Source organism: Dipodomys spectabilis, unplaced genomic scaffold (genome assembly GCF_019054845.1).
Source record: "Dipodomys spectabilis isolate Male_0828 unplaced genomic scaffold, ASM1905484v1 ptg000363l, whole genome shotgun sequence".
In the NCBI taxonomy this organism is placed as follows: Eukaryota; Metazoa; Chordata; class Mammalia; order Rodentia; family Heteromyidae; genus Dipodomys; species Dipodomys spectabilis.
The window spans coordinates 3,145,840-3,430,871 of NW_024871040.1; the positions used below are offsets into that span (position 1 = coordinate 3,145,840).

General features: G+C 45.7%; 6 protein-coding genes across 12 annotated transcripts; 2 read left to right on the forward strand and 4 right to left on the reverse strand.

Moving 5' to 3' along the window:
• Nucleotides 1-7,299: 7,299 nt before the first annotated feature.
• On the reverse strand, nucleotides 7,300-98,823 carry LOC122095933 (protein HIRA). Of its 3 annotated transcripts, none has more exons than XM_042666267.1 (25): nucleotides 98,018-98,823; nucleotides 78,004-78,066; nucleotides 76,046-76,156; nucleotides 74,792-74,882; nucleotides 73,221-73,315; nucleotides 65,518-65,613; nucleotides 63,949-64,109; nucleotides 61,609-61,776; nucleotides 58,527-58,640; nucleotides 54,474-54,544; nucleotides 53,517-53,622; nucleotides 49,576-49,794; nucleotides 48,520-48,605; nucleotides 40,651-40,845; nucleotides 38,468-38,629; nucleotides 34,194-34,398; nucleotides 33,780-33,884; nucleotides 32,079-32,227; nucleotides 29,410-29,571; nucleotides 28,862-28,920; nucleotides 28,429-28,534; nucleotides 26,173-26,295; nucleotides 25,509-25,672; nucleotides 21,993-22,081; nucleotides 7,300-8,157 (listed from the first exon to the last, which is right to left on the reverse strand). In XM_042666267.1, the coding sequence occupies exons 1-25, from the start codon at nucleotides 98,052-98,054 to the stop codon at nucleotides 8,041-8,043; spliced, it is 3,054 nt and encodes a 1,017-aa protein (XP_042522201.1). In that variant the 5' UTR covers nucleotides 98,055-98,823; the 3' UTR covers nucleotides 7,300-8,040. The 3 variants fall into 3 exon arrangements, with proteins under 3 accessions (XP_042522201.1, XP_042522202.1, XP_042522203.1); XM_042666268.1 differs by lacking the exon at nucleotides 98,018-98,823 and adding an exon at nucleotides 76,721-76,745; XM_042666269.1 differs by lacking the exons at nucleotides 76,046-76,156; nucleotides 78,004-78,066; nucleotides 98,018-98,823 and adding an exon at nucleotides 75,837-76,039.
• Nucleotides 98,824-99,047: 224 nt separating this feature from the next.
• Mrpl40 (mitochondrial ribosomal protein L40) lies at nucleotides 99,048-104,610 on the forward strand. Of its 3 annotated transcripts, none has more exons than XM_042666285.1 (4): nucleotides 99,048-99,222; nucleotides 99,561-99,644; nucleotides 101,717-101,875; nucleotides 104,183-104,610. In XM_042666285.1, exons 1-4 carry the CDS (start codon nucleotides 99,170-99,172, stop codon nucleotides 104,505-104,507), a joined length of 621 nt encoding a protein of 206 aa, XP_042522219.1. In that variant the 5' UTR covers nucleotides 99,048-99,169; the 3' UTR covers nucleotides 104,508-104,610. The 3 variants fall into 3 exon arrangements, with proteins under 3 accessions (XP_042522219.1, XP_042522220.1, XP_042522221.1); XM_042666286.1 differs by lacking the exon at nucleotides 99,048-99,222 and adding an exon at nucleotides 99,255-99,392 and having other exon boundaries at nucleotides 99,551-99,644; XM_042666287.1 differs by lacking the exon at nucleotides 99,048-99,222 and having other exon boundaries at nucleotides 99,560-99,644; nucleotides 101,722-101,875.
• A 6,184-nt stretch (nucleotides 104,611-110,794) lies between these two features.
• CUNH22orf39 (chromosome unknown C22orf39 homolog) lies at nucleotides 110,795-114,739 on the reverse strand. The gene is made up of 3 exons (XM_042666288.1): nucleotides 114,700-114,739; nucleotides 114,385-114,552; nucleotides 110,795-111,695 (listed from the first exon to the last, which is right to left on the reverse strand). Exons 1-3 carry the CDS (start codon nucleotides 114,721-114,723, stop codon nucleotides 111,570-111,572), a joined length of 318 nt encoding a protein of 105 aa, XP_042522222.1. The 5' UTR covers nucleotides 114,724-114,739; the 3' UTR covers nucleotides 110,795-111,569.
• A 3,708-nt stretch (nucleotides 114,740-118,447) lies between these two features.
• Ufd1 (ubiquitin recognition factor in ER associated degradation 1) lies at nucleotides 118,448-136,549 on the reverse strand. 2 transcript variants are annotated; one of them, XM_042666324.1, is made up of 12 exons: nucleotides 136,417-136,549; nucleotides 134,760-134,892; nucleotides 134,350-134,382; nucleotides 131,729-131,850; nucleotides 130,926-131,056; nucleotides 129,588-129,660; nucleotides 124,827-124,895; nucleotides 123,614-123,679; nucleotides 123,356-123,403; nucleotides 122,133-122,221; nucleotides 120,584-120,665; nucleotides 118,448-118,567 (listed from the first exon to the last, which is right to left on the reverse strand). In XM_042666324.1, the coding sequence occupies exons 1-12, from the start codon at nucleotides 136,417-136,419 to the stop codon at nucleotides 118,493-118,495; spliced, it is 924 nt and encodes a 307-aa protein (XP_042522258.1). In that variant the 5' UTR covers nucleotides 136,420-136,549; the 3' UTR covers nucleotides 118,448-118,492. The 2 variants fall into 2 exon arrangements, with proteins under 2 accessions (XP_042522258.1, XP_042522259.1); XM_042666325.1 differs by lacking the exon at nucleotides 136,417-136,549 and having other exon boundaries at nucleotides 134,786-134,879.
• Nucleotides 136,550-137,284: 735 nt separating this feature from the next.
• On the forward strand, nucleotides 137,285-166,380 carry Cdc45 (cell division cycle 45). 2 transcript variants are annotated; one of them, XM_042666223.1, is made up of 19 exons: nucleotides 137,285-137,382; nucleotides 137,500-137,559; nucleotides 137,730-137,822; nucleotides 139,062-139,199; nucleotides 142,907-143,050; nucleotides 144,380-144,435; nucleotides 148,505-148,553; nucleotides 150,813-150,874; nucleotides 152,465-152,515; nucleotides 154,303-154,422; nucleotides 156,014-156,145; nucleotides 157,173-157,271; nucleotides 157,890-158,051; nucleotides 160,497-160,635; nucleotides 160,781-160,864; nucleotides 162,424-162,542; nucleotides 162,710-162,786; nucleotides 164,095-164,161; nucleotides 166,245-166,380. In XM_042666223.1, the coding sequence occupies exons 1-18, from the start codon at nucleotides 137,332-137,334 to the stop codon at nucleotides 164,157-164,159; spliced, it is 1,701 nt and encodes a 566-aa protein (XP_042522157.1). In that variant the 5' UTR covers nucleotides 137,285-137,331; the 3' UTR covers nucleotides 164,160-164,161; nucleotides 166,245-166,380. The 2 variants fall into 2 exon arrangements, with proteins under 2 accessions (XP_042522157.1, XP_042522158.1); XM_042666224.1 differs by lacking the exon at nucleotides 137,500-137,559.
• Nucleotides 166,381-169,026: 2,646 nt separating this feature from the next.
• On the reverse strand, nucleotides 169,027-170,490 carry Cldn5 (claudin 5). Its single transcript, XM_042666225.1, has one exon. The coding sequence runs from the start codon at nucleotides 170,332-170,334 to the stop codon at nucleotides 169,678-169,680; it is 657 nt and encodes a 218-aa protein (XP_042522159.1). The 5' UTR covers nucleotides 170,335-170,490; the 3' UTR covers nucleotides 169,027-169,677.
• Nucleotides 170,491-285,032: the final 114,542 nt, after the last annotated feature.

Genomic DNA, 285,032 nt, shown 5'->3' on the forward strand with positions numbered 1-285,032 from the left:
GCTCTACCACTTGAGCCACAGCGCCACTTCCGGCTTTTTTCTTTTTGCTTATGTGGTGCTGAGGAATCAAACCCAGGGCCTCAGGCATGCAAGGCAAGTGCTCTACCACTGAGCCACCTTCCCAGCCTCTCTATGAGACTCTTATCTCCAATTAATCACAGAAAAAGCTGGAAGTGGAGCTGTGGCTCAAGTGGTACAGTGCTAGCCTTGAGTAAAACGAGCTCAGGGACAGCGCCAGACTCAGAGTAAAGTCCCAGGACTGGCAGGGGAAAAAAAAAAAAGCACACACACACAGCTTGTCTAGATCTGTTTGGATTCTAATTTTGTCAATGAACTTTGTCACTCTCGCATCCTTCATCAGCCAGCTGAGAGTGACAGCAATCTCCGTGAGACAGAGTCACTTAAGAGGCCTGGAGCCCGAGGAGCAGAAGCAATGGGTGCCAAGAGACAGAGGGGACAGACACAGGCAGGGAAGACATACCGAAGAAGTAATCAGGAATTACAGGGCTCAGCAAGGAGATACTTAAAGGAAGGGGATTCAGGAAAATATTAGGTACCAATACAGACTATGGGTATGTGTGTGTGTGTGTGTGTGTGTGTGTTGGTACTGAGGCTTAAACTCAGGGCCTCTCTCTTGCTCTTTTTGGGTTTTTCACTCAAGGCTAATGCTCTATCTCTTGGGCTACAGCTGTACTTCCAGGTTTTTGTTGGTTAATTGGAGATAAGTCTCACCGACTGTTCTACTCCGGCTGGCTGGTAAGAAGAGATCAAATACGATCTCAGATCTTGACCTCCTGAGTAGCTAGGATTACAGATGTGAGCCACTGGTGCCCTGAACAAAGTAGACATTTAATGTCAGGACCACCTAGTATCTATCTATGTCTGTAAGAGAACCAAATGTTTCAACTTGGAAAGGATTTTTTGTTTTGTTTTGTTTTGTTTTGCCAGCCATGGGGCTTGAACTCTGGGTCTGGGCACTGTTCCTCAGCTCTTCAGCTCAAGGCTAGCGCTCTACCACTTGAGCCACAGTGCCACTTCTGGCTTTTTCTGCTTATGTGGTGCTGAGGAATCGAACCCAGGGCCTCATGCATGCAAGGCAAGCACTCTACCACTGAGCCACCTTCCCAGCCCCTCAACTTGGAAAGGATTTTTTTTTTTTTTTTTGCCGGTCCTGGGCTTGAACTCTGGGCCTGGGCACTGTCCTTGAGCTCCTTTTGCTCGAGGCTAATACTACCACTTCAGCCACAGTGCCACTTCCATATTTTTCTGTGATTAATTGGAATCTCACAGATTTTCCTGCCCAGGCTGGCTTCGAACCATGATCTTCAGCTCTCAGCCTTCTGTGTAGCTAGAATTACAGGTGTGTGCCACTGGTACCAATTCCATATATTGTACTTATCAGATTAGTAGTGGAAGTAAAGATGTGTGATATCACTGTGGACAATCGTGAGTGGGCAATGTACTGTGATTCTGTGCCCATACACGTTAGTTTCTTTTTTTTTTTTTTTTGAGTCTGGTCGTGGGGCCTGAACTCTGGGCCTGAGCGCTGTCCCTCAGCTCTTCATTTCTTTTCTTTTTTTTTTTTTTTTTTGGGTCCAGTCGTGGGGCCTGAACTCTGGGCCTGGGCGCTGTCCCTCAGCTCTTCAGCTCAAGGCTAGCGCTCTACCACTTGAGCCACAGTGCCACTTCTGGCTTTTTTTCTTTTTGCTTATGTGGTGCTGATGAATTGAACCCAGGGCCTCAGGCATGCAAGGCAAGCACTCTATCACTGAGCCACCTTCTCAGCCCCATACACGTTAGTTTCTATCAAAGCTAGGAAAACATTCTGGCAGATCTCCTTCCTGCAAAGAAAAATGTAATTTCTTAAGAAAATAAGATATCACAAGCAAGATTCAGTAGACCTAAGAAGATTGAGATAATGAGATTTTAAGACATAGACTTGAAAATCTTACATTTATTTATTTTTGTCGGTTGTGGGACTTAAAACTCTGGGCTTGGGTGCTGTCCCTGAGCTCTTCAGCTCAAGGTTAGTGCTCTACCATTTGAGCCACAGCACCACTTCTAGTTTTCTGAGTGGTTTATTGGAGATAAGATTCTCACAGAGGGCTGGGAAGGTGGCTCAGTGGTAGAGTGCTTGCCTTGCATGCCTGAGGCCCTGGGTTTGATTCCTCAGCACCATATAAGCATAAAAAGCCGGAAGTGGTGCTGTGGCTCAAGTGGTAGAGCGCTAGCCTTGAGCTGAATTGCTGAGGGACAGCGCCCAGGCCCAGAGTTCAGGCCCCACGACCAGCCAAAAAAACAAAAAGATTCTCACAGACTTTCCTCTCCAGGATGACTTTGAACCTCAATCGTCAGATCTCAGCCACATGAGTAGCTAGGATTACAGGCATGAGCCACTGGTGTCTGGTAAAATTCATTATATATATATATATATATATATATATATATATATATAGTCAATTGTGGGGCCTGGACTCTGGGCCTGGGCGCTATCCCTCAGCTCTTCAGCTCAAAGCTAGCACTCTACCACTTGAGCCACAGTGCCACTTCTGACTTTTTCTGCTTATGGTGCTGAGTAATCAACCCAGGGCCTCATGCATGTAAGGCAAACACTCTACCACTGAGCCACCTTCCCAGCCTCCTATATTTATTATATTAAAGTTAAATGGGGCCAGGTGCTGGTGTCTCAAGCCTGTTATCATACTTACTCAGGAAGCTGAGATCTGAGGACTGCAGTTCAAAGCCAGCACAGGCAGGAAAGTCTGTGAGACTCTTTCAACTCCAATTAACCACCAGAGAATCAGAAGTAGAGCTGTGGCTTAACGTGGTACAGTGCTAGCCTTCAGCAAAAGAGTTCAGGGACAGGGCTGGGAAGGTAGCTTAGTGGTAGAGTGCTTGCCTTGCATGCATGAGGCCCTGGGTTCAATTCCCCAGCACCACATAAGAAGACAAAGCTGGGGGCTGGGAAGGTGGCTCAGTGGCAGAGTGCTTGCCTTGCATGCATGAGGCCCTGGGTTCGATTCCTCAGCACCACATAAGCAAAAAGAAAAAAAGCCGGAAGTGACGCTGTGGCTCAAGTGGTAGAGTGCTAGCCTTGAGCTGAAGAGCTGAGGGACAGTGCCCAGGCCCAGAGTTCAGGCCCCACGACTGGACCCCAAAAAAAAAAAAAAAAAAAAAAAAAGAAGACAAAGCTGGAGGGGCTGGGAAGGTGGCTCAGTGGTAGAGTGCTTGCCTTGCATGCCTGAGGCCCTGGGTTTGATTCCTCAGCACCACATAAGTAAAAAGAAAAAAAAAGCCGGAAGTGGCGCTGTGGCTCAAGTGGTAGAGTGCTAGCCTTGAGCTGAAGAGCTGAGGGACAGCACTAAGGCCCAGAGTTCAGGCTCCACGACCGACAAAAAAAAAAAAGAGATCAGAGACAGCGCCCAGGCCTAGTTCAAGCCCCATCACCACCCCCACCCCCACATACAAAAGTTAAATAGGCTGGGTGCTTGTGCCTCACACCTGTAATACTAGCTACTCTGGAGGCTGAGATCTAAGGATCGAGGTTCAAAGCCAGCCCAGGTAGGAAAGTCCGTGAGACTCCTATCTCAAATTAACCACCAGGAAGTCAGAGGTGGTGCTGTGGCTCAAAGAGTAGAGCACTAGCTGTGAGCAGAAGATGCTCAGGGACACATGCAGGTCCACGTGGCTCTGCTAATTCTGAGTATAAATTCTTGGTTAATTTGGATTGAATATGAAATTATTCACCCTCATCTGGGGCCACCTCCCTGTTTTACCATGTGCCTTTATCTTTGGCTCCTGGACACAGTTAACTGTCTAATCTGTACCTTGTTGGATGCTGAAGATTCATATTCTCCTTGACCTTTGCAGCATAATTGTTACTTGGGTCCTCTGAGGCTTGCTTTTCTGTTCTGTTAGATGGATCCTGTATAGTGCTTTCATTATTTTCTAGTATGAGGCAAACATTTCCAAGGATTTACTCCAAGCTTACAGGTTATGGGTTATTTTCCAATGTGGTTACCAAGAGCAAGGCACTATTCCCAGATGAGCAGAGCCACATAAAACCTTTTCCTTCCAGATGATCTCTTTGCCCAAATGCAGTTGTTTTCTGACATGGTAGCTTCCTCAATGCAAAGTGCTGACTGAACATAGAGCAGAATGTTCCGGTCTGCCCTACAGAACCTAGGACTTTGCTTTCTTCCAGTACTTAGACTTAGAACTTATGGCCTGGATGCTATCCTTTAGATTTTTTCCCTCAAGCCTGGCACTTTATTACTTGATCCACAAATCTACTTCCAGCTTTTTATTTTTATTTTTTTGGTGGATCGTGGGGCTTGAACTCTGGGCTTGGGCGCTGTCCCTCAGCTCTTCAGCTCAAGGCGAGCCCTCTACCGCTTGAGCCACAATGCCACTTCTGGTTTTCAAGTGATTTATTTGAGATGAGTCTCACAGACTTTCCTGCCTGGGTTGGCTTTGAACCTCAATTCTCAGATCTCAGCCTCCTGAGTAGTTAGGATTACAGGCGTGAGCCACCGGCGCCCGGCTACTTCCAGCTTTTTAGTGGTTAACTTGAGATAGAGAGTTTTCAGGGACTTTCCTGCCCAGGCTGGCTTTGAATCCCTACCTTCAAATCCATGCCTCTTGAATAGCTAGGATTACAGGCATGAGCCTGTACACCCAGCTACAGAATTCTTGTTCAGGAACTATAGCTGCCCTGGTCTCTCTGGCTCAGTTCCACTTCCCTTTCTTGGGCTATGGAAACTCTCCAGATAATAAGCACACCATTCATTTATTCATTCATTCATTTAATTTTTTCCATCACAACCCCTCGCTTCTGTAAGTCTATTTTTCTTTTATTTGAGCTGGGAACAAACTCAGGGCCTTGTACATGCTAGGCAAGCAATGCACCCCTGAGCTTCAGAACAACCCTATCTCTTTTTCGGAGACTGAATATCTTAGAAGTATTGTTCCCTGAATTGTGACTAGTTCAACAGTTGTTTCAGGCAGGAGGGTAGATCTTAACTATCAGTCCATCTTGGCTTCTTGTTTCTCTTTCCTTACAATTGAGAGCACAACTACTTTTTTTTTTTTTAAATTCTGGTGCCAGACTAGGGGCTTGAATTGAGGGTGCTGTCCCTGAGCCTTTTTTCTCCTCAGGGTTGGTGCTCTACCACTTGAGTCACAGCTCTTTTTTTTTTCCTTCTGGTTAACTGGAAAGAAGAATCTCACAGACAGACTTTTCTGCCCAGACTGCCGTTGAACCACAATCTTCAGATCTCAGCTTCCTGAGTTGCTAGGATTATAAGCATAAACCACCAGTGCCTGGCTGAAGAAGCATTTTCCAGAGGTCAGGACTTTGCCTATCCCATCAATTTGTTCTTATAATGAGTGTTTTCTTCCCCTCATCTCTTTTGAAAAAATGAGACCTAAGTGCTTCCAGCTTTGGATCCTAGTCAAGCCTGCCAGTCCTGACACCCATATGCATGCCATGCAGTGGCTGCACAAAGTTCTCAATGTTTTACTCAAGAAGAGCTGCCTAACAGTGGCAGTTTTCCATTCCTTCAAGGAAAGTTTCCAGGTAGCACTGGGAACTGGTGGCTCATGCTGTAATCCTATCACGGTTTGAAGCCAGCCTGGGCAGAAAAATACATGACTCTTCTCTGCAATAAACTACTCAGAAAAAGTCAGAAGTGGCACTATGGTTCAAGTGGGAGAGCACTCAGCTTTGAGCAAAAGAAGCTGAGGGGGGCTGGGAATGTGGCTCAGTGGTAGAGTGCTTGCCTATCATGCACAAAGCCCTGGGTTTGATTCCTCAGCACCACATAATCAGAAAAAGCCGGAAGTGGCACTGTGGCTCAAGTGGTAGAGTGCTAGCTAGCCTTCAGCTAGTTCAAGGACAGTGCCTAGACCCTGAGTTCAAGCCTCAGGACTGGCCAAAAACAAAAACAAAAACAAAAACTCAGGGACAGTGCCTTAGGACTGGCACACACACACAAAAGTTTCTAGGTAGCTCGGCTTCTATTGTTGTCCAGGCACCACACTGGACACTGGCATTGTTGAGCATGCATATTTGTGTCTCTGGGACATATGAAGCAGGGAGTGAGAAGGGATCTAGACAGGGAAAGAGAAATGTCAGAAGTCAGAGCCATCCAGGCCTTGTCTAGGGTTCCTCTACTAGATGTAGAATCACATGTAGCTGGCAGAATGTCACTGATGGGGTCCAGGGTCACCCTGAAATTTCTGTTAATCTGACTCCTCTGATGTGCATCTGTGTCTCATCTACTTTCCAAGAAAGATCCAGCTTTCTTGATTAAGACAGGGTCTATGTAGCCCAGGCTGATCCTCAAAATGCATAATCCTTTTGCCTCCACTTCTTTTAACTGTATTTTTTTTTTTGGGGGGGGGGAGGGCCCTTCTGGGGCCTGAACTCTGGGCCTGGGTGCTGTCCCTCAGCTCTTCAGCTCAAGGCTAGCGCTCTACCACTTGAACCATAGCGCCACTTCTGGATTTTTTTCTTTTTGCTTATGTGGTACTGAGGAATCGAACCCAGGGCCTCATGCATGCAAGGCAAGTGCTCTACCACTGAGCCACCTTCCCAGCCCCTAAACTGTATTTTTTTTGTCTTTTCTTTTTTGGTACTGGGGATCAAACCCAGGACGTTGCACTTGCTAGGCAAGCGCTTTGCCACTGAGCTACATCCCAGCCCTGCCTTCATTTCTTTAGTACTGGGATTACAGGCCTGTATAACCACATATTTATACTTAACTGTTTGTTTGTTTTCTCCCTAGGAATCGGCCAAGCATCCAGTAGCAGTCCAGCATCATTGGGAGTTGGTACCCAGTTAGGTTAGAACCTCATTGAGGAGCATGTCAAAGGTGGCCTGTGCTTGCTCCAGATGGGCCTGCAGTGACCCCACATTGACAGATGAACTTGTAGTGAGGTGCTGGTGGCTCATGCCTATCATCCAAGCTACTTAGGAAACTGGGAAACCAGCCTTGGCAGAATATTCTTGGAGATTCTTATTTCTAGTTAACCAGCAGAAAAACCAGGCTGGACATATAGAGTCAAATTGAAATAATAGAGTGTCAGCTGTGAGCAAGAAAGCCAAATGAGAGCAAAAGGCCTTGGTACCAAGAAAAACAAATGAAGAAGGAGATGAGCTGCTGGGGAAGGATGGATTAGATGATAGAACAAGTCCTCTCAGGTTCCCATGTTCTGTCACTGTCCATTCAAGGAGGCACCTTGGGGAGGCCAGTGGATGTTAGAACTGGAAGGCAAAGGCAGGCCAGGCCATGTGGGTTTGGTATCCAATGCGTCTTCATTTATTTTACACTTAAAAAAGAAATTACCCTCCCCTTTGCCCCATCCCCAAAAAAAGTCTCTTTTTACAAACATTTAAAAATTAAACCAAATGAAGATAGACAAGTTAATTTCAGTACAATTATTTTTCAGTGTAGCTGTCATAATTAGAGTTTAAATTTCCTACAAGTAACCAATGTCCAAGTAACTTATAGGGATATCCTGATTATTGGCCAAAGAAAATTCCATATTACAAGTTAGCAAATTCTAGTACAAAAATAGTCCGTGTGTTGGAACAGCTTTTCTCTTGCACAGGTCTTAGGTCAGTCTGGTGACTGTGTAATACCTAATGTTTCTGGATTCTTGCTCTCACAAATGGCTCATTCATCATGGTGGGAGCAGCGTGGCACCTGCAGTGGCAGGGGCTGGTGTCTACCTCAGGACTGAGCTGGAGACAGCAGGCAGGGAGGGCCTTGCTGGCCCCAGGGCGTCTGGGCAGAGCTCTGGTCCCACCTCCTTGTGGGGAGCCCTGGAGGGAGGGACAAGCTTCCCCTCTTTGAGGGGACATCAGGCCCAGGACACAGGGCACACCCAGTCTGACACTGGCCCGGGACAGCGTGTCTCCTGCCAGTGTCTCCTCATCCCACTGCAGCCCAGCCAGGTGGGTGGCTGGCCCTGGGCGACTGTCGGCAGTGAGAGCACGGCCCTGTCCACGCTGCAGCTGAGGCAAGCCAGGGCAGGCTACTTGTCCCTCAGGATGTCCAGCTGTTCCTGGCACTCGGTGAAGAGGCGCTGGAATCGGAGGTTCTGCCCGATGACCGGCAGCAGCTCCTTTAGCAGCTCCCTCTTCCGCAGCCCCTGTGGACACAAAGCGGCAGCTGAGTGGAAACGTTGGGGAGGACGCCTAGATCATGGGGGATTTTGCTGGCTTGGCACTGGAGAGACCACAGAGGGCAGAGGATGATTTCTCCACATGTGATGACCCCAGGTAGAGCTTTACGTGGGCTGGGCCAGCTGGGCGCATGTATGGATGGAGTAGCAGTGCTGGGTAAGGGAGGGAAGCAGATGCCGATCCTCTGCCTGCCCTGGCTCTCAGCAAGGCTGAGGTAAGGCGGGTGGACAGTGAGGTGAGGACAGGCTGTTCCCAAGCTGAGGCTCTCTAGGCACTGAAGGTCAAGCTGACAGGAGAGTAGGTGCCTGGTGCCTGGCAGGTGGCTACTGGCTCGGCTGTAACATGCACTGACTGGCAGATTATCTGCTGCACAGGCAGATGCAGACCTGCCTGTGAGAGCAGCTTCCATGCGGAAGTGGTAAGCCCAGCACCAACAGGAAGAGAAACCCAAGACTTGGAAATACATGTGACAAAACACCTGTAAATTCAGCTACAAAGAACTGAAAAGAACCAAGTGTAGCTGGGTGCTGGTGGCTCAAGCCTGTAATCCTAGCTACTTAGAAAAGGCTGAGATTTGAGGACTGCAGTTTGATGCCAGTCCAGGCAGGAAAGTCTGTGACATTTTGATCTAATAAATTGTTCAGAAAAACCCAGTGGCACTATGGTTTAAGTGGTTGGTCACTAGGCTTGAGCAAAAGAAGCTCAGGGATAGCATGTAGGTCCAGAGTTCAAGTTGGAGGAGGAGGAAGAGGAAAAGAAGGAGGAGAAGGAAGAGGAGGAGGAAGAAGAAGAAAGGAGAGGCAGAGAGGATGGCAGTGGGTTCCATGAGCTGCATGAAAGGGTCCACAGAGGGAGAAGGAAAATATATGAAGAAATAATATGAGAACACTTCATATAATTAAAGTGAAAAGCTTAGTCTGAAAGGCTCTATGGAGTGCTGATTCTGCCTTCAAGTGATTTCTAAAGAACAAGAACATATCATCTACTAACAAAGAGACTCCAAAGAGACTGGGCATGGTGGTACATGCCTATAATACCAGCATTTGGGAATCTAAGGCAGGAGGACTATCAGTTCTAGGCCAATCTGAGCTATTAGAGAGAAAAAGACAGAAAGAGGGAGAAGAAGAGAGAATGAGGGGAAGAGAAGATAAAAAGGAAAAAATGGAAAGGGGAGAGAAACCCTTCAAAATCTACATCTTTAAATCCATCTAAGATGTCACTTCTATGTGAGGTTGTTCTCAGGGCTAGGGGTGTGGCTCAGTGGTACAACAGTTGCCTACTGTGAGCAAGGCCCTGGGATCCACCTCTAGCATCAAACAAACAAGAAAACAAAACAATACATCAAAATGGACGTAGGAAGTTGAAAAATTAAAGATAGGAAGAGAGATGTTACCAAAGACTAAAGTAGCACTCATTTTACAATGATCAGATAAAATTATGCTCAGTAAGAGTTAAAACAGGTCACCTAGACACTGGTGGCTCATGCCTGTAACTCTCTTTACCTACTCAGGAGGCTGAGATCTGAGGATTGTAACTCTCCTTACCTACTCAGGAGGCTGAGATCTGAGGATTGTAACTCTCCTTACCTACTCAGGAGGCTGAGATCTGAGGATTGTAGCTTGAAGCCAGACGAGACAGGAAATTCTGTGGTAACTACGTCCAATTAATCATCCAAAAAAGCTGAAGTGGAGCTGTGGCTCAAGTGGTAGAGCGCTAGCCTCGAGCAAAAAACCTCAGGGACAGCACCCAGGCTCTGAGTTCAAGCCCCAGGACCAGCCCCCACACAAAATACTAAGTAAAACACCTGGACCAAATAGGAACTATTTTTAGTGTGCAGGGGTGAGCCACTAGCACCTGGCTAGAAAATTCATCTTAATTAACTAAAATGTCTTGTAAGAGAGTAGGAATGCAGAAACTAAATACTCTATAAAACTGGTGCAATTCAGAAAAAGCAGGGCTTCTAGAGGTATCTGCAAAATTAAATAGCTTGTGAGGCGGATGTGGCATGTGCCTGAGTCACAGCACTGGAGCTCAGGAGTTCAGGACCAGACTGGGCAACAAAGAACATTATGTTTCTAAATAAACGAACACAGATGTGAAATAAGCAAATAGAGAACATGAAACAATGATTGCAGAGTCTAATCTAAGCTCTCAGGGGACAAAAAAGGACAATAGGAAAAAAAGGAAATGATAATAATTAAAATCCAAACTGAAAATAAAATTTAACCAGAAGATGATTAAAGACTAAAGTCTTTTTTTTTTTTTTAATTTTTTTCTTTTTCAGATGCCTGTCCTGGGACTTTAACACAGGGCCTGGGCACCTTAGCTTTTTCATCCAAAGTTAGTCCTCTACCACTTGAACTACGTTTCCACCTTTGGCTTTTTTTTTGGCTGGTTAATTAAAGATAGGAGTCTAGCAACCTTTCTGGCCAGGGCTTGCTTTGAACCATAATCTTCAGATCTCATCTTCCTGAATAGTTAGGATTACAGGCAAGAGCCTACAGAGCCCAGCTTATCTTTTTTTTTTTTTTTTTTGTCCTTGGGCTTGAATTTGGAGCCTAGGTCCTGTCCCAGAGCTTTTTGCTTAAGGCTAGTATTCTACCACCTACGACTTTCTAGAGGTTAGTAGGAGATAAGGGCCTCACAGACTTTCCTGAGTTGCTAGGATTACAGGCATGAGCCACCAGATCGCAGCTTCTGGTTTACCTATTTTGGAAACCTGAAAGGACGTGGGGTAATGATGGGTTATACCCGAAACCCTATCTATTAGTGGATCAATGGTTCAATGCCAGCAAGGCAAGTGTTCTACCACTGAGCCACCTTCCCAGCCCCGTGTATGGTTGATTTTTTTTTTTTATCGTAGTGACATTTGGATTCTCTTCTCACTTCCTTTTGTCTGTTTTATGTAGATATTTTCTTTGGGGTTACCTTGGAATTATATAAAACATTCTAAAATAACATTCTTATAACTTAATTTCAATTTCAAAAAAGAATTCTACTCCATTATAACTACCCTATCCATTTTGAATTATTGATACTGTAAATTATATTTTTTCCTTTAATTATTATGCAGATGATATGCAGACAAATTGCATCTTTTTATTATTAATAAGTTTTTTATTGTGAAAATATGGTACAGAGAGGTTACAATTACATGAGCAATGTAATGAGTACATTTCTTATCAAGCATTGTTGCTTCCTCCTTTGTTTTAAATTACATCTTATATATGGTCTACTTACTAGATTTTTTTATGTTTTTTGTTTTACAAATGCTATGAGAACAGCCAGGCACTGGTGGCTCATACCAGTAATCCTAGCTACTCAGAAGGCTGAGTTCCAAAGATCATAGTTTGAAGCCAGCCTGGGCAGGAAAATCGGGAAATTCTTTATTTCCAATTAATTACAAAAATGCCAGATGTAGAGATGTAGATCCAGTGGCAAAGCACTAGCTTTGAGCAAAAATAAAATAAAAATAAAAATAAAGCTCAGAGATGACACCTGAATTCAAGGCCTGAATTCAAGTCCAGGACTAGTACAAAAAAACCAGGTCGGCTGGGAATATGGCTTGCCTAACATTCATGAAGCCCTCAGTATCTCATAAACAGAAAAAGCCAGAAGGATGTTCAAGTGGTAGAGCATTAGCCTTAAGCAAAAGAAGCTCAAAGATAAGACAGTGCCCAGGCCCTGAGTTCAACCCCCAACATTGGCCAAAACTAAAATAAGCAGGTAGGAGTCCTGGCTCTATTGATAGAGTGTCAGCCAATGAGCAAAAGTGTCAGATCAAGAGTTCAAATCTGGCTGGGCGTCGGTGGCTCACGCCTGTAATCCTAGCTACTCAGGAAGCTGAGATCTGAGGATTTCGGTTCAAAGCCAGCCCGGGCAGAAAAAGTCTGTGAAACTCTTACCTCCAATAAACCACCAGAAAACCAGAAGTGGCGCTGTAGCTCAAGCGGTAGAGCACTCGCCTTGAGCTGAAGAGCTAAGGGACAGCGCCCAGGCTCAGAGTTCAAGCCCCACTACTGACAAAAAAAAAAAAAAAAGTTCAAATTTGGTCTCAGGAAGAAGAAAAAAAAGCTGGGTATTGGGATATTGGAGGCTCACACCTATAAACCTAGCTACTGGGCTGGGAAGGTGGCTCAATGGTAGAACACTTGCCTTGCATACATGAGGCTCTGGGTTCGATTCCTCAGCACCACATAAGCAGAAAAAAAAAAGCTGGAAGTGGTGCTGTGGCTCAAGTGGTAGAGCGCTAGCCTTGAGCTGAAGAGCTGAGGGACAGCGCCCAGGCCCAGAGTTCAGGCCCCACGTCTGGACCAAAAAAAAAACAGCCTGGCTTTCTGGCCAGGGCTGGCTTTGAACCACAATCCTCAGATCTCAGCCTCCTGAGTAGCTAAGATTACAGGTGTGAACCATTGGCACACGGAATATTGTCAAACATGAATAAATTCATAGTTCTACAATAGGAAAACACAACTTTGTATTCCCAGTAAGCAATAGAGTAACCGGATGATTAGTAAGAGAGACCTGAGGTCCAGGTATGGTGGTTCATGCCTGTAATCCCGTTAGGCGGGTGGCATTAGGTAGGAAGATTGTAGTCTGATGTGGGGCCCAGGCAAAAACCTGAGAACCTATCTACAAAATAACTAAAATCTTAGGGCTGTGTATGTAGCTGAATAAATGGAACACCAGCCTAAGCAGCATGATGCTGGTATGGGGTTGGGGGGTGGGGGGAAGGAAAAGTGGAAGAAGGAAAGGAAGGAGAGAAGAAGGCTTGAACAATATTTGAGGCCAAACAGAATACACACACACACACGTATGTTTACATATATGAGTATATGTATATATGTATATATACACACATACATACACATAATATTCCACCAAACAGCAGCACATATGTCTCAAACGAACCAGAACAATCACCAGGACACTATATATGCTAGCCCACAAAATTGGTCTTAATTTATTTTTTAATTAAATTATTATTGGTGTGTGTGTGTGTGTGTGCGTGCGCGCGCGCGTGCGTGCGCACGCACCAATCCTGGGGTTTAAATTAGGCCTGGGTGCTCTTCCTCAGCTCTTCAGCTCAAGGCTAGCGCTACACCACCTGGGTCACAGCACTAGTACCACTTCCGATTTTCTGGTGGTTTATTGGAGATAAGAGTCTCATGGGCCGGGTACCGGTGGCTCCTGCCTGTAATCCTAGCTACTCAAGAGGCTGAGAGCTGAGGATAGCAGTTCAAAGCCAGCTCGGGCAGGAAAATCCCTGTGAGACTCTTATCTCCAGTTAACCACCGGAAAACTGGAATTGGCGCTGTGGCTCAAGTGGTAGAGCACTAGCCTTTAGCTGAAGAGCTGAGGGACAGTGCCCAGGTCCAGAATTCAATCCCCATGACTGACCAAAAGAAAGAAAAAAAAAAGAGTCTCATGGACTTTCCTGTCCTGGCTTTGAACCACAATCCTGAGATCTCAGCCACCTGAGTAAGCTAGGATTATAAAGCATGAGCCGGCTCCCTGAGTTTTTTGCTAATTAGCACTCTTGGGCTGGGAAGGTGGCTCAGTGGTAGAGTGCTTGCCTTGCATGCATGAGGCCCTGGGTTCGATTCCTCAGCACCATATAAGCAAAAAAGAAAAAAGCGGAAGTAGCGCTGTGGCTCAAGTGGTAGAGCGCTAGCCTTGAGCTGAAGAGCTGAGGGACAGTGCCCAGGCCTAGAGTTCAGGCCCACGACCGGACCAAAAAACAAAACAAAACAAAACAAAACACAAAACAAAACAAAACAAATGTACTCATTACCATACTTATGTAACCCTTCTGTACATCATCTTTACAATAAACTAAAGTTAAAAAATGATTTCACATCAGCAATATAATTTTATACCTTAATAGAAAATTAAGAACAAAGTAATATCAAAGCTTAGCAAAAGAAAATAACATAGATCAGAGCAGAGATAAACCAAGTAGGGAATAGAGTTATTAATGAAACCAAGAGTTGGTTTTACTAGACTAAAAGGTATGTATTGGGGGGGGGGGGGGTGGAATTGATCATCACAATGAAATCATAAATGAAAGAAAAAATATAAAGAGGAGAATGAGGATACAGCTCAGTGGTAGTTCAACAAAGTTCTAGGATTAGTCCCAGAATCATACAAAAAGACAAATAAACCCTGTAAGTTTAGGGAATGGGTAGTGTTGGAAAACATAAGAGAACAATGGAAATGTTAGCACTGATCAAGATACACAGTAATTATAAACCGATGTGTTCTACCTGTACAACTACTAATAGATAATAAAATATATACAACCTTATAAAAAGACTGAATCATAATGAAATAAAAAACCTAAGGAAACTTCTAAGTATGGGCTGGGAAGGTGGCTCAGTGGTAGAGTGCTTGCCTTGCATGCCTGAGGCCCTGGTTCGATTTCTCAGCACCACATAAGCAAAAAGTAAAAAGCCAGAAGTGGCGCTGTGGCTCAAGTGGTAGGGCACTAGCCTTGAGCTGAAGAGCTGAGGGACAGCGCTCAGGCCCAGAGTTCAGGCCCCATGACGGACCCCCCCCAAAAAACAAAACAACAACAACAAAAAAACTTCTAAGTAGGAAGGAAACCAAATGAGTAATCAAAAATCTTTCATGAACTGGATGCCAGTGGCTCACATCTGTAACCCTAGCTTCTCAGGAGGCTAAGATCTGAGGATTGTGGTTCAAAGCCAGCCCGGGCAGAAAATTCCCTGGTGAGACTCATCTCCAATTAACCACTCAAAAACTGGAAGTGGCATGTGGCTTAAGTGGTAGAGTGTTATCCTTAAGCTCAAAGAGATTCAGATAATGCTCAGGCCCCGAGTTCATGGCCCATCACCAACCAAAAAAAAAAAAAGAAAGAAAAAAGAAAAGATCTCCCATGGATCAATGTTTGAAACCAGCACAGGCAGGAAAGTTTGAGATTCTTATCCCCAATTAACTACCAAAAGCCAGAAGTGGAGCTGTGGCTCAAGTAGCAGAATGCTCGCCTAGAGCAAAAAAGTTCAGGGTCAGGACCTAGGTCCTGAGTTCAAGCCCCAGGACCAGCATACATGCATGTATGCATGCATGCACATATGCAAAACACAAAAACCCCTCTGATGAATTAAAGCCTAGATCACTTAGCTTCTTTTGTTTCTTCTACCAAGTATTTATAAATAGTATCTGTCTTCTACATACTTTTCCAAAAAACAAAAACAAACAAAACCATTCCAAGCATCAAAATACTACCCAATTGATTCTATGAGATCAGGGTAACTCTGATACTAAAACCATCTAGACCCTACAAGAAAACAACAGATCAATATCTATCCCTTGTGAACATAGATGTAAAAATCTTTGACAAAATATTCAACAGCACATAAAGAAAGTTACAGACTTGACAAAGCAGTATTTCTTCCCAAATTTGCAAGGCCATCCATCATTAGGGACATGTACCTTGTGTACCTGCTTCCTGTTTTCCTTTTGTGCATGCTGAGCCAGTATCCTTGAAGAGGAAAAGAGGCTTGGATGTTTTTTTGTTTTTCTTTGGTCTATTGTGGGGCTTAAACTCAGGGCCTAGCAACTGTCCCTGAGCTTTTTCGCTCAAGGCTAGTGCTCTACCACTATGAGCCACTGTGCTACTTCACTTCTCGTTTTCTGGTGGTTAATTGGAGATGAGTCTCATAGACTTTCCTGTCCAGGATGGGTTCAAATTGCAATCCTCAGCTTTCATCCTCCTAAGTAGCAGGATTATAGCTGGAGCCCTGCAAGAAGCCTGGACGTTTGGGGTCCCTGAGGTGTAGTGACAGCTCAAATAATAGTTTACATACAGTTCCAACAATATGTAAAGAGTTCCTACAAACTAGTAAGAAAACCAAGTGAACATGAAATATTTTAACAGGTAGTGCAAAGAAAAAGCAACAACCTAAAAATGTTTCTTAAACATGAAATAATGCTTATTTACTAGCCCCCCTCTCTTTCTCTCTCTCTCCAGCAGGGGGCTTAAACACAGGGTTTAGGCACTGAACTTTAGCTTTTTTCAATTTTCACTCAAGGGTGGTATTCTAGTACTTGAGCTATGCCTCCCCTCAAGCTTTTTACTGTTGGTTAGAGATAAGAGTCTATGGATTTTCCTGTGGGGCTGGTTTTGAACCTGATCCTCAGATCTTCCAAGTAGTTAGGATTACAGGCATATGTCACCAGCCCCTGGATGACTAGCCCTTTTGTGAATGCTGCTGAGTGAGCACTGCATTGGAAGGTGTTCTTTCCATCCATAGCTCCACATTTGTAGTTTTCTCAAGGATCAGTTTTACTTGGATGATCAATTTTCACCATAAAAAGATGGTTGAGGGGCTGGGAAGGTGGCTCAGTGGTAGAGTGCTTGCCTTGCATGCCTGAGGCCCTGAGTTCGATTCCCCAGCACCACATAAGCAAAATGAAAAAAACCGGAAGTGGCTCTGTGGCTGAAGTGGTAGAGCGCTAGCCTTGAGCTGAAGAGCTGAGGGACAGCGCCTAGGCCCAGAGTTCAGGCCCCAGGACCGGATTCCTCCCCACCCCCAAAAAAATGATGGTGGAACTATGGTTCAAAGTGATAGAGCACTAGCTTTGAATAAAGAAAGTTCAGGAGGGGCTGGGAAGGTGGCTCAGTGGTAGAGCGCTTGCCTTACATGCATGAGGCTCTGGGTTCGATTCCTCAGCCCCACATAAGCAAAAAGAAAAAAGCTGGAAGTGGTGCTGTGGCTCAAGTGGTAGAGTGCTAGCCTTGAGCTAAAGAGCTGAGGGACAGTGCCCACGCCCAGAGTTCAGGCCCCACGACTGACCAAAGAAAAACAAAAAACAAAACAAAACAAAAGAAAGCTCAGGGACAGAGCCCAGATCCTGAGTTTGAGCCCGATGACCACAAACAAAAAAAAAAAAGAAAAGAAAAAAAAAGAAGTTAACTCATTAGTTGGGTGCCAGTGGCTCACGCTTATAATCTTAGCTACTTAGGAGGCTGAGATCTGAGGATCATAGTTCAAAGCCAGCCCAGACCAGAAAATCCGAGAGATACTTATTCCAATCAACTACGAGAAAACCAGAAATGTAGGTGTGGCTCAAAGTGGTAGAGTGCTAGCCTTGAGCAAAAAAGCTCAGGGACTGTGCTCAGGCTTTGAGTTCAAGCTTTGGGATCAAGAAAAAAAAAGTTCACAAAGAAACTCAACAAAAGAAGGCTGGAGCCATGCACAGGACGTAAGGTGGTTAAAAGTAACAACACAATAGAAAGAAAAAACAAAAAAGAAGAAATCTAGAAAAATGCCGAGATGAGGAGAGGGTAGGGCGGACACTGAGAATTGTCCATATCCCCATCTTTTAAAAGAGGTATCATAGACCCTTACACACACACACACACACACACACACACACACACACACACACACACACACCACACACACCACACACACACACACACCACACACACACACACCACACACACACATACGGGGTTTTTTGTTTGTTGGTCGTAGGGCTTGAACTCTGGCCTGGACACTGTCCCTGAGCTCTTTAGCTCAAGGCAAGTGTTCTACCACTTGAGCCACAGAGCCACTTCCAGTTTTTTCTGGAACTGGAGATAAGAGTCTTATGGACTTTCCTGCCTAGGATGGCTTTGAACTGTGATCCTCAGATCTTGGCCTCCTGAGTAGCTAGCATTACAGGTGTGATCCACCAGTGCCTGGCTCTGAGCTATATATATATAGTTAGTATATGCATATAGTTACATATATATATATGAGAAAGGGTCTCTCTCTATATATGAATATGAAAATATATATATGAATTTTTTTTTTTTTTGCTGGTCCTGGGGCTTGAACTCAGTGCTTGGGCACTGTCCCTGGTATTCTTTGAGCTCAAGGTTACTGCTCTAGGGCTGGGAAGGTGGTCAGTGGTAGAGCGCTTGCCTTGCATGCCTGAGGCCCTGGGTTCAATTCCTCAGCACCACATAAGCAAAATGGTTACTGCTCTACCACTTGAACCACAGAACCACTTCTGGCTTTGTCTGAGTAGTTGATTGGAGATAAGAGTCATGGACTTTTTTTTGCCCAGGCTGGCTTTGAGCCATGATCCTCAGATCTCAGTCTCCCGAGTAATTAGGATTACAGACATGAGTCACCAGTACTCAGCTTGGATTTTTTTTTTTGTCAATTGTGGGGCTTGAACTCAGAGCCTGGGTGCTGCCCCTGAGTTTTTTCATTCAAGGCTAGTACTCGGGCTGGGAAGGTGGCTCGGTGGTAGAGCACTTGCCTCAAGGTGGTAGAGCACTTGCCTCAAGGCTAGCACTCTACCAGTTTGAGACACAGCTTCACTTCTGGTTTTCTGGTGGTTCGTTGGAGATGAGTCTTCCAATCTTTCCTGCCTAGGTTGGCTTTGAACTGCAACCCTCAGATCTCAGCCTCCTGAGTAGCTAGGATTATAAGTGAGACCCATTGATACCCAACTCTTCCTTGGATTTTGATGACCATAAAGAAAAACTCAAGAGAATCAAAGATACAAGACCCTACCTGTATTGTCAAGACTTTAGCTACCACTAGAAGAATTATTGTTTACCTGCAGCTAAAGGCATCCATCATGGGTACAGGGACTGTGAGCACACCACTGAGTTTAGGTACTTTAAAGAAGACAGAAAGCAGGTGAGACCACACTGAAGGGTGACTCACTCAGGTAGCTTGCTTGTGGTTTCCAAGAACAGGTAGCAGCTTCTACAGACTTGAGGGCATATGGGAACCAAAGCCAGGGTTAGGGCCCAACAAGTTGGGAGAAGAGGTTCCCCTGCTAACTTACCCCTCTCACCTTTGTACAGGTGCCTAAGGGGTAAGTCAACAGAGAGGAAATTGGTCCCTGCACTTAGGGGTATCCACCTTGATGTCCCAGTCAACCTTTGACTTTGTTGTGTACCCTGTGGGTACCTTGGGAAGTGGCAAGTACAAGTCAAAGTGTTCTAGGGAAGAAGGTAAAACCATTGCAGAAAGTAAAGAAGGTAAAACCATTTTCAGAGCACATGCCCAGCAATAAAACAAACAAACAAAAACAACAACATAAACCAGGAACATGAGGAGATAAGACAATAGACAAGATAGAAAAAAGAAACATTTAATAGGCAACAGAAACATCTACTATGGCTTCTAATACTTAAAAAAAAAAATCGGGAAGTGGCTGTGTGGCTCAAGCAGTAGAGTGCTCGCCTTGAGCTGAAGAGCTGAGGGACAGCACCCAAGCCCAGAGTTCAAGGCCCATGACCGACAGAAAAAAAAAAAAATCAGACATAAAATGCTAAGCAAAATAACTAAGTTTACTATCCTTGAGTAGATAAAAGACTAAATAAAAAAGAGAGTAGAGAACTAAAAGTGTAAAAAAATAATTTAGCTTCTTTTCTTTGTGCCAGTCCTGGGGCTTGAACTCAGGGCCTGGGCTCTGTCTCTTAACCTTTTTACTCAAGGCTTGTGTTCTACCACTGGAGCCACAGTTCTACTTCTGGCTTTTTTGGTGGTTAACTGGAGATAAGAATCTCTATGGACTTTCCTCGTGGCTTGGAACCACAACTCTCAGATCTCTGCCCCCAGGGTAGCTAGGATTATAGGCATGAGCCACCAGTACTCAGCTTTACATTTTTTTTTTAAAGTGGGGAAAATGGGAGGAGATATATAATTAAAGAAGGAAAGGAAGTCACTGCTCTGTTTCCATCAAATGAAAGAAAGATATAGACTTAGTACTTGAGAATCCTCAAGACACACATCAGGTAGTGGCACACCCCTGTGATCCCAGCACTTGGGAGGCTGAGCCAGGTGAGCTAAACAGTAAGACCCTATCTTTTTTTTTTTCTGGTCATGGGGCTTGAACTCTGGGCCTGGGCGCTGTCCCTGGGCTCTTTAGCTCAAAGTGAGTGCTCTACCGCCTGAGCCACAGTGCCACTTCTGGTTTTCTAGTGGTTAATTGGAGATAAGAGTCTTGGGCTTTCCTGCCCGGGGCTGGCTTTGAACTGTGATCCTCAGATCTCAGCCTCCTGAGTAGCTAGGATTACAGTTGTGAGCCACCGGCGGCGCCCAGCAAGACCCTATCTTTGATAGACAGCCCAGAACACCACAATGACAGGATTCCCCCAAAACACTTATTAACCAATAGAAATCAGATTTAGGCCAGGGGTTTTAGTTGTAGCACGGGACGCTAAAAGTTGACAGAAGACCTGTAGGGATCTGAGGTAAATGATTCTGAGCCCAAACACAAGTATTGCAACCAAACTGAAAAAACTACACAGCAAGGCCTTGAAGGGATTGTGAGAACTGACATTGTACTTCTTTACTTCAACTCCTCACACCCTCTCATTGTTGCTCTAAGTAGCTAGCTATTTCCTTTACTCTTGGAGTTCTTCTACCCCAAGCCTTTGTATCTGCCCTCCTCTGCCTACATGCTCTCCCCTCAAGCCTAACTTCCTTGGGCCCCTTTTCTGTCTATGCTGATGGTTTTTTTTTTTTTTGGGGGGGGGTCAGTCATGGGGCTTGAACTGCATAGGTATTGTCCCTGAGCTCTTCAGCTCAAGGCTAGCACTCTACCACTTGAGCCACAGCACTACTTCTGGTTTTCTGGTGGTTTATTGGAGATAAGTCTCACAGACTTTCCTGCTCGGGCTGGCTTTGAAGCTGTGATCCTCAGCTCTCAGCCTTCTGAGTAGCTAGGATTACAGGTGTGAGCCACCAGTGCCTGGCTCTCTTTTAATTTTTTTTTCCAGTATATTTTTTACAATGTGTTCTATATATGATGAGTCTGTCTCTCTCCACAGAAACCAGATCCACAAAGGGGAATGTAGGTGGCCTTACAAACTGAGGCTATACCATGCTTAGAATATCTTGACCAGAACAGGGCCTATACAGTAATTACTAAATGAATACATGAATAACTGAAGGCAAGTGCTAATGTAGATCTCCCATTCTTTGCCCCTACCTCAAATATCTAGGCACTGATCTCAAGTCCATTATTTTCTTTCCATTCACATACTCATCCACCTACAAAGTCTTGTTGGTTCTATTGCCAAAATATATCTTCTATCTGTCTCCTTGAGCTTCTCCAAGGTCAACACTGACCTAAACACTTCCACCTATTCCTTGAACTGCTGCAGAAAATGTCTTTATGAGTATTCTCTTTCAGTTCATGTCAGTTCTGTGCCAACTCTAAGGGCTCTAGACTCAGGACTCAGGATCCTCAGGAAATGCCAAGGTCTACCTCTTACCTCCTCTTATATCCCCATTGCTAGCTTCTTCTGTGGCATCACAAAGGCCTCAGGTATGCCAAGACTTCTTTCTGTCACTATTTGCTCCAGGCCTCTACAAAGCTGGCTCCTTCCTACCTTGGGCTTCACCTGAAATGTCCTCCCCTGAGCTCTTTCTTCCCTGACCGGTCCTTCTTGGACATTTTTGTCTTACTATCTGCTATTTCTGTCCTTATACATGTCCGTCTCTAAGTACCTTGTTGCTCCAACTGCTATGTGTGCCTCCCTACCAGACTGTGTGCCCCACCAACAGGCAATTACTTTTTGTCCTCACCACCAAATGCAGTGTCCTGTAAGACAGCTTCTCTTGGTGCAGATGTGAAACACAGCTCCCATGCTCCTAAGCCCCAGACCCTGGCTCCTGTCCAGTCATGGAGTGCCAGCATGCTAGCCTCTCACTGAATGTGGGACCCAGGACTGGGGGCTCAAAATCTCATGGGAGAAATTTCAAAGTACTTTAGTTTATGTCAAGAAGAGTCTTGTGGCAAGAATGAAAGAAGCACCTACCACTACTGTTGACTCCCACTGGCTTCCAGTGGAGCAGTGAACTGGACCCAGTAAGTCCTTGCATATTTCTCGGAGTCGGTATTCAAAGCCTAGTTAAAACAAAACAAAACAGAAATCAAGATCAAAATCAAAATCAAGACGATTCTAAGTTTATATATATATATATAAAAACAGACTTTATTGACTTCTATGAGCGAAACACCTCTGTGTCTTAGTGGCTCCACGATCAGATTCCCCCATCCATTCACCTAAAGTCCCAGACAATACATGCAGAATTTTCTCTGTGGGCTGGGCCCAACAGAAATGAGACATGGAAAGTTCTATGATGAACTAACTAGGGAGGTGAGAAAACATGGAAATTGTGGCAGGTGGGGTATGGGCTGGTGGGATCTATTTGAGAGAAAACGGGTCGGCTGGTAGGAGAGAGGTGATAAGAAGGGTCAGAGGTGGCCTGCGAGTTGATGATGACGCTCATCTTTATAGTAGCACCGAGTGTGAAAGTGTCAAACATCTCCCACTGCAACGTGGGTGGAGTGGCCAGAAAGGTTGGCAGCAATCTGAGGGTTTTGGCCATAGGAAAGGATAGATGAAGCTAGAATCTGAGGCATGTTGGGAAGTGAATGTGATTTCACCTGATTTCTCCTCCTACAGTCAGGACAGAGAGTGGGGGACTCGTGTGTGGTGCAGGAGAGACACTGAAACATGTGTGGAGGACAGAAAAGTAATAGTGAGCAGTAGAAGGTAGAGCTTAGAAGAGGCAGGCCTAGGTGTGGGCATCAGGATGTCTTGCTCAACCCCAACAAAGGGCAAGCTGTAAAGGAGGTGTTCTGGGGGAAATGGGTGCAAGGCCCAAGATGTGACTGGAGTATACCAGGAATGAGGACTGGGGAGGCCAAGTATTTAGGAAAACTGGTGACTACACATATTGGGCAGCGACACAGGTAGGGTGGGAGAGAGAGCAGAGTCGCTGGGGAGGGTGGTGGGACCAGCTATGTCTGTTATTAGTGTATGTGTACAGAAACACACATGCTCAGATTTACAGGGGTCATTTAAGTTGGCAACTGGGTACATTGTTCTCGTATTTATTTTTTATTTTTGTACTTTTTCTTGGTACTGGGGTTTGAACTCAGTATCTGCCTAGCAAGTACAAAGCAGGTTTTCCAGAGCCAGGCCTCTAGGATTTTTTGCACTGGTTATTTGTTTTCGTTGGTCCTGGGGCTTGTATTCTAGGCTTGGGTGCGATCCTGGAGCTTTTGCGCTCAAGGCCAGCACTCTACCACTTGAGCCACAACTCTACTTCCAGAGGTTTTTTGTAGTTTAATGGAGATAAAAATCTTAGACTTTCTGGAAGTGGCACTGTGGCTCAAGTGGTAGAGCGCTATCCTTGAGCTGAAGAGCCAAGGGACAGCGCCCGGCCCAAAGTTCAGGCCCCATGACCGGCAAAAAAAAAAAAAAAAATCTTAGACTTTCTTCCCAGGCTGCCTTTGAACTGCAAGCCTCAGAGCGAAGTAGCTAGAAATACAGGCATGACTGAATGGTGCCTGGCTACACTAGTTTGTTTTTTGTTGTCAGTCGTGGGGCTTGAACTCTGGGCCTGTGCACTGTCCCTGAGCTCTTCAGCTTAAGGCGAGTGCTCTACTACTTGAGCCGCAGCACCACTTCCGGTTTTCTGGTGGTTAATTGGAGATAAGAGTCTCAGGCTGGGCACCAGTGGCTCACGACTGTAATTCTAGCTAATCAGGAAGCTAAGATCTGAGGATCACAGTTCAAAGCCAGCCCAGATAAGAACATCTGTGACATTCTTATCTCCAATTATCCACCAGAAAACCAGAAGTGGTGCTGTGCCTCAAATGGTAGAGTGCTAGCTTTGAGCTGAATTGCTTAGGGACAGTACCCAGGCCCAGAGTTCAAGACCCATGAGTGACCAAAAAAAAAAAAAAAAGAAGTATCTTGGACTTTCCTGCCCAGGCTGGTTTGAACCATGATCCTCAGATCTCAGCCTCCTAGTAGCTAGGATTATAAGTGTGAGAGTCACCGGTGCCTGGCTTGCACTAGTTCTTTTTTATTGCTGGTTGTGGGGCCTGAACTCTGGGCATGGGCACTGTCCCTCAGCTCTTCAGCTCAAGGCTAGCGCTCTACCACTTGAGCCACAGCGCCACTTGTGGCTTTTTCTGCATATGTGGTGCTGAGGAATCGAACCCAGGGCCTCATGCATGCAAGGCAAGCACTCTACCACTGAGCCACCTTCCCAGCCCCTATTTTTTATTTTTTCGTTGGTCATGGGGCCTAAACTCTGGGCCTGGGTGCTATCCCTCATCTCTTTAGCTCAAGGCTAGCATTCTACCACTTGAGCCACAGCACCACTTCCACTGAGTCACCTTCCTGGCTCCCTGCACTAGTTTTTTGTTTTTTTTTTTGCCAGTTGTGAGGCCTGAACTCTGGGCCTGCGCACTGTCCCTGAGCTCTTCAGCTCAAGGCTAGCACTCTACTACTTGAGCCACAGCACCACTTTTTTGGCTTTTTCTGTTTATGTGGTGTTGAGGAATCGAACCCAGGGCCTCGTGCATGCAAGGTAAGCACTCTACCACTGAGCCACCTTCCCAGCCCCTGCACTAGTTATTATTATTATTATTTTTTGGGGGGTCTGGTCGTGGGGCCTGAACTCTGGGCCTGGGCGCCGTCTCTCAGCTCTTCAGCTCAAGGCTAGCGCTCTACCACTTGAGCCACAGTGCCACTTCCGGCTTTTTTCTTTTTGCTTATGTGGTGCTGAGGAATCGAACCCAGGGCCTCAGGCATGCAAGGCAAGCGCTCTACCACTGAGCCACCTTCCCAGCCCCTGCACTAGTTATTTTTAAAAGAGGGATTTTTTTTCTGCCCTCATTTGTGTCTGGCCAATAATCCACCTACTTGTCTTGTGGACTTTTTCTTCCCAGGTTAGCCCAGGAGTGTGCTCCTCCCAATTTTAGACACCTATTGGTTGAAAAAGGGTCTTCCATGTATATACCTGCACTGGCCCCAAACTACCATCCTCCTGATCTCAGCTTCCCAAGTAGCTAGGATTAAGGTGCAAGCCACTGGCATCTGGATCCCTCCCCCTAACCCTCCCTCCCCCCCCCCCCCCCGGCCTTAACTCAGAATGGGAAGGGTAATGACAAGAACAAAGTAAAAAGGCCTAGAAAGACTGTGGAAGAAACACTTGAACTGGCTGTGGGGCTGTACAGGTCACAGGGAGTGGTTTGGTAGGGCCAGGCACTACAGGCTTAGCTCTAGTGGGAAGAATGGCTGGTAAGATAGGATGGGAGTCCTGCCCAGAGGTTACTTCACAAAGAGTACAGTTGTTTCTTCCAAGCACACTTGGTTTTTGTGAGGGATGCTGCTGAGGGGGCACAAGTACTCTTGAGAATCCTGGGATGGCCTAGGCTGGAGGGCCATAGGGAGTTACTGGTCATCAGGCATGACCTTTCAAGCAGGAAGGGCTCAAAGAAGGGATGTAATGCTGTCAACATTCGATCTCACCTTCATTTACAAGGTACCGTGCGTAGAGGAGGAGCCAATGGCGGTACTCGTGGCTAGACTGCAGGGTAAGTGCTGCTGCAACCTGGTTCTCTAGGTAGGCCAGCGTGGTCTCTTGCTGTACCACATGAGGCACGGAGAAGAGCCGGGCAGCTTGCCTTCCAGAGCTGCAGAGATGGGCAGAGTGGGGTCATTGAGGTAGAGGGCAGTTCATGGGTGTGGGAAGCTATTTCTATGTGCCTGAGCAATATCAAGGCATATAGGCTGTCTGAGGCCTCCCATCTATAAGCCAGTCTCTTGGAGATGCCAGACTGCTGACCTGCCCATCCTCATCCCAGTTAGGTCACTTGGTACTCTAGGATTTTCCTCTTCTGCATATGCTTTCCAGGTTCCCGAGATAACAGGTCAGTAGCCTATTTCCCCTTCCCAAAGAGCTGGTAAAACATCATAGATCATAGATTACAGATTAAAGATCATAGATCTTTACCACTCACAGAGTGTGTTTCAGTCACCCCTAAAGTACTACATGATAAGGGTCCACAACTCTTGGACATTCTGCCCGAGCTGAGCAGTTGTTGGGAGTGCAGGAGACAGAAAACCAGAGCAGGCCTAGCCACTTCTCAGGGGCAGCTATTCTGGCAGTGGCCATGGCTCTCAGCTCACGTACTTGGAGGTGCGGCCCTGGATTATGGCTAACGGTCCTGAGCACAGCATGGCATCCTGGGATGGTAGGCTGTTCCTAAAGTCCGCACACTGCGCCAGTGAGTCCTGCTTGTCAGAAACTAGGTTCCTGGGGAGGCAAAGTTAGGAACAGAGGTCAGGGAAATTAGAAGGCCAGAGGAGGCTGAGAGACACTGCCCTCCAACATAGGTACCCACCAATGGCAGGTTTCTGAGTCATGGGCCTGGCAGATAATTTTTCCCAAAGAAAAATTATCTCACTGTGAACACTTCAGCTCCAGGCCTACTGCCTGATGACCAAGAGGCCTCTATATGTACAGTGTATTAGGAGGCCTGGGCCTGCTGCAGCAGCCAGGGAACATCAGGCCTTCACCATTCCTGTGCCTCTCCAACATCCCCGGCAGGCAGTTCTTCCTCATTCTAAGGGAGAGACCCTTCATTATCACTGTTAAAAAACATTCGCCATAAAACATCTGTGCATTCTTGCAAATCTATTAAAAAAGTTTATTATGGCTATTCCTTCTTCCTCTTCACCCCTTTTTAAAGTCCAGGTCTTGCTAGGCTGTCTCTAAATCATCCTGTCTCAACTTCCTTAGTGCTGGGATTACAGCCATGCACCACCACACACAGTCTGTCTTTCCTTAAATAACCAGCTTGTTTCCATTATTAAAGTAATCACACATAATATACAGCTTGTTACAATTTGAGCAAGCTAGTGTAGAGGTTTATTTTTTTTCTTTTTTAAAGAAAAAACAACAGCGTTGAAGAACACTAAACTCTCAGTGTGAGTATGAACTTGTACTTGAAAACTCTTGGGCTGGTATGTAGCTCAGTGGCAAAGCACTTGACTAGCAAGTGCAACGTCCTGGGTTCGATCCCCAGTACAAAAAAAAAGACAAAAAAAATACAGCTTTAAAAAAAAAAAAAAAGAAGAGGGGCTGGGAAGGTGGCTCAGTGGTAGAGCGCTTGCCTTGCATGCCTAAGGCCCTGGGTTCAATTCCTCAGCACCACATAAGCAAAAAGAAAAAAGCCAGAAGTGGCGCTGTGTCTCAAGTGGTAGAACGCTAGCCTTGAGCTGAAGAGCTGAGGGACAGCACCAAGGCCTTGAGTTCAGGCCCCACGACCGGACCCCTTCCCCCCTCCCAAAAAAAAAGAGGGGCTGGGAAAGTGGCTCAGTGGTAGAGCGCTTGCCTTGCATGCTTGAGGCCCTGGGTTCGATTCCTCCGCACCACATAAGCAAAAAGAAAAAAGCCAGAAGTGGTGCTGTGGCTCATGTGGTAGAGTGCTAGCCTTGAGCTGAAGAGCTGAGGGACAGCGCCCAGGCCCAGAGTTAAGGCCCCATGACCGGACTCCCCCCCCAAAAAAAGAAAACTCTTAACAGAAAAGAAGCTAGAAAATAGCAAGCTTTGGGTCTGAAAGACCAAAGGTATAGGCAGAGAGAAAGAATTTCTTGGAGTGGCTGGTATATAATCTATATAAATTCAAATCTGTGATGTAGCTAGGCACCAATGGCTTATACCTATTAATTCTAGCTACTCAGGAGGATGATGAGAACACTGATTGTGATTTGAAGCCAGCCTAGGCAGGAAAGTCCATGAGACTCTTATCTCCATTTAACACCAAAAAGCCAGAAATGGAGCTATGGCTCAACTAGTAGAGTACTAGTCTTAAGCAAAAAGTCTCAGGGACAGCACCTAGTCCCTGAGTTCAAGCCCCAGGACCCTCATTCCCTCCCTCCCTTCCCCCCTCCTCTTTCTCTCTCTCTCTCTCACACACACACACAAATAAAATTAAAAAATTGTGATGAGCTGGGCGTCAGTGGCTCACCCCTGTAATCCTAGCTACTTGGGAGGCTGAGATCTGAGGATCAAGGTTCAAAGCCAGCCTGGGCAGGAAAGTCTGTGAAGTACTGCTGTGGCTCAAGTGGTAGAGCTGAAAAGCTCAGGGACAGCACCCAAGCCCAGAGTTCAAGCCCCATGACTGACAAAAAAATAAAAATAAATAGTGATGTACAAGGTAATTAGCTGACACCAGAAAATTATGCTCAAGGACTCCCCTGAACATGGGGTGGCAGCGTCCCCATGGAGATGGCAGGGCATGTACTGGCTATTAGTGTGGAGTCCAGGAGCCAGGTCTCAAAAGCAGGGCCAGGCAGGCCTGACCACCAGGACCCAGAACCCTTGCTCAGCTATCCATTGCAGAATGACATTCCCAGGGATCCATGCAGGGAATCAGCTTCTTACCATGTAGAGAGTGACGGATTAAAGCAGTATGCCTTCCCATCAGACAAGTTCATCACCGGGATTCCATGCTGCGTCAACAAGATCTGTGACACTGTCATATCACTTCCTGGGGGGACACCACAGAAATAAGTTCCATGTGGTCTGATCAGCAAGCATTTGCATATTGAACCCTGACTTCTATTATCCCCTAAGAAGCCTCAATGAGTGTGGCAACTAGGGATGTCTGCTTGGTACTCTTAGTGAGTAGTTTTAATATCCACGAGGATCTTTGTCACCTCCTAGGGACCCACATAGCATGTCTCCTTTCTATCTATGAAAGTATACCCCTGCCCCTGGGAGACATGGGCTAGACCCCAAAGCTGAAGGAGCTTATCTGTGTCAGACCTGTAACTCAGGCTCCAGGCAAGGGATGAATGTCTACAGTAGTCCTTACCTGCCAAGATGGAGTGTAGAGATTCTTCTTTTACTATGACCATTTGCCTGTGAACATCCCTAAGAGGAAAACAGAGAACACATTATTCCCCACTTGATATAAATACACTATAGTGTCTTGGCTGCCCAGACACTGTGATCCCATGTGTCCTTAGCCTTTTACCCAGGTATACAGAATAGGTCCTGGGTAACAGAGCTCCAGGACCACTCTAATGTTCACACCCACTCTGGGAGAAGTAGGATATAGCCATACCAGGAGTGGGGCTCCCATTTGCTAGCTCACATCCCACTGTTGATGAACCCATCTGAGGACACTGGCACATGCCATTGGGCAGTGAGAGTTTTCCTGGCCTGCTCCTATAAGGATGAGTGGGGAAAAGAGGCTGTCCTTCAGCCCTTAGTCTACAAGGGTGGCCAATATAAATGATGATATTTAACCCAATGGCAGCCTGCTTCCATGTGTTGCCTGCCTTGAGGAGACCAAGAACCTGCTTCGCCCTGCCCTGCCCAGCCTGGAGACCATCCCACCACCCTAGGACTATTTCTCACCAGACTGACAGTGTGGCAGCAGCAGTGAGCGCCATGACGTAGGAACCCGTGCAGTGCAAAGTAGAGATGGGGGAAGGCAAGAGGATGGGAGGGAGGAGGCGGCGACCACAGGTGGAGAACACTGACAGCATCCTTTTTTCACAGGCAACACATACCACGTCACTGTGGAGGTAGAGGTGGGCAGATGTCATGGGGACTGGATGCAGAACTTGGAGGTGCAGAGCCTTGCCTTGCCTCTGCTCTGCTTGAGATCTCAGCAGAAGGAGAATTCTGTCTTCTTGCTTGCATAGGGCCATCCTTACTAGTATCATTCTGAGCTCACTAACACTGCTACAGGGGTGCAGGCTGGGGAGAGCCAGTGTATCAGTGGTCAGCTAGGAAGGAGGCCTTACTTATCACATGAGGTCAGAGTGACTACAGGATAGTCTCTGTGCATGAAGGCAGGGAGGAGTGGGAATTACCAGTATGAGATTTCTCAGAAGACACTTATCACACACTGAAGGCTGTTAGGGTTGGACACTGTCCAAGGCCTCACTTAAGGATCCACCAGGTTCTCAGTTGGGCCCAACACAAGGAGGTACTTCCATCCCAGTGAAGGTCCTCTGAGGTCAGCTACAGGTGCAAGGGAGGCTGGAGCCCAACACCCAGCAGTGGAAAGATATGCTCCAGCACAGAGAGGTCTTGACCACAGCAGGCCGGCTAGTCTCCTCTAATGACTTCTATCCAGTGGATCCAAGGCCTGTGGTTGGCAAGGGTGAGGTTGCTCCTGCCCCAGTAGGCCCATAGCAAAAAGGTCAGCTAATGGAAGAGCTCTGCCAATTTTTTCCTACTGAGTTATGTGAATGGCTTCCCAGAAGGGAGGGGCAAGTGAGATGTTTTTGGTCCAACTGTTTTTTTTTTTCTTTTGTTTTTGTCAGTCGTGGGCTTAACTCTGAGCTTGGGTGCTGTCCCTGAGCTCTTCAGCTCAAGAAAAACTACCACTTGAGCCACAGTGCCATTTCCGGTCTTTTGGTGGTTAATTGGAGACAAGAATCTCACAGACTTTCTTGCCTGGGCTGGCTTTGAACTGAAATCCTCAGATCTCAGCCTCCTGAGTAGCTAGGATTACAGGCGTGAGCCACTATCGACTGGTGTTCCAACTATTTTTAAAGTATGAATCTGAGAGAATCCTGAGCAGGACCCAGAAGCACAGAGTTAGAGCTTGCTGTGGTGCGGTGACTGGCCTCTGTCTGCTTATCTCTGAAGGCCAGGGCCTCCCTAAGCCAGTTTGCTGCAAAGAAAGCTGACAATCTGGGTTGTAGGATGAGCCTGGGTGGTCAAGCCTGTAAGACAGTACAAATTTCCAAGCAGGGCTCCCCTTAGTGGTTGCTGTATTACTACAAGGGAATCCTTGGTCCCCAGATGGGGCCAGACATCTGCCTTGAAACCAGAGATGGAGAGTGGGAGACCACAGCAGCACCCAAGGCATAAGTATTTGGGAGTGCAGTGTGCTTGTCTTGAGGGAAATCTTGAAGGAAGAACAGGAGGGTAGAGTCCTTCTGGGCCTAATGCCATGAACTCACTGAAGCCTATAAAAATCCTGAACTAGGGGGTGGGAAGTTGGCTCAGTGGTAGAGTGCTTGCCTTGCATGCCTGAGGCCCTGGGTTTGATTCCTCAGCACCACATAAGCAAAAAGAAAAAAGCCAGAAGTGGCGCTGTGGCTCAAGTGGTAGAGTGCTACCCTTGAGCTGAAGAGCTAAGGGACAGCACTCAGGCCCCACGACCGGACCCAAAAAAAAAGAAAAAAAAAATCCTGAACTAGCGCCCGGGTTTGCAGAGACAAGCAAACGCATGCATATGTGACCTCATGAAAGACACCTGAAGGTCTAATTTTTTTTAAATGATTTTCTGGGCTGGGAATGTGGCTTAGTGGTGGCCTAGCATGTATGAAGCCCTGGGTTTGATTCCTCAGAACCACATAAGACAAAAAAAGCCAGAAGTGGTGCTGTGGCCCAAGTGGTAGAGTGCTAGCCTTGAGCAGAAGCTCAGGGGGCAGTGCTTAAAAGCCCTGAGTTCAAGTCCCAGAACTGGCAAGAAACATAAAAAAGGTTTTCTGAGGGAGCATGGTGTTACTGCCATGATAGGTGTCTGTCACATGGTCCTGACTGGCTCTATGTTTGCAAGCACTTAAGGAAAATATCAGTCATCTTACAGGTTAAGTACAGGAAGGATGGAGCTCACTGAGCCATAAAAGACCTTAAGTGATTAACCACTGAATTAGGACCTGTTAGGATCTTTCTATGGAAAGAAGTAATTCTGAGGACAGTTTAATCCATCCTGGCTGCCTTGAATGAAAATGTGGGGTCAAGGCAAAGAATCTGTTAAGGCTAGACTGGAAGTTGAGACTTCAGAATCTGGCCAAACAACGGAATAAAACCATCAAGTTTAAATCTTAGGTTGGGTATCTCTCAAGGAAGGGCTCAGGTTCTCCATCTAGATTATGAGGACAGTGACACAAACTTCATTGAGATGACAAAAGCATATATGCTGGCCTGGAGGGAGGCCTGGTACGGAGCCTCTGTGTGAGCTGTTCTCTCAGATAGGCTGCACTCCAGGATAGTAACAGCATCCCACAGCACAGCATGTGGTGCCTGCTCTACATGGCAAGCTAGCCCTTGCCTGCACTTACCAGCTACCAGCGGCAGTGAGGATCCGGCTGGTGAGCACCGTCTCCCACTCCTTCCCTTCCCTGTTGCACTTGAGGCGGCTCAGCCTCACCCCTGCCACAGCCGTCACTTCATTCTCCACCTCAATATACATGGAAGGGTCAGAGCTCACCTGGATGGAGGAAAGCAAACACATATCTTCTCATGAGACAGTATACCTTATAGGAGGTGATCCCAGGACAGGTGAGATCCTTGGGCTCTGTAGCTGTGGGCTCTGAGGCAGGGCAGACACAGGCAGACCAGCTGGCTGACCAACGGATGGTAACAGATGGTCAGGGAAGGGGGATTCCACTCAGAGGAGTGGCTTATCCAAGAACTCAATGTAAGGATGTAGCTAGGCAGAGACAGAGCTGGGAGTGAAGACCTAAGATTGTTAGCCCCCTACTTTGAAGGATCTTCAAAGACTGTAGTATTTGGTACAAGAAGAACCATGGTAGTTCTAGGAGGCAGGTCTAGAAACTCCTAAGGTATTCTCCAGTCTGTGGCAGTGAGCTTGATGTGCTCATATGAGACCAGGATGACACAAAATTCCCTAGCATAACAGGGTATTAGGACCATGACATGGGCCTAATTTAGTGCCCAGGGCCAAGTGGGCTCAACTGGAAAGCTGACTAACTGATGTTACAATGCTGAAAACAAAGCAGACAACAGCCAGGAGCCATGCTCTTTTTAGACATCTTCAAACCAAGGAAAGCCCAATGTGGCACATGGAGGAAAGCTAGGTGTTTATAGGAGTTCTCAGCTGCTGACCACTAGAGATGCCCCTTGCCTCTGTTGACATTAGAAACAAGTTCAAAGTGCATGAGTCTCCTTCACTTCCACCTACTCCACTTCTCTGCAACATGGTTCCAAGGACCTATGGCTGATGAAGATTGATAGTAAGTAAGGGCTACCTTGGCTGTTAGGACTTCAAGGGCAAAGCCAGAGAGAGAAAGACATGAAGGTAGGGACATTGGAAGCTAGCACATACATTAAGATTTGGTGGGTCTGGGTACCAGGGGCTCACATCTGTAATCCTAGCTACTCAGGAAGTTGAGATCTAAGGATCTTGGATCAAAGCCAACCCAGGCAAGAAAGCTTGAGACTCCTCAAATTAATCACCAAAAAGCTGGTAGTGGTAGAGCATCAACCTTGAGTTTTGAAAGGGATAATACCCAGGCCCTGAGTTCAAGCCCTAGGACTGGAAAAAGGTGGGTGCGGGTGCTTAGTGATAGACTGCTTGCCTAACAATCTATCCTGGGCTCGATTTCTCAGTACCACATAAACAAAAGAAGCTCAGGGGCAGTGCCCAAAAAGAGAAAAGAAAAAAGTTGCTGGTGGCTCATGCCTGTAATCCTAGCTATGTAGGAGGCTGAGATCTAAGGATCAGTTCAAAGCCAGTCTGGGCAGGAAAGTCTGTGAGACTCATGGCTCCAATTAACCACCAGAAACTCGAAGGGGCACTGAGGCTCAAGCAGTAGAGAGCTTGCCTTGAGCTGAAGAACTCAGGGACAGCACCCAGGTTGAGTTCAAGCCCCACGACTGACAAACAACAACAACAACAAAAACTGTTAAGTACTCAGGTTCCCTATGACTGTCTCTTAAAGGAGAATGGAGAGCCACAGTCCTCAAGGCAGTTGTACACCCAGAGGACAGGGGGGTAGGTGAAGGGTCCCCACATTTACCTGGAGAGTGAATGCTCTCTGGGGGCTTGGAACAGGCAGCTTCAATGTAAGTGCTGGTGCAGACAGACACATAGCCTCCTTCTCTGCAGTCAGGGCAGCTGGAGACTGGAAGAGACAGATACAAATCTGAGCCCCACAACAACACTACAGGGGTTGTCGCCTAGAAGTGAGGCTGGACCTGCTCCCAGAGCATTCCTGCTTTACCAAGGGACCTGCTTATGGACTCTGGGTAGGTGGAGGGCAGGTGTGAGGGAGCATGGCCTCTCTATCACATTCCTCAGTATATGTGTCTAAGTGGCTGGCTCCTACAGTGTCCCACACTGCTGTGTACCAGGGCATACCAGGGCATCGTCCCCAGCTCTGAGCACAGCCAGGGAGCTGGGGCCAGGGTAGGCAGGTTCCTGTAGACCTCACCTGGACAGACAGGGACACGGGCAGGAGACGGGCGTCTTTCCGAGGGCGCCCTTTCTTCTTCTTTTCCACAGTCTCTACCTCCAGCTCAAGTTTTCGCTTAGACAGGGAAGAGGGCTTGGATAAGGGGGCCTTTTCATCACTGTCACTGCTGCTCTCCAGGAGGTCTCGGGGCCTCAGGTCTTTCATAAGGTTCTGATCTTTCAACCTGAGCAAACATAGACACCCATGTCTATCCATACAACTAATTTTATAATTTAAATAATGAATTTGTAACTGGTAAGTTTATAAATAATACACTTAGACTTTTATAATTAAAACCTACACTCTTTCCAAAATGTGACTAGAGAGAGGAATTCTGGTTTCTACTCCAACACACAAAGAACTTGGAGGCTGGGATGGGAAGGTGGCTCGGTGGTAGAGTGCTTGCCTCCCATGCATGAGGCCTTTGGTTCCATTCCTCAGCATCACATAAACAGAAAAAGCCAGAAATGGAGCTGGGGCTCAAGTGGTAGAGTGCTAGCCTTGAGCTGAAAACCTCAGGGACAGTGCCCAGGCCCAGAGGTCAAGCCCCACAACTGACCAAAACAAACAAACAAACAAAAAGAAACTAGAGGCTGAGACTAAAATCAGACAGCCAACATCACTCATTAGATCAAAGAATTTAAGGAACTGTCATGTTGCTAGACGCTAAGGGTAGACAAGCTCCTGGGGGCCAGTGGTAGGAGGGTAACTACACATTTCCTATGTCTTCTGAACTTTCTTGCTCATAGCTGTTTTTCTTTCCACCAGCATGGCTTAGTTGGAGAAGGAATCTTTTCTGCCCTGGCTGGTTTTGAACTGTGATCCTCCAGCTCACAGCTTCCTGAGGAGCTATGATTACAGGTATGAGCCATTAAGCCAAGTTTTAAATTCTGATGAAATCCCACTTAATTGTAAAACTAGTTGTAGGTGCTTTGGATATCATAGCTAAGAAAGTCACCTACTATAAGGTCATACTGATTTCTGTATTTACTTTGAAGAAATTTATAGGTTTAGTTCTTACTTATAGTACTATCATCCACATTGAACTAGTTATTATATACAGAATAGAGTATTAATTTTGCTTTTTTTGGGGGGGGGGTCCGGTCGTGGGCCCTGAACTCTGGGCCTGGGTGCTGTCCCTCTGCTCTTCAGCTCAAGGCTAGCGCTCTACCACTTGAGCCATGGCGCCACTTCCGAATCCCCCCCCCCCCCCCCCGTTTTTCTTATGTGGTGCTGAGGAATCAAACCCAGGGCCTCAGGCATGCAAGGCAAGCGCTCTACCACTGAGCCACCTTCCCAGACCCTTGCTTCATATTTTTATCTTTCATGATTTTAAGGGTATTTTTCAGTGCTTTTAAAAAAGTTTTTGATTAGAAGTTTATCAAAGGTAAAATCTGATATTTATTTCATCCCTTATGTTTGTAGCCAAGAGATTTTTTTTCTTCATGTGTTTTGCTACTCTGAATTTTAGGTTCATTTAGGAAATGGTTTATTTATTTAATATAGTTTCTTCTTTCTTTTCTTTTAATTTTTTTTTTCTTTTCCTCCCCCTCCCCTTTCAGCTAAATCCATACACTAAGACCTCTTTCTCCTGTGCAAAGATAGGTGATGCCTTGTTGTTGGGAATGCTGTTATCTCCTGGGAACAGGGAATGTCCCCACAGAGTAGATCTGCATCTTTGCTAAATACTTTTGGATGTTAATAAAACAAAATCCCTTTTGGTGATTTCTAGATAACATGGGTAGTGTTTATTAACCCCAGCCTGTGTAGTATACACTGAGGTGAGAGGATGGCAAGTTCCAGACTAGCTTGGACTACATAGTGAGATCTTGCCTCAAAGACAAAGAGCCAGGAGCTGGTAGCCCATGTCTGTAATCCTAGCCATCAGGAAGCTGAGATCTGAGGATCGTTGATCAAAGCCAGCCCGGGAAGGAAAGTCTATGAGACTCTTATCTCCAATAAACTACTCAGAAAAAGCCAGGAGAGGTGCTAGAGCTAGAGTAGTAGAGTACTAGACTTGAGCCAAAGAAGTTCGGGGAGAGTGCCTAGGCCCAGAGTTCAAGAACCAGGACCAGCACAAAAAAAGAAAAAAAGAAAAGTAAAAGAAAAACCTCAATTAAACTGACCCCAGATCTACAAAAGAACAAGCCTGGGCTAGGAAGGTGGCTCAGTGGTAGAGCACTTGCCTTGCATGTATGAGGCCCTGGGTTCGATTCCTCAGCACCACATAAGCAGAAAAATCTGGAAGTGGCACTGTGACTCAAGTGGTAGAGTGTTCACCTTGAGCTGAAAAGCTTAGGGATAGCACCCAGGCCCAGAGTTCAGGTCCCACAACTATCAAAAAAAAAAAAAAAAAAAAAGAACAGGCCTGTAGTCATAATTTCAAAGGGACTCTTGCCTAACTGAAGGCAAAGCTAAGACATTCAACTTGTCTGCCATATTTCTGGGTCAACTGTCAGTTTTATGTTCCAATGCTCACCTTTCAAGGGATCTGTACAATGGCTTGACTTTATTCTGGTGATTTAAGTTTCAATTCCTATATGGCTCAGGCCAAAGATTGCCATGAATTAGTGCTGCCATTAAAACTCGAGGTCCTCAGTCAATAGTTGGGTAGCTCCCAGCCCAGTACCCATAGTGTGCACTTTTTTGTTCATGTACATATTTTAGCTCCTGGGGACTATAAACAAAATATTTCATAGTGGAAAATCCTTCATTGCTAGAGACATAAATTGCTAGACAAAAATATATGGAATTTTTTCATATTAATATAAACATTCAAGTAGAACATGAGGTTCTGCACCAACTTCATAGGTAGAGTAGACTTGAAGGGCGGTGCCTCCACTCTGGGCTCTAAGGACTGTTCTCCAGGGAGAACAATTATTCCCAGACAAGATCTTCTGAGATAATAAGCAAAACCCAAGAAAAAGTGAACTAGTTTTAGCACCAAGATACTGTTTGACAGTATCTTATACCGATGCCCATCTTGTTGGACAACTACTGGGTGTGTGGCTACTCCAAGAATCTTTGACCAATGTCCCTGCATTTGGCGCCTCATGACACAGGCCAGCATGCTTCTGTCCCAGGTAGTCAAGCTCTAGTTGCCTCTCAGTGGGATATATCTCCCAAAGACAGCTCCCACTGCCCTTGTGGGAGGAAGGTGAGGAAAGTAGCCCAGTCAATATGTAGCTCCTCTAGCCCTCAACTCCCTGGGATGCACAGTAAGCTCCTTGGCACAGGGCAGGCTTGCAGAGGCCCCTCTCATGAGGTGGTGAAGCTTAGTGTCAGTGGAGGCTACACATGTTTCGGCTGTCTCAGAAGGATGCTCTACTGCAACTCCAAGAAATAAAGAACTACAGCTCATGTTTCTTGCTGCTGCATGCAGGGTTGGCTCACACCTGTAATCTTAGCTGCTCAGGAAGCTGAGATCTGAGGACAGCAGTTCAAACCCAGCCTGTGTAAGAAAGTCCATGAGACTCATCTCCAATTAATCACTAGAAAACCAGAAGGGGAGCTGTGGCTCAAAGTGGTAGAGTGCTAGCCTTGAGCAAAAAAGCTCAGGGACAGCTGGGCGCCAGTGACTCATGTCTGTAATCCTAGCTACTCAGGAGGTTGAGATCTAAGGATCATGGTTCAAAGCCAGTCCAGGCAGGAAAGTCCGTGAAACTATTATCTCCATAAAACACCAGAAAATGGGAAGTGGCGCTGTAGCTCAAGTGGTAGAGCGCTAGCCTTGAGCTGAAGAGCTGAGGGACAGCACTCAGGCCCCACGTTCAAGCCCCACGACCGACCAAAAATAAGCTCAGGGACAGTGCCCAGGACCCAAATTCATTATCAACAACAACAAAAAAGAAAATACATAAATTGCAAGACCTCAAAAGCTTTGCTCATAAAGACCTTCTATCGTAGCTCCCTTCTGTTGGCTGTTTCTAAGCAGAGGGCTTTGACTTACCTGGTTCAATAATATCAGAGCCTTCTATCTCTCCAACTACTTCCTACTCCTCTTTTCAGAAAACTCTGGGCTCTTTACCGAACTGCCTAGCACTTGCAACTCTATCCTCACTGTTCTTTTGCCCATGGCCTCCTTCCTGACAGCTCCTTCCAGCCACAGCCCATCTTTCAGCAGCAGTTCCTTTTTCCTGGGAGCTTCATGTCTCTGCAGTCTTGCTCCCCTATGGGAGGTGGGCTGCAAAGTAGAAATGGGGGGAAGTATTGTACCCCTGGATTCTTGGGACCCTGTGCATCCAACACTTTACCTTTCGACAGATGTTGGGGTCACACTGGTCAAGGAAGGAGCACCTGGTGTGGCTTTGGACCGCTCTGTAAACCGGGAGTCAAATGCTTTCATGGGTTCAATCTTGGATGGGGTTGTTAACACGGAGGGTGACAATGCAGCAGGAGTAGAGGTAGCATTCATACTGGGAAATAAAGGTGGGAGGCATGTCAGCACAACCTCTAAAGGATGTGGAAGTCTAGGACTTGCATAGTTTGGAGCATGTTGAAGTGGGTACAAACATTAAACTTCTAAAACCTTAAAAAAATTAAAAGTGAAATTTATTTCTATTTTTAAAATCATGTTCATATATAAAAATCCTAGAAGTCTGGCTACCTGAAAAGGTTATAAACAAATGCATTCATATTTTCCTCTTTTATGTTTTTTGGGTGTAGCTAACCATATAGCTACATCACTACAACCTGACTACACTATGTAGTCAGGTTGTAGTGACCCCAGTCACTTCAACTACCAGACTTGGTCACTTTCATGACAGATATGACAAGAAAATCCCCTATATGGGGTCCTGAAAGTCATGGCCTATTCCTGGCCTTTATTCTCACCCTCTTTCTCTTCCTCCCTCCCTCCCTCCTAGGTGGTCCCTCCCATCTCACTGTGACAATGACAAATTCTTAGCATTCTTCTCGAGGTGCTTATCCCATGGCCTTTGCCTTCTTTATACAGAAAGGAGAGACCCCAAACCACTGGGATCAGTCTGCTGATCTCATTCAGGTAATACTTCCACCATCTCAACTCCATACCAAATACCTAGTCATCCCAGACAGTACTTTCCTCCCCCTCCATGACCTCTAGTCCAACCCCTGCAGCTTTCTCAGTTTTTCCCAGACACCCTTCCTCCCTGACTGGCCTGTCTACCTACACTGTCTCCTTTTCAACTCTAAGGTCCCAGTTTCCTAAGAGTAGTGATCCCCGATGCTCAGTGAGCCTGCACAGCCCTGCCCCAGAACTGAGAGCAGGAGGCAGTGATAACACAAGATCCCAGTCCTTCCAATGGAGAATCATTCTCACAGCAGTAGTTATGTGTGTTAAGAGTCTAAGTTTTGCCTGTACTGCCTACTAGAACCATGGTATAAAACTCAAGCTCCAGAGACTTCTCTGTCTCCATTCTGGAAAAAGCCCAGCCTACCTGGTTTAGAGCAGGAACTGAGACCATTCTCTTTCCCATTCCTTTTCAGGACCTCAGAGTTCTGCTCTTGCCAGCATCCCTATTCCCCACCTTTCTGCCCTGGCTTAGCTTGTGTGTGCCCCAGGGATGCTTTCTGAAAAGCCTGAGATCTATCTATGCAACAATTGCTTCTCATGGCTTGCCACTTTCTTCCAAAAGATCCCAGAATATACCTTGCAACATTGTAGTTGCCTCTTTCCCATCAGCTTCCACCCTTCCTGAAGACAAGGACCTATCAAGTAAATGGCCTGAGGCTGCAATCGGTCTTTTTTTGGGGGTTGGTTGTGGGGCTTGAACTCTGGGCCTGGGTGCTGTCCCTGAGCTCTTCATCTCAAGGCAATCGCTCTACCACTTGAGCCATAGCACTATTTGTGGTTTCTGGTGATTAATTGGACATAAGGGTCTCATAGGCTTTCTTGCCCAGGCTGGCTTTGAGCCACAATCCTTAAATCTCAGCCTCCTGAGTAACTAGGATTATTAGCTTGAGTCACCAGTGCCCAGCTCATGCCTACCTCTTATTCATGCCCTCCCTCTAGCCTGTGAATGGTCTGTGAAAACACAGCCTTGAAGTAAATTTATTCTAGTGTGTGAAGAGAGTCTGCTTGTTCACATCAGTGCCCTATCTAAGATGAATGGTGGGTGAGGCTCATAGCACAGTAAAGTGGAGGACAAAGCTCCAGAAACCTGAGGCTACTTCCAATGTGAATGTGAGAAAAAGCAGGACAATGACAGGTGGCATCTCACTGGCAGATTCCCAAGCTTTATACCCTAATGCTCAGTAGCACTGTGTCAAGACTCTCCTGAACAGGTCTTTCATTCTGAAGAAGCCCTCATCTGAAATCAAACATTTAACATTTATTATCTTTCTCTCTCTTTTAAATTGAAGGGATCATGGAAAACAGAATGAAATTCACATCCTCAGAATCAATGTCCAAATTTGAGCTTTCCCCAGAAGGAACCAAACCTTGGCATTCACTAACCTGTCCTTACTGACAGATTCGCCTGTAGGCCTGGCACCAGTGGCCACCACAGGCTCTGTGCAAGGCTTCGAGGCGCCGAAAGAGGGGGTACTGGTGTCCAGTGGCAGTAACTGCTGACTGCTAGGAGAGGAGAGCATGGAGCCTGCCAGGGAGCCGGAGAGTGGGATGCTGTTAAAGAAGGCCGTGGAGAAGTCCCTGTTGTCAAGTGAGAACAAAAGTCAGTAGGAAAATAAGATACCAAGTACTTTATAAGTAAATAAGATATAAGAAAAGAAGATATCAAGTACTTATACTTTTATTTTATTTATTTTTTACCTAGAAGTAACATATTCTTAGGGTAGATAATTTGGAATACAGAAAAGCCAAAAGGAAATGAAGCCAGGTGATGGTAGCTACTCAAAAGGCTGAGATCTGGGGATTGTAGTTCACAGCTCGTCCATGAGACTCTTACCTACAATTATCTACAATTAGCAAAAGCTGGGAGTGCAGTAGTCAAGGGGTAGAGTGCTTGCTTAAACCAAAAAAGCTAATGGCCAGTGCCTAGGCTCTAAATTCAAGCTCTAGTACTGTAGTACAAATACACACACACAATTTAAAAAAGGAAAGACTCTTCATATAGCTTATTTGAATCTATGATGTAGCAGTGCTACATGGACCACTAAGAAAAACAACAATGCACTCATTCTAGTAGTCAGATGCATTAACAGTGTAATGCACTCTGATTTCAGAGGATTTAAAAGGAAACTATGGGTCTTAAGAGGGAAGAATAGGCAGTGTACTGAAGGCCTTACTTTCATTAAGCCTTCTCTGGATCTCAGCCTTCTGAGTAGCTAGGATTATAGGCATGAAGCAAAATGTCACTTTTTGGTGTGTGTTGTTTCTACGGCTTGAACTCAAGATGTCACTTTTTGGTGTGTGTTGTTTCTACGGCTTGAACTCAAGGCCTGGATGCTAGAGCATTTTTGCTCAAGGCTATGCTCCATCACTTGAGAGACAACACTTCTGGCTTTTTTGGTGATTAACTGGAAGAGTCATCAACTTTACTGTCTGAGCTGGCTTTGAACTGTGATCTTGGATCTTAGCCCCTGAGTAGAAAACTATTTTTTTTTTTTTTAATGTTGGTGGTAGGACTTGAATTCCAGTTTTCAAACTCTCTTGAAGCTTTTTCTCTCATGGCTCGTGCCACGCCTTGAACTACACCTCTATTTATGGCTTTTTGCTGGTTAATTGGAGGTAAGAGTCTCATGCCTTTGTCTGCCAGGCTGGCTTTCAAGGATCCTCAGATCTCAGCCTCCTGAGTAGCTAGGATTATAGGTATGAGCCACTGGCAATGGCCTTGAATATATATATATTTTTTTGGGGGGGTCCGGTCCCAGGCCTGAACTCTGGGCCTGGGCGCTGTCCCTCAGCTCTTCAGCTCAAGGCTAGCACTCTACCACTTGAGCCACAGCGCCACTTCCGGCTTTTTTTCTTTTTGCTTATGTGGTGCTGAGGAATCGAACCCAGGGCCTCAGGCATGCAAGGCAAGCGCTCTACCACTGAGCCACCTTCCCAGCCCCTGGACTTGAATATTCATTTTTTACCTCTTGAGATTGTAAGAATATTTTTTTCAAAAATTTTAAACAAAAATATTTTAGTCAACAAAAAAATAACATTAAACAAACAATGTCTGAGATGTCACATTTCTGAAGTTAGGATTTAACTGTTTCTCGCTAGCATGGTAGGTAGACCTGGTTTTCATCTATTGAATTAGCATATGTTTCATCATGAATATAGAACACAACCTTCAAATCTCATGTGAACATCTGAGTCTTTTCTGGAAATTACTGCTGTGTCCCATTGCTCTAGTTATGTGTCAGTACCCTACCGTTTTAATTGCTGGTGAAGAGAATCTTCCCTGATTAACCTTTATTTCAGAAATACTGCAGCTTTTCCTATGTACTTTTCCACATAACTTCAAGATTACATTTCGGAATATATATATATTTGGTGTCCTAGTCCTAGAGCTTGAACTCAGGGCTTAGGTGCTGTCTCTGAACTCTTCTGCTCAAGACTAGTGCTCTATCATTTTGAGCCACAGTTCCACTTCTAGTTTTCTGGTGGCTAATTAAAGATAAGTATCTCACAGACTTTCCTGTCTGGGTTGGCTTTGAACCATTAGCCTCAGATCTCAGCCTCCTGAGTAGGTAGGGTTAAAGGCTTGAGCCACCAACACCCACCTTTCTGATTCTGAAAGATTTGATTAGTTGTATTTGCTCATGTTAAATTGATATGTTTATGGAGAACTGACTTCTTTCAGTCATCCTAACTAATTAATGGCACATATTTTGATGAGTAATTTGGGCAATATAGAGTGAGACTGCCTTCATTTTTTCCTTTTGTTTATATTTCTTGTTACATCTTAAGTATTTCATTTGAAGACGTGATTGATTCTTCTTGTACTTCTTCTTCTTCTTCTTCCTCCTCCTCCTCTTCTTCATCTTCTTTTTTTTTTTGGTGCCAGTACTGAGGCTTGAACTCAGAGCGTGGGTACTGGCCCTTAGCTTTTTCACCTAAGGTTGGAGTTCTAACACTTGCCACACCTCCACATCCAGCTTTTAGGTAGTTAACTGGAGGTAAAAGTCTCTGTGAGACTTATTTGTCTGGGCTATCTTTCAACTATCATCTTCAGAGCTCAGCCTTCTAAGTAGCTTCCTTCCTTCCTTCCTTCCTTCTAGTCCTGGAGCTTGAACTCAGGGCCTGGGCCTTTAGCTTCTCTGTGTTCAAGGCTAGCATTCTACCACTTTAGCCACAGCACCACTTCTGGCTTTTTCTGTTTATGCAATGCTGAGGAATGGAATCCAGGGCTTCATGCATGCAAGGCAAGCACTCTACTACTAAGCCACATTCCCAGCCCCTTGGCTCATTTCTTCTGTCTTCTAAAGGTTAGGATCTCATATTGATCATATCTAGTTACTTTACTTTTTTTTTTGAAACAAAGTCTCATTATGAAGTCCCAGCTGCCCTCAAATTCTGAGCCCTTCTGGGCATGCCATAAGACAGCACCTCCAAAATCACTAGAAAAAGCCAAACTGGAAGCTCAAGTGGTAGAGTGCTAGCCAAGCAAGCTCAATGCCCTGAGTTTAAACCTCAGTAATAGCCAACAAACAAAAATCCACGAAAGTGTTTTTCAGTCTTCCTACCTCAACCTCCTGAATGCTGGGATCAAAAACTATGTACCACCATGCTAGCTCTACTGTCTTTTTTTTTTTTTTTTTGCCAGTCCTGGAGCTTGAACTCAGGGCTTGGGCCTTTAGCTTCTCTGTATTCAAGGCTAGCACTCTTACCACTTGAGACACATGTCACTTCCAGCCTTTTCTGTGATTTAATTGGAGATTAAGAGTCTCACAGACTTTTCTGCACAGGCTGACTTTGAACTACAATCCTCAGATCTCTGCCTCCTGAGTAGCTATAGTATTATTGGCACCCAATTCTTTCTTCATCTTTAAATGATACATTTTACATTCTTCTTTCCAGTTTATTCTTGTCTAACGGATAGACTGGGGCTTCTAAAACTATGTTAAATTATAGTCCTAACACTAAAAAGTTTAGTTTCTAAATTCTATTTGAAGTAAGACAATTTATTGCAATAAGGAAACATTCGTCTAATCTCACTTAATTAACTCAGAATAATGTTAAAATTTATGAAGCATCTCTGCAGGTGATCATACCATTTTTCTCTTTTCTTTTTACTCCTCTCCTCCCCTCCCATACTCTTGTTTCTTTTCTGCAGCAGTACTGGGGCTTTAACTCAGGGTGCCTCATGTTCTCTGTTGGCTTTTTTCCTCAAAGCTTGCACCCTACCACCTCAGTCACAGCTCTACTTCTGGCTTTTGGGGGCTAGTTGGAAATAAGCTTCTTATGAACTTTTATGCCCAGGCTGGCTTCAAATTATGATTCTCAGATCTCAGCTTCCTGAGTAGCTAGGATTATAGGCTGTGTCAGCAGTTCCTATTTCTTTTGACATGTAGACTTAAACTAATAGTTCTCACAAATCTGAACCTCCTGGATTCCCTGTAATAAACTTTACTTGGTCATGAGTACTAACCTCAACATGCCGCAAAGTTCTACTTATTACTGTTTTGTTTAGATTTATACCAACACTAAGATATAAAATTGATTTGTAATTAATATTTTCTACCTTTGCTACTGCTTTTTTTCTCTTTAGACAGAGCTTTACTATGTTGCAGCGGCTAGTCTTGAACTCCTTTGCTCAAGTTATCTTTCTACCTTAGCCTCCTGGATACCCGAGACATACCATGTGTCCCACTATAAACAAGAATTTGTAAGTTTGTGCTGGTTAACTAGCAATAAAACAGAAAGTGTAGCTGTAGTTCAAGTGGTAAAGTGCCAACCTTGCGTGAAAAAGCTAAGGGACAGTGTAGTTCAAGTCCCAGTACCAGCACAAACATAAAATAAGTTTGCAAGTTGTTCTTCTTGTCTTCTTTGTAAGACAGTATTAATTATCTATTCCTTAAGAGTTTGTTAGAATTTCCCTGTAAATTCTTGGTTTGCTGACTTAACTTGGGTAGACTTAACTTTTTGACAAATGTCTTGTATTTCTTCTGTAACAATTTTTTACATTTAACAATTATATTTTCTAAAAAAAATTATGCCTTTAGAGTCAGGCATGGTAGTTTGTGCCTACAACACCAGCACTACAGAGGTTGAAGCAGGACTATGAATTCAAGGCTAGCCTGGGCCACATGGTAATGTAGAGGCCAGCCATTGAATTCTTGTCTTATAAAAAAAAATCATTTTTTAAATTTAGTTGCACAGTGTGCAGCAGAAAGTTCTCATTGTTTTTATTCTTTTTCTTTTCTTTTTTTTTTAAGTTTTTTTTATTATATTTTTATTCTTTTTTGGGGGGTAATACTGGGGTTTGAACTCACTTATCACTTGAGCTTTAACCTGGCCTTTCGGGGTTTTTTTTGTTTTTTTTTTTTTTCTTTAGTGAACAGGACTCAAACCTAGTATCTGATGTTTTTGGATCATTGACTGGCACTCACACCAGCTCAGCCTAGTCTCCAACCCTTGATTTGCTTTGTTAGTCTTGGAACTTGAACTCAGAGCCTGGACGCTATCCCCGAGCTCTTTTTGCTCAAGGTTAGTGCTCCACCACTTTGAGGCACAGCTCCACTTGTGGTTTTTGAATGGTTAATTGGAGATTAGAGTCTCACAGGGCCTTTTCTGTCCCGACTGGCTTTGAACCATGATCTTCAGATCTCAGCTTCCTGATTAGCTAGGATTACGAGTGTGAGTCATTGGCTCTTGATTTTATTTATTTATTTATTTTTGTCAGTTGTGGAGCCTCGGTGCTGACCTTGAGCTCTTTAGCTCAAGGCAAGCACTCTACTTGAGCCACAGCGCCACTTCGGTTTTTTGGTGGTTAATTGGAGATGAGTTTCACGGACTTTCCTGCCTGGGCTGGCTCTGAACCACAATCTTCAGATCTCAGCCTTCTAGTAGCTAGGATTACAGGCACCTGGCTTGATTTATTCTTTATCTGTGATTTTTTTCTTGAAAAATCACTCTGAATATTTGTTCTTCCTTTCTTAACAATCATGGTTCAAAGCCTTAACAATCATGGTTCAAAGCCAGACTGGGCAGACAAATCTGAGAGATCCATCTCCAGTTAGCCAGCAAAATACTGGCAGTAGAGTATGTGGCTCAGGGGACAGAGTACCAGCCATGATTGAAAAAGTGGAATGAAAATTTGCGGCTGACTTCAATCCTACTATGGGCACACACACACCTACCCATACACACCCACACCCACACTCACAGAAAGGGAATCAAGTGTTGGTGCCAGAAACAAATGGCTCAAGGCCAGCTATGAAGTCTCTTATCTCCTTCCTCCTCACCACATAAGGCTTAGTTAGCAAGACCCACAGAACAACAGGTTTGGAACCATCAGCAGAAGTACCACCCCCTACTGCCACAGGGCTAGCAGTGTTCAAAGCACATTCACACAATCAGTCTCATGAGATAATGATAATAAGAGCTATTACTGTAGGCTCACAATGGAAAAAGGTCCTGGGCACCAGGACTCAAGTTTATAATCCTGATTACACAGGAGACTGAGATCATCTAAGGATTACCAGCCTGGACAAGGAAGTCTGAGATTCTTATCCCCAATTAACTACAAAAAAAAAAAGCCAGAAATGGAATTGTCGTTCAAGTGGTAGGAAGCTGCCCTTGAGCACAAAAAGCTCAGAACAGTGTCTAGGCCATGAGTTCAAGCCCCAGGACCTGCATAAAAAAAAAAAAAAAAAAGGATTAGAGGAAAAAGGAGTCATCTGACCAGGCATCTACCCACTGGGCCCTCTGGGCCTTCACATCTAACCTGAAAGGGAGAGTCAGCATACTATATAGATGAAAGTCTTGTAGCTTTTCAAGGGAGATTTGGAACAGTTCATGGATGGATAAAAAAATCACTCTGAATATTTGTTTCTTCATTCTGGATTTAACAAATATTTTTCTAATTGGTTGCTACTTGTTTAGAACAGGGGCTGGAAGGTGGCTCAGTGGTGGTACTTGCCTCGCATGCATGAGACCCTGGGTTGGATTCCTCAGCACCACATAAACAGAAAAAGCTTGAAGTGGCACTGTGGTTCAAGTGGTAGAGCACTAGCCTTGAGCTGAAGAGCTGAGGGACAGCATCCAGGCCCAGAGTTCAGGCCCCACAACCGACCAAAAAAAAAAAAAAAAGAACAAAAGCAATTCTGTGCATGGTTTAAAGCCAGACTGGGCAGACAAATCTGAGAAATTCATCTCCAATTAACCAGCAAAATACTGTCAGTAGAGTGTATGGTTCAAGTGAGTACCAGCGAAAATGTGGATTTCTGTGCATGGTTTCAATGAAGGACCTCCTGATGCCTTGAATAGACTGCTCACCTTCTAAATATAAAACATATGGGAGGTGCCTGGGACAATGGGGTCTGCTGCTTTCTCACAAGTCTTTACTATCCACTGAATCAACATATACCATTTCTAGAGAACAAAAATCAAAAGCAAGCATGACTACTGACATGAAGACAGCGGCAAAGGAGGAAGGAATCCACACTCCAGCTCTTTGCTCCCACAGGGAAATGTGTCTCTGAGCCCTACTTACTTTTTGCCCAGCTGCACTTCTAGAAATCATTCTGAGGAAACAGTCATGATGTGCTCAAAGACTCATTTATAATAACAAAAATTTTTGTAACAAAAAAACTGGACACACACTCCAAGTCTGCAATTAACAAGCAGTTTTAGTAAGTCCTGGCGCATTCACAGGACAGGAACCAGGATAGGCAGCAAGCAAATGCTGCAGAGAACTATTTAAGTGAACAAAAGGTCAAGGGTAGGGAAAAGACTGAAACATAGACATCAGAATGTTAACAGAGACTGGATTATGGAGAATGCTTATACTCTGGGGGCTTTTACTATTTTCTAAAATTTCAGCAATGTGCATATATACCTTTCAAAAATCAGAAAAGGAGGTATATTTACAAACAAAAATAAATAAATAAATCAGTGTGACTTCTTTCCCTGCTTGATCTCCGGTGGCTCGCAGTGGTGAGTGCAGTAAGGGCACTAGTCTGAGGAAGCAATCTGGTCTAGGTTATCTCAGGCCTCTCTCCTTCCGTAGGACTCAAGTGCACAGAACTTGGAGGAGGATGGGCCTCTGAGGCTGCTGGGAGGCTGGCCTTGAGACTGGTGCTTCCACATTGTAGGAGTCAGGTTGGCCCAAGTCTGTGAAGACCCTAACTAGGAAAGTACTAACTGGCTAAAGGAGAGAGGAAGACCTCCCAGAGAAGATCACAGAAAGTTCGGTGAATGAATGAGTACCCAGTGTCCAGCTGTGCTATGCAGAGAGGTGTGATTCTTCTCCGACCATCTGCTGTCCGTGTTTCAACTTGTTTCTTCAAAAGGTTCTGGGAAAGTAAAGTCATATAAATGAATAAATGGAAACGTTTCTGCCAACTAGTCCAAAAATTTCAAAAAAAAAAAAAAGTTGCTCCTTATTCTCTTTGTGATAAGAACATTTAGCATAAGCTCTATGCTCTCACCCAATTAAGTATATGATACAGGATTGTTAACAGAACTGAGTAAATGGGCCTTTGTTCCCTTGGATTAATACTTCCATTTCCTCTTCCCAGGGCCCCTGGTACCTACCATACTAATCTGCTCTGTGAGTTTGGTTAATTTAGATTTCTCATACAAGTGTTACCAGTACCATTTGTACTTCTGTGTCTGATTCATTGCTAAGTAGTAAATGTTAAATAAGTGTAGTTTTTTGTTTGTCAATTATACCTCACAATGATAGATTTGGGAAACCAAAGCCTTTAATAAGGAAATGTATTCTAACTCTTTCTACAGCCTTTCTACAGTACATTGAGGCTAACTAAGCCAGCTACTCAGAGCATGGCCCCCTGCTCTGCCACCCCACACCCTGCCCCCCAACCAGTGGTGAGGTTTGAACTGTGGGTCTGGGCCCTGTCCCTGAGCTCTTCAGCTTAAGATTAGTGCTCTACCACTTAGAACCATAACGCTATTTTAGGTCTTCTGGTGGTTAATTGGAGATAAGACTTTCCTGTCCAGGATGGCTTTGAACGGTGAACCTCACATCTCAGCCTCCTGAGTAGCTAGAATTACAGGTGTGAGCCACCAGGGCCCAGCTGATGAAGATGCTTTGAAACCTTAGTACCCCCATGAAGCTTTAGGCAATGGCCAATTGGTCCTGGCTGACTACAGGTCATATCTCAGGCTCAACACATACTCTCTTCCCCATCACTGATATCTATGGCCCCATCCTTTGTGCTCTCTTCAGACTGCCTATGTTATGGCCCACCTGCCTATTTCCTTTGCTCCATCCTCAGTGCCATGGGACAAACCCTCACTCACCTTCCTGATATCTTCCAGACTCTCTCCATTGACAACACCTGCTACTGAAGAAGCTGAGCCCATCTCCCTGGCTGTAGCAGTCTTCTGGTCCAGTTGCTGCTGCTGCTGTTGCCTCCTCTGGTACTTGAGCATCGCAGGGTTCTCAATGACAGCTGTGGAGAGCTGGGCCTCGGTCATGATGGCTAGACTCTTGCCATAGGTGGACTGATGAATGCGGCTCTGCCAGAAGCAGGGAGAGGTTGATTTGACATGCTGATGAATACCACCATGGTCAGTGATACCCACCAGTGGGTGCAATGTGGAGTCTACTTGCTCTAAGAGCAGAAGGGCTTGGGAGGCCAGCTCTATATCACTTCCTGCCCAACTCTGTCCAGATAACTCTTGAAGTCTCAAGCTCTCATGATATGTTACAGCTTCTATGTATCTATAGCTGGCAATAATAGTGAAATAATGGTAAGAAAACACTACATGGTCTGGATCTAGACTATATGACAAGAGATACCATCTTTTTTTTTTTTTTTTGCCAGTCCTGGGGCTTGAACTCTGGGCCTGGGCGCTATCCCTGAGTTTCTTTTTTTATTCTCTCAAGGCTAGCACTCTACCACTTGAGCCACAGTGCCACTTCCGGCTTTTTCTGTGCATGTGGTACTGAGGAATTGAACCCAGGGCCTCATGCATGCTAGGCGAGCATTGTACCACTGAGCCACCTCCTCAGCCCCAAGAGATACCATCTTGACTGATATCTGGGTGCCGTTTTACTAACTTAAGGCTCTTATTGAAGGCTCCACTTCAGGGACCTTCAACAATCCATTAGAACCAGTATGCTTTTGTTAGTAGACTTCAGCCTCATGGCAGGACTCACAGTGTCTCTAAGAGCAAGGGAGGCTTGGCATACCAGGTTTGGGAGACCCCTGTCTACTCTCCTGTGGACCTGCTAAAAAAAGTCCTCTCCTATTCTCTTAGGCCCTATTAGTCCTGTGCCATAGCTAGATAGCAACCCAAGAAAAGGAGGAATGATTATGCAAATAATCTTCAGGATATTCAGATTCTACTCAGAACATGAATTATAGTTAATGGGCATCTGCTTTATACCACAAGATCCTGGGAAGGTGAGGTTGGTTGCAGCTTCCCAGGAAGGGGAGTGGAGAAGGATGTTAACATTCATTCCTGTAGGTCCTAGGTTTAGTCAGGAATCTTTCTTCTGCCATCTTGGTTTCCCCTCACCTCCAAAATTCATTTCCTGGAATCTCAAGACAGGTTTTCCTAATGTCTCTCTTCTCTCCTCCCCCTTTTCCCCCCTCCCTCCTTCCCTCCCTCCCTTTTGGGACTTGAAGTCCTGGGGCTTGAACTCAATGTTTGGGCTCTGTCCCTGAGTCTTTGTGTTCAAGGCTAGTAGTCAACCACTTGAGCTACAGCATCCCATCTGGCTTTTTGGTGAAGATAAGAGTCTCACAGACTTTTAGCCTTCTGAGTAGCTAGACTTACAGACATGGGCCACTGGTGTCTGGCTTTCCCCCTAGTGTTTCTTAGACCTTGCAGTGATTTGGAAAATGGTAAACTAGATGGAGTTTTTTTTTTTTGGTCCGGTTGTGGGGCTTGAACTCTGGGCCTGAGTGCTGTCCCTCAGCTCTTCAGCTCAAGGCTAGCACTCTACCACTTGAGCCACAGCGCCACTTCCGGCTTTTTTTTTTTCTTTTTGCTTATATGGTGCTGAGGAATCGAACCCAGGGCCTCAGGCATGCAAGGCAAGTGCTCTACCACTGAGCCAACTTCCCAGCCCCTAGATGGAGTTTTTAATAGGCTCCAACATTTACCCTTTAAGGGGGTAAAAAGCAAAGCTGGGTATGTGATAACAGTGACTCAAGGCCATCGAGACACTTATCCCTTCATTAAAGACTGACAGAAAGTACTAGGCTCTAGTTTAGGGGCAGTGCTCTAGGCAGACCCTTATCTTCAAGGGGTTTATATCTTTTGGAGAGGATCCTAAAGTAGGTTAAGAGGAAGCTTTTTCAAGCAAGAGTTTCACTAATGGGAGAGTTACTGACCTGCTGTACTTTCATAGGGCTCCTTTCAGACAATTAAATATGATAGCTGGGCACTGGTGGCTCACACCTGTAATCCTAGCTACTCAGAAGGCTGAGATCTGAGGATCATGGTTCAAAGCCAACCTGGGCAGGAAAGTCTATGAGACTCTTATCTCCAATAAACCACTCAGAAAACTAGAAGTGGGGGCTGGGAAGGTGGTTCAGTAGTAGAGGGCTTGCCTTGCATGCCTGAGGCCCTGGGTTTGATTCCTCAGCACCACATAAGCAAAAAGAAAAAAAGCTGGAAGTGGCGCTGTGGCTCAAGTGGTAGAGTGCTAGCCTTGAGCTGAAGAGCTGAGGGACAGCGCCCAGGCCCAGAGTTCAGGCCCCATGACCGGATTCCCCCCCCCCCCCCCCCAAAAAAAAAAGAAAACTGGAAGTGGTGCTGTAGCTCAAGTGACACAGTGCTCACCTTGAGCTGAAGAGCTAAAGGACAGCACCCAGGCCCAGAGTTCAAGTCCCATGACCAACAAAATAAATAAATAAAAAATAAATATGATATATCACTAAGGGTCTGTGTGTAGGAACTACACTTTCCTGTTCTCATGACAAGTAAAGCAGAGCCTTTCCCAAACCCTTCCAAAAAGAGCACACAGGCTCCACTGCTGCAAGCAGAACACAAAAGAGAGGAGGTCGAGCTCAAAGGCAATCAACCTGATTTCATTTCTGTTCTTGTACATCACAGTCCCATATAGTCTTGGCAAAAAGCCATTCTATTTTCTGAGGTATAGTTACCTCACCAATGAAACAGGTAAAATCCCTCTTCCCCAAATGCCTCAGTTCTTTGTTATGGCATTTAGGGTAAAAAGAACTGCAGAAATAAATTAAATGGGAGGGGGGAGAGTGAGAAAAGATACAGAGCAGAAAAAGAAAGCACAATACAAATACATACAAATACAATGTATGAAATCAGGAGGGGTAAACAAATGCAACAATGGTACTCACTAGACACTATGTTGAAAATGAATTATGTAACTTGTAGGTAAGCGTGGGAGGGGAAAACTGGGAGACGGTGTGAGGGAAGGGGTGACATTGTCCAAAAAGAAATGTATGCTTTAACCTGACTTATGTAACTGTAACCCTTCTGTACATCATCTTTATAATAAGAAAAAATAAAAGTAAAAATAACAGAAACATATCTCCATGGAATCATTTGCTTCTAATACTTGTTTCCAGTTAACTGCACCAATGGTTCTCCAATTTTAACAGACTTGCTAAAACAAGTCACTGCAGCCAGGAATATAGCTTAGTTGGTAGAGCACTTGCTTAACATGTGCAAGGTCCTGAGTTCAGTCTCCAGTACCTGTAAGTCCCTCTGTAAGGATTTGCTGTGATTTAAATGAAATATACATGCAAAGCACATGACCCAGACTCTGACGAACAGGAAATATTAAGAATAACTAAGGTTATAGTTATAATTGCTTCTATGTCAGCACAAGACAATGGGCTAGGGAAAGTGACAAGAAGAGGGAGCCCTGGGGACTGACTCCAGCTCCTTCTAGAGTGAAAGACTCCCTAGGGTGGCGGGGGGTGGGGGGGAAGAGGGGGGAGGGAGGAAGATAAGGGGGGGAGTTATCATGATTTCAAGAAGAAATACCAATTATTCTTAATTCTGAAAGTTGTTTCTGACTTGTATAGAGACTTATTCTGAAAGTTGTTTCTGACATGAATAGACTTATTTTTATTAATCTATTTTGCAAAGAAGATAAAAATTACATTCTTTAAAAAGCAAACACTCCATAATACTTAAATAATGTGTGCATATCTCTCAAGAAAGTGTTGCAATGGCAGGGGTCTCAGATTGTGACTATTTCTGTAGCCACAAAGCGTGCAGCACCATGCAGGCTGCCAGCCTACCTTTTCTTCCTCACTCAGGGGGTCTCCGAGTTCATCCTGAGAGAAGTCAAGGAATGCCACAGAGCCATCCATGGAGCATACCAGAATGCCCAGACCATTCAGAGTCCTGAAAGAGACAGCTGTAAGCAGGATGGGAGCAAGTGCCTGAGGAAGACTCGATGACAAATGGTTAAAGAGGGGTAATGATCATGCCCTAAAGGCCAAAGGCAAATCTTTAGTTCTAGAAATATGTGCCCAGTATCTCTAAAATCATTTTAAAAAGCATCTCGAGAAGACAGTCTTCTATAAAACCTACAGACCCCAGTTTGTCTGAGAAGACTTTTCCTATTTGTACATCCTATCCCAGCCTAGTCATTCCCACACAGCAAGTGCAGAGCAGCTAGATGTTGAATTGTGGGCAAACTGCACTTTGGGATTTACACTACCTGTGAATGGGGCAGGAGGTTTCGTATCCTTTCAAAGTCTATGCACTGGGGCTGAGAAGGTGGCTCAGCGGTAGAGTGCATGCCTTACAAGCATGAGGCCCTGGGTTCGATTCCTCAGCACCACATAAACAGAAAAAGCCGGAAGTGGCACTGTGGCTCCAGTGGTAGAGCGCTAGCTTGAGCTGAAGAGCTGAGGGACAGCGCCCAGACCCAGAGTTCAGGCCCCATGACTGGCAAAAAAAAAAAAAAAAAAAAAAACAACAACAAAGTCTATGCACTGGGCTGGGAAGGTGGCTCAGTGGTAGAGCGCTTGCCTTGCATTGCCTGAGGCCCTGGGTTCGATTCCTCAGCACCACATAAGCAAAAAGGAAAAAGCCGGAAGTGGCGCTGTGGCTCAAGTGGTAGAGCGCTAGCCTTGAGCTGAAGAGCTGAGGGACAGCGCCCAGGCCCAGAGTTCAGACCCCACGACCGGAACCAAAAAAAAAAAAAAAAAGAATCAAAGTCTATGCACTGTAACAAGAATCCATCTTACCAGGAAATATCCATGATAGACTTGTCAAACAGTTCATGGATGACAACCAGAGGCCGTTTCAAACATGTGAGCTAGAAAAAGAACCAAATGTTAAAGCCATGATTGTGAACCCTCTTTATATTCTGCTCAATTCACTTTACTACCTCAGAAGCTTGGGTCAGTTTTTGCTAACACATATTACATATTCAACTCAATCTAGACATCAACTGCCAACAACCTAATCCATGGAAACCAAAGCCTACCAGAGGTATGCATGCTATAAGGCTAGTGGGTCTGACAGGGGAGATGGTTTTATTTGCATAGCTGGCAATAAAGAAGGCAGCATGGAAGGAGAGCTGAAGGATTATAGTCTTGAGGATAGTCAGAGAGGATCGAAAGAGCAGGAGATAATGTAGCTTCAGCGGGAACACAAGACATAGATAACATAGAGTTCTGATACATTATTACCCAAGGCTCAGGTATAGCTAGTTAGATAAATCAACAAGCTTACTTTGCAGTGTTTATCAGCTCACAAACATACAACAGTCAGTAGAAATGGTCCTTAATTCAGACCCAAAGTATACTAGATAAACTATCATGTAAAAATAACTTAATTCTCCAAAATGAGGCAAATATGTATTTATGCCTGCTTTTAAATTTGACACGTAATGTCTAGTGAAAACACTTTCTGTTTGACTGCATATTTGTACATGCTCATTAGGTAGTCACTCAAATATTGCTGGCATGTACTCTGAACTCCACATGTCCACAACTATAGTGAGCTCTCATGGTTAATTGGCCAGTCCTGAACCACAGGCTTGGATGGAAAAACACTTCTTCACAGGGCAGTGGACTCCCATGGGTACTGCTGAAGAGTCTGGAATGCTGAGCTGCTCAGACTAGTGTGTCAGGAAGGAGATAAGACTGTCCCAGTCCTGGGGAAGAGGCTGGAGTTTGAGCTATCTGAATTCCATTTTTATGAGTGGGGGGAAGTTTTCCTCCCATGAATGTGCCTATAAGACCCCACAGAAGCTGGGTGCTGGTGGCTCATGCTTGTAATCCTAGCTACTCAGGGGGCGATATCTGAGGATCACAATTCAAAGCCAGCCCAGGCATGAAAGTCCATGAGATTCTTATCTCCAATAAAACCACCAGAAAACCAGAAGTGGTGCTATGGCTCAAGTGGTAGAGCGCTAGCCTTGAGCTGAAGAGCTTAGGGACAGCACCCAGGCCCAGAGTTCAAGTCCTCCAACTGGGGGGGAAAAAAAAAAGACCCCACAAAAATCTGGGCCTATGTGACCAACCACTTGACATGAGCATTCTAAAACATGAATGGGCCCAACAAAGAGTACATCCTGAACTGAAAACCAGGGCAGGTTCAAGTTATGGAGTGGATGTTAAATGAATAGTGGGCCCTTACCAAAAAAAAAAGTGGGCTGGGAGTGTGGCTTAGTGGTAGAGTGCTTGCCTTGCACGTATGAAGTCCTGGTAGAGTGCTTGCCTTGCATGTATGAAGTCCTGGGTTTGATTCCTCAGCACCACATAAACAGAAAAGCTGGATGTGGTGCTGTGGTTCAAGTGGTAGAGTGCTGGCTTTGAGCAAAAGAAGTGCAGGGATGGTTCCCAGGCCCTGAGTTCAAGGCTCAGGTCTGGCAAAAATAAATGAATAAATTAAAATAAAAAATTAAATTAAAGAATTCCTACATGTGAGCTGGGTGCCAGTGGTTCATGCCTGTAATCCTAGCTACTCAGGAGGCTGAGATCTGAGGATTGTGGTTCGAAGCCAGCCTAGGCAGGAGACTTTGTGAGACTCTTATCTCCAATAAATTACTCAAAAAAGCTAGAAGTGGCTCTGTGGCTCAAGTAGTACAACACTAGCCTTGAGTAAAAGAAGCTCAGGGACAGTGCCCAGGCTCAGAGTTCAAGCCCCAGGACTGGCCAAAAAAAAAAAAAAAAAAAAGAATTCCTATGTGTGTACTTTGTCAGATTTTAAATAAGCTGTTATGTACTTGGTACCATGACACCTCCTACAGTAAAGGTGGAGTTGCCAGAGGTCAGGCAACACCAGCCTTTTGTGATAAGGAACTTAACAATGCTTCAGAGACAGGTATTCTACCACTTGAGCCATATCCCTGCCTCCCCTTTTTCTGGTGTTCCTGACTTCCGAGGTGGGGGCGAGGAGACATGAACTCAGGGCTTGGGGGTACTGTCCTTGAGCTCTTTTGTTAAAGGCTAGTGCCCTACCAACTGAGCCACAGCTCCACTTCTGGCTTTTTGGTTGTTAGTTGGAGATAAGAGTCTCACAAACTGTTCTGCTCAGGTTGGCTTCAAAACAAGAGACCTTCAGATTTCAACTTCCTGAGTAGCTAGAATTACAGGGATGAGCCACTGACACCTGGCTCCAGATGCTTCTTTTTACTAAACTTTAGTTATTCTATTCTTAAGTATGTACCTAAAGAGAAATGAAATCAAGTTGGGCATGGCAGTGTGTGTCTGTAATCAAATGATTCTAGGGGGCAGAGGATTTCACACTTGAAGTCAATATTGGCTACAGAGCAAGACCTTGTCCCAAGAAAACCTAGGACTGAGAATATAGCTCAATGGTACAGTACTTGCCCAACACACACAAGGTTGAATTTGATCCCTAGCACTGAGGGAAAATATGCCCACAAAAAGATATCATCGGGGCTGGAAAGGTGGCTCACTGGTAGAGTGTTTGCCTTGCATGCATGAGGCCCTGGGTTCTATTCCTCAGCACTACATAAGCAGAAAAAGACGGAAGTGGCACTGTGGCTCAAGTGGTAGAGCGCTCTCCTTGAGCTGAAGAGCTGAGGAACAGTGCCCAGGCCCAGAGTTCAGGCTCCACAACCAACAACAACAACAACAAAAAGATATCAGCTTTAGTCATATTTCATAACTGAAACAACACTAACGCCCATCAAAAGGATGCACAAGCAAATTATGATATGTTCAAACACCACAGATAATAGGAATAAATTATTGTGGAATGCAACAACATACACAAATCTTAAAAATATTTATGCTAGCCAGGCAACCACACCTGTAATTTTAACTACTTGGGAGGGTAAGATCTGAGGATCCTGGGTCAAAGCTGGCCTGAGTAGACAAATCTGAAAGACTCTTTCTTATTCCAGTTAAAGAGCAAAAAGCCAGAAATAGTGTGGCTCAAATGGTAAGATGCCATTTTGAGTGAAAAAGCAAAGAGGCAATGCCTAGAACCTGAGCATACATATACACAAAAAAGCTAAGTTAGGGGAAAAAAGGCAAGATACGAAAGAGTAAACATTATATAAGTGTGTGTGTGTGTGTGTGTGTGTGCGCGCGCGCGCACGCGCTGGTCCTAAGGCTTGAACTCAGGGCAGCACTCTACCACTTGAGCCACAGCACCACTTTCTGCCCTTTTCTGAGAAGTTTATTGGAGATAAGTCTTACAGCTTTTCTTGCCTGGACTCCAGGCTTTGAACTGTGATCCTCACATCTCAGCCTCTTGAGTAGCTAGGATTACAGGCATGAGCCATTGGTGCCCAGCTCACAAGTACATTTTATATGAAGTTCAAGAGCAAGCAAAACTTATCAATGGGAAGGGGTTTTGAGAGTGGCTGCTGGGTACAGTTGGGAGTGGAATATTTTCTGGGCATGAACAAGAAGTGTTCTGGGCAGTGGTTACAGTGAAATAACCATATATAACAATGTAACTGAACTGTATTTTCAGGTGAATGCATTTTATAAATGTTACATATCAATACAAACTATTTCTAACAGGAAGAAAACAAGAAAGCACTGACTGCTAAGGGTATATTCCTGGAGTCTGGACACAAAGTTGCCTTGGCTAAAGATCAGAGTAGCTTCTCCTAGGCTCAGGGCCAAGTCTTCAGTGTTTTTTCCTACATAGCAGAATAGCCAACAGGTTTGGAGGGGATGATCCCAGGCATAAGGTGTAAGTATACAAAGAGGACTTTGTAAAGCAGTAAAGACCCTTTCAGGACTTCAGGTTTACTACTTATTGGCCTAAGCCTTCCACCCCACCCTTTAGCAAAAACTCAGATGGCTTACCCATACAGAGAGTGAGCGGTCCTTGCTACCCACAGCACAGCAGCAGTATGGGCAGCTGGGCTTTGCAGAACTCCCATTCTTCTGCTTCTTTTTGAAGATTTTTGGATTGAATTTCTAGAGCCAAATAACAAAGGTTAAAATAAGTAATCAAGGGCCAAGCATGTACTCTATGCCCAAGCATAGAAACAACTCCCAACCCACCTCCCAGCACATGAGAGTCTCATTCACAGAACCTCTGAGCTTAGTTAGGCATGTGTGATTTTCTCTTCAATTGCTAATGAAGCAATGGAGGCTCCAAGAAGACAGAAAATGTGAACAGATTCACTAAATGAGTAAATGCTGAAATGAGGGTGTGAAGTTAACACCATTTTGGAACTAGAAAGCAGGTAAAGGGCTTGGGAGCTACTGGAACTGACCCTTTCAACTTTTGATATAACAAGATCTGTCTCAGGACTTGGGGATGAGCTGAGCCTCCAAAGGGACTACGTGGACCTTGATCTGCTCAATCTCCCCTTGATCTGCTCAATCTCCGTTTCTTCAGGGAAAAGAATTAGCAGGAGAGACTGGAACCATTTAATTCCCTCCCCCCCCCCCCCCCTTCACTGTTATTCACAGTTACTTCATTATCTAGCAGAGATCTACTTAGCTCTAGGCCCTCTTGATTCTATTGACCTGGGACAAAAGTAACCTTAACTGGCTGCTCAATCAAAGGGAGTTGAGCACCTAGGTAAGCTTGAAGTTAAGTTACCAAAGGCTGGAGGCACAAGCCAAATTACTTCCTGCCTTCTTGGATTGAGAGGGAATGGGTAATAGCTCTTGGAATCCCAAGTTATGACATCTAAGGGTAATGCTCCTTTAGAGACGGATGTCTCTTTAAAGGAGACAGAGGGATCTTCATGTCACGGAGCAGGCAGGAATTGCCAGTGGTGCAGAGGCTGGAAAACATGGAATCATGGGGCTCATTCCCTGAACTCTGGTCTCTACCTCAGAGGAGGCTGTATCTCTTACAGAGCTTCAGTGGCTCCAATGAGGAAAGATGTAATTTTCTTATAGAACAGTTTTTTTCTGGGGGAGGGGGTGGTGATTGCTGGTACTGGAGCTTGAACTCAGGGCTTAGGTGAGCATACTTGTTCAAGGCTATCACTATCACTTGATCTCAGAGACTTTCCTGCTTGGGTTGCTTTGAAACATAACCCTAAAATCTCAGCCTCCTGAGTAGCTAGATTACAGGTGTGAATCACCAGTACCTGGCTAGAACACTCTTAAAGTGGATGTGAGAATTGCACAAGAAAACTACATAGAAAGACTAAGTGAAATGAGTTAGTGATTTTCAAACATTTTAGCAATAAGATCCTGGTTTCAAACAAAATCTGACATAGACTCTAATACAAGAAATAATTAACATTTCATTCTTATAAAACTTATGTCTTAAGATAGAAAACATTATACTTATCAGTTTAATACTGAGCGGACTGGATCAAGTTCCAGATGACCCTTTATTGTCATCAATTTGAGCCCACCAATCTGTTTTGTTTGGTCATCCAATATTGAGAAAAATCCAAGTTGTCACAAGTTATTTGAATAGCTTTCCTTGGGTACTCACTCTAAGGTCACTCTTCAGTTAAAGTTACCCAGAGTGACAGACATTCTGAGAATGAGAGAAAGATGAGCAGCTGTCTTGGCCCTCTTCATCTATTGTCAAAGCTTCTAGAATTCACAAACTTTATAGACCATGATAATGACAATTTGCCTTGTGAAGGTGACAATGTGTTTGTGACTTTAAGGGTCACTATCCCACAATACTGTGAAATTTATGCAATCATTTACTCTCAATAAAAAATTATTTTTAAAAAAGTGAATGAACAGGCTGAATATGACTATCTTTGATGGGCATGGGGACAAGCATACTGTTTTGTAGGTGTCCAGATTGCTTTGTGTTCAGGTAGGTCTGAAAGTAGTAGTACAGAGCTGCAATGTTCCTTTTTCCCTTTCTTCGTTTTTTTTTTTTTTGGTCAGTCATGGGGCTTGAACTCTGGGCTTGGGCGCTATCCCTCAGCTCTTCAGCTCAAGGCAAGCACTCTACAGCTTGAGCCACAGCACCTCTTCCGGTTTTTTAGTGGTTTATTGGAGATAAGAGTCTCAGGGACTTTTCTTGCTCAGGCTGGCTTTGAACCATGATCCTCAGATCTCAGCCTCCTGAATAGCTAGGATTACAGGTGTGAGCCACCAGCACCCAGCTACAATTCCACTTTTGTTGATTAATTGTTCACTGAAAAAAAAAAACTTGCACAATGGAAATGTACCAGGTAAGTTTATCTTACTCTTCCCATTTTCTCTGTGTTTGTAGTTTATTTTCCAATGCTTTATTGTTATTTATTACAACGTTTTATTTCTTTAAAATTTTTTTCCCTCACTCATCTTTTTTTATTGTCAAGGTGATGTACAAAGGAATTACAGTTACATAAGATAATAAATACATTTCTTGTCAAATTTGTTACCCTTTCCTTCATTTTTCTCCAACTTTCCTTCCCCTTCAATCCTCCCACCCCCAAGTTGACTATATAAGATGATGCTTAGTGAAATGAACTCCAAGACATGGACACAAGAGGTTTTTCTTTGTTGTTGTTCTTTTTAATGTACTATGTGATGTTTCTTTTGTATGCTCTTCCCCTTATGGTATATCCCCTGTTATGACTGTATCTGATTTTGGTATCCCAGTATTGTATGTTTATCTGAATTAGGGGAGGGAAAGGGAACAACAGAATGGTGAGACAAAGACAAGGGGGGAACCAATGCAACAGCGATATTCACAAGACAATATGTTGGAAATGATCTGTACAACTCAGAGCAACAATGTTTCTAAGGACACATAGATCTGGGTGATATTCCCCAGTTGACAGTTTGCCACAAAAAAATCAAAACAAAAAGAAAAACACACAGCTTCAGTTCTCATGTAGCCAGTCTTGGGAGAAGCTTTGAAGAGAGTCCCACACCCCAGGCTTGAGGTATATGTGGCTGCTGCAACAGGCCACTCAGGATTGTACTGCTAGCTGCCAGAACTTCTGAGGCGAAGCATACTCACCACGACAGTCACAGCTTTCCGGTGCCCCACAAAGTCCATGTTGGTCTTCCAGCCCTCCCGCTCGATGATCTGGGCAGTTGGGCCGGAGTTGTTCATGGCATGGGCAGATACCAGGTAATGCCCATCAGGAGACCAGCTGAGCCGCAGCACATGGGTTGTCCCTCCACACTGAAAGAAACATCTGAGCTGGAAAGGAGCTCAAGGCCAACTCTGGCCAATACTCGATAAAATCACACTGTGCTTTACAAATACATGATACACCTCCAGTCTCTGGCTACATTCCACCTTCTCAGATGGTACAGCAGTGTGGGAATTGTGGCATTCTCTACTCCTTCACAGGACTGAGCATGGAATAACAGCATAGTATACTCCCAGAGGGGATCTGTAAGAAGGTCACCCTATCAAACCACCAACCCTGACTGGGCCAAATCTATCTTGCCAATGACTCACTACTTTTGCATAGCATCTGAAAACTGCAGTACAAAATGTTGACAGATAATCAAGATATACTGTGGCAGAGAAAACATCCTCTTGATACTCAGAGCTCAGTGGTAGCTTAGGTCAGTAATGCAGATGACTACAGGTGGCAACACTACTCTCTTGAAGCTGTCACTTCACCTGAAGAGTAGTGAGGATACCACAAAGGTGAAGAGGCTGGTGCCATCTTTACAAACTCTGAGAGGCACAGCAGAAAGACACTATTCCCCTGACCTGGAACCCTGCTGTGTGGCAGTCAGAGCCATGAGGAATTCCAGATGCCAGGATGTATTACCTTTTTAGGTGGCTTCAGCCAAGGAGGGTAGGGGGGTAGGACTAAGTAAGGGGAAATATGGAACTCCTAAACCCAGCCCAGGAGCTTATGTTGGTTTGGAGAAGAGAAGATAAACTTTTCACTTTCTTCTTGGAGCAAATCCTGACCAGTGGGGCAAAGTTATTCTTTTTACAAATCTTAATTTCTAGGACCTTTAATTCAAGTAGCCTATTCCGATGCTATTCCCTTTCTGTGCCATTGCTGCACTCTCTGGACACTGCCCTCACTATACTTAAAACTCCTATGAAATGTTGGCCTTCCCACAAGGTTATAGGCATAAAGTGGAGCTATGCCCTATCTCAATTCACTTTTATTTCCTGTACCTAGTACTTTATATCAGTAGGTACTTAAATAAGAACTCAATAAGAGAAAATAAAATACTATAGGAGCCACTGTAGTTTCATCTCCATATTTTTGCAGACTGTACTACCACCACCAAAGAAAGAAGTCAGTTGGCCTGAGTCATAAGCACAGCCAAGAATATAAAAGGTAATCTAGTCCTTTCCATGCATTCTCTCCCTATCAAAAAGCCATTCAATAGATCAGCTCAATGTAAACACCTTTATGATTACACTTATAATCCTAGTTACTTGGAAAAATGAACTTAGAACAATGGTATTTTGAGGCTATCATCATTCTAAGCTCATAAAGAAGTTTGTGAGATCCCTTTTAACCAATAGCTGAGCAATGTGGTATGCAGTTGTCATTATAGTTACATGGGAGGCTAAGATTGGGAGGCTCACAGATCCTGGCCAGCCCAGCAGGAAAGTTCTCAATATTCCACTCAATAGAAGAAGCTCATCCCAGCAATGGCGTGAAGGGAAACAGAGAAAGATAATGGCTCAGGTGCTTACTTTGGAAGGAAGCAAGACCCTACTGCAAAAATAACCAGCACAGGGGCTGAGAAGGTGGCTCAGTGGTAGAGCGCTTGCCTTGCATGCATGCGGCCCTGGGTTTGATTCCTCAGCACCACATAAGCAAAAAGAAAAAAGCTGGAAGTGGCGCTGTGGCTCAAGTGGTAGAGCGCTAGCCTTGAGCTGAAGAGCTGAGGAACAGCGCCCAGGCCCAGAGTTCAGGCCCCATGACCGAACCCAAAAAAAAAAAAATAACCAGCACAAAAAAAGGCTGGAGATATGGCTCAGTGTATAGCATCTCCTAATAAACAGTAAGCACAAAGCTCTGAGTTCAAACTTTAGTGATGCAAAAAAAAAAAAAAAAAACAACAAAAAAAACCCCCAAAAACTAAAGGAACAGTTTTATCTACACAACATAATTTTGGTATTTAATGCTGTAAGGATAGTGCTCATGTTCTGGAGATTTAAAATGTATACATTCTTTTCACTTCAAAGTTGTACAGTTAATACCTTCTCAGAGAGAAAAAAAAGTTTTCTCTTTGAGTGTGCACTTTAAGTGGCCTGTTCAGGCTCCCAGACATTGTCCATTTACCCACACTATCTTGGGCAGAGCCTGTTCCCTCTGTGCAGAGGTCAGGCAGGAGTAGTGGCAAACTCTGGGCTGTCTCTGGTTACCTCATCAAAAGGCTTTGTGATGCTGGTCTCTAGTTGCCAATCCAATGTCCTCCAGACTTTCAGGCTGCGATCATCAGCTTGGGAGGCAATATATTTACCAACAGGGTCCCAAGTTAACCCTTTCACCAAACCAGAATGACCTCTCAAAGTAGCGAGAATTTCTACAAAGAAAATAATAGAAGAAATGTGAACAGGCATTACTTAGAAAAAAAATGACTGTAAGACAATATGAGCTACAATGGGCCAAGGAAAAGAAATCTAAGGTAGCGGGAGAGACTTGAGTTCTCTTTTGCCAGCCTCTTGGCACACCCCTTTCCTCCCCTTCCTCAGGGCTATGGCTTGACTAGCCCTGAAAGATAGCAGGCAAATAGCTCACAGGGCTGGGCACTCAGCAGAATGATTTTTTTCTAAGTTACTGCTGAAGATGGACACAAGAACACCTCAGAAAGATTTGTAATCTGAATGCTACAGGTCCCTACAACTGTCCTCACACATGCTGGTGGTGGCTTCCAAAAGGACTTAAAATGCCTTGGATCCAATCCATGGATGCACTTCAGTCCTGAAGAAAACATATTCCCAAAACCAAATGGGAATAGAAATCTTACTATATAAGCTATAAATTATGCCAAATCATAAAATCTTTAATGCCTTGAAATACACAAAAAAATTGTTTGCAAAACCAGGTTTGTGTTAGCCTGTGTGTGCTTGAAGGTTTCATAGATACAGTAACTGAGTTGAGGCCAGAGCTTGGTGCAGGCAGTATACACAGCACCTATGGGAGTGCCATGGCTCCCAAGGCCAATTGCTCGCATAGCACCCTCATGATCAGCTACTTTTGGAATTTCTTTAGCATAATCTTTAAAAAAAAATAAAACAACAAGCCAGGTGCCAGTGGCTCACACCTGTAATCCTAGCTACTCAGGAGGCTGAGATCTGAGGATTGTGGCTTGAAGCCAGCCTGGGCAGAAAAGTCCATGAGACTCATCTTCAACTAACCACCAGAAAACTGGAAGTGGTACTGTGGCTCAAAGTGGTAGAGACTAGCCTTGAGCAAAAAGAGCTCAGGGACAGCGCGAAGGCCCTGAGTTCAATTCCCATAGCTGCCAAAAACAAAACAAAACAAACACCCCACAAAAACAAAAACGAAAGCACTTTAAGCCAATGTAATTGATAAAGAAAAAAATGGGTTCTTGATAAGACATAGAAATCCTGGGCCATGGGCTGGGAAGGTGGCTCAGTGGTAGAGCACTTGCCTTGCATGCATGAGGCCCTGGGTTCGATTCCTCAGCACCACATAAGCAAAAAGAAAAAAGCTGGAAGTGACGCTGTGGCTCAAGTGGTAGAGCGCTAGCCTTGAGCTGAAGAGCTGAGGGACAGCGCCCAGGCCCAGAGTTCAGGCCCCACGACCGGACCCAAAAAAAAAAAAAGAAATCCTGGGCCACTTACAATACAAGATTAATTAGACAGGTAGCTCAGTCTCCCACACCTATACCCTGCAACAGACACCAACAGGAAGCAATACCAGCACCAGCATATTTCTGCTGGCAATAAAAAGGGAGAGCCTCAGACCTGGAAACTTCACAGCATTCCAGATGACGACAGTATTATCCACGCTGCATGAGGCTAGCCAGGCGTCATGAGGAGACCACGCTACATCCATCACATCTAGAAGAGAGGGGGTTTGTGTTGAGATTTCTTGACTGGCACTTGGGTGACAATGGATATTCAGCCATATCCTGGGTTCTCGTGTCTTAAAGATACTTGACCTTGGATCACCATAGCTACTTTATTTGTAAAGCAATCTGAAATTTCTAAGTTTTTTCTATAGTCATAAAACTTAAAGCATTGAACTGCAACAGTGGAGCTGTGTGTGTGACTCAAGTGGTAGAGCACTAGCCTTGAGGGAAAAGGTCAAGTGAGAATGTAAGGCCCTGAATAAGCCCCAGTACTGACACACAAAAAGTAAAATAAAGCACTGAATTGGCTACAGCACTCCACACTTTTTATAACTGAAGTAACCAAAGAGGTGGTTGACAGCTTATAGGCTATGTATAAATGTAGTCATGTATTAGAACTATAGCCTAGGTACGAATTAGAACACTTTCCTAACTGGGCCTTTTCCAGAGAAACTTCTAAGTACCAGATGAGACACAGGAGGGAAAGCACTTAGCGGAACACTTGGCATACAATGAAATCAAGAGGCACTGACTAACTAAATGAAGTCATCTTCAGGCCCTGCTATTGGCTCCTACACTTGATGCCACCTCCAAGGTGCTATTAGAATACCTCTTTGCTATTGAGTCCCCAGAACTAATCATCAGATTAACACTCATTTATTTGTGGCTCAGTTTTTTTTTTTTTAAACCTGTAAAGTGAGGATTAGAATACAAAAGCCTGTCTTCCTGGGGTTAGAATGACCAAGTGTGTAGAACTGCTCTAGCACAATAAAAGGCACTTCGAAGTATCAAGAAAAAGATCAGATGAGCAGGCTTATCATGTAGTTCTAGTGGGAAGGATTTGCTCTTACTAATGAATCTTTTAACTTCAGTGTTTAGTGAAAGTTAATAGACATACAGCACTTTCCTTACACTTAAATTTTATTTTTCGTTTTTTTTTTTGTTGTTGTTGTTGTTGATCATGGGGCTTGAACTCTGAGCCAGCGTCCAGGCTCTTCAGTTCAAGGCTAGAGCTCTACCACTTAAGCCACAGCACACTTGTGTTTTTTCTGGTGGTTTATTAGGGATAAGACTTTCTTAAGTTTCTCACCAACTTTCCTGTCAGGGCTGGCTTTTGAACTGCGATCCTCACATCTCAGCCTTATGGTGCCCGGGTCTTTTTTGTTTTTATAAACATGATATAGAGGGATTATAGTTACATAAATCAGGTAGAATACATTTCTTTTTGAATAACGTCACTCCTTCCCTCACACTCTCTCAATTTTTTCTTCCTATCCCCCTCACCACCACAAGTTATATAGTTCATTTTTAACCATGTCTAGTTGCTGCATTTGTTCACCCTTTCTCCCTTCATTTTTGTGTCTCCCTTACCCTCTCTCCAAGACAGATAAATGAACAAGACAAAAACAAAACAAAACCAGCAACAAAGAAAAAGCTCTTGTTTCCATCTCCTGGAGTTCATTTCAATAATTTTTTTTTTGTTGTTGTTGGTTGTAGGACCTGAACTCTGGGCCTGGGAGCTGTCCCTCAGCTCTTCAGTTCAAGGTTAGTGCTCTACCACTTGAGCCACAGATCACTTCCAGCCTTTTCTGCTTATGTGTTGCTGAGGAATCGAACCTAGAGCCTCATGCATGCAAGGAAAGCACTCTACCAATGAGGCACCTTCCCAGCCCTCAAAAACATTTTGTATGATCAGATGCACACAGGCATTGTGCCTTTGTGTCCCTAAGTGTTTCCTCCTCAGCTCTTACTGTGTGTGAATGTAGAGTTCTGTATAATTTATCATGTCCTAGTGTACTTAATTTTATTATTAATTTTTTTTTGTGGGCTGTGGGGGCTGAACTCTGGGCCTGGGCGCTGCCCCTCAGCTCTTCAGCTCAAGCCTAGTGTCTTACCACTTGAGCTACAGAGCCATTTCTGGCTTTTTTCTGCTTATGTGGTGCTGAGGAATGGAACCCACAGGCTCACACATGTGAGGCAAACACTCTACCACTAAGCCACTTCCCAGCCCCACTATAGATCTAGCTTCCACATATAAGAGAAAACATGCTGTTTGTCTCTGAGCTTGGCTTACCTCACTTAACAAGATTTGTTCTAGGTCCATCCATTTCCCTGCAAATGACATAATATTATTCTTTCTAATGACTATGTAAAATTACATTGTGGATAGGTACCACATTTTCTGGATCCATTCATGTATTGTAGGGCATCTGGGCTGTTTCTATAATTTGGCTGTTGTAAATAGTGCAGCAATGAACATGGATGTGCAAGTGTCTTTATGTTATCCTGGCTTGCAATGTTCTGGGTAGATGCTAAGGATAGATTTTTTTAAAGAGATATAAGTAAAATAGTAAAAAAAATTTCTAGCAAAGTATTTTTCTACTTAAAATATAATCTTTAGTGCAGCTTGATGGCTTTTTCCAATATTTCATTGTACTTTGTGGTTCTACTATGCTTACACCAGTATTCTGTATTGCATACTCTAAATGCCTATGAGATCTCCACAGCTTCTTTTGTTTCCTCTACAATCTATATCATTGAGAACATCCATTACTCTAAAAAGACCTAACTTAACACTCAATATTAAACAGTTTCCATTCTTCATGCTATGATGTGTGTATGCCTCACTCTGATTATTTCTCTGACAGTGATATCCCCGCATGGGAATCCTGGACAGAATACTTAAAACTTTTTCTTTTTGCTGGTTCTGGAGCTTAAACTCAAGGTCTGGGCTCTTCTCTGTGCTCAAGGCTAGTGCTCTACCACTTGAGCCACAGTACTACTTCTGGCTTTTTCTGAGTAATTTATTAGAGATAAGAATCTCATGGAAAGCTGGGCACTGGTGTCTCACGCCTATAATCCTAGCTACTCAGGAGGCTGAGATCTAAGAATCGCAATTCAAAGCCAGCCTGGGCAGGAAAGTCCCTGAAACTCTTATCTCCAATAAACCACCGGAAAACCGGAAGTGGCGCCATAGCTCAAGTGGTAGAGCGCTCACCTTGAGCTGAAGAGCTGAGGGGCAGCGCTCAGGCCCAGAGTTCAAGCCCCAAGATGGGAAGGGGGAAGGGGGGAGGGAAGGAGGGGATGGGCGGGGAGAATATCATAGAGTTTGGGCTAGCTTTAAACAGTGATCCTCAGATCTCAGTCTCATGAGTAGAGATGACAGGTGTGAGCCACGGGTGCCTGGCTAAACATTTCTTTTCTTTTCTTTTCTTTTTTTATTGTGAGAATACCGTACAGAGGAGTTACAATTACATGGGCAAGATAACGAGTACATTTCTTATCAAGCATTGTTGCCTCCTCTTTGTTTTTTCCCCTTCCCATATCCTCCCCCCACCCCCCACCTGGTTAAACACTTCTTAAGCATATATTCTCACAACATTATGTAGACTACAAAGATTCTTTTTTTTTTGGGGGGGGGGGGGGGTCAGTCGTGGGGCTTGAACTCTGGGCCCAGGCACTGTCCCTCAGCTCTTTAGCTCAAGGCGAGCGCTCTACCACTTGAGCATCAGCGCCACTTCCAGTTTTCTGGTAGTTTATTGGAGATAAGAGTCTCAGGGAGCCGGGCACTGGTGGCTCACACTGTCATCCTAGCTACTCAGGAAGCTGAGATCTGAGGATCTCAGTTCAATGCCAGCCCGGGCAGGAAAGTCCCTGAGACTTTTATCTCCAATAAACCACTCAAAAACCAGAAGTGGTGCTATGGCTTAAGTGGTAGAGCACTCGTCTTGAGCTGAAGAGCAGCGCAGGGGCAGCGCCCAAGCCCAGAGTTCAAGCCCCATGACCGACCAAAAAAAAAAAAAAAGTCTCAGGGACTTTCCTGCCCAGACTGGCTTTGCATCGTGATCCTCAGATCTCAGCCTCCTGAGTAGCTAGGATTACAGGCGTGAGCCACCAGTGCCCAGATTTACAAAGATTCAAGCTTCAGTATTCCCATCCAAACCAAACTCCCTTAGTAGCAAGGATGATTGATGTTTTCCCTTCTATCTTATGACTATACTGGGAGGTCTTTCTGAGCAGTGGTTGCAACATACATGCCTGCAATGACTACAGAAATGGAGAGAACAGGAACTCTGACTAGGAATTTAAAGTCCCACAGGGGGTAGGCATGTTAAATTCCACAACTTCATTATAGTAGCCAAGTAGTAGAACACAGATGATATAGTCAGATGGAATGCAGTTAAATGAAGTAATTGTGCATGTGTATGCGCATGTGCCAGTTTTGGGACTTAAATGCAGGGCCTGGATGATGTTCCTTATATTTTTCTGTTCAAGGCTGGTACTCTACTTCTGGATTTAAAAAAAAAAATGATTAATTGAAAATAAGACTCATATAAACTTTCCTACTAAGGCTAGGTTTGAACCATGATCCTCAGAACTCAGCCTCCTGAATAGCTAGGATTATAAGGATGAGCCATAGGTGCTCTTGGCCACTTCAAGATGATTTATGATAGAAACATTAGCTATAAACTTCATCAATTCACCTTCCTATACTGTTCCCCCCCCCCCCCCCCCCCCCTTTCAGTACTAGGGCTTGAATTTAGGATCCAGGCACTGTCACTGAGTATGTTTTTGCTGAAGGCTAGCACTCTGCTATTTGAGTCACAGTTCTATTTCTGGCTTTTCTGGTGGTTAACTGGAGATGAGTTTCAGTGACTTTCCTGCCTGGGCTGGCATGGAACCACAATCCTCAGATCTCAGCCTCCAGAGTAGCTAAGATCATAAGCAAGAGCCACTGGTGCCCAGCTATGTTAAAAGTCTTTTAACATAGTAAAATCTTTTTACTATCTGATAATCTTAAAAATGTCTCCTTTAGGGCTGGGAATGTGCCTTAGGTAGTAGAGTACTTGCCTAGCATGTATGAAGCCCTGGGTTCAATTCCTCAGTACCATATAAACAGAAAAGCCGGAAGCGGTAAAGTGGTGCCTGTGGCTCAAGTGGCAGAATGCTAGCCTTGAGCAAAAGATGCTCAGGGACAGTGTTCAGGCCGTAAGTTCAAGCCCCTGGACTAGCCAAAACAAACAAACATGTCTCCTCTAAGGGGTGACATTGATCAAGATGCATTGTATTCATAAATTGGCATGTTAAATTGAAACTCTACTGTACAACTACTTAAAGGTAATAATAAATAATAGTAACAACAACAATAATAATAAAACTTTGCCAAGGTCCAGTGGCTCACATCTATAACCCTAGCTATTCTGGAAGCTGAGATCTAAGAATCTCAGTTCGAAGACAGCCCAGGCAGCAAAGGCAGAAGTGAAGCTGTGGCGCAAGTGGTAGAGTGCCAGCCTTAAATGAAAAAGCTAAGGGCCAGCCTCAAGCCCTGAGTTCAAGTCCCAGTAATGGCACACACTCAAAAATGTTACCTTTGGTAGAGGTCTAATATTCAGTTCTGTCTCCTAGATTGATTATTTATCATCCACTGCTTTAATATCTCTAACTTTATTTTGGTGCATTCTGTATCTAGTGAGGATCTAAATTAATTTTTCCTTACAAACTGCTTCATATATCAAGAGTGGGGAGAATTTGTTCTCTTTGTGATCAATGATGATTCCCTATTGTACACCAAGTTCTTCGGTACATTCTACCTCCTTCAGTATTGTTTTATCTAAAACCTACAAGTTTCCTATTGCTGCAACTTAGGTCTTCATCTAGCCTCATTATACTTTCTATCTATCTTGTACTTTGGTGTCTCTGTCCAGTTTTGCAGTAAATCCAAACATGTGACAATTTTTGCTCTGAACTTCAAGTTTAGAGATTATGTTTAAATAAATAGTATAAACTACCCCCTTTCCATCTTTATGGATTGACATAAATAGGAGATCTAGTGTTCCTTTGATTTAAATTTCCAGTCCCTACCATTCTTAGAGATTCTAAGAGGTTAAATCTTTTAACAGGTAAAGACTGCCTTCCTGAAACATGTTGTTTTCCTTTTTTTGTACCAGTCCTGGGGCACTACCACTTGAGCCACAGCTCTACTTCTGGCTTTTTGGTAGTTGATTGGAGATAAGAATCTTATAGACTTTCTTTCTGGGCTGGCTTTGAATTGTGATTTTCAGATCTCATACTCCTCAGTAGCTAGCATTACTGGTGTAAGCCATTTGCACCAGGCATGTTGCCTCTTAATGACTTTAGTTCCTACCACACTCATGCCCATGTTCAGAGACCTTCCATGTCCCCTTCTCCTGCCTGCCATCACATTTCCAATTCTCCTATACTCTTATTAGCTCCAGCTCACTCTCAACTCCAACACTATGATAATGCTGCCAGCCATATATAACCCATTGAGGCTGAATTCTTCCACTGTCTGCGAACCCTGCCCACATTTTCACCTTTTTCCTCTGAAGAGGCTCATCAAGTTTCCTACATGAGTATTTGCTGTCTATCCTGTTTATAAGAATGAAAATTCTTAGAAAAGGGCCTGGAAAACAACACATGCTCAATAAATTCTTGTAATATGGATGAGCAAATATTAAACTTGGGGAAAAGATGCATTTTATTTAGTCTATTTGTGAAGTGTCATTCATATCTCTCAAAAAAAGATTTGTAGTGGTACTAAACCAGTTTATATCCATTTTCACAATGGGATGTCAAGGCATGAGGTCAGGAATCTATATCATCCCTCCAAAGTACTTTCCATATAAGTCTCTTTGTTCTCTTCTTCTCCTTTCCAAAAATTACAGACCCAGTCTAAGCCCTTGCGGCTTTCATCTGAACCACTAAAACTTCCTTTCTACAGAGTGGTCAGAATGACCCTCACGCTCCAAAGCTTCTAATGGACTTGTCTTTTTCATGATGAGGGGAACCCTTGCTAATAAAGGCATCATCTGAGTCCTCCAGTACCTGGCCTGGTACATTTGGTCAGCCTTACTTTGCATGCTCCCTGCTTTGTCTATAAAGATCTAGCCATAATGAAAGGCTTCAAAGTCAACATTCATATCAAGCCTTCATCCCTACTGCTGTCTGTTCAAAAAGAAAGAACGAAAGAAACAAAGACAAACAAAAACCCAACCCTTTATATTCTTTGCCTGGGGGCTAGAATAAAGGCTTTCTGAAATAAGCCTAAATTGTACTTATCTAGATTGTATTCCTGGTATCTGGTACCTAAAGGGTGAGGTTTGGACTGCTATAGACCAATCTTCCTCTTCAACCGAAAGAGGTTGAAATGTACCTTTTTCCAATGTGCTGCTTTCCAAACTAAACATATCAAACTAAAAATATTGAAAACACACTCAAGGTCAGACTGAGAAACTTCACTGGGACTTGCAGGCTGGTTTCTCAGGAATAGTGTTTACAGATTTAGTAATCCACAAATAAAGGGTACTAACTTCAGTTCAGAAGGATAAAATGCAGAAAGTGGAATCCAAGTTTGATATTAAAGGATAGGATAGGGGACTGCATGCAGTTGGAAACAAGCAGGAACTAATGATTGCATAAACCTTGAGGGACAAACTGGTAACCAATGGTGATGAAAAGGGACAGCTTAGATACAGGGCTGCTTCTAAGACCAAATGGTAGCACATGGAAAATAGAAGTGCTGCTAATCTAAGGCCACTGCCAGAGCTTACCCACCCAATAGGAAGTCCTACTTACCGCCTGAATGACTCCGGAGGATGGAGACACACCGCCACTGCTCCACATTGGCGAGCTTACCACTGGAACCAAACACAGTGCTGGGCCCGATGTACCTGTAGGAAACAGGAGTCAGACAGGTATCTCTGGCATTTCAGAAATACTCAATGTAGCATGGCTTAGCATGGCAGATAGTACAAAGCAAAAGCAGACAATGGCTGGAAAACACTGGGTTGTGTGACAAAAGAGGCTGAATAAAGAAGTTATCCATGCACTCACTGAAATGTTACACAACCACTGCAATCTTGCACAGATAAATGTTCACATAGATTAACTAAAAGAAGCAGGCCACAAGACATCATATACAATATGATGTCCCTTATGCAAGGGAAAAGGTACATGTAATGTGGACATCATCTATGCATGGAGTAGAGCAGAGGGATATTCACCAAAAATACCAAAACATTAGCCATGGCTTTCTTTAGGGGGTAGGACTATAAGAGATTTCTCTCCTCCGCCCCCACCCCCCTGTAATTTTTTTTAAAGCTTTCCAAATTGTTTGCTATGTTATACATTGTGGCTATTTAAAGTAGCAAATTAATGCTTTTTTTCTTTTTCTTTTTTTTTTTGAGGAAGAGTCTCACTATGCTGTCCTGGTTAGTCTTGAACTCTTGGGTTCAAGCAACATTTCTGCCTCGGCTTTCTTAGTAGCCAGGGGTATAGCTATGCACACCACAGGGGTCAAGATCAATAGTATTTTTAAGTTTCCTAATAATAAATGAAATACAAGCTAAGGCAGAGAAACCATGGAGCCTCAGGCATTAACTCCTTCCAGATGAGCAGTCGCATGAAGACAGGCACCACCAAGGCTAGCTGTGAACAAAGGGTTTGTTCTATGAGCAAGGGATTTGCTTTCATAAAGCTCTCTACCAACCCACAGATAACTCCTGAGGCAAACAAGTGGGCCCAGTAGATAGCATGCCTCTGTTCTCAAAACCAATGGCCACCGAGCCACTCTAGCTGAATAATGATGCTGGGTCCATCAGCTCTGCATAAATGGCCAAGAATCACATGAAGAACTTATTGGAGAACTGTCTCAGGACTCACCCTGAAAGACTTCTGCTTAGGGGAAAAGGAAAATGGCTCCCCAGGTGATGCTTAGCTTATTTTGGGTGCAGAGCAGGGGCTGCTTCAAGTTGTGGCTGCCATAGAATGAAGGGAGGTGGAGTTCTGTCTCCCTGATACTCTATAACATTAGAATATTTTTAACTGTTTCTTAGGCTCCATGTGAAATTTCACTTGAAGAACAAAACAAATGAAACCACAATGTTAACACTTAAGAGAATTAACCAATCCTTTTCAGGTGAAAGCCCTGCATCCCTACAAGGAGGGAGCTGACCAGGATAGCAGGTAGGCCAGTAGCCTCCCAGTTCTCCCTGATCAGCGCTCATCTGCTCCTGACCTATGAGTGCTTCCTGTTATTTAAGAAGTAGGAGCTCTAGGGACATTAGTGCCAGGGTGAGAAAAGTGTGATAAAGACCAGCAAAGAAGCTTCTAAAAATTAAATGTGAAGAAAGGAAAATGATGCTTACGTAGCCCGCTTCCACACCATAATCAGTTTGTCATCTCCCCCAGAAGCTAAATACATCCCACTGTTTGACCACCGCACACAGTTCACACATGCTGGGAAGAAAAAAAATAGGATGATGAAAATCCAATAGTCATGCCCATTTGCTTCATGCAGAATTCGGCAAGATGTAAAGGGTTTATAAAATCTATCTAATCTATTTAAGGCATCTACTGTGTGAGAGCCCCAGAAAAACAATTCCATTGAAGCACTAACCCACTTGTGCTATGACAAATTATCAGAACAGTCTGGAGGGGGCAAATATGCATAATCTGAGGATTGTTAGCGGTGAATGAAGCAGACAACAGGAGGCTTATTTCCATAAAGAGTGATAAATCTAATTATTTCAAATGGGCTGTCCATTGATGAGATGCACTTCTGACTGGGGATTATTCTCAAAATGAAAGCATGTGCTCAAAATGTCAATGTGCTTTGTTTCATAATAGACTGGTAGAGTGTAAACCTGTAATTTCACTTGTCAGAGCTAGACCTTTAAAGTCTGATTTTCTAAACTCATTATTATGATAGATTAATTTGTTACTTGTAAATTAAGATCAGCAGAAATCCTCCTAGGTCAGAGCCTCCAGGAGCACACACAGCCTGGTCCTTGGGATATGTGAAATATGTTGAAATACGTTGTAGTCAACAGCCTATGAGTAACAACTGGTTGTGCTCCAAGCCTAAGGACTCTTGAAAGGCATATTGGGAGGGCAAGAACACACAAAGCAGAGGAAGAGGCTGACATCCCAAGGCCAGTAACTGCTAATGAGCATCTTAAGGGTGGGCCACTTAGGTACTGCACCAAGAAAGGAAACCATGGCACTGTCCAACAGTCTAAAGAGTCCCGGCAGAGAGCCTCCGAATGACACAGAGCCAATCTGAGACATTTGATTGAGTGATTTGTCTTTTATGCACCCTTCCCCAGAACCCTACTATGTCCAAGTCGCTGGCCCCAAAGCCCCATGGAATCAGGCAGTAACGACTCATGAGCAGGAAATCACCAGAGGTACCTGCAGACTGTCCAAAGATGGTTCTGTGGGCGGGCCGAGTCTTCTGCCGAATAACTCACCCAGGTGTGCAGCCAACATCTGTGCCTTCAGACAGCAGGCCGAGGGGAATTACCGCCGCACGGGGCCTTATCTTTCTAATTACAAACACATGTGCTAACCTTGGGCACTCTGCCAACACTCAAAGCCTGCAAAGGGCCACTCTGTAATACCTAAGTGATTGTCCATCTGGCAAAGCATCTTGGGAATATTTTCATCCTTCTCGTCATCCTCCTGGAGGACTGGAGACATATTCCAGATCACAACCTTCCCAGAATCCTGCCCTGGAATGAAGGAGCAGAAATTGCTTAATGTGCAAGGAGTAGAAAGTAGATATTAACATGTAATATTAACTATGGGAAGTCCTCATTGTGCTTCCATAAATCATAACTAATTAGATTTAAGGAGACAGAACTTGAATTACTAATATAATTTACTATAGAAGAAATGAAGAAAAAGAAGTACTCATGGGGACCCAAAAAGAGTATGGATTTAATAGTAGTTGAGTCCAGCTTGACTTTAGTGAAAAGAACTCTGGACTAGAAATTAGGAGGGGACTGAGCTCTGGTCTGGCCTTTAATCTCCCAGGGGCCCCTAAAGGATTCTCTTCCCTGCCCAGGACCCAGACTCCTCATCTGCAAACTAAAGAGGATGGAAAAGTTAATGTCCCAGGACCCTTTCAGGCCTGTGCATGTGCACCCGAGGAAGCAAGGAGAAAAGCACAGTCCCTACCAGGGTTTCCCTCCCCTTCAAGGTGCTGCCTGGATCCATGGCTGTTTTCAGAGCTGACTGGACGCTTTGAGACCCAGATTTGAAATGCCCTGAACACAGGAAAAAGGGCTTGTTACCTTCTTATCTGCCCTTTGAAGTCACCTATAGATGGGAGATCAACCAAAAAAAGGGATTTAGGATTCCTATGGTTCATAAGCTGATGCACGGCTCTGCTGAAAACTTTATCTGTGCATTTACTAATGATTTCTCTTATTAAGTTTTCCTTTACTAATAATAAAATGATGAAAACACAATGAATGCCTGGAAATTGACATGCCAAAGAAATAATATTTGAAGTTTCTTCTTGGCCAGTATGAAAAATATTTCCTCAACATCTTTCCTATTCTATTCCCTACTATCCTGAGTGGTAGAGGGTGTGCCTACCTTGAAGATGAAGAAACAACCTCAGTTTCCCCACCTAAGTCTAACACTCGAACATGAGAATATAGGTTCTTTTTGTAGCATACAGAGAAGGAAAGTCTTCCTTGCCTTCTCTGTATTTCTTGACTTCAGGCAGAGGGATCTGTTGCTGCATCCCCCGCCCCCCTCCAACGTAACACCAGATTTGAAGGTGCCTTCGCAAAGGCATGACCTAGTAGGTGCTACCTCAGGAGGCTAGAGAAAGGCATGGGGTCTTGGGCCTGTGGGAATGCTACTTACAATCATTATCTTTGTTTTCTGGCTTGAAAAATGGTTTTGTCTTTCCAAATGGACCTAAGCTACCCCAAAGATTCTAATATATGTTGTCAATAGCAGGATCATATTTTCATATGTTGTGGGCATTCTTGTTTGTCCATAATATAATGTATTTTTTTTTCTAACCCAGTGTAATTCCTGTGTAAAAACTGGCCCTAATACATGACTTGCTATTTTAACCATCCCCTCTTTTTTAGATAAGAAAAGCATGGGCAGAGTCTTTGCCCATGGGGATGAAAGGGACTACTTGCTATCCTACACATTCAATAAGCTTGGGTATGGGGATATATTCACTTTAATTTGGTAAATAGTAATTAGGATGATAAGCACAATCAAATTACCTATAGAGATTATACTACAGGGAATTGCAACACAGTCCTGACTGGTCTCAAACTTGCTTGTAGCCCAGGCTGGCCTTGAACTCATGATCCTCTTTCTTCAGCCTCTCAAGTGATAAGATTATTAGGCATGTGACATCATACCCAGCCCCCCAAAAAGGGTTTTATTTAACTTGTACAGGTAACATATTATATGTTTTACACTGAGTCACATCCATATTGAAAACCAGCAACTTATCTCTTTACAGTTAACCACAGACAACCAGGAGAAGCAGAGCAGGAAGGCAGGGCAGTGATGCTCAACCTTGTTCACTCCATTAACGCACCTTGTCCTCCAGTTGCAAACTTGGTCCCGTCAGGATGAATATCAACTGAAAAAATCGGCTTGCCTGGAAATGAAGAAAAACACACACACACATCGAACTTGGCTTTTATTTACTGGAGAAAGGCAATAGACTCAAATCAAATCAAAATATTTGATTACTTTAGTAATATCTCTACTTGTTGTGCCAAGGACAAAACAATAGCTATAGATAAGCTAAAGGTTATAGTTAGATCTACACTGTTGGAAATCTCTATAAGTAACAAAAGTCCAACAGGCACTTCTAAACTTTTGCCTGCCACTTCCTAGGGTCACTTTTTATTTTTTGGTGCTGGTTCTGAAGCTTGAACTCAGGGCCTGGCCGCTGTTCCTGTGTTTTTTTTTGATCAAGGCTAGAACCCTAACACTTAAACCACAGCCCCACTTCTGGCTTTGAATAGTTAATTGGAGAAAAGAGTCTTATGGACTTTCCTGCCCAGGCTAGTTTTGAACTGTGATCCTCAGATCTCAGCCTCCTTAGTAGCTAAGATTACATGCATGAACCATCGGCACCCAGCAAGGGACACACATGTTTGTAAAGGCTAAGAGTTGTTGGTGATAAAAAGCTCCAGTTACACAAGATCTTAGTGAAAGGATTACATAGCTATACCTGAAGACATCTCTCTGTCTGCGCTTGTCTGTTAGTCTGGACAAAGGGATATTCTCTGTCCTTCCTAACTGGCTGTATGAAGCTGAGCAGGACCAATGCCTGCCCTTGCTTCCCTTGTCAATCTTCCACTGCCAAAAAGTCATCCAATTCCACAGAAAGACCACTTTCTCATCATTTTGTCTGGCTGAAGCTTCGTCATTGGCTGCTAAATGTTCAGTGTCACTTTCTCCTTTCAAGAGACGTGGCTGTGGCTAATTCTGGGCCCACCCTACGCCTAGACCTGCATAAGGAGTCTATGGCTGGCAGGGTGGACCAGACAAGGAAGCATGCTGTGAGAGCCTGAAACCAATTAGTCTGGGGAAAGTAATCCAGGGACCTTGTGCCTGGTGGGCACAGGTCCAGTTCTCAGGTCTGCTTCCAAGGCCAGGAATACAAGAACTGCAAGTGGCACATTAGTTGCTGCTGAGTTCATCACTGTATCTTCAGCCTCTAGCCTAGTGCTTGTTGAGCAATAGCTCAGTAATATTGTTAAAGGACAAATTAGTTCACTGTGAGCATCAGGCAAGGGGCTGCTACAAGTGTGTGTGTGCGTGCGCGTGCGTGTGCGCGCAAACGCGCGCACGCACATGCGTGCTCCTGCGCACACTCACATGCACACAGTTGGAGTTGGTTCTGAGCTTTCACTCTAAAGGCTCATGAGATAAGCTCCTATACAGCTTCAAAAAAGCAGATCTGATAGAAGATGCCCTTAGGAGGCGAAAGAGACTGTCAGTCCTCCTTCAGAGTCTGGACAGGAGCAATACCAATTACTTAATCTTAAAGATTAAGACAAAACTGCACACAGGGGGGTAAGAGAAGAGAAGCCTTGAACACACAGTAAAGTGGTCCAAAAGGGCTTTTGTGCTTTCTGTCTATCCAGGTCTACTTGAGCATGCCTATGTCCTTCTTGGGTGCTACATTTTCCTATAGGCTGAAGGAGGAGAGAAATAACTATAAAACAATGTCTTTTCTACCCACCTGGACTAAGAGAAGTCCCTCATGGGAAAGTTTTGAGTAACAAGAAAGGGCATTTGGGGCTGTGGACCCGGGTTTGGATTATCATACAGATGCTACTGCTCCCATAGCTATAAAGAGCTATGAGCCCAACTATGGCATCCAGGGCTGAGACCTAGGATGAGTCCTGGCAGTGACAAAACAGTACCGATAAGAGTCCTACAAAATTCAGAGACTTCTCTAAGTGTGCCAAGAATAGAAACAGGAGGCAGGAGATCCAGAGGCCAGCCAAACTATGGAGGTGCCTTCAAGAAGAGCCAGAGCCATGCTAGGGAGTATCTCATGAACTGTTATCTTTCTAAGGATAAAATCAATCCTCCTTAGCCTTGGGTGTGCTCTTGAGCATCTGATCTGTACCTCAAACTTTGCAGGAAACACATTCCAGGCAATTTCTAAATCTTATACCACAGTATAGGGTAGAGACTCTTGTCATTCTTATTTCATATATGAGGAGGAATCTAAGGTATACAAGAGGTTCAGAAGTTGCACAAAACCACATGGTTGCTAGTAGAATCCAGACTTCCACATCCAGAGCTAAAGGCTTTAAGGTACTATGGCAATGCTGCCTAGCTAAGTGACACCGTCTAGTCCTACTGTGAGGGCAAGAGAAGCCACCCAAAAGGCAAAGAAGGAAAGCAAGTGGGGGAAGCAGGACCATGGGTGGTTAACCACAACAAGTCTCGATGACTTGTTGTAGGCCCATAGGCCCTTTGACCTGCTGCTTCCTGGGATACTTCAGGTCTACAGGCTACATAGGAGACAACTGCTAGATTTCCCTAGAATTCTTGTCCCCCCGTCCTGTCCCCGTTTCCCCCCGGTTCTAGGGCTTAAACTCTGGGACTCACACTGAGCTTCTTTTGCTCAAGGCTAGTGCTCTATCACTTGAGCCACAGTGGGAAGGTGGCTCACTGGTAGAGCACATGCCTTGCATGCATGAGGTCCTGGGTTAGATTCCTCAGCACCACTAAGCAGAAAAAAAAAGCCAGAAGTGGTGCTGTGGCTCAAGTGGTAGAGCGCTAGCCTTGAGCTGAAGAGCTGAGGGACAGCGCCCAGGCCCAGAGTTCAGGCCCACGACCGGACCCCCCCCCCCCCCCAAAATGAGTCTCATAGAGACTTTTATGCCCGGGCTGGCTTTGAACCGTGATCCTCAGGTCTCAGCCTCCTGAGTAGCCACTGGTGCCCAGTTAAGATTGCCGTTTTTACATGCTTCCCTTATTATGAATTAGAATTGTCTCTGTGACCTGCTTTAACCAAGAAGATGTTAAACCCAGGCAGGAAAGTCCATAAATTATCTCCAATTAACCACCACCAGAAAACTGGAAGTGGCACTGTGTCTCAAAGTGGTAGAGTGCTAGCCTTGAGCAAAAAAGAGCTCAGGGACAGAGCCTAGGCCGCAAATTCAGCCCCATAGTCAAAAAAGGAAAAAAGAAAAAGATGTTAAAGCAGTGCTGCTCCAGTATTAGAATTGAGCCTAAAAAAGGTCTAGCCTTTCTATATTAGCTCTCTAAAGAAATCCACTTTTCATGTGAGAAGTCCAACCATCTTTGAAACCATTTTTTTCAAGAAGACCCAAGCTGCTATGTAGAAAACACTGACGAAGCATTCTACTCAAGCCATCCTAAGTTACAGAATCATGAGTAAAATATCCAATGGTTAGTTATCATGAAAGTTTAGGGTAAATTGTCTTTAAAAAAAAAAAAAAAAGATAACCCAGAATTCCAATTTGTTAACTTTTCTGATTAAGTCAACTTGAGGAAGGCATTTGTCTTTTTAACTAAAGCAGTTCTATGTGATGCAACATGAGTTGTGACCAGCATCAGGGAAGACCAACCATTTGCCCTTTGACTGCTTTCCAGTCATGTAAGTCTGTGAGACATTGTATGACATTGGCCTTCTCAGGAAGCATGTCAGAAATACCTGCACATCACAAGTCACCTTGCTGACCAAGAACACATGCAGACTGAGCCAGACCATGCTTGGTGGCTGCATGAGTACCAAGTATGACCTATGTCCTTTACAACAAATTCATTTGTACATCAACTGAATACTTTCTCACTCCATTCACTTTTGTGGATGTCTACAAAGTGCCTAGGGTGGGCTAGCAATGAGAAAGTAAAGATATATCTGGCATAGCCCCTGCCCCCAGTAAGCGTCCAGAATTATAATCATATAAACTCCACTGGTCAATGTGCAATAATGGACAGCTACATGGTAGACAACCACCTAACTCAGCCTGGAGCTTCCTGTAGAAATAACAATTGAACTAAGTCTCAAAGGTTGAGAGGGAGTCAACCAGAAGAGTTGGGAAGAATTTGAAGCAGAGGACATACAACATGAAAGTAAGAGATAGTCTGAAGTGCTGCTGCAAAGCAGAGCTCCAGAGAGATGGGCAAAGCCTGTCAAGGCCCCATCAAGGAGTTCAGCTCTCCTCTAAAGGCACTTTTGGACTGGGAAATGCCAAGGAAATCACATTGTAGTTCCATAACAGCTCTATGGAAGACTAGGTGGTGGGGGTGGGGAATGTGAAGAGGCCACAAGCTTTTGGGAAAAGTGGAAGTCAAGGTTGGGAACTGGTTTGAGATTTAGTCTTAACTTCTCTGGGTTCAAACCTCAACCCAGATTACTACCAGCTGTGTTACTTTCAGTAAATTATTGGATCTCTTCAAATACCAGTTTCCTAATCTGAAAAAAGTAGTTAAGAACATGTTCATCCTTACAAGCATCCTGTTAATAGATTAAGATGGTGTGCTACATGTCTGTTTCATGTTTCAGTATTTTTCAGATTGGAATGCACCTTGATAAAGGGATAATTGGTTTAACTGGCATCATTCTTTCTTTCTTAGTGATACACAGCAAAGTAAATGAAATATTGTAGCAAAGCCACCAGCACAGCACTGGCTAGAAGTGCTCCTTACAGCTCTATAGCTTTTAGCCCCAGGAAAGTAATCACTCATTCTGTCAGTAGGAAAGTGCCATTTCTAAAGAAAAGGATCTGTGAGAAGAGCCTAAGAAAAGAATCTTATAGCTTGACTGAATAGGGAACTTTTTTCCAGTGGCATGGTAATAATAAATGTGAGTTTTCAGCTCTCTCCAACTTTTGGCCTTTCTTTGTATAGAGACAGAAACAAAAGATAACAGATACCCTAGACATAGGGATACCAGACAATCTTCTCTTCTGATCAACTCTGGAGGGAATACTGTCCCTACATACCCATGGCAGTCCATTGGTTTTGAGAATGATTACACACCACCCCCCCCCATATATATATGTGTATGTGGGGATGTGTAAATATGCAAATCTTAACCTAAATAAAATGTGGTAGTCTAGATAATTCAACCTTCTAAAGGAAAGAAGTTCTTATAAATGCTCTGACATGGATGGCCCTCAAAGACACTATGTTAAATAAAATACGGCAGGGTGTTGGAGCCATGGCTCAGGTGGTAGAGTGCTAGCCAATAAGCAAAAGCATCAGATACCGAGTTTGAGTCTGGTTTCTGACCAAAATAAAATAAAATAAAAATAGAGCAGTCACAAAAAAGACAAATAAGAAATGCTTCTATCTACATATATAAAGTATCTAGAACTCATGGAAACACACAGAAGAATGGTGGTTATCAGGAGCTGGGTGAAAAGAGAAAAAGGAGTTATTGCTTAGTGGGTATAGTTTTATGAGATGACAAATTCTAGTGATTGGCTGCATGGCAATGTAAATTGTAATACTACTGAACTTTATGCTTAAAAATGGTCATGATGGGGTGAAGCGCCAGTGTCTCATGCCTGTAATCCTAGCTACTCAGGAGGCTGAGATCTAAGGATCACGGTTCAAAGCCAGCCTGGGCAAGAAAATCCGTGAGACTCTTATCTCCAATAAAACCACCAGAGGGGCTGGGAAGGTGGCTTCAGTGGTAGAGCGCTTGCCTTGCATGCCTGAGGCCCTGGGTTCGATTCCTCAGCACCACATAAGCAAAAAGAAAAAAAACGCCAGAAGTGGCGCTCAAGTAGCTCAAGTGGTAGAGCACTAGCCTTGAGCTGAAGAGCTGAGGGATAGCGCCCAGGCCCAGAGTTCAGGACCCATGACTGGACCCAAAAAAAACAAAACAAAACAACAACAACAACAACAACAAAAAAACACCAGAAAACTGGAAGTGGCGCTGTGGCTCAAGTGGTAGAGCGCTAGGGACAGCAGCCAGGCCCAGAGTCCAAGACCTACAACGACCACCACAACGACCACCACCACCACCACCACCACCACCACCACCACTACCACCACCACCACCACCACCACCACCACCAAAGGTTGGAGCCAGACAACAGTGGCTTACACATGTAACCCTAGCTACTCAGGAAGCTAAGATCCAGAGGACTGTGGTTTGCACAAGCCCAGGCAGGCAAATCCAAAGCACACTATTTGCAATTAAGCAACATAATTCCAGACTGGAGGTATCAGTGGCAGAAGAACACCAGTTGTGAGAGAAAAGCTAAGCAAGAGTGCAAGGTCCTGAGTACAAGCCCAAGTATTAACACAGAAAAACAACAAAGAAAAGTGTTGGAACTGTTCACTATCTTGACTGTGACAGATATATGAATATATACAGGTGATAAAATTATACTATACTGAACACACACAACACACATATACACAAATGAACAGAGATAACACTAGGGAATCTGAGTAAGACAGGCAGATTGTTTTGATGTCAATGTAATATTATAAAAAATGTTATTCAGAAAATAGACAAAATGCATAAAGGATTTTGCTATATGTCATCTCCTTTTCCAAGTCTGTTATATCCATGATCTGCTCAGCACAGTCAAGATCATCCTTAAAAGGGGGAAGCCAACAGGCTCTGCACAACAGTTATACCATGCACACATAAACTAGGGCTTTTCTACCCTCAGCATCTGCCCACCACCACTTAAGTTCTGGTCCTGGATGCAGGCACATTCCTGCCCCTTGGTTTTGTAGTGTTCTCCATCTCTCAAAGCCCAGAAAGTTCTTCTGCCAGACATATAGAGTAACTCCCTTCTCCACACCCTCTTCAAGTCTTTGCTAAATGTCAACCTTTCATAAGTTGCTTATACTACTGTAAAGACCCTACCTTAGAGATTCTACTTAAAAATATTTCCTATTGGGCACTAGTGGCTCATATCTGTAATCCTAGCTACTCAGGAGACTGAGATTTGAAGACCACAGTTTAAAGGCAGCCCAGGCAGAAAGTCTGTGAGACTCTTACCTCCACTTAACTACCAGAAAACTTGGAAAAGAAGCTGTTGCTCAAGTGATGGAACACTATCCTTGAGCAAAAAAGCCCAGGGACAGTGCCCAGGTCCTGAGTTCAAGGACTGATACACTGACATTGACGCTTACTCTCCTGCTCTCTCTCCCTCTCCGCCCCCCCCCCCCCACTTCCTAGCAAGGTGCTGATGCCTGTAAGCATATCTATTCAAGAGGCTGAGATCTGAGGATCAATGTTTGAAAACAGCCCAGCAGATAAGTCCATGTGATTCTTATCTCCAATTAACCACCAAAAAGCTCAAAGTAGAGTTGTGCCTCAAGTGGCAGAACACCATCCTTGAGTGGAAAAGCTAAGCATGAGGCCCTGAATTCATGCCCCAGTTCTGGCACACACACATACAAAAATAGTATTATTTCCTACTCTCAGCACTTGGGAGACTAAAGTAGGAGGATCATGAGTTGGAGGCCAGCCTGAGCTACAAGCACAAACAAAAGTATTATTTCCCCAACCTGATATGACCAATTGACCTGGTACTAACCTGACTTGCTTTCTTTTTTTTTTGGGGGGGGGGGGGGTCCGGTCATGGGGCCTGAACTCTGGACCTGGGCGCTGTCCCTCAGCTCTTCAGCTCAAGGCTAGCGCTCTACCACTTGAGCCACAGCGCCACTCCCGGCTTTTTTCTTTTTGCTTATGTGGTGCTGGGGAATCGAACCCATTTCTGGCTTTTTTCTTTTTGCTTATGTGGTGCTGGGGAATTGAACCCAGGGCCTCAGGCATGCAAGGCAAGCGCCCTACCACTGAGCCACCTTCCCAGCCCTGACTTTCTCTTTTTCTTACCTACTTCTCCCCTCCCTCTGAAGTCTTGGTATATACCCATACCCTGAAATGTAAATCCGGGTCCCCAATTGCTTAATAATTCTGTCTAATTCACTGATTCACTTCTAGTGCCCTAGACCAGTGGCTTAGAACCTATCAGGAAGTTTGGTTTTGAATGTCTGAAGAAAAGCTCATAGTAGAGGTGTGAAATTCAAACTTCCTTTAGTGTCAAGGGTACTCTAATCTCTGGAAGGCAGGCTTCTGATACTGTTGTAGGGCTCAGATTTCACCAACTGCCTGCAGGTGGGAAGCACCCTTGGCTGACTCACAAAGCCACCTGCTGCTGTTATCTCTACTAGGCTCAACCACAAAAACTTCTTCCAGTCTTCCTTAGTAAGCACTATACAATGACAATTCATAGGTGTCAGGTAGCTAAGACTAAAAACATTCAACACAGGAAGGAAACTGTAGCAACCATGTAACTCTTCTCCCTCCCCCACCTCCCCCCCCCCCCCCCCCCCCCCCCAGTCGTAGGGCTTGAACTCAGGGCCTGGGCACTGTCCCTGAGCTGCTTCTGCTCAAAGCTAGTATTCTACCACTTGAGCCACAGCGCCACTTCCAGCTTTTTCTGTTTTTGTGGTACTGAGGTATTGAACCCAGAGATTCATGCATGCAGGGCAAGCACTTTACCACTAAGCCACATTTCCAGCCCCATATGACCATTTTTGTTTCTCCCTCTCCCTCCCTCCCCCCTCCCTCCTCCTGCCTCTTTTGGTGCCAGTCCTGAACTCAGGGCCTGGGTGCTATCCTTGAACTTCTTTTGCTTGAGGCCAGTACTCAACCATTGAGCCAGTGTCACTTCCGGCTTTTTTGGTAATTTATTGGAGACAAGAATTTCATGGACTTTCCTGCCTGGGCTGGTTTCGAACTGTGATCCTCAAATCTTAGCTTCCAGATCTCAAGCTTCCTGAGTAGCTAGAATTACAGGTATGAACCTCTAGAGCCTGGCTACTTGATAACACTTTAATACTCTTTTTAAATCTTGATTTTCTAGAAGAGATATTTCTCAAAAGTTTTCTACAAAATGAATTTCTGTAAATCCAATATCTTCTATCTACTTTCATTAGAAATGTAATAGGAACGGGCGCCTGTAATCCTAGCTACTCAGGAGGCTGAGATCTGAGAATCGCAGTTCAAAGCCAGCCCAGGAAAGAAAGTCCGTGAGACTCTATCTCCAATAAACCACCAGAAAAGTGGAAGTGGCACTGTGGCTCAAGTGGTAGAGTGATTGCCTTGAGCTGAAGAGCTGAGGGACAGCGCCCAGGCCCAGAGTTCAAGCCCTATGACCAACAACAACAGAGGAGGAGGGAGGAAGAGGAGGGGGAAGGAGGAGGGGGAAGGAGGAGGAGGAGGAGGAGGAGGAGGAGGAGGAGGAGGAGGAGGAGGAGGAGGAGGAGGAGGAGGAGGAGGAGGAGGAGGAAGAAATGTAATAATAGGAAAGCAGGTGCTGGTGGCTTATACCTATAATCCTAACTACTCAGGAGGCTGACACCTGAGGATCATGGTTTGACGCCAGCCCTCGAAGAACAGTCTGTAAGACTCTTATCTCCAATAAACTACTCAGAATAAGAAGTGGTGCTGTGGCTCAAGTGGTAGGAGCGTTAGCCTGGAATACAGAGAGGCTTACGGGCAGTGCTTAGGCCCTGAGTTTAAGCCTAAGAACTAGCCCTCAGCCCCCCCCCAAATGTTATAGATAGGACTTAACCATGAAAGAGGTAGCCCTACATTACTATGCTGTTAACTAACCAACAACATTAATTAAGGAAACAATGAAAGAAAGGTATTAGGGCTGGGAAGATGGTTCAGTGGTAGAGTGCTTGCCTTGCATGCATGAGGCCCCAAGTTGGATTCCTCAGCACCACATAAGCAGAAAAAGCCGGAAGTGGCGCTGTAGCTCAAGTGGTAGAGCTCTAGCCTTGAGCTGAAGAGCTGAGGGACAGTGCCCAGCCCCAGAGTTCAGGCACCACAACCGATAAAAAAAAAAAAAAAAAGTGAAAATGCACAGCAACATTTTTAGTTACTCTAACGGGCTATCAGGGATGATATACACTAAATTCACAGATGGAGATTTGGCTACGGTTTTCTAGTAATTTCAGATACTTTTATCTTGTGGAGTGCACACTAAACAAAATATGTGTTTTTAAAAAGCACCAAATCATGCTAGGTGCTGGTGCCTCATGACTATTATCCTGACTACTCAAGAGGCTGAGATCTGAGGATTGTGGTTTGAAGCCAGCCCTGGAAGGGGAGTCGTTGAGATTCTAATCCCCAATTAACCACCAAAAAGCTGGAAGTGGAGCTATGACTCAAGTTACAAGTGTACTAACTTTGAGCAAAAAAACTAAAGCACACCACTTAGCTGTCCTCTCAGCACTGAATTCAAGCTCCAGTTACTGCCACAAAATAATAAATTAAGCCAGAAGCTGATGGCTCACACTTATAATCCTAGCTATTCAGGTCTAAGGATCTGGGGATTGTAGTTCAAAGCTAGACTGGGAAGAAAAGCCCCATGAGACTCTTATCTCCAATTAACCACTCAAAAACTGGAAGTAGCGCTATGGCTCAAAGTGGCAGTAAACTAGTCTTCAGTAAAAGAGTTTAGGGACTGCGCTGAGGCCCTGAGTTTAAGTCCTATAACCAACAAAAGAAAAAAGAAAAAAATTAATTAACAAATTAAAAAGCACCAAGCTAACCAAGTACTTGTTTCCAATTGGTCTAACAGGTCATATAAACTGTTCTTTTTTGTAGTACTAAAATTTGAATTCAAGGTCTTGTGCTTACTGAGCAAGCACTCTGCCACTTGAGCCACATAAACTTTTCTTTTTTTTTTTCACATAAGGTCTCATGTTTTTGCCAATGCTTAGAATGTGATCCTCCTACCTCTGCCTCCTCAGTAGCTGGGATTATAGGCAAGAACCACCACACCCAGAAAAATGACCCTAAGTAGGTTTTGGGTTTTTTTTGTTTGTTTTTTGGCCAGCCATGGGGCTTGAACTCAGGACCTGAGTGAGCTCTTTGGCTCAAGTCTAGCAGTCTACCATCTACCACTTTGAGCCATAGCACTACTTCCAATTTTCTGGTGATTAATTAAATTGTCGGGGCTGACTTTGAACTTCGATATTCAGATCTTAGCCTCCTGAGTAGCTAGGATTACAGGCATGGCCACCAGCACCTGACTCCCAATGTAGGCTTTATACACACACACACACACACACACACACACACACACACACACACACACACACACACACACACACACACACACACACACACACACACACACACACACACACCTGACTCCCAATGTAGGCTTTAAACACACACACACACACACACACACACACACACACACACACACACACACACACACACACACACACACACACACACACACACACACACACACACACACACACACACAGTACTGGAGCCTGAAATCTGGGCAGGCTTGTTCTGGGTTTGTTTTTTTGCTATAGGCTAGTGCTCTACCACTTGAGTCATGGTGCCACTTCCAGCTTTATCTGAGTAGTTTATTGGAGATAAAACTCTCACGGACATTACTGCCCAGGATGGTTTTAAACCATGATCCTCAGATCTCAGCCTCCTGAGTAGTTTGAATTACAGGCGTGAGCCACTGGTGTCTGGCTCCAAAGAAGTTTTAACAAATTTTCTTTTTGTATTTTTAATCTTTCCTAAAGTGAGCTTACGTTGTTTTTGTCATTAGGAAAAGTATTTTAAAAGTTATAAGTTGGGCTGGGAACGTGGCTTAGTGGTAGTGTGCTTGCCTAGCATGCCTAGCACCACCTAAGCAGAAACATCCGGAAATGGCGCTATAGCTCAAGTGGCAGAGCACTAATCTTGAGCTAAATAGTTCAGGGACAGTGCCAGGGCACAGCATTTAGGACCCATGACCAAAAAAATTAAATTAAATTAAAAAAAATAAAATAAAATTTATAAGTTAAAAGCACTAAACCCAGCTATTTTTTCTTTCCTTTAACAGCTTTAGAGTGGAGCTCACACACATCAAACAGTTGCTGGATAATGGTCCTGTGCTTGGTCTCACTGGCTCATCCAGTCTACATTTGAATCTGGAAGCTTCCCTCTTAAATCTGCCCCTTTCAGTGTTCTTTTTTTTTTTTTTTTTTTGTCGGCCATGGGGCTTGAACTCTGGGCCTGGGCGCTGTCCCTCAGCAATTCAGCTCAAGGCGAGTGCTCTACCACTTGAGCTACAGCGCCACTTCCGGTTTTCTGGTGGGTTTTTTTTTTTTTTTTAATTGGAGATAGGAGTCTCCCAGTCTCTCCTGCCCGGGCTGGCTTTGAACTGCGATCCTCAGATCTCAGCCTCCTGAGTAGCTAGGATTACAGGCGTGAGCCACCAGCGCCCGGCTTCCTTTCAGTGTTCTTAAGCTCAGCTGACAGCAAGTCTTTTCTAACAGAAACAATCCTGTCTTCCCTTATTCTGTCTTCCACTTTTCACCTTGTTGATTCTACCTTTCCAACAGATTCATAGAGGCATGCAAATATTCCTTATCTTGATCATGGAATAGGTTATATGATATAACCTTTTGTAAAAACTCATCAAATTGTATCAGGGGATTTAATCATGTAAACTGTACCTAAAAAGAACTTATTTATGGCTGGATAAGGTGGTACATTTCTGTAATCCCAACACTCTTGAAGCTAAAGCAGATAGATCAAGAGTTTATGGACAGTTTGGGCTACATAATGAGATTGTCTCAAAAACAAATCAACATTTTATTTATAGCTACTGAGTTCCATGATTAGCACTGAAAAAATTGCCTATGTTTGTATATGTAAAATATGTATAATGTATCACAGTACTACTATATTCACAATGTATCAGCTATGTAATATTCTACGTACTATACAAAATATAGTAAGTAACATACAAACCTTTTTTTATAAAATGCATAAGGCATTCTTTCTGTATTATGTATTATGGTGTATTCCTTATCTATAATGTTTAGGACCATAAGTGTTTCAGATTTTACATTTTATATATATAATGAGGTGATACATAATGAGATGATCCCATCTTGGGGATAGGATTCAAGTCAAAATAGATTCATTTGTTTCATATACACATTACACACATAGTCTGAAGGTAACTGTTTACAGTATACAGTCTATAGTATACAGTATCATTCTGTGCATGAAACAGAATTTCTACTTCTGGCATTATGTTGGTACTCTGTATTTTGGAACATTTCAGATTTTGAGTTACAGATGCTTGGTGTCTCTCTCTCTCTATAGTATATACATATTATATATGGTCATTTAAATATATACTTGTCACTATTATGACCATTACTATCCTCCCTGTCCAACATGATCATCTCTTGACTGGATCATTTAATAGCCTCAAAACTGGTCTCCAGCTCTCTCCCATGCTCCCACACTCAATCTATTCTCAGTGCATCAGGCAGAAAGACCTCCAAGCCCCAAATCAGTCCTCTGTTTCCACTGCAGAATGAATCAAAGCCTACAGCAGCCTACCAAGTGTTCTGAGTCAGTTCACTGGCAAGCACAATGACAGCCTTGCTATTCCTCAAACCAGCCAGACAAGTTCTTGTCATTTTCTCTGCCTGGAATGCTCTTTCCTTACATGGCACCATCCTCACCTCCATCTGGCCTTCCACAGGTGCCATAGGTGCACAGGTCTTCACCCTCCAGGAGCAAAGCACTCTCTCCCACAAGTTCATATCTGTCATCCCATATACGAAGGGAAAGAGTTGACTGTGTTCCAGGTACATAGTTAAGCAAAAAGTGAGACCTTATCTTAAAAAAAAAAAATGGTGCAAAAAGGGGCTTTGGGTATGGCTTAGATGTAGAACACCTGCCTAGCAAGCTGAAGGCCATAAGTTCAAACTCCGGTTTTGCAAATAAATAAAAAGTAGGGCTGGGAAGGTGGCTCAGTGGTAGAGCACTTGCCTTGCATGCATGAAGCCCCTGGGTTCAATTCCTCAGCACCACATAAGCAAAAAGAAAAAAAGCCGGAAGTGGTGCTATGGCTCAAGTGGTAGAGTGCTAGCCTTGAGCTGAAGAGCTGAGGGACAGTGCCCAGGCCCAGAGTTCAGGCCCCATGACCGGACCCCCCCCCCCCAAAAAAAAAAAGAAGGAAAGAAAGAAAGAAGAAAGAAAATGAGGGGGAAAAATGATGATTTGGGTGCTAGTCAATCATGTGCTAGCTTCTCAGGATCTGAGGATAATGGTTTGAAGTCAGCCCAGGCAGGAAAGCCAGTAATAAATTACCCTTTACCAAAAAAAAAAAAAGTTGGAAGTGGAGCTGTGGTTCAAGTGGTAGAATGCTAGCTTTGAGCAAAAGAAGCTCAGGACAGTGCCCAGGCCCTGAGTACAAGCCCCAGGTCTGATACACTAGTGCATGCACTCGCACTCACATGAAATGAGTTGGATGCTAAGAGGTAGAGTGTCCTGTATACAGTTTATGCTTAACAATAGGTTTGTCCTTTGCCAATGCTATCAGCACTCCATCTCAGCAGCTGTAAAACTCAAAACATATCCCACCATTGCCCATTTGAGTACCACTGACTTAGAGTAACCCAAGTGAATCACTCCACCACTGCACTCATTTATCACCATTAGTTCCCTCCTTAGACCATTCTCAGACACTGGACGGCAGTCCTTACTCTGAGGGCTCCTGACTTTCTTATCCTCCCATCTAACCCGTATTTCCCTGTTATGCTGACTCACCTCTTAAAATCCTCTTTGGAATGAGACAGGAGAGGGGAATCACAGACATGCATCATAAAATGTTATTAGCTATTATTATGCTATAATATTATTACTATTATTGAGAAATTTCTCAAATATCTGAAATCATGAACCAGAGGCAAAAGTTTTGGTCTTCTTCCTTGGTTAGAATAAGCTTCACTAAAGAGGTGAAAAAGAATGCTATCTTCCCAGGAGTAAGAATTCCAGAAAAAATTCCCAGGGATGAGCATTATTAAACAAACAAATTATAAACCTTGAAACAAAAAATCTAGGGCTGAGAATGTGGCTTAATAGTAGTAGAGTGTTAGCCTTCACCAAACAAGCTGAGGGACAAGCCCAGGCCCTGAGTTCAAGGCTAACACTCTACCATCTGAGCCATAGCGCCACTTCTACCCATTTGCATGCATGAGGCCCTGGGTTCAATTCCTCAGCACCAAATGAGCAGAAAAATCCTGAAGTGGCATTATGGCTCAAGTGGTAGCGCACTAGCCTTGAGCTGAAGAGCTGAGGAACAGCTCCTGGGCCCAGAGTTCAGCTCCCATGTCCAAAAAAAAAAAAAAAGGTAGAAAAGTTATGGACATACAACTTCTATATACATGACAAATATTATTACCTATTATTTCATATCATAATTTACAGCAATCTTTTGCTCAAGGCTAATAAGCTACCACTTGAGCTACAGAGCCATTTCCGGCTTTTTTCCCCCCAGGCATGGGGCCTGAACTCTGGGCCTGGGCACTGTCCCTCAGCTCTTCAGCTCAAGGCTAGCGCTCTACCACTTGAGCCACAGTGCCACTTCTGCCTTTTTCTGCTTATGTGGTGCTGAGGAATTGAACCCAGGGCTTCATGCATGCAAGGCAAGCACTCTACCACTGAGCCACCTTCCCAGCCCATTTCTGGCTTTTTGAATAGTTTACTGGAGATGAGAGTCTCATGGACTCTTCTGCACAGGCTTGCTTCACACAGCAATCCTCAGATCTGCCTCTTGAATAGCTAGGATTACAGGCATAAGCCACCTGCACCTAGCTAAGGAAATCTTTTATATTGGGTATAGGGTGAATTGGAAGATATGACTCTTCACATTTATGCAATTTTACTAAGACCTCCAATTTTGATACATGTTTATAATCCTAGCTACTCAGGAGGCTGAGATCTGAGGATCTTGGTTCCCAGTCAGTTCAGGCAGACAAATCCAAGAAAGTCTCATCTCCAATTAACCAGTAAAGCTGGTCACAGGGTTGTGACTCAAGTGGTAAAGTAATAGCCTTAAGTGAAAAAGCTAAGCAAGGAAGCACTTAAGCCCCAGTATCCATCCCCTAAACAAAATGATAATTTTTTTTTTTTTTTTTGCCAGTCCTAAGGCTTGGAGTTGGGGTCTGGGCACTGTCCCTGAGCTTCTTTTGCTCAAGGCTAGCACTCTACCACTGGAGCTACAGAGCCAATTCTGGCATCCTCTATTTATGTGGTACTGAGGAATAGAACCTAGGGCTTCATGCATGCTAGGCAAGCACTCTACCCACATTCCCAGTCCCAATGATAGCACCTTCTTTTTTTTTTTTTTTGGTCCAGTCATGGGGCCTGAACTCTGGGCCTGGGCGCTGTCCCTCAGCTCTTCAGCTCAAGGCTAGCGCTCTACCACTTGAGTCACAGCGCCACTTCTGGCTTTTTTTTTCTTTTTGCTTATGTGGTGCTGAGGAATCGAACCCAGGGCCTCAGGCATGCAAGGCAAGCGCTCTACCACTGAGCCACCTTCCCAGCCCCCAATGATAGCATCTTGAGTCTAGTTTAATTCCACATCCAAGGCAAATTTTAATGATACCAATTTATTAGTAAACAAATTTTTAGACCAGACATCTCAATTGGGGATGCTTTTGGTAACCAGTGAACACTGGCAATATGTAGAGATGATTTTTCATTGTGACAAATATTGGTGGGCTAGGTACTCCTGACATTTAGTGGGTAGAGACCTGGGATGTTACTAAACAAACCCATAACACATTGTTCCCTCACCAAGTTATATGACTGAAAATGTCCCATAGTACTAAGGCTAAGAAAACTTAGTTGTTTTTTTTTTAAAAAAACAGCCAAGAAAATGAAGACCAAAGTATGACTACAATGCAACTGTGCTATTGTAGATGCCTTCTCTCTCTACTCTAAATGGATCACTTGTCACCCTGGACACAAGCACCGTTTTGGATTCAGATGACAGAAACACTATGTTCATGCTGCATAAGGAGACAGGAAACAAGACTAGAGAGCAAAGAAGCCAGAAAGTGCTCCTAAAACAGCACAGCTTTTGCTTTTCAACCAAAGGAAACTCGAGTTTACTAGCTATTACCTACCATCAAGGTGAAGGCTGGAAAGCAGCTCCCATTACTCCTCACTACTAAAGACGTGCTCTGCAGTAACTCACACCAATATTATTATCCTCTAGGATAGTGAATTTTATTCTTAATAGGCCTCCTAACCACTCCATGAGACTGAGTTTGATTTTAGATTTTAAAAGGAAGAAAACTGACAAAGAACAAGTCTAAAAAAGTTAAATCCCACTCAGCCAAAGCCTCAGTGTTGTTTATTACACTTTATTTCCTAAAGCACTTTATTTCTGTTCCCAGATGAACTCTACAATCATATGGTGAAGTATGTAAAGCAGATGTTTTCAAGCTCCATTCTAGTCCCATGGAGAGACTGCAGGCCCACTATTCTCCTCTACCAGGCTGCTGACTTCGTTGCAGACTCACTCATTGGTGCCTATATAATTGCTTAAGCAGCTTGACATACTTTTGCTTACTTGGCTTACAACTTTTGTCCTACAAAAGAGCTTATCAAAAAGGAAGAACTCAATCTGGGCAGTGGTGGCTCAGGCCTATAAACGTAGCTACTCAGAAGGCTGAGATATGAAGATCACAGTTCAAAGCCAGTCCAGAAAGGAAAGTCTTTAAGACTCTTATCCCCAATTAATCATCAAAAAGTCAGGAAGTGGAGCTGTGGCTCAACTGGTAGAGTGCTAGCCTTAAGCACAGAAGTTCAGGGTCAGTGCCCAGGCCCTGAGTTCAAGCCCCAGGTACCAAAAGAAAACAGGAAGAAATCAAATTAGTGAAGATAGGAAAAAGGCTGGAAAAGGCTAAACACACAAATGAATTTAGACAAATCAATTTCAATACAAAAATCCCTCTAGACTTTCACAAACTAGTTCATAACAAAATGTTTCCTTTCCTGATCCCAAGAGTTGCAGTTTAGAATTATAACACTTCTACAAGGAAAGATGTATACTCTTTATATCAAGAAATGCTCCTCAAGATCAACAGGAGAAATAATTCAACTACATTTTTTAAGAATTTCACCAGCATAAGAGACCTAGTTGAGTCTTCATAAAATATGGAAACCTCAACTTTCTCAGTTTTTTTTTGTCAGTTATAGGGCTTGAACTCTGGGCCTGAAGCTGTCCCTCTGCTTGTTAGCTCAAGGCTAGTGCTCTACCACTTGAGCCACCATGCCAATTCCTGTTTTCTGAGTGGTTTATTGGAGATAAGAGTCTCAAGAACTTTCCTGCCCAGGATGACTATGATCAGTGATCCTCAGATCTCAGCCTCCTGAGTAGCTAGAATTACAGGCATGAGCCATCAGCACCAGGCTAGCTTTCTTAGTTTTTATCTAATACTTATCATATACTTATTACATGAAAGGTATTGCTGAGTTCAGCAGGGTATACCAAGGGGAATGAAAATAGTCACAACTGCCAAATAAGGCAAAACACAGGGACAGGCACACAACACATATGGTTGGATAACTCCATTGCCGTGGCTTCAAAAGAAAAAGGTTAATGCCAGGTGCCAGTGACTGAGGCTGAGATCTGAGGATCACAGTGAGAAACCAGCCCAGGCAGAAAAGTCTGTGACACTTAACTCCAATAAACCACAAAAAACCCTCAAAGTGGAGCTGTGGATAAAGTGGTAGAGCGCTAGCCTTGGGACAAAAGTTTAGCAACAGTTCCCAGACTCTGAGTTCAAGCCCCAAGACCAGCACTTAAAAAAAAAAAAAAAAAAGTTGGGTGCTGGTGGTTTATGCCTGTAATCCTAGCTACTAAGGAGGCTGAGAACTGAGGATTAGAGTTCAAAGTCAGCCCAGGTGGGAAAGTCAATAAAACTCTTATCTCCAATTAACCACCAGAAAATTGGAAGTGGAACTGTGGCTTCAAATGATAGAGCACTAGATTTACGCCCAGGCCCTGTGTTCAAGCCCCGTGACCGAGAGGGAAAAAAAAAAATCGGAAAAGATGACCTGACCTGAACCCTGAAAAATGAAAACGATGTAATACAATAAATTGCAAGGAGAGCACTTCTGGCAACAACAAACACAGACAGACAGACAGACAGACAGACAGACAGACGCGCGCGCACACACACACAAACCCTCGGGAGACAGATGTTAAGTTTGGTTGTAGGAGTCTAGGGTATCGTGGGTTCAAGTTGAAAATGAAAAAGCCACATGTATTAAAAAAGAAAAAAGGCAGAAGCATCTACCATTGCTTTTAAAAGAAAACTGTAGCTCCCTCTAGTTGCACTACAAAGTAGACAGTATCAGGATGACCCTTTTGCAAAAGAGGTTACCTGCCTCCTGGGGGTATTTCTGGTAATCCGGTATTGTCAGCGGAGGGAAAGGGCTCTATCTCTTTCCTTTCCCTGGGGAGCAAAGACCAACTCTTCTGCCAAGAAAGCACAACTAGGGCAAAACGGCTAGTTACCACCGACCTCAGTTTACCGGAGTGAGGGCTTAACTAGAGGGGAGGGGAACCTTTCTCCGGAGGCGATTCTTTGAGGTCACTACTGCAGAGCTAAGAAAGCGTCTTGCTCTAGGTCACATGTGCCCACTCGCCCCCAATCCTAGTTGCCCCGATGCCACTGGCAGGCACTCAAGGTGGCTTTTTCGTGGTCCTATATAGGACTTTGGTCTGAGCCTTCCCATTCCTGGACGACAGTCCCCGAATGGGGGCACTGTCAACAGCTCCAGGCCTCGGCCAAGGTAGTAACAGTTCCTCCCGCAGATCTAGGTCTCCACCGGGCCACAGAGGGATGCCGCCCTGGTTTCACACTCAGAACCATGGGAGCACATCCTGGCCAGTGCAGATGGGTGGTAAGACCTGGCCAGTGCCCAGGCGCGCGCCCAGGAGCCAGGTCGAGGCCCCTCCGCGGGCTACCGGTGGGCGGGCGGCGCAGGACTCCGCGCCAATGCCTTAGGCGAAGGCGGACGTCGCTGCAAAGCACGTGCCCGGGCTCGCTGGCTTCTCGGCGCGCAGGACAAAGTCCGCTCCGGCCGGCTCCGCAGCTTGGGCACCGGGCACCAGGCACCACGGGAACGAGACCGGCAGGGCCTGCGCGCGCTTCCAACCCGACTCCAGGCGCCGACCCCACTCCGGGCTCTGCCTCCCCGCGACCCCTTGCGCACTCACCATTGTGGTTGACCCAGGTTGGCTTCAGGAGCTTCATTGTTCGGCCGCCGCCGGGCTGAAGCGAGAGCCGGGTCCCTCAGCGCGCCCGGGCCATGGAGCTGCTGCCGTCGCTTCCTCCCGTGCCGCCCGCCCTCCGGCCGCCGCCCACCCCGCTCCCTCAGCGCCGCCGCGCCATCGCCGGCCCGCGACCCCAGCCGCCGCCACAGCCGCCCCCCGCGCTCGGCCGCCGCCGCCACCACCGCAGCCGCATCCCCTGCGCCGCTCCTCCTCCGGCGGCTCCCGGGCAACGCCGGAAGTCACGGCGCGCACCTGCCAAATCGCCCCGGCGGGAAACCGCTCCCAATGCGGACCGTGCCGCTCAGGCTCTTTCGGCAGACTGGGGGCAGCGTAGGGCGACTCCGCTTGGGGATCCGGACGAGGAGCGGCCACTGACCGAGGAATGGGGAGAACCGGACAGCGGCAGACAAGCCGAGCCTGGAGTTGCAGCAAGGCGGGATAAGCTATCCAGACAGCACGCTGTGCCAGGGTGTTATGGACAGCCTGTCACCAGCTTCACCTCGGTGGTTCCGAGTCCGACTTATTAACTAGCTTCCGTCATACATCAACACGCACTACTGGGCATCTTGCCAAGTGCCAGCCCCGTGTTGGCGCCTAGATGCAGCCACCGGCGTTCGGCCGCCGCCCCAGACTCGAACAAATGCGAGAAAAGAGCAGGCCAGCCTTTCGAAGGGTGGCGGGGAGGCTGAAGCGAACTCGTTTATTGGAAGATCGGGGCCATTTTTTACAGATGTGGACATTTGGGCCGGGTAGAGCAGGGTGACAACCTCTCGGCCAGTCCGTTGGCGGGGGTGGGGGTGGGAGGTGGGAGGACGAACCTAGGCGGAGCCTAGCCGGGCCGCGCCCGCCGTTGTAGGGGTGGGCCCTGGAAGCCGGGTGGAGGTGGAAGCGCTTCTGGCGCGCGCGGCGCGAAACGCGCCGCCAGGGGCGGGGCTGCGTCAGGGGCGGGACTAGGACAGGCTTAGCCTGAGAAAAGGGCCGGAACGCGAGAGTCGGGGGCAGCGCGCCTGTCGAACTTTGGTCTAGGCACCGCAGGCCGGACCGTCACGGGGCGCGCGTCCGGAAGTCGCCGGCAGGTCAGCGGCAGGATAAGCCATGGCCTCTGCGGTGCTGCTGTGTGCCGCGCGGGCGCTGCGCTCGCCAAGCGGGTAAGCACCAATGCTGGCTGTGTGGCAGAGTGCCCAGGCTGGCTTTTTGCAGCTGGGGCCTCTCGATGCTCCCTCTCTTCCTCTCACCCTGGTCCACTGTTATCTCAAGGACCAGGAAGCTGTGTCTCCCATGGGTGAAAATCTTAAGATCTTTGCGATTACAGACCTCTTCCAAAAATGTGATGTGATCGGGTATTTTGAAAATTCTCCACCTTGACCTTGTCATCTGTAATACTTAAAAACGCCCGGGCTTTGGCGAGCACTGTGATTTTGTGTGTATGTATCGTTTGGTGTACATCGGGGAGAATCACGTATTTATACAGTCGTCTCTCCTTCAGGCTTCCTGGAACTTGGTGGACACAGATCAGAGACACCCACCAGCGAGCTTCATTGTTATCCTTCTGGGAACTCATTCCCATGAGGTAAAATTCAGCTGTGGGTCTGACCCTTCTATGTTGGGTTAGCAAAATTTGCAACCTATAAGGCTTCTCCCAGTAAAATTTAAATATCAATTAGCTTTAAAGAAAATTTTGTGTGTTTTAAAGGGCACAATTGAACACGTGGGCCTTCATCTTCCCTGCTCATTCTGTCTACCTTCGTGGGGGAGGTTCAAAGAATATAGTTATTTCCACTTAGAACTCTGGACACTTATCAGGAACTTGATTCAGTACATTTTAATGTTAAACCATTTTTAGTTGTTGCTGGGTACCAGTGGTTCATGCCTTGTAGTCCTAGTTAGTCAGAAGGGTAAGATCCAAGGATTACAGTCCCCAACCCAGCTCAGCAGGAAAGTCTGTAAGAGTCTCTCCAATTAACCACAAAAAAGCTGGAAGTGGCATTGTGGCTCAAGTGGTAGAGTGTCAGCCGTGAATGAAAAAGATAAGGGCAGCATGTAGGCCCTTAATTCAAGCTCTAGTACCTGCATACCAATTTAAAAAAGAAAAGAAAAAGGCTGGCACTAGTGGCTCATCCTGTAATCTTAGCTACTCTGAGGATCAGAATTAGAAGCCAGCCTAGGCAAGAAAGTCTGTAAGACTTGGAAGCTGGGAAGGTGGCTCAGTGGTCGAGTGCTTGCCTTGCATGCATGAGGCCCTGGGTTTGATTCCTCAGCACCACATAAGCAGAAAAAGCCAGAAGTGGGGTGAGGCTCCAGTGTAGAGCGCTAGCCTATAGCTGAGGAGCTGAGGGACAGCACCCAGGTCCAGAGTTCAGGCCCCATAACTGACCAAAAAAAAAAAAAAGAAAGAAAGAAAGAAACAACATATGAGCCCTAAGTTCAAGCTTCAGGACCAGCCTGGAAAAACAACAACAACAACAAACAAACCTGGCATCAGTGGCTCATACCTGTAATCCCAGCTAATCAGGAGACTGAGATCTGAGGATTGTGATCCAAAGCCAGCCTGGGCAGAAAATTCTGAGACACTTTATATCCAATTAACCACCAAAATGCTGGAAGTAGATCTGTGCTTCAAGTGGTAGTTGAGAAAAAAAACTCAGGGACAAACACCTAGGCCCTGAGTTCAATCTCCAGGACTGGCACTAAAATAAAAAACACAAAACTGATCTTCTTCTTCTTCTTCTTTTTTTTTTCCCCAGTCCTGGGGCTTAAACTCAGGGCCTGGACACTGTCTGAGCTTCTTTTGCTCAAGGTTAGCACTCTACCACTTGAGCCACAGCGCCACTTCCAGCTTTTTCTGTTTATGTGGTACTGAGGAATTGAACCCAGGGCTTCATGCATGCTAGGCAAGCACTTTACCACTGAGCCACATTCCCAGACTGATTATTCTTACTATTATTACAACTGGTATATAAATTCTAAAGAGTTAACTAGAACTTTTGCCAAAGCTGTAAGATGGGGAAATAAGTCCCAAGTTCACTTAAAATGTGAATAGTGAGCTTCTAATATGTCAGTTTAGTATGTTCACTTTTTGTTTTGTTTTTTTTTTTGTTTTTGGGTCCAGTCGTGGGGCCTGAACTCTGGGCCTGGGCACTGTCCCTCAACTATTCAGCTCAAGGCTAGTGCTCTACCACTTGAGCCACAGCGCCACTTCCGGCTTTTTCCTTTTCTTTTTGCTTATGTGGTGCTGGGGAATTGAACCCAGGGCCTCATGCATGCAAGGCAAGCGCTCTACCACTGAGCCACCTTTCCAGCCCCAGTATATTCACTTTTCAGGGCAGCTCTGAGGTACACCTGAATCACACAACTAAAGATCAGACTTTACCTTAGTTATACTCAAAACTCCTTCACGCCTTGTACCTCTTTCTGGAGTTGATAGTACCCACAGAGTTCTCACCAGGAACCCTGGTGAGAGCTTTTTGAACTCGCAGAGATTGAAAAGGAAAATGTTTGACTTAGTTTGCTTTTTTTTAGTTTTAATTTTATTTTTTGTTGTTGTTATAAAGGTGATGTACAGAGGTTGCAGTTACATAAATCAGGTAATTAGTACATTGCTTTTTGGACAGTGTCACAGTTCGTTTGATTTTTGTCCATTAGAGCAGAACCTATGCGCAAGAAGAAGAAGATAGATCCTAAAAAAGATCAGGCAGCAAAAGACCGTTTGAAAAAGAGAATCCGAAAACTAGAAAAAGCTAACCAAGAGCTAATTCCCATTGAAGATTTCATTACTCCTGTGAAGTTCTTGGATAAATCAAGGTAAGAGTTATCCTTTGGGCTTGCAGTTTTTTGGGCAAAGGAATCTCCTTAACCTCAGGTAGTTTGTGCTGAAGTTCACACTTCTAATGATAATGTAGGGTTGACCTGGCCCTAGTCTTGAATTCTTTTCTCCTTGATTGAGCCTTTGGGAGTTGGAGAAATAGCTGATAGTAGAGAGAAAAGAAAAAAAAAAAAAAACCCACCACAACAGACAATTATGTGATGAGTCCTGGCCAGATGCTAATAGAATTTGGGTGCTAAGGGTTGTTGCTCATTTGTGTGAGTAGTCTTGGCTATGACACATGGCATGAGCCTTTGTTCTGCAGCCCTGAGTCTGTCCCAACATGTGAATGCTCATAATTGATGTGTATTGCAGTTGTGTTGTATGTAGAATTAGGAGGTTTTGCTGCTTTCTTTTCTTTTTTTGGTTGGTTGTGGGGCTTGAACTCAGGGCCTGAATGTTGTCCCTGGCCCTCTTTGTGCTCAAGGCTAGCCCTCTACCACTTGAGCCATAGCACCACTTCTGGTTTTTGAATGGTTACTTGGAAATAAGAGTCTCATGGGGACTTTTCTGCCTGGGGTGGCTTTCAACAATTGTCCTCAGATTTCAGCCTTCTGTGTAGCTAGATTACAGGTGTGAGCTACGGGCACCGAGCCACTGCTTTCTAAAAAAAAAAAAAAGCCAGGCGCTGTAATCCTAGCTACTTGGGAGTCTGAGATCTGAGGATTGGGATTCAAAGCCAGTCCAGGCAGGAAAGTCCGTGAGATCCTGATCTCCAATAAACCACCAGAAAACCAGAAGTGGCATTGTGGCTCAAGTGGTAGAGTGCTAGCCTTGAGCTGGAGAGCTGACCCAGAGTTCAAGCCCCACTACTGAAAAAAAAAAAGTGCCAGGGGCTGGTGGCTCATACCTGTAATCCTAGCTGCTCAGGAGGCTGAAATTGAAGGGTCATGGTTCAAAGCCAGCCTTGGCAGGAAAGTCTCTGAGACTCTTACCTCCAATTAACAACCAGAAAACAGAGTTTAAGCTCCATGACTGAAAAAAAAAAAAAAAACATGGATCATAAAACAGCACCTTGGGGCTGGGAAATTGGCTCAGTGGTAGAGTGCTTGCCTCGCATGCATGAGGCTCTGGGTTCGATTCCTCAGCACCACATAAACAGAAAAGGCTGGAAGTGGTGCTGTGGCTCAAGTGGTAGAGCGCTAGCCTTGAGCTAAAGAGCTAAGGGACAGTGCCCAGGCCCAGAGTTCAGGCCCCACAACCAACAAAAAAAACAACAACAACAAATAAATAAATAAATAAATAAAACAGTACCTTGCCCTGCAAACAGGAGACAGCAGGTCCTTTTGTGTGTATATGTGTGTGTTCCAAGACTGAACTAAGCTCTTGTCTCCCTGGAATTTTGGTGTGCATGTAACTGTTCTCCAGCATTACCCCTTGACAAAGGCAGAGAAAGCGATAGCAGTTAGCTCAGAGATGTTTCCTCTTCTGCTATTTTCAACATTATATATATATATATATATATATTTTTTTTTTTTTTGGTCAGTTGTGGGGCTTGAACTCTGGGCGTGGGTGCTGTTCTTAAGCTCTTCAGCTGAAGGCAAGCACTCTAGCACTTGAGCCACAGAACCACTTCCGGTATTCTGGTGGTTAACTGAAGATAAGAGTCTCATAGACTTTCCTGCCCCAGCTGGTTTTGAATTACGATCCTCCTGAGTATCTAGGATCACAAGCTCGGGTCACTAGCACCTGGCTCTACATTCTATTCTTGATTTGTTCCTGACTTGTAGGTTTTTTTTTTCTTTTCTTGGAAACCTTTATTTATTTTCTTTAAAATAAGATTTTTATGGGAAACGAAGGGAAGGAATGGTCCTTTTATCTATTTCTTTGGAAATGTGTGAAGAGCCAAAGAAATAAGACAGAAATGACAGCATCATTCTCTTATATCTGAAAATATGCTTCAGGTCTGAGGGCCCTAAGGCTAGCAGGTCTGTGTTATTTTAAGCTTGGTTACAAATGTAAGTAATAAGACAATTTGTTTCTAGATTTCTTAAACTATATGGCCCTTGTCCTTTCCCTTTCCTGTACCAAGTTAGAGGCCAAATCCAGGTCAAAGTTACAGAACAAGTGGTGGTAATATAAATTTGTGATGTTGAATAATGTTAAGAATAGGGATTTTCATTGCTTTTTCCTGAGTTTTGGCTGTACCTTGCAGTGGGATGGTTGGGTCATGTGCAGTCACACAGGTGCCCGTACCAGCAAGGTGGGTATCCCAGCATCACACCTCTGGACTTGTGTGTACACAGACAGCGGCCTCAGGTGGAACTCTCCTTTGAGGAGAGTGAGCGGAGAGCTCTACTTCTGAAGAAGTGGTCGCGGCACAAGCAGCAAGAACACGAGGCAGAGAGGAATGCCATCGCATCCATGCTGAAAGCCCAGCAAGAAGCTCTCCAGGAACTGAAACTTGAGTCCCCAGAGCTCTACACTGAGGCTATCAAGCGGGACCCCAGCCTGTTCCCCTTTGAATGGGAAGGGCCACACTACACACCACCCATCTCTAACTACCAGCCCCCTGAAGGCAGATACAGTGACATCACCACAGTGTACACACAGCAAGAATCCAAGAGGTAGAACTGAAGGCAGCTTGTTTCAGATCACACCACCCTTAGTAGGCAAAATGTCTAGGGTTGAATCTGCTTTCCAGACATGATGGTTGCAAATAAAAATATACTCAGAAGCATCTCTGTGTCTTGTGTTACAAAAAATTAATCCACCTGCAGATGGATAGGGCAAGAGATGCTGCCCCTCTGCCAAGTACTTTGATGAGGATGACAATGACATCAGTTCTTCTCCAGTGGGAGAAAATACAGGTTTAAAAAAAGGAAGATTCCATTTATGCAGTGAAAGTACCACCTGCAGGAGGCACAGAGGAACTCAAGTGGAGGTGAAGCATGTGCAGGATTTTGCCAGAAGATATGCCTTCTTGGTGGTACAGGTAGAAGAGCTAGGAGGAAGGCTTTAGAGAATAGGACAAGCTAGGGACACATTAAAGCTGCTCTGTCCTCCAGGAGGGCATGAGGTCCAAGTGAAGCAAGGAGCTCGGTGTTTCATTTATTGCCGTAAATGGTTAATGTATGTATCTGTTCAGGCTGCCATAACAAAACACTAGGCTGGTGGCTTAAACAACTGAGACTCTAGTAAAGTTTTTTTCCTTGTTTTATTTTAATTTTTGGTGCCAGTTTTAGCTTGACCTCAAGGCTTGACTTGGGTGCTGTCCCTGCCTGAGCTTTTGGGCTCAAGGCTGGTGATCTGCCATTTGGGCCACAGGCTCCACTTCTGGCTTTTTCTGGGCAATTGGAGATAAGAGTCTCACAGACTTTTCTGCCAGAGCTAGCTCTGCACCTGTCTTCAGAGCTCAGTCTCCTGAGTATCCACTGATGCCACTGGTGAGCCACGGTGCTGGCTATGGTTAGATTTTCCCCCTTTTGCCAGTCCTGAGGCTTGAACTCTGGGCCTGGGCACTGCCCCTGAGCTTTTGTGCTCCAAGGCAAGTGATCTACCACTTGAACTACAGCTTTTTGTCATTAACTGGAGATGAGTCTCATAGACTTTCCTGCCCAAGCTGGCTTCAAACCATGATCCTCAGATCTCAGCCTCCTGAGTAGCTATGATTACAGGCATGAGCCACTGATACCCAATTGGTTTGATTTCTTTTAAGGCCTGTCTTCATGGTTTGCAAATGGCCATCTTTTCCCCATGTCTTCAAGTGGCTGCTCTTCTCATGATGAGTGGAGCACCTACCCTAATGACTTCATTTGCAGTTCATTACTCTGTGTGTGTGTGTGTGTGTGTGTGTGTGTGTGTGTGTGTGTGTGTGTGTGTGTGTGTTTCATGCTCTCACTTAGCTTTTTCTGCTTATTACTGGTGCTCTGCCACTTGAGCTACATTTCTGGTAGCTGGTTGATTCTAGTTAAAGAGTCTTCAATCTGCCTGGGCTGGCTTCAAACCTTGATTGTCACATCCCCTCCACCTCCCAGGGTCTTAGGCCAGATGCAAACTCAGTAACTGTGGCTTATTTTGCTCATTCGCCAGTGCTCTGCCTCAACTCTGACTCTCAGATCTTATTTAGCCTCCTGAGTAGCTAGGAGGTATAAAGGTCATTAACCTTTTTTTTTTTTTTTGCAGTCCTGGAACTTGAACTCTGGGCACTGTCCCTGAGCTCCTTTTGCTCCTTTGCTCTCTAGCAGTTTAGCCACAGCCCCACTTCTTTTTCTGTGATTAATTGGAGATAAAAGTTTCACAGACTTTCCTGCCCGGGCTGGCTTGAGCTCCTAGTGCCTTTACTTCTTTGAATACCCTCTTTGGCCAGGTGCGGGTGGTTCACACCCCAAATCCTAGATACTCAAGAGGCTGAGATCTGAAGATTGCGGTTCAAAGCCAGCCTGAGCAGGTTATCTCCAATTAACCACCAAAAAAAAAAACAAAAGAAAAAGAAAGGTTGAAGTGGAGCTGTGCTCAAGTGCTAGTTCTAGTAAAGTGTTAGCCGTGAGGGAATAAAAACAAAAACCAACTAGAGGTATAACTCTGGTAGAGTACCTGCCTAGCAACCTTAAGGACCTGAGTTCAAACCCAGTACTGGGGGGAAAAGTTAGCTTCAGGCATGACTGCACTCCTGAAATCTCAAAACTGGAGGCTGAGGCCAAACATCACAAGTTTTAGACAAGCTTGTATGGAGTAGATTTCCAGGCCAATGTGGGCTCCATGGCAAGATTGTTTCAAAACAAACAGCAAAAAAGGTCTTTTCTCCCATTGAGTGGTTTTAGCATTTTTGTTAAAAGTCATTTCTGGCACTGGTGGCTCATGTCTATAATCCTTGCATCTTAGGAGCCTGAGATCTGAGGTTAGCATTTCCAAGTCAGCCTGGGCAGGAAAGTCCACATTTATCTCCAATTAACCACCAAAGAGCCAGAAGTGAAGCTATGGCTTAAGTGGTAAAGCACTAGCTTTGAGTGAAAAAGCTAAGGGACAGTGCCCAAGCCCTAAGGACTGGCACCAAAATAGATATTATACACATATAAGTAAAAAGCACAGGCTTAGACTCTACCTGAGTCAGATACTGATTGTAACCACTTTTTCTGAGCTCCACATCTGTCTCTGAGGTTCAAGCTACTGTCCACTTTTGCTTGTTCTATTGCGGTAGCCAGCTCATCTGTTCATGGTAGCTATGTTCACTGATTGCTCCTCTGAAGCAGTTTGATGTTTCTTTTTCTTTCTTTCTTTCTTTGTCGGTCATGGTGCTTGAACTCTGGGCCTGAGCGCTGTCCCTCAGCTCTTCAGCTCAAGGCTAGTGCTCTACCACTTGAGCTACAGCACCACTTCCGGTTTTCTGGTGGTTTATTGGAGATAAGAGTTTCATGGGCTTTCTTGCCCAGGCTGGCTTTGAACCGAGATCCTTAGATCTCAGCCTCCTGAGTAGCTAGGATTACAAGCATGAGCCACTGGTGCCCAGCTCAGTTTGATGTTTCTATAGAACAAAAGTCAGAGATTGCTGTTACCACAGGAATCACATCCAGACCTCTGAGCAGAGCTAACAGCACCCTCTCCTGTCAACATATGGTGTTGGTTCCCTCCACCTCTATGGGGCCCTTTCTCTTCCCAGAAGGGCTGGAACCACCTCATGTAAGCTCAGGTTTATGAGGCCTTCTACACCAAAACAAGGCCCCAGCACATTTGCTTCCTGTAGCACTTTGTTTTGTGCTGATTTGTTTTGGTACAATGGTTTGAACTCAGGGCCTCAGGTACTCCTGCTTGGCATTTTCTCTCACAGCTGGCACTCCACTATTTGGGCCATACCCTCCAGTCAGGGTTTGGTTGGTTAGTCAGACTTTTCTTCCCTAAGCTAACTTCAGATCGCAGATTCCTGAGTAGCTAGGATTGTAAGCAACCAGTGTACATTTTTGAGAAAAATGCTATGTAATCTAGGATGGTCCCAAATTTATGATCTAATTGCCTCAGTCTGCCAAGTGCTGGAATTATATGTGTACATCACCATGCCCCGCTGTTTTTTACCTTTTAATTTTGAAGTAACTGGATTCAACAGAAAGTTGCACATGTAATTGTCCAGGAAGTTCTGAAAACCCTTATCCCAGTTTTACTGTCAACACCTTTCACACAACAATAGTGTCAAGACCTAGAAATTGACTTTGGCACTCTATAGAACATACTGGTTCTTCTATGTTGTGTCCCAATTTGTGATTGTATTTGGCTGTACACAATTTTGTCATGCACAGCCCTGTGGAAGCACAAGTCAGATTGTGTGGATCTTTTCAACATAAGACTTCTTTGAAAGACAGCATTCCTCTAAGCCTTACCTCTAACAACAATTAGTATGTTCTACATTATTTCACCAGTGTTACATACCACATGTATCCCTCTAAGCTTGGCCTTGTTTTTTAAGCTCAGCACAATTTTCTGACTTTTTCACCCAACTTGTTGTGTGGATAGCAGTTTATTATAGGGGTTTCACCCTGAGCGCACAGCAATTTCTTGAAAGTAACACTGAGTTCTGAATGACATGTTCTGTGAAGCTAATTTAAGTGATTTTTCTTTTCTTTTTCTTTATTTTTTCTGGTGCTGGTCCTGGGGTTTAAACTCAGGGTGCTGTCCCTGAGCTTATTTTGCTCAAGGCTAGCACTCTACCACTTGAGCCACAGTGCCACTTCCAGCTTTTTCTGAGTAGGTAATTGGAGATAAGAGTCTCACAGGGACCTTTCTGCCTGGGCTGGCTTTGTACCACGATCCTCAGATCTCAGCTTTCGAGTAGCCAGGATTACAGGTGTGAGCCTCCAACACCTGGCCTATGATAAGTTTTAATAGTAGGTATAGGACTAAAGGGTGTTTACTTGTTTACTATTTTCTACAAAAAGTGTGAAAGACACTTCTATTTTATTTTATTTTATTAATTTATTTTTGTCAGTCATGGTGCTTGAACTCTGGGCCTGGGCGCTGTCCCTCAGCTCTTCAGCTCAAGGCGAGCGCTCTACCACTTGAGCTACAGCGCCACTTCCGGTTTTCTGGTGGTTTATTGGAGATGGGAGTCTCACGGTCTCTCCTGCCGGGGCTGGCTTTGAACCACGATCCTCAGATCTCAGCCTCCTGAGTAGCTAGGATTACAGGCATGAGCCACCAGCGCCCGGCTGACACTTCTATTTTAGACTTGTATACCCTTTCTTCCAAACACTGACCACATTTTAGGCATATTTAATGTTGGATATTGAATTTGGACCTAGTACATGCTAGGTAAGTGGTCTGCTACTGAACTATATCCCTAGCCTGAGACTCATATTTGCCAGTGTTCAATGTTTATATCTTTCCCTTAAAAGAGAAACTTGTTGAAGGCAACTTGTCAGTTTTAAGACTGAGACCTTGGCTGACTGAGATGAAAATGGCAGTGTATGTATCCTGCAGAGTACAGATAAACATTGTCTTTCTGAAACCAGTTTTACTGATAAATGTGCTACAAGTAGCAGTATATACCAGATTAGAACTCAGAGGTAGGCCTGTGCATTGAATGTGAAAGGCTCTAGGTTTGAGTTGCAACTCAAAAGGAAAAATGAACATAGGGTTGAATGCAGCAACATTCTGTCCAGAAAGATTATCTGCTGGTGTGGGACTAGTTCTATAGGGGGAGGAGTCACAATACCACCATGGCACCTTAGAGCAGCCTGAATATTCCCACAGACCCATAGGCTAGCAAAAGAATACATTGTAGCTGTGCATAAAGCTTTCACACCGCACAGGGCTAAACAGATAGGATATGACAGGATGTAACTGCACAGGCAAAGCCTTTCTCAACTGGTACCTCAGCAGTCTTTCCACCCACTATCCCAGGATAGCTGCCCCAATTCCTCATATCACAGATTACAACATTCAGATGGCCCTTCCTTGTGTTTACAAGTATCTATCTCCAGCAGCCTTCTTGCTCTTCATTGGTTAGAAATGATCATTATTAAAGCAACCACTGGGTTGACTGATTTGCCTCCAGGTTGGAGTAACCTGGCTCTTTATTTTTGCATTCTTTACTAGTGCAAATTAATTGTACAATGTGGGAGGTTTCATTGTAATAATTCCACTCATGCATATACTTGGATATTTACCCTATTACTTCATACCCTCTCACCCATGCTTTTGTTTTACACTCTGCTTTGTTCTTGAGATGCTGAGTACATTACCTACCACCTTTCACAGAACATAGGATAAAACACATTTGAGAGGACATCTTAGGCTTTAATATATGCCTTTCTAAAGTGATCAATGATTTTGTCTCAAAGAATAAGATGTGGCCAGGAAGGAAGTAGAGAAGATGCTGGGCATGTGCCAGACTGGTCCCCACATGAGGCCTGCTGATCATCTTATTAGCAATAAAGAGACTGCTTGGTGGTGTTCTTGGTGGTTTATAGACATGGATTTTTAAAACACCCACAAGAGAAAAAGCATACTCTTTGAATATAACATTGACAGGAAGTCTAACAGGTATGAGTTTAGTTTTCAGTTTTTATTTGGATCTGAACATGTGAAATGGCTTTCTGAGGGAAGGTCTAAATTCCAGAGGCTTTGGGCTTGAACTCAGAGCCTTATGCATGCTATGCAAAGTAGCTGAGCTCTGTCCTCACTCAGCTCTTTGGATGCCCTTTCATGACCATTGGTGCCAGTACTAGAGCTTGAACTCAGGCTGTGGGCTTTGTGTGTGTGTATACATGTGCACACGTAGGCGCTGCTTCTGGGGCTTGAACTTGGGGCCTAGATACTATCCCCGAGTTTTTTTTTGCTCAGGGCTAGCCCTGTACTACTTGAGCCACAGCTCCAGTTCCAACTTTTTTGGTTGTTCACTGGATGTAAGAGTATCACAGATTTTGCTGCCCAGGCTGGCTCTAAACTGCAGTCCTCCGATTTCAGCCTCCTGAGTAGCTAGGATTACAGGCATGAACCACTAATGCCTGGGTTTTCTTTTAAGCCTAGACTGCATGCACAACTGTAAGGTCATGTGTTCTGTAGCTATGTGAACTTCATTAAAACAAAAGCAAAAAGCCCACATCTTTTGGAGGGCTCCCTGGGAGCCTGTGTTGAAACACTGGGGCAGAGGGCCAGCAAGCACTGCCTGCTCAGCATGCTCTACCTATATGTGCATGGCAGTGAGCAGAGGGTGAGTCCCATGCTTCAGTGCCAAGGGCTGGCAATATACAGCAGCCACCAAGCCTGAAACAAGGAGAGGCATTCACAGCAGCACAGCTGTTGAGTCACTTCATTCTGACCTACCCAGGGGTCAGGCTAACACACCAGGGTTTACCTGAGAATTCTACATCAAGGCTGATACCTGTGGTGCTGCTGTTCTTGGAGTGGGGGTAGAGATGAGTCAGCCTGATCTGGCCACTCATAGGTACTTGCCACAATGCTTGCCTTTGTGTAATTGTGAGCACAAATTATCTTTTGGAGCATCACCATGGCAGGATGCCCTGGTGCATGATGAAGGGTGGCAGGCAGGACTGGGAGGTTCAGTTCTGTAGTCCAGGTCAGGCCGTTGCTCAGAGGGACACATACAGTTGTGGGCTAGTCACAGTTCTTGGGGCTACATCAGGCCCCATAAGAAACACTCAAGGAAGCCACACAGGCAAGGCCAGGGGTGCTGGTCATTCATCACTCATCCTTCTCCTGTGGCAGAGGAAGGTGCCATTCTGCAGGGGGCCTCTGCCTCAAGACCCATACCAGGGTGTGTTTCTGTGCAGCTTGGATGCGGGCCCGCTCGCTCTCACAGAGGGATTGCTGTGCAAACAAGACTATGGTCACTTCCTGCTTCACAGCTGGGTCTCAAAGTCCCAAGTGCTATCATGACCCCAGATCACCTACCTCCTTAGCATCTTTCTGAATACAGATATTCAATAGCAAGTATAAAGTGCTTCTAGTATACCTTGACAGCTGTTTCATATTAGTACACATCAATCTAGCTAAATTATTGTTTCTCATAACTTACTAAGAAAAACTGTGATGTACACCATCCTAATTTCAGGAATTTAAAAACATCTGGGTTTCTACTTGCACAGGCCTAGTGAGTCTGAGGCAGTCTCACCTGCCAAGCCTGAGGCTAGAGGTACTGAGTAGGGAGGAGAAAAAGTCTGAAGGTGCAACTATGAGGATGAAAATGAAGCCAAACCACCTGCACAGGGCTGTGTGTACTAGGATCCTGCAATCTACAAGCTGGTCTCAGCCACTGACTCCACACAGACAGACACAGCCGTGTATTATGACAGGGTGGAATCCTGGCAATAAACCCCTGGTAAGCAGCAGATTCAAAGCAGACCTATTTGGCTGTCTATATTCAAGCTCTCTCTCTATATATGTATTTTTTGGTCGGTCATGGGGCCTGAACTCTGGGCCTGGGAACTGTCCCTCAGCTCTTCAGCTCAAGGCTAGTACTCTACCACTTGACTGCCATTTCCAGCTTTTTCTGCTTATGTGGTGCTGAGGAATCGAACCCAGGGACTCATGCATGCCAGGCAAGCACTGAGCTACCTTCCCAGCCCGAACCCAGTGATTTGTGTTTTGTAACTAAGTGCTCCAGCATTAAGCTATAGTACTAGTACATAAAATATTTGTGTTTAAAAAGCCACTAGAGGGCTGGGAATGTGGCTCAGTGGTATGGTGCTTGCCTAGCACGCATAAAGCCCTGGGTTTGAGTCCTCAGTACCACATAAACAGAAAAGGCTGGAAGTGGTGCTGTGGCTCAAGTGGTAGAGTGCTAACCTTGAGCAAAAGAAGCTCAGGGACAGTGCCCAGGCCCTGAGTTCAAGCCCCAGAACTGGAAAAAAAAAGAGAGAAAGAAAGAAAGGAAGGAAGGAAGGAAGGAAGGGAGGAAGGAAGGAAGGAAGGAAGGAAAAAGAAAGAATGAAAGAAAGAGAAGCCTGACAACCCAACCGGCTGAAATCTAAGGATCGCAGTTCAAAACCAGTGGAGGCAGGCAGGTCCATGAAACTCTTATCTCCAGCTAGCTACCAGAAAACCAGAAGTGGAGCTGTGGTCAAGTGGTAGAAATCCAGCCATGAGCAGAAAAAAAAAACAAAACAAGCCAGCACCAAATAAAAAATAAATAAATAAAATAGGAAATGAAAGACCTTTTTAACGTCCCTAATACCTTCCTAGGTCCAAATTGTAGGAACTGTCATATTTCCCTAGAGAAGGAATGATTTTCTGCTGCCTAGTTCCCTATATTTTTCCCCCCTCTAAATTCTGTAGATAACTTTCTATGCTTAGATAGATTACTATCTATTTTTTTTCCCAAGAGTGTCTTATTCCTCCTTTTAAAAATTAGCATTCATTAGTTGTACAAGGAAGGTTTGGTTTCATTGCGGTATTTCCATGCATGTAAACAATGTATCCTGATCCTCACTCTCATACCTATTTTTACTGGCATGAGCCACTGGCGCCCAGCTCTATTCTTTCTTTTTAATGGTTCTGTATTCATATGTAGAAAAAATTATCTGGTCAATTTTATAGCAGTGAAATTTAGGATGCCTTCAGTTATTACATTATCATAAATACTGACAGAGTATTTTGACTTTTTTTTTGTAGGTCGTGGGGCTTTAACTCTGGGCCTCGGCGCTGTCCCTCAGTTCTTCAGCTCAAGGCTGCTCTACCACCTGCACCACAACACCACTTTAGGTTTTCTGGTGGTTAATCGGAGATAAGAGTCTCACGGACTGTCCTGCCCGGGCTGGCTTTGAATCTCGATCCTCATATCTCAGCCTCCTGAGTAGCTAGGATAACTGGCGTGAGCCACCAGCGCCTGGCTTAACATTTTGAATTTTAAACTGTACACTGTTATCCAATTACTTCTTGGGGATAACTTAGTAACTTCCAGAAGTAAAGCTTTGATATCCACAGGGATGCATTTGATATTTAGCTAGAACCACAGATACTCCCACGAATACTGTATTACTCTGAAATCTACAACACAGTTCGGACTTCCTATGAAACCAAACCAGTATATAACAGCTCATATAGACGTAACTCCTCCCTCCCTGCCCCCCAAATACTAGGGCTTGAACTTAGGGCCTGGCACTGTCTCTCAGCTTTTTTCCCCCTCAAGGTTAGTGCTTTACCACTTGAGCCACAGCTCCACATGTCTTTCTGGTGGCGAACTAGAGAATCTCAAGGACTTTTCCTGTCTGAGTTGTCTTCGAACCGAGACCCTCCGATCCCAGCCTCCGGTGTAGCTAGGACTACTGGTGTGGGACACCAGCGCCTTGTTAGGGCCTTCTTTCTTTCCTGCGTCCTTAACCCTGGTTCGGTGAAGGCTGGCTGGAGGACGACCGGTGCGATCACATCCCGATCCTCCGCAGGAGGGCGGTCGGCCCTACCCCTGAAGGTTGGCCTTCCTTCCTTAACGCCATTCCGTAGATAGAAAGTCGGGAAGCGGGAGGGAAGGACGCGCGTTCCGGCCTCCCACCGGGCGCACCTGGGCCTTGGCGCTCCGGCTCTCCTCCCAGTCGCGACAGCTGGTCAGGTCGCGTAGCCACTGCGCGCAGGCGGGCGGCTCGCCGTGGACGTAGTAATGGTGCAGGAAGTGCCTGGCGCTGCGGCAGAGCTTCCACTCCTCACGGTAGGCCTCGCAGGGCCGCGGCGGCTGCGGGAAGGGATAATGTCTGAGAAGCACACGAGCGCCAAGCCCCACCCGCGACCCCGTCCCACTTGCTTTTCTGGAGAGAGTGGGGAGGGGGGGGTCAATCGGGGCCGCAGATCCGACCAAACTCAAAGAACCCCAGGTGCTCACCTGCCAGCTGCCGGCGTCTGCCATGTCAAGGCGCCCGCCAAACCACGCCTCGCCCCGACTCTAGCCAATAAAAAGGAGAAAGCATCATGACGGACAGAGACGATAAGCAATGAACTCCAAAATATCGTGTTCGCCCGCCTCCTTAAGAACGCCAATAGAAAGGACGTCTGAGTTCACGAGCCACCAACAGCCCAAGGTATTCTGCAGGACGGAGGGTGGGGCCCGACAAGGGAGTCACCTTGAGTTCCGCCCCTGCTGCCGAGGCCAACACTAGCCAGACGAGCCACGTGGCTCATTGCCTGGGAAACCCCAGGGTCTGGGTCAGTTCCAATGGCTTTGAGTTGCTTTACTCTTGATCATCTGGCAGCTCTATTTTTGTTGGTTCTACTTCCTGGAGTTCATTTTGATAGATATTTTGTATGGTCAGAGGCACATAGGCATTGCACCTTTGTGTTCTTCCCCTGAGTTTCCTCCTTTGGTCATATTTTGTATGAATGTCTTGAGTCCAGTACAATTTATCATGTCCCGTGTATTGTAGACCTAGAGAAAACATGCTTCGTTTGTCTCTCTGAGCTAGGCTCACATCCCTTCCCATGATTTGTTCTAGGTCCACCCATTTCCCTGCAAATGACTTAATACTATTCTAATAGCCATGTAAAATTCTATTGTGTTAAAGGTACCACATTCTCTTGAGCCACTCACTATAGGGCATCTGGGCTGTTTCCATAACTTAGCTATTATAGTGAAGTAATGAACATCAGTGTCCAAGTGTTTTTATGGTATCCAAGCTTGTGACTGGTGGTCATGGGTCTTGAACTCTGGGCCTGCACCCTGTCCCTCAGCTCTTCAACTCAAGGCTCATGCTCTACCACTTGAGCCACCTGTTTTTTTTGGTGGTTAATTGGAGATAAGACGTTCCTGGCCAGGCTGGCTTTGAACCATGATCATCCTTAGCGCTCAGTCTCCTGAGCACCAGGCTTGAGCCACTGCTGCCCCGCTGATGGTTCCTTTTCTTTGTTGTTGGTAAGTCTTGGGGTTTGAACTCTGGGCCTGGGTGCTATTCCTGAGCTCTTCAGCTCAAGGCGAACAATCTACCATTTGAGCCACAGTGCCATTTCCTGGTGGTTTGTTTTTTTTTGTCGGTCATGGGGCCTGAACTCTGGGCCTAGGCACTGTACCTCAGCTCTTCAGCTCAAGGCTAGTGCTCTTCCACTTGAGCCACAGCACCACTTCCGACTTTTTTTTTCTGCTTATGTGGTGCTGAGGAATTGAACCGAGGGCCTTATGCATGCAAGGCAAGCATTCTACCACTGAGCCATCTTCATTTTTTTTAAAGCATATACTGAACTTGAACTTCTGGGCAGGAACTTCTTGTTTTGTTTTGGTGCAAGTACTTAGGCTTGAACTCCTCAAGCTCTTGCTTATTAGCCTTTTCACTCCTAGCTATTTAAAACATACCTTCATATAGCTTTTTGCTGATTATTTGGAGATTAAGAGTCTCTTGGATTTGCCTCTCTGGGCTAGCTTCAAACCTCAATCCTCAAATCTCAGACTCCAGAGTAGCTTGTGTTATAAACTTGAGCCTGGCCACAATGATGATTTGTGCTCAGCCCAGGCTTAAAGAATATGGCATTGAGACTCCTCATTAAAGACACACGGGCTGGGGCTGGGAAGGTGCCTCAGTAGTAGAGTGCTTGCCTCGCATGCATGAGGCCCTGGATTTGATTCCTCAGCACCATAAGCAGAAAAAGTCAGAAGTGGTGCTGTGGCTCAAGTGGTAGAGCGCTAGCCTTGAGCTGAAGGACAGCGCCCAGGCCGAGTTCAGGCCCCACGACTGACCAAAAAAAAAAAAGACACATGGGTTTCGCTGAAAAAAAAGCAGTTTGGGGCTGGGAAGGTGGCTCAGTGGTAGAGCGCTTGCCTTGCATGCGTGAGGCCCTGGGTTCGATTCCTCAGTACCACATAAGCAGAAAAAAAAAGCCGGAAGTGGTGCTGTGGCTCAAGTGGTAAAGTGCTAGCCTTGAGCTGAAGAGCTGAGGGATAGCACCCAGGCCCAGAGTTCACGCCCACGACCGGAGCCCCCTCCCCCCAACAAAAGCAGTTTTTCCTGTGTGTGTGTGTGTGTGTGTGTGTGTGTGTGTGTGTGTGTGTGTGTGTGTGTGTGCTCGCGCGCATGCGCGTTGAGGCTTGAACTCATGGCCTGGGCACTGTCCTTGGGCTTTTTTACTTTGCTCAAGGCTGGTGCTCTACCACTTGAGCTGCAGCTCCACTTTTGGCTTTTTTTGGCAGTTAATTGGAGATAAGAGTCTCACAGACTGTCCTGCCTGGGCTGGCTTCAAACTGCAATCCTTAAATCTCAGCCTCCTAAGTAGCTAGAATTACAAGCATGAGCCACTGGGGCCTGGCTTCAAAGTAACTTTCTTCTTTATTTGGTGAATTTCTTTTTAAATTGTTATTATAAAGGTGATGTAGCTGGGCACTGGTGGCTCACACCTGTAATCCTAGCTATGCAGGAGGCTGAGATCTAAGGATCACTGTTCAAAGCCCGGGCAGGAAAGTCTGTGAGACTCTTATCTCCAATAAACTACCAGAAAACCGGAAATGGCGCTGTGGCTCAAGTGGTAGGGCACTTGCTTTGAGCTGAAGAGTTGAGGGACAGTGCCCAGGCCCAGAGTTCAAGCCTCATGACGAAAGAAAGAAAGAAAGAAAGAAAGAAAGAAAGAAAGAAAGAAAGAAAGAAAGAAAGAAAGAAAGAAAGAAAGAAAGAAAGAAAGAAAGGCCCAGAGTTCAAGCCTCATGACGAAAGAAAGAAAGAAAGAAAGAAAGAAAGAAAGAAAGAAAGAAAGAAAGAAAGAAAGAAAGGTGATATAAAGAGAGGTTACAGTTATGTAAGTCAGGTAATGAGCACATTTATTTTTGGACAATGTCCCCCTCAGTCTTATCCAATGTTTCCCTCCTGTCCCCACCCACAAATTATATAGTACATTTTCAATATAGTGTCTAGTGAATGCTGCATTTGTTCACCCTTTGTCCCTCCATTTCTGTGCCAAACTAGCTTTTAAAGCCCTAAATAATTATTTAGAACAGCTCCAATCCCAATTTTTTGGTGGTTAATTGGAGAGACTTTCATGGACTTTCCTGCCTGGGCTAGCTTTGAACTTTGATCCTTAAATCTCAGTCTCCTAGGTAGCTAGGATTACAGGAGTGAGCCACCAATACCTGGCTCCCTTGAGTGTTTTTAGGTGAATACTATCTAGACTTAAGACCTTCTTCTATGAAAGGGTACGTTTTGGTACTTAAGGGTCCTTGCTAGGAACGTTTTCAAACAGCAGGACAGGACATGTGAAACCCATATAAGAGGCTTTCCTCCAGCTTTTTTGGGTTAGTGATCCAACCACCAATCCATGTTAGTACCTTATCAAATATCTAGAGGCCATTCAAGTTTTTTGTTTTTTTGCCATTCAAGTTTTAATCACCCAATGTAGAACAACTCAGTCCCCTCCACTGGTTTTGTCAGAAACTAGGGAACTCTGCTGAGGCAGTGGGAAAGCCTTGAGCTGACAGCATGAAGTAGCAGAGGAGGCCATCCATGGGACCTCAGAGATAGCTCCTTCTCCTCCCCCAAATTAAGCACACAACCACAAAAGCCTGCTGCTCTACACCCAGGTTAAACTTGTAATTTGTAGGAAACTCTATAAATAAACCTTAAGTAAGAGTGTTCTCTCAGAACCAGTAACTAAAAGCCATATATTGCAATGGGTTCTTTTATTTCCAATCAGCCAACAGTCCTGACTTAAGGCTTTCTCCCCTTTTTACGCAATGACTGTCCTTCTCCAGAGAAGGCGATGAATCTGCCTCCAGCTTCATCCTGGGTGTAAAGAAATGACAACATTTTCAGAATCTCCCTGGAGGTTTCAAAAGTATTGCCTTATTTTTTTTTTTTAAAGATTCCTGGACATCCTACCCATTTTCCTTACTTATGCATTATTCATAAGAAATGAAATATAGATTAAAAATAACAATTTATTACACTAAGAAAATCATAGAATCACAACTACGAGCCTTCAACCACCTGTTTTCAGGCTTAATGTACTGATGCTTCTGTCCTGATAAAGTCATTATAAGGGAGAAATGAATTTAACACACCTAACTTACCAATCAACCTAGCTTAACATATGCACCCATAAGGTACTGGTTGTTGTTTCCCCTCTGAATTGTGAGGATGACTGGAAGCTTTGGCTAGCTGCTGCTGTCCAGCATCATGAGAGGGTCCTACTGCGTACTGCTGGCCCAGGAAAAGATCAAAATTCAAAAATCAAAGTATAGGGCTGTGAAGGTGGCTCAGTGGTAGAGCGCTTGCCTTGCATGCCTGAGGCCCTGGATTCGATTCCTCAGCACCACATAAGCAGAAAAAAAAAAAAGCTGGAAGTGGCGCTGTGGCTCAAGTGGTAGAGTGCTAGCCTTGAGCTGAAGAGCTGAGGGACAGTGCCCAGGCCCAGAGTTCAGGCCCCACAACTGGACCCCCCCCCAAAAAAAAAAAAATCAAAGAATGGCTTCTACTGTGTATCGTGTAAATGTCACTGTAAAGTGAAGAAGTCAATACTAAACCATGGTAAGTTGAGGATCATTTATATATCCTTTATGTAATAGTCACTTTTTTTTTTCTTTTCTTTTGCTGGTCCTGGGGCTTGAACTCTAGGACTGGGTGCTGTCTCTAAGCTCCTATTGCTCAAGGCTAGCACTCTATCACCTGTGCCACAGTGCCATTTCCAGCCTTTTCTGTAATTAATTGGAGATAAGAGTCTCATAGATGTTCCTGCCCAGGGTGCTTTTGAACCACAACCCTCAGATCTCAGCCTTCTGAGAAGCTAGGTTTATTATTATGGGCTTCTTGAACTTCATTAGCATTTCTGCTCATGGTTGGGTCTACAACTTGAGATGTCTCCACTTCCACAGTGAGATAAATCTCTCATAAAGCCATCTCAAGATGGCTTTATATCTCAATCCTCAGATCTCAGTATCTTGAGTAGTTAGGGTATAAGCCACTACTACCTGCTAAGACTTATTACTTAAAAGCATATAGCACAAGCCAGGTGCCAGTGGCTCATGCCTGTAATCCTAGCTACTCAGGAGGCTGAGATCTGAGGATTGTGGTTTGAAGCTAGCCTGGGGTGCTGTGGTTCAAGTGGTAGTAATAGCCTTGAGCCAAAGCAGCTCAGGAATAGACTCTAGGCCCAGAATTCAAGCCCCAGGACCGGCAAAAGCAAAAAAAAAAAAAAAAAAAGCACATAATATAGTGCCTGCACACAGCAAGGGATCTATAAGCCAGTAGGAAGCTGGTTACTACCACTGCTAGGCAATGCCTAGGCCGTGGCAATAATAATAGAGAGCCCAAACCTAGGCACTCAATTCTCACTGTCTCACTTCCCTTAGGATTTTGGGAAGCTCAGTATCTCAGATGTTCTTAGGATCAAATACCTCAGTAACCAGAGCACCTGTTCAACAACCACTATATCAAGAGTGCTGCATGGTGCCAGGAGCCCTACATAGCTTGCAACTAGCTATGTAGTTGCAAGCGCTCATCTCTTCAGGATGCTTAGCCTCCTTTACCTGTTCAGCTAGAAGATGCTGTACAGAGATGAAAAATTCAAGGTCTCAGAAGTAAGGAAATGACTCAAGTAGTAGTGCTTGTGCACAGTAAACAAACAGAAAAGAACCTATTTAGGGCACCTAGCTCTTTAGTGGTAGAGGCCAGAGGGGGTTCTTGACCACTGGGTTGTCAGGCCTCAGCTTTAACAGGACCATGACAACTCTACAGGATAACCAGGCCTTCACGGAGAAAAATGAGAAGTGATATTTCTCATTACCAATAAAATAAACTCACCTCTTCAACCTTTTTCACCAGTGGACGTGAATTTCTGATGAAAGTAATCTTACCAAGTTTAAATTCATAATTGGGAATTCCTCTGTAATGAAGATAGACAAGGAGAAATGTTATTTCCAAGAGGAAAGGATTATAATTTGTTTTAGACAATGAAGAGGAAACAAAGAGAAAAGATGAGTGTTCTCTCAATGACTGTAGGGTACAGAGGCGTAGCTGGCTCTGCATCTTTGGCTAGACTTTGGGTGTTTCCCAAGTATTCTTCTAGCAGGGAACCAGAAGGCAAAAGATGTGTGTGGGAGGCTACAGACTCTGGGTCTGGCTTACAATGAGGGGTTATCCCAAGGTTAATGTTCCTTTAGTTTTTTTTTGTTGTTGTTGTTGGGGCTTGAACTCAGGACTGCACTGTCCCTGAACGCTGTCCTCAGCTCTTCAGCTTAAGGCAAGCGCTCTACCACTTAAGCCACTGCGCTACTTCTGGCTTTCTGAGTGTTTTATTGGAGATAAGAGTCTCACAGACTTTCCAGCCTGGGCTGGCTTTGAACCGTGAACCTCAGATCTCAGCCTCCTGAGTAGCTAGGGTTACAGGCATGAGCCACCGGTGCCTGGCTCTCTCTACCACTTTGAACCACAGCTCTACTTCTGGTTTTCAGGTGGTTAATTGTAAATAAGAGTCTCACAGACTTTCCTGCCCAGGCTGGCTTTGAACCATGATCCTCAGATCTCAGCATCTTGAGTAGCTAGGATTATATGCTTGAACTGTCAGTGCCTAGCTAAGGCTTGTGTTCTCAAACTTTCAGATCCCCGCCCCCCCCTTCCCACAAAGGCTATATTCTTGCCTAACTCTAAAAGGCAGGGAAGGGGCTGGGAAGGTGGCTCAGTGGTAGAGTGCTTGCCTTGCATGCCTGAGGCCCTGGGTTCAATTCCTCAGCACCACATAAGAAAAAAGCCAGGCCGGGCGCTGGTGGCTCACGCCTGTAATCCTAGCTACTCAGGAGGCTGAGATCTGAGGATCGCGGTTCAAAGCCAGCCCGGGCAGGAGAGACCGTGAGACTCCTATCTCCAATAAACAACCAGAAAACTGGAAGTGGCGCTGTAGCTCAAGTGGTAGAGTGCTCGCCTTGAGCTGAAGAGCTGAGGGACAGCACCCAGGCCCAGAGTTCAAGCCCCACGACCGACCAAAAAAAAAAAAAAAAAAGAAAGAAAAAAGCCAGAAGCAGCTCTGTGGCTCAAGTGGTAGAGCGCTAGCCTTGAGCTGAAGAGCTGAGGGACAGCTCGCACGCCCAGAGTTCAGGCCCCATGACCGGACCCAAAAAACAAACAAACAAACAAACAAAAAAAAATAAAAGGCAGGGAAAAGAACCTGTATCTCCAGGTGTCAAAGTTCCTAGACTCAATCATATCATGTTCCACCATCCTAGAAAAAGCTTAAGCCCACCTGTTGGCCAAGCTTTATCTCCAGACCTGGAGTGAGGCTGTCCTAACCCATGGAACTAGCACATGCTCTTCTTGGATAAGACACCCAGCAGGGACACAGCCAGGACAGACCTACCTTTTAATGTCTCCGGGCTTGATTGGGGAGGGACTGGGCTCCACTCCTTTCTTCTTTCCATCCAGTCTATTCCCAGAACCAGAGAAGGCCTAGACATGCAAGCAAGGAGAATGATTGAATGTGAAGCTTTGAAAGTGCACACAAAGGTGCCTTAAGCTCAGAGACTGCTATGGGGATGTGAGCTTGGGGTGCTGCTCAGATCCCCTGGGCCTTCCCAGCTACTAGAATGTTGGCAGCTGCACTCTCTGCCCAGCCAGTTAGGACTTTCCAGTCATAGAACTGTGTGAGCCAGAGGCAGCCAGCAGTAAGAGATAAGTTGATTTCTACAGGACTACCCAGCTTGAGGCCCTGTGGATGGGCTAAGGCTCTGCAGTGACGGCTATGCAGTCTCAACTTCCTGACTATCCAGTCATGCCTTCCTCCATTGCCATGGGCACTCCAGTGTCCACACTGGAACCACTTCTACTTGGTTCCTAAGAAGCCCAACTGGTGACCATACTAAGAGTCATGTTTGCTACTTTGAAGTATCTTGGGCAAATAACCACAAAACAAGTTGGGCAATGGTGGCTCATGCCTGTAATCCTAGCTACTTAGGAGGTTGAGATCTGAGGATCGCAGTTCAAAGCCAGACCCAGGCAGGAAAGTCTATGAGACTTATCTCCAATTAGCCATCAGAAAACTGGAAGTGGCACTGTGGCTCAAATGGTAGAATGCAAGCCTTGAGCTGAAGAGCTGAGGGACAGCGCCCAGGCCCAGAGTTCAAGCCCCACAACCAACCAAAAAAGAAACACAGGACAGGCTTTTAGAGACAGGGAAAGCAAATGTGATAACAATTGTATGTGTGTCTATTATACTACTCTGACTTTGTGGTAGGTTATAAATGGGATTTATTGTTTTGTTTTTGTGGGGTATTTTGTTTTATGGTGCTGGAGAGCGTACCCAGAGCCTTGTACATACAAGTTCTCTACCAGTGAGCTATATATTCAGCCTAGGTTAGCTAAGTTCTGAAAAGAGTAAGAAAAGCTGGCCACCTGCAGGGTCATTAGGATTCTAGAACAAGTGCATACGAAAAGGTCTGGTAACAGAGCAAGCTCTGATTTGTGTGTGCACAGGTAGTCAGGGCCTAATTCCTGCTCGTGTCCTCAAAGCATCACAGAGAGCAGACTGAACTGAAGGGCCTGGTTTAAGGGGTCACAGAGTGAGACATGTCACTTGGTACTCACCCGGAAGCCCAGCTCTCCAGTATAGCCACCATGGTCAGCTTCGCATTCCTGACAGGGAGAGAGAAACAAGGGAGCTGCTCAGCAGGAATACTCAGTTTTTGGTGTCCCCAGTTTCTCCAGTTAGGAGACACCATTCCTCAGAGGCAAAGTGAAAGAGCAGCAAAATGTGACTGGGTCAGTCCCAGTAAAGGCCACACATAAAGAAGCACTGGGACAAAAACACATTCAGGGAGGGATAGGGAAAGGGGAAACACTTACTACTGACTCCTGTTGAGGAACTTGTCTTTCGGGTTCTTTGTAGCCCAGGGGAGCATCAAAGTCTACCTATATCCCAAGATGAAAGGTAATAGTGAGACGTGGCACATTCAGCTTCCTTATCTGTGTTCAGACAAGGATTCACAGTCCTAAGAAATGACACCAAGGGGCTGGGAAGTTGGCTCAGTGGTAGAGCGCTTGCCTTGCATGCCTGAGGCCCTGGGTTCGATTCCTCAGCACCACATAAGCAAAAAGAAAAAAGCCGGAAGTGGCGCTGTGGCTCAAGTGGTAGAGTGCTAGCCTTGAGCTGAGGCCAGGCCCAGAGTTCAGGCCCCACAACCAGACCCAAAAACAAAACAAAACAAAAAAAAAAGAAATGACACCAAAAGATGGACTTCATACACAGTTCTCCTCAAGGCAGAACTTTATAAACTACAATACAGCATCATTGCCAGAATATCAACACTCCCAGTCTGCTGACACACAGCTCCCAGGTTGTGTGTTAATTGGTTCCATATGATTTCATCGCCATGGAGATCATTCTGTAGATCTACCACCACAGCTGAGGTACTGAACAGTTCCAACACCACAAGGATCCCCATTTTCCTGGCAACTACTGATTTCTATTTTTCAAGTTCTGATGCCTTATGAATGTCATGGAGCTGGGCACTGATAGCTCATGCCTGTAATCTTAGCTACTCAGAAGACTAAGATCTGAGGATCAGTGGTTTGAAGTCAGTCCAGCCAGGAAAATCTGTGAGACTCTTATTGCCAATTAATCACCAAAAAAGCAAGTGGAGCTGTGGCTCAAGTGCTAAGAGTACTAGCCATGAGTGAAGAAGTTCATGGACAGAACCCTGGACCCAAGTTCAAGCCCCAGTACTAGCAAACACACACACACACACATATAGAATTGTCATACAGATAAAAGTAGACAGCACGTCCTATTTGCAATGGCCTGTTTTGCTCAACATCCAGGAGTTGTGTGCATCAATAGTTTGCTCCTACTCAGTGAGCTTACGCCTCCTGGACAGGGCCTTGGCCTCCTCAGGATGTCAGCACACTGACATTGCAGCTCCCTGGGTTGGATCATTAGGTAAATAAATGGCCTCCTCATGATATTCTAATAGCATCTTTCTCTTCTTCAATCAGGGACTATGTCACACCTTCCTAGGATCCTGATATGACCTCACTGAAATTGGGAAAAGCCACTTACATTCATGTCACACTCAATAATGGATACAGCCTTGTCAGGTTTGGTTTCCATCACACGAAGTTCATAGATCTGTAGAAGGAACAAAAATCAATTGGACAGTTGGGACAGCACTGGGGACCACACTATCTGTCACTTAGGGTATCTACTGTCACACCATGACATTGTGTGAGGCCAATACTGCTATTGGGGTAGGCTGCCTTTCTGCTCACTGCTCAGGAGATGCCATTCTTTATATGAGGCTCCAACAAGACAACATAGTTTTGCATCATATTGAAGACTACTTTGGCTCAGAAAGTTCAGGTCTGGAGTTGTATTTGAAGGAAATAATTAGCTAAGTATATAAGGAGAAAAAAAATTAAGAATGTGTACTCTAACACTGCTAATGTGTTTATCTAACATGCCCATCAACAGATCAGTTAACTGAACTATATTTATTCATATATTAACAAAATGGGGACTGATCATGATAGCACACACTTATAATCCCAGCACTCAGGATAAAGAGGTGAAAAGATTTATAAGAGTTTGAGGCTAACCTTGGGAATTCAGCAAGATATTATCTCAAAAGATTTTAAAAATTGTTTCTGTGTAGAGAGCATGAAATGTTTTTTTCTATTTCTCCCTACTATAGCGTTGTTATACTGAAGGAAATCCTTGTGAGATGCTCCTTTATTGAGATACCTTGAGATTCTTTTCACACAGGGGTTGAAACATGTTATTTTAGCCTCCTGGAAGCTGGGAAGCTAAAGGAAGCCCATCCATTTTCTGGTGACAGAAATTGGCCAGCCTGACCCAGGAGTTAAATCTTACAGGGTACAAAAAAAAAGGGGGAGGAGGGGGGGAGATAGTAGGAATCCACTAGTAATACTGGTGACTCACCATCAGGGTAAATTTTATTCTAAAGAAATGGGATTTAGCCGGGCGCCGGTGCCTCACGCCTGCAATCCTAGCTACTGAGAAGGCTGAAATCTGAGGATCCAGGTTTGTTTTTGTTTTGTTTTTGGGTCCAGTCATGGGGCCTGAACTCTGGGCCTGGGCGCTGTCCCTCAGCTCTTCAGCTCAAGGCTAGCGCTCTACCACTTGAGCCACAGCGCCACTTCCGGCTTTTTTTCTTTTTGCTTATGTGGTGCTGAGGAATCGAACCCAGGGCCTCATGCATGCAAGGCAAGCACTGAACCACTGAGCCACCTTCCCAGCCCCAGGATCCAGGTTTGAAATCAGCCAGGGATGAAAAATCTGTGAGATGCTTCTCCAATTAGTAACAAAAAGCCAGAAGTTGCACTGTGGCTCAAGTGGTAGGACATTAACCTTAAGCATAAACAGCTCAAGGACAGCGTCCAGGCCCTGAGTTCAAGCCCAGGACTAGCATACACACACACACACACACACACACACACACACACACGCACACACACACACGCGCGCACGCACACACGCGCACACACACACACACACACACACACACACACACACACACACACACACACACACACAAGAGGCTAGAAAAGAAAATACCTTATACAAGAGAATTCTTTTTTTTTTTTTTTAAATCAGTTGTGGGGCCTGAACTCTGGGCCTGGGCGCTGTCCCTCAGCTCTTCAGCTCAAGGCTAGTGCCCTACCGCTTGAGCCACAGTGCCATTTCTGGCTTTTTTCTGCTTATGTGGTGCTGAGGAATCGAACCCAGGGCCTCAGGCATGCTAGGCAAGCACTCTACCACTGAGCCAACTTCCCAGCCAAGATAATTCTTTTTGGGTCCGGTCGTGGGACCTGAACTCTGGGCCTGGGCGCTGTCCCTCAGCTCTTTAGCTCAAGGCTAGCCCTCTACCACTTAGCCACAGAGCCACTTTTTTTTTCTGCTTATGTGGTGCTGAGGAATCGAACCTGGGGCCTCATGCATTCAAGGCAAGCGCTCTACCACTGAGCCACCTTCCCAGCCCCCAAGATTATTCTTAAGTATAAAACATATAGAAAATTATGAGGATGTGTTGTAGGAAAGGGTAAATGTTTTTGAATAAGAAAGGATTTAAAAAGGTAAGTTTGGGGGCTGGGGAGGTGGCTCAGTGGTAGAGCACTTGCCTTGCATGCCTAAGGCCCTGGGTTCGATTCCTCAGCACCACATAAGCAAAAAAGAAAAAAAGAAGCCAGAAGTGGCGCTGTGACTCAAGTGGTAGAGTGCTAGCCTGGAGCTGAAGAGCTGAGGGACAGCGCCCAGGCCCAGAGTTTAGGCCCCACGACCGGAACCAAAAAAAAAAAAAAAGAAAAGTTAAGTTCTGTCCTAAATGGTGTTCTAAAATGGAAAAAGCAAGCTAGGACAAAAAACAAAAAAACAGGAGACTAAAAGAAAGGTGCACAGAACATATGAGGTTTAGAAAAGTATATTAAAGATAGAGGGTATAAAGTTTATATAGGCAATTAAGTTGGCTTACCAGAAGTTTTTTTTTTTGGGGGGGGGGGCAGTCATGGATCTTGAACTCTGGGTCTGGGCGCTGTCCCTGAGCTCTTCAGCTCGAGGTTAGCTCTCTACCACTTGAGCCACAGCACCACTTCCAGCCTTTTCTGTTTATGTGGTGCTGAGCAATCGAACCCAGGGCCTCATACATGCAAGGTAAGCACTCTATCATTGAGTCACCTTCCCAGCCCTACCAAAAGTTTTAAGGGTCAAGATTTAATACACTGACTGATATTAAAACACCTAATTCTGGGGCTGGGAAGTTGTGTCTCAAGTGGTAGAGCACTAGCCTTGAGCACAAAAAGGCTCAGGGTAGTGCCCAGGCCCTGAGTTCAAGCTCCACAACTGACAAGACAAACAAAAAAACATTTCTTAGCTTATTCAGAAGAAAGAAGTGTTGACTGGAAACCCTCAAAACTAGAAAGTAAGGATTACAGTTACTATGTACCTCAAGTATAAGGAAACAGTCAGATAAGCTGTTAGATCCTTACACTGACATGAGGGTACCTCTAGATCCTGCAAAGGAGGAACTGGCTGTCCTATGGGAACTTATAGCACAGTGGTGGGCTACAATTTGAGGGGCCCAAAATGCTATGCAGGAACTAAGCACTAGGCTCAGAGGAAGGCAGGCTGGATTCACTCCTAAATGCTGGTCAGCCTTTGCAGCAGCACCAAGAGAAGCAATCATCCACTGTCACAGGGAACAAGACACCTCTGCTGTGCTTATGCCTAATGAGGACAGCTAAGTGGCAGAATTTCTAGCTCTTCTATCCTCTTTTAGACATTTCCATGGATAATTGGAAAGTGGATATATTTTTAACTTTTGTGAGAACTCATCAGTCATTTTACTTTATAGCTAAATTGTCCTGAACCAAACATCTATGAAGCATGGAATCACAGACTCATGGATGAACATAAGAAGCATTTAAACTCAAAAAGACCTGCCATCAGGACGGGTCAGTCTAAGGGCAGCTGCTTAAAGGAAAACTAACTTAAAGAAAACATGGGCTCCGATGAGGAGAGGTGACCCTAAGAGGCAATGTCCTCAGACAGAATCAAGCTCTGCTTTCAAGGTAACTATCAGTTCTTGGCTCTACTGCAGAACCAGCTCCACAAAGCCCTATATACTGCTCATAAGGACAACATAACCTGTTTCTGATTCCTCATATCTTAGCCTACTTAGATAATAGGTTCTTGTGAAGTCCATTTTATTTTTGAGATAGGATCTCACTATTAAATCAGAGGAGCATTGATCTCAATACACAGTGCTAGCTGATTTCAAACTTGCAATCTTGCTGCCTCAGTCTCCTAAATGCTAGAATTACAGGCCTGCACGACCATGGCTTGCCAGTGAAGATTTTTTTTTGTCAGGTGTGAGGCTTGAACTTGGGGCCTGGATGCTGTTCCTGTGTTCTTTCACTCAAGGCTAGCACTCTACTGCTTTGACCCACAGCATCACTTCCAGTTTTCTGGTAGTTAACACAGACTTTCTTGCCATGGCTAACTTCAAACTGTGATTCTCAGATCTCAGCCTCCTAACTAGGTAGGATTACAGGCATTTTTAAGAGGGAAGGTGGCTCAGTGGTAGAGCTAGAGCACTTGCCTTGCATGCCTGAGGCCCTGGGTTCGATTCTTCAGCACCACATAAGCAAAAAGAAATAAGCCAGAAGTGGCGCTGTGGCTCAAGTGGTAGAGCGCTAGCCTTGAGCTGAAGAGCTGAGGGACAGCACCCAGCCCAGAGTTCAGGCCCCACGACAGGACCAAAAAAAAAAAAAAAACAAAAAAGAGGCAGAATTGGCAGCTTCACTGCCCATTGCACATGGTTAAGTAAACAAACATATAGTCAGTGGAGTTGCTGAGTGAGTTAGGGCTCTAAATGTGAACCTACCAAGATTTTCAAAAGCTAACAGTTGGCCAGGCACCGGTGGCTCACGCCCATAATCCTAGCTACTCAAGAGGCTGAGATCTGAAGATCATGGTTCAAACCCAGCCCGAGCAGGAAAAGTCTGTGAGACTCTTATCTCCAATTAATGACCAGAAAACCTCAAGTGGCGCTGTGGCTCAAGTGGTAGAGCGCTAACCTTGAGTTGAAGAGCTAAGGGACAATGCCCAGGCCCAGAGTTCAAATCTCACGACTGACAAAAAATAAATAAATAAATAAATAAACAAATAAAAGCTAACAGTAGGCAGTGATTAGGGGAAAAGATCCAGGTATACCCTGCTTTAAAAAGCACTCTCATTTTAAACACTCAAATGGACAATGCTGGTGGCTCTTGTTGGTATGATATAGGCTATGCTGGGCTCACGTACCTTCTCATTGTAGTTGATGGCAATCACATCCCCGGTGGTAAGACAGGCAAAATTTCTCAATGCATTTTCTAATCTGCAGACATGTACTGTCAAGGCAACATGGCAAAACACATACCTTTAATGAGAAACACGTGCTTGTGAGGAGCTGTAGGATTACTGTTAAGACAGGCAGAGTACCCTGCTAGTACTAAATCTTTTGAAGCTTTAGTACAATGGTGAACTCTGTGATTAAGTACCTGGACTGCCAATGAAATATGGAGGAACCTCCTCAAGCTGAGAACCTAGACCACTCAGTCTCTGAGTGTGAAGCTGACTAACTTCTTCGCACCTTGGCACATACTGTGGCCAGCTCCCAACCTTCTCCCGTTACATGCAAAGTCTGCCTTCATCCTGTCCATCAGTTAGAAATGTTATCAGGCTGACTCAGCTGACAAGAATACCCTTTCTCCTCCACTAGCTAATTAACTATAGAAAGCTTTTGAAAGCAATCCTGTGATGATTTTGTATTGTAATATTCAACAATACAAAGATCACAAGAGGCTACTGCTATAGAGGTAGGGTCCCTTCTGGTCACTAACATCAAAAAACAGTTCCAAGACAGAGCTCTGAAGGACAAGTTAAACACATCTTCCACAGGATGCCTCCTCCACCCTCAGCACAGGAAGACTCCACTCAATGAGTGGTGGGCAGAGTGCCAACATGCCCCTTTTCTGGGACCAGCTAGTGAGGGTACTCAATATAACCATTATGTCTAGGGCAAGATTAGAAAAGGGTCATCAGCAGGTTCCCCATAAGGAGCCTGAAGAGTGAGCAGCAGCCAATGAGGTAGGCAACAGGCCATCTTTCCTTCCTTATCACTTTATGTGTGTGCCAGTAGTTTTTTCTTCCTTTCTCTCTCTTTTTGGTGTTCTAATACTGGGGTTTGACCTAAAGGCCTGGACACTGTATGTTAGCTTTTTCACCCAGGGCGGGTCCTCTACTGCTTGAGACCTAGCTCTGGCTTTTTGGTGGTTAACTGGAGATAAATGTCTCATGAACCTTAGATCTCAGCCTCCTGAGTAGCTAGTATTATAGACTTGAGCCACTGACACCAAGCTAAACTAGAGCACTTGAGCACAGCTCATATGCAGCATGTCCGTCACCCACACTAGCCCACTCTCTTACATTATAAACAAATATGTCTGGCTTTTAAGCTCAGAGGTGAATATTTAAAAAAATAAAAAACCACTAGAACCTAAATCCTTTGCCAAAGCGGGCACAGGATTACCAAAATCCATGAAATGAATAATGGCAGGTAGTCCTCCTCCACAGAGAAACATTCTTATTTCAAAAGGATACACTGCTTTGGGGTTGGTAATGTCCAGAAAGTCTGGGCTCTGAGGCTGGAATTTGGAATATGTGGCCACTTGAAGGTTGACACTCTCCACCTGAACCAGGCCCCCTTCTTCCAACAGCAAATTTTGCATCATCTAAAAGGAAGAAGGCTGAATGAAACTCCTTGAAAATGAAATATAACCATGACTGCCAACCCTCTGAATTATGCCAATTATTAAGAACTCTACCATTACCAAGCAAACATCGTAACAGGAATTGGCAGGAGGTGAGCTAAGCCTCAGAACACTGTACTTGTGACAGTATGGCAGCTGAAGCACTTCTGTGTCCCCAGCCCCACCCAACCCACCCAGGGACTCTTCAGTCCATCTGATATAATTCAAGTACAAAGGAAAGGAGTGAGGGCAGAGAAAAGAGGAAAAGGGAAGTGCATGTCAATATCATATGTGAATGCCTGTCACTGTAGGCTACTCTCTCAAATGCTAAGTAGTCCTGCTGGCCTTTCTAAGGTAGCCCTTGCCTCAGGGCCAAATTTTGTAGGATCTTCTGCCCTTGATACCTGCACCCAGGTCTGAAATGACATCTAAGTCAACCTGATCCGTATCCATAGCTACCAAGTACTATGTTTTGTTTAAGGCACTGAATGGTGCATTGTTCCAAATCTCTACCTCTTACTGAGGCCACTCTCTTTAGAGGCAAGACTCTCTAATGTGCACACACATGCTGGGGGCATCCCTGCCTACAAGGCCCTCAACCGACAACAAACCAAAATCTGCAGACTCTCCAGACACCCTAGAGGCCCCACTTACCCAATGGGGGAGGTAGCAGATGCCTTCATCAGCTACAAACTCCAGCACACCACAGTGTGTCATGCGGTCTGAATTCTTATTGGTCAGCTTGAACAGCATGGGATAGGTAATGTTAAGTCGGCCTGAGAAAAAGAAGGTTATGAGGCAGAAACCAGGTAGGCACCCCAAGACTTAAATCCTAGGAAGTAGGGTAAATTTTTTTCATCAATATCTGGAAGGAGACTCCTGGTCGTGGGGCTTGAACTCTAGGCTTGGGTGTTGTTCCTGCACTCTTCAGCTCAAGGCGAGTGTTCTACCACTTGAGCCACAGCACCACTTCTGGTTTTCTAGTAGTTTATTGAAGATAAGAGTCTCACAGACTTTCCTTGCCTGGGCTGTCTTTGAATCGTGATCCTCAGCTCTCAGCCTCCTGAGTAGCTAGGATTACAGGCGTGAGCCACCAGCACTCAGCTGAGACTCTTTATCACTCTCTGTGGCCTTGTCCCCTAGACTTGAGCATCTGACCCCACCAAAGACCTATAGTGTGACAAAAAGATACTATCACTCCCTTCAAGAAGACAGCATATTAACTGAAGTGGTAAAGTATCAACCTTGAGTGAAAAGCTAAGGGACAGTACTCAGGGTTGAACTCAAGCCCCAGTTCTGGCACAAAAAACACAAAAAACAAACAAACAAACAAAAATCCTAAAACACAGCATGTAGCCCAGGAGGAAACGCTTAGGAAAACCTAGGTACTTTGGTACAGATTGGTTTCCTGAAATTGCAATTCTAAAAAGTGACATGTTCATTCATTTCTTCATGAGTAATTTAAATGCTACCCATGTACCAGACAAAAATGCCTAACTTCAAAGTTTTCTATTTAAGAAGGGGAGCAGGCATGACCAGATGCTGATGGTGCTCTGGGAATGTGAGGGTATAGGGAAAGAGGAAGGAACAGGGGACAAATTCTTGGGATCCTGTAGACCCAGGTCTCTAGGCCAGTCACCAGGCCTGTTGTCTGGGGAGAAAAACCAATGAGAAGGGAATTCCTAAGCAATAAAATGAAGAAGAACCCTGACAGTTTGTGGAATGACTAGCAACTAGGCAAGTTGGCCCAGACCAGGCATGGAAGTGGTGAGGAACAGAAGGGAGACTGGGAGGTATCTAGAATCTAGTATCTAGGCAGCTTGGGGTCAGCATGGTCATGGCATCTCATCTCCTCAACCCAGTAGTCCATGAAGCAAGGATTGCTAAAAGGGCACGAACCTGCAAACAGGGCTTTTGGCTTGTTCAATCAAGAGGCACACAAGAAAAGAATGTCTGGTCATAGGTTAGGAGACTAGGGTTCTGGAGGAGGTCTGTAAAGTTACCAATGGTGTTTGCCATATCAAAGGACCTTGGATCCTCTCAGTAGGGGTGGGTGGTACTATCATTATGTACTCTTTATGTAGTGGGCATTAGGGACAGCCCATTCTGTTGGCCATAAGACCCTAGAAGACATTCAGTACATGACTGGATATTATTAATTTTATATGGTCCTCAAATGATGCTATAAATATCCAAATGGCCCTTGGCAGAAAAAAGGTCCCCCACCCCTATTTAGAAGGCAAACAAAGCATGGGGGAGAATTAACATGTCTAGGATGGAATATCTCAGGAGTGGTGATGCTAGGGTCTAAATCCAGGCTGTTGGCTGAAGTTTGTAGACTCTGACACTGGAACAGACTGGAGAGTCTCAGTCTAGGTAAATGTTTTAGTATCAGGAGGTAAAATAGGCTTCTGGGCTCCCCTAAAAGTTTAGTGGAGCCCATCATCTGAAGTGATTGGTAGAAAGCTCTAGAGATGCTCAGGAAACATCTCATTATGGAAGTGTGGTGGGGACTCTACTATCACAGGAGTGACTGATGCTGGCAGCCCAGGAGCCCAGGGATCATATACTAGGTACTATGTCCCTAAAGCACCACCTAGTGGCAGAAACTGGACTGCTGCAGTTAGAAGAGACTGTCCAGATTCCCCCGGTAAACTACAGGGGTACTTTGGGGCACTCAAGTCCTCTGTGCCCCTTCATTCCTCCAATTGTAGCAGTGACCTTGTATTTTACAACTTACAACTTCCTATATTATATATTTCTGTCTCTTTTGTTTGGTGGCACTGGGGTTGAACACAGGGTCACATACTTGCTACTCAATATTTAAGCCACCCCTCTGGCCCATCCTTCAGTGTTGTCCTCAGGTTGTCATGGACCACATTTCTCCTATTTATGATTCTCACCCAGCTGGGATGACAGGCATGTACTACAATACCTAGGTTTTTTTTTTTTTATTGATTGAAATGAAGTCTCACTTGTTTCTTTTTTTTGCCTGGGCTAGCCTTAAATCTGGACAATTTTGATCTCCACCTCCTGAGTAGTTGGATTATAGGTATGAGCTATGGAACCCAAGCTGTATGAAAGGGAATATTTCATTGTCCTGGATGAAGCCAAGTGTTCGTGGCCTTGACAGTAAGCAACCTCCACACATCGCCTTGTCTCAGTGGTTCTGCTGACATGTGCCCTCCAGGGATGATTCCTGACATGCTAACACCTGTGTCATGATGCCCCTGTTTTCAGTATCTAAATGGTCAAGTTATTTAAAATATACTTACTGAGTTGATCGAGGGCTGAGGGTGGCATAATAACTGTGGAAAGAATATTTAAGAAACATTAGGAAAATAAAAATAGAAAAATAGACTGAAGGCAGGATATACTGTCCATTATTTCTTACATGTTTTAAACAATATTTTGGGGGCAGCCAGAACTTAATAATGACCTTTTATAAGGAATCTTACTGTAGTGTAATTCAAGGGACTGATTGGTTCCCAATCATAAATGCAGTCATAAGTAACACTCCCACCACCTATGCCCACTTAAGCAAGTTGGGGACATGTGACAGTTTTATTGTAATGCTAGCTTTTAGAGCCCATATGCAAAGTAAGAAGTATAGTCAGGGAAGAACACAAGCATCGAAGGCTCAGGACAGGAAAGATTACTATTCAAAATAAAAACAAGCACATACTCTTCCCTCCTTTCTCCACATCTGACCTGTCATTAGGCCCAGCTAGCATGGATACGGAGAAGCAGCGGTACTGTGTGGAGAAGCGATTCTGGAAGACCCGGGGAATTGGGTGGTCAAACATATTGAACGAAAACTAGAAAGAAGAAAGAGAGGCTGACATTAGAACAGACCAAATGTAACAAATGTTTGTTTTTTGTGTTTTTTTTCCCCCTTGAATTGGAGTCTTGTTATGTTGACCAGGATTGTTTCAAGCTTCTAGGCTCAAATAATCCTTCTGCCTCAGCCTCTCTGTATGCAGCACCCTTAACTCCTGAGCCTTGACTTCCTTCCCCTTCCTGGGGCCTGACTCCAAGTTTTTCTTTTCTTCATTAATTATTATTTGTGTGTGGGCCCATACTGGAGCTTGAACTCTGGGCTTGGAAGCTGTTCCTTAGATTTTTCTTTTAAGGCCGGCACTCTATTGCTTGAACCATACCTCCACTTCCACCTTTTTGGTGGTTAATTGGAGATAAGCTTCTCTAGGTCTTTCCTGTCCTGGCTTCAAACTACAATCTCTGATCTCAGCCTCCTGAGTAGCTAGGATTTCAGGCATGAGCTACCGATGCCCAACTTACTTTATAATCTTCAGGATTAGCACATTGCCCAAGAATTGGGTGTTTGTTACTTTTTCCCCCTTGAGTCTTGAGGCTTGAATTCAGGGCCTGGGCACTGTCCCTGAGCTTCTTTTGCTCAAGACTAGCACTCTACCACTTAAGCCACAGCACCACTTCTGGCTTTTTCTGTTCATGCGGTACTGAGGAATGGAAGTCAGCGCTTCCTACATGCACTCTACCACTAAGTGTCATTCCCAGCCTCCATCCATTAGACTCTTATCTCCAATAAACTATACAGAGAAAGCTGAAAGTGGCGCTGTGGATCAAATGATAGAGTGCAAGCCTTGAGCACACACAAAGAGGCCCAGGGACAGCACCCAGGCCCTGAGTTCAAGCCCCAGGACCAGAAATTTTTTTTTTTTTTAAAATGACCCGGGGTCATTTCTTGTTTTAAAGACAGAGGCAATGTCACCTACAGTAGTAATGAAACAGCCCTGAATCCAGATAGACCTGGCTTCAAATCTCTACCTCCTTTTGTGAGCTTAAGTAAACTAGGTCTGTAAATCAGGTTTTTCATCAGAGTAGAAATGAACGGGAATAAAGGTGTGTTGAGGGGCTGTAGGTGCTAGACAAGAACCTAAATGCAGCAATCACAGAACTTGGCACCAGATCTGGGAGCCCCTTACCCCCCCCCCCCGGGAAAATGCCCCCTACGGGTTTCCCATGGAGGGCGCCCGATGCCACAGAACTTTCCGGCTAACCGAGTTTATTAAAACAAACCTGTTGCGTGTATAGCACTTAATGAGACTCATACAAAGAAGCAAAGTTACTTTCTACTCTCAAAGGGTTCAAGTGAAGCTGAGAGGCATGAGAACCATGTCCAGGACAAGTGGCGATGCAGAGAAAGTTTCTGGTCAAAACACTGTCACTCCTGTCCGAGGCGCCCCGGAGCGCCCACGGGCCAGACTCGGATCAGGGTGACTCGGCATCTCTGCCACCAAGCGGTTCTGTTTGTCCGCCAGACCCTGGCTTGATCCCTTGTCTGAGACCCCTACCCAGCTTACCATGGTGGACAGCGCTTCGCAGACGCCGCTTCTCTCCGAGAACGTTAGGGGAGCAACCCCCAAATTCCTTCCACGGCCGGCGCCGCGCACAGATACCCAGACCTCGCTCACAGCTGAGCCTCTCACCGGAAGTTCCGGACGTTGGCAACTGGGGACGGGGGGGGGGGGGAGCGGTGCAGAGGCCTGCAGTCGGCTGGAAAAAGGAAAAAGGCAAAGGCTCTAAAATCTAAATATTATTCCAAAATAATGTTACACAGTATTTCATACCTCACCCCTCCACACATAGATAGGTTTAAGTCACTTTATAGTGACTTGTGTTAGTAACTGCTCTCCCACAAACGGATTTGGTAGCGCCCATCTCCTTAAAGACTACAATTCCCAGAGTGCATGCACAAATTCCGGCCCTGGCTTCAGCCGTCACGGACTCGAGCGGAAGTAATCCATAGATCCGCCTTTACACTGGACCAAGGACCTATTGCAAATCTAACTTCTTCCCTCAATCGACGTGTACCTCTATGCCTAGAGGTGTATTTTGGGGGAGGGGGAGGCGTTTCTCGGTTTGAGGTAATAGAAGACTTACTCTTCCCAAAGTCAAGATGTCCGCAGGAACGCGGGGGGTTCTGGGTAAACGAGCGTCGAAGGTTATTTAGCTTCCTGCCTCAGAGGCGGTGTTTCTTTTGCGGACGGCCCGGATTTTCTTAGTCGCGAAGGGCGGAGTACTATTGCCCGCCCCCCATAGGGCCCAATCAGAAAGAAAGAAAGGCTGGCAACTATTGGTTGGTGACTTCGGCCAATCAGAAGAGGCGTAATTTGGCGGGAGTCTTGACTGCCGCGGGGCGGGGGAGGTGGGGGGGGGGGAGAGGGGGAGGTGGCTTGAGTGTCAGCCGGAGCGTAGGTTATCAGGCTGCTGTGGCTATGTTCGTGTCCGATTTCCGCAAGGAGTTCTACGAGCTGGTCCAAAACCAGGTGAGTACCAATCCAAGACCTTGCTTGAGGCATTATCTGAGGGGCAGGGATGAGGGCGAGCGGCCGTGGGTGGGTGGGAGAGGGGATGGCTCAGCTCGCCTGTACGTTCCCCTACAGAGGGTCCTACTGTTCGTGGCGTCGGACGTGGACGCTTTGTGTTCTTGCAAGATCCTGCAGGTGAGCCTGGCAGTTCCCAGGAGGTGGGCGTCGAGGGGGGAGCGGTTAGGATGTAACAGAGCCGGAGTGGGGAGGCTCCCTCGTGTTTTTGTTTTTGCTTTTGTTTCTGGTATCGTTCAAGATCAATCATGAACATCCTAAATATAGGTTTTAAAATACTGTCTTGCCAGACCCTGTTTCAGTGTGACCACGTGCAATATACGCTTGTTCCAGTTTCTGGGTGGCAAGAACTTGAATCAGCATTTCTTGAACATAAAGAACAGGTATGAAATTTTAGAATCTGTTTACTGAATTGCAATTCGTGTTTTTTTTTTAAATTGTGCCGGTCCTAGGGTTTGAACTCAGGACCTGGGCACGGTCTCGGAACTTTTTTGGTCACAGCTAGCACTCTACTGTTTGAGCTACAGCTCCACCTGTGGCTTTTTGCTGATTAATTGGAGATGAGAGTCTCATAGGACTTGCCTAGGATCTTTGAAAGTGGACAGCAGCCAACCTTAAGCTTAATTTGTTTCTAAGGTCTTTTAATATACCCTATCTTATGTTATCAAGAAAATGTAGCATAATTTCCAACTTGAAATCTATGAACATATTCTTCCTTTGGAATAAGCAGTAGAAGCTAAGACTCTTCCATTTCTGCATGAGGCCAAATAAAAGATGGGACACTGTGAGACCTCTGGAGAGAGGTTGGGGCATGGAAAAAGGTACCTGGAGTCCCTGGCCACTTCTAGATAGTTTGGGGAGAGATCACTTTTCCCTAGGAATGTCAGTTATAACTTCAGTTGAGTATCAACAAAGAAGGGTTTTGCTGTAATTCCAAGAGTCTGATAAAGGACTTCATGTTTAGGTGTCTATAATGTGTGAGACTTTGAGTGCTAGTGGCTCACACTTGTAATCCTAGTTGTTCAGTAGGCTGAGAACTGAGACGTAGTTTGAGGCCAACCCAGGCAGACAAATCAGAGAGACTCTTATCTCCAGTTAACCAGCAAAAAAAAAAAAAAAAAAAACCAAAGTGGAGATGTGGCTCAAGTGGTAGAGCATGAGCCTTGAGAGGAAAAACAAAAAACAAAGTGAGAAGGTGAGGTCCTGCACAGGAACCAAAAATAAAAATAAAAAACTAAGTTTGGTATGCCCAAGCTTTGCTCATAACGTAAACTTGTATAATGCTATTAGTATAGCAAGGCAATACAACTCATTTAAGATTTAGAAAGAGACCTCATTATGTGTTTGGGATCTTGGTGTAAGCCTCATTAGCTCCTTGACCCTCCTCCTGGGACAAGTTTGGCAAGCTTCTGCATGCTCCTCAGATGCAGAAAGAACCCAGAGCCTGCCTCACAGTTCTATCTTGGAAAAGAAATAGCCTGCTGAGTCTGCTCAAACTCTTAAGCCCTTTACCATTGGTCAGGGGCTGAATATGTCTTAGCTTTAGGGCTTGGGAAGCTTTAGGGGTGAAGGAGAAGGGACCTCCTTAGTGCATTACTTCAATGTGTCCCTTCTTTTTTCAGTTTCGTTATTTTGTTCTCATCAACTGTGGAGCTAATGTAGACCTACTGGATATCCTCCAGCCTGATGAAGACACCATATTCTTTATATGTGATACCCACAGGCCAGTCAACGTTGTGAATGTGTACAATGACACGCAGGTATCCAGGCCTTTTGGTCTCTTGTCTTGTACGCTCTCCCCACGGTTTGTACTTTTGTCTGCCACATACACCATTACACCTAGTCTTCTGGGCAACATGTGTGTCCATCTTCCAGATGGAACTAGGAATAATCTCAGCATAAGCACTTGGTCTTGTCTACCCAAAGTTGGCTCTCTCTCTCTCTCTCTCTTTCTCTGATGTATACAGAATTCGCTTGACTTGAGACAGGTAGGGATCAGAACTTAGTAAGCTATGGCTCTACTGCACTTATTGTTTGAACCCCTGGGCAATGAGCATGTACCCTAGCCCAGAGCAGCTACCTAAGCATTCTTTAATTTTCCACTCACAAATTATTCAGACCTCCAAATTTCCCATAGAGGGAATCTCTCCAAGAGAAATTAAGATTTGTAGTCACTTAGGTAGAAGAGGATTCATGCTGGGTGCTGGTGACACACCTGTAATCCTAGCTACTCAAGAGGCTGAGATCTGAGGGTCACCGTTGAAAGCTATCCTGGCAGGAAAATCCATGAGACTCTTATCTGCAATTAACCAGCAAAAAAACAAAACTGGAGCTGTGGCTCAAGTGGTAGATTGCTAGCCTTGAACAAAAAAGCTCAGGGACAGCTCCCAGGTCCTGAGTTCAAGCCCTAGGACTGATGCCAAAAAGAAAAAAAGGATTCACATCTGTCTTAGTCTGCTGTAAGAGACTACCTGAGATAATGCGAGTATCCTGGTTCAAGTCTGGTCCAGGCAGATGTTGGCAAGATCCATTCTTTTTTGGCACAGGGGCTCAAACCTGTTGCACTTGATAGGCAAGTCCTTTGTCACTGAGCTACTTCCCAGTTGTGGCCTACATGGCAGAGTGCCTGTCTAACAAGCAAGATCCTTCCCCCCTCCCTTTTTTTTGGGGGATCCGGTCGTGGGGTCTGAACTCTGGGCCTGGGCGCTGTCCCTCAGCTCTTCAGCTCAAGGCTAGCGCTCTACCACTTGAGCCAAAGCGCCACTTCTGGCTTTTTTCTTTTTGCTTATGTGGTGCTGAGGAATCGAACTCAGGGCCTCATGCATGCAAGGCAAGTGCTCTACCACTGAGCCACCTTCCCAGCCCCTCCTTGAGCTTTTTTACTCAAGATTAGTGCTCTATAACTTTGAGCCACAGCCCAACTTCTGGTTTTCTGATGGTTAATTGGAGATAAGATTCTCGTGGACTTTCCTGCCCAGGCTAGGTTCATACCACAATCCTCAGATCTCAGCCTCCTGAATAGCTAGGATTACAGGTGTGAGCCATTAGCACCGTGTCCAAATCCTTTCTTAACTGATAGCTTGGTGCAGTAGGGGTGCCTGTCATCCCAATCTATATAGGAGGCTGAGATGAAGAAGATTGCAATTCCAGGCCAGCCCAGACAGGAAAAGTCCTAGAGACTTACCTAAAGAGAGAAGCTGGATGTACTGGTGCAAGCCTGTCACCCAGCAATGATGGGAAGCATGAAAGTAGATATGTCAGGCTGGGAATGTGGGTTAGTGGTAGAGTGATTGCCCTGCAAGCATGAAGCCCGGGGTTCAATTCCTCAGTACCACATAAACAGAAAAAGCCAGAAGTGGCGCTGTGGCTTAAGTGGTAGAGTGCTAGCCTTGAACAAAAGAAGCTCAGGGACAGTACCTAAACCCTGAGTTCAAGCCCTAGGCCTGGCAAAAACAAAAAAGTAGGTATATCACTCTCTGACAGGAAGCAGGACCCTATCCTAAAAATGCAGAAGCTGGGCAGGGTTGGCTCACGCTTGTATTCTAGCTACTCAGGAAGCTGAGATCTGAGGATCACAGTTCAAAGCCAGCCCGGGTAGGAAAGTGTGAGACTCTTATCTCCAATAAACCATCAGAAAATCGGAAATGATGCTATGGCTCAAGAGCACTAGCCTTGAGCTGAAGAGCTGAGGGACAGCGCCTAGGCCCCCAAAATAGCAGAAAAACAGCTTCAGGCAGTGTACAGCAGTATGTTGCTAGCCTAGCAAGCAAATGGCCCTGTGTTCAAACACCAACCCCCCCCCCCAAAAAAAAAGAGAGACAAAATTCCTGATGCTGGATAGTATATAAAGAAAAGAGAAGCCGGGCGCCAGTGGCTCACGCCTGTAATCCTAGCTACTCAGAAGGCTGAGATCTGAGGATTGCAGTTCAAAGCCAGCCCGGGCAGAAAAGTCCGTGAGACTCTTATCTCCAATAAACCACTCGAAAACCGGAAGTGGCGCTGTGGCTCAAGTGGTAGAGTGCTTGCCTTGAGCTAAAGAACGCAGGGACAGTGCTCAGGCCCAGAGTTCAAGCCCCACGACCGACCAAAAAATAAATTAATTAATTAATTAAAAAAAGAAAAGAAAAGAGGCCTGATCATGGTACCATAGTAACTGGAGTGTGTGTGAGAGACAGACAGGGAAGAAGGGAGAGAGACAGATACAGAGAGATCTCACAGTGAGCTAAGAAGCAAGATGGCAAACTGAGGAAGCTTAGTAACCTACTCATGCGCAGAGTAGCTAATGGACACAGCATTGTTCCTTTGGTAAGGTGGAGCTCTCAATGAACTAATTATCCACTGGGCCCTGTGTCTTTCCCCATGCCTTTCACCGGGTACTAATGTTTGAACTCAGGGACAATCTCTCTCTTGCTTAGCTTTTTGGCTCAAGGCTTTTTCTTTTTTCTTTAAATTTTTTAAAATTATTATAAAGGTGATGTACAGAGCATTACAGTTATATATGTCAAATAAAGAGTACATTTCTTTCTGGACAATATTACCTCCTTTCCTCATTCTCTTTCAGTTTTTCCTTCTCATCCCCACCCACAAGTTGTATAATTTTTACTTTATTGTTATTATAAAGGTGATGTACAGAGGGATTATAATTACTTTATTGTTCATTTTCAACATAGTATCCAAGCCACATGTTCACATTTTTTTGCTGGTAATTGAAGATAAGTGTCTCTTAGATTGGTCTACCCAGGCTGGCACAGCCTACTGAGCACCTGAGATTACAGGCATGAACCACCAGCACCTGACTTAGGCCCCATGTCCTAAGGATTCTACACCACATATTGAGGACCAAACTTCCAGTGCAAAGACCACATCCAAACCCTAGCACCATCTTCACAGAAGCCAGGTTATGAGATAATAATTGTGTTGATATGTCTCCTAAAAGAGAGCTGTCTTTGCAAACTGAATGTAGATCGTAAGTGGTGTTCAAAAGCTTGTTTTCAGATTTTCCTAATTTCTACACACGTGAGTGTACCTCTATGGCTTTGGCCTCATTGAGCAGTATTGAAAACAAAAAAGTGCTTGAGAAGTCTGCAGCTCTTCACCCATAGCTATGTGTACATACTGAAAATTGAGAAAAGCCAGACACTAGTGGCTCTCACCTATAATCATAGCTACTTAGGAGGCTAAGATCTGAGAGTCATGGTTGGAAACTAGCCATGAGACTTTTATCTCCAACTATCTAGTGAAAAGTCAGAAGTGGAGGCTGAAGTGATAGAGCACCAGGCTTGAGTGAAAAAACCAAGCAGGAGTATGAGGCCCCAAGTTTAAGCCCCACTATGAGCACCAAAGGAAAAAAATAAAACAGGAGTAGAAAATTAAGAAATGATAATGCTCTGTGGGAAAGGAACACATCATGAGCATAGTTTTGTGTCAAGGAAGAAAGAAACTTGATTGTTTTTTGTTTGAAACTTAGATCAAATTACTCATTAAACAAGATGATGACCTTGAAGTTCCTGCCTATGATGACATCTTTCGGGATGAAGCAGAGGATGAAGAGCTTTCAGAAAATGACAGTGATGGGTCTGAGCCTTCTGAGAAGCGTACACGGTTAGAAGAGGTGTGTTTGGGTCTGTTGCAGCATTCTAGGGAAACTATACTCCGAGAGGTCAGAGGTCAGAGCTTGCTGGGGGACATAGCTGGGGGGCCTTGGCATAGCTGGAGTAGTAGGAAGTTGAGTTAGCAGGTATGGAAACTGACCCTGGGCTCTGCTATCCTGGCTTTGTGGCGTCAGGCAAGTTGCTGGACCTCTCTGGGCTATGGCTTCCCACCCCCCCACACAGATGGCACTCTACCACTTGAGCCATACCTCCACTTCTGGTTTTTGGCTGGTTAATTGGAAATGAGAGTGTCTCAGATTTTTCTACAGAGGCACCTTCAAGCCATGAGCAGCTAGGATTATAGGAGTAAGGCACAAGCATCTGGCTTTTACTTTTTTTTTTTGTCGGTCGTGGGGCTTGAACTCTGGGCCTGGGCGCTGTCCTTTAGCTCTTCAGCTCAGGGCGAGCGCTCTACCACTTGAGCTACAGCGCCACTTCCGGTTTTCTGGTGGTTTATTGGAGATAGGAGTCTCACGGTCTCTCCTGCCCGGGTTGGCTTTGAACCGCGATCCTCAGATCTCAGCCTCCTGAGTAGCTAGGATTACAGGCGTGAGCCACCAGCGCCCGGCCTGGCTTTTACTTTTGAAGCATGGTCTTGCTGTGAAGCCCAGACAGCTTATTCTCAAACTAATAATCATCCTGCTTAGCCTTTTTTTTTTTTTGTCAGTTGTGGGGCTTGAACTCTGGGCCTTGGTGCTATCCCTGAGCTCTTTAGCTCAAGGCAAGCACTCTACCACTTGAGCCACCTCACCACTTCTGGTTTTCTGGTGGTTTATTGGAGATAAGAGTCTTATAGCTTTTCCTGCCCAGGCTGGCTTTTAACTGCGGTCCTCAAATCTCAGCCTCCTGAGGGCTAAGATTATAGGTGTGTAACACCAAGCCCACTGCACACACCTACTTCGGGTCTCTCTCTCTCTCTCCTCTCTTTCTCTTTCTGTAACTCAAGTGGTAAAGTGCCAGCTGTGTGCCAAAAAAATGAGTAAGAGCAGGTGCCTACCCTGAGTTCAAGCACCTGGACTAATGTGTGTTTACACAAGCAATGAGCTGTGGGCATTGGACATCTAGGGTGCCCTGATTTTCTGCCCCTGTTGTCCACAGTGCCAGGATGCCAGAAGGAGCCAGCTCTGCCATGCCTTCACTTCTCTCTTCTCCAAAAGCAGGCTGTGCTCAGGGGCACCAAAGGTGCCCTACATTTGACCTCAGGGGTCTGAGATGGAACCTGCTCAGGATGTGGGGGTGAATTTGTGGTACATTTGCTCAACTTTCTGTTTTCTTTGTTCCCATCCCAGGAGGTAGTGGAGCGAACCATGAAGCGGAGGCAGCGGAGAGAGTGGGAGGATCGGAGGTGAGGCTGTCTGGCATTGTCTCAGTGTCAGCAGCCTGTTGTCTCTGGACTTTCTGGTGCCTCTGAGGCCTTTTGTGTTTCCTGCATGCTGCCTGCAGTTTTTGTTTGCTTGCTTATTAGTTTTGTTTTCCATCTTAGGAAAATTCCTTTACTTGACCATATCAGGGCCAGCTGCTCCAAGTGTGGTCCCAAGAGTGACAGGTCAGGGCCAGAGGTCATCAGTGGCATCTGTGGAATGCTGTCCTCTAGCTCTTGGCTTATCATTAGACTTTTCAGGTGTAGGTACTTTTTTTTTTTTTTTTCTTTCGGTGGTGCTGGACTTAGATTTGAACTCGTGGCCTCGTATTCTTCTTTGTCTTTTTCACTCAAGGATGATGTCTACCACCTGAGCCACACTTCCACTTTAGGCTTTTTGATGGTTCATTGGAGATAAGAGTCTCACACACTTTTCTGCCTAGGCTGGCTTTGAACCATGATCCTCAGGTATGATCGATTAGAACCTAGCTTGTGATTTTCTTTGTTGTTGTTATTGTTGTTGTTGTTGTTTTTCCTCCTCCTCCTTCTCCTCCTTCCTTCTCCTCTTTCTCCTTCCTCCTTCCTCCTCCTCCTTCTTGTTTTTCCAGTATTAGGGCTTTACCTCAGGGCCTCCCTCTGCTTGCTTATTTCATGGATGGTTCTCTACTACTTGATCCATGTCTCCAGCCTAGCTTTTTGCTGGTTATTTCAGAGATGAAGTCTTTTTTTTTAGGGGGAGTCCAGTTGTGGGGCCTGGGCGCTGTCCCTCAGCTCTTCAGCTCAAGGCTAGCGCTCTATTGAGCCACAGCACCACTTCCAGCTTTTTTTTCTTTTTGCTTATGTGGTACTGACGAATCGAACTCAGGGCCTCATGCATGCAAGGAAGCGCTCTACCACTGAGCCACCTTCCCAGCCCCAGAGATGAAGTCTTCATGACTTTTCAGTCTGTGCTGCCCTTGAACAAAGATCCTCTGGATCTCAGCCTCCTGAGTAACTAGGATTCCAGATGCCCCAGTTTTCAGCTGTAAATACTTTTATTTGCAAAATCTTCATAAATAGTAAGTAGATCCCAATTATGTTAAACTTTTCATAGAAAAAAAGAAGTCTGAACAGAACTTAGGTATCCATAATTCCTCTCCCTATTGCAAATGTAAGGAAAACAAAAGGGCTTTAAAATGGAAAATATCTGAAGGGTTATTCTAGCTTTAGTTGAACATGCAGCAGTGCTGTCAAGGTGGTACAGGGGGACTCTTGGCTGGACCCTCATTAAAGGCCTCACAGGGTCATCCAGCTCTGCTTCCCCGCTGCTCCAGCCCAGGACTCACCCTTTCCTGTAAGGAAACAGTGTAAAACCACTCCAGAAAGTGAGAAAAGGCACATGAAATTGAAACCTCTTTGTGCAACTACTTAAAGAAAACAAAAATAAACAAAAGATAAGTGAAAATAACACATTAGCTCACTGTACAGTTCAAAGAGAGTCTGAATTTGGGTTTATCTTTCTGAGTTGTGTACATTTTACATTATCAAAATATGTTTCTGCCAGGCGCTGGTGGTTCATCCCCATAATCCTAGCTCCCCAAGTGGCTTAGATCTGAGGAGCATGGTTCAAAGCCAGCCCTGATAGGAAAGTCTGTGAGAAGACTCATCTCCAGTTAACCACCAGAAAACCCAAATTGGCGCTGTGCTTAAAGTGGTAGAGTGCTAACCTTGAACTGAAGAGCTCAGTCAGGGACAGCACCCAGGCCCAGTTCAAGCCCCACAACCAACATACACACACACACACACACATGCCGAGTTCAAACCCCACAACCAACACACACACACACACACACACACACACACACACACAAATATGCTTCTAAGGTCAGGCGCCAGTGGTTCATTTCTGTAATCCTAGCTACTCAGGAGCTGAAGTCTCAGAATTGATGTTCAAAGCCAGCTTGGGAAGAAAAGTCTTCAAGACTTAACTCCAGTTAATCACCAAAAAACTAAGTGGTGGAGGTGTTGCTCAAATAGTAGAGCACCTGCTTTGAGTGAAAAAACTAAGGGACAATACCCAGGCCCTGAGTTCAAGCCCCAATACTAGCGTGCACACACACACACACACACACACACACACACACACATACATACCTGAGTTCAAGCCCCAATACTAGCGTACACACACACACACACACACACACACACACACACACACACACACACACACACACGCTTCTAATTTTTTTTTTTTTTGGGGTCCGGTCGTGGGGCCTGAACTCTGGGCCTGGGCGCTGTCCCTCAGCTCTTCAGCTCAAGGCTAGCGCTCTACCACTTGAGACACAGCGCCACTTCCGGCTTTTTTCTTTTTGCTTATGTGGTGCTGAGGAATCGAACCCAGGGCCTCATGCATGCAAGGCAAGCGCTCTACCACTGAGCCACCTTCCCAGCTCCCCTTTCTTTCTCTTTCTTGTGCCATTACCAGCATGAAATTCAGGGCCTTGTACTTTCATTTTGTGTTTTTGCTCAAAGCTGGCACTCTACCTCTGGAGACATACCTTTACCTCTATCTAGCCTTTTGCTGCTTAATTGGGCATAAGCGTCTCATGGGCTTTTCTGCCTTAGCCTTGCTTTGAATCTTGTTCTCAGATCTCAGCCTCCTCAATAGCCTGTAATCCTACAGGCATGAGCAACTGGCACCCAGCATATAACCAGTACTGGGACTTGAACTCAAGGCCTGGGAGCTGTCTGTTAGCTTTTTGAGCCATAACTACTTCTAGCTTTTTTTTTTTTTTTTTTTTTTTTTTTTTTTTTTTTTGCTTTTTGCTTATGTGGTGCTGAGGAATCGAACCCAGGGCCTCTGGCATGCAAGGCATGCGCTCTACCACTGAGCCACCTTCCCAGCCCTACTTCTAGCTTTTTGATGGTTAATTGGAGATAAGAGTCTCTTAGAGTTTCCTGACCAGACTGATTTCAAAACTCATTCTCTCTCTCTCTCTCTCTCTCTCCCCCCTTTCTCTCCCTCTCCCTCTCCCTCCCTCCCTCCCTCCCTCCCCCTCCCTACTCCCCTCCCTCCCTCCCCCTCCCTCCCTCCCTCTCTGTCTCAGTTTCTGTATGTCTTTGTCTCTGCCTCTGTCTCTCATAGCTAGGATTTTAGATAGGAGTCACCAGCACCCAGAGGATAACTATTTTTAATAGCTTTGAACAACCTTTGTAAACTGCTTAATATTTAATTGGCACTTTCTCTTTTTTTTAATGTTTGATTTTTTTTGTTAATATGTTAATTATATATACGTACAGAGTTCAGTATGATATAGGGTCCAACTCCTTAGGTTCAATATTTAATACCACAAAAAAGAAAGAAAGGATGAGAGAGAGAAAGGAAGGAAGGATAGGTTGTCATTTTCTATAGTTTTTTTTTTGTGGGGGTGCAGTCTTGGGGCTTGAACTCTGGGCCTGGGTACTGTCCCTGAGCTTCTTTTGCTCAAGGCTAGCACTCTACCACTTGAGTCACCACAGCACCACTTCCAGCTTTTTCTGTTTATATGGTACTGAGGTATCAAACCCAGGGCTTCATGCATGCTAGGCAAGCACTCTACCACTAATCCACATTCCTAGCCCCTCACTTTCTATCTTGAGGCAGAGTTTGTCTTCATATCCCTTCATATACTTTCATACCTTGGGTTAGCTTCAAATTTGTGAACCTCCTGACTACTGAGTGTTGGGATTACCAGTGTATGCTACCACACCTAGCCATTTAACTCCTTACTTGAACTATAGATTACTTTCAGTATTTTCCCATTATAAATAAGGCTATAGTTATAACTGTGCACATAGCAAGTTGTGTTGTTCCTTCAGATTTCCTGCCAGGGCATTTTATGTTGCTTGTCACAAGTAATTTGTATGGATTTTTATTGCCTTCTCAGTGTTGTATGTCCACACTCCACTGAAGAGTTAATAAGTATAAATAAATGGTACCATGATTTAATTTGCATCTCTTTGAAGACAGGTATTTTAGTGTTTTTCTAAATGCTTTCTGTCTTCTAGTTTAGACCCACATTTTCTATCATTACAGGAGAGACATCCTCTTTGACTATGAGCAGTATGAATATCACGGGACATCGGTAAGTTCCAGTAGTTACAATTCACTATAAAGTTATGACTGGCAGTCAAAGTCCTGAAATATGAGGAAGGAACAAAGATTTTTATAGCCATAAAATCTTGGCTTGAATCATTGCTGCACAGCCTCTGGCTGTGTGGCCTTGGGCAGAGGTACAACATCTCTGAGCTTTTCATTCCTATGTGAAGAAAATACAGATAGTTGTTGACTTTGGGACTGAGGGTAGTTGGACTTTTGGGTTTATTTATTTGTTTTGGTATGTGTGTACCAGTACTGGGGCTTGAATTTGACCTGAGTGCTATCCCTTATATTTTTTTGCTCAAGACTGGTGCTCTACCACAGCTCAATTTCTGGCTTTTCTTTTATTCTTGTCAGTCGTGGGGCTTGAACTCAGGGCATGGGCGTGTCCCTGAACTCTTACTCAAGGCTAGTACTCTACCACTTTGAGCCACAGCACCACTTTGAGTTTTCTGGTGGTTAATTAGTCTCATGGACTTTCCTGTTCCGGCTGGCTTTGAATCGTAATCCTCAGATCTCAGCATCCTGAGTAGCTAGGATTACAGAGATGAGCTCCTGGCTCCGCAGTGACTATTTTTGCTCAACGTTTAAAGCATAGATTAAATCTGTATCAGGAAGATAAATCTGGACTTACCCCATATATCATTATGTATGTCATGAAACAGCATTTTGTATAGGAAACCTATTGTGTTTCTTTTCTTTCTTTTTTATGCTTATACCCGGGCTTGAACTCAGGGCCTGGGCACTTTTTTTGCTCAAAGCTAGTGTTCCACCACTTGAGCCACAGCTCTACTTCCCTCTTTTTGGGGTTGATTGGAGATAAGAGGCTTGAGGACTTGCTGTCCAGGCTGGCTTCCCTGTCCTGGCTGGCTTTGAACTTTGATCCTCAGATCTAAACCTTCTGAGTAGCTAGTATGAGCCAGCAGCACCTGGCCTGTGTTGATTCTTAGTATTGAACAGAACTCTGGACCTTAAGTAGCCCTAGAAATGAGTATGCAATAAAACATTCTGTATTCAGTCTTAGAATTCTACCCTTAGATTTTGAACTCACCACTGTATTTCTCATGTCCTTTTCATCATCAAGTTTGTCATCCTTTGGCCCTCTCTGCTGAGCCCTTGCAAATGGACAATTCTAAGCAAGGGTTCTCTGGAGGGTGTTGGCATTTGCTCAGAGATAATACCTCCAGATATGGTCCCGTTAGAAATCCTATCCCTAGCCAGGTGCCAGTGGCTCACGCCTGATATCCTAGCTACTGAGGAGGCTGAGATCTGAGGATCGCAGTTCAAAGCCAGCCTGGGCAGGAAAGTCTGTGAGGCTCTTATCTCCAGTAAACCACCAGAAAACCGAAAGTGAAATGTGGCTCAAGTGGTAGAGCGCTCACCTTGAGCTGAAGAGCTGAGGGACAGCGCCCAGGCCGAGTTCAAGCTCCATGACCAATAAAAATTAAAATAGAAAAGAAATCCTGTCCCTGAGGAAGCCCATGGCTTTAGAGTCTTCAGGTATGACACTTTTTCTCTTACACTCTTTTTTATTTATTTATTTAATTTTTATTTTTTGCCAGTCATGGTGCCTGAACTCTGGGCCTGGGCGCTGTCCCTCAGCTCTTCAGCTCAAGACTGGTGCTCTACCACTTGAGCCACAGCACCACTTCCAGCTTTTTCTGCTTATGTGGTGCTGAGGAATAGAACTCAGGGCCTCATGCATGCAAGGCAAGCACTCTACCACTGAGCCACCTTTCCAGCCCCTCTTACACTCTTATAAACTCATACCCTCCTCTCAGATGTTGCTAAGTGCCATCATGGAAAGCATCAATGGAAAGACCTTCCTCACAGAGTCCTGAGGTCCCTCCCTCTTGCCTCACTGGCCTTCTTGGGAATGTATTTGGGGCTGCCAGCCAAGTGGGAGTAGAACAGATACAGCATAAGAAGGAAGACAGCACCTGCTTTGGGCATCACCCTGTGAGAGTTATAGTTCCCTGCCCAGGGCTGCACCAGGACTTCCCACCAGGGGGCATTGTCTTCCCTTACACAGAGTTGACAGTGGAGGAGAATGTGCAGGCCAACTGCATTACTTTCATCTTCCCCTTACCTTAGTGTTAGCTTACTCCTATGTCAGGCTGGACTCCTCCCTGATGAGTGCTCCCCATATGCAAGAGCTTGTGTAGGTCCCTGCTAGCTCAGATACTGTGTTGCTTTCCCATGAGCACAGCTGCCTTTGGCCTCTGGCCTCTCTTTTTCCTTGTAGTCGGCCATGGTGATGTTTGACTTGGCGTGGATGATGTCCAAGGACCTGAATGACATGCTCTGGTAAGTAGTCACCATACATCCTCCATGTTGAGATCCCTGCCACCAGCTAAGGTCAGAGCCACATGGTACTCCCTGGGAATCCCAGACAGACGCTCTCCCTGACTGGGATTATGCATGCCCCTAGTCTTCCTCAGGTCAAGTATGTGGCTCTGGGGCCTTAACACAAACTCAGAGCATGGATGGTGCTGCTCAGGTGCAGCTACCCTCTTCCTACCCCTGACACATTGCCTCTGATTGGTAGATTCAGGTTGCTAAAGAAGTGTGATCTAAACAAGACAACCCTTTATAGGCATCGTTACAGGCCTGGCACATTTTAAAATCAGATACAGAAAACCATTCTTGCCTTTCATTTCTCTGTGCAGCCTGCAGGCAGGCTTCATCACATAGATCAGTAAGTCAAGGCCAGTGACTGTAGATTTGTACTGCTCTGGAAACAAAGTGCAGTCTTTATAAGTGAGAAGAATATGGATGTGGCCTGACTTGATCTTTGTGGAATCAGTCTCAGGGGATTATATAGGGCTATCCCTAGGCTTAAGGGTTCTTTATCATTGCCTGGACATTAGGGTACTGGCCTGTTGGCTTTTGTCAGTCCTTGATACTTTTTATTTTTGTTTGTTTTTGTGCTGGTACTAGGGCTTGAACTCAGGGCTTGCACATTGTCCCTTAGCTTTTTTGTTCAAGACTGACTCTTTACCACTTGAGCCACAGCTCTGCTTCTAGCTTTTTGGTGGCTGTAAGAGTCTCATGAGCTGGGCGCCGGTAGCTCACATCTGTAATCTTAGCTACTCAGGAGGCTGAGATCTGAGGATCATGGTTCAAAGCCAGCTCCGGCAGGAAAGTCTTATCTCCAACTAACCAACAGAAAACTAGAAGTGGTGCAGTGGCTCAAAGTGGTAGTGCAATAGCCTTGATCTGAAGAGCTCAGGGACAGGGCTTAGGCCCAGAGTTCAAGCCCCATGACCAACAATAACAATTTTTTAAAAAAGTATCATGGACTTTCTGGCCCAAGCTAGTTTCAAACCTCGGTCTTTAGATCTCAGCCTCCTAAGTAGCTAAGACTACAGGTGTGAGCCACTGACACTCAGTTCAGTCCATGGTGGTTTTTTTGTTTGTTTGTTTGTATTTTTTTTATTTGCGGTTGAGGGGCCTAAACTCTGGGCCTGGGCACTGTCCTTGAGCTCTTCAGCTCAAGGCTAGCACTCTAACACTTGAGCCACAGCACCACTTCTGGCTTTTTCTGCTTATGTAGTGTTGAGGAATTGAATCTAGTTTATGGCTATCCAACCATTGCTTTAGCACTGGGTGGCCACCCTTGTGTTTCTTCTAACACCTATGGCTAACTTGGCCTAGATTAGCCCCTGGTTCTTTAGAAAGAAGGTAAAAATCCTAAATGCCATCACAGCAGAAAAGAAGTTTCGGTATTACTACTTGCAAATCCTGGGTGGGCATAACAAGTCAGGAGGCCATGCCACACTAGAGGTCTCCTAAAAGTGTTGGAGCCTGTGCTGCCCCTCCCCCCACCTAGCTGCACACTAGAGGCTCTGCCAAGCCTAGGTAGCCTGCAGCTGCATTCATCACCTCTTCTTCTAGGTGGGCCATCGTTGGACTGACAGACCAATGGGTACAAGACAAAATCACACAGTAAGGATATGTTTTTAACTTCCCTAGGTCAGGCACTCCAGGTCTGCCTGCGCTGTGGGCATGTGTGACAGTCTCTGAACTTGCAGCAGAGATGAGAGGCAGTGTCACTTGGGTCCTACAGAGAATGGGGAAGGGCTGACCTTCCTCCTTGAGTTGAATCCTTGTCACCAAAGAAGGGCTTCGAGCCACTCTACTACCCAAGAAGTCCACTAGGTGGCTCCATTGGCGGGAGGAGGGGCTGTCTCAAGGCAAGGCTTAGAGGCAGGTCCAGGGGATGGTGCATGGTGATAAGGACTGTGAGGGAGAGGTGGATGGCTAGCAGAGAAGGGGGAAGCGAAGCCCCTGAGTGGCCTGCCAGAGAATGTGGGGTTGATAAAAGCTAAGGAGAAGCTTCTATAGGACTTAAAGTGGGCTGTCATGAAGCAACTTCTTTTTGCCCATCAGTGCCTATGACAGGCTCCCCTTCTGTTGGGCTCTGACCATGAGCTGAAAGGCTATCACTCCAGTTATGGGCTGTGGGGAGGGGCCATCTTCTGTCCTCTGTCCCTCCTGAGGATCATCTGTCTCCACTTCCATCAAGGAAGTCATAGAAGAGAACTGATAGGGCCCTCATCCCTGAGGTCCTGACCCTCTCCCAGGGGACCCACACAGATGTCCTTAATCTGTCACCTAGCACATTCTTTATGTGTTCCCAGGTTCCTCCTGTAGTTGGCAGAAACCTCTATTCCTGATGTCCTGTCTCCCCTGTCCTCCTCCCCTGTTTGGATGGATTCAAGCCTCAGTGCTCGGGCTGCTGCCTCGACCACTGCATTGGCACTGTCTACCAGTCCTTCTGTGTTGTGGATAGCATGGGGTGTATATAATAGGACTTCTAGAAACACCCTAGTATGTGTAGTGATGGGCTCTGTCACTGGCAGGTAACCTCAGGTAACAAGGGATCTGCCCATTCCCATTGCACTTGCCAGCAGTACCTTTGTGGGTCTGCATGCTCTGTTGTAGATTCCTGTCACTTAGGAGGTATGGCTGCTTAACTGAGTGGCTAGTCTCTCGAAAGACATTCAACGATTATGTGGCCAGGTTAGAGCCCTTCCTGCCTTTATTTCCTCTCTCTCGCTCTCTTTCTTGTGCCAATACTTGAACTCAGAACCAGGATACTGTCCCTTAGCTTTTTTCTTTCCTTTTTTTTTTTTTTTTAATTTTGCCAGTCTTGGGGCTTGAACTCAGGGTCTGAGCTCTGTCCCTGAGTTTCTCAGTGCTCAAGGCTAACACTCTATCACTTTAGCCACAGTTCCACTTCCAGCTCTTTCTGAGTAGTTTCTATAGGAGATAAAAGTCTCAAGACCTCTCCTGCCTGGGCTGGCTTTAAACCACGATCCTCATATCTCAGCCTCCTGAGTAACTAGGATTACAGGTGTGAGCCACCAGCGCCTGGCTCCCTTAGCTTTTTTGCTCACAAGCTGGTGTTCTACCATTTGAGCCATACCTCCATTTCTAGTTTTTTAGTGGTTAATTGGAGACAAGAGTCTCTTACATTTTCCTGCCCCAGGCTGGCTTCAAACCCAGATCTTCAGATCTCAACCTCCTGAATAGCTAGGATTACAGGCATGAGCACTGGCTCCTATCCGACATGTCCTGCTTATTTCTGTCTGCTGTTGTCCTCCTGGCTGCCTAGTTTCTGTGCAGAAGTAGCCAAGCTTCCTCAGTCATTGTGCAGAAACAGCCTGGGTGGCAGGCAGACTCTGAGCATGGAAGGGAAGCCAGCCCAGTTTGAAGCACTTTCTTTCTAGAATGAAGTATGTGACAGATGTTGGCATCCTGCAGCGCCACGTATCCCGACACAATCACCGAAATGAGGATGAGGAGAACACACTCTCTGTGGACTGTACTCGGATCTCCTTTGAGTATGAGTATCCTTGCAACTCAGACCCTGGGATGTAAGCAGCACCCCCTGCTTGGGTGCTGTTTGCTTAGTCACTATGAAGGGCTCCTGCCCCCAACCATCTGCTTATAACATGTAGATGGACTGGTTGTAGATGAAGCTGCAGGGACTTCTCAGACACAAAGAGGACAGCATTCTCCAGGACCCATGAGAGGCAGCAGAGACACCTGACTGTCCCACAGAGTGATGGCAAGGGGCTAGAGTGGTCGTGAGCAGGAAGCAAGCAGGGCAGCCTGAGTTCTGTGGAGGTGCTACCTGTGATGAAGACCACTCATGGTCACAACTACCCCCAAGAGCCGCAAGTGGTGAAGGGAAAAGTAAGAAGATGAGTAAGCTGGGTGCCAGTGGCTCACACCTGTAATCCTAGCTACTTAGGAGGCTGAGATCTAAGAATTTCAGATCAAAGCCAGCCCAAGCAAAAAATCCCTGTGAGACCCTTATCTCCAATTAATCACTCAAAAACCAGAAGTGGAGCTAGGGTTCAAAGTAGTAGAGCACTATACTTGAAAAGAGCTCAGGGACAGCAATCATGCCCTGAGTTTTAAGCCTCACAACCAACAACAACAACAAAGATGAGTAAGAAGATGGGCACCAGTGGCTTGTGATCCTAGCTACTCAGGAAGCTAAGATCTAAAGATCAAGGTACCAAGTCAGCCAGGGCAGGAAAGTGTCTGAAGACTCTTATCTTCAATTAGCTACCAAAAAGCTAGAAGCAGCTCAAGTGGCTTAAAGCAACAGCCTTAAGTAGAAAAACAAAGAGACAATGCCTAGGCCCTGAGTTTAAACCCTAATACTAGTTCCTACTCCCACACTCACACCCCCCCCCCAAAAAAAAAGGAGGGTTAGGATGGGGAGGTTTCAAGGAGGGGCAGAAGGTGGACAGGATTAGGTCAGCCAGGAGTGGTAGGCCAGGATGGCAACCTGAGCAAGCTTCTGCCACTCAGTCTCCCTGTTGTATGTGGCCCTCATTGCTTTCTGTGCCCATCAGAGAGCTCTTCAGAGCCCCTGCATCTTCGTTTCTTCTTTTTCATGGTTTTGTGTGTGTGCTCATTGTGTGTGTGTGCATGTACACATATACATGCTTGTGCATGCTACTACTAGGGGTTGAATTCAGGGCCTAGGTACTGTCTCTGAGCTTTTTTGCTCAAGACTGGCAATCTACCACTTGAGCCATGTCTCTACTTCCCAGCTTTTTGGTGGTTAACTGGAGATAAGAGTCTCTCTGACTTTCCTGCCTGAGCTGGCATTTACTGATTATCCTTACTCAGCCTCCTGAGTAGCTAGGATTACGAGCATGAGCCACCAGCACCCAGCTAGTTTCCTCATCTGTTAGTGGGGGATTTCTGTGTTCTTACCACCTCACAGGCTTCTTACATAGGTCACCACACTGCACATCACCCTTACCTAAGCAGTCCCATACCTGGTTGTGCAGGCAAGCCCTAGCAAGGGAGCACACTCTCAGCAGAATGTCATAGGTGAGGCCATATATGCCCAGGTTATGCAGCTCCAAGCAGGTAACAAGCAGCAAACACCACACGTGCTCCTTGACCTTGGCCCAGCCTCTGCCTGGCACTCTACCAGCACTGGTCCCTCCATGACAGTCTGTGCAACACCAGCTATACTGCGGCCAGGTTCAAGCTCTGGTCTGTGCATGGGCAGAAGCGGCTTCAGGAGTTCCTTGCAGACATGGGGTAAGTGACTACTTTGGCCTGAACCCCCCCCCCCCCCCACACACACACACTTGATCACCTCCCAGGAGAATTCCCTCCACTTTGCTGTGACTCATTTGGTTGTAAAAATAGAGCAGTTTGTGGGGGTATTGGTAGCTCATGCCAGTAATCTTAGCAGCTCGGGAGGCTGAGATCTAAGGATCACAGTTCAAAGCCAGCCTGAGCAGGAAAGTCTGTGAGAGTTGTTTTTTTTTTTTTTTTTTTTAAATTTTACTTTTTTTACTGTCAGGGGGCTTGAACTTAGGACCTGGGTGCTGTGCCTGAGCTCTTTTGCTCAAGGCTGGTACTCTACCACTTTGAGCCACAGTGCCACTTCTGGTTTTTGAGTGGTTAATTAGAGGTAAGAGCCTTGTGTGGGGACTTTTTTGCCTGGGCTGGCTTCAAACTTTAATACTCAGATCTCAGCCTTCTGTGTAGTTAGGTTTATAGGCGTGAGCCATTAGGTGGCAATGAGATTATTATTTTTTTTTTGGGGGGGGGGTGTCCAGTCGTGGGTCTGAACTCTGGGCCTGGGTGCTGTCCCTCAGCTCTTCAGCTCAAAGCTAGCGCTCTACCACTTGAGCCACAGCACCACTTCCAGCTTTTTTTTTTTTTTCTGCTTACGTGGTGCTGAGGAATCAAACCCAGGGCCTCATGCATGCAAGACAAGCGCTCTACCACTGAGCCACCTTCCCAGCCTGGCAATGAGATTCTTATCTTCAATTTTAAGCACTGAAAAAAGCCAGAAGTGGAATTGTGGCTCAAGTGGCAAAGCGCTAGCCCTGAGCAAAAAATGCTCAGGAACAGCACCCAGGCCATGAGTTTAAAGCCCCATCACCAACACAAAAAAAAAAATGGAGCTGTTGCTTCTTCTACTGGGAGTTCTTCAAATCCTTTAGGATGCTGCCTGAGTGGCCATGCCAGGACATCCCTGGCGGGCCTGCACAAGTTTTCTTCCTCATGGTGCCACTGCAGTCTCACTCATGTGACATGGGCTTGCTCTTTCCAGCCTACCCCTGAAACAGGTCAAGCAGAAGTTTCAGTCCATGGACATCTCCTTGAAGGAGAACTTAAGAGAAATGATTGAAGAATCTGCAAACAAATTTGGGTAAATACTTTTTTTTTTCAATTAAATTTCTTTAAAGCTAGGGCTTCTATTTTAACTGTATTCCTAAAAATAATGCAAAAATGAAGTCCTAAGAATGCATAAACAAGCATGTTCTTGAGACCAGTTCTGCCTGAAGTTTTGGAGTTCTCTTTGGGCCAAAAACACACCTTTTTAAAAAGTGCCTATAAGTTTTAGGATCCTTAAATCCTGGAGCTGTAAGCCTGATCCAGCTTACCCCTCTCTGAAGTCAGGAAGTGGGCCTCTAGAGCCAGGGTCAGTCAAGCTCTGTCTACACAGGTCGTTGGGTACTTCTAAGTCCCCTGGGACTGGCTACTCCTGCCTAGCTGACTTGCTGGGCCAAATCCATTTCCATGCTTGTTTATATTGCTCTGCCCAAGGCCAGCTGAGCAGCTGTAGGCAGGTGGCCAGCTGCTCTGGTCTGCAGGGCTGGCATGTTTGGTGTTCTGACCTACCTCATCCTCTAAGCATAGAACATCCTCTATCATAGAACATTATTGGGGACCTGTAAGGAACATTAGGATATTTGTTGGCTTGGCCTGGCTGGGAGAGTTTGCCTTTGGCTAGAGATTGACAAGTGCATTACTTCTTTTGTGACAGGATGAAAGACATGCGTGTACAGACTTTCAGCATCCATTTTGGGTTCAAGCATAAATTCCTGGCCAGTGATGTGGTCTTTGCCACTATGTCTCTGATGGAGAACCCGGAGAAGGACAGCTCAGAGACGGATCACTTTATCCAGGCTCTAGATAGTCTCTCCAGGTAGTGGGTGTGGCTAGGGACTGCTACCCCCTTGGGAGGTCCTGGGCCTATTCCTCAATCTCACACTGTATAGGGAGGGAGGTCAGTTGCTGGGATTCCCTAGGTGTGAGGATGACTGGTCCTACTGTATGAGAGTCAGAATCACCACGAGAGTGGTGAGCACCTGATTCACTGCCAGCCAATCCTCAATATACATCATTTTGAGATAGAGTCTCACTTTGTAGTCCACGCTGGCCTCAAACTCATGATCCTCTTGCCTCAGCCTCTGGAGTGCTTAAAGTACAAACTTATAACACCATCTTACTTTTGTTCTCTCTCTCTCTCCCTTCCCCCCCCCCCCCGCCCCTCCTCCCTCCAACCCCCCCCCCCCCTGCTTTCTTTTTTTGGCTGGTCCTGGAGCTTGAACTCAGGACCTAGGCACTGTCCATGAGCTCTTTGTTCAAGCTAGTGCTCTATTACTTTGAGCCATAGCTCCACTTCTGGTTTTCTGGTAGTTAATTGGAGATAAGAGTCTCAAGCACTTTACTGCCTGGGCTGGCTTTGAACTGTGATCCTCAGATCTCAACCTCTTGAGTAGCTAGGATTACAGACATGAGCTACCAGCACCCAGCAGCATCAGTTTTTTTTTTATTCTTCCTTTTTGGGCTTCCCAATGATTACATTTTTGCCTTACATTTTAAAATTCATAGGTCTCATGGATATTGAAGAGAATTTTAATCTTCACTCATTTTCAGAATTATTTTTTTGTACTAGTCTTGGACTTGAACTCAGGGCCTGTCCCTGGGCATTTTATTTCCCTCAAGACTAGTGCTCTAGCACTTGAGCCACAGCTTCACTTCCTACTTGTTTAGGAGTGAATTGGAGTTAAGCGCTCACAGACTTTTCTGCTTGGGCTGGCTTTGAAGTGCAATCCTTAGACTTAGTCTCCTGAGTAATAAACATTACAGGCATGAGCCAACGGCACCCAGCTGATTTCTGATTCTTTTTTCCTAGTATCCTGTTCTTGATTTAGGAATGTCATAGCCACTCAAATCTCTCTGAAGATATAGATTTTTATCAGTTTTGTTTTAGCTCCAGTTATCTTTTTCCTCCAGGATCACTTTTTTTTTAAACAGTCCATAAGTGTTTCTCAAATGGTCTAGTGTCTTTTGTATTTAGGAATCTTGGCTGCATGTCTAGACATAGTTTGCAGGCTGGAAAACATCACTTCATCTTGGCAGACAGGACCCTTTTATACTCCTAATTGCTACAGAGAGAGGCTTTGCATAAGGACCCTATTTCTCCAGAGCGTTCACTTCATGTATTCAGAGGGGAACCTTTTCTTCATCAATAGAAGAGTAAAAGTCTTTCTTTTTTGTCCGGTCGTGGGGCCTGAACTCTGGGCCTGGGCGCTGTCCCTCAGCTCTTCAGCTCAAGGCTAGCACTCTACCACTTGAGCCACAGCACCACTTCTGGCTTTTTGCTTATGTGGTGCTGAGGAATCGAACCCAGGGCCTCAGGCATGCAAGGCAAGCGCTCTACCACTGAGCCACCTTCCCAGCTCCGAGTAAAAGTCTTTCTGGGTGGGGTAGAGGTCCCTGTGCTCTCTTTGCCCTTTGCCCAAGCATCCTTTCTGCCAGAACCCTCGGGCACCTTCCTGAGACCTCCTTTGTGGGCTTTTAGTCTCCTGTCTCCTGATGCCAGCACCTTTTCCCACCCTTCTATTCCTTCCTATTATATGAAGGGGAACTCAGGAGGGAAACTTTTTTCTTTTCTTTTTTTCTTTCTTTTTTTGTCGATCATGGGGCTTGAATTTTGGGCCTTGGCACTGTCCCTCAGCTCTTCAGCTCAAAGCAAACACTCTACCACTTGAGCCACAGCGCCACTTCTGGTTTTCTGAATGGTTTATTGGAGTCCCATGGGCTTTCCTGCCTGGGCTGGCTTTGAACTGTGCAATCCTCAGATCTCAGCCTCTTGAGTAGCTAGGATTACAGGCGTGAGCCACAGGCACTGGCTTCTTTTTCTCTTAATGGTACTAGGGTTGGAACTCAGAACCTGTGCTTACTGGGCAGGTATTTTACCCCTTGAGCCATTTCTGTGTTGGTCATTTTCAAGATAGAGTCTTAATGCCTAGAATGGCCTGAATATGATCTTCCTATTTGAGCCTGTGCCACTATGCCCAGCCATTGTATTTCCCCAGTAGCTTGTGATGACAGGTAGACACAGCCATTGGTTGAGATAAAGTCTCACAAAGTTGTATTTTGTCTGGGCTGGCCTCAAAACTGCAATCCTCCAATCACTGCCTCCCAAATAGCTAGAATAGAGGCTTGAACCAGTTGCCTAGCTAAGAAGATAAACTGTTATCCCTAAATCCCTTCCTGAACCAAGAACCAAACAGTCTGTCTGTGACTTTGGCATTATATCAGCAGTTCTGGACAAGCAAGCTAAATGTCTGCTTTCTTTCAGGAGTAACCTGGATAAGCTGTACCTGGGCCTAGAACTTGCCAAGAAGCAGCTACAAGCCACCCAGCAAACCATCGCCAGCTGCCTGTGCACCAATCTTGTCATCTCCCAGGGACCTTTCCTCTATTGCTCCCTCATGGAGGTCAGGGTTGTCTTGATGCATGACACTGGCCCCCACCTGCAAGTGCCACCTTTGACCATCTATGCCCCTCTCAGATCCCAGTGCCCAAAGCCAGGCCATGCTTACCAGTGCCACCTCTGACGGTCTGTTCCATTCCCTCACACAGGGCACTCCAGATGTCATGCTGTTCTCCAAACCTGCATCCCTGAGCCTGCTCAGCAGAAACCTGCTCAAGTCCTTTGTGTACTCGGTGAGGAACTGTGTAGGCAGAGCCCTGGGGGGAGGAGCACCCATGCTCCATGTGTATTTTATGAGTTAGATGATGGCTGAAAGCTGCCTGTGGCAATTCTCCAGCTGTGAGGCTTGGTTATATCCCTTGCTTTTTCTGGACTAAATTGTACTCCTCTGACCCTTAGGAGTCTTATTTCCCACAAGCTCAGATTTTATCACTAGCTGTCCAAGTCATGATTTTGAGTATAGTGATGATGACTACATGGCTCCATGGATTCTGTCTCCGCAGACTCAACCAACTTTGGATCAAAAATATTTCGGGGGCTAGGAAGGTGGCTCAGTGGTAGAGCGCTTGCCTTGCAAAAATATTTCGGAAAGGCTGGGTGTAGCTCAGGAATGAGGCCCTGGGTTCCACCCACAACACAAATTTAAAACAAACAAACAAAAAAACAACTTTCTGGAAAAAAAATTCTATCCAGGCATCAGAAGCTCATGCCTATAATCCTAAATACTCAGGAGGCTGAGATCTAAGAACTCTGGCTCAAAGCCAGCCTGTGTAGGAAAGTCTGTGACTCTTATCTCCAATTAACCAGCAAAAAGTCAGAAGTGGAGGTATGGCTCAAGTGGTAGAGTTCCAACCTTGAGTGAAAAAGCTAAGGCACAGCATCTAGGTCCTGAGTTCAAGTTCTATACCAGCATGCACACACACACACACACACTCTCTCTCTCTCTCTCTCTCTCTCTCTCTCTCTCAAGATCTTAAAAGCAAAACTTGAATTTATTGTACATTGAGTACTTGCTGAGTCTATGCAGATAAAGCAATGTACAGGCATTGCAGTAAATATAAATAGTCTAAAGATAGTTTAAAGTATACAAGAAAATAATACATAGATCCCTGGGCTTAAGCATCCCTGGGTCTTGGTATCAGTTCTGGAACCAATCCCCTGTGGATACCTAGAAAGGACCAAAATGTCCACATAAGCTTTGAAGTCCTGTGGCCTCGGTTCGAAGTTTAGCCTCCTCATTTATTAGATGTGTGATGTAATTCTGATGAGCAAGCAGTCACTTTATAGGATCCAGACATTTAATCACCAGGCATTGATTGACTCCCAGCATGCACTGGGCCCTGTTTGGGAGCAGCTACCATCCCCATTTGCTTCTTGGAACATCCTCAGTCCTGCATAAACCAGAACAGTAGGTCGTCTTGGCTGCGAATTGTAGAGCTGTGGGTATGACATTCAGGGTCTCCATCTCAAGGCAGTGTGTGTGTAGGAGGGGACCACATGGGGCATAAGCACATAAAATTAGAGGTACACATCACACAGGAAGGAGTGGGGCAAAGCTGGGGTACTGGGGAACTCTTGGAATAGGTGCCAGTTACAGCAGAACCTGAAAGAGTTGTTAGGGACAGCCAAGGCATACTAGAGGCTGGGGCCAAAGTGTCATGTTGGCCTCAAGTACTCATTTCTGGAGGTTTGGGGGAAGTGGCCTGGCCTGGCTGTCAGGGCTCCTGGGTGCTGAGTGCACTCTGCACCTTGCTAAGACTAGTCATGTGAACGAGGGCATTTGTTTTTACAGACAAAGAACCGACGTAGCAAACTGCTGCCGCTGGTGATGGCTGCCCCACTGAGTGTGGAGCAGGGCACAGTGACTATGGTAGGCATTCCTCCAGAGACAGATGGCTCAGACAGAAAGAAGTAAGTGGCTTCTACTTGCCCTGGGGACAGTAGGAGTGGAGACCTTATGGTCTTGTGTGTTCATCCATTGAGTGACAACTAAAATTTACCCTCCAGTGTCTGTCATGGGAATGAGGGTTGCAAGAATCTGTAACCTGTCCCCCAACAGGTCTGTTTTATATCCACAGCTTTTTTGGGCGGGCATTTGAGAAGGCAGCAGAAAGCACCAGCTCCCGCACCCTGCACAACCATTTTGACCTCTCAGGTGAGAGTCTCTGCCATTTGCCACACCTGTGCCATCTGATTGACCTCAAGGCTAGTACTGGCTAGCATTTACCCTGAATGGGGCAAGCTGGTGAGGTTGGAAGCACCTGACCAATAGCATTTCATCTTCAGAAACAGCCCCAGGCAAAGCTGGACCTACTCATGGCTTTAGGGTCCCATCATGACATCATTCCCCCACCAGGCCCAGAGAAATGGCTGCTGGTGGCTCAAGGGGCCCAGCCAGACCACTCAATGTCATCTACCTGCTGATTTCTTACCAGTGACAGTCAGTATCCTAGGAGACATGGTGTTGTGTCCAGCTTGGTCCAGCTGTTTGTGGCAGGACTGTAATGCCTGTGGCACTGCCTGCTGTTGGACTACCCTGAGCAGCAGACCCTGCTTCTTATTGCATGCCTGGGATGGAGGAAGATTGATTACAGCTGTCTTTATTGCACAGCCAGGAAGCTGCCAGGTTTCACTGGCCAGTTGGAGAGCCAGGGGAGTGTGGAAAGCTCCTGGGAGGTAGCCAGTGGCCTGGTGCCTCTTCAGACCAGACCAGCCTAGTCCCAGGGCCTGTTTTTTCATCTAATAAGAATCTACATGCCTGGGCTGGGAAGGTGGCTCAGTGGTAGAACGCTTGCCTTGCATGCATGAGGCCCTGGGTTCGATTCCTCAGCACCACATAAGCAAAAAAGAAAAAAAACGGAAGTGGTGCTGTGGCTCAAGTGGTAGCCTTGAGCTGAAGAGCTAAGGGACAGCAGCCAGCAGTTCAGGCCCCACGACCGGACCCAAAAAAAAAAAAAAAAAAAAAGAATCTACATGCCTGGTAGCCTCCAGAAACACAGGTAATTTGCATTAGGTCCTCTCCTTCAGAAGAGGATAGAGGTACAGGGGAGAGCAGGGCTCAAGTGGCCTCCTACCCCAGCATGGGCCTCCACTGATTTTGGGGGCGAGTGTCTGTGCTGGACAATGTGGGAAGGCCTGTCTCTGTCCAGAGCTATATCTATGAGTTGTCACATCCCTGTGCCCTCTCTGTTGCCTGTCATTGCTGGCCCCTGTGATCCATGACCCAGAGACCACAGATCTGGTCTCTCTTCAGTGCATCCAGCAGATCTGAGGATGAAATACAGTGGGATTGGGTTGAAACCAAATATTCCAGATTATTTCAGGCCGTGGAAGAAGAGCCTGTGCGGTTTGGAATGTGGCAGAGGATTGCTGCAGTCAGGGGGTGGGTCCCCGGAGTTCTGTGCCCTGCCTTGTTTTTCTCACAACTCCCTTCTCACAAGATGTTTTTCTTTCATTACTTTAGTAATTGAGTTGAAAGCTGAGGACCGGAGCAAGTTCCTGGATGCTCTTATCTCTCTGCTATCCTGAGGGTGAGCCCAACCTGACCCTGACCCCTGGCTTTGCCCTCCTTCAAGAGAGGCTTTTACTCGAGCTTCACATCAGAGCAAGGTCTCAAGAGATTGGGGGCCAGTACATTTTTCCCAAGAATGACCATCCTGAGGCTGCCAGCAGGGCCACAATGAGGCATTTTTGAAGAAGCTAATTTCGTTATGTCCCTTTGATCCCCTAAGAAAGACCTGGTATTCACCCTCCACTGGCCACGCTGTGGGGTGGCCATCGTGTGGGAGACACGTGTAACACATAGACTGCCTGGCACTGCCCTGAGGGGCTGCTTACAGCCTGCTGCCCCCACTGCTGCCTCTGCTGGAGCTCACTGGGCAGGCTTTCTGAGCTTTTGGGTGCTTCATCCTTGAATGCAGAGCTGTTGGCAGCTGCAAATCACAAAATGTCAGCTCTGCCTGAGGCTTCAGGCTAATGACTGAAGTATGGCTGCCCTGAGATGTTTGTTCCAAACCAGTGACAGGACACCTCAGCCAGGCCTTCTCCTTGCCCTACTCAATATCAATCTCAATCTTAATCCCAATCTCTCTCTCTCTCTCTTTCTCTCTCTCTCTCTCCCTCCCCCCTCCATCCCCCTCCTTGCTTCCCTCCCTCTCTCTCCCTCCCTTCTTTCCTTCCTTCTTTTAAAAATTTTTTATTGTTATAATAAACATGATGTACAGAGGGATTACAGTTACATAAATCAGGTAATTAACACATTTGTTTTTGGACAATGTTACCCCTTCCCTTACTCTCTCCCAGTTTTTCCCTCTCAGTCCCACCCATAAGTTTGTATAGTTTTTTGTTTTTTGTTTTGTCATTTGTGGGGCTTGAACTCAGGGCCTGGATGCTGTCCCTGAGCCCTTTCACTCAAGGCTAGTGCTCTACTATTTTGAGCCACAGCGCCACTTCCAGTTTTCTGGTGGTTAATTGGAGATAAGAGTCTCATGGACTTTCCTGCCCAGGCTGGCTTTGAACTACAATCCTCAGGTCTCAGTCTCCTGAGTAGCTAGGATTAACAGGTTTGAGCCTTCGGTGCCCAGCAGTATAGTTCATTTCAACAAGTGTCCAGGGATTGCCTTTCTTTTTTGTGTTAGTACTGGGTCTTGAACTCAGGGCCTGGACACCACTGTTCCTTCACTTTTTGTTCAAGCGTGGCTCTCTGCCACAGCTCCACTTCTAGATTTTTGCTGATTAATTGGAGGTAAGAGTCTCATAGACTTTTCTGCCTTCAACCAGGCTCTTTAGATCTCAGCTTTCTAAGTAGGCATGAGCGGTCAGTGCCTGGCACAATTCCTCGTTCTTAAGGAATACATGAAATGGATGTGCAGAGCCTGCCCTGTGTCTTGACCATCTCTCAGTGGATGCCTGCATCCAGCCCTGCCTCTCCCTCAACCTAGACTAGAGGCCATTTATGTGGTACGTGTCCCCACCAAGGCTCAGGCTAGAGTGCCTTCAGGCTAGCATCCAGAATGGCCTAAGGAGCTTCAGGGACCTCACAGGTGTCTCTTAGGGTAGCCTTGTGCAAAGGACCATGTTAAAGAAGGGGCTCTGGGTCTTCAGCCAGATTTGTAGGTCATTAGAAGTGACTTTGGGTTGGGTCCTTAACTAGACAGAGTCTGCTTCTGACAATGAGGCTGATGCCTTCTTCACTTAGCAAGTGTGCTATTATAGTCAGCACCAGGTTCCTCAGCAGTGGAGCTGCACTGGAGGCAGTGATGCCAACATTGCTACTGTGTTGGTATCGGAGGGTGCAGGTGGGCTGGTGGGATTTGGAAGAGCTGTGGGCAAAGGCTCTGGGCAGGATAAGCAACTGGGAGGTCCCTCCACTGAGAGGGTGCCCTGTGGGGAGGGGGTCTAGAGTGTTAAGGACTTTCAGATACAACAGGGGGTGTAGTGAGGGCAGAGGGCACCTTAGTGGTTCAGGGGTGGCTCTTACCCCATAGATACCCCAAGGCTGAGATGAAGGCACTTAAAAGCAGCAGAGGCCTCATTTGAATTGGCTACATTTGGGAGACACATCAGAATTGCTCTAATATGTTTGTGATATTTTTTTTTTTCCTTCTTTTGCAGAACTTGATTTCTTCCAAAAATGACCTCCTCCTTATTTATATCTACTGGCTTTTATTTAGATTTTAAATTTTGGGCATAGTTTGAAATGCTTGAACAATGCCTCAGTGCCTTTTAATGGAATAAAATGTTTGTTTTAGGTTCTGTTTCCCATCTTGGTTCTAAATGTGGAGCCAGCACAGGTGTACTCTGACGCTCCTTTTGGTCCAAGGGAACCTGGTTCCTGTGCTCACAGCATCCTCTAGCACAGGAATGTGTGACCCCTCGAGACCCCAGGGACAAGGTCTCCCCACTCTCCCCTCCAGGCTTCCATGCAAGTGGATGGAAAGGAGTCTGGACCCTACAGCCCTGGTCTCTACACAGTACCAAGCATGCCCAGTGGGAGCTGGCTGTGTCTTCCTGCCTGTCATTTCCTCCTGGTCTTGACAACATCATCCCCTTGCGCCGCCCCCCCCCCCCCCCCCACACACACATCAAGGCCCTCATCTTGCCATCTAGCGCCCTGTTGAGGTGCCTTGTCCCTGAACACGCCAAGGGCATGCTTCTCTGCAGAAGAGGAAGACAGCAACAGGAAGGCCTCAGGCTGGAAAGGGCCTGACTAGACTAGCAGATTCTGAATGGACACATTGTGTCCTTCAAGACCTGCCATCTGCCTCATCCACAACCTGGTCACAGAAGGTCCACATTAGATGAGGTCTTGGCAGACTCCATGGCCTTCAAAGCCTTCCTAGATGGGGGTAGGATCACCCCTCCCAGACATCCCTTGGGCATAATGAGTGTGGAAGGGTTGGGAGGTGAGTAGAGTGTACCTGTAAGGACTAGCAGCCCTGGGCAGTCCTTGAAAGCAGCAGTGATTTGTTTGTGTGTGTGTGTTGTTTGTATAAGGTCTCAACTGTGTAACCCAGACTAGCCTTCAACACATAATCCTCCTGTAGGTGTGTATATATGCACACGTTCTGGGGCTTAAACTGAGTCAAGTAGTAGACTAGCATTGAGCCACAGCTCCACTTCCAGCTTTGTGGTAATTAATTGAAAATAAGAGACTCTCATACTTTCCTGCCTAGGTTGGCTTTGAACTGTGATCTTCAGATCTCAGCCTCCTGAGTAGCTAAGATTACAAGCCTGAGCCACCAGCTCCCAGCCAACTGGGCAGTTCCTGAAGGCAGCAGTGATTAGAGATTGTTTATTTTTGATAAGGTTTCAGCTATGTAGCCCAGGCTGGCCTTCAACACAGTCTTTCTGTGGTCAGTTTTAAGTTTGTAGGGACAAGTCCACAAAGAATAGCTTGGAAATGAGGGTGCAGTAGGTGGGGGTCCCTTGGGAAAGGGCAGATTGCAGTGGACTCACAGCTGAATTGAAGACTAGCTTCTCTGCCTGTGAACTCCAGTGATGGCACTAGCCATGAGTGGCATTTGCCCTGTCCTTCCTAGCATGGTCAGGTGGGGCTGGCTCCCCAAGTCCCTCGTGCTGCCCACTAGCAATTTAAGAAAGCTCAAATCCAGCTGCCCTTCGGTACTCTGCCCTGAGGGAAAGGGCTTGTGTAAAATGAGCCCCTCCGTGTGTGAATGAGTTCCTAGCTAAGTACCCTGAACCCCGCATTCCCGGACAACAGTATTGTATCCACCCACTGATGACCACTGCACAGCCAGGACCAGCTGCCAGGTATGACGACTTAAACTCCAGTCCAGCCCAGGGGCTGGTTCTAGGACCACAAGCTCCCAAGCTTGGCCGATCTTGGTTCCTGTACACAGCCAAGCAGGGCTGCTGTTTAGGCCTTGCTGAGTCAGGTGGCTTGCTGGGGGTCTTTGTTCCTGAAGGTTGTGTTTTGGGAGCTCACGCCACCAGAAAGTCCAGCTTCGCTGGATGTCCCACCTAGTACCATCCCCACAACTGGAATCTGCTCTGGGCCTCCTAACCTTGGGGGTCTCCTCCTTTCCCACAGTGGAGAACCTGGCCAGGACTGGATACTCCCTGTGACTGGATGTAGGCCAGCCAGTTCTGGGCAGAGCCCTGGAGATCAGGGTTGGGGGCAGGTGCCAAGTCTTCCTGGTGGCTGGCTTGGACACCAACTAGCAGTCTCTTCCCCCAGCCACTGCTCTCCTGTGCCTGGCCTTTTGCAGAAGGTAGAAATGCACTGGAAACAATGAGCTCTGGGCTATTATAGATGTGCTCCTGCCCATTGGGATCCCTCTTCCCCATCCCAGCACTGGCTCCTAGATTTCACCTGCTGTGGGAACATCACATTGGGTGCTTTCCAGCAGTAGAGCCTGAACAGAGGTGCTGGTGAGCAGTGGTGTGGTCTGGCTACTGGGCTAGCAGGGGAGGGGAGGGCACAGACCTGCTGTACACAGCCACACTGTGGCTGACAAAGGAACCAGGACAAGGGCCTGGAGCAGAGCCCAAGATATTGGGCAACTGGCCTCTTCCCATGACAACGTTGTTGACTGCAGCAAGACCTGCTAGATTGGGCATACATCCTAGATTCAACTTGCTCCCATTCCACAGTTTGGAAGCGTCACCATCCATACTGTGGCCATTTAATAGAATGCTAGGGACAGGGCTGCTTCCACCCCTCCCACTCCTAGCCCCATGTGGGGCTTCCCAGCCTTGCAATATATTGTGGCTGTGTAAACTCCCACCCGGGGCCTGGGGAAAAGTTTATAGGACCTAGGGGCCAGCCTCGAGGGAGCCCCCACAGGACCCTTTGGGGATAGGGTGTTGGCGGGTGGGTGGGAGAATGGTCTGCTAGGCAAAGGGTGAGTGGACAGAGGACAGGAGACCGTGGGAGTGTTCAAACGATTTACTAAGCAAATTCTTAATCTCCCCGCTCCCGCCCACAAGCTGCAAGGACCATACAATGCCCCTGCCCTCATGTTCAGGCTCTGGTGCCCACAAGAGGAGATGGGGGCAAGAGGGGCCGCTGATGAGGGAGACCAGGAAGTCCAGGCCAATTTCCTTGGTTCCTTGCGCTGAGGCCCCCCGCTGAGAAGGAAAGGCAGTTTATACACACCCCTCCAGCAACCCTGCCTGCGGATCCTGGGCTCTCCTATCTGCCCGCTCCTAGATCAGCGGGAGCGGATGGAAAGTAAGGCAACAGCCAAGATCCTCCAGATCCTGGGGAGGAATTGGCATCGGCAGTCTGGTGCCCACTCGGGAGACAATCTGAGAAGTCCCACCAACGTCCTAGCCAGCGCTGCGTAAAAAACAAGACAAAACGAAAGATCGAGTTCTCAAGTACTCATAGGTTTCGAGGCTGAGCTCTGAGTGTTCAGAGAGCTTTGGGCGCGGGCAGGTCTGGTCGGTGCTCCAAGCCTAGCATCCCTCTGAGCTTGGTGGCCCAGCAGTGGTCGCAGCCATCCAAGCGCGGCTTCCCAGGCCGATCCTCCAGCGTACGGGCTTGGCTACGGAGAAGTGGCCCCCGCTGTGCTCCGCACTCCTAAACGTAGTTCTTCTTGTCGTAGTCGCCGCTGGCCGTGGGTCTCCGTGGTACGGAGTACTTGACCGGGAGGCTGAGGTCCGGCCGGCCGGCACAGACCCAGGCGCCGCAGCACACGAGGCCGCCGCCGCCCATGAGCAGCGCCGACGCCGCCCAGCCAATGTACAGCGCCGCGCCCAGCTCGTACTTCTGAGACACCGGCACCGTGGGGTCGTAGAACTCGCGGACCACGATGTTGGCGAACCAGCAGAGGGGCACGAGTGCCAGCAGCCCGCACAGAGCGTAAAGCGCGCCGCCCGTGAGGGCCACGCGCGCCTTCGCCGGGCCCGGGGCCACGCAGGTGGTGCACTGCGCGCCCGTCAGGGTCACAAACAGGGCCACCAGCGCCAGCAGCACGGCGCCCACCGTGAGCGCCCGCGCCGCCTGCACCTCGGCGCTCAGCGCCAGCACCGACTCGTATACCTTACACTGCATGTGCCCGGTGCTCTGCACCACGCACGACATCCACAGCCCCTTCCAGGTGGTCTGCGCCGTCACGATGTTGTGGTCCAGGAAAGCGGTCACCTGCCACATGGGCAGCCCGCACGCCAGGATCAGACCCACCCAGCCCACCAGGCACAGCACCAGACCCAGGATTTCCAGCGCTGCGGACCCCATGGCTGAAAGTTCAAGGCGCGCTCGATGGCCCCTTGGGGCCTTGTCCCCACGCGCGCACGCCCGCGCGCGACAGTACTTTGAAGGTGTGGTTCGGTGCTCCGGCCGCGCTGGAGTCCGAGCGTCCCTGCCTTCCCCTGAAAGTTGCGGCTGCACCACCTCAGGTTTGCTCGCCCTTCTTGGGGGCTTCTTATTTGAAATCTCGGTGGGCGGACCCTTGCCCCTCAGGTCCAACCTCCTGGATTGGAGCAACCAATCCATGCGTCCGCCCTAGGCCAGCGGCCAGTCGGAGCCCCCTGGCAGGTGGAGTTAGGGAAACTCCGGCGCTTGGATCTCTCGCAGCAGCCCAGCAGCCCAGCCGCTGGGGAGCAGGAGGATGGCGGGGGTGGGGATTAGGGGGAGGCTCTACCGACCGTGGTCCCAGTTCCCGCTGAGCGCTGAACGCTTTCTGGGCTGGTCTAGGGTGGGTGCGAGCCGTGTCGTCACTCCTGCGTGCACCCCCCTCTCTGTGGGAGCTGCATGATCTCACACCTGCACCACCCCCTACATTCCAGACCAAACCCCTCTCCCCATCCACAGTGCGCAGAGGCCTGGAGCAAGAGAAACGGAGGTGGGGGGCGGGGAGGCCGGGAGGGGTGTCTCTAAGTCCTTTGCTCAGGTGAGATAAACACAACTCAGCCTTCCATCAGAAAGTCCACACTGACATCCAGGCCTGCCCTGAGCACTCTCCCTAGTGCCCTAATCCCCACTACTGTCCCCAAACCGGAGACCCCAGGCAAGCCTGTGGGAGTCAGGCCCAGGATCCTCACTTCATTCGCTGTCCTGCTCAACACCAACCACCACCACCACCACCACCACCATTCTCTGCCTCCCTAAAACCTCAGGCACTGAATTCAAAGCCAGCCTCAAAAAGGGCCTTTTTCTGAATGCCCCCCCTATCTGTTCCCTATCTGAGGGGCTTTGCAGGCCCCTCAACCTTGTTAGTCTGGGTATCCTGCTTGTGATGCTGCCCACCTCCCCCCCCCCCCCCATCCTTTGAGGCCCAGCCATGTCAGGTGTCAGGCAATATGCTTGAAAGAGAGCTCCAGTGTTGGCCAGTGACCCAGAAGTGTTGGGTCCTGCCTGGGAAACCTACTCTGATCCTGATCTTCAGACAAGAGAAACACAAAGGAACATGAAGAGTTGAGCCCTGTCCTCCCACCAATATCAGTGGTGCCCTACCACCCCAGCCCCCAAGCTGCCCTCCGGAAGCCAACTTGGAGTTTCCTGGCCAGGAGGAAGAGCCCCCATCCTTGCTGGAGGAGGGAGGTGCGGGATTTCCGGGCATTCTTCTGCACAATGGCCCAGCCATTTCTTGAAAGGTCCACTGGGGTGGATGCTGTGGGCCCCTGAGGCTCGGGTGGGGACGCTAGGCCCCACAACCCACAACCCCATGAGGGCACCAGTCCCATTCCAGCCTTCTCTTCCCTATTCCCTAACAGCCCCTTTGTTTCCAGCTGTCTGGACTTCCAGCCCTGGACTGAGGCCACCGGATGCATTTTTGTTTTTTCTTTCCTTTGGTTCGAAGTGCTCTGGCCTCTATAGAGAAAGTATGCCATTATTGGGGGCAGGCATATTGGCTGGAGCTTTGGTAAGTCTTTTCCTCTTGGGCCCCCCAATTCTCCTTCTTGAGATGGCTCTGACAGGGGTAAAGGAGGTAAGACTAGGTCCTTGTTGATCCTACACAAGAAGGTAATAAGGACAAGTTTGATGGGCCCTAGGTCAGGGGAGAAGTCTTTATCTCCTACCTTGCTCTTAACCAATCTCTGCCAATAGGTGGCTCTAGCCACCACATTGCTTCCTGCTTTCCTCCTTCAGTAGACCTGAGGACCTCTTTTCTATTTATGAGCCCTTCCCATATCCCAGCCTTCTACTCCAGGGGCTTATCCTTTCAATCCTGCCTCCCCCTTACTCCACCCCCCTACCCCATATGTCACCATCTACCTGGGTGGCTGCTGAAGCCATTACCCAGCTGGGCTATCCTGGCAGGTATCTCTTGGGTCACACCCTGCTTATAACCCTCTATTGCTCACATTCCCCCTTAGGTATTGTCTCCTAACTGGATACCTAGTGGCTCATGCTGTAATACTAGCTATTCAGGAGGACGAGATCTGAACACTGTGATTCAGAGCCAGCTAGGGCAGGAAAGTGTGTGAGACTCTTACCTCCAATTAGCCACTAATTGACCACCAAAAACCTTGAGCTATGGCTCAAGTAGTAGAATGCCAGTGTGGAATGAAAAGCTACAGGATAATGCAGGCCCTGAGTTCAAGTTCTAGTGCTGGCACGTGTGCGTATGTGCACGCATACACACACACACACACACAAATCCTGACACACACACACAAGCCCAGATCAACATAGCCTTGTAAGCACTGGACTTGAACAGTCCAACTGCATCCATTTGACCAACACTCTATCCTTTGACCAAACGCCTTCCTGCAGACCTTGAGCAGATCTGTCCATTTTCCACTTCAGTCTCTTCCGTCTGTGGTGTGTTTCTGGCTTCATTCTTGCTTAGCTCCTAAGTTACATTGCTGGACACTTCCCAGAAGTCTAAGCTTGTCATACCTAGTAGAGTAGGGATCTTCCCCCTGCATTAACCCCATGTAGGAAAGTGCCTGCTGCCCCTCTAGCCAGCTTGGGAGACAACCAGCCCGAGGCTCACTCTCCCCTTCACCTGCCTATCTTCCCTTTCTCTGCCATTTTAAGCCCATCCTCAAGGTGGCCTTGGTGAGCTTATGTTTCTTTGAGTGGTAGAATCTCTGATTCTATGGGCTCCAACCTGAAGCAGAGACAGGACCACTGTAAAGAGGGCAGCCAGGGCTGATCCTGCCCCCCTCAAAACCACCCAAGCTGAGAGTAGCATTGTCTTCGCTAGAGGGCACAGCTTAGGAAGTTTAAGGGACTGATGCTAAACTACCAGCTAAGTGGGAAAGAGAATGGTGAAGAGTTTTCTGAAGAGGTGACATTTCAACAGGATCCAGGGAAGAAGTTCTGGGCAAGCAGAGAGAAATGCTGGTCAAAATACTGGAAATGTGAGGCTAGGCTTGGTGGTGAATGCCTGCAATCCCAGCTAGTTGGGAGGTGAAGGTAGGAAGATTATGCTCTGGTGCCAATTCCAGGCCAAAGCTCCAGACCCTATTTGAAAAATAAATAATGCTTAAGGATGGGGGTAGGGCCAGAAGTGGCTCAAGTGGTAGAGTGCCATGTGAGGCTGAGTTCAATTTCCTTTTTTAATTTTTATTTTCATTTGCTATTATTATTATTATTGTGATGTATAATAGGGTCGCAGTTATATAAGTCAGGTGATGAATTTATTTTTTTGGACAATGTCACCCCTTACCTCGCTTTCTCCCAGTATTTCCCTCCCATCCCCATCCACAAGTTATATAGCTCATTTTTAACAGAGTGTCTAGTGAGACCACTGCTGCATTTGTTCACCCTTTGTCCCTCTGTTTCTGTGCCCCCCTTACTCTCTGAAAGACAGATAAACGAACAAGAAGGAAAGAAGGAAGAAAAGAAAGAAAAATGACAACAAAGAAAAAAAATTCTTGTTTCCATTTCCTGGGCAAGTTCAATTTCTAGTACCTAAGGAGAAAGGATAAAAGCTGGGTATCAGGGGAGCTGGGAAGGTGGCTCAGTGGTAGAGCGCTTGCCTTGCATGCATGAGGCCCTGGGTTCGATTCCTCAGCACCACATAAGCAAAAAGAAAAAAGCTGGAAGTGGTGCTGTGGCTCAAGTGGTAGAGTGCTAGCCTTGAGCTGAAGAGCTGAGGGACAGCGCCCAGGCTGAGAGGTCAGGCCCCACGACTGAACCCCCCCCCCAAAAAAAGCTGGGTATCAGTAGTTCACACCTATAATCCTGAGATCTGAAGACCAAGGTATGAGAAACTTTTATGTCTAACTAACCAGTGAAAAGCTGAACTGAAGGTGTTGCTCAAGTGGTAGAATGCCTGCTTTGAGTGAAAAAGCCAAGGGGGAATACAGGGCCCTGAGTTGAAGGAGAGAGACAGACAGACAGACAGACAGACAGACAGACAGATCTTAGAGGTGCAGAAGTAGATTTGGGGGATTTAGTGCATACATACTACATACATACCTACAAACAATTCTAGAGGAAGGTCAAGATTATGCCCCAGACTGGGGGTGTGCTGGGACAATGAATATCTGCGCTGGTGAGGGGCTGGCCAGGCTTGCTGGCCAAGGCCACCTGCTCATTCACAGCTATTGTTCTGCTTTCCCTGGGGAAGTTCAGCAGGATCTCATTAATTGTGTGAGAGAAAGGCCTGAGTCTGCAGAAAAGCAAAGTTTATCTTGAGCAGCTGCAAGCTGACCCTGCCCCAGGGGGACCCGCTGACCTTCCAAGGCCAATCTAAATCTGGATGGCAGGTTCCTGGGCTTTGGGCTTTGGAAATGTTCTAGTTAACAGATAATCATTTCAGAGGAAATGAAAAAACAACACTTTTTCTATCTTTTAGCTTTGAAACAGTTAAAGAAGTTTCCTGAAGATATTTGGGGAACCTCTCAGTGCATTGTTGCCTGGTGCCCTTTCTTTGGTTTTGTTTTATATGACAGTACTGGATCTTGAACTCAAGACCTGGGCACTGTCCCTGAACTTTTTTGCTCAAGGCTAGCACTCTACCACTTGAACCACAGCTCCTCTTTCAGCTTTGGAGTTAAGAGTCTCACTGAATCTTATGTCCAGACTGGCCTTGAACTGAGATCCTCAGATTTCTGTCTCCTGAGTAGCTAGGATTACAGGCATGAGCCATCAGCTCCTGGCTTCCAGCGCCCTTTCTTGACAAGAGCTGAGAGCCTGCGTTCCATGTAGTTGATGAGGGAGTTAAGGCGCCTTGTGGTAAGAGTCGTGGGCCTTTGGGTAAACCCCTTGTAAGGAGCACAGAGTAAGTACCCAGCCTTAGCACAGCTCACACTGATGTTCTCTGTGGCCAAGAGCTGGGTGAAAGTCAGACAGTCCTGCGGACCTCAGACCTGACCTGACCTCTCTGAGCCATACCCATTGGTAATGAAGCTGCCCTCTGTGGCAGAGTTTGCAAGCTCACCGGAAGGCAACCCCAAACAGGGCTCTCTGTTGCCTTTCTGACTCCCCACTCTACTCCTTTTGCCAGAGACTTCCCTCCAATTTTTTCCCTCCAATTGTGGGGTTTGAACTGAGGTCTTTGGTGCTAGTTTTCTGCTCAAGGCTAGTGTTCTACCACTTTGAGCCACAGCTCCACTTCTGGTTTTCTGATGGTTCATTAGAGGTAAGTCTTTCTTTCCCAGGCTGTCTTTGAACTGCAATCCTCAGATCTCAGCCTCCTGAGTAGCTAGGATTACAGGCATGAGCCATTAGCTCCTGGCTCTCCCAGCTTCTTGACTTTCACCTTTGCTACTTATTGAACATCTCTCAAGGGAGGCATCTTTGACTATCAAAAACAGACATCACTGTGGCTTTTGCTTCTTCCATGAGAAGGAGGTGGGCAAGGACCTATATTTGGCAAAGCCTCCAGCCTTCGAAGTACTAGGATTTCAGGCACGAGCCACTGGTGTCTGGCACATTCAATCTTTTTTCCCTCTAGTGCCAGTACTGGGGCTTTAATTAAGGGTCTCTAGCCTCAAGCTCTTGGCTTTTTACTGGTTAATTGGAGATAAGAGTCTTTAGGAACTGGGAGAAAATGAGGAAAGAGGTAACACTATTCAGAAATAAATGTACTCAAAACCTGATTTATGTAACTGTACCCCCTCTGTACATCACCTTTACAATAGTTTTTAAAGAGCCTTTAGGATTTGTCTGCCTGATTTGATTTCAAACCTCAAATCTCAGATCTGTCTCCTGAGTAGTTGGGATTATAGGTGTGACCCAATGGCATCTGGCAATGTAGACATTCTTTTTTTCCCCCTCAGTTGTGGGACTTGAACTCAGGGCATGGATGCTATCTCTGAGCTCTTTTGCTTAAGGCTGGCACTGTACCACTTTCAGCCACAGTGCCATTTCAGTCTTCTTGTAGTTAATTGGAGATAAGAGTCTTATGGATTTTCCTGCTTGAGCTGGCTTCAAATCACAATCTTCAGATCTAGCCATTTGAGTAGCTAGGATTACAGGTGTGAGCCCTGTGCCTGGCACACAAACATTCTTTTTTTTTTTTTTAATTTAATTTAATTTTATTTGAGAACATACTGTACAGAGGGGTTACAATTACATGGGCAGGATAATGCATACATTTCTTACCAAGCATTGCAGCCTCCTCCTTTGTTTACCCTTCACCTCCCTTCCCAGCCTCCCCCCTCCCCCCCCACCCAATCATACCCCCCCTCCCCCCCCACCGACATTGTAAACCTGGTTTTGACATGACATTTTGTACTTCTCATTGTTGCAACAGGAACACACAAACATTCTTAACAAAATTTTATGAAATAGACTTAGCAATATATAAAAGTCCATTGGGGCTGGGAATGTGGCTCAGCGGTGGAGTGTTTGCCTAGTGTGCATGAAACCCTGGGTTCAATTCCTCAGTACCACATAAACAGAAAATGCCAAAAGTGGTAGTATGGTTTAAGTGGTAGAGTGCTAGCATGAGCAAAAGAAGCTCAGGGACAGTGCCCAGGTCCTGAGTTCAAGCACCAGAACTGGCATAAAAAAATCCATTGTAGGGGCTGGAGAGGTGGCTCAGTGGTAGAGCACTTGCCTTGCATGCATGAGGCCCTGAGTTCGATTCCCCAGCACCACATAAGCAAAAAGAAAAAAGCCAGAAGTGGCGCTGTGGCTCAAGTGGTAGAGCGCTAGCCTTGAGCTAAAAGAGCTGAGGGACAGCACCCAGGTCCAGAGTTCAGGCCCCACGACCGAACCCCCCCCCCCTAAAAAATGCATTGGATATCGTGATTAAATGGAATCTATTTCAGGAATACAGAGCTGGTTCAATATTCAAATATCACCAATACTCAAACATCACCAATGGCTTCCATCTGTAATCCTAGCTACTCAAGAGGCTGAGACATGAGGATTGGGATTCTAAGCCAGTCTGGGCAGGAAAGTCTGTGAGACTCTTGTTTCTAATGAATCAGTAAAAAGCTGGAAGTGGATTTATGGCTTAAGAGGTAGAGTACTATACTAGCCTTGAGTGTAAAAGCTCATGAAAGCACCCAGGCATTGAGTTCAAGGCCCTAGGACTGGCACAAAAAGAAAAGATCATTGTAAATTAAAGAAGGAAAATCATATGATATCAATTGACATAGAAGCATTTAACAAAGTTCAAAATTCTCATAGTTAAACTGGGTAAGGTGGCTGAAGCCTGTAATCCTAGCTACTCAAGAGGTTGAGATCTGAAGATTGGGGTTCAAGGCCAACCAGGGCAAGAAAGTCTGTGACATTCTTATCTCTAATTAATCACCAGAAAACCAAAAGTGGCACTCTGGCTTAAAGTAGTAGAGTGCTAGCCTTGAGCAAAAGAGCTCAGGGACAGTGCCAGGGGCCCAAATTCAAGCCCCACAACTGAACAAAAAAAGAAAGAAATCCTTGAGATTCCATCTCAATGAATGACTTAGGTAGAGTGGCACTTATGTGGCACACCGTGCCAATACCAATGCTGGCACAGTGTTGTGATCTGTCATCTTCAGCCCTTCTGGAAGCACGAGGAACAACAACCAGGCTAGCCTATGTGATAGGAGAGACCCTACCTCCAAAAAATGCAAAGGGGTGCTGGAGGCATGGCTTAAGTGGTAGAGCACCTAGGTGTAGCTAATAGTAAACTTGCTGACAGACTGAACCCTTTCCTCCAAAGAGGAAAGGGAACAAGGTTTTTACCACTCTGTTCATTATCATCCTGGAAGTTTCAGCCCTGGCAAAAAAAGCAAGACCAGGAAACCAGAGAGACACAGATCAGAAAGGAAATGCTAAAGCCATCCTTATTTGCAGATGACATCATTGTTTATGTAGCATTTCCCAGGGAGTCTTTTTTTAATTTTTAGTTGTACAAAGGGGTTTTAAATCAACATATCAATTTATGGGTACAATGCATCTTGGCCCTAGTGTCTATTTCTTTTTTAAAGCTTCAGGGCTAATAGCTGAATTCATAAAGATAACAGGGATTCAATATGAACAGCCAAAAATTGTTTCTATATGCTAGCAATGAACACTTGCAAGCCTTGTATAGACAAGCTTTGTATCTAAAAACTACAAGAAAAGGTGCTAAAGAGATTTGAAGAAGAAGGAGGAGGAGGAGGAGGAGGAGGAGTAAGAGGAGGAGGAGGAGGAGGAAGCACTGAGTTAGAAAAGACAGTGTGGCCAAGATGTGAATAACTCCATTTCTTTCAAATTCTCAGCAAGGGGTGGGTCAACTCTGGTAATCCTAGCTACTGAGGAGTCTGAGATCTGAGGTTAGCTGTTTGAAGCAGCCCTTGAGATTCCTTATCTCCAATTGACCAGCAAAAATCCAGAAGTGGAGCTGTGGCTCAAATGGTAAAGAGACAGCCTTGAGCAAAAGAAGCTAAGGGATAGTGGTAGGCCCTAAGTTCAAATCCCAGGACTGGAATAAATTTAGGGGAAAAAATGTCAGTAAGATTAGTTGCAGGACTGGGACTGTGGCTTAGTGGTAGAGTGCTTCCCTAGCATGCATGAAGCCCTGGGTTCAATTCCTCAGTACCATATAAACAGAAAAAGCCAGAAGTGGTGCTGTAGCTCAAGTGGTAGAGTGTTATCTTTGATCAAAAGATCAGGGACTGTGCCCAAGGCCTGAGTTCAAGCCCCAGGACTGGCAAAAAAGATTAGTTGCAGAAGGGAAGACAAAAGAATTACAAGAGCCTGGTGATGGTGGCTCACACCTATAACCCAGCTACTCAGGAGGCTGAGATCTGAGGAACACAGTTCAAAGCCAGCCCAGGCAGGAAAGTGAGACTATTTTCTCCAATTAACCACCAGAAAACTGGAAGTGGCACTGTGGCTCAAAGTGGTAGAACACTAGCCTTGAGCAAAAGAGCTCAGGGACATTGCCTAGGCTCTGAGTTCAAGATCTATGACCAACCAAAAGAAACAAAACAAAAAAAAAAACAAAAAAGTCTCTTGAGAAGAGCATTTCCAAGGCACCCGACTTGCACTGAGCCAGCTTGATGAATTCTCAGGGTTCATCTTACCATGCTCAGCTTCCCTGGCACTCACAATCTAATGTAGATGTAGCTCAAGGGGGTCCAGCAAGCTTCAGGTCTGGTGACAGACTTGAGCATCATTCATGTGATGCTGTTTTGGCAGATACACAAAATGCAAGGATGGTGGGGTCATGGAGGCTTCCTCCAGATTTTAAAGGAAAGCCTGACAGGGCTGGAGTCCCTGGAGACAGCCTCTGAGAGGGCTTTACATGAAACTGAGGAGGAAACCTGACCTGCTGGAGACCCCAGGATATTAGAGGTGCCAGAAACTTGGAATATCTGCTTGGAACAGTTGAGCCAGCCCAATCCTTGGGGGCTGCAACCAGCAAGGCCATAGGGCTAGGGCAGTTCAAGATCTCTGGAACCCACAAATCATTACTACAGTGTGCCCCCAGAAATCAGGACACAAAGCTACAGAAACTAATGTTTGTTCTACTAGGTTCTAGTCCTGTTTTATTCCTGTCCTCTCTTTCTGAGATTGTGTGTGTGTGTGTGTGTGTGCCTAGGGGCTGACTTGGAGTTCTTTTGCTCAAGGCTAGCACTCTACAACTTTGAGCCACAGCTCCACTTCCCGTTTTTGAGTGGTTAATTGGACATAAGAGTATCACAGACTTTCTTGCCTGGGCTGGCTTCGAATTGTGACCCTCACATCTCAGCCTCATGAATATTTAGGATTACAGGCGTAAACCACTGGTGCCTGGTTGATTTTTTTTTTTTGTCTGAACTGATAAATCCATCCAAGACCTTGTACATGCTAGGCAAGCACTATACCACTTGAGCTAATCTGTCCCTCCTTTTCTCTTTTTTGGAGTAGAAATGTTTACTTTATGCCATTGTATTTTGGGAGTATGCAACTTTAGGCATGAGCCTCCAGTTCCTTGCCTGATTGGTTTTTTTTTATTCTGTTCTCATACATAATTGCATTAGATCTCAAAATGCATCAGAGAGGTAAGTTTGCATTTTATTCTCTTTTACAGTCTTTTTCTAGTATCCCACGTAGGGTTTGAGTGTGTCCTACTGAGGTTGGTGTTAGAAACCTGGTCCCTAGTGTGGCCGTGTTTAGATGGTAGAACTTTGAACAGGTGAACAGAACTTTGTGGACAGTAGGTAAGTCATGTGAGCCTTATGCTCAGGAGGGATTAATGTAGTTCTCACATTTCTTTGTTGGTACTCAGGAGAATAAAATGTTATGAAAGTGAAGCCAGGGGCTGGGAAGGTGGTTCAGTGGTAGAGCACATGCCTTGCATGCCAGAGGCCCTGGGTTCGATTCCTCAGCACCACAAAAGCCGGAAGTGATGTTGTGGCTCAAGTGGTAGAGTACTAGCCTTGAGCTAAAGAGCTGAGGGACAGCGCCCAGGTCCAGAGTTCAGGCCCCACGACCGGACTCCCCCCTCCCCCCCCCCCCCAAAAAAAAAAGTGAAGCCATTCTAAATGCTTGTTCTTTGCTACACTTAGCCACTTTCATTGTCTCTGGATGTTTTTCGTTTTTTTTTTTTGGGGGGGGGGGGGTGGTCCAGTCGTGGGGCCTGAACTCTGCGCCTGGACACTGTCCCTCAGATCTTTCGCTCAAGGCTAGCGTTCTACCACTTGAGCCACAGTGCCACTTCCGGCTTTTTTTTTCTGCTGAGGAATTGAACCCAGGGCCTCATGCATGCAAGGCAAGCACGCTACCACTGAGCCACCTTCCCAACCTTGCATTTTTATTTGTGTGTGTGCACTTATCGTAGGGCTTGGACTCAGGGCCTAGGCACTGTCCCTGAGCTTTCATACTCAAGACTAGCTCTCTACTACTTTGAGTTACAGCTCCATTTCCAGCTTTTTAGTAGTTAGAGATATGAGTCGCATGGATTTTCCTGCTTTGAACTGTGATACTAGATCTAAATTTCCTAAGTATCTAGGATTACAGGCGTGAGCCATCAGTGCCCAGAGCAACCTTGCATTTTTTTTTTTTAACAAACTCCCTCAGCTTGGATGATTTATGTTAGACTTTTATTACTGGACTCTGTGTATCTGTTTGTGAGGGAGATTTACAAGTTAATTTCGTTTTTTTTCTCCTATTCGTGTTTAGTTTCATGTCAAGGTTATGATAACCTTGAAAACTGAAATGGGAGTGTTTCCTACTTTTCTGATCTCCAAAATAATTTGTACAAGATTGAAAGGCGGAATTTGTTTATAAAACTACTTGAACATTTTGTGTGCTGGGGGAAGTGTTTGGGAGGACTTCAAAACACTGATTACATCGCTGTAATTGTTGAAAAACAATCACATTTTTTTAAGACAAAATTTTCTTTTGGATTCATCCTGTTCCGAAAAACTGTTTTTCTAAGAAATCCAGTTCCTCTGTTTTTTGTGTTTTTTTTTAAGTTGTTGGCAAAAAGTTAACAACACTTTCTTACATTTCTGTTTGGTCATGCAATTATGGCTAAATATGTTATTGATTGATTGTTAATACTAGGGTTTGAACTTAGAGCTTTGGGCCTGCTAGACAGTCACTTTATCACTTGAGCCATGCTTCCTCACCTTTATTCTTCAATTATTTTTGAGACAGAGTCTCATATTTGTGCCTCAGTAGCCTCAAACCTCAATCCTTCTACCTATGGCCAATCAGATAGCTGAGATGAAGATACCCATCCACCATGAGGTATCATGAACTCTGAATACCAAATAGTTGGGATTACAGGCATGAGCCACCTCACATGAACATTGTGTATCTCTCTCTCTCTTTTTTTTAATCAGTCATGGGGCTTGAACCCTGGGCTTGGGCCCTATCCCTTAGCTCTTCAGCTCAAGGTGAGCTCTCTACTGCTTGAGCCACAGCGCCACTTCCAGTTTTCTAGTGGTTTATTGGAGATAAAAGTCTCATGGGACTTTCCTGCCCAGGCTGGCTTTGAACCAGGATCCTCAGATCTCAGCCTCCTGAGTAGCTAGGATTACAAGCATGAGCCACCAGCGCCTGGCTCCAGCTCCATTGTGTCTTCTTTTCTAGCTGGGTATGGCAGCATGAGACTGTGGTGTCTCAGCTATTCCATAGTTGAGGCTGGAAATAATTTTAGCGAAAGAGTGCCAAGTTAGTCTGGGCAAAGTAATGAGACCTCATGTCAAACAACCCCCACCCCCAAATGCCAATTCTTTTATTTTATTGTTGCTTTTTGGTTTGTTTGTTCTGTGCTGATAACGGAGCTTAAAGTCAGTCTCCCATTCTCACTTGGCTTTTTTTTCTCAAGGCTAGCAATCACTTGAACCATATTTCCACTGTCAACTTTTTGCTGATTAATTGGATATAAGAGTCCAGGATTTGTCTGCCTGGGTTGTCTTCAGACTTTGATCCTCAGCTGTCAGCTTCCCTAATAGCTAGGATTATAAGTATGAATCATCAATGCCCATTTTACCCTATTTGTTTATTTGATTGTTTTGCTAGTCTTGGGGCTTGAACTCAAGGCCTGGGCACTGTCTCTGATCTCTTTTACTCAAGGCTTGTGCTCTACCACTTGATCTACAGCTCCACTTCTGGCTTTTTGCTGGTTAACTGGAGATAAGAGTCTTATGGATTTTTCTGCCTAGTCTGGCTTTGAACTACCATTCTCAGATCACCGTCTCTTGAGTAGCTAGGATTATAGGAATGAACCATTAGTGCTTTCCAACTTACCCTGTTTTTTTGTTTGTTTTAAATTTGTGCCCGGGCTGGGAGGGTGGCTCAGGGATAGAGCGCTTGCCTTGCATGCATGAGGCCCTGGGTTCGATTCCTCAACACCACATAAGCAGAAAAAGAACGCTAGCCTTGAGCTGAAGAGCTGAAGAAAAGCAACCAGCCCCCCCCCCCCCAAAAAAAAAGTTAAAGCCAGGTGCTGATGGCTCACGCCTGTAATCCTAGCTACTCAGGAGGCTAATATATGAGGATCGAGGTTCAAAGCCAGCCTGGGTAGGAAAGTCCTTGAGGCTCTTATCTCCAATAAACCACTAGAAAACCGGAAGTGGCGCTGTAGCTCAAGTGGTAGAGTGCTCGCCTTGAGCTGAAGAGCTGAGGGACAGCGCCCAGGCCCAGAATTCAAGCACCATGACCGACAAAAAAAAAAAAAAAAGTTAAATTTGTGCCTTTTCTCTTCTTAACACTTCTAAAACCTTAGCTTGATATTTGTATTTCTAACAAATAAACATTGGCTTTATTGCTTTACATTTTGTTTTATCTGTTGTTGGCACAACTTTTTTTTTGTCGGTTGTGGGGCCTGAACTCTGGGCCTGGGCGCTGTCCCTCAGCTCTTCAGCTCAAGGCTAGCACTCTACCACTTGAGCCACAGAGCCACTGCTATCTAACATATTTTGTCTGTTTTTTTTTTTCAGTTTATATTTCTCTCCTTTGATCATCATTTATTTTAATGTCTCTGTAATTGCATGCTCTTAATTCTTCAGTGCAGCAGTGTTGATCCATAGGGAGTAATGGATGGGGCCTGGGCACTGGGCAGGCCTTAGGAAGCTTTGGGCAGTAGGCAGGACCTGGGCAATGGGTGGGTCTGAGAAGTCGGCCGGGCTTTGTAAGTGGACAGGGTCTAGGCTATTGAAGCAGAGTCTTCATAGATGGATTAATGCTGTCCTACTCTCTCAGGACTGGATTAATTACAACAAGGTAAGTTATTGAAAAGTTAACTCCAGTTTGTTTCTTCTGCTTGCATCCCCTGCCGATTCTCTTTCTACCCAGATTTGGATCTACACAAAGCCCACACAAGAAGCCAAATATACTCTGGTGCTATGTTCTTCTGGACTTCCAGAACCATGAGCTCAAATAAACTTCTTTTCTTCATAAATTTCCCAATGTCAGGCATTCTTTTCTAGCAACATAAAATAGACTAAGATAGTGCATAAAGCTAGATTCCCCCCCCTACAATGTAATCATATTCTTATTCTGGCAGATTGGCCCTTTCACATTTTTTGTGATTGCACATACATTTGGAGTTGTTAGAAATATTCCATTCCTCCTTCCTGTCTTCTTCTAAATTAATTGGTATGTTCATATCTTTTATAGTTATTAGCGTACATTAGATGCACAATGAGAATTTTATTGTGACATGTCTCCACTTAACCCCTCCAAATCACTTTCTTTATTTTCCCTCCTGCTTCTTAAACAATTTCAACAGTTTTAGTTGTTCTGTGTGTGTGTGTGTGTCTGTGTATGTGTGTGTGCATGCGTACACATGTGCACGTGTGCACGCACTCTAGTTCTAGGGCTTGAACTCATGGCCTGAACACTGTTCCTTAGCTTTTTCTCCCTTGAATCTGGCACTCAACCATTTGAGCTACAGCTCCACTTCGTGTTTTTGCTGGTTAGTTAGAGATAAAATTCTCTCTTTCTGGGGTTGGGGATATGGCTTAGTTGTAGAATGCTTGCCTAGCATGCAAGAAGCCCTGAATTTGATTTCTCAGTACCACATAAACAGAAAAAGCCAGAAGTGGTGCTGTGTCTCAAGTGGTAGAGTGCTAGCCTTTAGCCAAAGAAGTTCAGGGACAGTGCCCAGGCCCTGAGTCCAAGTCCCAACACTGGTAATAAAAAACAAAATAAAAGACTCTCTCTGGGGTAGCTACACACCATGATCCTCGGATCTCAGGTTCCTGAGTAGCTAGAATTACAGGTATGAGTCATAGGTGCCTGAGTTATTGCTCTATTTCCATACATGCATATAAAGTACAATAACCATATTCACTCCCAATCACCCTCTTGTTCCTTCTTTTAATTCCCTGTTTTCCCCTACGACATCTTAGCAGTGACCACCTGAAGGGAATAACATGGGAACTTGGTATCTTTACCTTCCTTCCCCCAATCCTGGGATCCTTGATGCCTTCATATCGTCGTAAGGGTTGCTGTGGTCAGCTCTGCACTGGCTGGACCTGGTGAGCAGCGTCCACTGGGAGGGCAGGGCAGGGATGCCCCCTCCCACTGCTCTCCTTCCTCAGATGAACTACTGTGGTGGCCGCACCCCAGCTTTCCAGACTAGAGCCCAGGGCAGGAAACTGTGCAATAAACACAGGGCAGGCAACCTGGGCACCCCACTGTTCCCAGGAGCTTGCCCTCAGATGTTATCTGGCTCGCCTGCCTTTGTCCAGACCACAAGACTCAGTGCCCACATCTGACCCCGCTCAGCATCCGTCCAAACAAGGAGAAATGGCAGAGCCAGACCTCTACTAGGCCAGATTGTGCCAGGAATACAAGAATTCTCTCCAAGACTTCAGTCTTTCCCAGATTCTGCTCTCAGGCAGAAGGAAGTCCACTGCCCTGCAAACCTGCCTGCCACTCTGGGGAGGCACGCAGGTACTGGATACACATGACCACTTGGGTGTATTCATCCCCATTAGCCTCCTTGCAGATACTCCTTGCAAAAGAGGTGCAAGTTAGGGGTGCCCTGCATGTTACTGGTCTTTAATGGGACGGAGACTGTGGCTTATGGGACCAATCAAACAGATCTGTTGTAGAGAAGATTACTGAAGACAATGGGTTTGCTTGTCTTCTGCCTGCCCTCACATGCATCAAAGCTGGGGATTGGGGAACAGACACTAGAGATGAAAGTGACAAGGGATGAAAGAACAAAAAAAGGGTTAGACACAGAGGATCTGGCCACTTACCTGAAAAGCTGTGATTTGGAAAGAGTTGATGCCCCTTGCAGTGGGTGTAGAAGGATGAATAAGAGTTTACCAAGGTAAAGATGGGAGAAGAATCCAGGAGAGAGGGAAATTCTGAGCAAGAGTAATGAGCAATAGCAGAAGGAGAACAAGGGAAGAGGTGACATTGACCAAAATGTCGTTGTACTTACAAATTGATTTGTTGCATTGAAACCCCTGTGTACAACTACTTAAAGATGACTTTATTTGTTTGTTTGTTTATTGCTGGTCCTAGGGTTTGAACTCAGGGTCTGGGTGCTGTTCCTGAGCTTCTTCACTCAAGACTGGTGTTCTACCACTTGAGCCACAGCTCTACTTCTGGGTTTTTACTCATACATTGGAAATAAGAGTCTCATGGGCTTTCCTGCCCAGGCTGGCTTTGAACCGTGATCCTTAGCTCTCAGTCTCCTGAGTAGCTTAGGGTTACAGGTTTGAGCCACCAGTGCCAGGCTTTCGTTTGCAGCTTTAACAATTAGGTATTTTGAATTAATTTTTTATATGGTCTGAGCTACGGTTTTATTTTTTAGCATGTGGATATCTAGTGGTCCTAGAACCATCTGTTGAAAGCATTTTTTTTCTCATTGAATGTTGTTAGAAGCTTTGTCAAAATCAGTTAACCAGCTAGGTTCTTTTGGCTTACACCTATCAATCTTGATTCTTGGGAGGCTCAGGATGGAAGGCTCAAGGTTTGAGGCCAGTTTAGAAGAGAAAAACAAAAAGCCAGGCCCTGGGGATTCATACCTATAATCTTACTTAAGATAAGAAAGCTGAGATCTAAGGATCACAGTTTGAAGCCAGCCCAGGCAGGAAAGTCTGTGAGACTGTTATCTCCAATTAACCACCAGAAAACCAGAAGTGGTGCTGTAGCTTAAAGTAGTAGTAGAGTACTATCCCTGAGTGAAAAAGCTCAGGGACAGCCCTGAGTTCAAGCCACATAACCAAACCTACCATAGCCGTTCTCAATCAATAGCTGGGAGTAATGGTACACACTGTCATCCTAAACTATGTGGGAAGCTGAGATTGGGAGGATCAAAGTTCCAAGCCAGACTTGGCAGAAAAGCTTCAAGACTCTATCTCAATAGAAGGAAGCTGGATTTGATGTTGTCCTGTCATTTCAGCAATATTAGGAAGTCAAGAATAGGTGCATTAAAGTACAACTGTGTGTTAAACTGACCTTGCATGCATGTGGTAAATTCCACTTAGTGTGAATACTCTTTTGTTTTGTGGTTTGTAGGGCTTGAACTTAGGACCTGAGTGCTGTCCTTGAGCCTCTTTGTGATACCAGTGCTCTACCACTTGAGCCACAGTACCACTTCCAGTTTTTGAGTGGAGACGAGAGTCTCACAGGGTCTTTTCTGGCCAGGCTGGCTTTGAACCACAATGTTCAGATCTGAACCTTCTGAATAGCTAAGATTACAGGCATAAGCCACTGCTCTTTCCCCTCCCAGCCCTTGAATAATCCTTTTAACATGTAACTCAACTCAAATTTGGTAGTCACTTTCAGGGATTGCGTGTATATATGTGTGTGCTCACACATATGCATGCTAGTACCAAGGCATGAATTCAGGGCCTAGTTCTCTGGCTTGCTTGCTTATGGCTGGTACTCTACCACTTGAGCCATGAATCCAGTCTGGCATTCTGCTAGTTAATTGAAAATGGAGCCTAGGAGACTTTTCTGTCTGGGCTGGCCTCAAGCCCTGATCCTCTAGTCCTCCATCCCCACCCCAACCCCAGTAGTTAGGATTACAGCATGAGCCATCAGTGCCTGGCAATAATAATAATTAAAAATAAATAAAAGTAACAAACCAATTGAGAGGTTGAGAGGAGATGAGTTTACATCAATATGTTCCTTTCACACTTCCCATACGGTATAGCCAAGAGGAACTGCCTGTGGATAGAGGAGAAGATGTGGAGTAGGTATATGTTCTCTTGCAGTTAGTCATGGTAAAAACCAGAAACAAAAGTAGAAAGAGCTGAGCACTGTTGGCTCGTGCCTGTAACTTTAGCTACTCAGGAGGCTGAGATCTGAAGATCACAGTTTAAAGCCAGCCCGGGCAGGAAAGGCCATGAGACTCTTATCTCCAATAAAGCACCAGAAAACCAGAAGTGGTGCTGTAGCTCAAGTAGTAGAGTACTCTCCTTGAACTGAAGAGCTGAGGGACAGAGCTCAGGCCCAGAGTTCAAGCCCCACACCGACCAACCCTCCCCTCCCAAAAAAGCTCAAGAACAGTGCCCAGGCCTTAAGTTCAAGTCCCAGGACTGACACATACACACAAAAAGAAAGTGGGAAAAGAAGCTATTTCCAGAAATCTCAGATGGAGTGAGACAGGAAATGTGTACTTTTTGGTTTGAAGTTTAAACTTGCTTCCTCAAAAGAAACTATGACTATTATTTTTATCCTCCTCTTTATTATGATTTCATTCTAAAGATTTTTCCATGACTCTGATTTTTAGGCAGAGGTGATTTCTAGAACTCCTCAAACAGGCAGGAATCTTGTTCAAAAGCAAGAAAACCACATCTAAGACCCCCCTGAACACTAACAATACACTTCGTTTCATGAGCCTTTTGTTTTCTATGCATTTTCTTTTCTTTTACTTTTTTTTTTGTACTGGTTCTGGGGTTTGAACCTAGGCCTTATTCTTGCTTAGCTTTTTCACTCAAGGCTAGTGTTTTACCACTTGAGCCACAGCTTTACTTCTGACTTATTGCTGCTTAATTAGAGATAGAGTCTCTCAGATTTGTCTGTCTTGGTTGGCTTTGAACCATGATCCCTAGATCTCAGCTACCTGAGTAGTTAGGATAACATGTATGAGCTGCCAGTACCCAGCTACGTTCAATTTTCTAACATGAATTGGAACACAAAATCTTGTATTCTAATGAGCCCACAATGTGGAAAGTATTTCTCTTCCCCATGGAATCCCATAACCCTTACCACAATACATCTGTTCCCAAACCTCTAGGGCTCCCTTCATGTAGAAGAAAGGTCCCATTAACTGGTAGGGGTGGGAGGAGGAGGAAGGAGCATCAGTATGAATCCACAGAAACAGTTTTACACAACAGGAAGTAGTTGAACTTTGGTCCAGTTATCTGTTAGCTAAGGACAGTCACATTTCCCATAATCAGTTTTTAAAAACCCAGCATATGAATGCTAAACCACACTCATTTGTTATTTCATGCAAAAATTGACATAGCTCTTCATCCATCCACTGCTTGATCCGCCTGGGGAATCTCTGTTGGTTCGAACTCTAAACCCTTAGGATCTCTGTGAGCCTCCCTGGCAGCCTCAGCCACATCAGTTTGGATTGTTTATTTCTCTCTCTGTCAATTCATGATTTCGGGGGGGGGGGGGGGGGGGGGCGGGGAGGGGGAGGGCAGGGAGTCACATGATCCCTGTTTACTTCTAGAAGCTCAGTTTCTTCCACTAGCCTGTGAGATACCTATATCATGTAGGTAGCTTCTTTCCAGGTATTCTCCAATACCCTTTTCAGTGTGAATTTAGCTACCTGGACTTGATCTAGAAGCCTACTCATGTGTGAGTAGGCTTGGCTGTCCTGGAACAAATCTGAATGGACTTACAGTTACTGCTGCTGGATCCACCTGGACCTGAAACCCATGGTAGTGCACACACTTCTCCCTCTAGCTTGTTCTATACATTGTAGCTTAGGTTCACATGTGTTCCTACTGAAACGGCTTTCAGGTACTAGATGATCTGAGATACTGTGAGCTCCTCTGAAAATCTTCTTGAACTCATGTTTTTTTAAATGTTTTTTTATTGTGAAAATACCGTACAGAGGGTTACAATTACACGAGCAAGGTAATGAGTACATTTCTTATCAAGCATTGTTGCCTCCTCCTTTGTTTCCCCTTCCCATCCCTGCCCTCCCATCTCCCCCGACCCCCCCTAACTCATGTTTTTGTAACCTAAGCTGTCAAGTCTCATAAGGTACCAGGGCTGGGTTTATCGCCGGCGGGTATTACCAAAGTGTCCTGGAACTGGTCCCAGCTATTAAACACTGTTACAGACCTGACATCTGTTATGTTCCTTCCTTCCTTTGTCTGCTGCCATTTTAGATTAGCATATTCCATGAAGTGACTATCTGGGCGCTCTTTCTAGAATTGTTCATGCCATTCCAAAGGGTCTTCAGCATGTAGGTGAATACTTGGATGCTTTTGATGATGCTCTTTAAAATGTACAAAGTGGGGGCTGGGAAGATGGCTCAGTGGTAGAGCGCTTGCCTTGCATGCTTGAGGCCCTGGGTTCGATTCCTCAGCACCACATAAGCAAAAAGAAAAAAGCCAGAAGTGGCACTGTGGCTCAAGTGGTAGAGCGCTAGCCTTGAGCTGAAGAGCTGAGGGACAGCGCCCAGGCCCAGAGTTCAGGCCCCATGACCGGAACCAAAAAAAAAATGTCCAAAGTGGTCAAACTGTCCCCTTGCCTTCCCTTCTTTCCTTGCCTTCCCCTCCCTTCCCTTCTCCTTTCTTTCTGTTTCTTTCCCTCTCCCTTCTTTCTTTCCTTTTTGTCTGTCTTTCTCTTTCTATGTTTGTACTACAGCTTGAACTTAGGTCCTGAGCACTGTCCCTTAGCTTTTCCACTCAAGGCTGGTGATCTACCACTTGAGCCACAACTCCACTTCTGGGTTGTTTTTGGTGGTTATTTAGAAATAAGAGTCTCAAGGAAGGCTTGGAATGTGGGTTAGTGGTAGAGCCCTGGGTTTGATCCCTTAGTACCACATAAACAGAAAAATCTAGAAGTGGCGCTGTGGCTCAAGTGACAGACATCAGCCTTGAGCAAAAAAGAAGTTCAGAGAGGGGCTAGGAAGGTGGCTCAGTGGTAGAGTGCTTGCCTTGCATGCCTGAGGCCCTGGGTTTGATTCCTCAGCACCACATAAGCAAAAAGAAAAAAGCCGGAAGTGGTGCTGTGGCTCAAGTGGTAGAGCTCTAACCTTGAGCTGAAGAGCTGAGGGACAGCGCAGAGTTTAGGCCCCACGACTGGACCCCCCCCCCCCCAAAAAAAAAAAAGAAGCTCAGAGACAGTGCCCAGGCCCTGAGGTCAAGCCCCAGGTCTGGCAAAAAAAAGTCTTAAGGAGTTGAGTGCTGATGGCTCTTAGCTACTCAGGAGACTGAGATCTGAGGACCATGGTTCAAAGGCAGCCTGGGCAAGAAAGTCCATGAGACTCTTATCTCCAATTAACCACTAAAAAACCCAAAGTGGGGCTGTGGCTCAAAGTGGCAGAACACTAGCTTTGAGCATGAAAGCTCAGGGATAATGCCTAGGCCCCGACTTCAAGCCCCCATGACCAGGAAAAAAAGAATCTTACTGACTCTCCCACTATGCTGGTTTTGAACCGTAATCCTCATATCTCAGTCCCTTTAGTAGGTAGGATTATAGGCATGAATGCCTATCTATCTATCTATCTATCTGTCTGTCTGTCTGTCTGTCTGTCTGTCTGTCTGTCTGTCTGTCTGTCTATCCATCTAACCACCTATCATCTAAATTGATGGTCCTACTATGTAGCCCAGGCTGGCCAGGAACTCAAGATCATTCTGCCTTAGCCTCTCTAGGGCTGAGCTCACAGGCTTGTACTATCATGCCTAGCTTGGCCTCTCTTATTTAGGTGTCTAAGACTCTCACAGTACTTTCTTGAGCTCTGCTGCTTTGTTAACTCAAAACACCCCTCCCCACTAATCTGTTCTCACAAGGATGCTGAGGAAAGCTCTTATATATAATTCCTCCTGCTCTGCTGCCAAGGCTGGGATGGCAATGCAAACTCTGCAGCCTTACAATAAACAGCTCTGTGCTTCTATGCTGGGGACTCACTTCACAGTGTGTGCTACTCAGACTTTGGCTACTCACCCTGTGCCCTGACCCATCAATTCCAGGATAGCAGGAAAAGGCCCATGAAACACTTTATGACATACACTATTTATTATTTATTTATCTATTTTGGTGGTGGTGATAGTGGTATAGGAACTTGAAAACAGTGTCTCATGCTTGCCAGCAAGGTACTCTACCACTTGAGCCAAGACCCAGCTCATGGTGTTCTGTGTGTGTGTGTGTGTGTGTATGCACCTTGTTTTTCCCACTTAAGGCTGAGGCCCTACCTCTAGAGCCACAACTCTACTTCTGGCTTTTTACTGATTAATTGGAGATAAGAGTTTTTTGAATTTGTCTAACACAGTCTTTGTGTCAGGAACCTTAGATTGCAGCCTCCTAAGTAGCTAGGATTACAGGTGTGAGCCACCAGTGCTTGGCTAGTTTTCTTTTGTCAGTTCTAAGGCTTGAACACTGGGCCTAGACGCTGTCCACTGTCCCTGAGCTCCTTTTGCTCAAGGCTAGCACTGTGCAGCTTGAGCCACAGTACCACTTCCAGCTTTTTCTGTGGTTGAATTGGAGATAAAAGTCTCACAGACTTCTTTGCCTAGCCTGGTGATCCTCAGATTTCAGCCTCCTGAGTAGCTCTAGGATTACAGGCATGAGCCAGCAGTGCCTAGCTGTTTTTTGTTTTGTTCTATTTTTGGGGGGGAGGGTTATGTTTTTGAGACAATGTAGCTATGCGGCTCAGGCTAACTCCCTTATGGAGTCCAGGCTGCCCTCCAACACCCCTATCCTTATGCCTCAGCCTTCTCAGTGCTGGAATTACAGATGTGTGCCACTCTCCTGGCTCCACACTTTTCTAAGACAGTCATAATACCACCCAAACCAGACGCTCTGTGTTCACCAGGCACCACTCTCCTATGGCACTCACATTAAGTCATTTCCTCTTCACAGCAGCCCACCCTGTGAAGTAGGATCACTAACCTTTTGCAGCAGCGGAAACCGAGCCCAGAGAACATGAGGTCACAGGGCGAGTGAGCTGAGAGCTGCAGTCCCCCTCCAGGAGTCTGGCTAGAGCTCACTGTGCTACCTTCCACAGAGAAGAGGCACAGGAAAACTGTACTTAGAATGGCCATGGTTTGGCTGCCTATCAGTTTGAAATCAAACAGGAATAACAAACACAATTATGAAGAGAAAAACGTAAGTGGTACTTACACTACTTTTTGTTGAAAAGCAGTGACTGTGACTGAGCTAAATGAACTAAAGGCAGGATAAAAACTACAACTCTGATCAGGAGGTTGAGATTTGAGGATTGCCAGTATGGGCAAGAAAGGTCTGTCAGACTCTTATCTCCAGTTAATCACCAAAAAGCTGGAAGTGGAGCTGTGGTTCAAATGGTAGCTTTGAGGGGAAAAAAAGGGAAGGAACAGCATGCAGGCCCTGAGTAGTTCAAGCCACAGTGAGGCATGGTGAGTGTGAGGCATGCACACCCACCCACACCCACACCCACACCAAACTCTACATCTCTACAGCCCTCTGTGTCTTTTACCTTGTGTATTCCCCTTCCTTGCCCTTCCTGCCTCTACAGTCGCCTTAGGGACTCCAGTAAGGTCAAGATTTATTTATTTTTATTTTTTTATTTTTTTGGGGTCTGGTCGTGGGGCCTGAACTCTGGGCCTGGGCGCTGTCCCTCAGCTCTTCAGCTCAAGGCTAGCACTCTACCACTTGAGCCACAGCACCACTTCTGGCTTTTTTCTTTTTGTTTATGTGGTGCTGAGGAATCGAACCCAGGGCCTCAGGCATGCAAGGCAAGCGCTCTACCACTGAGCCACCTTCCCAGCCCCAAAGGTCAAGATTTATGGATAAGCATCTGTGACAAAAGACAGATTGCCTCTTTGCCAAACTATGGTTTCTTCTTATTCTTGGAGGACAAAAGGCAAATCTACTTGAAAAGAAGAGAGCACCCAAAGCTCAGGATAGACCACTGCCAGGCAATAGTGACTTGTTGCCAGGCAACAATGATTTGTTGGCACCCCTTAAGAGAAGACAGTGATAACACCTAACAACTCTCAAAACCTCAGAGAAGGGCTGGGAAGGTGGCTCAGTGGTAGAGCGCTTGCCTTGCATGCCTGAGGCCCTGGGTTCAATTCCTCAGCACCACATAAGCAAAAAGAAAAAAGCCGAAGTGGTGCTGTGGCTCAAGTGGTAGAGTGCTAGCCTTGAGCTGAAGAGCTGAGGGACAGCGCCCAGGCCCAGAGTTCAGGCCCCACGATCGGACCCCCCCCCCAAAAAAAAAACCTCAGAGAACCAAGATGGATATAATGGTCAACTGGGCCCCAACTGGGGCTGTTTAGGCATACCTCTGTTCCCCTTCTCACAGTTGTTTTTTTTGTTTTGTTTTTGCCTGTTTAAACCTAAAGCTCATTATCTGTACCCTGAATAGCAGAAGATGAACAGAAGTGCAATCTTCTCATGGCTGCCTGTGTCATGTAATAAATCTTCTTTCTCTGTCTTTTATTTGGTGAGCAGGGACAAATGGCTGGATCTGACAGGTGAAACCCCTGCAAGTTAGGCCTGAGGTGTAAAAAAAAACAACAACTCAGGTTTCACAAAGAGCATGTAAAAAATCTGAGGTCCCTGAGTGCATCAGTTTGTCCCTAGAACACATCAGTTTGACACACGAATGGTGGAGTGGAGCCCAGGGGTCCCGATCCTCCTGGCACTCAGCAGATATGCCTCTTCTTCCCATTTACCATCACATCACAGCCTTCCCAGTTACTCAAGGGTCAGAAGACAGGGTGTTCTCCCTGACCTCTCAATACTGAGAATCCTGCCGTTTCCCCCATTCCGGTGTACACTTTAGCACCTGACCACGCCAGGACCTGAGGCTGCAGAAGCAGAGTCTGAGAGTCAAGAGACCACAGGCGAAAGAGGGGACTGCACATGCGCACATCCTGCGGCACTCGGGGTCGGGGGCGTGTCTGGGTTTGGAGCGGGCGGCAGCGGCCAGACAGCGCATGCGCCCGAGGCGCTATTGCTGCAGCGCTACCTGTCTCGGATGAACTTGCAGGATGATGAGGCCGGGCCTCTCCTCGCAAGATCGCAACTAAAGAGCAACCTTTGCCGGCCATTCTCCCATCAGCTGTGAAAAGAGAATAGTCCAGTCCATGGAGGCACTGAATACAAAGGAGATGGGCGGAAACAGCTGGCCGGTCCCCCTAAGTCCCCAGTGGCTCCTCACGGCTGTCCCCCGCTCTAAGTGCTGTGCATAAATAAGATTTCAAATCGGAAAGTCTCGATCCAGCGTGGCCTGGGGCCAGGCACGTCATATTCCCGGAGCTCTTTATTTCCATTGTTAAGATGAGGACAACGCTCAGCGTGTTGAGTACTGCAGATTATTAAATGGAAGGAAACGGGTGGCCACTTGAGTGACTGGTTGCACGCGCTTGCGCCGGGGCGGCAGCGGGTGTCGGGAGGGGTCGTGGAGAGATGTCATGAATAGCCCTGAAATCGCTGAGGGGAGGAGGAGCTCTGCGTGGAGGAGAAGCAGGCAAGCGCACACACACACACACACACACCAGGGGTAACCTCTGAACTTGATCTTGAAGGATGTGGGAGACCAGGTGTGCCCTTGGCAAACGGGGTGCCTGGAAGCCTGTACAGGGCGTGGGTATACCTGGTGAGTTCTGGGGGTGGTTACTAGATAGAAAGGTTTGATGGCTATAGAAGGCAAAGGTGGGTGTGTGTGTGTGGGGGGGGGGAGAGGTGGGAAGGGAGTAGAAGGCCTCCAGATGATTTAAAGCTCACTCATGGAGAGTGCCCAGGTGTGGAATTGAGTGAAGTCACTCCAGCAGGAACCAGACAGGAACTGCGGTTGTACAAAGGGAATGCTGGAGGAAGGAGGTTAACCTCATACTTCCGGGAATAATAGAGCCCTTACTTGGGGTTGGAGTGGGTTGGAGAAGGAAGCAGGATTCCAGAGAGATTTCAGAGATGGTGACTGACAGGCTCCAGTGGCTCCAGGTTAAAGTGTAGTCTAGGATGATGGTGTGCTGGGTTTGTTTGAACCTCCTTAGCAATCATTCAAACAATTAAGTGCCCTGGAGCTGACGGCTTATCCTTGAAATCCTAGTCACCCAGGAGATTGAGATATGAGGATTGAGGTTCAAAGCCAGCCTAGGCAAGAAACTCCATGAGATTCTTACCTACAATTAACCAGCATAAAGCTCAAAGTGGAGCTGTGGCTCAAGAGCTATGTCTAGTAGACCACCAGCATTGGCCAAAAAAGCTAAGGGACATTGCACTAGCCCTAAATTCAAACCCCATTATCAGCATGCAACACACACACACACACACACACACACCAAACTCAATTAATAAATAACAGACATTCATTAGGCAGTCAACACCCAAAAATTAAAAAGTAAATACAGCTGGGCACTGGTAGCTCACACCTGTAATCCTAGCTACTCAGGAGGCTGAGATCTGAGGATCATAGTTCCTTGCCCATGTAATTGTAACCCCTCTGTACGGTATTTTCACAATAAAAACAAAAAAGCTTGCGTTACTAGGCGGAGGGAGAGAGGAAGGGAGAAGAGAGGTTTAGAATCAGAGTATCTTAGGGAGCAGGTATACAGAGAAGCAGCTGGGAGGGAAAGCTGGTCAAGGAAGTGCCAAGAAGAGGGAAGGGCTGAGGTTAGGGTTAGGGTTAGGGTTAGGGTTAGGGTTAGGGTTAGGGTTAGTTATAGGAGCAGGAGTTGGCATAGGTAGGTCAGGAAGAAGACCAGTGTTGGGGATTGGTTGGATGGGAAGGTAAGGATGAGGAGTTCATGAATGAAGTTCAGTCCCACATATCAGCTGCATGGAGTCCTGGGGATATCCCAGCGGAGCTTTCTAAAGACATAATTATTTCCTATGGTCTGGAGTCCTTTCACTACTTCACTAAGTGTTGTGGTCTTGGCTCATATGTAAAATGGGATGGCAGGGGGGCTGGGAAGGTGGCTCAGTGGTAGAGTGCTTGCCTTGTATGCCTGAGGCCCTGGGTTCGATTCCCAGCACCACATAAGTAAAAAGAAAAAAGCCGGAAGTGGCACTGTGGCTCAAGTGGTAGAGCGCTAGCCTTGAGCTGAAGAGCTGAGGGACAGCGCCCAGGCCCAGAGTTCAGGCCCCATGACCGGACCCAAAAAAAAAAAAAAAAATGGGATGGCAGGGCCTATTTAAATATTGGGGTGATTCACAAATAGTTACCCAGCAGCTGCCAAGTTGATAGATATCAGGATAAGGCAGGACTGCCTGCAGCATGAAATACATAGGAAATATAGGTTGAGCTAAACATGGAGACTCCAATGAGCAAGACTAATCTTAACTACTCAAGAGGCTGAGGCCTGAGAAAGTATCAAGAGAATCTTATCTCTAATTAACCAGTTTTTTTTTTTTTTTTTTTTAAAAGCAGAAAGCAGGGCGCCGGTGGCTCACGCTTAGAATCCTAGCTACTCAGGAGGCTGAGATCTGAGGATCACAGTTCAAAGCCAGCCCGGGCAGGAAACACTGTGAGACTCCTATCTCAAATAACCCCCCCTCCTAGAAAACCGGAAGTGGTGCTGTGGCTCAAGCGGTAGAGCTCTCGCCTTGAGCTGAAGAGTACAGGGACAGTGCCCAAGCCCAGAGTTCAAGCCCCACGACCGACAAAAAAAAAAAAAGCAGGAAGTGGAGGTGTGGCTCAATTGGTAGAGTGCTAGCCTTGAGCAAAAAAGCTAAGAGAGAGCACAAGGCCATGAGTTCAAGCCCCAAAACCAGTGTGTGCATTCATGAACACACACACACACACACACACACACACACACACACACACACACACACACACACGAGGCGAGGACTGGTCTATTTTAGCTCATGTATTTATAGGTATCAGTCCATGATGAAGCAGAACATCACAGAAGGGCATATGGAAGAAAACTGCTCACCTCATGGCTGCCAGGGAGCAGAGACAGGAAGGGGCCAGGTACAAGATACTCTTCAGAGGCACTCCCCCAGTTATTTACTTAGTCCAGAAAATCCCCACCTCCCACCCTCCCTCAATAAAGCCAGCGAAACAACAAATTATTAATCAATGGAAGAATCAGTGGATTATTAGGGCAGACCCCTCCATAATTGGATCTACCTCCTGAGGACTCAGCCTTGAAGACATGAGCCTTTGAGGAGACATTTCATATGCAAACCCTATCAGCTAGGATAATGTTAGAGTCAGATTGGAGTATGGGAGAATATGGTAGACTAAGTGGCTCAAGATCATTCTGTTAGTGAGAGGCAGAATCAGGTTTTGATCTCCATATATCAGGTCCAGAAACCTTACTTTTGGCTGCTGAGCACATTGCCCTGTTTTATCTTTCTTTCTTTTTTTTTGCCTTCTTTCCCTGCCTCCCTCCCTCTCTCCCACCTTTCTTCCTTCCTTCCTTCCTTTTCTTTCTTTTCTTTTCTTTCTTTCTGTTGCCTCCCTTTCCTTCTTTCTTTTTTGTACAGATTCTGGCTCTTGAATTCAAGGCCTGGGTACCATCCCTTAGCTTATTTTGCTCAAGGCTGGCACTCTACCACTTGAGTTATATCTCCACTTCAGGCTTTTTTGGTGATTAATTGGAGATAAGGGTCTCACGGACTTTCCTGTCAGGACTGGCTTTTAACCTTAGTCCTCAGATCTCAACCTCCTGAGTAGGTCAACCTCCTGAGTAGGTAGGATTACAGGTGTGAGCCACCAGAGCAGGAAGGCACCTAGGTTCTTATGCAGCTTTCTGATAAATAAGTCCAGCTGACTGAGGCACGTGGAAATGGTCATGTTAGCCCAATGAGTTTCCATTCCCATAGCTTAATACACTTCTTCTCTACTCCACAATTTAGCATGCTCCCTTCCTAGGCAACACTAGGCCCATTTAGTAAAGGCAGTAAATAATCATCTTCGAATCCCCTTTAACTTGCGAAGGTACTTCCCTGGGGCAGCTACCACCATATAAGGCAACAAGTGCCCCTTAGAGTGACTTTCAGATCTGGGCAGCTGCAAGGCCCCTTATCTACTATTTGGACAGCAGCCATAAATCCTAGTCTGCCATGATGAAGCCCCTGGGCCTCATGTCCACACCAGGGTCTCCTCCTCCTGGCCCCTTCTAGCCCCTCCTAGACCTCGTAGGTTATATAGGTCACCTTAGACAATAGGCGGTGCTGCTTCTCACTTCTCCCTTGTGAGAAGGGGTCTTGTGGCCCCTTTCCTGGCAATAAACCTTTCTTTGTTCTCTGTATCTGGATGTCTGCATGGTTTTCTGACAAAGTCTAAAATAATCTAACAGGTCATGTCCTTCACACTGCATAGATAGCTTTTTTTTATTTTTGGTCCAGTCGTGGGGCCTGAACTCTGGGCCTGGGTGCTGTCCCTCAGCTCTTCAGCTCAAGGCTAGCGCTCTACCACTTGAGCCACAGTGCCACTTCCAGCTTTTTTCTTTTTGCTTATGTGGTGCTGAGGAATCGAACCCAGGGCTTCAGGCATGCAAGGCAAGCGCTCTACCACTGAGCCACCTTCCCAGCCCCTAGATAGCTTTTTGTTGGCTGTAATAAATCTCTGGATGTATCACAGAGCTTAAATTCAGGGGCCTGGCCCTTACTGGCTGGCTTTATGCTGCTTAATTGGAGATGGGAGTCTTGTAGACTTTCCTGCCTAGGTTGCCAGTGATCCTCAGATCTCAGCCTCCTGAGTAGCTAGGATCACAGGCATAAACTAGCAGCACTGAGCTTTTTTTTTTTTTTTATTGTAAAGATACTATACAGAGGGTTACAGTTACATGAGTGAGGTAATGAGTACACTTCCTCTTGAACATTGTTACCCCCTCCACTGTTTTCCCCCTACCATCCCCTCCCTCCCTCCCTTCCCCGAGGTTCTTTTTTTTTTTTTTTTTTTTGATCGTGATTAAGTGATTACATAATTTCAAAGTCACAAGTTCATTCTAACTTTCCTGGAGCAAATTGTCTATCACAGTCTGTAATATATAACAGTGTTCACATGTTATATACCATGTTTGTGATCAGCAGCATGGGGATATTTAGTAGTGGTTCAACCAGATGAGCGGGAGTTCTTTGTTTCTTAAGTCCTGTTAGTTTTGTCGTATCACCTAACATTTTGGATTTAGCATCCACTTATCAGGGAGACCATGTACCGTTTGTCTCTTCGTTCTTGGCTTACCTCGCTCAACATGATTCCTTCTAGCTCCATCCATTTCCCTGCAAATGTCATTATTTTGTCATTTCTAATGGCTGCATAATATTCCATTGTGTATAGATACCACAATTTTTGGATCCATTCATCTGTGGTGGGGCATCTAGGTTGTTTCCATATCCTAGAGCACTGAGCTTTTTGTAAAACCCCTTAAGTGCTTTTTTTTGGTCGGTTGTGGGGCTTGAGCTCTGGGCCTGGGCGCTGTCCCTCAGCTCTTCAGCTCAAGGCGAGCGCTCTACCACTTGAGCTACAGCGCCACTTCCGGTTTTCTGGTGGTTTATTGGAGATAGGAGTCTCACGGTCTCTCCTGCCCGGGCTGGCTTTGAACCTCGATCTTCAGATCTCAGCCTCCTGAGTAGCTAGGATTACAGGCGTGAGCCAGCAGCGCGCGGCCCTTAAGTGCTTTTTAACTGTTTACTATGAACCAAGTCTATTCCTTAATCTTATTTTTCTTGGCTAGGACAACTCGCCTTTGCCTGAGGCAAGGATTCCATTCCTGGAGACAACCAGAATATCAGCTGCCAACAATCACATCTGTGAAATGATTTGTGCTGTCATTCAGGATAAACATGTTTATTCCTTTCATTTCACGATAAGCAAATGCTCATCCTTACTGTAGGTCTAGATGGCAAAGGAGTCACAGACCTAATTGCCATCCTGTGCTTTCAGGTGAAAGTGATGTATTTCAACCTCATGATAACGCATGCCTTTCCTCCTGGGCCTCTGGAAGCATGAACTTTCCTGTTTTTGCCACTCTTGCTTATGTCATACGCATTTTGTATAGGAGAGAAAAAGCCCCATGAAGGAAGCTCCTAAGGAGGTTATCAGGTACACAGTTCAGCCAAGTAGGTGACTTGATGCGATGTATCTCTTTGTGTTTGCTGGTGTGGGGAAGGGTGTGGCAACATGTTGGAAGAGACTTGGCGCTTGGCCAAATAACTTTACCACCTGAGGTATGAGGCAGTTCCTCTACGTTGTGGTTCCTGTGTGGTCCAGGATTGCTGTGAGAAAGTGATTTTGTGGGGAAGTAAACAACTCACTATCACCCATAATGCACAGCGTGCTCATTTCTGAACTCTTGATTTCAGCACCCCTCAGGCCTCCTATAATAGTGGATTTGAACATTTTGAAAATAAAAAAAATTCTTTAAAGTGTGGGTGGCAAGATGGGTACTGGCGGCTCATGCCTGTAATCCTAGCTACTCGGGAGGCTAAGATCTGAGGATCACAGTTTGAACTCAGCCTGGACAGAAAAGTCTGCAAGACTCTTATCTCCAATAAACTACTCAGAAAAAAAGTCAGAATTGGTGCTGTGGCTCAAGTGGTAGAGTGTTAACCTTGTGCAAAACGTTCAGTGACAGTGCCCAGGCCCTGAGCTCAAGGCCCAGGACTGGCAAACAAACGGACAAACAAAAAATCCCAAACCATTAAACAAAAAAAATAAGTAGCAAGCCAGGTGCTAGTGGCTCATGCCTATAATCCTAGATATCCGCAAGCCAGGTGCTAGTGGCTCATGCCTATAATCCTAGATATCCAGGAAGCTGAGATATGAGGGTTGTAGTTCAAAGCCAGTCCAAGCTGGAAAGACTATGAGACTTTTATCTCCAATAAACTACTCAGAAAAAGTCAGAGTGGTGCTGTAACTCAAGTGGTAGAGTGCTAGCTTGCCTTGAGCACAAAAGCTCAGGGACAGCACCCAGGCCTTGAGTTCAAGTGCCATGACAGACCCCCCAAAAAAGGTAGCTTAGACAGACACGGGTGGCTCATACCTATAATCCTAGCTACTCAGGAAGGTGAAATGTGAAGATTGCAGATTTAAGCCAACCCAGGCACACAAATCTGAAAGACTCTGATCTCTGTTTAACTAGAAAAGAGCCAGAAGTTCAGGTGTGGCTCAAGTAGTAGAGCCCTAGCCTTGAGTGAGAAAGTCAAATGAGAGTATAAGGCCCTGAGTTCAGGCCCCAATACTGGCACACACACACACACACACACACACACACACACAAAATAAACTAGGTGATAAAGGTTATGTGGTATGTGGTAGAAGAGATTTGCTTCCCTCATGGTGGCTAGAAAGCTGAGAGACAGAGAGAGGAAGAGGAAATGATCAGATAGACCCTTTGAAGGCACCCCATCCCCAACCTCCTACCATTTCCAGCACCTACCCCAATGGATTCATTGAATTATGAATTCATATGTGGATTAATCCATTGCTTAGGTCAGAATCTTCACAACCAAATCTTTCTCTAAAGCTCTACCTTCCAACATTGAATTGGAGACCAAGCTTTTTGGGGGGATGCTAGTACTGGGACTTGAACTCAGGGCCAGGACACTGTCCCTTAATTTTTTAAAATTTTATTTATTTATTTAATTTTGCTCAAGGCTAGTGCTCTACCACTTGAACTACAGCTTCACTTCTGACATTTTATTGGTTACTTGAAAATAAGTCTCCCCGATTTGTCTGCCTGGGATGCCTTTGAACCTTAATCTTCAGTCCAAATCTCCTGAGTTGCTAGGATTACAGGTATGAGCCACCAGCACCCAGCTCATCATAACATTTTAAAATCATAGCCAGTAATTTCAGCTTCAGATTCTTCCCCTATACTTATACACATACACATGATTGCACACATATAGTTAGTTCTATATTTTACATGAATGGGATCATACATACCATCACCTCAGCAACTAGTTTCCTTTGAAGATTTTTTTTTTTTTTTTTTTTTGGTCATGGGGCTTAAACTCTGGGCTTGGACGCTGTCCTTGCGCTCTTCAGCTCAAGGCGAGCACTCTACTGCTTGAGCTACAGCACCACTTCCAGTTTTCTAGTGCTTTATTGGAGATAAGGGTCTTGTCGTGGACTTTCCTGCCTGGGCTGGCTTTGAACCTCGATCCTCAGATCTCAGCCTCCTGAGTAGATAGGATTACAGGTGTGAGCCACTGGCTTCTGGCTGAAGATATTTTCTTTCTGATCATAAATGCAATTCAAAGTTATGAGGCCTCTTCTAAAAATCAAATTCTCCAAAATAAAAATCCCTGTTAGCACATTTTCTAACTTTTCCTCTAGACTTATAAAGTGTTTGATTATTTGGATACATTTTATTTATTCAATCATTCCTCTCTTGAAGGACAATCCTGATTGTCTATGATTATCTGCTATTCAATTAGCACTGCACAAAGCATGCTTAAGTGCATGTACTTCGTTGTGTATTTTTGTAGGCTGGGTTCTTCCAACTGGATTATTGGGTCACAAGCAACACATACTTGAGAGTTTTAACAGATGTTGTCTATGGCCTGGAAAACCTATCTCCCCATGCCTTCAGTAGTAGCCTTAGATTTTTTTTTGTCAATTGTAAGGCTTGAACTCAGGGCCTGGGAGCTGTCCCTGAGCTTTTTTTGTTCAAGGCTAGAGCTCTTTGAGCCACAATGCCACTTCTGGTTTCTGGTGGTTAGTTGGAGATAAGAGTCTTGTGGACTTTCTTACCAGGGCTGACTTTGAACCATGAGCCTCAGATCTCAGACTCCTGAGAAGCTAGGATAACAGACATGACCTACCAGAGCCCACTCTTAATTTTCTCTCATTTTGAGAGGTAAAAAAAGATTGTCGTCTTGGGTACTTCATGCTCCATTGATGACTTGTTTGGAAATCAGTTTACCTTTCTTAAAAAAGGAAAAGTTCAAGTTTTATTTAGTGAAATAACTATTGGCCAGTCAAGTTTCTCATTTTTATTCTGCCTTTTGAGTTATTTGATCACTTTTGAGTAAGCAGTTTGCGTTAATTAAAATTTGTTGTAATTTATTACCAAGTTACAGTTTAATTTGGCAACTAATTTTACCATCTTCCAATAAAGTGACAATTGAAACAATAAAAAAAACCTTCTAAAGTTTATTAGCTCTATGTAATCTTTCAGAGAAAATTTTATCTTTTGCCAATTTTTCTTTGGGATTGCCTTTTTTTATTGAGTTGTTATTCTTTACATATCATGGATGTGTGTGTGTGTCTGTGTGTGTGTCTGTGTGTGTTGTCTGTGTCTGTGTGCTGCTAATGGAGCTTGAACTCAGGGCCTTTTGACTTTTTCCAGGCAAGGCTGGTACTCTACCATTAGAGATGCACCTCCACTTCGGTAGGTTTTTTGGCGAGGAGGTCACTGATTAATTGGAGATATAAAAGTTTCACAAGATTTTCTGCAGGGGCTGGCTTTTAATAATGATCCTCAGACCTCAGCCTCTGAGTTGCTTGAATTACAGGTATAAGCCAACAGGGCCTCCTTCTCAATTGTTTTGCAAGCTAGACTTTTTTTTTCTTTTTCTTTTGTCAGTTGTGGGTCTTGAACTCTGGGCCTGGGCGCTGTCCCTCAGCTCTTCAGCTCAAGGCTAACACTCTACCATTTGAGCCACAGTACCACTTCCGGTTTTCTGGAGGTTAATTGGAGAGAAGATTCTCATGGACTTACCTGCCCAGGCTGGCTTTGAACCATGATCTTCAGATCTCAACCTCCTGAGTAGCTAGGATTACAGGCATGAACCACTGGCTGTGGGCTGCAAGCTAGTCTTTTGATTGATATCTTTGTATGTTCAGGGGCTGGCCAGCAGTGGTGGCAGATGCTAGGTAACACTAAAACTTTTAAAGCTATAGCTGTAGTAGGGATGCATTGGGTTTTTGGGAGAGATGATTAAGGACAGTGTTTTTCTAAGCAGCTAGTTGTAATAAGCTGTAGCTTGGAAAAAATTCTTATGATAGTTCTGAGTGAGATCCCACCCTTCACTGCCTTCCCCAACTCCATTTTGTCTAGGTTGGACCTAAGGGAATCCATTTTCGAATCCAACAACTTCCATCCAAGTTGCATCCATCAAGGAACTCTATACTAGGCAGCCTCTAGCAATCTCTCGCCCTTCCTGTGCCATCAGAAGTCGCAATCTTAGTACCATAGGAATGACTCTCCAGGTGTCAAAGCTCAGAAAGTCCCTTGCACTTGCCAGAACTGGATTCCACGTGTTTCCACAGAGCACCGTGGTGATGTGTGCATAATCACAGTTTCTGCTGGGAAACTGAGCAGAGGGTGGGCTCATGATCTCAGCCCAGTGGTGTCTCAAGAGGCTGCCTAGGGTCAGCCCAGGGGGGAGCAATCCAAAGCCCTATACTGGCTGACACATCATCAGAATCTGTCACCAAATCAGTCACATGGGATGGTCTTATCTGGATGAGAGTCCCATGGGCAGGCCACCTCACACCCTGGGAACCTCAAGGAATGACAGCCTTCACAGCTGACACAGGATGCTGGCAAGAAAGGGAATTTCTCACACTGCTTTCGAAAATTGGAGGTCATCTTAGACTTAATATCAATGTAGTTGGGGTTTTTGTGCATGTGCGCATGTGCACACACACACACACACACACACACACACACACACACACACATGTACAAAACAACACGTATAAGCTGGGTTTTAGTGGCTCATGCCTGTAATCTTAGCTGAGACCTAAGAATCGTGGTTCAAAGCCAGCCTGGGCAGGAAAATCTGTGAGACTCTTTTCACCAACTAACTAGTAAAAAGCTGAGTTGCCACGTGCTGGTGGCTCACACCTGTAATCTTAACTACTCAGGAGGCTGAGATCTGAGGATTGTGGTTTGTTTTTGTTTATGGTTTTTTTTTTTTTTGGGGGGGGGTCCAGTCGTGGGGCCTGAACTCTGGGCCTGGGCGCTGTCCCTCAGCTCCTCAGCTCAAGGCTAGCTCTCTACCACTTGAACCACAGCGCCACTTCCGGCTTTTTTTCTTTTTGCTTATGTGGTGCTGAGGAATCGAACCCAGGGCCTCAGGCATGCAAGGCAAGCACTCTACCACTGGGCCACCTTCCCAGCCCCTGAAGATTGTGGTTTGAAGCCAACCCAGACAGGAAAGTCTGTGAGTCTCTTATCTCCAATAAACTACTCAGAAGTGTGCTGTGGCTCAAGTGGTAGAATGCTAGCCTTAATCAAAAGAAGCTCAAGGACAGTGTCCAGGCCCAGAGTTCAAGCCCAGGACTGGCCAAAAAACAAAACAAAACACGCTGGGTGTGGCGCTGTGGCTCAAGTGGTAGAATACTAGGATTTAGTGGAAAAAGCTAAGGGATGGTGCCTAAGAGCGCTGAATTCAAGTCCAAGGACTCTTCCCCCCACCCTCTCTGTCTCTCTCTGTCTCTCTGTCTTTCTGTCTGTCTGTCTGTCTGTCTCTCTCTCTCTCTCACACACACACACACACACAAAATAACAAGTATAACAACAAAACTTAAGTACATATGTTTGTCTTTTCTTTCTTCCTACTTTCTTCTTTCCCTTCCCTCTCTCTCCCCCTCTCTTTCTTTGTTTTTGTGCCTGTCTTGGAGCTTGAACTCAGGGCTTAGGTGCTGTCCCTGAGCTTTTTTTATTTTTGCTCAAAGTTAGCACTCTACCATTTGAACTATAGCTGCACTTCCAGCTTTTTGCTGGTTAATTGGAGATAAGAATCTCACTGATTTTCATGCCTGGGCTCAGCCTCCTGAATAACTAGAATTACAGACATGAACTACAGGCTTAGCTTCTCTATTTGTTTTGTTTGCTATGTAATAGCTTTATCAAGATACAGTTCTCATACCACACAATCTCCCAGCAACACTTGGCACGCAGCACTTCCTAACATCTTCAGAGAGTAGTGCAGCTCTCCCCACCAGAGAATGCCAGGACATTTGTATTACCTCAGAAAGAACCCTGGTACCCAATCAGTAATCACACCCATTTCTCCCAGAAGCCCAAACAGTTGCCCATCTCTAGGCAGTCTCTCTCCATTTATCTCTTCTGATCATTTAATTTCAACTCAGTATGTGTCCATTTGTCCATGTGTCCATTTGTCTTCTAAATGATAGAGGAGGCTTGGTTGCCAAGCACCAGGATTGGAAGATCTGGGCCCAGGTTGATTAGTAAGAGCTGGGCTGGGTCCATTCTCTTCCTGCCTGGGTGGGGCCATGCTGGGATTTCCCCAGGACTGAGCTCCCAGGGCTAAACATCAGGGACTGGACACAGAGCCAGCTGAGCCCTGAGGAGCCAGAGCAACTCCTGGGAGCTTTGATGGCCATCTGTGCATTGTGAGGACTGGAGTGCCGCACAGTGGATTGGGTGGGGACTGGGGGAGATTGGCAGTGGTCAGGGTAGCGGGTCTGTAGGATCTCACGACCCTGTAATACAGTAAAATGTAAAGCTCCACTTCTGGCTTCTGCTGGTTCATTGGAGATGAGACACTCACATCTTTTCTACCCAGGCTGGGTTTAAACCATGATTGCCAGCCTCCTGAGTAGCTAAGATTACAGGCATGAACCACTGGTAACTTTTTTGGGGGGGGCCTGGCCTTGACCCTCCAGTACTCCACTTCCTGAATAACTAGGATTATAGACATGAACCCCTGGCCCCAATTTGAGTCTTCTTGAAAAACAAGTTTTATTATAGAAGAAATTATATATGCAGATAGAAATAGAAGAGTACAATGACACCCCTTGCTCTGTCACCTACTCCCTAGCCCCAGCAGGTCCCAATTCATTTATTATCCACTCATTTTGTTCAGCCCCTGCCCCTACTCCCACCATGGATTAATTAAAAGCAGATCCCAGATCTATCATGGCATCCAGGATGAGAAGACCTGCCAGGGGGCATTGCTAAGTATGAGGCCATCCCCCCTCCTCCCCACCCCAGCATCATCCCCTCTCTCTTCCCCCAGTATGACATCCATGAGACCAGCCTGGCTCTGGCTGCTGCACAGGTGTCCCCGTGGTCATTTCCTGCCTGTGCTGGTCAGGGGCATGGCTACCCACTTCAAACTCTGAGGTGTTTCCCCTTTTTCCATTTCCTTTGGCTGTTTTGAAGCTGAGGGGAAGAGAAGGCCTTATGTGATGGGGGCTGTGGTGTTGGGTAAGGCCACGGGGCCTGGGAAGAGAACAGAAAAGAGGGGATATGTATGTAGTAGGACAGAAGGAATGTGGGAGACTCTCCCGCTCACTTGCTTGCTGTCTTTTCTTTCTTTCATGCCAGTACTGGGGCTTGAACTCATGGTCTAGCACCCTTGCTTGGCTTTTGTGCTGATATCTTCCACTTGACCTATAGCTTCACTTCCAGCTTTTTGGCCGGAATTGGAGATAAGTCTCAGATTTTGCTGCCTGGGCTGGCTTTGAACTGTGATTTTCAGATCTCAGCTTTCTGTGTAGCTAGGATTACAGGTGTGAGCTACTAGTGCTCATTTTCCTCCCTCCCTTCCTTCCTTCCCTCCCTCCTTCTCTCCTTTGTTCCTTGCTAATTTGCTTGTTTACTTGCTTGCTTAGGTTTGAACTCAGGGCCTGGGGCTTGCCAGGCAGGCACATGTTCAGAAGTAGCTGAACCACGTCTCCAGGTCAAGCTTTTTATTTCAAGGTTATACACAAATTGTTTTCTCCAGATGCTTTGTGATTAAAAAAAGGTTTTCAGTGTTGTAATCTATGAATTATGGGGAAAAATATAAATCTCATCTCTCTATATTTTCAATCACTCAAAAGGATTGTCAAGTCTTATTCTTGTTAAAATTTGGGCATAAACCAGGTGCCGGTGGCTCATGCCTAGATACTCAAGAGGCTGAGATCTGAGAATTGAAGTTTGAAGCCAGCTTGGGCAGAAAACTCTGAGACTCTTATGTCCAATTAACCATCAGAAAACCACAAGTGGAGCTGTGGCTCCAGTGTTAGAGCACCAGTTTGAGGGGAAAAAAATTGGCACAGAAAAAGAAAATGTGCTTTTGAATATGACTCATCTTTTATTTTTTCTTTCCAGATCTAAAGCTCAGATCTCAGGCTGCCAAATCATGGTAAAATACAGTTTAAAAGATCAGACTAGGGGCTGGGAAGGTGGCTCAGTGGTAGAGCGCTTGCCTTGCATGCTCAAGGCCCTGGGTTCGATTCCTCAGCACCACATAAGCAAAAAGAAAAAGCCAGAAGTGGCGCTGTGGCTCAAGTGGTAGAGCGCTAGCCTTGAGCTGAAGAGCTGAGGGACAGCGTTCAGGCCCAGAGTTCAGGCCCCACGACCGGACCCAAAACAAAAAAAGATCAGACTCTTGGGCTGGGAAGGTGGCTCAGTAGTAGAGTGCTTTCCTTGCATGCATGAGGCCCTGGGTTTGATTCCTTAGCACCACATAAGCAGAAAAAGCCAGAAGTGATGCTATGGCTCAAATGGTAGAGCACAAGCCTTGAGCACCACCACCGACAAAACAAACAAACAAAAATGTAATAATGGGAAAACAAACAACCCAATTCAAACATGGGAAAGGGAACTGAAATACACATTTTTCAAACAATGTACAAGCAGCATGTGAAAAATGCTCAAAACCAACCAATCAGCCAAACTAACAAATACCCTGAGAGTCCACTTTCTATCAATTAGAATGGCCACTATCAGAAGCTGGACACTGGTGGCTCAAACCTATGATCCTAGATACTTGCTTGGCAGAGACTAAGAGAACTGGCAAACCTTCATGGGACCCTCCCACATCATCTCAACCATAGTTGTACACAGTGGCTCATGCCTGTCATCCCAGTTACTTCTTTTTAAAATAATTTTTTTCTAGGGGAAATTATAATAAATAATATTGTATATTTATTTTTTTGAAATTGGTTCTATATATCTTGTGCATGAGCAACATTTATAATAAATTTATGTGCATATAAAAAAATAAAATAAGGGGCTGGGGAGGTGGCTCAGTGGTAGAGCGCTTGCCTTGCATGCATGAGGCCCTGGGTTCGATTCCTCAGCACCACATAAGCAAAAAGAAAAAAGCCGGAAGTGGCGCTGTGGCTCAAGTGGTAGAGCGCTAGCCTTGAGTTGAAGAGCTGAGGGACAGCGCCCAGGCCGAGTTCAGGCCCCACGACCAGACCCAAAAATAAAATAAAATAAAATAAAATAAGCCGAGCGCTAGTGGCTCACGACTGTAATCCTAGGTACTCAGGAGCAGAGATCTGAGTATCATGGTTCAAAACCAGCCTGGGCAGGAAGCTCCATGAGACTCTTATCTCCAATAAAAAAAAAACCACTAGAAAACCGGAAGTGACGCTGTGGCACAAGCAGTAGAGCACTCGCCTTGAGCAGAAGAGCACAGGGACAGTGCCCAGGCCCAGAGTACAAGCCCCACAACCAACCCAAAAAAACAAAATAAATAAATAAATAACTAAAATAATTTTTAATTGAGATTAAGCAATTACATAAATTTTACAAGTTTCACAGTATCGTGAGATAGTGATACTTAGTTAAAGTCAAAAACACATTTTAGCCTTCACAAGGCAAACTGTCATTATCATGGTCTATAATGTTTGTGAATTCTACGAGCTTTGACAATGCAACTATTTCTTCCACATCTGGTGATATGTCCATTTCTTTCCTTTTGCTTAGTGTCAGCTGTTCCTCTTTCCCTCTCATCCCTCCCTCCCATCGCTGCTCTTGAGTTGCTTAGTTTGTTCTCATCAATGACCAATACAGCTGATGGGCCCCTCATCATCCCAGTTACTTTTGAAGCCGAGATTGGGAAGATCAAGGTTCCAGGCTGGTGTGGGCAAACCAGTTTGTAAGATCCCTCATCTCAGCAGATGTTGGGCATGGTAGTTTGAGAAAAATTACCTTTTCTATCAAAGTGTAATTGTTTAAAAGTTCCTGCTTTGGCCTGGTGTCTTGGCTCTTTATTTATTTATTTTTGCTTTGGTCCTGGGATTTGAACTCAGGACTTAGGTACTGTCCCTAAGCTTCTTTTGCTCAAGGCTACCACTTGAACTACAGAGCCACTTCCAGCTTTTTGTATGATTAATTGGAGGTAAGCGTTTTAGGACTTTTCTGGACTGGCTTTGAACAGAGATCCTCAGATCTCAGCCTCTTGAGGAGCTAGGATTACAGGTGTGAGCCACCAGCTCCCAACTTTTGTTAAGGAAAAAGCAGATCTTCTTTGGGACAAAAAAGATTTGTAAAATGTAAGGTTCTGTCTTAAACTGGTTTCTTTTCAAGGTGTAATGAAGACAAACTCAGACTGTTCAAGAAATAGCAGAAGATTGCCCATGTAATTGTAACGCCTCTGTATGGTATTTTCACAATTAAAAAAAAAGAAATTTCAAAATAAAAAGAAAGAAATAGCAGAAGATGTGGGTCTGTTTTGAGAATACCTTTGATCTGTTCATCTTATTTTAAAATCACCTAATGAAAATACATTCACTCAAACTAACCAGTTACAAGCAGATTGTGAATCTGAGCTCAACCAATGTGAACAGAGGCAAGGGGGGAGGAGGGTGAGTGGGGGTGGGGGGGTTGCTGTTGCATTAGAAACAAATACCTGAGGGCTGGGAAGTTGGCTCAGTGGTAGAGCGCTTGCCTTGCATGCCTGAGGCCCTGGGTTCGATTCCTCAGCACCACATAAGCAAAAAGAAAAAAAGACGGAAGTGGCACTGTGGCTCAAGTGGTAGAGCGCTAGCCTTGAGCTGAAGAGCTGAGGGACAGCGCCCAGGCCCAGAGTTCAGGCCCCACAACCGGACCAAAAAAAAAAAAAAGAAACAAATACCTGAGCAGCCTGCCTGGTCTGTGTGTTTGCTTGCCAGATTTTTGGCTGATGGTATGCCCTCTGCACAGAAGTAAATTTTGCCTTGCCAAGACAATGCTTTGTTTTCATGTCTATCATTGTGACTCCAGTGGTTCTTGGAGAGCATATTTATAACAGTAGCATATGTTAATCATTCCAGTTACAGCAGGAAGTATAAAATAGAAGGATCACAATCCAGGTAGCAGGCTCAGGCAGAAAGTGAGATCCTGGGCTGGGAAGGTGGCTCAGTGGTAGAGTACTTGCCTTGAATGCTTGAGGCCCTGGGTTCAATTTCTCAGCACCACATAAGCAGAAAAAAGAAAAGCTGGAAGTGGTGCTGTGGCTCAAGTGGTAGAGCGTTAGCCTTGAGCTGAAGAGCTGAGGGACAGCGCCCAGGCCCAGAGTTCATGAGGCTCTGAGTTCAAATCCAAGTACTACAAAGAAAGGAAGGAAGGAGGGAAAGAAGGAAGGGAGGGAGGAAAGACAGAGCGAAAAGAAAGAAAGAAAGAAAGTGCAGGGCTGGGAAGGTGGCTCAGTGGTAGAGTGCTTACCTTGCATGCATTAGGCCCTGGGTTTGATTCCCCAGCACCACATATGCAGAAAAAGCCGGAAGTGGCGCTGTGGCTCAAGTGGTAGAGCACTAGCCTTGAGCTGAAGAGCTGAGGGACAGCGCCCAGGCCCAGAGTTCAGGTCCCACAACCGGCCAAAAAAGAAAGAAAGAAAGAAAGAAAGTGCAGAGAGAAAAGAAGTGAAAAGTATGAATTAAAAAAAAAAGATGACAGGGTCTGGTGACACATGCCTACAATCCTATCACTTGGGAAGCTGAGATGGGAAGATCTAGAGTTTGAGGCCATTCTGAGCTAAATGGCAAGAATGTGCCTAAAAACAAAAACAAAACAGAGCTACAACAACAACACACACAAACAACAACAACAACAACAAAATCCAGAAGCCAGGTACCAGCGGCTCATGTCTATAATCTTATCTACTCAGGAAGCTGAGGCCAGAGGATCACGGTTTGACGCCAGTCTAGGCAGACAAATCTGAGAGACTCTTTTCTCTATGTAACCAGAAAAAATAAAGGTGGAAATAGAGGTGTGGCTCAAATGGTAGAGCTCCAGCTTTGAGCGGAAAAAAGCCGAATGATAGCAAGAGGTCCAGAGAGCAAGCTCCAGTACAAAAACAAAACAAAGTGAAACCAGAATACAGAAAATAACAAGCGATAATGAGGGTGTGGACAAATTGCAAGCATTGTGTTTGCTGGTGGAGAATGTAAAATAATGTAGCCACTGTGAAAGATTGTGTGGCAGTTTCTTAAAAGGGGAACAAGCAGGGCTCATGCTTGGATTCCTAGCTACTCTGGAGGTTGAGATAGAGGATCAAAGTTTGAAGCCAACCCTGGGACAAAATAGTACTCAGGACTCCATCCCTAATTAACAAGCAGAAAGGTCAGGCTTGCAGGTATGGTTCAACTGGTAGAGTAGCTGCTGTCAGCAATAAGTTGACAAGAGTGTAAAACTCTGGGTTCAAGCCTCATATTCTGCATATACACACACCAAAGTGATACTGCCATCATATGACCTAGTAAGTCTACTCCTAGATATGTACATGGAAAGCATTGAAGGTGAGGACTCAAACAGGTGTGTACACAGATGCATGTGTACACCCACACACCCACACAAATCTTCATAGCTGCATTGTTCACAATAGCCAAAAGGTGGGAAGAATTCCATGTCCGGAGGCAGATAAATAGGTAAGTAAAATGGGATATATGCATATAGAATAGATTGGGGAAAGAGGAAGTACTAGAGTTTTGAACTAAGAGCCTAGCACTTAGTTGCTAAGCAGGTGCTATACCACTTGAACCATGCACCCAGTCCTTTTTGCTTTTTTATGCCAGTCCTAGGGATTGGGTGCTGTCCTTGAGCTTTTTTGCTCAAGGCTAGTGCTCTACCACTTGAGTCACAGCTCCACTTTCCAGCTTTTTTTGGAGTAGTTTATCAGAGATAAGAGTTTCTTGTATTTTCCTGCCTGAGCTGGCTTTGATCTTCCATCCTTAGATCTCAGCCTCCTGAGTAGCTGGGATTACAGGTATGAGCCACAATACCTCACCCACACTGTTAGGTCTGTCCAGGAGAATAACTCCCTCTCCCTCTCCTCTTCGTGAAAGGACATTATGGTAGCCTTACCAGAAATCACAGGCCCCAAATAATAATCATCTGTAACTGTCAATCACCTGACTGTGAGTCACAAAGGACCCCAGTCTCTGAGGTCACTTCCTCATCCTCTGAAGTCACTTCTGAACAGCCTGGTCAATCTCCTGCAGACAGTGAGAATTTCCCAGGCTCTGAGATCTCTTCTACACTTGCGTTTCTGTTGTGGTCACACCTCCTCCCTGCCTATGTAATCTTTCTACCATTAGTTCTCACTCTCTGCACTCTTCCATCTCATGAAAGCCCGCAGTTTGCTTTCCCCACAATAAACCCTTTTCTGCCTGAACCACGTAGTGGTCTCCTTTCAGCAAATCTTACACATATAATGCAATATTATTCAACCTTAAAAAGAAGGAATAATATTTGGATATGCTACACCTTGAATGAATAAACGTTGTTTGTTTGTTTGTTTTTTTACTATTTAAAAAAATGTTTTTGGTACTGGGGATCGAACCCAGGACATTGTACTTCTAGGCAAGTGCTTTGCCACTGAGCTATATCCCAGCCCCAGGGATGAACTTTGAAGAAATAAAATGAACCTAACCCACAGGATAAATATTACATAATTCCACTTACATGAAGTATGTAGGGAGCCAAGTGTTTTTGTATTCTTTTGTGTGTGTGTCAGTACTGGGGCTTGAACTCAGGGCATGAGCACTGTCTTAAGTTAGCATTTTTCACTCAAGGCTGTCATTCTATCACTTGTAGCCACAGTTCCACTTCCAGCTTTTTGCTGGTAAATTGGAGATAAGAGTCTTACACACTTTCCTGTTTGGGTTGGCTTTGAACCACGATTCTCAGATCTCAGTCTCCTAAGTAGCTAGGATTACAGGTATGAGCCACTGGTACCTAGCTGGTAGCTAAGTTTTCCTAGAGACAGAGGGTAGAAGAGTGGATGCCAAGGCCTGTGGGGGAAGGGTAGCAGGGGACTAGACTTCAATGAGATAATGAAAAATCTCTGCAGAAGGATGATGGTGATGATGATCAGCCAGTGGATTATCAGTGAAGTTGGGGGCTGGGTCAGAGTTTGTCCTGGCCTTCCCTCCACTAGGCCATATGTCCCTAGCCAGATCCTGTTGCTCTAGCCCTCACTTTTATCTGCTGATCACACCCAATACACTACAGAAATCCTGTTCATTTGAAGGTGTTTATGGAAGCTAGGGCTTTCCAATGTGAGCTTTCCAATGGAGGACCTATGGCGTTCTAGACAGCCATTCCAGTTACAGGCTCATTCATTGTGCCCAAGCTAACAATGATCCAAGACATGAAATTCTGATAACTTCAAGGAAAAGAAAGCAATGGATCCCAAAGGAAAGCTCACAGATTAAAACTGCCCATATATTCATCATTTTATTCATTTTATATGATCACCAAGATTTGATGTTTGCTCAGGTCTGTCAACTTCTTTAGGGCAATCAATCCTTTAAAGAAAGAGAGGGACTGGGAGAGAGTGAGGGAACAGAAGACACTGTATGAAAGGAAGGTACTCGTTACTTGAATCATGCCATTGTAATCCCTCTATATATTACTTTTATAATAAAATAAATTATTATTATTTTTTTTGGGTCCAGTCGTGGGGCCTGAACTCTGGGCCTGGGCGCTGTCCCTCAGCTCTTCAGCTCAAGGCTAGCGCTCTACCACTTGAGCCACAGCGCCACTTCCGGCTTTTTTCTTTTTGCGTATGTGGTGCTGAGGAATCGAACCCAGGGCCTCAGGCATGCAAGGCAAGTGCTCTACCTCTGAGCCACCTTCCCAGCCCCAAAATAAATTATTTTTAAAAGAAATACAAAAGATGTTCCAAGAAGGATAATCTTATGGGGAGGCTAAGATGGTGAGGATCATATTTTAAGGTCAACCTGAGGCAGGAGAGGGGGCAGTTCCTGAAACGCCCCTTCTTCATCAATAGCTGGATGCAATTCACAAAGAATTCAAACCCTAGTGCTGGAAAAACAACAGCAACAACAAATGTGCTGATGCACACCTATAATCCCAGTCCAACCTTAAAAGGCCAGCTTAGGCAAATCACTAGACTCTCATCCTGTTGTATGACTCAAGGGGAAAAGTGAGTGCTAGTCCCCGAGTTCAGTATCCAGTACTGGGGGAAAAAAAAAAGTTCTGAGCTTTGTACTCCTTTTGCTTGAACTGGAGTTTGAACTCAAGAGTCTTGAACTCACTGGGTTTGCTTGCTTGTTTGGTGCTCTACCACTTGAGCCATGCCTTCCACCCTAGTTTTTTGTTTTTTGGTGGTGTGAGAAAAACTGTATTTTCTATCAAAGTGTGTCACTTAAAAGTTCCTGCTTTAGCCTGATGGCTTGGCTCTTGTTCAGGAAAGAGGAACAGCTTTGAAATAAGGAAGGGCTTTTGAAATGTAAGATTTTGAGGGGCTCATGCCTGTAATCCTAGCTACTCAGGAGGCTGAAATCTGAGGATCACAATTAGAAGCCAGCCCAGGCAGGAAAGTTCTTGAGACTCTTATCTCCAATAAACTACTCACAAAAAAACTGGAAGTGGTGTTGTGGCTCAAGTGGTAGAGTGCCAGCCTTGAGCACAGAGAGGCTCAGGGACAGAGCCGAGGCCCTGAGTTCAAGCTCCAGGACTGGCAAAGAAGAAGAAGAAGAAAGAAAGAAGAAGAAGAAAGAAAGAAGAAGAAGAAGAAGAAAGAAAGAAGAAGAAGAAGAAGAAGAAGAAGAAGAAGAAGAAGAAGAAGAAGAAGAAGAAGAAGAAGAAGAAGAAGAAGAAGAAGAAGAAGAAGAAGAAGAAGAAGAAGAAGAAGAAGAAGAAGAAGAAGAAGAAGAAGAAGAAGAAGAAGAAGAAGAAGAAGAAGAAGAAGAAGCAGCAGCAGCAGCAGCAGCAGCAGCAGCTGGGCACTTGGTGGCTTATGCCTGTAATCCTAGCTACTCAGGTGGCTGAGATCTGAGGATCATGGTTCAAAGCCAGCACGGGCAGGAAAGTCTGTGAGACTCTTCTCTCCAATAAACCATCAGAAAATCAGAAATGGCTCTGTGACTCAAGTGGTAGAGTTCTAGCCTTGAGCTGAAGAGCTGAGGCACAGCACCCAGGCCCAGAGTTCAAGCCCTATGACCAACCAAAAAAATAAAAAGTAAGAGAAAGAAAAAGAAAGAACAAAAGAAAGAAAGAAGGAAAGAAAGGAAGAAAAGAAAGAAAGAAAGAAAGAAAGAAAGAAGGAAAGAAAGAAAGAAAGAAGTGTGAACTCTGGGCCTAAGCACTGTCCCTCAGCTCTTCAGCTCAAGGCTAGTGTTCTACCACTTGAGCCACATTTCCGGTTTTCTGGTGATTTACTGGAGATAAGAGTTTCTCGACCTTTCCTGCCCTGGCTGGCTTTGAACCATGATTCTCAGATCTTAGCCTCCTGAGTAGCTAAAATTACAGATGTGAGCCACCGGCGCCTGATAGTTTTTTTCTTAATCTAGTTTCTTGTTGTTGTTTTCTTTTGGGGGGGGTCCAGTTGTGGGACCTGAACTCAGGGCTTGGGCACTATCCCTCAGCTCTTCAGCTCAAGGCTAGCGCTCTACCACTTGAGCCACAGTGCCACTTCCAGCTTTTTTCTTTTTGCTTATGTGGTGCTGAGGAATTGAACCCAGGGCCTCATGCGTGCAAGGCAAGCGCTCTACCACTGAGCCACCTTCCCAGCCCTAATCTGGTTTCTTTTCAAGATGGAATGAAGACAGACCTCTGACTGTTCAAACTATAGCAGAGGATTCCATATTTTTTTTAAATTTTGTTTTGTTTTGTTTTTGGTCAGTCATGGTGCGTGAACTCTGGGCCTGGGCGCTGTCCCTCAGCTCTTCAGCTCAAGGCTAATGCTCTACCACTTGAGCCACAGCGCTACTTCCAGCTTTTTCTGCTTACCTGGTGCTGAGGAATCAAACCCACAGCCTCATGCATGCAAGGTAAGCACTCTACCACTGAGCCACCTTCGCAGGCCTCCATGTATTTTTGAGATTACTTCTCTACATTAATCTTAATCTTATTTCAAAGTCACCTTATGTAAATGCATTTTACCCTATTCAAACTAGCCAATCATGAGCAAATTCTGAATCAGAGCTCAACTAATGTAAGTAGAGGAAAGGGGTCTGCTGTATTAGGGATAAATAGAGGGGCAGCCTGCTTGCTCTGTGTGCTTGCTTACCGGATTTTTGGCTAATGGTGCACCCTTCTGCAGAGTCAATTGTGCCTTACTGAGACAATTCTTTCCTTTCTTATCATTGTGACTCTAATGGTTCCTGGAGAGCATATTTATTCATTTATTCTTTTGTTGTTGTTGTTGTTGTTGGTCATGGGACTTGAACTGAAGGCCTGGGCACTGTCCCTGAGCTTTATTAATCAAGGCTAACACTCTACCACTTTGAGCCACAGCTCCACTTCTAGTTTTCTGGTGGTTAATTGGAGATAAAAATATCACAGGCTTTCCTCCCTGGGCTGGCTTTGAACCATGACCTCAGATCTCAGCCTCCTAAGTAGCTAGGATTAGAGGCGTGAGCTACCAGCATCTGGTAAGAGCATATTTATAGTTGTTAATTGGAGATGGAGTCTCCCAGATTTTTCTGCCCACATTGGCTTCAAAGCAAAGTTCTTCAGTCTCCTGATTAGCTAGACTTAATAGGGCCACCAACGCCCAGCTTTCTTTTTCACTTTTAAAAATCAGATTTAAGCCAGGTGCTGGTGGCTCATGCTTATAATCCTAGCTATTCAGAAGGCTGAGATCTAAGGATCATAGTTCAAAGCCAGCCTGGGCAGTAAAGTCCGTGAGACTCTTATTTTCAATTAACCACCAGAAAACCAGAAGTGGCGCTGTGGCTCAAGTGGTAGAGTGCTCACCTTGAGCTGAAGAGCTGAGGGACAGCGCCCAGACCCAGAGTTCAAGCCCCACAAATGACAAAAAAATAAAAATAAAAAATCAGATTTAGTGAAATGTAACCCAGATACAACAGAATACATTAATTAAAAAAAAATGAGCTGGTCAATGTAATCACCCTAGTTTCAAAGCATAGAACATTCCCTTCAGCCCAGGAAGTTTCCTAATACCGCTGTCTCCAGAAATTTCTTCATTCATAGCCTCAGGCCAACACTAGGTAGTAGAGCAAGTGTAGACTCCTGTAATCCTAGTACTTGAAGAGGCTCAGGCAGAAGAATAGCGAGGTTGAGGCTGGCCTGGATTACGTAATAAAATAAACTCTGTCTCAATAAAAACAAAACAAAAATCCCAACAAAATTCTGCCATAAGGAATTAGATTTACCTTTTAGAGTTTTCTATGAATGCATTCATTCATTTGATGATCTTTCTTGTCTGATAAGTTTTCAGTATTTTTTGAGCTTTATATTTTCATGTATCAGACAGTTATTCCTTTTGGCTGAGTTGCATTCCCCAAATAGCTTATCAATGGTGCTAGTACTGGGGCTTGAGTTCAAGGCCTCACACACACTCCCACTTTTTTTTTTCTGGCTCAAGGCTGGTACTCTGTCACTTGAGCCATAACTGCACACCCAGAATTTTGCTGGTTAATTGGGGATAAGAGTCTCATGTATTTGTACAACTAGTTTGGCTTCAAACCATGATCTTCATAGCTCAGCCTCCTGAGTAGCTAGGATTACAAGGTGAGCCACCAATACAGAGCTCTATGTTCAGTTTTCAGAAACCATCAAACTATCATTCCACATTGCCACAAGCAATGCACAAATCTGGTAGAGGAGTTTGAAGTGTGTGTGTGCGTGTGCGTGTGCGTGTGTGTGTGTGTGTGTGTGAGAGAGAGAGAGAGAGAGAGAGAGAGAATGAATTTCAATGGCTAGTTTTTCAATTTGGGGGAAGTTTAGGCTTTTGTGTTTGTTTCTGCTTCCTCATCTCCAGATTAGAAGAAATGATAAATGTCTTTTTTTTTTGGTTGGTTGTGGAACTTCAACTCTGGGCTTGGGCATTGTTCCTGCACTCTTCAGCTCAAGGCAAGTGCTCTACCACTTGAACCACAGAGCCACTCCCAGTTTTCTGTGGTTAACTTGAGATAACAGTCTCACAGACTTTCCTGCCCCTGCTGGCTTTGAACTATGATCCTCAGATCTCACCCTCCTGTGTAGCTAGGATTACAGGCATGAGCCATCAACCCAGGCTTTAAATGTCATTCTTTAAAAAAAATTAAATTGATATTATACAGGTAAGGTACAGGAAGAGTTACAGTTACATAAATCAGGTAAAGAGTACATTTGTGAACAATGTCATCCCTTCCCTCACAATTCATTCTTAAAATGGCTGTGGAGTTCAAATGGACAGCTGTATGTAAATGGCTTAGAATAAAGGCTGGCAAGTGCTAGGAACAAATGACTCATGCCTACAATCTTAGCTTTTCAGGAAGCTGAGATCTGAGGATCATTATTCAAAGCTATCCCAGGCAGGAAAGCCCATGAGACTCAACCACTAAAAGGCTGGAAGTGGAGGGGTGGGTCAAGTGATAGAGTGCCATCCTTGAGTGATATAGCTAAGGGACAGTACCCAGGCCTTGAGTAAATACTGGTGCTCCTGTGCATGTGAGTGTGTGTAAGTGTGTGCACGCACACGCACACTCATGCGCACGTGCGCCCCCCGCCCCCAGCATCTGACAGGCTTACTTGGTGGGCTGTAATCATAAATGCCAGCTGGAGTCATCCCTGAAAATTGGCAAACATTGCCATCTATAGCCCTGACCTGTAGCTCCCTGGGTTCATTTGGCACAGCAAAGATCAACACAGTGAGATAGTAACCCGAAACTGAGGCTGAGTCAGATGAACCCATGAGGATAAGAGCAGACAAACCAGTGATTCTGCAGACAGGGGCAGGGACGCTGTGGCGGGCGCGCAGCACACAGGCCAGGTGTCCTCTGACATCATATCATGCAATGCAGTCCCTTTATCTTAAGAAAACAGGAAGCTGAGGCTCACCAGTGCTGAGGGGCTTGTCCCTTCCATACTTCCTGTGACATCATTGGCAGTACATGTGCAAAGGTCCTGAGGGAATCAGGCAAGAGCCAACCACAGACAATGTATGGGTGACCCTGACTGTGGACTGAGCCTGGAGTCACACGTGGCTGTCATCACTGCTGTTAGTAATGGTGGCCCCTTGGCCACAGGGTTTGAATTCCTTCAAGATCTTGCTGAACAAAGGCTGGGTCAAAAGGAGCAAACACTGCCCAGTGCCATTGCTCCTAAGGCCACCACTGTTCCCCTCCTCCTCCTATTCAAGGAGAGGCTTTGAAGCCTGTTCTTGTCATCTGGAGAGCTCACACTGTAAACTTACAAGCCCATGGAAACAGAAATTTTTATTTTTAAAATATGCCTGGGTTGGGGAAGGGTTAGTGCTATAGCTCAATTAGCATGCACCAGGCCCTGGATTCCATCCCCAGCACCAAAACTATCTATATCTATATCTGTATCTATCTATATTTTTTTGGTTGGTCATAGGGCTTGAACTCTGGGCCTGGGCACTCTCCTTCAGCTCTTCAGTTCAAGGCAAGTGCTCTACCACTTGAGCCACAGAGCCACTTCTGGTTTTCTGGCGGTTAATTGGAGATAAGAGTTTCATGGACTTTCCTGCCCATGCTGACTTTGAACTATGATTCTCAGATCTCAGCCTCCTGAGTAGCTAGGATTACAGGCATGAGCCACCGGTACCTGGCTAAATAAATAAAATTTAAAAGCTGGGCATCGGTAGCTCATACCTGTAATCTTAGCTACTCAGGAGGCTGAAATCTGAGAATTACAGTTCAAAGCCATCCCAGAAAGTCTGTGAGACTGTTATCTCCAATTAACCACCAAAAACAAAACAAAACAAAACAAAAAATAAATAGAACCGTGAATCAAGTGGAGGGCAATAGCCTTGAGCAAATAGGGACAGTGGTATAGGCCCTGAGTTCAAGCTACAGGATGAGCACAAAAATAAAATAAAATTTAAGCCATGTGCTTTAATCCTAGTGACACAAGAGGCTAAGAACTGAGGATCACAATTCAAAGCCAGTTGGGCAGACAAAGTCTATTGACTCTTATCTCCAACAAACCACCCAAAAGCCAGAAATGGAGCTATGGCTCGAGAGGTACAGTGCCAGTCTTGAGTAAAAAATGTTCAGGGACAGTACTCAGACCCTGAGTTTAGGCCCTAACACACACACACACACACACACACACACACACACACACACACACACACACACACACAGAAATAAGAAATGTGGGTGCTGGGGTAATTCTCCAGCTCCTAGATCCTAAAACCTTTGCTGGCCTTTCTTCTTCCCCCTGAGGCCACAGGTGGCATGGCTTTGCCCCCACCCCCCTCGTGGGAAGTGGTGGGTCATTTCCTGGTTATGTTGGTATTATTCTCGAGTTTGAATAGCGTGGGCTGCTGGCACGAGATGGTTCTCTAAATCTCATGTCTTAATTATGAAAGGTTTATTATGGCCACTTTTGGAACAAACTAGAAAAAGAATGACACTCATTTCCCATCAGCCTCAAATAATTGTTCATTTCTAGGAACTTTCTCCTAAACTTTCTCCCATTGACAATGAAGTTCCTGAAGCTGGGCCTCTAAGGGGTGAAACCATTGAAGAATGAATTCTCACAGAGTGCAAAAGGGAACTCATGGGGCTTAAATGGCAGACAAAAGGCTTGATCTCAACTCCCACATTATCTATCCTGGAGGGAAAGTCTAAGATGTCCCTGGCCTCATTTGCATTTCTCTGTACAATTCTCACAGTGGCTGCCAGTCAGTCCAATGTTGCGGGAAGAGTCCATCACCTAAACTCAGTTACAGGTTATTATAAGAGAAAGCTCAAAGCATATTCATAGTTATCATTATTTTAAATGCCCTACTTATAGCTGGGCACTGGTGGCTGTAATTCTAGCTACTCAGGAAATTGAGATCTGGAGGACCAAGGTTCAAGTTGCAATGATTCCATCTCCAAAATAACAAAAAACAGAGCTGGAGGTATGGCTCAAGTGGTAGAGCATCAGCCAGGAGCAAGCAATTTGAATGAACATGAAGCCCTGAGTTCAAACCCTACTCAGGAGACCATTCTTGAGACCCCTTCTCAACAGTAATTGGTGTGTGTGTGGGGGGGGGGGGGAGTATTAGTCATCTTAGTTTCATATAAGTCTGAGATTGGGAGGATCACAGTTGCAAGCCCTCCAGAGCAGAAAAGTCTACATGACAATATCTCAACAAAGAAGCTAGCACTACCTATTATCTACACTATGATGGAAAGCAGAAAATAGGGTTGTTTCAGGAATTTGTCCAGGTAGGACCTGAGATCCTGCTTAAAAATAATGCTTGAGGAGCCGGGCGCTGGTGGCTCTCACAACTGTAATCCTAGCTACTCAAGAGGTGGAGATAAATATTGAGGTTCAAAGCCAGCCCAGGCAGGAATGTCTGTGAGACTCTTCTCTCCAATTAACCATCAGAAAACCAAAAGTGGTGCTGTGGCTCAAGTGATAGAGTGCTAGCCTTGAAGTGAAGAACTCAGGAATAGCGCCCAGGCCCAGAGTTCAAGCTCCACAACCAACAACAACAACAAAAAATGCTTGAGCTGGGTGCTGGTGGCTCATACCTATAATCCTAGCTATTCAAGAGGCTGAAGTCTGAGGATTATAGTTCAAAGCCAGCCCAGGCAGGAAAGTCCATGAGACTCTTATCTCCAATTAACCACCAAAGAAAACTGGAAGTAGCGCTGTGGCTCAAAGGGGTAGAGTGCTAGCCTTGAGTGAAAGAGCTTAGGGACAGTGTCCAAGCCGTGAGTTCTAATCTTATAACCCAACTAACTAACTAACTAAATTAAAAAATCGGTGCCAAAAAATGCTTGGATGTGGCTTAGTGGTAGAGTGCCTATATAGCAAGTGTGAGATCTTGAATTCAAACCCCAGTACCAGCTTAAGTCCAAATTCCCAGTGTCAGAGGGTGGCAGTCCAGCTCCAGCTCCAGCTCCAGCTTGAACCAGTTTCATCCCACCCTCCTCTCAGCTCTGTGCTGCTGGACAGAGGCCATAATTGACAGGACCCCCGTGAGTTCCTAGCCTTCTTTCGGCTCCTGACACCTTGTGAAGTAGACAGAAGGGCTGGGTGCTCAGCTCAGGCTGCACACTTGGACCAGGAGGTTCCAGACCAGGTACAGGCCCCACATCAGTGCTACCTGAATCTGGGATTGCTCTGGTCAAATCTTCCTTAGAGAGATAGGTAACAGCACTTTTGACCTGGGGGCCTGTCTCTGCCCTCCCTTCTCATTGCCTCTCTGCTACTTAAAATTCAGTGCCTTTCAAGACAACCATCCCTAGCTCCCTGCTCTGGTACCACATTGCTGCCTTGCACCCAGTCTAGGTGTTTCTTTCCCTGGCAGGTGTGTGTGTGTGTGTGTGTGTGTGTGTGTGTGTGTGTGTGTGTGTACTGGGCCTGGACACTCTTAGCTTTTGTTTTTTAACCACTTGAGCCATACGGCCACTTCTGGCTTTTTGCCAGATAAGAAACTCCTGGAGGGCTGGTAAGGTGGCTCAGTGGTAGAGTGCTTGCCTTGCATGCATGAGGCCCTGGGTTCAATTCCTCAGCACCACATAAGCAGAAAAAGCTGGAAGTGGCACTCTGGCTCAAGTGGTAGAGTGCTAGCCTTGAGCTGAAGAGCTGAGGGACAGCGCCCAGGCCCAGAGTTCAGGCCCCATGACCGACCAAAAACAAAAAAGAAAAAAAGAAAACGAAACTCCTGGATTTGTCCATTTGGGCTTAGATTTAAACCAAGATCCTTGGACCTCAGCCTCCTGACAGATGTGAGCCACCAGCACCAGGCTCAAATGGAAATTTGAAATAAAAGAAAACCTTTCTTCTAAACATAAGGCACACAGGTTGCTGGTGGCTCATGCCTGTAACCCTAGCTACTAAGCAGGCTGAGATCTGAGGAATGTACTTCAAACCCAACCCAGGCAGGAAAGCGTGTGAGACTCTTATCTCCAATTAACCACAGAAAACTAGAAGCGGTGTTGTGGCTCAAAGTGGTCAGCACTAGCCTTGAACAAAAAGATCTCAGGGACAGCGCTCAGGCCTGGAGTTCAAGTCCCAGAACCAACTGAAAAAGCCCAAAGAACAAAAAACGGACGCATTTATTCCAGCGACTTAACATCTTCAAGCTTCCCACATGCCAGGCTTTTGAATGTATTGGAAAGGCCAGTGTTTGTTTACTTTTTTGCTTATAAAAAGCCAATGTCTTCATTTCCAAGTCACCTGATATTTTTGGTCTCCTGTACCACATGTAACGTCCCCTGAATAAGAGGAAACACGCTTGCCAGTTCTGTTTAATTTAGTTTAAACAAATCAAAGCGTAGATTTCGACTTCCTGCCTGTATAATACTTAACGGCAGGCGGCTTCAAAAGGCAGAACAACTATGTTCTTGAGTGATTGGCTTCTGTTGTTTTATATTATAAACAGTTCAAAGCTTCACATTGTACAGAAGCCAGGGGACATGGAGATAGCGTTCCCTCTGGCTGAGAGCTTTTGATTAGTCTTGTGCTAGCTACTAGATTAAATTTAGATGTTGGGAGACTATATATTTATGTAAAGGCTCAGAGTTGGTTTTTCCTGTTTTCTGCTGCTCAACTCGTTCTGGAAAGGGTTATCACAAATGCCAGGCGGGGTTGGGGAAAGTCTCTGACTTTGTTCCTTGGCCTAAGCTGGCACGTTGTCATAAAGAGCAACGGGAAACAACAACAACAAAAGAAAACTAAAAACCAAAATGCTTACTTAGTGCTTAGTTTTCTTACACATGAATCAGGTTTAGGAAACTTCACTTATTAACAACCCATTGCATTCTTGTTGGTGGTGCTGAGGCTTGAATTCAGGGCCTTGTGTTTGCTAGGCAGGTACTCTGCCACCTTGCCATCCACTAGCTTGTTTTTTTTTTTTTTTTTGCCTTGGTTATTTGTCAGATAAAGTCTTGAACTTTTGCCTTAGCCAGCCTTAGACCACGTTCTTCCTATTTCTGCCTCCTGGGTGGCTGAAATGACAGATGGGCACCATCATATTGGCTTAGGTGAGCTGGAAAGGTGGCTTAGTGGTAGAGTTCTTGCCTAGCATGCAAGAAACCCTGGGTTCCATTCCTCATTACCACATGAACAGAAAGGGCTAGGGATGGTGCTGTGGCCCAAGTGGTAGAGTGCTAGCCTTGAGCAAAAGAAGCTTAGGGACAGTTCCTAGGCCCCAAGTTGAAACCCCAGGACTGGAAAACAAACAAAGGTACTGGGGTATGCTTAGAAATACAGTTTCACGCCGGGCGCTGGTGGCTCACGCCTGTAATCCTAGCTACTCAGGAGGCTGAGATCTGAGGATTGCAGTTCAAAGCCTTCAATTGCAGGAGAGACCGTGAGACTCCTATCTCCAATAAACCACCAGAAAACCGGAAGTGGCGCTGTAGCTCAAGTGGTAGAGCGCTCGCCTTGAGCTGAAGAGCTGAGGGACAGCACCCAGGCCCAGAGTTCAAGCCCCACGACCGACAAAAAAAAAAGAAATACAGTTTCACTTACCTTTTTCTTAGACTAGCCTTGCACTTTGCTCTTCCCATCTCCACCTCCCAAGTAGCTGGGATTACAGGCCTGAGACATTGCTCTTATGGGAATGAACAGCTCATTTCTGATTGGTCTTAGGTTTCAGAATGGGGTTTCTGAAGACTAGATGGTTTCACCAAAGCTGCTAAGATACCTGGATAACTGAAGCAAGTTAATTTGTTTTAGTGTCCATTCCCTCAAGACTCTGAAGTGGCTGCTTAGGCCCCCTGTCCACCTCTGTCTCTTCCAGAGCTTGAGGTCTTATTGAGGCATCCAGGCATTCCGGGGCTGGTCATTGTGAAATACCAAACTTGTACATATGTAATCATTCTTGGATTTCTTTCTTTCTTTTTTTTTTCTGTCAGTCAGGGGGCTTGAACTTGGGGCCTGGGTGCTGTCCTAGAGCTCTTTTCCCCAAGGCTGGCACTCTCCACTTTGAGCCACAGCACCTGGCCACGTGTGGTATTCTGCTGCTGGGACACAGGGACTTCAAGGGAAGAAGCCAGCTCAGCTGGGAAGGGCATGAATGAGAGCCAGAGAACAGGGATAACGAGAGGCTAGACCCCAATCAGCACCAAGTTGCACCAACTCACAGGACATTGGGTACTAGACATGCATGATGTCCCTGAGCTGTATGGGACCAGAGAGGCATCCAGCAGGGTAGTATAATGGATTTGATAGTCTAGCAACATAGCCCTTAATGTCTAGGCTTAGCTAGTGCCTCTTAGTAGCATGATTTGGATAGACTTATGGGACTGCTATCTGTGCAAAGGTGGCAATCCCCGTGTCTCATCCAGCTGCATCACTGTGTCCTTGTCGCCTGACAGGATAGAAATTTCCTTTTCCCCAGCCTTCCCCACAGTGGCATGGACCAGCCATCCCTTTGCTGGCAGGAATTGTGGCCAGAGTTTGGGCAGGCACTGGCTTCTCTAATCTTTTGCCCATCTTTGCCCAGTGACTGTGAGAGTTCCTATTCCCTGCTTTCAATTTTTTTAGAAGTGTTGATAAGATGGGAACAGAATAAATCAGTTGCAAAACTACATATTTCCTGGCTTCAGAAGCCAAAAAACATTAAGTATGACCTTGGAAAGGCTCCCAGATTTTTTTTCCCAAGGTAATTTTTCCTTCTTAAAAAAATAGATCTGGACACTGGTGGCACACTCCTGTAATCCTAGCTCCTCAGAAGACTAAGATCTTAAGATCAAGGTTCAAAGTTAGCCTGGGTAGAAAGTCCATGAGACTCTCATTGCCAATTAAGCACCAAAAAAGCCAGAAGTGGAGCTGTGGTTCAAGTGGAAGACACTAGCCTTGAACAAACGAGCTCAGGAATAGTACCCAGTCCTTGAATTCAAGCCCTAAGGCCAGCACACACACACACACACACACACACACAAATGTAGTAGAGTATAGTCATGTATACCTGTATTCTTAACTATAGGAAGAAGACTCTCAGTTTGAGACCAACCTAGGCCGAAATTTCTTCAAGAATTTTTCTCAACCAATAAAAATCATAGTGTCATGTGTCTGTCATCCTGGCTTCATGGGAAGTGCAAATAGGAAGATTACCTTTTAAGTTGGCCAGGGCATAAATTCAATACACTAGCCAAAAAATAATGAAAGCAAGAAGGGCTGTGGGTATGGCACAGGTGGTAGTAAGCCAAAGAACATAAGTTCAAACCCTAGTACTAACCAAAACCAAACAAAGTAAAACAGATATCTAAGCATTAGTGCTTTTTATTTTGGTCCACTGTGGGTCTTGAACTCAGGGTCTAGATGCTGTTCCTGAGCTTTTTTTGCTCAAGACTAGTGCTCTACCGCTTTGAGCCACAGCTCCACTTCCAGTTTTTTAGTGGTTAATTTGAGATAAGAGTCTCACGGACTTTCCTGCCGGGGCTGGCTTTGAACCATGATCCTCAGATTTCAGCCACCTGCGTAGCTAGGATTACAATCATGAGCCACTGGGACTTGGCTTAACATTAGCTTTTTTGTTTTTTGTTTTTTTTTTGGTGCTGGGGATAGAACTCCTAACCTCATTTGTGCTAGGCAAGCACTCTACTACTGAGGTATACTCAGGCCCCAAGCCTGTCTTCCATGGATCATTCAGTGACATTCATTTCATTCAAAGAAGTCCATACAGGGCTTTTTGGTGGTTAATTGGAAATAAGAGTTTTTACAGACTTTCCTGCCTGGGCTGGCTTCAAAGCTTGATCTTCAGATCTCAGCCTCCTAAGTGGCTAGGATTACAAGTGTGTGCCACCATCACCCCACTAATGACGCAGATCCTGATGTTCACATGGATGAATGTGGAGATTCTGCCCTGTTTAGCCCTGAACAGTCCTTGCATACCTGTCACAGGTGTGCATAGTGAAGAAATGGAAGATGAGGCTGGGAGCTGTGGGGTGGGAACTTCTGGCCCTGGGAAGGGCCTGGCTGCCCAGGACAACTCTGTGTAGGGAGGTGCTCCCAGAGGATCACCTGGACTGGGGCTGGGGATTCAGGCTGGGCACTTCTGGAGACAACCTGCCACAGTGTCTTTCAGCCATTGTCCCCTGCGTCATCAGGACTGTGCATCTGCACATGGAGCCTTAGAATACATGCCTGAATGTGGCCTTTCCCTCTGGGGAAAGCAGCTACCTTGGAGCACTTCCAGGTTATTTTCCTGAGGAAATCGTGCAGGTGGCTTGGCGTGGAGTGTTAAACAGGTCTGCAAAAGGTGCCAAGGCTTGTGAAGTTTCGAGGGACACCTCAGTGCCAGGTTTGAGTGGGGTATAGACTGTCTCTGGGTTGCTGCACCCTGCTTCCTGGGCAGCTGAGGGACTTACTTTTTGCTCCAAGATGATCCCTTGGGATGTGCTCACCTCGATGTGAGCACAGAGCTGGGTCAGATCTCACAGCTACCTGACCCAATGGCTCTGGAGATCACAATGCTTGTTGTATTGTTAATTGGGGGGGGGGGGGACGGGGGCGGATGACACATGGAAAGAACATGAAAGTCTAATGTCAGTGAAGCTTTGGTGGAAGTCACGTAGTGTGTTTCTAGGTGGTGAAGGGCTGCTGTGTCTGCAGTAATAGGGTTGAGTTATGGCAGACACGGTGTGGTTTGGACAGCTGAAAATATTTACAATCTAGCAGTTTGTAAAAGAGGCTTGCTGAGCTGGGCACAGAGCCTCCCACCTTCCTGTGATGACAGAACTCCAGGTGGATGGCAGTATTTCCTACAATCAGCTCAAACATTTGGGGCCAGAGTAGGGGAAGTGGGTGCTAGGAGTAGCAGGATTTCTAGGGAGGGCTGTGGTCAGGAGCTGCTGGAGCACCCAGTTCCTGAAGCTGACTTGGCTGAGACCTCTTAGATAAGCCATAATGTCACTGGGAGGACCAGGTCTGGGGAAAGAGATCGGAGGCAAATTATATATATATATATATTATATGTACATATAATATTTTAATCTTATTTTCTGGCTGGGTGTTGGTGGCTCATGCCTGTAATCCTAGCTACTCAGGAGGCTGAGATCTGAGAATCACAGTTCAAAGCCAGCCCCGGGCAGGAAAGACCACGAGACTCTTATCTTTCCCCCTGGGGAAAGCAGCTACCTTGGAGCACTTCCAGGTTATTTTCCCGAGGAAATCGTGCAGGTGGCTTGGCATGGAGTGTTACACAGGTCTGCAAAAGGTGCCAAGGCTTGTGAAGTTTCAAAGGACACCTCAGTGCCAGGTTTGAGAGGGGTATAGACTGTCTCTAGGTTGCTGCATCCTGCTTCCTGGGCAGTGGGTGTCAGCTGAGGGACTTACTTTTTGCCCCAAGATGATCCCTTGGGATGTGCCCACCTCGATGTGGGCACAGAACTGGGTCTTATCTCCAGTAAACCACCAGAAAACTGGAAGTGGAGCTGTGGCTCAAGCTGTAGTGCGCTCGCCTTGAGCTAAAGAGCTGAGGGATAGCGCCCATGACCAACAAAAAAGCTCAGGGACATGCCAGGCCCTAAGTGCAAGCCCAGGGCCAGTTATATATACATATACATATATATATATATATGCATCTATTATTTGTTTAGGAGAATTTCACTGTGACATTTCTACACATACATACACATATGTCCAAGATATTCTGACTAACCTCACCTCCTTAATCATTATTCCTTATCCCAACTCCCCCCAGTTTTATTTGTGTGTGTGTGTGTGTGTGTGTGTGTGTGTGTGTGTGTGTGTGCTGGTACTGGGACTTGAACTCAGGGCCTGGGAGCTGTCTCTTAGCTTTTTCCACTTAAGGCTGTGCTCTACAACTTAAGCCACAGTTGGACATCTGACTTTTTGCTGGTTAATTTTAGAAAAAAAAAAAAAGTATCTCAGATTTGTCTGCCAAGGCTGGCTTGGAACCTTGATCCTTTGATCTCAGACTCCTGAGTGGACAGGATTATAGGTGTGAGCACCCAGCCCTTTCTTAAACAATTTCAACAGGTTTTAATGTTTTATTTTCATATATACAAATAAATCACTTCAACCATAATCATCATTTTGTTAATCCTCTCCACTCCTGCTGGTACCTGACCTCAATAATACCTATTCTAGGGGCTGGGGAAGATGGCTCAGTGGCAGAGCGCTTGCCTTGCATGCCTGAGGCCCTGGGTTCGATTCTTCAGCACCACATAAGCAAAAAGAAAAAAGCCGGAAGTGGTGCTGTGGCTCAAGTGGTAGAGCGCTAGCCCTGAGCTGAAGAGCTGAGGGATAGTGCCCAGGCCCAGAGTTCAGGGCCCATGACTGGACCCAAAAAAAAAAAAAAAAATACCTATTCTAGTCTCCTGTTATTTATTTGTTTATTTATTTGGTGTTGGCCCTGGGCTTAAACTCAAGACCTAGATGCTGTCCTGAGAGGACACTCTACCATTTGACCCACAGCTCCACTTCCAGCTTTTGGTGGTTAATTGGAAATAAGAGTCTTACAGACTTTCCTGCTCAGGTCGGCTTTGAACAGTGATCCTCAGATCTTAGCTTCCTGAGTAGCTAAGATTACAGGTGTGAGCCCTGGTGCCTAGTTCTTGTCTTAAAAAAAAAAAAAAAAAAAAAGCAAAAACAAGCTGGGTGCCAGTGGCTCACGCCTGTAATCCTATCTACTCAGGAGGCTGAGATCTGACGATCACGGTTCAAAGCCAGCCTGGGCAGGAAAGCTGCCCGTGAGACTCTTATCTCCAATAAACCACTAGAAAACCGGAAGTGGCACTGTGGCTCAAGTGGTAGAGCACTTGCCTTGAGCTGAAGAGCTGAGGGATAACGCCCAAGCCCAGAGTTCAAGCCCCAGGACTGACAAAAACAAAAACAAAACTGTACATTAATTGTGCCAAGGGGGTTCACCATGGACTTTCAGATGTATGCATATTATATTTTAATCTGAATACCCCCCCTCTATTGCTCTCTCTTTTCTCATTCCCCTTGTCGTTCAAGAGCCTGAAGTGAGATTTCTTACAATGGCCATTGTGTGTAGACAGAAGCACAGATGCCACAAGCCAATTGATCAGAAGCACATTTAGAGTGCCCTTGGGTTCCCTTGGAGGTGGGGGGTGGGGGTGGGGTGGGATGTGGGGGGGGGGGGATGTCTAGTCTCCCAGGAACCAGGACAGAGTGGCATGTTCTGTCTGCCCTTGACAGCACACTAGAAGTGAGACTGAGTGCATGATGGGGGAGGGGGGCCAGAGAATGCTGTGGCAGAGATTAACTTATTTATTTCATGTGGTAGGAACATTTCATTGTGCAAAACTGAAACTCTGTGCGCAACAAACACTGACTCCCATCTAGGTGCTAGCTGAGATTGGAGAATCCGTGGTTCAATGCTAACCTGAGCAAGAAAGTTGGTGATCTTCTATAAACTACCAAAAAAGCTGGAAGCAGAGCTGTGGCTTAAGTGGTAGAGTGCTAGCCTTGAGCAAAAAAAGCTCAGGGACAGAGCCCAGGCCCTGAGTTCAAGCCCCAGTTCCAGCATAAAACAAACCTGAACATAGACTCCTTGTCTCCCGCACTGCAATCCCCAGCTACCACCATTCTACTTCCTGTCTGTATAAATGGATAAATTCTAGCTAATATCTCTAGATGGACTCAGCAAATCTTATTCATTTGCTTCTTTGCTTTTGTGACCTGTGTATTTCACTTAGCATAATGTTCTCATGGTCTATGTTGTAGAATGTCTTTTTTAAAAAACACTGCACCTGGGCTGGGAAGATGGCTCAGTGGTAGAGCGCTTGCCTTGCATGCCTGAGGCCCTGGGTTCGATTCCTCAGCACCACATAAGAAAAAAGCCGGAAGTGGCGCTGTGGCTCAAGTGGTAGAGCGCGCTAGCCTTGAGCTGAAGAGCTGAGGGACAGTGCCCAGGCCCAGAGTTCAGGTCCCACGACCGGACCCAAAAAAAAAAAACACTGCACCTTTTTTTTTTAATTTGCAATTCTAGGGTTTGAACGCTGAGCCTTGAGCTTGCTAGGTAGGTACCCTACCACTTGAGCCACACCTCCAGTCTAGATTTTTGCTGATTATGGTAAAGATGGCATCTTGTGGAACTTCCCTGCTCAGGATGACGTCAAATTTCAATTTTCTAGATCTCGCCTCCTGCTGAGATGACAGAGGTGAGCCACACCAGCTCCAGGCTTCTGTGTTCACTGTCTAAAGAGCTGAACTGCCAAGTGGTTCCCAGAGTGCTAGCACCATTTTCTACTACCACCAACCGTGCTCATGAGCTCCCATTTTCCCATATCCTCCCCAGCGGGAGCTGTTTTCTGTGCAGTTGAAAACAGCCATGTGAAGGACTGTGTGTGTGTGTGTGTGTGTGTGTGTGTGTGTGTGTGTGTGTGTGTTGGGGTGGGGGAGGGGTGGTTCTGCTTTGCTTTGCCTTAAATAAGGCACAATTTTCACACAATGATATGAGCAGCCCTTGTTTCTCTCAGAGGTGTTTTGACAGGTGGACACCCTTGGGGAACTCACATCCCATCAAGAGACAGAACATTTCCAATGTTCTGGAAAATTCTTTCTCATCCCTTTCCTATCAGTCCCTCCCTACCTCATCTCTAGATTGCTTTAGATCATGGAAGATTTGGGGGTCCTGAGGAGTCCCCCACAAGACCAGCAAGGAACTTGGTAGACTTGAGCCCTCCTCTTCCACCTGCCTGCCCCCCCCTTCTCACCCGTCCCCCTCCCCCGCAGGGGTCAGGGCTGACAGAGTCCATATTTGTAAAAATGCACGTGGCCAGTCCAGTTCCGGCCTCTCCCGGACCCCTGCTGTGTTGCTTTTGGGCCCAGCACCCGGATGCTCACTTGCTGTGTTCTGTTCAATGATGACAGTTCTGTGATAGTGGTCCAGGTGCTTCCCGGAGGCTGGGCGTGCAGCCTGCTGCCCAGCAGCGCTGGGGGAAGGTTCTAGAAGAGAGGGCCAGGCGCCAAGCTGACCACTATGTCAGTGATGTTTTACAATGTCCCCTTCCTCCCCAACAGGAGTTTGAGTTTCTAGACCAACAATCACACCCCTTGCTGGCCTGTTCTCAATCACTCCTGTCCTGAACTGCCCAACAGTTCTTCTCTCTTTCCTTCTCTCTCTTGTTCTTTCCTTTCTTTTTTTTTTCTCTTTTCTTTTTGCTAGTCACGAGGCTTAAACTCAAGGCCTGGACACTGTCCCTGAGCTCCTTTTGCTCAAAGCTAGCACTCTACCACTTTGAGCCACAACTCCACTTCTGGTTTTCCACTGGAGATAAGGGATTCATGAACTTTCCTGGTTGAGCTGGTTTCCAATCCTGATCCTCAGATCTCAGCCTCTTGAGGAGCTAGGATTACAGGCATGAGCCACCAGCACCCAGCATCCGTGAGACTCATCTCCAGTTAAGCACCAAAAAGCCAGAAGTAGAGTTGTGGCTCAAGTGGTACAGTGCTGGCCCTGAGTGAAAAAGCTAAGGAAAAAGCCAGGCCCTGAATTCAAGCTTCAGTATGGGCACACAAACACATACATAAGACAGACAGAGAGACAGAAGGGCAAGAGAGGGAGAGGGAGAGGGAAAGAGTTTCTACTTCATTATCAGTATGTTTGTGCTTTGACGATTTACCAGGCTTTTCTCCCATGATACAGTCAGATTCAAGGCTGACACCCGTGAGGCTGTGGGTCACCATCTACAGGGGCCACTCTGTGAGCCTACACTTGGTCTTGCTGCTGGCCTTTGCTCCCCTCTGGTGGCCTGAGTTTTGATCCTACTGTCCTGTCCCTGTCCTCCCGCACACGGCAGCTCTCAGGGCCCAGCGCCTCCAGCCTGGCTCCCTGGCTTCTGAGAATCACAGGCCATCTCAGAATAGTTTCCAGAACAGGAAATTGAAGAGAGCTAAAGCAAGGGAAAACAATTGGATGGCAGGAAGTGATGATCTGTTTCAGCCTTAGCTTCTTTTTCTGTTGTGAGATTTTTATCTCTCAACACAGCTCAGGGTGCACCCTCCCCACTGCACCCTCCCTCCTGACTGCTGGGGGCAAGGAGGCTCTGCACCCCTACTTCTGGTTCTTACTTTGCTACAACATAAACCCCACAGTCAGTTCCGGTTGTTGATTGTGGCAGATTTTTTTTTTTTTTTTTTTTTTGTCGGTTGTAGGGCCTGAACTCTGGGCCTGGGCGCTGTCCCTCAGCTCTTCAGCTCAAGGCTCAAGCTCTACCACTTGAGCCACAGCACCACTTCCCGCTTTTTCTGCTTATGTGGTGCTGAGGAATCGAACCCTGGCCTCATGCATGCAAGGCAAGCACTCTACCACTGAGCCACCTTCCCAGCCCTGATTGTGGCAGATTTTGAGAGCTATGTTTATTGCAAGTGTAGATGCTCTTGCTCTGCAGGCTTCCATCCATTTCAAGTCACAGCAATTCTGTACTTGTTTTTCTTTTCTTTTCTTTTCTTTTCTTTTTTTTCCAGTGTGGAGCTTGAACTCAGGGCCTGGGTGTTGCCCGTGAGTTTTTTCACTCAAGGCTAGCGCTCTACCACTTTGAGACACAGCACTATCTTTCGGTTTTCTGGTGGTTAATTGGATATAAGCATCTCACAGACTTTCCTGCCTGAGCTGGCTTCAAACTTTGACCCTCAGATCTCAGCCTCCTGAGTAGCTAGGATTACAGATGTGAGCCACCAGTGCTTGGCTCTTTTATTTTGTCACTTTTTTTTTTTTTTTTTTTTGTCGGTCCTGGGGCCTGAACTCTGGGCACTGTCCCTCAGCTCCTCAGCTCAAGGCTAGTCTCTACCAGTTGAGCCATATCTCCACTTACGACTTTTTCTGCTTATGTAGTGCTGAGGAATCGAACCCAGGGCCTCATACATGCAAGGCAAGCACTCTACCACTGAGCCACCTTCCCAGCCCACATTTTGTCACATTTTTACCCTTGCTGAGCTGACCTGAGATCCTCATATTTATTTATTTTGTCAATCTTGGGGCTTGAACTCAGGGCCTGGGAGCTGTTCCTTTATTGCACAAGGCTAGCACCCTACAACTTGAGCCACAGCTCCACTTTCTGCTTTTTTTTTTTAGGGAGAGGGGCAGGTGATTGGAGATAAGAGTCTCACAGACTTTTCTGCCTAAGCTGGCTTTGGACCATGACAGTCACATCTCAGCCCCTTGAGTAGCTAGGATTACAAACCGCCGGCTCCTATTTATTTTATGTAGCTTGGATGCACCTACTGCTCCCAGCTACTGGTTGAGATGAGAACTCATCAACTTTCTTTCTTTGCTAGCTTTGAACCAAAATCCCTCTGATCTCTACCTCCTAAGTGGTTATGATTACAAAAACCAAGCTGCACACCCGGCTTCTGTCACGGTCTTCTGCCTGGCTTTTTATCTTCTCTCCCATCTCATTGGTGGGGTCTTGTTTCAGGCCAACTATCCACATATGCAATTTTTAGTTTTCATGATATGACCAGTTTAGGTTACTGGGTGTTAGAGATTTTTAGCATTATCCATCCATCTATCTATGTAGGTTTACTATATATGTTTAGAGGTATATATCTGCCTACCTATGCATCTATCTGTATGCCTACCTATGCAACTACCCATCTTTCTATCCATTATTTATTTATGTATTTATCTTTTTTTTCCAGTCGGTTGCGTGGCTTGAACTCAGGAACTGAGCACTGTCCCTGAGCTCTTTTGTTCAAGGCTAGCACTCTATGACTTTGAGCCACAGCTCTACTTCTGGTTTTCTGGTGGTTAACTGGAGATCAGGGTTTCATAGACTTTCTTACTAGGACTAACTTTGAACAACGATCCTTAGATCTCAGCCTCCTGAGTAGGTAGGATTACAAGCATGAGTCACCAGGGCCTAGCTGTATTTATCTTTCTAACACCTTAATTCTACTTACTTATCCATCCAGGATATCTACTTATTAACCTTGTCCATGGATGTCTTTATTCTTCTCTGAATTCTTTTCCTTTCCTTTCCTTTCTTTTCTTTTCTTTCCCTTCCTTCCTTCCTTCCTTTCTTCCTTCCTTCCTTCCTTCTTTCTTTCTTTCCTTTCTCCCTCCCTCCCTCTCTCCCTCCTCCCCCTCTTTCCTGTGTGCCAGTTCTGGGGCTTGAACTCCAGGGCCTGGGTTCAGTCCCTTAGGTTTTTCCCTCAAGGCTGACACTACCACTTGAGCTACAGCTCTAGTTCTAGCTTTTTGCTGGTTCATTGGAAACAAGAGTTCCATAGACTTTTCTTCCCAGGCTGGCTTTGAACCTTGATTCTCAAATCTCAGCTTTCCGAGTAGCTGGGATTACAGGCAAAAGCCTGTAATCGGCATATGTACTTAGCTTTTTCTCTGTCTTTGGCAGCTCCCATGTCCCCTGTCATGAGATGCGATGCATGTCATATCACTCTAGTTCACTGTGGAAGTAGGGCTGCCAGATGCACAGCCCCAGCGCAGGACAGGATGAGTTCCTGGGGAAGACTGAGCCACTTTGATAGGACAGGAGATGAGGAGGTGAGGGCTCCAGTTTTGTGCTGGTGTAGCACAGTTGCTCAACACTCAAGGGATCCATTCCAGGGATGGATTGAAACATACAGGCGTGCTCAGTCTCCCTACAGCATGCGTGAATTTTCTCCACCCAGCTGGATGCAGCCATGTTTCTTTCATCTTCCTTCCTTCCTTCCTTCCTTCCTTCCTTCCTTCCTTCCTTCCTTCCTTCCTTCCTTCCTTCCTTCCTTCCTTCCTCCCTCCTTCCCTCCTTCCTTCCCTCTCTCCCTTCCTTTCTCTTTCTTTTTTCTTTTCCCACTTTCTTTTTCTTTTTACTTCTTTCTTTCCTTCTTTTCCCTCCTTCCTCTCCTCCCTTCTCGTTCTTTCCCCTTCCTCCCTTCCTTCTTTCCTTCTTTCCTTTTCTTTCTTTTTTTTATTTTGTGCCAGTACTAGACCTTGAACTCAAGACCTAGATGCTTTTCTTTAGCTTTTTTGCTCAAGGCTGGCACCCTACCACTTGAGCCACAGCTCCACTTTCATATTTTGGTAATTAATTGGAGATAAGAGTCTCAGGGACTTTCCTGTCTTGCTCCGAATCTTAATCCTTAGGTTTTAGCCTCCTGAGTATCTAGGATTATAGGTGTGAGCCAGCAGCAGCCTGTTAGGAAGAATCGGGCCTCTCCATACCTTGATCTTAGACTTCCAGAACTTTGAAAGACTAAATTCCAATGTGATCTCACATTACCACAAGGCTGAGTACAATTCTATAAGGCATTTTGAGCTGGGCCTGATGGTGTACTCCTGTAATCCCAGCACGTGGGAGGCTGAGGCAGGAGGAGCTTAAATTAAAGTCACATAGTAAGACCCTGTCTCAAAGGAAAAAAGAATGTTTTTTGAGAGAAACTATATTCATGTAGCTTTTATCACAGTGTATTGTTACCATTTGTCTAATTTATTTCTAGTGATTGTTGTTCATCTTTTCCTGAGCTTAACTTAGAAATTCAAGTTCATTGTAGGTGTGAGTATAGAACAGAACACAGTGCAATTCAGAGTTAAGGATGCTGAATTTCCTGCTTCCGTGGGAGCCTTAAAGGTTGCTATTTTTCTCACTCCTTCCTTCCCATGATAGGAAGAAAACCAGAGAAAGTGCTTCCTTCCAGAAGATGAAGGGCTGGCTCAGGTTCCTTTTTGGTTCCTGTTATTCATAGGTGAGATCTGCACTCTGTGAGTAAGTTTCTTCCAGAAACATATTAGTCTGTATGGGTGCCACTACTGGGCCTTGAACTCAGGGCCTTGTGCTCTAGTTTAGCTTCTTTCTACCAATTGAACCACAGCTCCATTTCCAGCATTTTATTGATTAATTGGAATTAAGTCCAGACTGGCTTGGGATCCTCAGATCTCAGGCTCCTGACTAGTTAGGATTACAGGCATGAGCCACAGGTATCTGGTGTCTTCATATCTTAATGCTCTCGGACTTTCCCTAGGAAGCATCTGTTTCTTCCTTTCTATCTTCTTCTACAGCAGCAAACAAGATGCCAACATTTCTCATGGTTCTCCTGCTTCTCTGTTGAGCTCATTCTTATGTGGAAGTTCTCACCTCTTGGTATTGAGATGGTCTGGGACATATTTGAAGTCCCCTCCAACCCCCACGTACCAGTTTTGAACTCAAGGCTTTGCTCAGCTTGATTGCTCACTCTACTGGTGCTCTACCACATGAGCTACACCTCCATCCCAGCTTTGTCTCTCAAGGCTATCACTCTGTCACTTGAGCCACAGCTCCACTTTCAGTTTTCTGGTGGTTAATTGGAGATAAGAGACTCATGGACTGGGGCTGGGAAGGTGGCTCAGTGGAAGAGCGCTTGCCTTGCATGCATGAGGCCCTGGGTTCGATTCCTCAGCACCACATAAGCAAAAAGAAAAAAGCCGGAAGTGGCGCTGTGGCTCAAGTGGTAGAGCGCTAGCCTTGAGCTGAAGAGCTGAAGACAGCGCCCAGGGCCAGAATTCAGGCCCCACGACCCGACCCAAAAAAAAAAAAAAAGAGACTCATGGACTTTCCTGACCAGGCTGTCTTTGAACAGCCATCTTCAGATCTCAGCTTCCTGAGTAGCTAGGATTCATAGCATGAACCACCAGTACCTGGCCAGCACATCTTTTTGCTGATGAACTTAAGATGGAGTTTAGCACACAGTTCTGCCTGGTCTGGCTTCAAATCTCGATCCTTCAAGGGTGTGTGTGCATGCATGCATGTGTGTGTGTGTGTGTGTGTGTGTGTGTGTGTGTGTGTGTGTGTGTGTGCTGGTTCTAGGTCTTGAACTCATCATAGCCTGGGTGCTATGTCTCAGTTCTTTCTGCTCACTCTATCACTTGAGCATAGCTCCATGTCCAGCTTTCTGGTGGTTTTAGAGATAAGTGTCACAGATTTTCCTGCCTGGGCTGGCTTGGAACTATGATCCTCAGATCTGAGTCTCCTGAGTAGCTAGGATTACAGGTGTGAGCTACTGATGCCCTGCTGGAGATGAAATCTTTAGACAGGTAACTCATTTAAAACCAGTCATGTATGCCTCGTACTGATGGCTCACACCTGTAATCCTAGCTACTAAGGAGGCTGAGATCTGAGGATCATGGTTCAAAACCAGCCTGGGCAGGAAAGTCCTATCAACTACCAGAAAACTGGAAGTGCCACTGTGGCTCAAGTGGTAGAGCCCTAGCCTTGAGTTGAAGAGCTGAGGGACAGCGCCCAGGCCCAGAGTTCAAGCCCCACAACTGATAAAAACAAAAGTCTCAGTCATGTAAGTGGACCTGTATACTATGACCAACGACCCTCTAAGAGTTTAAGACATGGTATGTGAAAATGCAGAAAGACGCTACAGACAAGCCAAAAAGAAAGGCTTCAGGAGGAGGAGACTGTGCCAACACCTTGATCTTGGACTCCCAGAACATGAGAAATGGCCTGTGCTGGTCCCCTCTGTGGCCCCTGTTCAGGCCACCCCAGGAAACTAATTTACCTCCTCCTTCCGCACGTTTCTCTTCCAATATGAGAGTGTGAGTCATTTATTAACTCCATTAGCAGTATGTCACTGCCACTGTTAATGCGACCGATCCAAAGACTTACTTGAGGTTCTTCTTGGCAAGAAATGGTAAGTCGTGCTGGCCGCATCCTGCCGCCTACGGGGGCGTCCCTCCCTGAAAAGTGCCTGTGGTCCTCTTGATCCAGAGTCCTTGGCCACAACCCAACAAAATGTTCCAAATAGGAAAGGGCGGCTTGATTTCAAGATTCAGTCTTCTAAGGCGTCACATTGATTTATGTAAAAATAATATGAAATGGTTGACTAACAATGGGCTGCCATTCACCTGTGTGTGGCCGGGAGACTAATAAAACACACCCATCCATCTCTATTGTAATGGCATCCATTTGTCGGAGCCATTCTTCCAAGTTCACAAACGTGTCATCTGGTTCCAAGTGAACCTTCACTCTCCCAAGGATTGTCTTAAGAAGTGGTTCCAAAAAAAATGAGCATGTATATTCTCTCGGGAAATTCTTGTATATTATTGAAGTTCAGAACATCTCTCACACACAATGAATAATCAGGGATTGAAGAAAGAAAAAAAAGAAAGTCAGGATCTCTCCTGCCGGCACAGCTGGTGAATGTTACCAAAAGATGTCTCCCCACTCCCAACCCCCCGACCTACCCCCATCCCTACCATGGGGGAGGCTTGCTGCTGTTTCCTTGGGAATTCAGGCCAGGTAGAAATATGTTTCTTGTGATTCAAGAGGAAGCTCAGCTTGAGGCCATTCCTGTTTTGTCTCCCTGAAATTCAAAGGTCTGTGTGTGTGTGTGTGTGTGTGTGTGTGTGTGTGTGTGTGTGTGTGTGTGTGTGTGTGTTGCTGCTGGGGCTTGAACTCAGAGCACTGAACTGGGCACTGTCCCTTAGCTTTTTGACTCATTGCTGTCACTCTACCACTTGAGCCATAGCTCCACTTCCAGCTTATTTTGGTGGTTCATGGGAGATAAGAGTCTCAGAGACTTGGCTGCCTGGGCAAGTTGAATCTCCATCCTCAGAGCTCAGCCTCCTGAGTAGCCAAGATTACAGGCAGGAGCCACCTGGCTCAACAGATCATTTCAACAGAGCCTTTCTCCAACTCGAGTGAAGGTCTGCACCAGTTTTACAAGTTGTACAAAGCCAGTTCACAAGAATTACTTCATGAGAGAGAAACTAACATTTCCTACCCACTGCCTCCTTTGCATTTTTTAATTCCCCAAGAGAAAGCTAATCTTTAGAAACACAGACATTATGGAGGCCAATAAAATGAAAGCAAGAAAAGCCAGATTGTTTGGTTGTAGTAATTGTGAAATAGAGGTGCTTTTTGTTTTGTTTTTTAATAATGCATTTTTTTTCCCTTCAGGAAAGCTCTGGGTTGAGAGCCCTGCTAGATTGTTCATGTACCCCTGCTTCTGGCTTTCCCCCTATTGTTCCAGTTGCCTTCTTTATCGAGACGATCTCAGTCAAGTTCAATGCCATGCTGTGCCAGGGGATCGCCGGCCTCTGCCTGCGTTCTCATAGTTTCATTCCTACCCTTTCATGTGGCTGAGAAGCCCTGAATTCAGCCTTGAATTTGGGGGTGGGGGCGAAAGGGGTAGCAGGGCAGTGGCATCATGGGAGATAATCTGTGGGGGGGATAGCTGAGAACCTGGTACACTGGGAGCCATTGCTGCCTCCCCACACCAGCATGTGACTTCAAGGGACATAGTTAGACCGCTCTATCCTGCTGCCCCAGGCTGTAACTTCAGTCAGTAAGCTATTCTACAGAGTCCGGAAATACTTTTATGTATGTAGCGGTGTGAAATACATGGGAATCTCAAGCTAGAGGGAGTCAGGTGCCTGTGGCTATGCCTGCAATCCTCGCTGAGAAGAACCTGAGATGTGAAGATCATAGTTTGAAACCAGCCCAAGGAGGAAAGATCATGAGACTCTTCAATGAATCACCAAAAAGCCAACAGTAGAACTATAGCTACCATTTGAGCGCATTTGGGACTTGTTCTCAGGTGTGCAGAACTATGTGTGTGACAATTTAGATTCCTCTGGAATTGAATCTTTCCTGTGGACACGCACTCTCTTGTTTCTCATAGCTCCATTTGTCTTAGCAAGGCACCATGGCTTGTAGCTGCAAGCTTAATTACTTGGGAGGCTGAAGAATGGGAAGATTGAGGTTTGAGGCCAGTTTGAGCAAAAAAGTTCTTGAGACCCCCTTCTCAACTCATAGCACTCATAGCTGGGCATAGTGGTGTATGTCTGTCTTCTCAAGCTATACCAGAGGCTAAGATTAAGGTTCCAGGCCCAAGACTCCCATCTCTATGAAGGGAAATCAGGCATGGTGGCATATGCCATGGTCCAGCAATGGTAGGAAGTCTAAAATAGGCAGATCAACTGATGGTTTGTGGCTCATGCTTGTAATCCTAGCTACTCAGGAGGCTAAGACTTGAGGATCGAGGTTCAAAGCCAGTCAGGGTAGACAAAACTGCATGATCCTTATCTTCAACTAACCAGCAAGAGGCTGGAAGTGGAGGTGTGGTCCAAGTAGTAGAGCACCAGCCTTGAGCAAAAAAAAAAATCACACAGGAGCACAAGGCCCTGAGTTCAAGCCCCAGTACTGGCACAAATAAATCATGGCTTAGGCAGAAGTGAGACTTCCTAAAAGTAATCAGCAAAAAAAAAAAAAAAAAAGTTGAAGTCAGCCAGGTGCTAGTGGCTCATGCCTATAATCCTAGCTACTCAGGAGGCTGAGATCTGAGGATCGCAGTTCAAAGTCAGCCCAGGCAGGAAAATCTGTGAGACTCTTATCTCCAATAAACCACAGAAAACTGGAAGTGGCGCTGTGGCTCAAGTGCTAGAGCACTCACCTTGAACTGAAGAGCTTAGGGACAGCGCCCGGGCCCAGAGTTCAAGCCCCATGACTGATAAAAAAGAAAGAAAAAAGTATAGCTCAGTGGTATCATACCAGCCTAGCAAGTGTGAGGCTCTGAGTTCAAACTCCAGTACTACCATTAAAAAAATGAAAGAGGCTGAGAAGGTGGCTCAGTGGTAGAGCACTTGCCTTGGATGTATGAGGCCCTGGGTTTGATTCCTTAGTACCACATAAGCAAAAAAAAAGTGGCACTGTGGCTCAAGTGGTAGAGCGCTAGCCTTGAGCTGAAGAGCTGAGGGACAGCGGCCACGCCCAGAGTTCAGGCCCCACAATGGACAAAAAGAAAGGAGGGAAGGAAGGAAGGAAGGAAGGAGGGAAGGAAAGAAGGAAGGAAGGAAGGAAGGGAGGGAGGGAGGAAGGGAGGGAGGGAGGGAGGGAGAGAAGGAGGAAGGGAGAGAGGGAGGGAGAGAAAGAGAGAAAGCGAAAGCCAGGAGCTAGTGGTTCACAGCTGTATTCCTAGCTACTCAGGTGATTGAGATCTGAGGATCTTAGTTTGAAGCCAGATAGAGCAGACTTACATCTCCAGGTAACCAGCAAAGGGCTGGGAAGGTGGCTCAGTGGTAGAGTGCTTGCCTTGCATGCATGAGGCCCTGGGTTCGATTCCTCAGCACCACATATGCAGAAAAAGCCAGAAGTGGCGCTGTGGCTCAAGTGGTAGAGCGCTAGCCTTGAGCTGAAGAGCTGAGGGACAGCACCCAGGCCCAGAGTTCAGTCCCCACAACCGGCAAAAAAAAAAAAAAGAGCTCCAGTTAACCAGCAAAAAGCCAGAAGTGAAAGTGTGGCTCAAACAGCAGAGTACTAGCCTTGAGCAAAAAAGCTAAAGCAAAAGTTAAGGCCCTGAGTTCAAGTCCCAGTACTGGCACACACAAACAAAAATGGAACTAAATGCCCTGTTTTTGCTAAAAGGAGGTGTTTTGTGGTTTTTCTTTTTCTTTTCTTTTCTTTTTTTTTAACTCTCAGAGATGAAAGACGTCCTGAATATTCGCAGACCTGCTGCTGCTACAAGTTGGGGGCTCTGAGTTTTAAGAGGCTTCAGTTAAAGAGTCCTAGGAGTGAGGCTGGGGGGCACAGCACTCTAGGAATTGGGGGTCATGACCCAGTCTGGCAGCTTGTGGCCTAAGGGAGAGGCAGGCAGAAGATAATCCTCTGTGGGGTCTGCCTTTCATCCTGGGCCATGGGCACATCTGTTACTCTAGACAGATTACTCGTGATTACAAGCATTGCTGGTATTGCTCAGGAGCTCCTCCTCTGAAACCTTTAACCATTGTTCCCAGAGGAAACCAGACTCCAAGCCGTTTCCATCCACTGTGCCATATACAATCTTGGATTTATGCTTAGGTTTAAAGACACCTTATTTAAGGGAGAGGTGCAGGTATTCACAGCCTGCACTAACGACTCAGATATTGGGAGGATCGTGGTTTGAAGCCAGGCCAGGCAAAAAGCTGGGGAGATACTATCTCAATAAACAAGCAGGATATGGTAGAGTTTTGGTGATCCCAGCTGTGCAGGAAGTATGGTGGAATGGTTAAGGTCTAAAGCCAGCCAGGAAAAAAACAAAACAAAACTGCAAGACTCTGTCTAAAAATATCTAAAAGAAAAAGGGATGTGGGTTTTTAAATAATGACATTAAAATACAAAAATAGAGGTGTTAGCTGGGTGTTCATGGCTCATGCCTGTAATCCTCGCCACTCAGGAGGCTGAGATATGAGGTTCGCAGTTCAGAGCCAGCCCAGGCAGGAAAGTCTGTGAGACTCTGATCTCCAGTAAACCACCGGAAAACTGGAAGTGGCGCTGTGGCTCAAGTGGTAGAGTGCTCACCTTGAGCTGAAGAGCTGAGGGACAGTGCTCAGGCCCAGAGTTCAAGCCTCATGACCAACAACAACAACCAAAAAGAGTCTCATGGATTTTCCTGCCTAGGCTGGCTTTGAAACGCAATCCTCAGATCTCAACCTCCTGAGCAGCTACGATTAGAGACATGAGCCACTAGCACCTACCAGGTTCTTTTTGTTTGTTTCAGGGATTGGGTTATGTCTCTGAGATTTTTGCTCAAGGCTGGTGCTCTACCGCTTGAGCCATAACTCCACTTCTGTTTCTGTTTGTGTTTTTGCTGGTTAAGCATCTCATGGACTTTCCTGTCTGGACTGGCTTCAAATTAGTTCTCAGCCTCCTGAGAATTACAAGTGGAAGCCAACTGTGTCCACCCAGCCTCAGGGAATGGATGGATGCGTGGATGGATTGATAGATGGGTGGTTGTATGGATGGGTGAATGGACACATGGATGGATAGATGGATGGATGGAGGGGTGGATGGATGATGGGCAGATGGATGGATGAATGGATAGATGAATAGAAGGATGGATAGATGGATGGGTGGGTGGATTGATGGATGAGTAGATGGATAAATGGATAGATGGGTAGATGGCTGGCTGGATGGGTGGATGGATGGACTAGGGCAGTGTGGGGGCTGAGAGTAGTGAGAGGCATTCATACCATGCCTTGGCGCCCTCCTGAGTGGGTTAACCCCTTTCCCAGTGAGAGAGTTGGGGCTCCTCAGAATTGGCTCATTTCTCAAGGTGGTGGGGCGATGTGAAGTAAGGCTACCCCTGCTCTTCCAAGGCACCAGCTTGCCCTGCGCAGAACAGCATGCACCCCTTACCTGCAGCGAGCAGATTCTGGTATGCACCTTTGTAGTTTCCTTGAGTGACAAGAAACCTCTATTGTTGATAACTTATCCCATCTCAGACCCTTTAGTATAGCAACAGACAATGAGCTAGGGCAAGGTTTTTACATTCAGTCAGGTCCGAGCTGAGGCCAGCTGTAGAGACTGATGAGGAAGGCAAGCTGGGGGGAAGAGGGGGAGAGGGGAGCTAGTCTGCTGGACAAAAGTGTAAGAACAACCTGGCAGCCATAAGACCACATGCAGGTGGGGCAGAAACCAGCTTCACCCCTTCTCTGTGGAAACAGACAGTCCACCCTGGAGTCCAGCACACCCAGCGTTTCTCTGTCTGATGCCCCTGAGTGTGTGTCACGTCAGAGCTCTGCTTTCCCCAGGCTGGCAGATGCTCTGCATAAGCTGAAGGATTAGACTAGCCCTGGCAAGGGGACTTTGTGTGTGGAGAATGGTGGATCGCGCATATAATCCTAGCTACTCAGGAGGTAAGATCTGGAAGGTCACAGTTCAAAGCCAGCCTGGCCCGAAAAATTCAGACTCCATCTCCAAAACTACCAGCAAACAACATGGAGGAAGGTGTGGCTCAAGTGGTAGAGTGCCAGCCTAGCAAGCAAGTAGAGGAAGATGAAGGTCCTAAGTTCAAAGCCCAGTGCAAGCATCTAGAGTCATTTTGCCTACAGTTTTCCACTTTAAAAAATCCTGGGGTTGGTGGCATGGCTCAGTTAATAGAGTGCTAACCACTGACTGAAAGTGGTGTCAGGTACCGAGTTCGAGTCCCACTTTTGAACCAAGAAAAAACTTTTTTCCTTTCTTCCTTCTTCCTTCCTTCCTTCCTTCCCTTCCCTTCCTCCTTCCTTCCTTCTTCCTTCCTTCCTCCCTTCCTTCCTTCCTTCCTTCCTTCCTTCCTTCCTTCCTTCCTTCCTTCCTTCCTCCCTCCCTCCCTCCTTATCTCCTTCCCTCCTTCCTTCCCACTCTCCCCACTTGCCAGCATCGCCCCCAGGGCCTTCTGTATACTGCACCACCAGCATGTGTGTCTGTTTTGGGGATCCTCTTGCCTCTGCATCCTTAGTAGTTGGGAGTATAGGAGGTTGCCGCCATGCCTGGCTTGTTTGTTTGTTTTTCAATCAGTATTATTTGTAACTGACAAATCCTGATTATGTAGATTTCTGGGGGTGCATGATGTATTGGCAGACACATACACAGACACACACCACAGGCAACAAAGCAAATACAACAGACACACAGCAAACCAGCAACAGGTTAGTTTATGGTGAGACATTTGAACTTTACTCCTAGCTATCCTGAACTCTATGATATAATATATGATTCCTGATTACAGTCGCCCTGCAAAAAGATTGCTTCTTTTTGGTGGTATTGGGATTTGAACTCAGGGCCTCATGCATGCTAGATCAGTTTTCTACCATTGAGCTATTTGCCACAGATCTCTGTTTTCCCAAGAGAAGAAAAGCAAAAGGAAAAGAGAGGAGAGTCTCCTCGCTAGGAGAATCATCCCACACAGATAGGCCCTCCTTATGTCTCCCCATGGCCTAGCTCTCCGGAAAGCCCCTCTGCACGCTGCAGACTGGACCATGTGGCCATGGATAAAGGGGAGACAGCCAGGAAGAAAGTGGCCAGGAGGCAGCCAAGGCTGGGGCAGGAAGGTTCTCCTATCCTCAGACTGGTGGACATGTGAATTCAGTAGCTTCTCTGAATCTTTTTAGAATCCATCTGTGATCCTGAACCTACAATCCTGCCCAGCTACAGGGCATGATGACTGCTCTGAAGGGTGAGTGTGGATGTAGCAAATTGCCAGGGAGGGGGGTGGGGTAGAAACAGGGGGACCTTCTCCCCTCATAGAAGGCAAGTAGGGGGGACCTGCCCATCCTTGGTTGGCTTGCTGAGGAACTCTGAGTCCCACTGGCATGGCATGGAGCAACAGAAGAAAGTTCATGCCAGGGGCTGGTGGCTCCTGCCTAGAATCCTAGCTACTCAGGAGGCTGAAATCTGAGGATCCTGGTTCAAAAAATGCCTAGGTAGAACAATCTGTGAGACTTATTTCCAGTGCTAGGTATTTCAAGGGATAGAGTGCCAGCTTTGAGGGGCAGAAAAAAAGAAAACACACAAACAAACCTAAAGGAGGAGCCGGGCACTGGTGGCTCACATCAGTAATCCTAGCTACTTGGGAGGCTGAAATATGAGGATTGAAGTTCAAAGCCTGCCCAACTAATCACACAAAAAAAGCAGGACGTGGCACTGTGGCTCAAGCGGTAGAGTTCAAGCCCCAGGACTGGCAAAAAAAGAAAAAGAAAAGAAAGACGAAAGACAAAAGAGAAAGACAGACAGACAGAAAGAAAGAAAGAAAGAGAAAGAAAGAAAGAGAAAGGAAGGAAAGAAGGAAGGAAGGAAGGAAGGGAGGGAGGAAGGAAAGGAAAGAGAGAAAGAAAGAAAGGAAGAAAGAAAGAAGGAAGGAAGGAAAGGAAAGAGAAAGAAAGAAAGAAAGAGGGAGGGAGGGAGGGAGACAGAGAGAGAGAGAGAGAGAGAGAGAAGAGAGAAGGAAGTTCAGAGTTACTACAGTGTACATTTTGCATTTGACTGAATAGCCAAGGGTCCCTGAGAGATAAGGCCAGTCCCACTCTGTGGGCAACTACTTCCCTCTAGTGGACACCCAAAGACACTGCAGGAAGCAGCTTTTCTTGTATATGCTCACAGCAAAGTAGTGTGCGTAGTATTTGGATCAAGGGTTAGTGTTCCCTGTCAGGCGTCTCAAGTGTATGAAATGAATCCACACTGGCCTGGGACAAACTTTGCACCTCCCCTAGAATTTGCCTGGTGAACTTGGCTCCATGAATGTGGCTTATTTGGTTTTTTATTTTATTTTATTTTTGTCAGTGATGAAGCCTGAACTCTGGGCCTGGGTGCTGTCCCTCAGCTCTTCAGCTCAAAGATAGCACTCTACCACTTGAGCCACAGCGCCATTTCCAGCTTTTTCTGATTATGTGGTGCTGAGGAATAGAACCCAGGGCCTCATGCATGCAAGGGAAGCACTCTACCACTGAGCCACCTTCCCAGCCCCAATGTGGCTTATTTGTAAACAGAATATTTATTTAGTTTGAACTCAAGGAGTGTGCATTGTCACTGAGTTTTTTTTTTTTTTTGCTCAAAGCTGACCTACCACTTGAGCCACAGCTCCATTTCTTGCTTTTTGGTGATTGACTGGAAATAAGAGTCTCACAGACTTTCCTGCTCAGGCTGGCTTTGAACTTCGATCCTCAGATCTCAGCTTCCTAAGTTAGCTAGGATTACAGGCATTGAGCCACTACAATCTGGCTCAGTCCAGCCTTAGACTCCCCTTACCCCAAACTGGCTCCTTCAGTCTGCAGTCCCAATTAACTGCCCCATCCTGCTGAAAGCAGCCCCCAGTCGGGTTTGTCCTATAGATTCACTGTGGCTAGCATTCACATCGTGTTAAACATCTACACGTCATCAATTCTCCACAGGAGACAGGCCAGCAAAGCTGGGGACACTTTGAGGCCAACTCAGCAAAAAGAGTAGAACCAAAGCTTCTGAAAAGCCCTTCACAATAATTAATGGGGAAAAAAAATGAAGCCAGAACCTGGTAGCTCACACCTGTAATCCTAGCTACTCTGAAGGCTGAGATCTGAGGATGGTGGCTCCATGCCAGCTGGGGCAGATGAATTTGAGAGATTCTTATTTCCAATGAACCAACAAAAACCTAGAAGTGGAGCTATGGCTCAAGGGGTAGAGTACCAGCCTTGAGGAAAAAAGCTCAAGGACAGTGCTCAGGCTGTGAGTTCAATTCCCAGTACCAGCACACACACATACAAAAACAGATTGGCAAAAACATACTGCCAGGTTGGGGGCTTAAGTTGTCAAGTGCTTGGGAAGCATGCACAAGGCCCTGGGGTTTGTCCCCAGCACGGCCAAAACAAATGGCTGTTGTTGTTGTTTTCATATTTAGGGGGTGGTTTGTTGTTTCTGATGTTAGTTGGTTGATTAGTTGGTTGGTTTTATGTTTTGTTTTAGGGACAACATCTCAGTTGGAAGTCAGGCTGGCCTCAAATTCACAATCCTCCTGCCTCATCTTCCTGAGTGTTGTGATTATAAGCATGCGCCATTGTGCCCATCTACTTTTTTGTTTAGCTTTTACAATGGTTATAAACACTGGCAAGGACATGAAAAACAAGAACCTGCACAGACATTTGGACATGAGGCTGGGGTGTAATGCAGTGGTAGAGCAGCCCTGGGTTTTACCCCAGCCCTGTAAAAAAACAAAACAAAACACAGACATGTAGACAAATGTTCACAGAAGCTTTATCTCTGACAGACAAAACAACCAAAATATGTATTATCTGAATGGTAAAATGTAGCATGGTCCTTCTCTGCAATGGAATATTACCTAGCTGTGAAAATGGAGAAATGCTGATTCGTGTAGCAACATGGGAACAGCAGTGTCCTGCATGAAGAAGCCATACAGGAAAGGCTATCAAAGGTGAATCTGGCCGGGTGCTGGTGGCTCACGCCTGTAATCCTAGCTACTCAGGAGGCTGAGATCTGAGGATCGCGGTTCAAAGCCAGCCCAGGCAGGAGAGACCGTGAGACTCTTATCTCCAACAAACCACCAGAAAACCGGAAGTGGCGCTGTAGCTCAAGTGGTAGAGCACTCGCCTTGAGCTGAAGAGCTGAGGGACAGCACCCAGGCCCAGAGTTCAAGCCCCACGACCGACCAAAAAAAAAAAAAAAAAGGTGAGTCTGTTGCCAGAGGCTGGGGGAAGAGGAGAATGAGGACAATCTTGGAAAAAGAAAAGCTAACACACTTCCCAAGCTTACTAACGACAAAAGCACATAAACTGAGACCATACTGACATAAAGGCAGACATACAGAAAAGTGGAAGGGAATCAGTGGTTGCTGCTGGTTAGAAAACTTTGGCGTGGTAATAAGGATGGTCTGAAATTAGAGTTTGTGGTGTGGCCTTTTTTTTTTTGCTGGTCCTGGGGCTTGAACTCTGAACCTGGGTGCTGTCCTTGATCTTTTATATACAAAGCTAGTATTCTACCACCTCTGGATCTTTTTTTGCCAGGCCTAAGGCTTGAACTCAGGGCCTGGGGACTGTCCCTGAGCTTCTTTTGCTCAAGGCTGATACCCTACCACTTTAGCCACAGCACCATTTCTGGCTTTTTCTGTTTATGTGGTACTGAGGTATTGAACCCAATGCTTCACACATGGTAGGCAAACATACCACTAAGCCATAGTCCCAGCTACATCTGGTTCTTTTTGTGGTTTAGTGGAGACCAGAATCTCATGGATTTTCATGCCTGGGCTAGCTTCGAACTGCCATCTTCAGATCTCAGTCTCCTGAGTAGCTAGGATTACAGGTGTGAGCCACTGGCTCCCAGCTGGCATAACTTTTTTAAAATTTTAATTTATTGTTATTATAGGGGTGATGTACAGAGGGATTACATGAGTCAGATAATGAGTACCTTTCCTTTCATACAGTGTCTTCTCTTCCCTCACTCTTTCCCAGTCCCTCCCTCCCAACTCCACCCATGAGTTATAATTCATGAGTTATAGTTCACTTTTATTAATGTCACTAGACATTAATAAAAGTGCTGCACCTTTTCACCCTTTTTCCTCAAGTTTTGTGCCCTCCCCCATGCTCCCGAAGATATACACGTGAAAATGCCATATATAAGATAAAGGACACAGAATAATCAGGGAAAAAATTGTCTTTTGTTTCCATATCTTGGAGTTTGTTTCAGGATGTATATTACTTTATATAAATGTGAAGAGGTACTTAGGCATTGAGCCTTTGTGATTAGCTTCTAAGACCATCCCCATTTGATTTTACTGTGTATTTAGTTTTTTTTGTTTTTTTGTTTTTTGGGGGGGGGGGGTCCAGTTGTGGGGCCTGAACTCTGGGCCTGGGCGCTGTCCCTCAGCTCTTCAGCTCAAGGCTAGCTTTCTACCACTTGAGCCACAGCACCACTTCTGGCTTTTTCTGCTTATGTGGTACTGAGGAATCCACCCAGGGTCTCATACAAGCAAAGCAAGCACTCTACCACTGAGCCACCTTCCCAGCCCCTGTGTGAGTATTTAGAACCCTGTGTAATTTGTCATATCCCAGTGCATTTTAGATCTAACTTCTGCATATCAGAGAACACATGTGCTGTTTGTCTCTCTGGTCTTGGCTTACCTCACTTGATTTGTTCTAGTTCTATCCATTTCCCTGCAAAGGACATTATTTTATTCTTTCTAATATCTATGTACAATTCCATTGTGTGTAGGTGCCATAATTTTTGGATCTATTCATCTATTGTGGGGCATCTCGGTTGTTTCCATATCTTGGCTATTGTGAATCGTGCAGCAATGAACATGGACATACAGGTGTCCTTGTTGTATCTTGGCTCATGACACACAGGGTAGAGGCCCAGGAGTGGTATGATTGGGTCATAGGGAAGGTTTATGTTTAGTTTTATGAAGAACCTCCAGATTGCTGTCCAGACTGGTTGTACTAGTTTACATTCCAACCAACAGTGCAATAGGGTTCTTTTTCCCCCACATCCCTGCCAACATTTGTTGTTCAAATTCAAAATGCTGGTCAATCTAACTGAGATGAGATGGAATCTCAGGGTTATTTTGATTTGCATTTCCTTTATGGCCAGGGATGATGAGTATTTCCTCATGTGTTTCTTTACCATTCTTACCTCTTCTTCTGCAAAGTCTCTCCTTAATTCTCTGCCCATTTAGTGATTAGTTTATCAAGTTTGGGAGGGGTTAGTTTATTGAGCTCATTTATTGGATATTAGGCCTTTGGTCTGATGTATTCTAGCTTTGAAAATACAGTAAAAACCACTGAATAGTACACTTTAAAAGGGAAAACCCTATGGACTATGAATGGTATATAAAAACCACAAGGGTCGAGCATAGTAGTACATGCTGATAATCCCAGCTACTTAGGAGACAGAGAGCAGAAGAATCAAGGTTTAGGGACAGCTTGAGTATAATGTTATCAAGACCCCATGTCCTAGCTACTCAAGAAGCTGGGATCTGAGGATCATGGTTCAAAGCCAAACCAGGCAGAAATGCCTGTGAGAATTTTATCTTCAATTAAACACACACACACACACACACACACACACAGAGCCAGAAGTGAACTGGGGTTCAAGTGGTAGTAAGCCAGCTTTGAGCAAAAATGCTATGACTTAAGCCTGGTCAGTGCCCAAATCTGGAGTTCAAGCCCTAGTACTGGCACACACACACACACACACACACACACACACACACACACATGCATACAAATCCCCATTCCCACTAACAAGGTAGATGTGGTTCACACTTATAGTTACAGTCATTATGAGGCATAAATAGAAGAATAGAGGCCTAAGACCACCATCAGGCAAAAACACAAGACCCAATTGGAAAAGCAAAAAGGGCCAAGGGCTCTGAGTTCAAACCCCAAATAATAATAATAATAATAATGCCACAGAAATCTAAACCAAAGAGAAATAGAAGGTGAGATGGGATGGGGGTTGCTTGTCAGACCATCTGATGAGAAATTATTCATTATTTTGGGGTGCATCTGGAAAAGTGAGGGAACCCTATTCATTAGGAGACCTTATTTGAGAAACCTTTTGGAAGGCAAAGTTTCTAATGATTAGTGCATGGGCCATTTTCCTTATTAATAAAAAGATCTGCTGGGCGGTGGTGGCTCACGCCTGTAATCCTAGCTCCTCGGGAGGCTGAGATCTGAAGATTTCTGTTTGAGGTTCAAAGCCAGCCCAGTCAGAAAAGTCTGTGAGACTCTTATCTCCAATTAGCCAGCAAAAAGCTGGAAGTGGAGCTGTGGTTCATATGGCCCTAGCCTTGAACAAAAAAGCTCCTAGGCCCTGAGTTCCCCAGTGTGGGCACAGGCACAAACAAAAACTGCAATACTGTATACAAATCAGTCCAGTTGAAACACATTGTATTTCTTTCTAAACTCTTCCAGAGTACGATAAATACCGGTTTAGTTAGGCGGCGATTTATCCAGCCTCCTGCCTGGGTGGGATGGCTTCCCTTGTGCAGTGGCAGACAGGCCACACGGGGGCAGTGTGGGTGCTGCTCAGACTGGGCAGGAACCTGAGCTTTGGGCCCCAGAGGACCGCAAAGGCGTTGGAAAAGCTCTCAGGTCTGGGGCGGGTCTCTCGGTGCTGGGATGTGGGAGGGGAGATGCTAATTGCCTGATGTTTTGACAATAGCCCAGTAATATTTTAAAAATGATTTTCAAAATATCCCAAAATGTTTAGGGATAAAATGAGTCTGCATCATAATGGGACTACTTCAGGAAAGGAAGAGGAGGAGCAGGTGTCACAAACGGCTCATCATTTTATTTGTGTGTGTGTGTGTGTGTGTGTGTGTGTGTGTGTGTGTGTGTGTGTGTGTGTGTGTGGTCTCTCTTGGCTTTTTCACTTAAGGCTGGCCCTCTACCACTTGAGACATACCTCCACTGTTGCATTTTGCTGGTCAACTGGAGATTTTTAAAATCCCTCTGATTTGTCTTCGCCAGGCTAGCATGGAACCACAATCTGCAGATCTCAGCTTCCCGAGTAGCTAGCATTATAGGTGTGAGCCACCAGCTCCCAGCTTCATAAGTTTGAACCTAAGGGAGTTTCATGGAATATTTTCTCCTTTATACATACATAATGCAGTCTGTATGCCAAGTCCATGGGATTTACAAACAAAGGACCCAACCAACTTACAAGTGGAAAATAACTTGAAACTTGCATTTGTAGCCTGTAATTATATTTGTGGTACATTTCCACAATCCCAGCCCAAGCAGGAGAATTGAGTTTGAGGCCAGCCTGCTTTCCATGCTGAAACCTTGCCTCAAAACAAACAAACGAAAAACCAGACCAGTTGTGGTAGTACATGCCTGCAATTCCAGCATTTGGGAGGCTGAGGCAGGAAGATGGCAAATGTAAGGATAGCTTGGGCTACATAAGCAAGTTCTAGGCCAGCCTGACTATGTAGAAAAATCCTGTATTATAACAAAATAAAAAACAAAACAAACAATAACAGCTACACTGATGTCCAGACTTCTTTTTCTTCTAAGAGTTCTGTATATACAGTATAACTACTTTAGTAACTATTTGTTTTTAATAGCTATTAGAGTTCATCTTGTAGTAAGTAGTATAAGTCAACTAGAGGCAATTTGAAATGTGTGTGTGTGTGTGTGTGTGTGTGTGTAGGGATACAGATGTAGTTTTATGCAAATGTTAAACTGTTATGAGTTTTTTTGGGGGTGTTGGTGATATTTTGGCTTGAACTTATACCATTAAGTTTTCTAGGCACCACCGCTTGAATTATACTTCCAACCCTTTGTTTCTTGGCTCTTTTCCAGATAGGGTCTGGCTCTTTGCTCAGACAGACCTGGACTGTGATCCTCCTATTGTGCTTCCCTGTGTCACTGGGTGCGGTCTAGTCATTGGTTGAGGAGTCTCTGGAACTTTTATACCCTAGTTGGCCTTGAATCCTGATCTCTACCTCCCAAATAACTGGATTATTAGCACCATATCTAGTTCACTTGTTTTCTAAAGGGACTTGGTCATCCTTGGATTGTGGCAATAATATGGGGGGTTCTGGAACCAATCCCTCAAGGACACTGAGGAACTGAGAGGTGATACATGCATAGGTGTGTGCATGTGGTGCGGGTCTCAAATTTTTCCTTTAAAATGCCTGCCATTATCAAAATGACTCAGGGGAGGAGGGAATGCCTGGTAGAAGCTGAGCATGGGCAGCTCACTCCTGTAATCCTAGTGACTTCTAAAGCTGAGATCTGAGGATCCTAGTTCAAAGCCAGCCTGGGCAGGAAAGTCCATGTGACTCTTCTCCAAAAGATCTCCCCGCCAAAAAAAGACAAAACTGGTGCTGTGGCTCAAAGTAGTAGAGCGCTAGCTTTGAGTAGAAAATGCCAAGAGAAGTATGAGCCTCCGAGTTCAAGCCCCACTGCTAGCACCAGAAAAATGGAAGGAAGGAAGGAAGAGAGGGAGGGAGGGAGGGGGGAGGGAGGGAGGGAAGGGGAAGGGAGGGAGGGAGGGAAGGAGGAGGGAGAGAGGGAAGGAGGGAGGAGGAAGGGAGGGAGGGAGGGAGGGAAGGGGAAGGGAGGGAGGGAGGGAGGGAGGGAGGAGGAAGGGAGGGAGGGAGGGAGGGAGGGAGGGAGGGAGGGAGGGAGGGAGGGAGCCTGGCAGAAGAGCCTACTCAGACATGTTTTCTCCATTTGACACATTGAGCTCATCAAGGACCTTGTTCTTTGAGCAGAAATGAAGATTATCATGGCCTTCCCTCTTTAAAAAGGATACAAACCATGTGCTGGTAGCTCACACCTGTAATCCCAGCTACTCCAGAGGCTGAAATCCGAGGATTGAGGTTCAAAGCTGAGGATTGAGGTTCAAAGCCAGCCAAGCAGGAAAGTCTGTGAGACTTGTCCCACCAGAAAACTGGAAGTGGCACTGTGGCTCAAAATGGTAGAGAGCTGGCCTTGAGCAAAGGAGCTCAGGACCCCAGCTCAGCAGCTGCAGCAACCTAGAGAGCCCACTGATAGGCGGGTCTTTCCCTGCTCAGATGGCGTAGGCAGGTATTTGGAACTGCAGACCACCAATCAGACAGCAAGAGACTAAGCCACGCCAAGCGGATGGCACCTGTGAGGTGGGTAGAGGGGGGGGAGGGAGGGGGAGGGGGAGGGGACTTCAGGGGGCTCAGTGTGCCCCTGGCTAGAGCCCTGGCACAGTGCCTGGGCCTCCTTCAACCCCCCTTGAAGGATTTGAGTCACTGTGTCTCTGTCTCTCCCTCCCTCCACTTCCCTACCCCTGCTTCCTCTCTCCCTCTCCCTCCCTCTCCTCTGCTCCCTCCCCTCCTCTCTGTAGTAATCTCCGGGCCTCTTCACTCTCCCTTCCCCCATCTGCTCCTCCCCCATCAGTGACCGAGGGTGCAGGTGTGAGCTCCGATGGGAGAGGGTCCCCTTGCGCTGTGCAGAAAGGTTGTGGGGCTGGAGGTTGGGGGAAACTCAGCACCAGCTAGGAGCTTGGAGCTGCCTGGTGTGCCTTGTGGCCCTCAATCCTGTAAACCACACATGGAGGCCTTGCTCCCCGCCACCCCTCGGGCTCCTCCAGCCCTTCCTCCTCCATGCTCTGAGCGCCCTGAGTTCAGTTCTCTCCTGATGGGGATGCAGAGGGGTGGGGGGGGGGGAGGCAGCTTGTATGCAGCCCAGCCTGGCTATCGCCCCTAGTGACACTCTCCCTTTTAGTTTTCCATTTTTTGCAGCATGCATTTTATAATACAATTAAAATAAATGTTGCTTTAAAATACAAAGTTATTTTTGAAATAGGGTCTAAAAAACCAAAAGGGCTGGGAGAGTGACTCAAGTGGTAGAGTACCTACCTAGCAATCTTGAGGCTTTGAGTTCAAATCTCAGTATAAAATAATGGAGGAGGAAGAGGAGGAGGAGGAGGAGGAGGAGGAGGAGGAGGAGGAGGAGGAGGAGGAGGAGGAGGAGGAGAAGGAGGAGGAGGAGGAGGAGAAGGAGCTATCAGGCACTGGTGGCTCAAGTCTGTAATTCCTAGCTACTCAGGAGACTGAGATCTGAGAATGAGGTTTGAAGCCAGCCCAGACAGGAAAGTCTGTGAGGTTCTTATCTCTAATTAACAAGCAAAATGCTAGAAGTGGAGATGTGGCTCAAGTGGCATAGTACCAGCCTTCAGCAAATACACTAAGCAAGAGTTTATTTCTTGTAAATTTATTTGAGATGGCATCTCATTATGTTGCCCAGACTAGTCTTAAACTTTTCCTGTCTCAGCTTCCTGAGAGCTGGTATTATAGGTGTGTACTGTCAGCCCTGTTTTTTTTTTTTTTTTTTTTAACAAAATGCATTTTTACCATACAATTTAGCAAACTTGTAATTTGCCCAAGAGAGTAGGAATCTTCCAGCCTGCACAAAGTTTTACCCGTACATGTTTATAGCAAGCAGCTTCATTCATAAATGCCAAAATTTGGAAGATGTCCTTCCAAATGATGGATATGTAAATAAATGGCAGTACGTTCAGACAACCAAATATTATTCAGTGATAAGAAGAAAAGAACTAAACCAGGGACCTATAATCCTAGCTACTCAGGAGGCTGAGCTCTGAGGATCACGGTTCAAAACCAGCCCAGGCAGAAAAGCCCATGAGACTCTTATCTCCAATTAACCACCAGAAAACCAGAAGTGGTAGCATTGTAGCTCAAAGTGGTAGAGCACTAGCCTTGAGCAAAAAAGCACCCAAGCCCTGAGTTCAAGTCCCAGAAATGACAAAAAAACAACAAAAGAAAACCTTGTCTTGGGTAAAATATGAGGCAAAGGGCTGGAGTGTGGGGGACATGGCTCAAGTGGTAAAGCTCCTGCCTAGCAAGCCCTGAGTTCAATCCCCAGAACTGCCTAAATGAATGAATGAGTGAGTGAGTGAATGAATAAATGAAATAAAATAAGTAGTGGATGTGGGAGTCTGGGGCTTGGGGGACAAGCTTGAAAGGCTGCCCTAGGGGAGAGCACACATCATCCCGGTCTTTCAGTTGGGCCAAAAATATCCAGTCCTGCCCTAGAGAGTCTGGGAACCTTCTGGAACCTTCAGGAATGTGAACATGCAGCTCTTCCTGCTTGTTTCTATGAGTGTGAAATGACCTGCCTCAGCTGCCTCTGTGGCACCCAGATGCCACTTGGGGTCACTCCCAGGTGCATCTTCTCCCCAGATCAGCAGGCGAGCTGGCCGGAACTTGGAAGCTGAAGCTGGGCGGTGTCACTGGGCTTGCTGGGCAGAGCGCAGGAGGCGGGGTTTCCCTCATGGACACAGTCTCCCCTGCTGGGGCATCAGGAGGCTGACTTGCCAGCAACAGGGGGGAGACAGCCACAGGAGGCAGGCATGGGGCACAGCCTGAAGGCACTGAGGAGGGGGACCCGGATCAGGGTCCACTCGCCCAAAGGAGCCATGTGACTGTCTACACCCGAGCCTCTCCATTTCGGTCTGAGAGGTGGGCTCACTCCTTCTTAGGTCTCAGGAGGTCAAGTGAGAAGTGGTGTAAGAACCACAGCCTAGCTGGGCACCAGTGGCTCACACCTGTGCTCTTAGCTACTCTAGAGGCTGAGATCTGAGGATCAAGATTGCAAGCCAGCCTGGACAGGAAAGTCCATGAGACTCTTGTCTCCAATTAACTACACACACACACAAAGCTGGAAGTGAAGCTGTAGTGTAAGTGGCAGAGCTCTAGCTTTAAGCAAAAAAAGTCAGGGATCGTGTTGCTTCTTCTGTCTATAACTCAATGATCATCGGCTACAGACTGGTCATTCATCTCCTGCTCTGGGTGCAGAGGCACAGAGCCAAAAGCTATCGTGTGTCCTGGGAGTCCTTGGATGGCCCTTGGCCTGGCAGCATCCTGCTAAAGACAGGAAAAGTTCAAAGATGGGCACCCGAGGCTCACGCCTATAATCCTAGCTGAGATCTGAGGACTGGATCGCAGTTCAAAGCCAGCTGAGGCAGACAAATCTAAGGGACATTTTTCTTTTCTTTTTCAGGCCCAAGACCAGGACTCAAACTCAGTACCTGGCACTTTCAGTCTCTGGCTAATGCTCTACCTACTGAGTCACACCTCCAATACCAATCTGAGAGACTCTAACCTCCAATGAACCAGCAAAAACTGGAAGTGGAAGTATGGGGCTCAAGTGGTAGAGTGCTACATAAAAAAGTTAAATAAAAAAGTTAAAGGCATGCAAGACCCTGAGTATTGGCAATAGTACTGGCACTAAAAAAAGCAAAAAAAAAAAAAAACAAATGGCATCAGTGGCTCACACCTATAATCCTTTCTTCTCAGGTAGCTGAGATTTTAGGGTCACAGTTTGAAGCCAACCAGAGCAGGCAAGCCCATGAGATTCGTATGTCCAATTGACCATGAAAACACCGGAAGTGGAGCTGTGTCTCAAATGATAGAACACCACTTTCAGAAGAAAAAAACAAACAAACGTAAGGGATAGCACCCAGGTCCTGAGTTCAAGCCCTAGTACTGTCATGTGTGTGAGCGTACACGCGTGTGCGCGCGCACACACACACACACACACACACACACACACACACAATTTGAGCTGGAGTTCAGGGGTTTCAGGGAGGAGCCAGACCTCTGAGAAACCCCTGGAGACAGGGTCTCGGGCTGCAGGCCTGGCCTCTAGGGGAGCTGCTGGGGGCTGTGTGGTCCAGGGACCGTGCTAGGGCATAGGCTGGCAGCCTGGCATGCAGGAGCAGCTGCACGCTCCCCTTCTTAGTGGAAATCCCTCTCTTTCAGCCATACATTGTGAGTGACTGGCGTCTGTTTTTCTTGGCTCTAAGGCCCAGGATTAGTTACACGCTTTGTAATTTTTGGTATTGAAGGTATTTTTAACAAATGCAGTCAGTACCGTGGGAACATCCTGGAGCCCCCCGGCGTGTTTGCAGTTTAAACTCTCCCCTGCTCTCACCCCCAGCCTTCTCTGTAAAGATGAAGCTCAGTGGAATGTCTATTTTTGTTCATTTCGAGTCTGAACTGAAACAAGGATAGACTTGAGGAAACAGAAGTTCCCCCTAGTTAAGTCTTGGTTCTCCTGCTTCTGATAGGAAACGGCAAAGGATAAGCTTAAAACTACCAGAATGCACTGTAGGTCTCAGGCAGGGAAAGTTGGGAACTAGAGACTGTCTCTTCCTGCAAGATGGAAGGCGGGGAGGGACCAAGTCAAAGAAAAGTGATATGCACTCGTGACTCTTTGTTAGGGAAGGTGTGCTAGTTATCCACTGCTGCGTAACAAATCACCACCATGGGAGAATGCTATTGGGAGGTGATGTAGCAAAACTATTAGGAGATGGGGTCAAGTGGGAAGATGTTAGATCATTGGGCCTGGGCCCTGGCAGGGGGTATCTGGACTTGGGCCCCACCTAGCTTTTATTTCCTGGTAAAATGTGTTGCTTCATTCACCATAATGTGTGTGTGTGTGTGTGTGTGTGTGTGTGTGTGTGTGTATGTGTGCGTGCACACCAGTAATAAGGTTTGAACTCGAAGCCTGGATGCTGTCCTTTAGGGTTTTTTCTTTTTCTTTGCTGAAGGCAGTGCTTACCACTTGAGACATACTTTTCCTTTTTTTTTTTTTGGTGAATAATTGGACATGAGAGTCTCACAAAGCCAGACATCAGTGGTTCACGCCTGTAATCCTAGCTATTCAGGAGGCTGAGATCTGAGGATCTCAGTTCAGAGCCAACCTGGGTAGAAAAGTCTTTATGCCTTTTTTTTTTTGGGGGGGGGGTCTGTCGTGGGGCTTGAACTCTGGGCCTGGCTCTGTCCCTCAGCTCTTCAGCTCAAAGCTCGTGTTCTACCACTTGAGCCACAGCACCACTTCTAGTTTTCTGGTGGTCAGTTGGAGATTAGAGTCTCATGGACTTTGCTAGCTGGCTCTAAACCTCCATCCTCAGATCTGTCTCCTGAGAAGCTTGGATTCAGGCGTGAGCCACCGGTGCCTGTCTAGAAAAGTTCTATGAGACTCTTATCTCCAATTAACCACTCAAAAACCAAAAGTAGAGCTGTGGCTCAAAATGGCCTTGAGCAAAAGAGCTCAGAGACAACATCCAGGACAGGAGTTCAAGCCCCACAACTGACCAAAAAAAATGTTCCACAGATTTTCCTGCCTAGGCCAACTGTTGTTTTGTTGTTGTTGTTTGTTTATTTTGGTTAGTCATGGGGCTTGAACTCAGGACCTGGGTGGTGCTGTCCCTGAGCTCTTTTTGCTCAAAGCTAGTGCTCTACCATTTTGAGCCACAGCTCTGCTTCTAGTTTTCTGCTCATTAAAGTCTCACATACTTTCCTGCCTTTGAACCAGGCTGCCTTTGAACTCTGATCCTTAGATCTCAGCCTGCTGAGCAGCTAGGATTACAGGCATGAGCCATCAGCACCTGGTCACCATTTCTCACCACAAGGTACTACCTCCTTACAGGCTCAAAGTAGCAGGGCTGAGCAACCACGGATTGGGAGCTTTGAAACCCTGAGTCAAAATGAACCTTTCCCCACTTTCAAGTTGCTTATCTCAAGTGTTTTGTCACAGTCATTAAAAAGAAAAGTACCAGGTGCTAGGAATGTGGCTTAGTGATAGAGTGCTTGCCTAGCATGCATGAAGCCCTGGGTTCCACTCCTCAGTACCACATACACAGAAAAAGCCAGCAGTGGCCCTGTAGCTCAAGTGGTAGAGTGCTAGCCTTGAGCACAGAGAGACTTAGGGACAGTGCCCAGGCCATGAGTTCAAGCCCCAGGACTAGCAGAAAGAAAGAAAGAAAGAAAGAAAGAAAGAAAGAAAGAAAGAAAGAAAGAAAGAAAGAAAGAGAGAGAGAGAGAGAGAGGAAGGGAGGGAGGGAGGGAGGAAGGGAGGGAGGGGTGGGGAGGGGAGGAGAGGAACGAAGGAAAAGTATCAATTCAACGTGTTAATGATCTCATGGTCTCTGTGAGTCAATAATTCATAATTGGGGTATAATTTGGTAGCAAATACCTGTAATCTCAGTTACTTTGGAGACAGGTAAAAGGATCAGTCTGAAACTGGCCAGGGGAAATAAAATGAGAGACATACTGAAAAACAAACTAAAACTAAAAGGGCCCAAGAGGTAGAGTGCCTGCCTAGAGGCCCTGACTTCAAACTCCAGTAAAGACACACAGACACACAGACACACACACGCGCACACACACACACACACGTGCACAAGCACACATACCACACGCGCGCGCATGTACACACACCACGCATGCACACACACGCACACACACACGCATGCACACACATGCATGCACACACTGCATACACACATACGCATATGCATGCGCATACACACATGCACACAAAAAACATGAATGAGTAAATTCTAATATTCTGTAACACAGAAGGGGACCTTGGCTTAATAACAATTCATTGAATAATTATTGTTCATTTTTTTGTGTGCTGGTAAATGGGACTTGAACTTTGACTCTCACTTGGCTTTTTCATTCACTGCTGGTACTCTATCATTTGAGCCACACCTCCAGTCTGGCATTTTGCTGGGTAATTGGAGATGGATAGTGTCTCGTGAATTTTCCCACCTGGGCCAACTTTAAACCCCAGTCCTCCACCAAATCTGACTCCTGGGTAGCTGGGATTACAGGTGTGAGCTATTGGGCCAGGCTGAATACTTGCAGTTGGAAGTGGAGAGGATTTGAATGTTCTTACCACAAGACAATGATAGATATTCAAGGAGGTTGATGTGCCTATTACCCTAATATGATCACTGCACTGTGTACATGTATTGAATATCACTCTACCCCCCAAAGTATGGACAATTATTATATGTCAATTAAAGTTTACAATTTTTTTTTGCCGTTCCTAGGGCTTGAACTCTGGGCCTGGTTGCTATCCCTGAGCTCCTTTTCCTCAAGGCTAGCACTCTACCACTTGAGCAACAGCGCACTTCTGGCTTTTCTGTGATTAATTGGAGATAAGAGTCTCACAGACTTTCCTGCCCAGGCTGGCTTTGAACCATGATCCTCAGATCTCAGCCTACTGAGTAGTTAGGATTATAGGCCGCCAGTGCCTGACTACAAGAACATTTTAAGAAGAATTTGGAGGTAGAAGCCACTAGTTCCTCACATTTGTAATTCTAGCTACTCTTAAGGCTAAGATCAAGAGGATTGAGGTTCCAGGCCAGCTGGAGCAAATCATCACCTCAACCTAAGAAACTGGGTACAGTAGCATTCATCTGCCACCCTAGCCACTGCAGAAAGCATGAAATAGGAGTATTGAATAAAAAAAGACTGAAGACATGGGTCAGTGGTAGAACACTGAATTCAAATCCAAGTACCACACACACACACACACACACACACACACACACACACTCACACACTCACACACACACACACACACACACACACACATGCCGCATGCTAGTGGCTCTTGTCTATCTATAACTTTAACTACTCAGGAGGTGGAGATCTGAGGATCACAGTTCAAAGCCAGCCCAGGTAGCTGGGCTTAGCTCCAATTAGCCACTATAAAAATGGAAGTGGGGCTGGGAAGGTGGTCAGTGGTAGAGCACTTGCCTTGCATGCCTGAGGCCCTGGGTTCGATTCCTCAGCACCACATAAGCAAAAAAAGAAAAAAGCCAGAAGTGGTGCTGTGGCTCAAGTGCTGGAGCACTAGCCTTGAGCTGAAGAGCTGAGGGACAGCGCCCAGGCCCAGAGTTCAGGCCCCACGACCGGACCCAAAAAAAAATGGAAGTGGAGCCATGGTTCAAGTGGTAGAGCATTAGCCTTGATTGAAAAAGCTAAGAGATCTCTCTCTCTATCTCTCTTTCTATCTCCTTTCAAGAGCACCCACACTCTGTTAGAGTGTGCCCCTGCCTTCTGTTTGTCTGTCTGCTTGTTTGCTTGCTTATTTACTCAATAAGGCTCTGTCGAATTTTCTTACCATAAAAAAAGAAAACAAAGAAAAAGCTAAGAGACAGTGCTCAGGTCAAGTTCAAGTCCTCAGGACTGGTATATGTGCATGTGCGCACACACACACACACACACACACAAGAACTTGGATTATGAATGTGAGTGTAAGCTGGGATTGTGGTCTCATCTGAAGGTTCGGCTGGGCGGGCTTGCACTTTTAAGCTCCCCCATGTGATAGTTCACAAAATCTGCTTCTTCTGGGATGTTAAACTGAAGCCTGGGTGCCTGTTGACTAAGTTCCTTGTCACCACACCAACTTGCTACATCAAAGCCAGCTGCAGACAGAATCTGAGTTTAACCCAACATGACATGGTCATTGTTGCTGAATAATGCTAGCTAGAAGAAGTCCCAGAGGTGGGGAATCTCTTGACAAGGCTGTATGTATCCCTGGGCATCTTGATGCTGCTTACCATGAAAACAGGTAAAAGTGATTTTGTCTCTATAAAGGGGCATTTGTTCTAGGAGCAAGTCTCAAAAGTTCTTTGACTACTGCTCCAGATGAGAAGCAGAAGGTAACGTCTTTATTTGAGATATTCTAGCAGTTCTCTCAACTATCTGTTTCCTCTCTTTTTCATTTCTTTTTAAGGTTTCATTTCTGTTTTAATTTTTATTTATTTTTGGTGCCATTACTGGGGCTTGAATTCAGGACCTGCTCCCCAAGACTGTTCCTGACAGGCTGGATGTGTATAGATCCCCAGGCTGGATGTGTATAGGTCCCCAGGCTGCTTCTGCTCAGGCTCCACCACCAGGGGGCATAGGCAGCTACTCTCCCTGCAGGCAGGAGTTCTAGTCCACCACATTTTTGTTGTTGTTGTTGAACACTGGACCTGGGCACCTTCCCTGAGCGCTTCAGCTCAAGGTGAGCACTCTACTACTTGAGCACATGCCATTTCCATGGTCCACCACCTTCAGGGCCCTCTCCAATACCCAGCAGACAGGCTTCCATCCAACTGTGACCCTTCATTGTTTCAACTACCTGAGAGCCAGAGGTCTTCCAGGGAGAAGACTGGAGAGGAGAGGCAGCCCCAGAGCCGCGCCAGACACAATCCTCAGTCCACTCCACAGACGAACACAGATTCGCCCAGGGAACTCTGTGTTTTTCTGTTGTTGTTTGTTGTTGTTGTTGTTTTAGCTTTGGATATTTATTGCCCAGATTAATTGTTTAAAATGTTTTTAATGTAATGTAGTAGTCTCAAAAAATACAGCCAGGTGCTAGTGGCTCACACCTGTAATCTTAGCTACTCCAGGAGACTGAGGAATTGTGGTTTGAGGCCAGACTGGGCAAGGAAGTCCAACTCTAATCTCCAATTAACTAGCAAAAATATGGAAGTAGCTGGGTGCTGGTGGCTCATGCCTGTAATCCTAGCTACTCAAGAGGCTGAGATCTGAAGATTGTGGTTCAAAGCCAGTCCAGGCAGGAAAGTCCATTAGATCTTTTTTTTTTTTTGGGTCCGGTTGTGGGGCCTGAACTCTGGGCCTGGGTGCTGTCCCTCAGCTCTTCAGCTCAAGGCTAGTGCTCTACTACTTGAGCCACAGTGCCACTTCCAGCTTTTTTCTTTTTGCTTATGTGGTGCTGAGGAATCGAACCCAGGGCCTCATGCATGCAAGGCAAGAGCTCTACCACTGAGCCCCTTTCCAGCCCAGTCCATGAGATCTTTACTTTCTATTAACATAAAAAAACAGAAGAGGAGCTGTGGCTCAAAGTGGTAGAGTGCAGGCCTTGAGTAAAAACTTGGTATCGGTGGCTCACTCCTATAATCCTAGCCACTCAGGAGGCTGAGATCTGAGAAATTCAGTTCGAAGCTAGCCTGGGCAGCCAAGTCCCTATGAAACTCTTATCTCCACTTAACCACTCAAAAAAATCAAAACAAACAAACAAACAGAAGCAGAGCTGTGGCTCAAAATGGTAGAGCTCTAGCCTTGAGTGAGAAAGTTCAGTGACAGTGCCTAGGCCCTGAGTCCAGGCCCCATGACTGATGAATAAGTAAATAATCTGGAAACAGAGCTGTAGCTCAATAGGTAAAGCCTCAACTTTTAGTGGAAAAAGCTAACTGACAGCTCCCAGGCCCTGAGTTCAAATCCTAGTACCATCATAAAAAAGAAAAGAAAAAATTGGTGTGTTGGCATATGTCTGTCATTCCACCTATGGCGGGGAGAAACAGAAACCCTATCTCAAAGTAACCAGTCAAGAGGGCCTGCCTAATAAGCACAGAGAGACAGAGAGATGAGTTAAGATAGATAGGTAGAGGGCTGGGAAGGTGGCTCAGTGGTAGAGCGCTTGCCTTGCATATATGAAGCCCTGGGTTCAATTCCTCAGCACCACATAAGCAGAAAAAGCCAGAAATGGCACTGTGGCTCAAGTGGTAAAGCTCTAGCCTTGAACTGAAGAGCTGAGGGACAGTGTCCAGGCCCAGAGGTCAGGCCCCACAATGGACAAAAAAAAAAAAAAAGGTAGGTAGATAGGTAGATAGATAGATTAAAAGATCCTCAAATTTGGCTAAAGACATAAACCTACAATTAACAGAGTAAACCCCAAAGTCAGTAAGAGAAATCACTCTGTCTCACAACAAATAAACTTCTAAGCCAGGCACCAGTGGCTTATGCCTGTAATGCTAGCTACTCAGGAGGCTGAGATCTGAGGAGCGGGGTTCCAAATCAGTCTGGCAGTAAAGTCCATGAGACTCTTATCTCCAATTAATCACCACAAAACTGGAAGTGGCACTGAGGCTCAAAGTGGTAGAGACTAGCCTCAAGCAAAAAAGGCTCAAGGCCAGTGCCCAGGCCCTGGGTTCAAGCCCCATGAACAACAGCAACAACAAAAATCAAAAACAAAAACAACCAAAATTCTATGAACTAAAGGCAAAGAAGAAATCTTGAAGACAATCAGAGAAAAATCACAATTTGCATTGTAGGGAATTTTTATCAGTAGCCACAGGAAGTGTCACGCTTCACAAGTACTGGAAGGAAAGTCCTTCACCTAGAATCCTTCCCAAGGAACTGGAGGGAAAGCAGGAAAATTCTTCTTTTTTTTTTTTTTTTGTCAGTCGTGGGGCTTGAACTCTGGACCTGGGTGCTGTCCCTCAGCTCTTCAGCATAAGGCGAGGGCTCTACCACATAAGCCACAGCACTACTTCTGGTTTTCTGAGTGGTTTATTGGAGATAAGAGTCTCACAGCTACTCATTCTCTTGCTTATGTGATTGTAACCCCTCTGTACAGTCTTTTCACAATAAAAAACTTATTAAAATAAAAAAGAGTCTCACAGCCTTTTCTGCCTGGGCTGGCTTTGAACTGTGATCCTCAGATTTCAGCCTCCTGAGTAGCTAGGATTACAGGCGTGAGCCACCTGCACCTAGCAGGAAAATTCTTAGATGGAGGAAACAAAGAAAATTTGTGGCCAAAAGACCTACTTACACCAAGCACAGTGGCTCATGCCTGTAATTCTACTTTCTTAGCTATTCAGAAGGCAGTGACTGAGAAGATTGAGATTCTAGATCAGTCCCAGTAAAAAACAACTTGGGGAGACTTTATCTCAATTTATAAAAAGTGGGTGTGGTAGCATGTGCCAGTCATCCCAGATGAACTGGGATCCAGACTGGCCTAGACATAAACAGATGACCCCATTTAAAAAATAAAAGCATGCTGGGCAATGGTGACTCACATCTGTAATCCTAGCTACTCAGGAGGCTGCGATCTGAGGATCACAGTTCAAAGCCAGCTTGGGCAGGACAGTCCGTGAGACTCTTATCTCCAGTTAATCACCAGAAAAACCTCAAGTTGTAGGGCATTTGCCTTAAGCTGAAGAGCTCAAGGACAGCTCCCAGGCCCCGAGTTCAAGCCCCATGACCCACAAAAAAAAGGGGCTGGGGGTTAGGGTTAGAGAAAGGGTTAGGATTCTAGCCAAGCACTGGTGGCTAATGCCTATAATCCTAGCTAGTCAGGAGGTTGAGATCTGAAGATTGGGGTTCAAAGCCAGCCCAGGTGGGAAAATCCATGAGACTCTTATCTCCAATTAACCTCCAGAAAACTGGAAGTGATGCTGTGGCACAAGTGGTAGAGCATTTGTCTTGAGCTGAAGAGCTCAGGATTCTGGGAGCCAGTAGACTGTAATCCTAGCTACTCAGGGGGCTGAGCAGGAAAGTCTGGGAGACTCTTATCACCAATTAACCACCAAAAAAGCCAGAAGTGGAAGTGGAGCTGTGGCTCAAGTAGTAGAGTGTTAGTCTTGAAAGAAAAGCTAAAGAACAGCAATCAGGCCCTGAGTTCAAGTCCTAGTACACACACACACACACACACACACACACACACACACACACACACACACACACACACACACACAGCTGGTCAAATGACAATATCAATAAAGTTGTAAAGCATCCTCTATGAAAGCTATGTAAGGAGCTTATTAATAAGTCAAAATAGCATTTTTAATTGTCTAACACTTATGAAGGCAGGAAAAAAAGAATGCAGAAACAAAAAAGGAGCAAACTGAAAACCAAACGAAATAATCATATTACATCTAAATCATCCAGATTCTATAAATAAGAGACAGAGATTGTCAGAATATATTTTAAAATATTTCTCAATAATACGGTCTCTATAATAATTCATTTTAAGCCAGGTACTGGTGGCTCATGCCTGTAATCCTAGTTACTCAACAGGCTAAGATCTGAGGATTGAAGTTCAAAGCTAGGTCAGACAGAAAGGCAACAGAAGCCAGAGTGAAGTCATAGCGTATGTGGAAGAACACTAGCCATGAATGAGAAAGTCAAGTGAGAACAAAAGGCCCTGAATTCAAACCCCAGTGCAAAAAAGAAAGCACAGTGAGACCGGAGGAGGAAAATGTTGCCCTGCATCTGTACCCCTGACCACACGAAATAATACTTACTGGAATGAACTCCAGAAAATGGACACAGGAGATATTTTTCTTTACTATTGTTTTTGTTTCCTTGTCTTGTTTGTTCATTATGGGTCTTAGGCGAGGGGTAAAGGGAGGCACAGAAATATAGGGACAAAGGGTGAACGAATGCAGCAGTGGCGTTCACTAGACACTGTGTTGAAAATGAACTATGCAACTTGTGGGTGGGGATAGGAAGGAAAAACTGGGAAAGAGTGAGGGAAGGGGTGACATTGTCCAAAAAGAAATGTACTCTTCGTCGGGTGCTGGTGGCTCACGCCTGTAATCCTAGCTACTCAGGAGGCTGAGATCTGAGGATCACAATTCAAAGCCAGCCAAGGCAAGAAAGTCCATGAAACTCTTATCTCCAATAAATCACCAATACTAGCACTCTACCACTTGAGCCATAGCCTACTCCAGCTATGTTTATTAGAGATAAGAGTCTCACAGACTTTCCTGACTGGGTTGGCTTTGAAATGTGAACCTCAGATCTCCATAGTAGCCAGGATTACAGGCATGAACCACTAATGCCCAGCTATGTGCAATTTTTTTTTTTGTCAGTCGTGGGGACTGAACTCTTGGCCTGGGTGTTGTCCCTCAGCTCTCCAGCTCAAGGCTAGCGCTCTACCATTTGAGCCACAGTGCCACTTCCAGCTTTTTCTACTTTTGGGGTGCCTCATGCATGCAAGGCAAGCACTCTACCACTGAGTCACCTCTCCACCCCAAGGGGAAAAAATTTTAAATCAAATATTAGCAAATAGAATCTACAATATATAAAAAATAACCAGACACATGATCAGGTGATTTTATTCTGGGAATAAAGACATTCTAGAAGATTCAGTATAATCCACCTTATTAAGTTGTTAGAAAAGAAAAATGACATGATCTTATCAATCAATACAGAAAAAAAATGTGGCAAAATTCAATAGCCACTTGTGGGTTTAAAAAAAGATAAAAATAAAGAAGAAACTTTGTCTATGTGATAAAGAGCATCTATAAAACCTGAAGAGCTACCTAACTGGATACTTAGCTGGAGACAAGATTGTTATTCTAATAGTGCCAGATAATTGTGGCCTGTGCAATTAGGCAAGAAAAGGAAATTAAACACATACAGCTAGGAAACAAGGAAATTAGACAGCCCATGTAATTGAAAACAAAAACATACTCCAACTTATATTGTACTGCTGCTCTTTCCTGCTACATACTCCTGCCTAACAACACAGATCATTTCTATTTTTTGGTCATGTGTGCATGTGTAGGGGTGTGTGTGTGTGTGTGTGTGTGTGTGTGTGTGTGCCTGTGTGCCTGTGTGTACCAGTATGGGGGCTTGAACTCAGAGCTTCTCTCTCATTTGACTTTTTCTACTCAAGGCTGGCTCTCTACCACTTGTACCACACCTTCATTTCTGTTTTTGTTTTTGTGTTTTTTTTTTTTTTTTTGCTGACTAACTGGAGATAAGAGACTCTGGGGTTTGGCTGGCTTTGAACTTCCATCCTCAGATCTCAGCCTCCCAAATAGCTAGCATTATAGGTGTGAGCCACCAGATACCAGATTGCTCCTGAACCTAAAAGGTCACTTCTGAGACACACACACACACACACACACACACTCACACACACACACACACACACACACACACACACACACACACCAGCCAAGTGTCCTCTAGTCCAGTTCTATCCTGACAACATTTACTTGGAGATAGCATCAGATCCCTGGCTGATGTCTCAGTCTTCAGGTTCCTCTGTCCCCCCCGCCCCCGCCTCCATAGCTCAGATTCCAACTGCTAATTTAGAGTTACCTTACATATGCTTTTGACTACCGGGCTATGAATTTCCCACCCACAGTGCCTTTGATTCCATTAATGTCGTAGAGCAGCTCACAGGACTCAAGGAAACACTTTGATCGGTCAGTTTATCCTAAGGGATACTATGCATGAAGAAAGGCACAGGGAGAGAGGAAGAGGGGGTGTGGAGCACCCACATCCTCCTGGGCAGAACATGCCACCTTCTAGGGATGGTGAGGATTGTGATCTGAACCCTGGCATTCTGGATTTCTGTGGTGATTCAATGTTAGACAGGTAGGGGATTGCTGGCAAGGCCTGTCCAGATTCTTCTTTGCCTCTTTGTGTAATGTCTCTTCCTCCCTAGTCTGAAGCCTAAGCCTGAAATGCAGTTCTTATCATCTAGAAATTCCAGTTTCTGCAGCCTGTCTGGGGGAGAAAAAGGAGCTGGTGAGAGGAGAGCAGGAGAAAATGAGAGAGGCTGGGTGCCAGTGGATCACACCTGTAATCCTAGCTACTCAGGAGGCTGAGATCTGAGGAATGTGGTTCCAAGCCAACCCAGGCAGGAAAGTCCATGAAACTCTTTTGCCAATTAACCACTAGAAAACTGGAAGTGGTGCTGTGGCTCAAAGTGGCAGAGAAAGAGAGCGAGAGAGAGAGAGAGAGAGAGAGAAAGAGCTCCCTAGCTCTGGCTAGAAGCATGGCTCAAGTGGTACAGCACCTGCCTAGCAATCATAAGTCTCTGAGTTCAAATAACATTAGCTCCAAAAAAATATGAATACTTAGGGCATAAATCTGACAAGACATATAAAAATTTCCAACCCTGAAAAGTACACAATGTTGACAGAAAAGCAAATCATTTTAATGGATAAATATGCTAAACCTGTATACATTTACAGAAGCTGCTGAATAAGAAAGACCATGCCCCAAAGATTCCACGCTTGATCTCATTTCTATGTATATGCCATTATCTATATGACCAAGGGACTGATTGGAACAACACAGTAGTTGTTGCTGGAGTTGAACTTGGGATGGGAAAACAAGGAGAAAACAAAGGGATGACATTGTCCAAAAAGAATTACATTCTTTACCTGACTTGTGAAATGGTAACCGCTTCGTGCAAGACCTTAATGATAACAATAAAACTATATTTTTTTAAAGGGGGAGCTGTGGGAGGGGGCGTGGCCTAGGGTGTGGCCGTGTGGGCGTGGCCATGAGAGGTATAGTTAGAAGAGAATGAACATGACCATAAAAGTGGAATGGGAAAGAGGCTGTGGCAATGGAAACTCCCTAGACCTTGAATGTGGGCAAAAAAAAGCACTACAATTTTGCAACATGTCATTATTGGGAGGAACTGGTTAAACGGTGTAAGAGACTTCTCTGTTAGTTCTTACAACTGCATATGAATCTACCATTAAACTCAAATAGTCCAATTCAATATATTTTTTAGGTTTAGCTCTGTGGAAAAACACTTACCCAGAAAGTGCAGGACCCTGAATTCAGTCCTCAATGCTGAAAGGAAAACAAAAATTAGCCTGGCATTAGTGGTTCATGCCTGTAATCCCAGTTACTCAGAAGGCTGAGATCTGAGGATCTTGGTTCCAAGCCAGCCTGGATAGGAAAGTCTATGAGACTCTTATTGCCAATGAACCACCAAAAAGCTGGAAGTGGAACTGTGGCTGAAGTGGTAGAGCATTAGCCTTGAACACAAAAGCTCAAGGATCTCCCCATAGCCTTGAGTTCAAGCCGCAGTACTGGCACAAAAATAAACAAGTCTCAGGACCTTCTCCTGGGACTGAGCTGGGAGTAGAGCCTGCCCTCCTTAGAGCCCCATGAGAGGTTGTCTGAAGACCCCGAAGCTCCCCAAGGAGCCTCCTTGTCTTGCTACAGGGCTGCTTGCTCACAAGGACATCCTAGTGGGGGAACCTATTTCTCTTCTGCCCCATCTTCGACACACTCTAATAGTTGCAAACAGGGAATTGCAACACCAGGTTCTGGTTTCTATGCAGCTGGGGTATAGGTGGCCCTTGGCCAGCAGAAACTTGTTGGGGAAGCTGGAAAGGGCGTCTCTGCATCCCAAGGCTGTACCACTGCTGAGCAGCCAGTCCGAGTTTTAGAATCTTTTGCCACACCCTGTGTACTGCCTGGAGCTGGTGGGCAGGGTGTGCAGGGGCGGGTCCCCATGGCAGGGGTCAGGAGTTCCAGCTGCTGTGTAGCCAGGAAGCCTGCAATTTGCTTTTTAATTTGTGGTCACAGCTGCTGAGTGTGGAAAGGAGAGCATGAATGGGGTGGGTCACTGAAGTTGCTTCACAGCTGCATACCTGCGTCCTGGCTCTGCACCTGACCTTCATCCTTGCCATCTCTACCTCCCTGTCTCTTCTTGTTATTATGCCTTGATCCCTCCTCAATGAGAACTTTGCATCTAGGCAGTCCATCACAAGCTTCCTGACTGACCAGGCCACCCTGACTCCCTGGAGAACAGCAGCTACTATGTCATTTTCTCCAAATCACCACTCTCCCTCAAAATTACTCAGTTAGTCGGGCCCCAGTGGCTCAAGCACGTAATCCTAGCTACTCATCAGGCTGAGATCTGAGGATTGCCGTTCAAAGCCAATGAGGGAGACTGTTGACTCCAATTAACCATCAAAAAGCCAGAAGTGGAACTGTGGCTTAAGTGGTAGAGCACCAACAGTAAGAGAAAAAGCTAAGGGATGGCCCTGAGTTCAAACTCCAGTACTGGCACAAAAACAAACAAACCACTACAAAACCCTCAAACACCCAGGTGTCTTTCACCAGAAGTATACACAGGGCCCTTAAACTTGCTCAGCTAGCCCTAGGCTCTCCCTGTGGTACCTCCCTCTGGTCCTTCAGTCCCACCAACAGCTCCCCCTCCCTCCCTCCCTCCCAGGTCTGTTATAGTTTCTGCTGAAAATCAGGTTGAAATTTAACTCCAGGCAGCAGTGACTCATGGCTATCCTCTAAGCTACAGGATAAGCTGAGATGAGGAAAACAGGAAAGTCCTTGAAATTCCATCTCCATAGAGGTACCTGTCATCCCAGCCTTGATGGAAAGCCTAAAGTAGGTGGATCATGGTCCAAACATGTGCCCAGGTGGGAAGTAAGATCCTATCTCAAAAATAACAATAGAAAGCTGGGCGCTGGTGGCTCACGCCTGTAATCCTAGCTACTCAGGAGGCTGATATCTAAGGATCGCGGTTCAAAGCCAGCCCGGGCAGGAGAGACCGTGAGACTCCTATCTCCAATAAACCACCAGAAAACCGGAAGTGGCGCTGTAGCTCAAGTGGTAGAGCGCTCGCCTTGAGCTGAAGAGCTGAGGGACAGCGCCCAGGCCCTGAGTTCAAGCCCCACGACCGACAAAAAAACAAACAAACAAACAAAAAAAAATAGAAAAACATCGTCAAACAAAACAAGAGGTGAGACCTTTAAAATTTGTTCATAGACTAATAAATGAATGGAATAACAGGTTGCTGGGTTATCTTGAGAATGGGCCTGCTTACAGCTTTGTCCTTTGGTGTGCCTCTCTCTCCATGCTGAGAGGGGCTCAAGCCTGTAATCCTAGCTACTCAGGAGGCTGAGATTTTAGGATTGTGGTTCAAAGCCACCCCAGGCAGGAAAGTCCATGAGTCTTTTATCTGCAAGTAACCACCAAAATGCTGGAAGCAGAGCTGTGGCTCAAATGGTAGAGTGCTTGCTAGACTTGAGTAAATAATCTCTAGGACAGCATAGGAAGGGAGGGAGGAGGGAGAGGGAATATGAAAAAATAAAAAATAACATGGATATGTTGCTCAGAGACAGTGACAGAAGCAGACTAGACAGCCTTGTACCCTAGAGCCCTCTCCTGCCACTGCCTGCACCTTTAGCCTCCTCTTTCTCTGAAGTACAATTTCCTGCTTCGTAAGATTAGTTCTTTTTGTTTGTTTGTTTTTGTTTTTGTTTTTTTGCTGGGCCTTTATCTCTGGGCCTGGGCCCTGTCCCTAAACTCTTTTTGCTCAAGGATAGCACTTCATTATTTGAGCTACAGTGCCAATTCTGGCATTTTCTGTGATTAATTGGAAATAAGAATCTCCTGAATTCCCCTGTCCAGGTTGGCTTTGAAACACAATCCTCAGATCTCAGTCTTCTCAGTAGCTAGAATTTACAGGTGTGAGTCACTGACCCTGGGCATAGATGCATTGTTCTTACTGGACACATTTTATCCCCTAGAACTATAGTATGGCCTTGGAGATCAGGAAAGCAGGATGGCCATACTCTACCAGGATTTAGAGATCTCTTTCATGGAGCCCTGCCCTCTGCCCATTGCTGTCTCTGCCTGTTCTGGTTAGTGCCAAGACCTTGGCCCTGTCATCCAAAACCCTACCTCAGTCTCCCATCCAGCTCACAACCTATACCTTTCTGGGAATAGCCACAAGTTGTCTTTAGGCTGTGGGGTGCATCTGGGCTCTCTGACACCTCTTCTGTTCACCCACTAGTGCTCGTAGGCTATGGATGTCTGTGGTGACTTTTTGGGCTTTTTCTTTGGAGTGCTGAGAATTGGGTCTAGGACCTTATGCATGCTATACATGGGCTTTACCACTGAGCTACCAGCCCAGCCCAGGTCCTGCTGAGGCTTTTTTTTCTGACCATAGCAGTGCACAGAAGGCTGAGGGGTGGGGGAAGGGCAGGGTCTGGAATGGCCAAATGCTACCCTGTCAGCTCCCTGTAAGGCCACAACCTTTCTTCTTGGTGGGCAGAGACCTTGGATGGCCAGAGGTTCACTGAGGGTTCTTCTGGAGCACACAGAATAGGAAAGTCCAGATCACTCCTTAAACTTTTTTTTTTTTGGTCAGTCATGAGGCTTGAACTCAGGGACTGAGCGCTGAACTCAGGGACTGAGCGCTGTCCCTGAGCATTTTTGCTCAAGGTGCGCACTCTATCAATCAACAGCCCTCCTGCAGCTTTTTGGTGGTTAAATGGAAATAAAAGTTTCATGGATTTTCCTGCCAGACTGACTTCAAATCATGATCCTCAGATCTCAGCCTCCTAAGTAGCTAGGATTGCAGACCTGAGCAGCAAGCACTTGGCTAAATGCCAGAAATTTAACATTCACACACACATATAAATATTCACAATTTTGTGTGAGGACATGCCTGTAATTCCAGCCACTTAGGATCTGAAAGTAGGATAAGCATGATCACAGGCTGGCCCAGGCAAAAGCAAGACACTATCTAAAAGTAAACTAAAGTAAAAAGCTCTTGGAGTATAATTTTACTAACAGGGCTTGCCTAGTGAGCGTAAGTGAGTTCAAAATCTCAGTAGTAAAACATATTTAAAAAAAAAAAACTAAAAAACCTGAATATAAGTTTAATTTATAAATGGTAATGAAAGAGGATCAGACACATCTATCCCAGGGGACCACGCAGAGCAGGCAGGCACAGGAGAAAGATTATTATTATAAGGTTTATTAGAGGAGTCATATTTCCCCCAAGAGGGAGCACATGACCTCCGTCCCCATCCAGGTAGGAGGAGCGTCTGAGGGGAAAGGAAATGAGGTAGATGGGAGTTCAGGTGGGTCTGGGTGGAGAGAGGGAGGGGCCAGCTCTATGGAGGGATGGCCAGCAATGGGAGAGGGAGCCAGGTCTGGGTGGAGCTGAGGACCAAAGGTGAGCATAATACTAACAGGTAATAGATTATTAACAAAAACTAATAATAAAAAAGAGCAATTGCCAGGTGCTGGTGGATCATGCCTGTAATCCTAGCTACTCAGGAGGCTGAGATCTAAGGATCACAGTTCAAAGCTTGCCCAGCCAGGAAAGTCTGTGAGATTCTTATCTTCAATTAATCACTCAAAAACCAGAAGAGAAGCTGTGATTCACAGTGGTAGAGTGCTAGCCTTGAACAGAAAAGCTCAGGGACAGTGCTCAGACCCCGAATTCAAGCCCCATGACTGACATAAAAACAAAACAACAAAAAACCCAGAGGCAATTATAACAATATATTGCTCTAAAAGTAATTTAAAACTTATGAATTATTTCTGGAATTTTCCATTTAACATTTTGGTCGCTCAGTGGTAGAGTGCTTGCCTTGCATGTATGAGGCCCTGGGTTTGATTCCTTAGTACCACATAAGCAGAAAAAGTCAGAAGTGGTGCTGTGGCTGAAGTGGTAGAGCACTAGCCTTGAGCTGGAGAGTTGAGGGACAGCGCGTAGGCCCAGAGTTCAGACCCCACAACCAACAACAACAACAAAAAAAGAAATCTCAATTCAAATTTCACCAATTGTGCCAATAATATTCTAGAGACTAGCCATCCACCAAGACATTTCATCCAATAAGAAATAGCAGGTCTTTGCCGGGAGCTGGTGGCTCACGCCTGTAATCCTAGCTACTCAGGAGGCTGAGATCTGAGGATTGTGGTTCAAAGCCAGCCCAAGCAGGAAAGACCATGAGACTCCTATCTCCAATAAATCACCAGAAAACCGGAAGTGGCACTGTAGCTCAAGTGATAGAGCGCTCGCCTTGAGCTGAAGAGCTGAGGGACAGCACCCAGGCCCAGAGTTCAAGCCCCATTACCGACAAAAAAAAAAAAAAAAAGGAAATAGCAGGTCTGAGACAGGCACCGGTGACTCACACCTGTAATCCTAGCTACTCAGGAGGATCTGAGGATCGAGATTCAAAGCCAGTCAAAGCAGGAAATTCTGTGACACTCTTATCTCCAATAAACCACCAGAAAACCAGAAGTGGTGCTGTGGCTCAAGTGGTAGAGAGCTAGCCTTGAGCTGAAAAGCTGAGGGACAGTGCAGGCCCAGAGTTCAAGCCTCATGACCTACAGAAGAAGGAAGAGGAGGAGGAGGAGGAGGAGGAAGAGGAAGAGGAAGAAGAAGAAGAGGAAGAAGAGGAAGAAGAGGAAGAAGAGGAAGAAGAGGAAGAAGAAGAAGAAGAAGAAGAAGAAGAAGAAGAAGAAGAAGAAGAAGAAGAAGAAGAAGAAGAAGAGAGAAATGGCAGGTCTCCCAGGTGTCTCCACTTGTGTCATTAAAAAGGACATTGTAAAAAAAAAAATGGGGGGAGGCATTGTAAGACAGGTTCAGTGGCTCATACTTGTAATCCTAGCTACTCAAGAGGCTAAGATCTGGGCTAGGAGAAGGTGGCTCAGTGGTAGAGTGCTTGCCTTGCATGCATGAGGCCCTGGGTTCAATTCCTCAGCACCACATAAGCAGAAAAAGTCGGAAGTGGCGCTGTGGCTCAAATAGTAGAGCACTAGCCTTGAGCTGAAGAACTAGAGACAGTACCCAGACCTGGAGTTTAGGCCCCACGACCAACCAAAAAAAGGGGCGGAGGGGGGGCTAAGATCTGAAGATCATGATTCGAAGGCAGCCCAGGCAGACAATTCTGAGCCTCTTCTCTCTGATTAACCAGCAACAAGTCAAAAGTGGATGTGTAGCTCAAGTGGCAGAAACACCAGCCTTGAATGAAAAAGCTAAGGGACAGTGCCCACGCCTGAGTTCAAACCCCAGGAGGCACACAAGAAAAGAGGGAGAGCCAGATGCTAGTTGCTCACGCCTGTAATCCTAGCTACTTAGGAGGCTGAGATCTGAGGATCGAGGTTCAAAGCCAGCCAGGACAGGAAAGTCGGTGAGTCTCCAATAAACCAGAAAACCGCAAGTGGCACTGTGCTGGCATCTGCAGATGGCTCTTGCTTATAGTGGTTATTGCTACAGAGGTTGCAAGATAATGATTTTTCAACTCCTTCCTTTCTTCTGCACTTGGTAGCTGGCATTGCACCATGATGCCATGGCTGGCAATCTCCTTGCCCTGCTTAGTTATTACTAGTGTGGGTGTGTGAATTTTCCCTTGACTCAGTGAGTTATGATCGTTACTGTGGCAGTGCATTTCAGTGCTGCAGACTGGCTACTGTGTCTTGTGAAGGAGTCCTCGTGGTTTGGGGCACTTCCTGGCTCCTGGCCTGCTGCTGGGTCCTCCAGACTCTGTCACACTTCTTGTCCTGCAACCCTGCAGTCAGCTCTATGTCCCAGGGGCCCACCTTGTCTCTGGACAGGAGGTTCCCTTCATGCTAAGATGGAGGTGTGAACTGTGTTCATTTTTACTGGGCTGTCACCCTGGCAGGCCCAAGGGAAACCATATTGTACATATATTAATATTGGTGATACCAGGGTTTGAACTCAGGACCTTGAGCTTGCCAGGCTGGCACTCTATTGCTAAGCCACATCTCCAAGCCTCCCTCCCTTTTGGTGCTGATACTTGGGCTTGGAACTTAGAGCTTAGGGGTGTTGTACCTTAACTTTATTTTTTTTTTTTTCTCAAGGCTGGCTACCACTTGAGCTACAGCTACCACTTGAGCCACAGCTCTATTTCTAGCTTTTAGGTAGTTCATTGGAGATAAGAGTCTCACAGATGGGACTGGGAAGGTGGCTCAGTGGTAGAGCGCTTGCCTTGCATGCCTGAGACCCTGGGTTTGATTCCTCAGCACCACATAAGCAAAAAGAAAAAAGCCGGAAGTGGCGCTGTGGCTCAAGTGGTAGAGCGCTAGCTTTGAGCTGAAGAGCTGAGGGACAGCGCCCAGGCCCAGAGTTCAGGCCCCACGACCGTACCCAAAAAAAAAAAAAAAAAAAGAGTCTCACCGACTTGCTTGCCCAGGCTGGATTTGAACTTTGATCCTCAGATCTCAGCCTCTTGAGTAGCTAGGATTACAGATGTGAACCACGGGTTTCTAGTTTTATTGTTTTATTTATTTTCCAATCCTGGGGCTTGAACTGAAGGCCTGGGCACTGTCCCTGAGCCTCTCTGTGCTCAAGGCTAGCACTCTACCACTTGAGCCACAGTGCCACTTTCAGCTTTTTCTGTTTATATGGAACTGAGGAATCAAACCCAGGGCTTCATATATGCTAGGCAAGCACTCTACCACTAAACCACCTTCTCAATCCTCCTAGTTTTGTTTTTAAGATAGAATCTTGATTTTGCTCAGACATGCTCCTGGACCACGATCTGTCTGTTTGGGGCTTTTCTTCATAGCTGGAATGACAGACACACCACTACATCCAGCTTTTTCCTTTGATAAGGAGTCTTGAAGACTTTTCTGCCATGACTGTCCTTGAACCAAAATCCTTCTGATCTCAGATAGCTAGGATTACAAATGTGAACCATCAGTGCTTGTCTGGAAAAGCATATAAAAATATGATATTTTAAAGACATATATAATTATTGTAATGATACATATAATAGATACATAATTATTGTTATCTTTTTCTATTGGTCATGGGGGCTTGGCTTGGGGCCTGGGTGCTGTCCCTGAGCTTTGTTGCTCAAAGCTCGCACTCTACCATTTTGAGCCTCAACACCACTGCCAGTTTTCTAGTGGTTAATTGGAGATAAGAGTCTACGGACTTTTCCTGCCCAGGTTGGCTTCAAACCATGATCTTCAGATCTCAGCATCCTGAGTAGATAGGATTATAGGTATGAGCCACCAGTGCCCAGCTTGTACAATTATTAATATATATTATATACAAGATTTAATTGGGGTATGATGGCATATTAATATGTTGATTTATATTACTAATTATATTAATATATAATGGTCATATAGTAATTTATATATTATTTATATGATTAATATTAATTATATTTGTAATTAATTCTAGCTCTATATAATTAGTATATAATTACACTGCAGTTTCACACTACTTCCACCTGTTGGTACTTGTGACTGTTCCTCCCACAGTCTGCCCTTCTAAGCTCATCTTCAGGTCTATCCCCTGTGGGGTCTATCACCCCGCACCCCAGCAACTACAAGCCGGCTAAGCTTTGGTTGCTTCAGTATGTGTGTGTGTGTGTGTGTGTGTGTGTGTGTGTGTGTGTGTGTGTGTGTATCTGTGCTTGTGATATTTGGAGCTTGAACTCAAGGCCTAAAACACTGCCCTGTAGCCATTTTCCTCGCTCAAGGCTAGCAACACTTGATCACTTGAATCATGGTTTCACTTCCAGCTTTTTGTTGTTTCTTTGGAGGTAAAAGTCTGACATACTTTTTTGCCTGGGGTGACTTTGAACTGCAGTCCTCAGATCTCAGCCTCTTGAGTAGCTAGGATTACAGGTGTGAGTCACTAATCATATAGCTTTGCTTGGACTTCTTGTCAGTAGACTGAGTCTATAATCAAAGTACTTTGAAAAAGAGAACTGGGAGAAAGTAAAGGGAGGAGTGACAGTGTTCAAAAAGAAGTGTACTCATTACCTGAATTATGCAAAGGTAACCCCTCTGTACAACACCTTAATAACAATGAAATTATATTTAAAAAGAGATAGTTTTGTTGAGTAAGATGTTGGGTGCTGGTGGCTCACGCCTGTAATCCTAGCTACTCAGGAGGCTGAGATCTGAGGATCATGGTTCAAAGCCAGACTGGGCAGGAAAGACCATGAGACTCTTATCTCCAATAAACTACCATAAAACCAGAAGTGGCACTGTGGCTCAAGTGGTAGAGCGCTCGCCTTGAGCTGATAGAGCTGAGGGACAGCGCACAGGCCAGAGTTCAAGGCCCACAACCAACATAAAAAAAAAAGAGAGAGAAAAGAAACATTTTAACTTTTTTTGTGCTGGTACAGGGGTTTGAACTCAGGGCTTCATGCTTTTCTTTAAAGTTTGTGTGGGGTGTGTGTGTGTGTGGGGTGTGTGTGTGTGTGTGTGTGTGTGTGTGTGTGTGTGTGTGTGTGCCAGTACTCATGTTTGAACTCAAGCCCTAAGTGCTGCACCTTCGCTTTTTCATTCAAGGCTAGCACTCCACCACTAGAACCATAGTTCCACTTTTGTCTTTTTACTGATTAACTGGAGATGAGTCTTTTTTTTTTCTTTCCTGGCTAGCTTTGAATCATGAGCCTCAGATCTCAGCCTCCTGAGAAACTAGAATTATAGGCTTGAGTTACCAAAGCCCAGGCAGGAATAGTCTTATTGAGGTTCCAGTGGAAGCTGGCTTTTTAACAAGAAAGCACAAGAAATTTCCATTTCTTTGGAAACTTGATCTAGGAAAATTGGTCTGTCTGTCTGTCTGTCTCTCTCTCTCTCTGTTTTGCCATCAGAAATCAGTATGTCAGACACAAGGAAATGACTTCTTTTTGAATAGGGAATTTTCCTCTGCTTCTCAAACCTCCAACTGGCTTCTTGGTAACATTATGCAATGTCCCAAAAGGTAAAAATAAACCCAGAAGGAAGTCCTGTACCTCAGTCCCTCGCCTGAGGGAAGGGCCAGCTTTCTGAATTCTGAATCAAACACACTGTTTTTCTGTTTAAGGTTTTTTTGCATGAGGGCGAACATTCCAGGCTTCAATAGTAAGTCGATTTTAATTGCCTCTACACAAACCTCCCCTTTTTCTGCTTATTCCATTTCACTTTTCTCCCAGTGGCTAATCCTTCCCTCTTGCTCTGGCTGCTCCAGTTTCCATGGTTGAGCAAAGCCCGGTCCCCAGCCCGTGGGGACAGAGGGGTGACCGCATGCTGCTCAGAGGCTGGGTGTGGCTGCACCCGGCTTGCTTGCTGTCTGAGAGGCTGAGTTTTCCTTCAGGGGGCTTCTCTCCCTGCTGAGCCCCCTCCCTGCCCTGCCCAGCCTTGCCCAGCCGTGCCCTGTTCTGTGGTGGGGTGGCAACTCCCCCATGGCTTTGGCTCTTCATCCTCTGGTTTGGCCTCCTGAAGCAATTTGTTTTCTTAAACTTTTTCCACTAAGTAGCAGAGTCTCAATTTTCAAAGTTCTAGAAGCATCAAAGGTTTGTGTGGGGAGAATTAGGTCTGACTCCTTTGCCCACCTACTCAACGCCCTGCCCCCACCCCCCTGGCCTGGGCAGCCCCTGGCATCCAATACAAGCAGAGACACAAGTTTACATACGTGTATGAAGGCGATTTTTTTCCTTTTGTAACACATGGCAGCATACTATGTCTATAAGCTTGTAATTTTTTGCACGCATGTGCACACACATGCCAGTACTGAAGCTTTTTTATTTTTTTTTTTTTGTCGGTCATGGGGCTTGAACTCTGGGGCTTGGGCCCTGTCCCTGCGCTCTTCAGCTCAAGGCGAGTGCTCTACTGCTTGAGCCACAGCACCACTTGCGGTTTTCTGGTGGTTTATTGGAGTCTCACAGACTTTTCTTCCCGGGCTGGCTTTGAACCGTAATCCTCAGATCTCAGCCTCCTGAGTAGCTAGGATTACAGGCATGAACCACCAATGCCCGGCTAGTACTGAGGCTTTAACTCAGGGCCTCAAGGCTTTACCACTTGAGCTACAGCTCTACTTATGGCTTTTTATTGGTTAATCAGTGATAAGACTCCTAAACTTTCCTGCTCAGGCTGGCTTCAAAGTGTGATCCTCAGATTTTAGCCTCCTGAGTAGCTAGGATTACACGTGTAAGCCATCAGCTTCTGGCTCTATTTGATGTATTTTTAATTATTTTTTTTAACTTGATGGTTGCATAGCCTGTGGTCCAACTATTTCAGAGGGGGAGGAAAGAGGATCACAGTCAGAGATTGATCCAGGCAAAAATGCCAGGCCCTATCTGTAAAACAAACTAAAATTCAAAGGACTGAGGATTATGTGGGAGGATGAATGACATATAAATGTGAGGCCCTGGCTGAGAAGGTGGCTCAGTGGTAGAGCACTTGCCTTGCATGCATGAGGCCCTGGGTTCGATTCCTCAGCACCACATAAGCAGAAAAAGCCAGAAGTGGCGCTGTGGTTCAAGTGGTAGAGTGCTGGCCTTGAGCTGAAAAGCTGAGGGACAGCGCCTAGGCCCAGAATTCAGGCCCCATGACTGACAAAAAAAAAAAAAACAAAAAAAGTGAGGCCCTGAGTTCAAAAGCCCAGTAACACACACACACACACACACACACACACAATTTTGTAGCAAAGCATACATTATATAGGTACTTTTGGTAGGCAGCAGTTGAGTTTTGAAGCCAGGGACTTGTCTTCTACCACCTGAGCAATGCCCCCATCCTTTTCTGCCTTTTTCATTTATTGTTTCAAGTAAGGTCTTGCATTTTTGCCCAGGGCTGACCTCAGATCTAATCTTCCTATAAACACTTCCCATGCACCACTGTGCCCAATTTGTTTTGTGAGAAAGAGTTTTGTTAACTGTGTAGCCATCTAACCTTGAACCATAATCCTCATCTCTACGTCCTGAGTTGGGATTATAGGCATGAGTCACTGCTCTGGGCCAGGTTTACCATTTAAACCATAGTACATTTCTGTGGCTCTGAGTCCATTCATACTGTTGTGCAACCATCACCACCATCCCCCTCCAGAGTTCTTCCCATCACCACCAAGTTGAAACTCTGCCCCCGTTAAACACCCACTCCCTCTTCCCTATCCCCAGCCTCTGGCACCCACCATCCTGCCTTCTGTCTCTATGACTATTAGTACATTGTGTAGGTGAAGTCACTTAGTGTTTGTCCTTTGTGACTGGCTTATTGTTTTATTAAAGAAAAATTTTTTTTGCCAGTCCTGGGGCTTGAACTAAGGACCTAGATGCTGTCCTTAATCCTATTTGTGCTCAAGGTTATCGCTCTACTACTTAAGCCACAGAGCCACTTCTGGCTTTTTCTGAGTGGTTTATTGGAGATAAGAGGCTCACTGACTTTTCTGCTAGGGCTGGCTTTGAACCTCAATCCTCAGATCTCAGCCTTCTGAGTGGCTAG

Bases quoted from the DNA above. Each gene is read 5' to 3' on its own strand.
- Mrpl40 (XM_042666285.1), top strand. From the start codon at position 99,170: ATGGCCTCTGCGGTGCTGCTGTGTGCCGCGCGGGCGCTGCGCTCGCCA. The intron at 99,645-101,716 runs GTAAAATTCAGC...TTTGTCCATTAG, and splicing joins TGGGAACTCATTCCCATGAG to AGCAGAACCTATGCGCAAGA. The intron at 101,876-104,182 runs GTAAGAGTTATC...GTGTGTACACAG, and splicing joins AAGTTCTTGGATAAATCAAG to ACAGCGGCCTCAGGTGGAAC.
- Ufd1 (XM_042666324.1), bottom strand. The intron at 120,666-122,132 runs GTAGGTCTGTCC...TCTTCATTACAG, and splicing joins AAGCCCGGAGACATTAAAAG to AGGAATTCCCAATTATGAAT. The intron at 118,568-120,583 runs GTGAGTTTATTT...CTTTACACCCAG, and splicing joins TGGTGAAAAAGGTTGAAGAG to GATGAAGCTGGAGGCAGATT.
- LOC122095933 (XM_042666267.1), bottom strand. From the start codon at position 98,054: ATGAAGCTCCTGAAGCCAACCTGGGTCAACCACAATG. The intron at 74,883-76,045 runs GTATTACAGAGT...TTTTCTTCCCAG, and splicing joins CCAGATGGACAATCACTTAG to CATGTGTGAACTGTGTGCGG. The intron at 40,846-48,519 runs GTACTCATTCAT...ACTTGACAACAG, and splicing joins ATAGCACAGCTGGACACTGG to GGACTTCTCCACGGCCTTCT.
- CUNH22orf39 (XM_042666288.1), bottom strand. From the start codon at position 114,723: ATGGCAGACGCCGGCAGCTGGCAG. The intron at 114,553-114,699 runs GTGAGCACCTGG...CCCTTCCCGCAG, and splicing joins CAGACGCCGGCAGCTGGCAG to CCGCCGCGGCCCTGCGAGGC. The intron at 111,696-114,384 runs GTGCGCCCGGTG...TTGTTTGCACAG, and splicing joins GCCGGAGCGCCAAGGCCCAG to CAATCCCTCTGTGAGAGCGA.
- Cdc45 (XM_042666223.1), top strand. From the start codon at position 137,332: ATGTTCGTGTCCGATTTCCGCAAGGAGTTCTACGAGCTGGTCCAAAAC. The intron at 143,051-144,379 runs GTGTGTTTGGGT...TTCCCATCCCAG, and splicing joins AGCGTACACGGTTAGAAGAG to GAGGTAGTGGAGCGAACCAT. The intron at 162,787-164,094 runs GTGAGAGTCTCT...TCATTACTTTAG, and splicing joins CAACCATTTTGACCTCTCAG to TAATTGAGTTGAAAGCTGAG.
- Cldn5 (XM_042666225.1), bottom strand. From the start codon at position 170,334: ATGGGGTCCGCAGCGCTGGAAATCCTGGGTCTGGTGCTGTGCCTGGTG.